The sequence below is a fragment of the Helicoverpa armigera genome, chromosome 4 (genome assembly GCF_030705265.1).
Source record: "Helicoverpa armigera isolate CAAS_96S chromosome 4, ASM3070526v1, whole genome shotgun sequence".
NCBI classification, from domain to species: Eukaryota; Metazoa; Arthropoda; class Insecta; order Lepidoptera; family Noctuidae; genus Helicoverpa; species Helicoverpa armigera.
This window is the reverse complement of record NC_087123.1, coordinates 3,124,872-3,400,798: the sequence shown is the minus strand read 5'-3', so window position 1 is coordinate 3,400,798 and position 275,927 is coordinate 3,124,872. Positions and strand designations below refer to the sequence as shown.

Here is a 275,927-nt window from a genome sequence, read left to right as displayed (position 1 = left end):
TTGATACGATGTGCCTAAAAACTACACGATCCACACTGTAAAGTTTTGCTAAAACTAATTGTGTAGGCACTAACGAGATGTTACCTATTTGTATACCCTGCTTTTTTAAATGTGTTATTGCGGAATATTTATGAAATGCTATTAATATTTGGTATGCTCTTTAGTTTGTAGGACGTCATGTACTCATGCACCTACTACAAAAAATTAAATCGATGAATTAATTTCCCCATCACTATGTTAATGACAACCGATTGGATACGTAGTACATAGTAACTTCTCTTCCACGCCTCTGCATTACCCATAGAATAGTACAATATAACTACAAAGAACCCATTTATGGAAAAATAACTGACCTCCTCCTGACCTTATTGGATTTCCCAAAGCCTACTGAAGTAGAAAGATTTTTGGCGGAAAAAATGGCAAAATCAACAATATGTCCAATACGTGTCGCCCTGTGAGCTCAGTATGTGGGTGACCCAATTTTTCCACAAGTTATTACCCAACTTATTATGGGGAGTCATGCTGTTGCATTCTACAGGGATTTCGCAAGAGTGGGTGAGGGCAAGCACTTTTTGTTGGAGAATCAATTGGCTTGTTTGAGGGACATTGATATCGCACCATCAAATATTTTATGGACGGATTTATTGTTCTTTGGGCTCGGACTTTTTTGGTTTTTATTGCAGTGGAGTAAGCATATAAATAGGGAGATTACTATTTGGTACTTGCATCAAAATTGGTGAATAAATATCTAAATCTTACTAACAAGTTTTAAAACACACAGTAACGTGTACCCGAAAAAGTCCTTTAAGAAAAAAAAATACAATAGGTAATGAAACTGAATTCGGTCACATTATCTGTCTCTAGAGTCTATAATAATGACTTCACTCCGCCATTTTGGGATGACAACACCAAAATGCATTCCCAATCCGTCTGCCAATATGATTGATTGATGGAACTGTCCCTGGAAATCCTCACTAGATTGCTGGCTTTCAGTAAGGTTCATACGGGAATGACGCGACGACCAATTCTGAATCTGTACGAATACCTACTTCTATACTAATATAATAAAGAGGAAACACTTTTTTTTGCGTGTACTTAAAAAGTCTCCGAAACTACTGAATCAATTTGAAAGATTCTTTCACTGGTTTAATGCACGGGCTCTTCACGTTTTTATCTCGGTAGGTAAAGGCAATAATTCCCACGGGACGCGAGTAAAACCGTAGGAACACGGCTAGTGATGTGATAAAATCACATTTCAACTAATCACTACTTATTCATTGCACTTTAATATCATAAAATGAAACTACAGCAACAATTTAACTAAATGAATAGAGACTTTAATACTAAACAAAAAGTTTGAGGCCAAATTAATTAGCTCATGTTTGACTTTGAAAATTGTACCGCTTTTCTAGTTTTGCACTCCAAAATGAGGGGTCGCTGTTACAATTTAATAAATAATTAGTTTATTTACTACTTTGTAAGCTGTATTTGATTACTTACTCATATTTAGTTAAGTCATTTTGTCTAGCTTTAGCGTTAATAAAGTAAATTCTTAATTAGCGATAGTAATTAATTAGTGTTAAGTATCTTCTTCGGAGAAAATGCACATCAGAGGTAAGTTATCTTTGAAAGGATTTTCTTAACACTTAAGAGTAATTTTAATTAACTTTCTAATCAAAAGCAGCTTTGACTAATGTGTCGTAACTGTTTAGTTATTAGTATTTCGTTGAGATTTCTTCTGTCTTCCATAAATATCTTGCAGTTTTGGTTTCTAAGGAATTCTATGCAATAATGCTAATCTGTATGCCTAAGTAAAAAGCTCTCGTGTATCTAGAGCAAAGGGAAAAAGCAAGAAACCTATCATGACAATCTTTTTGTTTATATTTATGAATATAAACAAAAAGACATGACAATCTTTTTGTTTATATTTTGTTGATTGAAATATAAATATCAGGTAAGCAGTTAATATTTCCAGTACAAAATAAAAACGAAAAGCAAAAAGAATATCTGTAACGTAACATTATAAACTGCGATGGCATCGGTACGGACCAAAGATGACCGTGCAGTCACCTTTATTGAGTCTACATTCAGGTAGGAAACGTCTGTTTTCCGATCACAACGGAAACTTCTCTGTCCGATGCTATTACAAGCTGTTGACAACTTCATTTCCTCGACATTACCTTGTTATCTCGACAATTTCTTCAGTATCGGATTACTGTTCCCTATAATTATGTGGTCATCCATCTTGCGGCTATTCAACAGTGATGGTGTCGTGTGTCGTTTGTTTTGGGGTCATCGATCTCTTGTTGTTTGTTAGTTATGTCCTCATAGATTGAAGTAAGCTAGTTTCTATAGAACATACCAAGCTTAGGAACGTTATTTTAAAACACTTGTACCTAATGTTTACCTAGCAAAGATCTATGAAGAGGAGCGTTATTCTACTGAAGTTAAAAAAAAAACTATTGAATTTTGGCAAAAAGTCAAGTAGGAACGGATGATAAAAAACCACCTATTTATCGTAACTCCAGATAAGTGAACGATTGATATTTTTCTTCGATTCGATGCTAAATAAATCACGCTTCTCTTCACATCGAATCACACATAAGTCAATGATGAAAATCCAAAAATAAATTATTACAGGAACTCACGGTCCCCTATGATTTACGCAACCATTGAAGGAAGGCTTAACAAAGACGAATATTTCAAAAGATAAAGCTCAAATCATGCGGAAAGTGCTCATTTATCAACAAAAATTCGATGCAATTTGTTACCGTGACTTGTAGATTCTTTATTGGTTTACCGTGTATGAAAATAACCGATTCACAGTATACATTATAGGGTTATTTTCGTGCTTCCGCGGTATTTTTGGACCAGAAGTAAGAATTTTCGTAAATAGCAACTTAACGAGCAATTTGATTATGCTCTGGCTTAATGATTGCGGCATTTAAATCATCAGGCACTTGTTACACAACTTGCGTAATGCTGAAGATTTATTTATATACCTGCAATCAGCACCTAGATAATCACACAATTATTCACCAGGTAGGTACAGTAGGGGCAGACTTCATGCATACATATACTTTAGTAAAAAAATAATCTTTCATACCTAAACATCTCAAACGAGAAACAATGCCATAAGAGTTTTGCCAGATTAGTTTTGCTTAGGCTATATGAAAAAAGATATAAATCTACATTAAAGGGAAGTATCCAGTACCTATCCAATTTCGGTAGCTACTTACCTACTATCCTTGTTAAACTGAACGAACAATTCCTTAGTTTAAGTAAACTAATTATACATGTATCTGTATAAACTAGCTACTGTTTGACCGACTGACCTCTGAAGCCCTCAGGGAAAACAGAATTTCATGTAAACTGCGAATTCGGATTTTCCTGTAGGTAGATCTTAGGTAAGTTTGTTCGGCGTACTTATTTACATAAGTAAGTAAACCTATTATCCCGTAAACATGGACCTCCTTTTGTAAGATGGTTATGATGTAGCTGATGCAGGGCTGCAGATATCTCAAGAAGGTAGATAGGCTACCTACACACATTCAAACTTATACAATGTAATGAGTCCTTAAAAAAAACAAAAAAAAAATGCGTAATGATTGCAGATTTTAAAAATGAATAAATGGAGAGAATGGTTTTTCTCTTGTTTCTTAAGAAGCTGTTACCTTACATATTTGGTTACCTTTTCGGCACAGTTTACTAGATATGTAGTTCAGTGCAAATGAAATTGTACGAGTAGGAACATTGTTAAAGAACTTGGTGAATTTTATTGTAAAAAGTATGACTCAATAAATCTGTGTCATACTATACTTCATCTGATAAATCACTTACATATTTTGACATCGTGACAGTTTTCTTGAAAAACTTGAAGACCAGTATGGGAAACTGGCCAAAAATTTCTATACACGTCCAATGTCCATATGAAAAGTTTGATCATATCCTGAACTTACGTAGTTTGGTTTGTTTCTGGCCAAAGATAAGGGTCCCGGCTTTTGTTTTTAATGGAAAATGTAGGTAACCGACAAAATTCTGCTATGGAAAAGGGTGTTTTCTTAAAATAATATTTTTGATGGATTGAGATTTTTGGAAAGGGTAAAAAAAATCCTATATTATTTGGTCGAATTCTTTAAGCCTTATAACCTTATAACTTACGTAACCCTCTTGTATGACAAAGTCTCGTTTACCACTAACATCATTAGATTAGATCCCACCCAAAACAAAAATGTGAAAGACTGCCAAGTTCGATAATATGGGAATGCTTCGCCTATAAAAGAAGTGAGATCTGAATAAGTACCAAGTTCCATACACATACCTCAGTTAAAAATAGTTACTTTTTAATGATGTTACTTGGCAAGTTTTCATACACCTTGTTATAAACCTACTAAACGCAATGAATCAAGTATTTAATTTTCTATTAAAACTTGCCAAGTAATCATCATTAAAAAGTAACTATTTTTAACTGAGGTATGTGTATGGAACTTGGTACTTATTCAGATCTCACTTCTTTTATAGGCGAAGCATTCCCATATTATCGAACTTGGCAGTCTTTCACATTTTTGTTTTGGGTGGGATTTCATTTATTTTTGTAAGGTTGTTTATTTTATTTTTTTCTTATGATGAAGTTAGTTAAAGAAATGTCTCATTTATACTATTTTTTAGATTTTTTAATATGTACTATGTTTCTTACAAAGAAATGAACTAGATTAGGGTCGTTTTCAAAATAATTGTAAATAACGGATATGAAACAGATAGGAAAGCTATATTATTATAACAGAAAAGTAACGGAGATGAATTATTAGGGTTAGTATACAACGACATAATTTTAAAAGAAAATAAGTAGGTAGTAATCGTTCTCTATAATTTCGCTGTCGTTCAGCTGGTGTTAGTAGCATTTTGCCTGTGAAGAAAAAAAACCTTAATACGTAAATATTAAATATTTTACAACAAACCCCACAGTAATTCTTAAACCCGAACTAAAGCCGTCCCTAGGAAGTACGTAGGTAAAATTATTTTTCTCAACTATCTCAAATTTATCCCACTATAATACATGCAAATATCGATTGTAAAAATGTATAACGATAGAATACATGTTCAAGTTTTAAATTTTATTTGTGGATTGATTTTTATTTAATTTGTCCATGTCGACTTTTCGTAAAGATACCTTTACAAAATTATAAAATAAAAAGAAAAGTGGTAGGTTTGATTAAATACGTTTTTATCTCGGTACGTACACTGTGAGCAAACCTTAACCGCTCATATCTGTTACGTCACAGAAAAAAGTAATCGATATGATAACCGATATGAATAAATTGCTTGTGTCTAATCTAAAAAAAACTCTTTTTCAATGCTAATTCTTACTTTATACGAAACTTGTATAGTACAGTGATAGTATCAATATACATGTATTCTAAGCTGAGTTATAAAACAGTAAAAGTACTTACCGATACTTTAAAAGTCTCACAGTAATAAGTAACTTTTAACTGTCGAATAATCACTGCACCACAATATTTCGTGCTTGTTGCGCTTAACAAAATTACCGAACATTTTTGATTCGTCGATTCTTTTGACAGTTCAGTTGCTAATGTTTTAGGTAAAATAATTTTGATAACTACTACAAAAAGATTAAAATTACTAACGTAACAGACAGGAATAACAGAAATGAAGTGAAATCAAGACATGCTTTAATTAATTATTCCTGAATCCTGCGTGCTATATTTCATGATAATTTTAGCAAATTCCTTCAGATTCCACAATGCTCTGCTAAGAAATAAATTATTTGTCAGTTAAAATACTAATATTGAATAATAAAATGTTTTTTAAATGTCGCGCCAAGAATGTGGACACGCATTGCTTATATAAAAACAAATGTTCTACGTTTTAGTTTTCTTTTAATTAATCATTCATTGAGGATTATGGAGCGTTATTTTTGTTTTTCATAATGCTGAAATAAATGTTTATTCTGTTTTTAAGAGTAATTGGCCAGTAGCTATTTTTTAAAAAAGAATAACTGTGTTGGACGTTTTAATATACAATTTTTTTGAATATGGCCCATTAACTAAATGGACTAGATTTACCAACTGACTGACATGACATGTTATCATATATTATGTTCGTGGATCAAAGTTACACATTCGTTATTTTCGAAAGTGATTCACACTTGGCCGTTTTCAGATTTTTACTTTACTTTGACTAAATACAAACCTTTGTACCATTTGAAGATATATTATATAAATATAAATAAATTTATTTCGTTTTAGTTTTTTTTTTTTTTTTTTTTAATTTATTTATTTAATTCGGGGTTTTTATCCACACGGATATATCAACCCCATCGTACCCTCTAAATTCTATTGACACAAAACACTATAATTAATTTAAATGAGAGGGAATGATTAATTAATTGGTTTTGCTAATTCACTTAGTCTTTTAGCCAAAGCCGATTTGGGACTTGACAAAATTGTCTGTACCAAACCGACATCAAAAATATTCAATTTAAACTCTTCGATTAATGATTCCCTCTCATCTTGGTTTCTTACACAATCCATCAGCAAATGAAGTATATCTTCAATTTTGTTACATGTTACACAGTTAGGGGATGTAACTTTTCCCATGAGATAACCAAATTTTGCCGATGGAAAATGCCCCGATCGTAATCTTAAAGCTAACTTTACATAGTTTCTATTGAGATCAATATCATCAAACCAAGGCACACGAGGAGGCTCACTTTGTATGACCTTGTACCATATCCCTTTCTCTCTAGAAATCTCATCATAATGATGCTTCCATTTAGTGTGGCATATATTCTTATATCTGGGAATATATTCCCAATAATCTGGAAGGTACGGTATTTCTCTGCCTGAATCTACCGCTCTTTTGGATAAGATGTCAGCCTCCTCGTTGCCCCGAAGCCCGACATGCGCTGGAACCCACTGCAATATGATATCTATATTATTTTCCTTCAGATAATGTATCCATCTGAGAATATCGTAGGCTATCGATGTTCCTCTGCTACCAGAGGTGCATCGAGCCACGTGCTGTAAAGCGCTTTTGCTGTCAGTAAAAACTACAATTTTGCTGATTTTTTTCTCAACTGCATAAAGTATTGCTTGATAAATCGCAATGAGTTCCAGGGTCATGATGGACACTTTGGCAACAATTTTAAACTCATATTTCTCTCCCAAGCTTTGGCAGTAAAAGGCGGCTCCCCCCCCGCAATCAGTTTTTGAACCATCCGTGAATATTTTACACCAATCATAATATTTGGAGGCTAATTCGGACACCACCTCTGCTAACAATAAGATAGGATTATAATCCTTTTTTGGTTGCGTAATACATTCTAAACTACATTGAACGGTATCTTCCGTATGAATGGCCGATACCCATATATCAAGGGTGAACATTTTTGAAACGTCTGAAGATGCTATCTGAAGTTGATCCAAATCCTTAAAAGTAGTAGCGAGCAAAGGTTTCTTCTTACTTGACCAATAGGGCTCATGAATATGCGAACTCAAGTCTGAAATGATGTGTTTACTTGAATTAATAGACCAAGACATTACTTTTAACATATATTTATAAGCAAGATATTGCCGCCTCAGAAATAATGGACCCAGTTGCAGTTCACTTTCCATTACGTGGATCGGTGAACTTTTAATAAAACCCCCTATCACTCTAAGAGCTTGATTTTGAAATCTATCTAACTTGGCTACATTTGTATTTGCACTTGAATCATATAAAAAGGATCCATAGTCAATTCGACTCCTTATTAATGAAATATATAACTTGCGTACATGTTTAGTGTGCACCCCCCAGGTACTACCGGCTAGTATCTTTAATAAATTTAAATACTTTGAACATTTGACAATAGTCTCGTTTATATGTTTTCTCCAATACAAACTTCTATCCAACCATACTCCCAGATACCTAACACATTCAACCGTAGACAATGGTTCGTCATATATCTTCAGACATGGTAATACCCTCCTTCGCCCTCTACTAAAAATGCAGTAATTAGATTTTGTAGGAGATAAAGTTAATCCAATCTCACCCAGCAACGCCACCAAGCAATTTATGTTTTCTTGCAAAAGTCGCTCGCACTTCTCAATTTTTTTGTCACTAATATAAATGACAAAGTCATCCGCGTACTGAACGGCAAAAACGTTATGTAATTTATTACATACTTGGTATGTGACTAAATTAAACAACAAAGGAGATATTGGATCTCCCTGTGCTAATCCTCTATTAGTCCACCTAGGTTCTAAACCGTCGTTGTTGAGTGATTTAATTTCCAAGTGTCTCTCACTCATAAAGTTCCAAAGATAGGTACAAAACTTAGCCCCAACCTGTAGATCATCTAAAATCTTTGTGACTGCTTCGATAGAAACATTATTATAAGCATTTTCGATATCCAGAAAGCATGCAACTGTGGGGATATTTTTAGAGAATCCAACTTGGATGTACGAAACGAAGCGCGATAGTGCATCCACGCAAGACTGAGCTTTTCTAAATCCTACCGTGTGCAATGAAAGAAACTTATTCTTTTCGACATACCATTCTATTCTCTTACATATTAATAAATGAAAGGTCTTACAAATACACGATATTAATGAAATAGGTCTAAGTTTACCGCTATAATCATTTCCACTTTTAGGTATAGGGATTATCTGAATGTTACGCCATTGGCAAGGGACAATGCCAAATTTAAATATATAATTGAATAACTTAAGTAAAAATTTCTTTCCCGCTTCTGGTAGGTTATATAGCATTGAGTAGGATATTCCATCATGTCCAGGGGCCGAGTCCTTTTTTTTAAGGCATTTCTTTAGTTCTTGCATTGAGAATTCTCTTTCCAACATATCATTTCTAGAGCTAAAACAGGGTGTACAATTAGGTACATAATCCGGGGTCAAAGATCGTAAAAGCTCTATTTGTTTATTCGCAGGTGGACATGATGGTTGTCTCTTACAACCTTTCATCCATCTCATACGACGCCACATTTCAGAAACCGACGTAACTTCGTCGATGGAATCACAGAACTCTTGCCAACCTATAGACCTTGCCTTTTTAATTAATGATTGCGATTCTACAGTTTTTGTTTCTAATTTACTCAGATTTTCGGGAGTAGGGTTTTTACGAAAACTTTTTAAGGCTAACCTTCGTTGTGCAACTACCTCTGATAACTTCGGTGTCCAATAATTCTTCGGCTTAAACTTTTCGGTCGGTTCAATCTTACATTTTATTCGCGGGATATGTTTATTAGCAGCAACTTCGATAAGGTTGATTAGGAAGTTATACATCTGTTGAATATTGCTATCATCCGTTGTTTCACAGAATTCATGAACATTATCAGAAATTGTCTGCTGAAATTGGGGCCAGTTTGCATTTTTAAAATTCCACTTCTTTATAATATGAGTAATGGTAGCTAAATGAGCTGAGAATTTAATTATAAGGTGGTCACTCCCTAAATTTTCATTTAAAACCTGCCAATTAAATTTTATTGCAACGTCCGCGGTTACAAAAGAAATATCTGGGGAAGTTTGCTGTAGGTTTCCGCTAACTAATTTTACTCGCGTCGCTAAACCATTGTTTAAAGAGATGAAATCACTGTCCAACGCTGCATCTAAGATTTGTGTACCTCTAAAATCTGATTTGGTTGACCAATTGGTATGATGACCATTGAAATCGCCGGCTATAATTGTTTTCCTGGAAAATTGAGAAAATACACTTACCCAGTCAGATGTTTGGGTCTGCACCGATGAAGGACAGTAAATTGATACTACGTGTTCTATATCTTTGCAATTGACTATCTTAACACATATGGCCTCAATACCGCTGTTAATTACATGAATGGAAACTGGGTGAGATTGGATAGATTTATGCACAAGTACCGCTACACCACCGTAACCGTCATCTCTGTCTTTTCTATACAAATTAAAGCCGCTAATGTTAACATCAACTTCACTATCAAACCATGTTTCGCTTATGATTGCAATATGTATATTTTCCCTAATTAATAGTTCTGAAAATGGTATAATTTTTGGTCGAAAACTTTGTGAGTTCCATTGATAAATGTTCACCTTTGTTATTTTTTGTAGATTATCCATTACTAAAGCAATTTAAGTAGCCAGCGACCTCTTCTCCAAATAGAATACTAACAAAAAAAGATTTAATTTCTTCACCAATAATTTTCAACACATCTAACAGTTTTTCTTCAAATTTACGCTCAGATAGGCATACACTTTTTATCTTCATCCAAACCTTGTTCCATTCAAAGTGGAACTGGTGCTTTTTCGGCTTATTTGTTGGATTATCCTTCTCCTTCTGTGATGACTGGTTACCCTGGAGCATAAGTTCTTCCGTCTGTTCCCTTGGAGGTTCGGTTCTCCTTTGATTTGTTCTGTTTGCTTTCTTTTTAGAGATCCGATTTAAACTATAGGATTGGTCTGAAATGCTTTCATCTGTGTCTTGAACTACTTCCTGTGTCTGTGACCTCAGTTCTTGATATCCCGCTCTTTTCAATACTGAGCTGTAAGTTTCTACCCCAGCTAAACGGACTGTATTTGTCATATGTGTGATATTGTTTCCTTGTTGAAAGGTCTCTGTACGGCTTTTTTCTTTTGTTTCAATGAAACGTTGTAATGCTTTTCTGTACGTAATTTGCTCATCACTCATAATTTTTCGAATAGTTTTTTCTTTTACAAATATAGGGCATGTCTTATCTAACACTAAGTGATTACCTTTGCAATTCAAACACTTGAACTCTTTAGTGTCACAGTTCTCGTGATTTCCTCCGCACTTTGGGCATAGTACCAGGCCCGCCGCTAGCTGTTTGTTCGCCCGCGTGCAAAACCGATTATGCCGCCCTACGACTACATATTATACTGGGTTTTGTCAAAAAATATATATATGGGGGGGGGGGTCCAGGGGGTCCGGTGTATATGTTATGAATGGTTTTTGGTGGGTTTCCCGTTGAAAAAATCAACGCACGAGACATATGTCATATGTAAGGAAGCGCGAGCGAAGCGAGCGCGAAAGGACAATGCTCATGAAGTATGAGAAAAAAACCCAGGCCCTGCGCAAAAGAAATGTTACTCAAAATAAAGGTAAAAATAAGTAATTAAATATTACATAGGGGGCATTATCGAAATCAGTGGCTATATATGTGAAATTGCTATTCGAATTTTAACATCTGCGGTACATTGCTACTCAAGATTTTAGAGGTAACATAATGTATTAGTAAAAGGAACAGCAAACAGATACAGTTGTGGTTTAAGAGTGTACATAATGACATATCAGCAACTTCTCCACTATTCTACCTACTTTTACAAGATAATAGGATGATAGAACTAAAACAGGATATGAATGTACTTTTCATTTTAATAATAACGCTTAAAATTCATCGATTCTTTATTTCTAACACGACGAGATCCAAAAATGTTGCGGGATGCGCGGACTGTTCCTCATGTCTAGCCCACCCTAAGTAATGTAAAACGCTCATGACGCGATGACGTCGGCGCTGCAGCCTGTACTTCGGTATTGATTTATCTTTTTGGAGAAGCTTATTACTTGCCATATTACTTGTTTGTTGTTTCAAATAGCACTTTAATTAAACTATAAACCCCAGCTGCTCATGTTACCCCTTTAAAAAATCAAATAGCAATTTCATACATTAAGCCATTGATTTCGATGATGCCTCCTATGCAGTATTTCATTACTTATTATTACCTATAATTTGAGTTACTTTTCGTTTGCGCCGGGGTTGGGTTTTTTTTGAGCATTGTCCTTTATTTAGTCTAAGGACACAAAACAAATAAAAACCACTGTAAATTAACAAAGCAAAGTCAAAAAGTAAGATATGCACAGAAATGAAGTGCAAATGTACATGAAGCCGCGAGCGAAGCGAGCGCGATTTTTTCCTTAGAGTTTTCATGAAGTAAACGTACCATAAAAAGCCAAAGTGAACAAAAAGCTATAAAAGGACGTGCGCGAAAAATGATTTTTCGGAATTGAAGGCCTCAACAATTAAACAAAGATAAATTGCGATCAGTGCCGGTTTTAACTCAACCAGCGGTTGCTGGTTGGTGAATGCAAAAACACGCGAATGTGTCTTCTGATTGCGCGAGCGAAGCGAGCGCGAAATTTTTTGTAATATTTTAGAACTCAAAACAAAAATTACTTAAAATTTTGCCCAAACGTACATAACTCTTTGTTGATGATGGCGCCTATGTATTAAAATTTTGGGACTTAAAGTAGTACCGTAAATAAGAAAGTTCATATGGAAACTAGAAGTTACTTTCTTATTAATAAAAGAACTTAAAACCGACGCTCCCTTTTTGCTAGGGTAGACTAAAAAAATCTTGAAAAATAAAAACAACTGTAAAGTGAAGCAAGCCCGAAAATTTTTGAGTTTTGGATCACTAAAAGTCCTAAACATATATAGTAAAAAGCGACTGTGAACTGAAGAAGCCGCGACCGAAGGGCGCGAATTTTTTTGAGTATTGGGACATTAAAAGTAGCTATATGTGATAAAAAATTGAAGCGCAAAGTAAGGAAACCGCGAGCGAAGCGAGCGCGAAAATTTTTGAGTTTTGGGACATTAAAGTAGTGTTTCTTCGAGAATTTCTCAAATTTAACGCCGAATTAAACACAAATACGCCTTGGGCGCCCCTGAGCCTGCGGCGCCCGGGTTATTCGCACACGCTGCGCCATAGGTTAAGATGGCTCTGATGCTATCCATTCATTTGGATACAGTTCTTGTAAGTTGCAATCTTTGATGAAATTTAAAACAAAAATAGGAGTAACATTCTGATCAAGGATTGGTTGGGGCGCCTGCGGCGCCCCTTATATCCGGCGCCCTGGGCCGTCGCCCAACCGCGCCCTACAAAACCGCTACTGACTGCGATATCTGACATGGAGGCGCGAGCGCAGCTAGCGCGAATTTTTTTGGGGATGCAAAGGATGGACCCGTCAAAATTGATAGGGGACGACCAAAGCGAGGGCGGTTTTTCTGAAATTTTATTGCTAATCTACTCATCTATTTTTATTAAAAATATTTTTATTACGTAATTATGGTTATATTTTGCCGTATGGGTTAATTTTGCCGCCCCCTAAATAGTGCCGCCCAGGGCATTTGCCCCCCCCCTGCTCTCTCCCCCCACGCTACGCCAATTGTTGATCTTAAATCGTATGTAATAATTTTTAATTTTGAAAATGATCAACAGATGTAACTGAAACCGGCAGTGTAAGTAATATTCTTAGCGCTATTGCTGTGTTCGGAAATATTGAAATCAAATAATTGGTAAAAAGATATTGTTTTTTTTTAATATAACGTGATAAGTCGCTCGATTTGCCGCCCCCTAGGACGTGCCGCCCGCGTGCGGTGCACGCGCTGCACGCCCGCTTACGGCGGGCCTGCATAGTACCTTTTTAGACGGACAATACTTCACAATGTGACCAAATTGCCAGCACCCTGAACATTGTGTTACTGGGAAAACGTAGGCTTCGACTTTGAATCGACAATCATATGCGTATATAAATTCTGGTAATACATTACTTTTAAAGCAAATTCTCACAGCTTCGCAGTCTACCCATTTACCATCCGTACTTAGACGTTTCAATCTTTTGACAGATAATACTTCTATATTTGAATTGAAGATATTCTTAAGTTCATCCTCAGTTAATTCTAAGTCGATTCCTTTAACTACTCCATATGATACAGACATGTCTTGTATTAATTGACAGCGTAACCCCATGTCTTTTAATTTCTTACTATCTAATAGTTTTTTAGCGTCTTCTTTTCTTCGACATTGTATTAGAACTTTATTATAACTCTTGTATTTTACTCTTAGAACATCTTTTATGTTTTCCGAGCGAAGTAATTTTGCCATTGCTATTGGTTTTGGAAGACTTTCTAACGATGTAACACAAACTTCATGATTAGATATGTCTGTAGCATCATCACTTTCTTTAGGTAAGCCCCCCCTTATTTCCAATGAATCCCCTCTCAATAACCGTTTGTGTCGTCTCTCTACAGTAATAAAATCATCTTCTCTTTCCTTCCTCTTTTCCACCAACCGTGTTTCTTCATTTGTACTTTTTCCACTCTCAGAAATTATCACCTCCCCTAACTCCTTTAGTTGTTGCTCACATTTATTTAATAAATCTGAATCACTCATTTCGCCTGCACTTAAGGCATATTCATTCATCGCAGCGCACGATCGCTCGCCTAAACCGGTTCCCCGAGCCGTACGGCTCAAGTCCCGAACACTCTTCACTGATAAACAAATGAGTCACGCAATACGTAATTAGCGGTTATAATACACGACCAGTTGCCACAACGCACTGTTCGTTTTAGTTCTTTAGGGGTATAAATTTACACCGGGTATAAAACACCTTCATTATTTTGAAACCGACTCACACTTGGCCATTTTCAGATTTTTTCCTTTACCTTGACATAAAGACCTACCTCCACGCCAAATTTCAAGTCAATACGACCATTGGAAGTGGTCTAGGTTTTTGATGAGTGAGTCAGTGAATAAGTGAATAAGTGTATAGTAAAAATAGCGATTTTCTGACGTCAATATCTCAAGACCTACAATAGGTATATTAATGAAATTTTGTATTTTAGATAAGTGAGGGGGTCTCAACAGATACTAGAAATTTGATATGCGTAAATAAAATAGATTTTGAGTTACAGGGGGGTCGAATTTGGCCCGAAATGGTTCGTGTAATATAACCCACGGCCGGTGTGTCGCTTTTTTTGCTCGAACTTGGCGGACACACTGCCGTGTGTCTAGATTATTTAGAACGATTCATATTACAATCAGAATAAAATCATTTTGAACTCTCTGATATCTGTAAAAACAATAGGAACTTTCTGATTGGAACGAGATATTTGCTTCGTAAGTAGGTACTTCATTGTGTTACAACGACATCTTTACCTTGCCACTGATAATATACGCCTTGCAAGGAAGGCTCTAAGAAATCCAATCCCAATATTATGTTTCTGACTAAATAAGCCATTTGAGTATGAAATGGGGCGCCAAAGACAAATATTCTCATAAAAATATATCGGAACATTAGGGCAAATGTTATTTCTTTTACTTGTCAGGAAAGTCGTTTGGCAATGGTCGTACCACTCTCATTTTGAGGAGGTCAATAAGTATGATACCTACTTCCTAACATTCTGTTTACGAACTTACGATAAAAATATTTGTAAAAAAACCGGCCAAATGCGAGTCGGAATCGCACACGAAGGGTTCCGTACCATTATTTAGAATATTAGCAAAAAAATTACGATTGTTGTATGGGAGCCCCCCAAAATAGTTATTGTATTCTAGTTTTCAGTATTTGTTCTTATAGCGGCAACAGAAATACATTATCTGTGAAAATTTCAACTCTCTAACTAACACGGTTCATGAGATACAGCCTGGTGACAGACGGACGGACAGAGTCGCGAAAACTATAGGGTCCCGTTTTACCCTTTGGGTACGGAACCCTAAGAAGAGTATCATTGTCATGAGCATGAACTTTGGTTCAGCTTTTGCCACTCTAAATTTAGCGATTATTAACATTATGGTGGTCAAAATATGTAGCAGCTACATATTTGCAAGGCATCAAATGACTGATTTCAGAGTTACTAGCTCCTTCAAGACCCTATTTACTGTTTACTTCTCACGATATCAGTTTCTCCTAGCTAGTAATACTCCTGGGAGCTAATCCAGATGAAAATGCATTTACACCGAAGTGGTCTTGGCGTTCAATTAATTAAGAATGTATGCTAAACCATTTATGCAATGTACACTTGGGAATACTGTTGCGTTTTACAATAATTTTAAACAGTGATCGCTTTTAATAAAATATCCTCCCACGTAATTCGACAAGGTGTCATAAGTTTGGGAGAGATCTATGTCCAACAGTGGATGTCTTTCGGCTGAAACGACGACCAATAGAAATGTCATACCCAATGACAAGTTCAAAATGGCATAATATGAGAGGAAGATAATCGTGTGCATGTAAAATATAGTAATGATACATTCTGCCCTTTCTTTCTATTAATTACAATAGAGATAAAACAACCTTTAAATGTACTTAAAATAAATAAATGTTTAGCACCTTCACGTTAGAGTATAAGAAACCGGATAAAGGACTATCAAAACGTAAGGAATCGCTCACGTTTGTGTTGTAATCTTATCACACTGGTATAGCTCCGTGTCTGCCATAGCAAACACCATTGAATGACCCATTGAACTGACCTTTACTTTATTAGTTTATACTGATCTCCCATCGGGACTGTCCCGGTTAAGTACAACTTCAGAGAGGAAAAAACGTGCTCTGAAAGTTTCATTAGAACATTTGCGTTGTTAACCGAAAAAGGGTGATTAGCAATCATTTTGGTAGCATAAAGATCTTAAGTTTTTAGACACCATTCCGTACAATTCAATGTCTTTTTGTCTGGGGGTTACTTTTTCAAGCTTAACCCAACCTTAACTCAATTCTGGGTTAAGCTCGCCGTTGTACATAACTGTCTGTATCCCGTATGTATTTACTGTTTAGTGTGCAATAAACAATAAGAATAGGACTTTTTTCCACAGAAACCATTAGGTGGATTCACGGAAACTCTGACAGTAATATTAGGCGACTGATTAAACCTGAATCACACTTGACAAGAAGAAGAAGGGCCACCAATCCAATGGCTAAATAAGGACTCTATTACTAAGACTTCGTGTGTATATTAAGCGTCTTCTCCGACATAACACAACCAAGAATTTCGCAGCATTGGTGTCCATTCTTCTATAGCACAGCCATCGACACATAATTTTACCATCGAGCAAGCTCCGACCTCCTCGCTTACATCCCGCTTATAGTAATAGTCTACCATAAACTCCATTATTATTGTTCATTTTCCATGTATCGCCTACTTTCTATCGAGGCCGAACACATTTCGACCCCCATTAGGCCTGGGCCCGATTTCAGTTGGCCACCGTTTTGGACTTTCATCACAAAAAAACTTTTGCTTTGGATATTACTTTTTGGGGGAATGTGAAGGAAGATGAACTGGAAAAAGAAAAGAGATTTGCTTGTTATTGCGAATTTGGGGAATGTTGTGTTTACTTTTGTATAAAGTTCAGTCAACCCTGAGATTTAGAAACGAGGTCTAGTTACTAGCTAGGGCATTCGGCAACATTACCTTCAACTACTTACTGTTTCCCACAGTTCCACCCGTGTCACGAACAAACTACGTTCTTTAAGTACTTTATAGCATCTATCTGAACTAAGTACATAAAAAACATTTGAATGCGACGGCTAAAAGAAAACGCAAAGGGATTCGTGTATTTTAAGGAGCTGTACTATATTTCGGACCTAAGGCACTTACCAAGGTATGGTATTACGCATGTACTTAAGCCGGTTAAGGATACATCCTATCTATTGGGCCGTGGTGAAAAGCATCCTAAAGGGATTACGTCCAAGGGATGTTTAGTCAACTGTGTATTAAATTACCTATTCAAGGACATAGATGACTGCAATTTGCTCTTTGAATTTTGTCGCAAAAGGCAGTAGTTGATCATCAGCATCATCAGTCTTTCTTCTTGTCATACTGCCTTAATCATTACCTACCTGCTTAGCATGATCTGAGTCTTTGGTATCCAGAATATACTTAGAAAGTTTATGTAATTGATATATGCTTAAGCTGGAATCGAAACACCCATACTTAGGTACTTGAGCAGTTGTTATACGGCTTTACCTACTAGGCCGCCTGCCTAAACCTATTAGGTATACTAATCTCTACCTAAACTGAGATTTATAAACTCATCTTAAGACTTATATCTACTGATATTACAATAGCTGAGTACTATTTGTTCTTACATTTTCACACTAGAAGAGATAATATAACAAGTTTTCATAATGAGAGATGCTATCCCTTTTTCGAAGTCGGATTACTAAACTTGTGCACGATACGGCGACGTCTGGATAGTTAAATTGGAAACAAATAGGATTACAAGAAAAACTACTTAGAAAATAAAAATTGTATCTATGTATATGTTCTCACTTGAGGAGCTCTAGGGCATGGCTAAGTACTTAACAGCCGCACGTATTATAAAGCTTATCAACGCTTCATTCAACCCGTTCCATAGGACTGTCTTGTCATAGCTAGATCATTATAACAAGTGATTTGAGTTGATAGGTGGCAAGTCAAAAGCCAGGAAGTTTGACCAGTCTTATCATGATGTATCATGTTGCTTAAGTAACTGGGTTGAGGAGTTCAGATAGGCACTCACTCCATGTAACACCGGTGCTCAGCTGCATCATGTTAGACTGGAAGCCTTCCCCATGTAAATAATAGGCACATAATGAAATATTATTACTTACATGTTGGCTTAGCAACAAATCACAAATCAGTTTTGCAAAGATTTTATTATTTTATAAACTTTTGTTGGCGTGGTAATTAATTTATTTCATACTCTTTCTTCAAAGTATCGACATTTAACCTCTACAAAGACATTTAAAAGGACACGAAAACTCGCTTCAGAAGCAATAAAGTTATACTAAGGACCAACTCGTGTTTTTAATTTACCTTTGCTTTAAGATCATTGAACCAACAGGAGATGCCACTGCTATGCCTTTCAGTCAACCATCTGCTCCTAAAGGAAGATAAAAAGTGATTTATTCAAAATAGAAAATCAGCACTTAGGTAAATTTTACAAAAAAAATAACGGCCCGAAAACGTTTTTGAAAGAAGAAATGGTTCAACAAACTTCCGTAAGAAATCGTATAAATGCATACGTGTGCGTCATATTTGATTGTGTGACAATGTGCTAAAAAATGCATGAGTGTGATATTATTATTTGTTGCTTTACCTCGCCCCCGTACAAAAATTTTCATACTTTTTCAGATAGAGATTTTTTATGCTCAAGGTGCTTCCAAAAAGTTTATTGTTCTAAGTATCCGCCTTTAAAAGACGGTCTTTTCTGCTCATGTTGCTACGTGACACGTACACCAACAATGGGAGTTTTTATAGACTTGTTCCAGTGTGGGTTAAGGGTTTTATGGCCTTTCCTCGTGACGTCATACGGAGGCCGTAATGAAATAACTTCAGCGAAGGAATATGGAAGCATGTTGTCACAATGGCGACGCCATTTAAATGCTAATTGTCAGCGGTTTTTGTGCATGTTGAAATTTTCATGTTTTATATTATATGCTACATACACATCTACATGTATCTATATGGCGGTTTCAGCCTGTAGTAGCTATTTTTGTTTATTAAGTTGAGCTATTTTTGCTCCATTAAGGATCAGATCATGAACATGTTAACGGTCAGATCTCTTGAATATTGGTCACGACGGATAAATGGTATTGTATAAGCCATTTATCCACTGAAAAACTATAAGTATGAAAAGGAAAAACTTCCTGAGATTACTAACATAAAACCAGCAAACTCTTCAGGTTCATATAAGATTTTTCGTCCCCACTGAGGCTCGCAAAGAATGGTGCCTTGCATGAATATAAAATCCTAAACTAAAGAAGGCATATTTTAAAGGGAGCTTCATAACCATAACTCATTAAGTTAGCACCCCAAATGGGTAAAAGCGAAGTGTTACTCGGAGATTAGTTAGCAGCCTATTTAAATAAGACCTCATAGCGCAAATGATCCCCTATTTACATATTCACTTAACTTTTTCCATGGGGGATGGGGTGTTGCGGAGTAACGTCTTCCATGACCTTGGTGTTTAAGAAAATTAAATTTTGTGGTAAATATTCTTATGGGAGGTTTGAAAATAAAAATAATGGCAATATTTTGTATTTTATTAAATCTTTTCTGTACTTAACTGTAGTCAGCAGTTTCACCTGCGTCTTTTGGATACTACTTCACGCCGAATGAAAAGCCATCCTTGATAAATGGGCTATCCAAAATTGAAATATTTTTCGAATCAGCCCTGCAGTTTCTGAGGTTAGCTCGTACAAACAAAGAAACAAAATTCAGCTTTATAATATCTATGTAGGTTGCGGAAAATTGGACCAAGTAGGTATTTGATAATACCATCCATACACTAACTAACTCGCTCAACAAAATATTTAAAATTTAAGTAGTTTATTACCTCACACACTCGATGAGCTCTTTATTATAAACAAAACTATTTCACAATAATCCATTATCTAGTTTACACAATACTGAAGTCAGACAGTAGGTAACTTACAGTTAGAACATGACGTGCTCGCCATATGTCGAAGATATTCGATATTCAGAACTTATTGCATTTCCGAACTAAGTCTCACTTCTTGCGTCTTCGTCGTATATCCTTACAGGGTGGTGTTGCCATCTTCGTGGAGTATTTTTCCTTGAATCAGGTTTTAAACTGAAAAAAAAGTGTTGTACTTAAGCTATAAAATATAAGAAAGTGTTTTAGCTCGATTTAGGAATGCATGAATTATTCAATTCTTAAAGTTCTCGACATAATCCTAAGCCTCCTAACTTGCCTAAAGCGCCTGAATTCAAAGGTTGCAAGTTTTTTCAAAGCTTAAATAAAAAGAAATAAAACAAAATATACTACAACATTTCCAAAGAAAAACCACAGAAAAAAAATGCTAGAACGTTTAAAAACAAAAGAGTTTACATCAAAAAGGTTTCAACCTCCTTTTGAATTTTCCATTAGATAATTGTAATTGTAATTGATACTGTCATTGCAATAAAGTCGTTAAGAGATCAAAACAATCTGTGAGATGTCCTCTCGTGAACCGGAGTGAAGATGAACGATCTTCAGCGGTTAATGCTCTGAACTGAAAAGTTTCAGCAAATATAGAAAGCTTTAATTTAAGGAGTAAACATTTAGGGACATTATCCTGTTGATAAACAATGTCTAATGAGAATTACAAATATTTGGTTGGTGTATGATAATGGAATGTTGCACGATATAAAAATAATTATAAAACTTCTAAATAGAGGTGAGTCACAGTGGTATTTTTTTTTCTAGGAATATGATTCAGTTTATTTTGTACTTTATATTCAAAATCTACAATATAGAGTACAGTATTTTACATAAATGAAGATAATATTTAATTGTTTGGTTGAGTTTTATCCAAAAAAAATATGTATGATGTTAAAGATTATTCTTTTTATGAAAACAAATAAAAATAATACCACTCAAGGGTATTTTTCTACTCTGGTAACACTCATAAAGAAATATAACAACACAATTTTCCGCAATCCGATACAAGACAAATCCGTTAAAGATTTCTTATACATATAGCAAGAAACCCATACACTCCATGACGTCATACAAGATATAATTTTACCACAATGTTTCACATACTTCCCGGTAGTTTTTCAAAACAGATGATCGTAAAGCTATTGTGAGGGTTTATGTTTTATGTTGTGTAATGTATTAAAAATATCGGTCAAGTGTGAGTGGGATCACGCGCGAAGTGTTTCGCTCAAAAAACACTCTTGTTGTATGGGATTTTAGGGGGCTCCCTCCTCTCCTTGCATCATCAATGGATTTTACCATGTATATTATGCTGCATCCGTGTGGTTGTTTGCTTCTGGCCCCCTTTTTTATGGAAATCATCAAATGACCGCTATGGGTTATCAGCGTGATGGGAGTGTCAGACTTCTACTGACTAAAAACCATCATGTTCCTTCTTAAGCGCTTTGTGCACCTACTTGGCCTGCGGTAACTCTTTGCGGGCGGGCCTTGGCCTTGGTGGGCCCCGATTCTAGACGGCCGTTTTACTTTTTGATTTCGGAACCCTAATAGATATTTTAAGAACCGTGGGTGGTTTGCTAGTATCGTGGCGTTTTATTTATGTGTTCGTTTTTTCGTTGGCTTACATGGGCCTCTTCTTGGTCTCAAGATTAAATAGAGAAGAGCATTCTCATTGCAAACTTGATAAATGCGAAAGTAACTCTTTCCGTCTCTCTGGCCTTTCACGCCAGAACTACTGAACTGATATAGATTGTTTGGTATACAGACACTCATGAGAAAGAACTTGGGCTACTTTTATTAGGGTACGGTAAGTTATCTCTTGGGGTACTAGGTGGAACCGTAAAGAACAGCTATCGCCCCATGCAAGTTTGTTTGTACCTATATAAAGCGTACAAGCACAAATTACTAAATAGTGATTACGTAAGTACAAGTGTGTATTTATTGCACAGAAGAGACGCAATCACTCCTTGCTCTCATAATCCCATAAAAATGCGATCCTGCAGAAATCGGACCAATGAAGTTATTCATAGCTATACAACATTTACAAGACATTGTAAGTATGTGATAGTACTATCTACTTAAATAAGTCATCATCTCTCGAGCTCTTTCCCAACTATGTTAGGGTCGGCTTCCAGTCTAACCGGATGCAGTTGTTTTACAAGGAGCAACTGCCTATCTGACCTCCTCAACCTAGTTACCCGGGCAACCCAATACCCCGTAGTAAGACTAGTTGTCAGGCTTACTGGCTTCTGACTACCCGTAATGACTGCCAAAGATGTTCAAATGACAAATATTACTATAGATATAGATACTAAACTCCCTGCAACGTACACCAATCGTGATCGTAACGTAATCGTCTCGCCTCGGGATAATCACTCAATATGGGCAGCTACGATCCGTATCCGAGTTCATATGTCTACAATGACCTTTAGATTGTATTAGCAACACGTGCCCTGTCTAGCAAATTTTCCTTTACGTGTATGTAGACTTATGTATTGGGCTTGCCATTGAATAGTTTCAGTACTTGAGACTGAAATAAAACCCATTGATACTCGTAGTAAAGGTAGTCGATACTATTTGGCAGGAGTTATTTAGTTACTAAATTGGTGTACCTATTATAATTTTATAGATAGTTATACAGAAACCGTGACTTTGTGTTCTTTGAAGCAGGTTAATCTATTTGGAATGTGCCAAAATGTAACAACCTGCAATCAGTAGCTTTTTTCATGAAATAAATAGAAATATTTGTAGTAACTTTTCATTTTAAAATTATTTTACGAATTGAAGCTAAAAGATTACTTTGACTCAAGTCAACTAAATAACCGCTGCTGCATAATAATCCAAAAACTTTAGTTAAAACTTATCTCAAGAAACACAAAATCTGTAACACTCTTGAACTACTTGAAGTGCGCAATTCTAACTAATTTGACCATACAACATCTACGCAAGAAGACGCACTACCAAAATTCCTTCTCGAAGTTTTGGGGTCTATGTTTAACTGGGTAAGTTTCTTATTAGTTTTTCTAAGGCCATTGACATTTTATGTAACCCCTGTGATGTTGTTTATCAGTAAATTCGGTCGCGTAATCTACGCGTTTCGGCCGAAATTCAGCACAGAAAATTATATTACTAAGCGGCGTACATTTTATAAGAATGGGTTCTATTAAATGATATGAGCCTTTTAGGGTTGTTTTAGGGCATTTTATTAACAGTACGATAACCGTCCTGTTCGTTAAGACAGCCAGATATTTTACGCTGATAATTCTCTTTTAAAACTCCACCTAACTCATTGAAAAGTTTAATTATTTTCAGGAGAAAATTACAACCATAACGGTTTTCCAAAATTACCATAAGAAATCTAAGAATTTTAGCACAAAAATGGCAGCAAAAAGAAATTAAGGAGCTCTTATACAATAACATGTCGAATACTTGAGAAGTCAAGACCTATATTAAGTTCTATCATACAAACTCTAAACTTTGGAGGTCCAAATTCTAGTCCCGACATAGTCGAAAGACAAAGTATCCAAACTATTTCAGTTACATATAACATTGCAATATTATACGATGACTCATTCCCCTGGTCCGAGGAATTGATGGATAGCTATTCCCATTGTTTAGTTCAGTTCGTATTTTTTTATAGGAATGCGAGTTTAATGAGATGTAAAGATTGAAGAGTTGAAAGCTTCGGAACGAGTTTTGAGTGGAAATAAAATGTGGAAAAAATGTTTTGATGCGAAGGTGATAAGTGATTATAGATCTTGTGAGGGTAAACAATGTAGAGGGGCCAATTATGTCTAAGCTATTCATCAATCACTTTTGTGTTTGCTTTGTCTCGTTGTTAATATGCTAACATAACAGCGTGTTCACATCGGGAGATTTTCCGCTCAGTTTTCCCGAGCTACACCGTTGAGTTCTTAGGAATGCTTTGACTTGCGAAGGGCATATTATTGCTTCCGCGAACTCCAGTCTACTTCAATGTATGCTACATGACCTATTTGATGGCGAGAAATTGGCTTCAGAATATTTTTCAAGTATAAAATTAAAACGCACTTTTTCAAACTAATGTGGTTTTTATGCTAACAAGCCTCTTTAAAATATATTTTACATAATTATTCGATTCTGTAATCGGGACGTGAAGTGGTTTAAATTGTGATTTTCTTTACGAAAAGATAAACTCTAGTTAGATATGCAGACATCGAATATAAGGCCATTAAATAAGCACAAATCTAGACTTAGATAATTACTTTATGAATAATTAAATACATGAAGTTAAATATAGTACTTACTCATTACGTGGAGTTGATTACTAGCTGTTTTCTCGCGGATTCACTCGCATTCAGGAGGAACAACTTCTCATTCCCGGACAAGATATAGCCTATGTTAATCAGGGATAGTCTAGCTTTTCAACAGTGAAAGAATTTTCCAAATCGGTTCAGAATTTTCGGACCCACTACAAACAAATGACTTGATCAAACAAACAGACAAATATATTTATTTTCCTCTGTATTGTATTAAGTAGTATAGATTGAATATACGAAGTTAAATATAGTGTACATTACGTAGAATATTGATTATAATTCATCATCATCATCAGCCTATCGCAGTCCACTGCTGGACATAGGCCTCTCCAAGTGCGTGCCACTGAGATCGATTTTCGGCTTCTCTCTGATTATAATTAAATTACTAAAACTGAGAATTACAGTTTACCAGAACATAAATTGAGATTTCTAGTTATCCAGTGTATATTTGGGATTCTGGGAGAAATGTATTAATTAAACGGATCTAGTAAAGTTTTCGGGAAATATTTACATCAACTCGCTTTCTAGAATTTGACCACTCATTGTCATGTTATACGAAACCAAAAACATTTCCTGTCTTTCGCAGAAATGTTTTATTGAGTATACCAGGTATTAAAAAACTGAAGAGTTTGTTCTAACTACTATTAGAACGATTTTGAAAAATTCATTGAATACAGAAAGAATTTTTGCAATCCCTACTAATGTTATAAATGCGAAAGTAACTCTGTCTGTCTGTTACGCTTTCATATCTAAACCACTAAACGGATTTTAGTAAAATTTGGTACAGAGGCAGAGTTGCCCTTGAGAAAGAACGCGGATTTTTGAAGAATTCTCTTGGAAACGCGATATAACCGAACTCAACGCGGGCGAATCCGCGGGCAGAATCTAGTAGATAGATGTAGATTTTTTCAGAGTCATTTCACTGTTCCAGTTAAAGATGCTCCTAAGACCCGCATCGAACAATGGGGAGAACTTGCTCTGCCTGACTTCCTTCCACCCGTGGAACGGCTTCCACCAGGTTACGACCAACCGTGGCCTGTATGGAAGTCTCTTAACAGGCTACGTGCACAGGTAGGCAGGTGCAGGGAAAACCTATGTAAGTGGGGCTACACTGACGACAATAGCTGCGGGTGTGGTGCCATACCACAAACCATGCGGCACCTTTTATGCTGCCCACTATGCCCCGACAGCTGCATAGTGGATGACCTCTATAACGCTACTGACAATGCCGTATGCGTAGCGAAATATTGGGCCTCAAAAATTTAAGTTTGCCATCGACTCGCGAAGAAGAAGAAGACTGTTCCCAAAAAATACTCTGTTATAGTACGAGTAAGCCTTCATATTTTTTGCTCCCACATTCAGTTAGAAACACATGATATAGTAGAATCACGTACAGGGAAGAGAAAGACTGATAAATTACTCAGATTACCGTGAAAATTATGCACACATTTCGTCTTTTTCTTTATATTTGGTAGGTTCAGAAAAGTCTATCTACATACAAATATTATAATGCACAGTGATCACTTTGCTTTTTTTATTTTTTTACAAACAGAGCTATTATTACAGGTTCATAATGTATCAATGAGGTAGTGTAGATATAACATAATATCGATTATACCACTATAACATAGTTCCTACATACAAACAACTTATGAAGATTATTAAAACTAGATTCTTAAACATTTTAAAGTATGTACAAGTGCCCCTTTAAAGCAGTTGATCTTTTCACCACACTTCAGATACTTACTTTCATTACAACGCAAGTATTCTTCTGCTAAGGAACGCAATGCAATCAATTGTATATTAACCCAAAAACTATACTACATACTTCTGCAAAATACATTCAGCATCAATATGACCTGTCATGAATTCCCTTTCACGAATCAATTCTCATACCCACTTTGGCTCCCCAAAACCAAGTCCTGTCAAAGTCAAATGATTAACAAATGCGTCGAACCCATTCCCACGATATATCTCAAAGCACCTTTACTTATTCTTTTAAGCAATAAAACACACATTTTCTTTGTTTGTTTATATCATAAATTCTATATCAGTAGCTCGTACTTTGTACTGAATCATACTCAGCCATTTCTGATTTATGATTTCGTTTCAGTACTGATATTTATTATTGAAATCATGAAAATAGCTTCGGGAAGTGTTTCTGCATTGGCTGACTCAATATGTCATGTTTGGTGCAGTTTGACGCATAATTGGAACCTCCTTTGTGAGTTCTATTGTTTAAGCAATTGTGGGATGAAATTCTGTCATGTCATTTGTTTAGCGGACTTTAGATTGTGCGTGATTGACGGCCGTTCCCAATATTCGATCGATCTATTAATATGCTTATTAGAGGTAGAATTTTGACATAAATTCTATTTTAGTCGCGTCTAATACATATCTCTAGTGATCAAACAACAGATACATAGGTAAGACAGATATTGGCAACGGGTTGTCCTGTTGATGGGATATCATTCGAAAATTCAATTATTAATTCAGGATGGGCATGTTTAGCTACTTGCTTGTAGTTATAAATTTAAAAAATCCTTACGTCTGTCTGTCGCTGGGTAGTTTGTTGCGCCCCTTCTTCCCAGCAAAAACACATGGGAAGTGGTGACCCCTTCACCGCGTTTTGGAGGCTGCCTTTTTAAAATTTTTGACGTTCGAAAAGAGCTGTTTTGTAGTCTAATTTCAATAAATGACTTTCGATTTTATTTGTCTGTTCACGATAACCTCCTAAGTACATGGATTTTCATGGTTTTACCAAGAGATAGAGTCATTCATAAGAATGATTTCATTTCAGTTGTGCTTTATACATATACCCACACTGGCAGATTGCTGGTGAAGTTATAGAGTAAAGCTAAAACTAGATTGTCAATCAGTAATATATAATTCAAGCTTGCTCAAAATATTACGTGTCTGACAACTGAAAAGTGCAAATATTGGAATATCTGTCATGTTCAATATTGCATTTTCTTTTATTTTTCAGAACGCAGTCGCGATTGGAAACTAACTTTATGAGTACTGTCATTGTGTCTGCTCTTCGGGAATCGATTCTAAGAAGAAATTGTGAGGAGTCGTTTGATATGGTATGGTTTCTTTGTATTGAAAACTTGAATTTATATGGAAGAGTAAACTTTACATTAGGCTTAAATAAGGCAGTAGTATATACCTAATATTTATTTCTTCAGTGTCAGAGTTTTTTCAAATCCGCATGATGGCCTCTGACCTACAATTACACATAATAATAATATGCGACTAAAATAACAGGTATTCATTAAAAATAATTACTTGTTAATAGAACCGTCTGCAAATACTTACCTTTAAATATTCAGCAGCTGACAAGAAAATTTCGTCGAAATCATTATAGTATATTTATACAAGAATATGTCGTCAATCGGCTTTTATTTAAGTACGATACTTTTTATAATTAGTCCAAAAATAAGTATAAGGTACATTAAAAAAATCCCACGATATATTTTTAGTCACAACCTCATCCTACATACTGTTTACCATAGCGTTACGTGTGGGCGGACCGTTTTCATTTTAGTTAAATAATATGAAAGAATAGTTCTATTTTTATACTTTCTATATCATGTTGTGGTTCATATGTAGTCTCCGCACGAAGCTAGGATAATCTCCGGAATGGTAAGGTTATATGCGTAAAAACAGAAGGTAAACTGTTTAGAAATAATAGTAGCAGTTACGAAGGACGAAAGGGAGAATAGGCAGTGTGTTAACCTGACTGTAAAATTAATATTTCGGGGAGTTAAAATATCTGATACTTACTATTTCAAAAACGATGCTCACTTGTTTTCACAGGTTTTCATCAAAATCACGCCCTACCGCTTGTCGAGAGATTGCGGTTCCGACACCCTCATGGTTCGCGCCGGATGACAAACGCAACGTTGTCATACCTATTCAAAGAACTTATAAAATGAGCCTTCTGTTGCTTATATCTGTGTTAGCATTAGCCGTGTCATGCGAGGCGCCATGCATGCACGTGCAGAAAATCATAGCAAAGACTTAGTCTGTTTGAGTTTTAACGGCGTAAAATTACTAGATGTCTGTGAGTCACCGTATTACGATGAATCTTTGATTAGATGCATCAGTGTGAGAATCTTTACAGCGGTGATTTTCCATAGAGTCTGAGAGATTACTGTAAAATGATTACCGTATTATAGCGTCTTCACACCAGCGGATTGAAATGTCGATTTTTGCCGCTCGGAATGAGTTGCGCGTATACGCTCAGATTTGCTACGAGCGAAAAATATACGTCAGTGTGAAATCGCTGCTAATCTAAAAACTAACAAGATCATTAGCAAGACGAGTGATGGTAAGAATTGGATTCAGCTATATGGAAAGGGAAGCTCAAATCGCGGCCTACGATTTAAGATTAATTTTCTTAGCAAACCAGTGAGATAAATGCAGACTTTTTGAGACAAAGTGCGAATCCTCGGCAAGTAAATTATCTCAATAAAGTACAGCCACCGATTAAGTAACCTAGTATTTGATCGCATATTGTGTACTTAGAAATAATACACGTACAAAAAGAATAACATTGTTCGCAAATAATCGAGGTTGCCAAAGTAAATTGTTTGCCATAATTTGGCAAATAGAGTAGAAAGTTGATCTATGCTACAAATATTGTACTAAGGAATTAGTTGCTCAATTGTTTTTACATGAGAAAAAAACAAAAGAGCAAAAAAAGTGAGTAATGCGGTAAGTATAAAAAAGGATTCTATTTTTAAAACAGTGACTCATTGACTGTCAAATGTTTTCATTGTCGCAACTTAAAAAAAAACACAAGAAAATCTGATAATGCATCGCATTGTTTAAGTAGGAGTGAAACAATTGTCCCGGAAAAAGCACTTCGAGTTTCAAAGTACCCTCATTCTGTTCTAAAAGGGGAACCTTCCCACGCTGTTCCCATGGGCTTAAGTATTATGGGGTCCTTGGGAAAAAGCCTTGAGTCCCATTACATACCACTCATTTTAATATTAGGACTATTGCAGGTTATTACAAGTCCAGATAATGTATGTAAGGAACGTAGACCTACCGTCGCCATATTGTGATTTAAAGATAGACATTTTCGGTAGAATATTTCGGTAAGCTAATTAAGTAGATATATTAATTTGTATGTGAGTGAATTATTCATACTTCTTGATAATTTAATTATTATGAAATACACGAGTGAACTGATTAATATTATAGAAACTAGCTTATTCATAGAGCCGTTTCTCCCGCGTCTCGTTTCAACTACTTGACGTACTCCGGTAAAAAGTATTCTATTACCTTTCTCAATGAATAAGCTAATTAAAATTGAAATAATTTTCGAATTCGGACCAGTACCTACTTACTGAGATTACTACGTTCGAGAAAGCAAACAAACATACAAAAAATTAGCTGTTCAGCTTTACAATATTAAATAAAAACAGCAAGCTTTATAATTTAATTTCGTATTTACGATATAAAGCGGCAAAATCCACAGCCAGACCGTAATAATATTTTATAAAGAAAATACTTCATCAGGTAGTCAATTTAACTTCATTTGACGTTACAAAGGCAAGCAAACAATTTATGAAGTCTGATAATAAGTATAATGGAGCGAATGGAGCGCTCTATCCATGGAATAAGTAAAAATGAGCGGAGATCCTATAATGCAGGTAAGTCAGGCGCCTCCTTCTAGGACAAATAGGTATGGCGGGCATGACAAAAACGATCAGTTTCGAGTGAACTGACGAGGCCTTCGGATTCTTTTGAGATATCTGTCAACGATTTTAGGTATTACAAAAAATGTTCGGGTATTAAGAAGGCGTTTAAGGGCAAAAACAGTGATATTCCTCATCCCCCGTTCCCCCGGATTTTGGCGCGCTACTTTCTTAAGCGATTTTCCGTTATGGCACCTCCGCTAGTCATTTTGTTCTCCATGGATAGTAAGTACAATGGACCGCTCTATCACTTTCAAAATGAATAAAAGCTTGGTTTAACATTACAAAGTATGAAACTGTCTGATTTTGAAGTTTTCTCGAACAAACGTTTATTTGTTTAACTTTATCTTTGATGCGACGTTGACTGCTGTTTAGTTTTGAAATGTTATTTTCATGAAGTTTGCGTCGGATTGTGTGTCGTTGGATTTAAGAATTGTTTAAGCTGTATGTTATACACTTAATAGTTTTATCGTTAAAGAGTTACAAACTTTTATATTTACTTTTTCATTACAATATACTAACCTAAGTAGTTGAATGGGGTTTGTAATAGAATCTAAGATATTTTGTATTTACTGTAGTATATTTATTAAGTGGCTCATAAGCTCATTGGATTGTTATCTGTGATGTTAGTGATAAGGTTGATTAATAAATGCAATATATTATGCTATCACACTGCGTAATACTTTCTTATTATACTATACCTAATAATACTCCTTGCATGTCAAGGAAAATATTTTGTTTTTTTCTTCATTTTGATAATTCATGGATACATTATTTAAACCTCCAGTTTCTAATTGGCCCCACCGCGGTAGAAGCTTAGTGAGACCAATTACGAATCTAAACTCCTCATTTTTCTTAGAAAATAAATTTTACAAACACATTGCTTTTCTAATAATGATACAAAATATGGGAGAAGAAATGCGATGTATGAACTCATTAAAAGGAAACGGAACACTATTCCAATTATTTTTATACGTTCTTCAGTTATTCTAACTGCAGCATATTTGTACCTAATGGCTATGAAACCGAAACATTTTTAAAAACTTCAAATTCAGAATTAAAAAAGATGCCTTCATCCCTTATTTTGAAGTAAAAGAAAAGTAGCCCGAATCGCGTAAAAGATGTTTTTAGGTACCTACAACACGAGATTTAGCTGGTTAGAACCCATTTAAAACCGGTACAAACCGGAACTATTTTCTAATCTTTATTAACACTGAAACGTGCATTCAACTTCAGATATTTTTAGAATACATATTCAACAAAGTGCAGATGAAAGTATATATCAGGTGGTCGACAGAAGTGCAGGTGTAAACAAATCTTAATCGAAAATTATGAAGGAATAATATTTTGAATTGTTTACTTCCAATTTTTGATTTAGAGTCCCAAAACTTTGTTCAAATATAAACTTTATAATTAAATGGGTTCATTTTCAAGGTCTCGCTTTGTGCTAAAGCCCACCTGTGCTATGCTTACCTGCATGTTTAATTAATTACCTATACACAACTGTTTTTGGTGGAAAATTGTGGAATTCAGTATAGTTTTTTGTTTTAACCTAGTAATACTTCTGTTCTGGCTATATAACAATTGCAATACGATGGTTGCAAATATCGCGATCACATTGCCACTGAAGTAAGAGATGGTCACTTGAAACTGGATGCTTTGTGTCATGGCTTTCTTTGTTAGAAGATAAGAGTCTATAGGGTTTCGTTTATAGGGTATTTGGATTATAATAGGAGTATATAATAACTTCTTGCCATAGTTTTACGCATAGCCCGTGGGAGCAAATTTATGCACACGGATAAAAAGATGCTTATTATTATTGCCTTTCAAAGTAAAAGGCTGTATTTAAAACTGAAATATTTTTTTAAGTTGGAGTAGTCCCTGAAAAATCTTCAGCTTTAAAAAAAACTCTCCAACTTCTTTAAATCCTGTAGGGTCCATATTGATTCTAGAGGCTAAAATGTACCACCTCTATAACACCTGTAATGCTAGTAAAGTATTGAGTATTTTAATTAAATAGTTCCTGGATTCCGTTCGCATTCCTAAGAGGAGGCATGGACCTTCCATGAAAATTATCACTTATCAACTCCTACAACTAATTGCAACTAAAATTAAGCGTAATGATCCCATTATTACAGTTTAGAGACAGTTTTGGTTACAAATAAACGTTAAGCTAACAATTCACTTCTTCCGTAAGAGGAATCAAACTCGAAGCGATTAGAACTTACCAAACACTTTGGTTAAGTTGGGTCAGTTAAATATTGGTTTAGGAAAGCTTAACTGGACCCGACTTCCGAGTATTAGGTAATCATTGTCTTATCTGGAACTCCTTCACTGAAACTGAGTTAGTTAGTTGTAAACAAAATCTTTGTTTGTTGGTATAATACTATATAATTATTGCAAGGGTTCCTTGAAAATTACGTTTATTATTGTCTTCGTTTAGTAGTGGAATAGACTAATGTGGGATGATAATTATTAATTTACAACTGCAATAAAATCTTGAGTTTGGCTTAAGGTAGGTTCATATGTTACTAGGGCTTGTTCACTTAACAATCACATATAGCGATGGTTGAAGAAAATATTATAGTCCTCTAAATCAAATACCTATCTATAACGTATGATTATCACCAAAAATATGCGACGTATGTAACCATAAGTTGGATAATCAGAAATTTCAGAACTATGAACTAATAACTGCCTATAACGTAGTCCACAAATTTTCGTTCAACCAAATGGTTCATTAAGTACTCCTAAACTAGACCCAGCGTAATAAACATTTATGTACCACGGTCTACATCATAAAAATTGCCCAGATGCTGTAAAACTTACCAGACAGATCTGCAATTAAGTAAATATTAGCCCACATGTAGTTAACGAAGGGTGTGGTAGGCCATGCATGAAATTATTACACGAACTGAAACTATTATTACCGAAAGATATTTATTTAGGACTGAATTTGTGGTAAGAGCCTAATTTCAAATGTGGTTGATATGTTATTGTGTAAGTGCTAACTGTTTCTCGCGGTTCCACCCGTGTCTCAAGTGAACTACTGCCAACATTCGGGTAAAAGTAGCCAATGTCTTTTCTCAGGCACTATGAGTGAGAGGATTATTTATGTAACAGATCTGTGTTGGCCTCCATAATTTTCACATCATTTACTGTACACTATGACTATGAATAATAAATTGTACAGTTCTTGTCAAATAACTTTTCCTTCCGAAGTTGGCTGCAGGTGACTTCAAGATAGAATGTGCGAGCCAAACACTGGCTAACTTCAGAGGCATAAAGGTTCATGAGAGATGTAAAATTGTATCCCATTGAAGCTGTGTCAAAACTTCCTTCTATATAAAGAAGGAAGGAAAGACAAACCATTGCTCGGAATATTATCTTCTGATTAAAAATATCAATGTCACATCCCAAGGTCAGAACTGAGATAAAACAGAAACTTTTTAATTACATTTATTCATTTATTGCAATGACAAATACGCCCCGCATATGCTTATCTTTTTCGCGTAAATTGTACGCGGAATTTCCTCCAGTATAAAAATAATTTAATTTTAATTCATTCATGAATGAAGTGCTATGTCCGTTTTCCTGCGTCAATACTCGGAACTGATGCACATTATGTCATGTAGTATCTCTGAATGAAAAATTACACCCTGATGTTACATATTACGTAGTAACTATTTAGTAGTCTGTACTTCTGTGTTATTTTAATTATTTTGTTTGGCTGTAGGTAAGTGTAGTCTGGAAATTACATGAACTGCATTCATATAGGTGTACAAATGTGTGTAAAAGTTTGGTAGTTAAGATGGATTCGTATGTATGTTTGTTGCTCGTTCACAACGAACTGAAAAGATTGTACATACCTACATACAACGGTGCACACTCCAAATAATATAACCTAGGTACACATCCTGAAGTCATCAACAGTAAGTGCCTAATAATAACCATTGTGTTTAAATAATGAATAGCCCCTTTTTGGAATCAATATCTATCTACAGAAATACTCTATTAGACTGAAATATAGCCTATTTGTGTAAATATTTGGCAACTTTATATTAGAAATGAGGCGAAAATCCTCTGGATTTACTAAGCCCTGACAGCCCTGTGTTACACAATGAACACTATTCCTTAATTTCATTTTGATGGATCACTATAATGGAGTCTAAGAAGTAAAAGGCATTATTAATATTTTACCTATTGAATATCAAAATAGAGCTTTCTCATGATTAACCGTCCAGTCAGTTAGATTGGACTTTGAGCATTTTAGTATTTATCTTGGTAATAAAGGTTCTTAACAATAAAAAATACATTGCAAAGAAACAACAGCTAGTATAAAAATTTACATATCACATTAACATTACAAATATGTCAGTTTAAGAGTGAATTAAGTAAGTGTATGTATGTTTATTAATTCGTCACGCGCAAACCGTCGAACCGATTTGGTGAAACTTGTCATATAACGTGCGCTACTTTTGTCCGGGTGTGGTAAATAGTCTCTTTAGGAAGCGGACGAAACCGCTCCCGGAATCTGGTAATAAAAAAAGCCTTTTATTATTAGCAATAGCTGAGTTCTAGATAACAATCTCAATTTGCAGTATTTTTTAAGGTGTGACAAAACCCATATGTGACAACATTATCATATCTGTTACATTACTCCTGGGTCACATAAGTACAAGATTACCTAGTTCCTCTCGGAACGGTTTCAACAAACAAAATAGTACACAAATAAGTAAAACAGTTTTTTCACCCTTTCTGAATGGCGATACATGTCAAAGGTTTTCCTAAGAAATAAGAGAAAAACGGCGCCTTTCTCACAAGAGTATATTTCATTCATCTTATAATAAGTAGGCCGGGATTGTGAAAGTCAAACCTTATTGGCTTTGTCGTCCGAAAGTTTTATTCATACTGTACTCATTGATCTGTCCCTTTGTCAAAATGTTGTAACACAATGAAAGCTCTTTGAGTTAGTGCTTGAATAAGATACCTACCGTCATTGTCATGTTAATATAATAGTGGTTTTGATTGATAGGTAATGTGAGGAGCAAACTAAATCCGATGGTGGCGCCTTTTCGAACATAAATTCTCATCTAGTCGTCCATTACAAGCTACATTATATGCTAGAGATGAAGTTTGTGAGATTGTAAGTTTGTAATGACTGAATCTGCTAAGACATGATACAGGCTGGATACCCTGATCATTGTATAGTGCGCACTAGTACTATTCATCTCCATACTGATTATGAGGTTCAAACTATCAGCCGACTAAAAGATTGGAGTGTGCCGGAGTTCTTAACTTCAACTTTTTATCCATTTTTACTTTTTACACTTAAAAAAGACTTTTCTAACACATGCTTCATCAAGTGTTAGACATCTCTAAGGGCATTACTTCTTTAATTCCACTTAGACATGTTTTTGGCAACATTTTCAATCTTCTTTTGCGCTTTTCCCTAGAGGTTGAGGTTAATAAACTCCAACACAAACAAACGAAATATAAAGTTATTTTGGTGTAAAAGTTAGGAAAAAAGTTGTTTTTTAAATGTTAAGGTTACGCCGTACCCACACGTTACGACTAATGCCCGAGGTACGGTTACATCTAGATTTGGCCGGCTAATACTCATTTGTTGTTTTGTGGCCCTTCCACCCTACAAATATTCTTGAGAGCTGGATTCACCCCTGATTTAGATTAGTAGCCAACTCTGCTAATAAGTTATTTGACAAGAACTGCACATGTAGGCACATACTCCCTTTATTATTTTACGTACGTAATGTTTTATGAGCACTGGCGCCATGGTAAGTAATATTTTTAGCTAATATATTCCGATATTCTTGGTATTTAACAGGAAGCCCACATTATGGGTGCTAATAGCGGCTAATAGGGGAAGTAGCTAGGTTCTCTATGCATTCTAAATATTTGTACGTGGAGAGAGAACTTTATACCCCTATTAAGGCCTATTAAGCACAGGAAGGAGTTTGATATTTGGCATACCTGGCCTAAAGGAGATGGCCAAATTTTCATAGAAAAAAAACCCAGAATTGACAGCAACGAAATGAGTACCAATGGGTTCGTTATTATTGACCTTTGATGGTGCCAAAAAATCCAGCCTGAAATCCATGGGGTATAGGAGTTATATCATATTTTCACAAAAATAAGTTCTGTTGAATTTATGTTGATTTATAAGATAATTGACGTCAAGGCATATAAAAAACAAGGTACACTAACATTATACAAGCCAATGATAATATCCCCATAGTTACAGAGTTTGCCTGGAGATTAAAAGGTCTTGTATTTAACCACTCCAGATACGATTAAGCACCGACCTTACCTACTTGGAGAGGTTTCGCAACCTTCACAACTGGCTATGAAATGTTTTTGGAGAAATTGTCTTTGAAAATCGCGCCATGTGACATTGTCAAATATAACAAATGACTTAGCAATGCAAAACGGTCCAATCACGAGTCTGCATTCAACTTCTAACGAACATCAAATAGTAAAAGTAAACTTTTTTGTGAACTAAAATCTTGATCGAAAAAACGTTATAAAAAGAGAACCCCATGGTTTTTAGATGATCTGAAATACTTTTTAAAATCCACAAATTATACTGAATCCAATCATACATATGAAGTTCCTGTCGATTCTGGGTGTTTTTTTGGCCATCTCCTTTTTACGGAGCTCAGACCTTTTCTGCAGAGCTGCACCACATTTTAGACACATATTGTTTTTAATATACCTAGCCGTATTTGTCTCCTCATGGTGACTAATTGACTTGTGTTAACTTCCTTTATCAACTAAATGGGGCTGAGGGCATCCACATTATTGTGTCATCTTATCTTCTTTTAGTCTACTTCATCTCGACAGTGTAGGACGAGTCAGGAAAGTTCGCGTCAGTAAATAAGTCCGATAGATGCGGTACTGGTGTCTATTCCATTGCCTTATAATTACCCATACATGCAAAAATAAATAGTTACCCATAATAAATAGTTTAAGCCGAATTTGGGTCGTGGTGAGCACTCTAAGCTCGATCGACTTCAGTTCCTTACAATGACACTGTTTTACAGCCTCTCAAAATTACTTCTGTTTTTTATACCTCATCCCGTAACATACAACCGCCAACATATTATAAGTTAACAGAAGAGACAAACGAGAAGTAATAAAAGTTTTATAGCGTATAAAATCTAGGGAGCGCTTAACTTGGGTCAACCGAGTCTTATCCTAAGTTTTGCATCGACACGCATACTTTTATGTGTTCTAGTAAAGATATGAGGGTAAGTAATAAGGAAGACGTAGGTGTAGGGAAGATATTGCCGTATCAACAATATATTGATTACAATAGACTTCAGATAGAAAGACTGATATATAATATCATCTTCCTAGCCATTTCCCAATTATGCGGTCGGCTCTCAATATAGCCAGATGCTGGTCATATTATACCAAGATACAGTTTTATACTGTATCAAACCTAATATTGTGTTTGGTTCAGTGAATCAAGTGAAGTTTTATGTGCGTAAAAACTTATAGGTATGTATGAGATGTTAAGTAAAGGTTCTCTGCGCCAGTATTTTGCTTAAACACACAACAACTGAGTTGCCAGGTTAAATATGTATCTACGTAAATTGGGTACAATGACTTAGGACTTACCTATTTTAATTTTAACAAACATGATAAACGATAAAACTGCCGCAGGGGCAAATTGTTATTATTTGCGAATTTCAATTTAGAAAACATGATTTTGTTTTCAACGATACCTTTATCACTTTTAAAAATATGGCACGTTATTTTCGTTACTTCTCAGGGCCAATTCACCAATTTCAGTTGATATTGTCAGCCGGTTAACTGAAAACTATTTTTTTGTATGAATCTTCTCTTGTGACATACCTTAGAATGTTCTTGTTCAACCTTGCTTTATTTATTACACCTTTCCCACAGTGAAAGAATATTAAAATTGGTTTAGTAGTTTCGGAGTTTATGAAGTGTATTGCTCAGTTGCGATCCTTGGGGGAGGATTTTGTCCAGCAGTTGCCAAAGACCCCGTCTTTCGACACAACGAACAACTTACCATCATGCCTAATCGGAAAGTTATCTTGTTGGTGAAGATGGGCCCTATAAAAGGCTATATTTTTCAATTCCATTCACGATTTATTTCGCAGCCTGTTTACGATTTTCGATCCTAGCTTATTATTTACGGCTTTAGTACACTTTCATTATATTTGAGCCACAAAATAAGTCGATATCGTAAATTTTATGCGCTGTACATAAATTTTGGGCACAGAGGTCAAAGGTTTAGGATCTATTTATTTTAATCTAGCTATTGTTTTTTGATGATTCAGAAAATAACAATAAAATCACTGGCAATAATATCTATACTTATGCTTTTTCTATTTTCGATCATTATCATCATCCTTCTGCCTTCGTTTCAATTTTATTTGGGGTCAGCGCAACATGTTTTCTTCCTACATATTTACATACTCTTCTTTCTGTTGACATCTCACAATTAACAATCAGCCTATACATTAAAGCTGGAACTAAACATATACTTACAAATAAACATACTATAAAACACACATAAACATTTCCATATTCACGCAAATGTCTTAAAAGTACAAAATAATATTTTCAAGGAAATCGGTAATGCTAAGAAAATATGGAAACACAATTTTTCACTTGACAAACTTACACGGGGCGGTTAGGGGAAGCGAAAATAGGAAAAATGCCTCAATTTACCACTTGAACGATTAATAAATCATACCGTTTGATTTACAATCGGGAAACTTCGTAAATCCTGATCTTCTTGATTTTGAGTTCTTCACAGTTTTATGGAAGTAGAATTTTATGAAGTTACTGTTATCATGGAACTTATTTGAGTTTGATTATATGGTTACAGCCTTTTTATCGTGGGCACAGGCCTCCTCTCACACGGAGAAGGATTGAGCATTAATCACCACGCTTGCTCAATGCGGGTTAGTGATTTCAGTTTGGTTATGTGATCTATCCTCTCTACCGAGCCTTTTCCCACCTATGTTCGGATCGGCTTCCAGTCTTACCGGATGCAGCTGAGTACCAGTACTTTACAAGGAGAGACTGCCTATCTGACCTCCTTAACCCAATTACTCGGGTTCTTTAAGTATCTGTAAGGGTCTATTATCGTGATATTTATGTTTTTGGGCTTAAATGTAAGGTACTTAACTAGGTGCAGTTAGAGGAATTCTCGGTAAAAAAAGTCAATTTGGGAAAACCTCAATTTTCAAATAAGTATTCCAATTGCTTCAGCCGTTTAACCGTTCAAGTATATCTAACGAAAATAAATATACTCGTAATGATAGGATTCATTTTCATTAACTAAGTATCAGATTTACAAATATTTTGTTTACATAGTTATTATTACGTGTTTCAGAATCCTTCTAGCAAGATTCATCAACACCTTTTACCGTCCAGCCGTCTTGAATAACAAGCATCTGTCATTCGGTCGTTGACCTCTACCTATAGTTTACGTACAAAAATACTGCGTTCATGAATAGAGCTCTGATGAATGTAACCTATCAAGTCAATGTCGCTGTAGGCGCTACACACCTTTATTTTGTTTATTATTATAATCAACAAAGATAATAATATAGTCAAGTGTAAGGCGTATTTTTTAAGAGATTTGTTAAGATATTTTGGGTAATGTTATGTACATATGTTAAGTTTATTTACCAATGCATATTTAACAGTGTCCATTCATCATCCTCCTCTTTCCCTTATCCAAATATCTTATTGGTGGTCGGTGCAACATTTCTTCTTCTTCCATACTTCTATTCTTTTATTGAACAAGTATAATTCTTTCCAACTATGTCGTCCAAACTATGGTATATAAAGTATTAAAGCTTTTTTGAACATTAGTACTGAATTATTTGTCAAACTTCTAAAAAACATTTTTGAGCAACCATATCACAGTAAAGCAGTACCTATATGAGAAAGTTTCTTAAAAAAATATTAAATTATTTTCATTCAGATTGAAATGCCATTTTGTTTATGATCATTTCCTACTACAGCGAGATAATTAATTAATTCGCGGAAGTCAGGATAGGAAAAATAAATAGATTCTCAGTAAAAGCACATTTATCTATAAACAATACGTTAATTGAATTACTTGATCACGATTTATAAACATTGGCTTTTCCGATAAGTAGCTGAAGCTGGGCTTAGTAGTGTCCTTAAAGGTTTTATCTCTTACCTTTACGGAACCCTATTAAGTATTCATTATATAGAGCCTGTACCCAAATGTACAGTTGGTCCACTAATGTGATTATTGACCTTTTGTATGTACTTACGTGTTTGTTATTTATCGTTACTTTTTGGGTGTTAAGTGTCTATTTATGACTCAATTATTTAGACGTATTTATACGTAAGACCGGATCGTAGGCGGTAAAGCTGGGACAGAACTGTTATAAATGAAATACAATACCTACCTAATAATTAATATTATAAATAACTGCCCGTTCTCCCGTGGTTTCGGCCGCGTAATGTGGGAACTATTCTTCTTTGTCGTTATCACTCTTGACAGAGTGGTCGTGGTCATCACTTCAGGGTGTTGGTGGCACGCTTTACAACCCGCCGCCACTCCTCTCTGATGGCCGCCTTCCTCGTGCATTCGTAGAGTGGGAACTATTACCGGGATAAAATATAGCTTATGTTACTCGGGAAGAGTGAAATCACCAGAGCTTATTACCAATAGTGAAAGATTTTTTCAAATCGGTTCTGTAGTTTCGGAGCCTTTAGCGTATGATTAACAAAAATTGCTCTTACTAAAATAACTCTTTATTAATATCAGTATAGATGAAGTTGTCACGTTCACAAGGAATAACTTTTGTACAACAATAAATTAAAGTTGACCAAGCAAATATCAAGTATTGTTAAATTCAGGATATCCTTCAAAATTTACTGACTAGAAATTCAGAATTACTGATTTTGCTGCTTAAACAAAACATTAAAATACAGTAGAAGCCAAATGTCACTTCACCCTTTTAGAAATTAAGTTTGAGGCCAGTAGGCGAAAACCAGTGACTTTGATATTCCTATTCGTAAGAAATCAAGCCTTTGTTTCATTTATATATTGAAGTTTGCAAATTGACAACTCGCTCTTTCTTCCTGGGTCAATTTTGTTACTAAGATTTATAAAACTTTCGTTTGGGAAATAGGTTAGTGGTAACAAATAAAATGGAAGAAATTGCTCATGGCAAATATCGAGCAGCTAAAAATGATACATTATAAGAAAATTGCACAATTCTTCAATATAATGTACAATGGCGGACGCCCAGGGGGCGGGCCCAGGTATTCTCTGGCACTCTACCGTGAAAGAACATGTTTATTAAATAAAGCCTATATGAATTCCTATGAAAATATAAACTTAGTTATCATATAACTCTGTATAATATCCGTTTAAAAGAGTTTGCTCTTCTTTTCGAATTCAAGACTTTCTAAGCCCGTTAAACAAAATGGCGTTACAAAATAAGTTTTCATATCAAAATAATGAGTTATGCCCGATTCGTCATTTTAGTGATTTGGCATCCATAAAAAACGTGTCCCAGTTGGTCATTCAATAAAATATTTTATTTTGCTTAGTCCCAATTGGTCACCCGTACTTTATTTTGTAAAAAGTACTGTCAACAAGATAAGCTTTACAATATTGTAATATGTTTTTTTTTATTTATTTTGGTTATGTTTTTTCCGAATATGGCAAGACGCTATTAATAAAATCGCGATTTCAACGGCGTCACACACCGCACGGCCAAAACCAAAATACCAGGATCGCATAAATCAGATGAGTAATATACCAGTCAACGAGTGTCCATGGAACTGCCCACCGTGTACTAGGACCGCATAACTTAAAGGAGTATAGCAGTCAAGAGTGTCAGGATTTTACGTTTTTTTCCTAATTGTAGATAAACATACCAATTTACACCATCATTCATCATTTTTATGTATAGAATCTCTTTGCTAGTTATGGGCCCCTGGTACTTTTGTTACCGACACAAAAAGTATCGAGTCACATTTTCGGGTTTATAAAATGCCCAAGTTGTCTTCACCTGTGTTTTAATGTAAATTTTATTATATTTATATGAGAGCTATACCTTTACCTACATCGAAGTTTTTCATTTAAAATTTCTTCTAACACTTTTATTTCTGACGGTACTCTGATACGTGAAATTTTATGCGGGGGACGAATCGGAACTCAAAATTTAAATATTAAATTATTTATTTTGCTCGAATGACCAATTGGGACTTGGTGTATGGAAAAAATAGTTGGTGACCAATCGGTACTAATGACAAATTGGGTATAACTCAAAATAATATGCAAAAAGTCTTTATATTAAACTGGACTATGTTGTATTTAGGTACGTTTTTATCTTTATTGCTAATAAAAAGAGCCTTTCGCTTTATGTACTCAGTATCTTGTTAGGCTTTCATCCCTCACATATTATTAAACTTACAAGTTTCTTCGAGATATTTTACGAGTACTAAAACTTAGCTTATTTCTGAATGCAGTTTATGTGTAATAATGTTAACAAAATTGACTGTAAAATATGGAGTCACAGTATCACAGTGATATTGTAAATGTGAAAGGTTCGATCAATGAATGTTTGCTATCCCTTCACCCAAATCTGACGAACGGATTTTGATGAGATGAACTCGATAGCGCTTTAAATACTTGGCTACCTTTAATTAAGTAGTGTAAGGGAAATATTGCATTTGGAATACAAGTAAAACCACGAGGAACAGCTAGTATTACTAATATAAGAATATGCGAAGTGTTTTGTTACATATTGGGCTATAAAAAGGAAATGAAATACAGTTGCTCATTTGTGTCTACGATCGTAAATTAACTTTTTTCGTTCACGGGAACTGAGGCAAGCGTAGACAATAAAAGTTCTTCGAGTTCCGCAAAAATGGTATTTTGTTGTTACCATGAAGCTAAAAGTTGTAAAAAAGTTGGTTAAGTTGAGCATGTTTCGTACCCATGTGAAGTTAAATTTAAAAGTGAGTTAAAAAAAAAACAATTTTATAAAGTATTTAAGTAAAATTAATAAAAAAAATACTAGGTACAACTAATTACTACTTTCACAATTTTTTAATTAAAACTACACATACCTACATTTTGTTTTCTTATCGACGTCACGTGTCAACTTAGTTTTAATTAAATTAAATTAATTTAACTTAATTAGAGATAAAACCGTTGTTATTTTCGACTTAATTTTACGCATATTCTGCTTCCAAGCTATAAATGCACCATGTAATAATGAAATGAGTATGTCTTTACCACAGATTGAGATAATCCAAAATTATATTAAACTTACTCCAACGTATTGCTCAAAATAATTTTAGTAAGTCACGTTAAAATAATCATCAGTAGGTACCTACATCAGCTATATACCTACTGCTTAAAGTTTATATAATGACAACTTAACAATTAATTTCATATTTTTTATGTCAAAGTTCCAATGTAAGCGTTTGTTGTTTTTGACATTCTAACAGTAACATGACAGTTGGTATCAATGTTGCTTTTACGTTATTTTATTGAAATTGATGAGATTTTACCTACTTACAAATTTTCGTCCTGAAGTAAGTCGTATTATCAACAGGACGCAGGTGAAACCATAAATGGAGTAGGTAATCTGTCAATATATCTTTCTGTCCTCAATAGGTTTGCTGTAGTACCTTGTCGTAGCCAATTTCTTAAAAGCTAGACTTAAAAAGTACCTAAGATAGGAAAGAAAGTTTTCAAATATCGGATCTTTCTCAATAAGACAATTAAGCGGATTTATTGAGTCGGCGAACTTGTTCAGACCAATTTAGAACTCTCACATAGGTATCCTGCAGATTGAAGATTTATTTGGTCTCTAGGAATTCGAGCGAAAGGGTTGTTTTTTTTTTGCTTTTTCGTGTTAGAAGTTGTAAACATGTGTGTGATCTTAAAGTATATAGTTAGCTTGTAAGTAACTATTATTATAGATAAAATTATAACTTCTACAGTTTTTCTTTTGTTTTATTTTATTGTTTTTTATAGAAGAAGAAAAAGTAAGTAGTCGGGTTAAGTCGGGTATTCCTAACCAGTCAAAGATCAAAGATTAGACTTGGGGTATGAACTACATGCTGATAAGCATAGATACACGAACCCCAATAAACACTTATCCTATACATGTGCAAGATTATATTTGTAGTATTTTTAATTGTATGTTCATACGGAATTGTAAGCTTTTTGTTGTCCTTGACGGCAGAAAAAAAGCAATCTATTCCCCTGTCTCCGATGAACCAATAAAACAATTATCTTGTAAACTTCACACCGTGACCGACTAGTCTGCCTCTTTGTGACGTCACGGTACTCCCAAACGATTCCACGCATGGACAGACTCCAAGCCCACACGTGTCAGCACGGATCGCCGCAAACGCGACCTCTAAATGAAATCCGGATGCCCGGGGAAACCTACGCGTTTTTGGGGTCCGTGACTGAGGGGACCATTTTATTTCAGGAAATCAGCAAATCATCCCGATGGATGCAGCGTGAGGGAGTGTCAGACTTTTACTGACGAAAACCCACCATGTATCTTCTTGTACCAGAGCCGCGGTGACTCTTTAGAACATTCCCGCAGCCCGGCAGGCTTTAGTCCTGACAGGTCCCAGCCTAATCAAATCAAATCTCTTTATTTTCAGGCTGCATAGGTATATACCTTAAAGACTAACATACATAATATTATACAAACATTGTTAGTATATAGGTAAAAAACTTAAATCTATGGGGACCATATTTTGTTGTACGTATGTACATCAAAACATGCTTAAATAAAATAAAATAGATATCTTCTCAAGGCAATTTCAGTCGCTAACTAAAACATACAACTTATTTTTGATTTATAGGTATAACAGAACCCCAGCTTTCGACCCACTCGCACTTAACACGTTTTTTTTCGATGTTATATTAACGTGAAGCTGAGGAAAAGCAATATTACTCCCACACTAAGGCTTATTAATGCCCATTGACTTTTAGATGTTAATTGCGGACTATAATTAGTAGTGCTTTTAACACGCTCTTAGGGATATTTAGGGCTGTTAATGTTAAGCCTATAATGACTAGCTTATGAGTAGGTAATGTATTTATAATACCTACCCTTTTTAAAAGGGTTTTGTTTTAGTTGGGATGGAACCTTCGAGCTTACCTATATTCTATAGTCATGTTTACATTTTTTTATAATAAACCTATAAGTAATGGAAAAGCTTTCGAATTTTGTAGCCATACGTCCCAGTTTATTGGATGATCCTACCAGTAAAGGTGGTAGGCGTTCAAGTCATCGCGAAATAGTCGACCTCGTATTCGTCTTGGGATATCCACTTGGTGATGATTCTGTCTCACCACAGGAAGGATGGAATTGGGTAAACGTCTTTTTTACAACTGACTAACTGACCGATGACTGAGGAGACCAATATCAAATCCATATATCCAAGCGAAGTCTGACAGCCTGGTCGCCTCACTACTTGGTCTCGAGTAGAAGGTAGTACTTTGTAATTGTTGCTCAAGATTGGTAAGTAGTGGAAAAGAAAACCATCTGTGCATCCCCCAAGGGGATATAACAGGATATCATCACCATTAAATGAGTAGTAAACTAAGTAAGCCTCTTAAAACACTTACCGGGAAATACCGAGGTTTATGTTAAAGTAAGTTCATAAATGTACATTTCGGCAATAACAACTCAAGTACCTGTAGGAAACTTTATAGCGCTTCTGTATCAGTGAGGTTATGACCAATAAAAGATTAAATACATTTTAGAAGCTTAAAAATCTTGTTTTTTTATTATCATTTTCACCCAAATAAAGTTTAATTTGAAACTGACTGTTCATCTGTCACACATAATTAAAAAAAGTCAAAGCTTTATAAGTATTTAGAATTACTAGAAACTTTTTACTCATTTTTATTTTAGTTTTGCTCTATTTATCGTTCTTTACAAATTGTAATGTAAATGTCTGTCAAAACGAATGAAAAAGACACATTTGACTTCCGATAGGCTAAGATGTAAGTAAAAATGGACCCCAGAAAAGCATTACAATTTTGAGTGGAACTACGGATAAAAGTTAGTCAAAATTTACCTACACCTAAATAGAAATAGGATCATAAACTTTGTAACGAAACTATGCACTCGCATTCAAACAAAACAGGTTAGTTACAAATTGTCTTTGAAACTCATCATCATCATCATATATCAATGTACCTAATTGTAATAAGAAAGTTACAAGCAAAGTTTCGTGAAAAAGAAAATGAGACTGTAATTTCAGCTATTTACATTATTAAGTTAGACTAGTTCGTTAACTAGCTTATGTTGGCAACGCCGACTGCGTAATTTGCACCCTAGACATGGCCTATATTACAGTTAACGACAGGTCATGTAACCTCGAAGTACATATAAAAGAAAGAAGTTTTGGTTACACCATTTAGAACTAAAGAATGGCTGAACCAATTGAAATGACATTCTGAACTTTTTTCCCCATCCAGGTGCGAGATGGTGGAGATGAGATTACACCTATATCATCATCATCATCATCATCATCTCAGCCATAGGACGTCCACTGCTGAACATAGGCCTCCCCCTTAGATCATCCTCATCCTCCGAGCCTTTTCCCAATCATGTTGGGGTCGGCTTCCAGTCTAACCGGATTCAGCTGAGTACCAGTGCTTTACAAGAAGCGACTGCCTATCTGACCTCCTCAACCCAGTAACCCGGGCAACCCGATACCCCTTGGTTAGACTGGTGTCAGACTTACTGGCTTCTGACTACCCGTAACGACTGCCAAGGATGTTCAATGACAGCCGGGACCTACAGTTAAACGTGCCATCCGAAACACAGCCAATGGTGTCTAAGATATACTTAGAAAGTACATACAAACTTAGAAAAGTTGCATTGGTACTTGCCTGACCTGGGATCGAACCCGCGCCCTCGTACTTGAGGTTGGTCCTTTACCCACTAGGCCTCCCCCTTAGATACACCTATATAAGTATGTACAATTTTATTACAGATTAATCGAAGAATATAGTTTTTTTATTGTGACCCAAATTCATTGGTCGCAAGTGTATCATATGTTTTTATGAACATTTCGAAAGTTACGATGTGGCGAATATTGTTGATGGCACAAATTGATTTTTATGTTGTTGATGCGAGAGGGAGTAATAGAAAAATAAGAAACGGGTCAGTAACTTGTCAGTTCGGGTTGTTCGGGTCAATGTAGGGCATATTTTATGGGGAAATTGATACTATTGTAGGTCATCTTTGAACTTTTGAGTGTAACTATAATTCTGTTAGTAGACTATTCCGTGCTTTGAGAGTCATTTGAACAACTTTGGCAGGTCGTTTTGAACATCTTTGGCAGTCGTTACGGGTCGTCTGAAGCCAGAAAGTCGATTCCAGTATAGTTTAGAAAAGGCTACATAATGATGATAGAGTCTGTCAGTAGGCAAGGACACTTTTAAATGTTTACATTTACGAGTTTTTTATTTCTCATTTAACTTTGAGAACAAAGCACATCTGAAACTTGAGAGCATAAAAAACTTTTTAGCTTTTTTAAGAGATTTGGATGGAAGGAGAAGTTAAGGATTTGATGCAACATGGAGCCGAAAAAATAGACAAGATGTTGTTATTAAAAGCAGACCAGATTTACCCATGGACTATTTATAAAGCTTGGCATATTATAATAAACTATGATAAAATAGGCGAGTCTCACTTAAATATAATTATCTCAGTAGCAACAGCGAACAATTTAGCTAACAAGCCGTAATTACAGGCACTTATCAACGTGACACGTTGTCAATAAATATTAAGATCGATAGCCGAACTTGTACTCGTATGTACTCATAAGCTTTAATTAATATTGTTCATAGATCAGAAGGGGCGAGGTTTGTATTAAATAAGAGGTACAGACAATGTCATTATCTCTGATATTGTAACAGTCAGGACTGATTTTTGGCCACAGCGCATTTGTTTTTCAACAGACACGGGCGCACTCTCTATTCTGTCACTATGACTATTCCATCGATATGATAGGAAGGAGATCAGGTGCAGGACTGACATTTACGTGCTCTATTAGGATGGGGGTCGTCACCAACAACTTCCAGACTCCGGGATGCTTATGGAAGTGTCTTCAAACCCACAAAGCGATTTTGGGAATTGTACCCGGTACCTTGAGGACAGCAGTCAGGTTTAAAGTAAGGCATAAAGAGCAGTCTTGTAAACAAGAGAATGCAAGCTTTTTCACCAAAATTGTGAAGAGGACACATACTAATTTCATAATAAAATTGTGACCAGGAAACGCGAAAGGGCTCGCCTCCATCACGAGGGATTTAATTACGCCATCGGTAACGTTTCACACCTAGTTATATGAAACGTTATAAAATATTCAACAACTCTATAGGGAAATATGAAAAACGAAACGCGGGAACAATTGCATTCTATGGGCCTTTCTTGTTTTGGTTACAAATTATTTTATAAATAAGATCTCCATCCCATTTTTCGTAGGCTTCAGATTATCTGTGTGTCTATCATGGCAGAAAATATTTTTTGAGAGCGGCCCTATAAATCGATTCAGTGGTTTTGGCGTGAAAGCGTCACAGACAGATTTATTTTCTCTACACTAATACGTAAAGCGGCTCTGGACCTACCGAACCGATTTGAATATTTTTTTTCATTTCTACACTATTAGAAAGCTACAGTATCTACTTCCCATATCTACGGTGATGTCCCTCCTAGCCGATTATCGGCTACGGCGGCTGTTCTCATATACCTAAGGAGATTTGCCAACTGCGCAGGACATATTATAGTTTTTTCTGCTATAAGCCTCACGGAGACCGAGACCTTTCCAACGAATGCAAAACCTTGGAAATCGGTTCGTGCGTTCTGGAGTTGCATCAGGAAGGAAAACCCGACTTATTTCTATATATTAGATAAGTATCTACAGTATTCTACAGTATATACTTCATAGCAGTTTCCCTAGAAACCGCTGAAGCGTTTATTACATTACTCATTTATCAAATCAGTGCACACAATTACGGAGATAGTTTATCTAACTGTCACATTCAATTCCAACGCGTGCCAAACGCAGTAGACATATTAAGATACCCGTCAGTCATCATTGGCTGACCGACTCGGGCGCAACATTGCACATCTTCCTACTTTGAATGACTATTACTCAATTTAATACTGACGTATAGATAGGGTTAAGTGGTGTCTGGCTTTGGCGAACGTCAATAATAGTGGACTGGCTATTTCTTGTGGTTTCTCCTGAGTATGTGGAATACTTGGATAGAATTTAGTGCATAAATAAGGAAGGTATGGAAAAGGTTAGAAGCTGTAAGCTGTAGCCATCCAGGTCTTAAACGTTCGAAGAGGTGTCCATTTCTTTTATCTCAACTCTTATATCTGTTTTATAGTGAATGTACAATCACTTCATAGTATAGAACAAAGTCGCTTTTTCTGTCCCTATGTCCCTTTGTACGCTTAAATCTTCAAAACTGCGCAACTGATTTACATGCGGTTTTTTAATAGATAGAGTGATTAAAGAGGTAGGTTTATATGTGTAGTAACATACATTAAATAGTGGGGAAACACTGTTATCCCGTGCGAAGCCGGGGCGGGTCGCTAGTAATTGTACAAACTCATGTTCACACTTAGCATAATATAAATAAAATCAAAATTATTGCTTCATATTGTTATTAAATTTATTAACTTAGAGGATATTAAACCAGTTTAATAGGAAATTACTTGTTAGACACTTAACTATTTGGGAAGTCGGTGGTTAAAAGTTTTAGTTCTAGCCAGTCAATCAAATCACAGTAATTTCCGAAAGTGTTGATTGCATCTACATTTTTATAGCTATATTAAAATTTTAAAAACTAATGCAGCACTTATAAATGTCCAGTTGTGAAAATATTAAATCTAAAAACATTAAAAGATAAATTATATAATGATATTGTAGGTACATTATCTACTCATTGTAACAAATACAAAGCCATGTATTTCTACAAAATATTTACAAGGTACGTACATGAAACAGTGGTCTCTAATTTCAAAGTTAAATTCACAAGACAGTACGACACATTATTTAATCGATAAAAAGATCGAACTACAAACTTTGGAGTTCACCTAGAATCACATTATAACTCTCTGAAAAAAATCTTCGTTATGTACTATCCTTAATTACATTACCTAATTGTTTCATTTCCCTTACAGAAATAAGTATCTATGAAAGTAGGATCATCTACATTACTGTCCGTTGTTTGTCCTTGTTCTTGAATTTATAATTTCAGCAGGCTTCTAACTCTAACTATGCCACGAGAGATAGTCCCAACTAATACAGACAGAATTATTTAATAGCACACATTCAAATTACGAGTAGGTAAAGGTGATTTTACACTTCAAATATCTTAGTCCAGTGTACATTTGATAATTTTCACGCCTTCATCCAATGTGCTGGAAACACCGGGATTTGAGCAAATATTAATGAAAATTTAATCAAATGTCTGAAAGTTTTACATCGCGGACAGTAAGAGATACGAAATAAAAAAAACGTTTTTGTATAAAAAAAAACTTTTTTGTATAAAAAAAAACTTTTTTGTATAAAAAAGTGACACAGGATGAAGATATTTGGTAAGTGTTGTATCACCTTTAGCCGTTAGTCTCGCGACATGAAACGTGGTGTCCCAAATGGCAAAAGGAGGAAGTTTACCCAATCAAACTTGATAAATTCCACACGTAATGACTTATTTCTTGTGTTACCTTTTCTTAAGTAATTAATACTGTTCCGATGGGATGCGAAGTCACGTTCAGACAATTAATTAGCAATATTATTAGACGTAATTTACTTCATCATGTGACTAAAAGTTTATTTATAAGTAAACTTTTGCATATAATTAAATGTAAAAATCCATTTCCGAAAGCTTTAATAAATGTTGTGTTAAAAAGCGCATCAATGAAAGAAATAAACTCACACAAAGTAACAATAACAAGTAATATTTTACGATCAAAACAAAATTCAACAAACACAGATCAAGAACACAGAATTAAAAGAACACAGGTAATAGCAAAACGCCATGAATTCTATTAGAATAAATGAATGAAAATAAACATCGTCTTAAAACTGCCCCGTTTAATTAAATCCCACGGAGAATTCTCAGTTTTGAGATTCTTTGTGTGCACGCGAAAATAAACGTAAAAGAAAAATCTTCGCGGTAGGTAAAGGAAATGCAATCTTATTTATGAAAGAATGTTGACGTACCGACACTTAACCTGTTTACGGTCACTGAAAGCAATTTGAATTTGCAAATATTTTGTACAGTTATAATTCTTATTTCGAAATGGTCATTCAAAGTAAGTGTAAGTGTAGTCTTCCTTAATTTGAATGACACGCCGTCGCAAAAAAAAAAATGGGATAGCGTTTGATAAAGTGACGAACCCGGAGCGTTCCTCGTACATTTCACTTGTCGACTAACAGCGGCTGCGAACGAACGCGCCCGCCCGTTACGCGAGTTCCCGCGCTCGGCAACTTTTCAAAAAAAATAAAATATTTTCAAATTGTAAAAATGTTCCAAAGCGACGTGACTTAAAATCGATAGAAACTTTTTGGATATTTGTTTTTAATTTTCTGGAGTTTTTGCATTTTTTTTTCTGACGTGTGAAGTTTTAAAACTATTATTTGTTTGTTTATTAATGAGTTTGTACTGACAATGTTCGTTTGAAGCTGTGTATCAACAATTTTGGAGTCAAGGCGGCAAACTGTAAGTAATTATAATTAAGTCTTTAATTTACAAAGAACGTTGCAATTTACACTTTTATGATCGATTTATGTTACCTGAACTCCTTGAATTATAAAGTTGTTGTTTTTAATATGAAGCAATTTTAAAATGCACTTAGTAAGAATGGGTAATATATTAAGCCAGTTCCATTTATTTTAAAATATTTTATAGCTTTCTGCAAATAATTAAAAGTTTACGACAACGAAAATTATGTAACACAACATTTTTAAAACTTAATCAGTTTCAAAAAAGAATTCTCTTTGATAAAATTATGAACGTTTACATTGTTTCCAAGGAGTAAACATCAAAAAAGTTTTGATTTAAAAATAAATTCATTTTACACGTCGTCGTATCGCACATAAAATGACTTTTACATTTACAGGTTAATAAATAAGTAATATCCTTTTATTTACGATTATTTCATTTAATTCTTATTTATTCGTGTTTTCATGCTAAGTTATGACTATGAGTTTCCTTAATAAATTAGGGCGAAGTTTCACTAAGTATTAAGTTCATTCGCTCTTTGGCACATTCTTGTTACCTAGTTTGCAGAACTTATGCCATATTGTCATAATTATTGGAATTGTTAGTTACGATACTTTGTTATTGTGTTTCATATAATTTGTTTTATTGGTAGTTGAATTTTGAATTAAGTTCGAATGCGCATAGTTGAAACGAAATATTTAATCTATTCATCACTGAAATAGGTACTACGTATTAGAGAAATAATTTTGGGACCAATTAAGTACTGCAGTCACTGAAATATTAAAAAATGTTTTTTAAAATAATATTTTTTTATTTAAAACAATACAACACGAATATTAGAACTCTTATGCTAATATTGAGAAGAACTTGTACAGTTACCTATTATAAAAAAAAAAGCTTAGGGATTACTTATGCTTCAACCATTAGAATTTAGTGGAAAACGTTCACTTAGCTTTGACGTTTTGCAATAGCTACGGAAAATGAAAACCTTTAGACTTTTGGAAGTGGAGTAAAACCTGGTATTATACGTGTTGCTGATTCAAACCCCAGTGGGTACTTATGCGTTTTTCTTTTACTGTGTTAAGACTACTTCAACTATGACTATTTTCGTTTCCTTGGACACCTACTTATGTGCGAAAAAAAATTGAAAGAACTCAGTTTCGGGATTTTCAAATAGTTACCTAAGTATGCATTTTTCATTTACTTTGTGATGTTTTATTTAAATTAATATTCCCTAATTCCTAAAAGACGGCAAAAGTATGTTACGAGAGCCTTCCAAGTTTTTTGCAAAGATCACAATGGGCGTGAAACTTAAACATGTTGAGATTCTAATATTCCGTATTTTTATGTTGGTTAACTGTTCACTGTATTTTGTCACTTTATGAATAGTATTTTCATGAAATTAATAAAGAAAACTCGCTATTTGAATGAACTAACTATAGCTGTAACGAATTATTTGAAAATCATGCTGTGAAAATCGGAAAAATCCATTGGAAATGAATGACGTAGAAAATTTAAATCCTGTAATAAATGTTGTATGGAAATAGTTTGTCTTAACAAAATCCGTGTTCGCTCGGATTTCAATAGGTAAGTAAACAAGGAATTGAAGTGTTTATGTGTCTATTTATTTTCTTAGGTTTAGTCTGTCTGTGTTTTATTCATAGAAGAAATTTATTATACTCCATACTCCTGTAATATTTTATCTTGAAGCTATTACGTGATAAACGGTGGAAAATGAATTGTATTGATTCGTGTTTTGGTGGAAATGCATTAAATACGAAAATATTATTGAGGAGATAAGAATGTGTGATTTTTACATAATGCATACTCTAGCGTATTTTTTTCGTGAAGTTAAATGATTGAAATATTTTTTGAATTTGTAAAATATTACTGCAATTTTCATAGAAAATAAAATAAAAAGCATTTCTAGAAAAAAAAATACTGCATAAAGAAAGGCACAGTCAGTATTTTCAATGAAATAATTGCTTATTTGGGCAAAATGACAAACAATTGACGGTCAATACTTACGGTTGAGCGAGCAACATCAATGGATATAATTAGTCAATTATTTGCTGTTGTTACAACAATAATACGGACTATTGGAAATTAATGAAAAGGATTTGTTACTGAAATTGGCAATATTAATTTTATTTAGCTACTTTTATTTTCATTTATTCGGTAATAATAGTAATAGGAATGATGGCCTTTCTGCATTATATGTTTTTGTTTTTTTTTCTAAGATTTTTGACGAATTTCAAGTTCCTGTATTTTTTTTAATTGTTCTTATATAAAACCTTAGTGTATACAATCAATACCCAAATGGATCTGGAACTTTATTGATGTTAGGAAAGTAAAAAACAAATCAAGAAGTTATAAGTTCGAAACTGAAAAATAACACATTTTCCTTCACACGATTCCATTTTAAAAAATAATATACAGTAGGTATTCAATTTTCATGACAGCGTTGTCGAATGTTCAAACCTTAGTGCACCGTTCAGTAATCAGTGTTATTAAATTGAAATAATCCCTACTAAATTATAAATGCGAAAGTATATCTGTCTGTTACGCTTTCACGTCTAAACCACTGAACTGATTTTAATAAAATTAGGGATAGAGTTGACCTTGAGAAAGAACATAGGATAGTTTTTATCTCGGACTTTTGAAGAATTCTCTTGGAAACGCGATATAACCGAACACAACGCGGGCGAAGGAAACCTGGACTATGTAGTCTGAAATCACCAACCCGCATTGAGCAAGTGTGGTGATTAATGCTCAATCCTTCTCCGTGTGAGAGGAGGCCTGTGCCCAGCAGTGGGACGATAAAAAAGGCAGTAACAAACGCGGGCGAAGCCGCGGGCGGAAGCTAGTCTTAAAATATTTTGTATCTTTGAAATAAGTTATTTTTATATATCACAACTTCACAATCTGAATTGGCGATTACATTTAATAGTGACTTGTGACTTTACGAGTGATAAACGACTGTTATTTGGTAATTTATGTAATAAATCGATAAGCTACGTAATAAATGAATGAGTTTTATTTTTAGCTTTTTATGTGTAAATATCACGCGACTGGAGAGATTGTGGTATTTGTATGGTTTGGGTAAATCTTATTTTACTTATGTTAATACCGAATAAAGAATATAAGTAATTGGTACATTTTTATTTTTTGTTTAAACTTCGTTAACATCTTCGTACGTATTTGAGATAGTTTTAATACAATTCGTTTGTTAGTAGTACCGCCCATGTCCCGTAGGATAAGTTTCGCACACGCCCATATGAAAAGTAGCCTACAGTACTCCTTAGTAGGTATATGGGCTATGTATAACACTGATTTTTTTTTTATCAATCTAGTGGTTTCTGAAATTAACGCGTTCAAGCAAACTAATAAACTTTCTAGCTTTATAATATGAATTTATAGATCTAGCACTATATATTAATTTATACATATGAAGTTTGTAAAAGATCACCTTTTTAATGAAACCCTAAAATAAAGTGGGTAGCTCCAGGGCAGATGATGTGTTTTCGTTTGGACCCAAAACAGTAGCAAAATATACCTATGTTTATAAACCGATTTAAAAATATAGACTTATCGGATTTTGATATCGCAGTCGCTGAGAGTAAACTTATGTGTAGGTAACTTTGATAGATATTTGCATCATACGCGCGCTCACCTCTTGATATGCATAATATTACGTACTTAAACTTGTAAGTACGCAATTTTTATGCAATCTTGAGAATGTTTTCTGCTATGAAAATTAAGGAAGAACATCTCTTTTCAATTTCTTGTGGGAACTTCGTAGAAAATGTCTCTTCAGCTACCCGAGTTATATCTCACAAGTGCACTTTCTATTCCTTCACTCTCGCAGTCTAATGCCCGTTTTCACCAACGAATACCTAAATTTAGGGAGCATTTACGGAACACTTAATAAGAATTTCATTTTCACCAAAGCCTAGGTGTCAATTTTAACCTAAAAATTTCACTTAAACTTGGGAGCCCGATTGATGCCTGCTTAAACAACTCCTATCATTATCATTACAGAATACAAACATATTTTGAACCGTTTCTGGCGATGGATAGTGAAATGTACCTTTATATGTTATGTAACACCAAAAATACCATGTTTAAAAAGCAAAAAAAAAATGAAACGTAAACTTTTAGAAAGTTTAGAAGCTGTGGAGGTTGTGGATATGTAAAATAATAATCATTAGAAGACCACGTACCTATCTTACGTGAAAGAGCAGATGTCTGAGAAAAAAGTACGATGATCATGACTTTTTTATAAGATTATAGGTTATCACTTGCTATGAATGCACTTGCTAGGTCGTGATGTCGCTGAATTATTCAAAAATAGGAAGTCCTGCATGTCCATAAATATACAGACCATAACAGATGCAAATCTGGTAATCACTGATGTAGTTTCGCGGTGGCCGGGACAACTATAGGCCTATTCAGACCTAAGCGGTATTCGCTACCGTCTACGGCAGAGAAAACCCCGTGGGTATGCGGTAATATGACTGTTCAGACCTAAGCGGTATTCGCTACCACCTGCGACAGAGAAAACCCAGTGGGTATGCGTTAATATTACTGTTGATGTTCAGGATGCATGCCGCTGCTGCCGCGCGGTATGTACTTCTACCCACAGCGGCAGTGGATATCGCTCAGGTCGCTCTAGCCGCGGTATAGTTATCGGCACGGATATTGAGCCATGACCTTCACCTGCGCAGAAGCCATTTATTGGTTTATTGCCTTGTGTACAGTGCGCAAAGCGATCCCCACTCTTCCGCCGAGAGCTCAGTATCCGTGCCGGTAACTATACTTGATACTAAATACCTGAGCGAAACCGGCGCGGTATCTACCTCTACCCACAGCGGCAGCGAATATCGCTCAGGTTTGAATAGGCCTTAAATACCAAAACTGCAGTACATACCAAAGATTCGAAAATGGTGAATATGGCGGAGCCTATCTCCTAGGTGATAGGGGATACCCTCTGGAGGTAAGAAGTAGGCTAACATTGAACATAATAAATTATGTAAATTAAAACAAAGATAGTAAACAAATATTTTAATATTAGTCCTCATATGATGTACCAAACATTATCATCATCCTCCTGCACCAATTCAATTTGAGGTGGGCTGGGCGCAGCATGTTTTTACACGTCTTTCCAATTTCTCGCACCACCTGAAACTAAATAAATATAGTAAATCTATAATTTTAACCCCATACTTAAATCCATCAACTCATGGAGAACAAAAATACAATGAAGCCGACAGTAAAACAAGGAACACAGTTGTACGGCAATATCTTAATACACTATATTATTATACACAGATATTATTCACATTTACCTGTAAAGGGTTCCTGTCGCATTAAAACTATTTGTGACTGGATCCAAGCTTTGTTTTTGGCTTCGTTCGTGGTCCCATCCGTTTTTTGTTTAATATTGTGTCTCTATGAGACGTCAGCAATTTCACTAGCTTGTCTTTTTCTTCTGCAAGAAAGGTTTATCCTCGTTTTCTCTTCTCTGCCAAAATAAACTTATCTATTCAACAATAATAAACCCAAAATTAACCTCACTCTATGTACACATACACATCAGTCAATTTGACAAACGCGCGAATGACATAGGTAAAAATTCACCTGTAGAAAACCTCTTTACTGTTTTATTGCATAAAACATAGCGTAATGTAGTTTAAGTTAAATTAAAATAACATCACAAGAAAAAAAACTCACAGGCTTTAGTAATATATACTCGATAGACGTTTATTTCTTAAGAAGTACAGAAAAATCATTTTATCGATAAAATATCGACTTTGCATTATCGTTTGTAGAACTAGTAATCTGTCACTTACTTAAGGGATCCATGTACAAGTGTGGTGAAAATGAATTTAGGTAGGTGTCAAATTGGGAGGGATCCTTACTAAAAGTAGCATTTAGATAGGGAAACGGTAAGAGGTTGTTGGTGAAAACGGGCATAAGATTACCTACTCGCACACTGAAAGCTTTTAGTCGGCCGATAGTTTGTTTGAGCTCATAAATCAGTATGAAGATGAATGGTAGTACGCATATAACAGCAATAAATGGCCAGTATCAGACCGACTGAAAACTTTGATAGGAGAAAGATTTCCTTTAAAAGAAAATTGCCAAGTATAGTGTCAATTGTCGACCGACTGTTTAGTTTGTAGTATGCGGGTACTCTAAGGGTTTCATGGTATTATGGCAATCCATTAGACTTGAGGACAAGACAGGCTCAGCGCTGACGCCTTTACGTTCTCATAAAAGGAAGGTGTGCAAAAGAAACCCATTTCAATCCATTTACTGACCCCAGCAAGCAAAGATTGACTTCACAAAGTTGATTGACCAACTGTTTTTTAACCATGAACCAACCATTCATAAAATTATCTTCACTATATAATATAATAAACAGTGTTGCACCGCGTCTGTCCGTATGTTCACGATAACTCAAAAACTGGTACACCGATTTCCATGCGGTCTTTACCAATAGATAGAGTGATACATGGGAATCGTCTAGGTATGTATCGGGGTTTATACGTAAATATGTACATACATATAGAGCGCATCCGGAGTTGTCCCCGAGAGCATCCGGGGCGATCCCCGAGTGTTTCATATTGTAACTCTTATTTTCTCATTTATAAAAACAAGTATGAGGATACATAAATATCCTTTTGTATGTAAAATATATTATGAGTGATGTTTACAAATTGATAGCACTAGTGCTACATATATCGATTATTTATTGTTGTCCGTTATGAATCGAGTATAAAGGGTTTCCAAGTTTTTGTAGAAAAAATTAAGAAGTTTCGTAAGCAATTCTTTTTTTAACTTTTTTTTTTCATATGGAAATACCATGTTTAAAATTATTATAACATACCTTTGATATTATGTAAGAATATCTAATTGCTAATATTATCTACATAGTGAAATATAACACCTTTTTAAAATAGGTACCTCCTTTTTAGCATAGCATGGCAACCCTAGTCATGACTGTTGATTGACTATCGGCCGGTCTATTTTTAGTTATACCATTATCAGAGCAATTTCTCGTACAAATAATAATTAAATTGTCAAACTTATCAAACAGTGTTGACTACTGAATATAGCTATCAAAATTACCAAGTTTCAAAATCTAAGGAAATATAGTAAACGTACTGAGGGCTTAGTCATATATTAGGTACTCAAGAAATATTTATCATATTAGTGACACATTGCCCTTGTTCAAGATATCTGACATAAATATACGATGAGACATACATGATAATTTTATTACTTACTAGATTTTTTGTCTAATTTTGTTTATCAATGCCTTGGCGCTTAGCGTTTTGAAGAAAAGTCTAAGATTGAACTTCTGTAAAAAACTTCTGTGTCAAACTTGTATTTTGACCAATTTCCCAAAAAGGAGGTTCTCCTTCTTTATGTATATTTAATGTTTCAATAATATATAAAATTAGTTAACCCCATAAGCTTTTTTTTGTAAAATTCTCTTTTGTAAAAGGCCTATAACAGGTAATATGTATTTAGATACTTACCTCTATTTTCAAATCATCAGTGACATACCAACAACTCGATAGTTCCATCAAAATTTCATGAATACTTAATCAGTTAGTTACGGATAAACAGAAATAGAAATAAACATTAATAGATATCCAATATTATGAACGGACCTGAAACATAACTTGTTGGGTAATGAAAGGCTAGTTTTGACAAGGCCTACGAAAATAGGCTGAAGTAAAAGGGGTAATTTAGTCCCCAAATATACAAAAAATTTCATATGGAACTTGGTCTAGGGTTAGCTTTCCTTTCATCTTAAGTAATCTATATTTCTGTAAGTACTTATATTATAAATCTATATTTCCATAGTAATATATGTATTATAGAGCAAACATTTTGTTTGTTTGATTGTACATAAATTAATGGCTTTCATGGTTTGAGAGCCAGAGGATTCCCTAGTAACATAGGCTAATGTTTTGTCCGGGTACGGGCAGTAGGTTCCTCAGGACTCGAGAGAAATCGTGGGGAAACAGCAATTCAATTCAATGTATTTATTTGTGAGCATAGATACATTATACAGAAAGGTCTATGTCAGGACAAATATAAACAAACAGAATCTGGCACTTATCTCACCTTAAAAGCTAAATAAAACTCAAAACATTCAACAAACCTCCAGAATTTTACGAAGAACGCGAAAACTTTTAGGTACAAAATATAAAAGGGAAGTTATTTCATATTAATTATGTCGACAACAATCTCACTTTGGGTCCATTACTTTTAAAATGTAGCGGTCTCACTACATTAGGCAATCTGGTCAGGGCGAAGTTGTCGTGAATTTTTCCTTATTCTTCATTATTATTGTTCATAAACCTTGTTTTACTTTGAAATGGTGTTGTTTTGTACCTGCGTATAAGGTGAGTAGATAAGTGAGAGCATTTAACTTACTGGATATGCCATGCCTTCTTTCTTCTGCCAGAGGTACAAAAGTACCACTCATATTAGTATGTGTCGACGCCTACTGTCGAGACTGGGTCGAAAGATCGGGAAGTGTGGAAGCAGGATGGGGAGGCCATCAGTGTCCAGCAGTGGGACATTATAGGCTAGAAATAAAAATAAATAATGCGTTAACTGTATGCTTATGCTATGACAATGTTATTATGTGTGTTAGGTAGGTAGTTGATGTGATCGAAAATGTATGATGTATGAGTGAGCGATCACCATGTGCTGCCTCGCTTTCCAAGGATAAATTAGCAGATTATTTGCATGGAGATTCGTGCTTATGACGGCTCCAGTTGGTTTAATTGCTCAAGGTTATGTATTTTTGGAACTGGTCTCCAAAATCTAGATGTTGCGAATGTACGAAGGATTATTATGATGTTTGTCATTGACAATTAGCAAGGTGACAAAGGTTAGCAAAAATAAGAGGATAAAATAAAAAAATCGAATAACTTGTTTAGTTTAACCTGTTAAACAAGTAATAAAACATTATCAAGATTAGTATCAATTTATCAAACAAACTGCCTAACAAGAATGATTCATAAATTAATAGTTAAAAATCACTAGAAAACACGTTTATATAAATGAACGTAAAAACCAAAAAATCCGGCTTCATCATTAGGCCTTAAAACTTAATCGTGGTCAAAGTTTATGACATAACTCTTGTAAGTCCAAAAACAGGTATGATACCATGTCCCATCATGAAATTCCAGTTCATATCTCCTGGCTTCATCAGTTCGAAAGTACCAGATTATTGTTTGGTCATAATAACTACATACCAAGCAACAACATACATAGCTGCCAATTTTCATTATGTTACGATCCTTAAAAGATGGTTAAATCAGTTACATTAGACTCCGTTATATAGTCGACCTTATCAAAGCGTGTTAAAACCTAGCTTCCAAGTGTGGTTTCACCCTTTGCTCATGGGAACTACTCCGCACACCTGAATAAAAAGTATAGCCTACAGCCGGGCAGCCTGCCTACATAAATGGAGAATCTAACGCTGAAATAATTCTCCAAACCGGTCCAGTAGCATCTGCGATTAGCGCGTTCAAACAAACTCCAGCTTTATTATGTTACTATGTAGACGTATTAATTAACATCAAGTGATATTTACCATGTTCTAAACACATTAAGTATACATATTACGTGACTAGTAACAGCCAACACAGTTAGTAACAAGCTCCCGTAGGTGGGAACTACGCAAAACATGATAACGTTGATGGCATCGGTAGATAACAGAAACGCCGAAAGTGCACCCATTGATTTATCAAATCCATGGAAAAAACAAAAGAGTACCGCTCATGTGGAACAAAATGACTAGCGGAGGTGCCATAATGAAAAATCGCCTAAGAAAGTAGCGCCAAAATACGGATGAGCCCCCGGTTTTCGCCCTTATAACTTCTTTGGACCAGATTTTTTTTTGTAATAACAAAAATTGTTGACAATAATGTCTCAAAAAACCCAAACGCCCCATTAATTTACTTGTCGTTTTGGTGAAGACCACCGCACGAATTTGACCTAGAAGAACGCGCCTGACCTACCTGTATTATGGTATCTCCGCTCATATTTTTTCATTCCGTGGTACCGCTTCAATAATAGCGGGACTATTTGCGACAAATGCTCGGATCATGCGGGCGGTGTCACGCGCATATGAGCGACAGAGGTATATATAGAGGTACCCAATGCTTTGTGCAGTTGAAAGCTATCAATCTTCAAGGGAAAACAGCATTTTTTGGTACTGATTGACAGAATTGTCAACAACACCAAAACACGGTCAGACTATACAGCAAACAATTGACAACTACGATACTACGAACTACGATTGACGTTTAAAACTGAGTGACATTGCTCGGTTTTGCTACGCGCGGAAAATCCGCTAGCGCGGAAGCGCAATAATACTTAAGTCTATCCTTTAACGAACTCATTATTTTGAAACTTATGACTACATAAAATGTTTGTTACAAAAAATGTTGACTCACATACTTGTCTAACGATGTATTTCAGTATGTATGTATTGGACTTCAAGTCATCCCCGGATATATTTAATGTAATTTCTATAGGCTCCTATTTTTGCATATTTCTCTGAATAGACCTTCTCACAGATTTAGCTACACCAGTAACGAATATCAAGTGCCATTACATAACTAAATAGACAATGTACTGTGATAGTCGTTAGCCTACTGATAAAACCGGTACAGCAACTCCCAACTCCCATCTACTTCAACTTATATTAGAATTTCAAAGATTAGGTAGTACTCGAAACAAGTAGGCACAATATTAATAATATCGCGATGAAATAAATCGATTATGATAATTGGCTGTTCATGCTTAGATTACTTAACCATCAGGAACCGCCTAGAACACAATGTGAAAAAGTCTTCCAACAAACGCACGGGTGGAGAGAAGACGCAATAAATAGTGGTAGTTCTTCTTCTTCATCGTCACAGTCTTAACAGAATGGTCGTGGTCATCACTTCAGAGTTGGAGGCACGCTTGACATCCGTTGCAATTCCTCTCATACCGCTCTCTTCGTGTGAATTTATGAAGCGGACCATTGATTGGATAAGCTAACTCATGCAATTTTGCAATCCCTCATTTCTAATCACATGCATAAACGTCGATGCGCCCATGTATGTACGTACGAGTACGAGATGAGCTCACACCTCTATCAGTGATATACATGATAGACTATCACAGATTACTCTTCTATCAAAGGAGAAGGCATGGCAACGGCATCTCCTGTTCGTTAAGTCCTCCAAGTACTCAAGCCTCGAGATTTAAAATTACGATCTCTTAAACAAAACGATCTTTTAAGAACTCAATCTCGATAATCAACACGGCAATTGCGTACTGGCATGCATAAAGAAATCCCAAATTGCATTAGCATAAACCTGCACGTATCTTCGTATAATTAATTTTGATTACAATTTATATGCAGTACGATTCGTTTTGCAGAAGGAATGTGATTCGATCGGAGGTGAAATGGGGTCCTGATGTTTTGATTGGTTAATACTTTATCGTAACCCGTGACCTCTTTGATGTGAAGTATGATTTTTGACTGAAGTGAATTTTAAAATATTTTTTTGTTAAAATCTGCATTGTCATTGAAGCTTTTGTAAACTCATGAGCATCTTCGAGTGAATCTTAATCAAAGGTTTTTGCTTAGTCGTCAGTTCATCATCTTCCAGCCCTTATGCCAATTTTATTTGTGGTCATTGTCCATACCTATTCCGTCCGCTATCTGACATAATCTCACAAGTAACATTATTTCCAGTAATATTGTCGTTCGCGTAATCCATCGCGTTTCTTTCCTGTTTCTACCTTTGTGACTAGGTGTAGCCTTGGTATTATTAAATGAATGAATGTGTACCCGAATTATTTATATGAAAGTCATAGGTACATATGTAGCTGGAAGTACATATTACATCTACACTAACAATCCTAAACAAATTCAAGAGTTTGTTTGAACGCGCTAATCTTAGGTTTTTCACTATTAGATGTACTTACCATTTATCAAGAAATAATTTATTATCCGGGTGCGCTGGTTTGTTCCCACGGACACGAATGAAGCCGCTGGAGGAAGCTAGTTTACTATAAGAACTATTCTAGATCACTCTTTTAGATAAAACAGGCATTGCGCAAGATGTCTGACCCGAATTTATTGCTCAACTATATAATTTCTAAATTAATTCCTAACAAAGTGGTTGTGCTGACAGACAAACATTAAAACTGAAATTCATATTTCGAATATCTGCTACCCTTATATGTACGGACTAAATGCAATTTGATCCACGGAACACTCATCCCACAGTATTTTATATATCACATCATCTGGCTAGCCTTTTCCCAACTATATTGGGGACGTCTTCCAGCCTAACCGGTAGCTGAGTACCAGTGTTTTACAAGGGGCGACTGTCTATCCGACCTCGTCAGCCCATTTACCCGGGCAACCCAATACTTCTAGGTAAGACTGGTTCTCAGACTTACTTACCGGCTTCTCACTAACCGGAACGACTGCCAAAGATGTTTAAATGACAGCCGGGACCTACAGTTCCTTATCGTGCCCTCCGAAACACACATTTTATTATCTCACATGACTTGAAATTGTTTTAGATTTGTTTAAATTGATCGTAAAGTTGTGTGTACGAAGAACGAGGAAGTTCTCTCAATGGGTCGTAATTGACGTCTCAAGAGACTGTTGTAAATCATTGAAAAGTGTCGCGGTGTCGTGGGTACCTACATAGGTTTCTTTTGTTTTGTTATGTCAAGTTCTTTTTCTAATGTACTTGGTACCAACTATTACGAAATTGATGGGAGTTGTGCATCAAAAGCAAAATTTAATTTTAATTTAATTTTGCAACTCCCATAGCTGCGAGTCCCGGAGCTGCGGGATTGTTCGAAAGAGTTACCACGGCCTTGGTACATAAAAGGCCTACGACAGAACACAACGGTTTTTAGTCAGTAAGAGTCTGACAATCCCTCACCGCTTCTAACCCACAGCGGGAGGGGTAATTTGATGATTTTGACGTCGTTAAAAAAAAGTAGGTGTGAGTAACCTAGTTCATTCAATTTAATATTTTCTTGTATTTCAATACGTAGTGGAAGGGAAGCTTGGAAGTGAAAAACATTGGCAAACGTTATACTGACATACATTTTAGTATTGTAAATATCTATTTGAATGCTCATATCGAATGCCACTTGGAACTCTGTACTACGAAAATGGTAATTTAATCATACCAAACTTTGTATCTTTTGAAAAATTATGTTACTAAGTATTGAGAGTTACTTAAGTATATTTTGAAAAACTGTGTCATTTGATATAAAAGTGTTGAGTTACATTTTAAACACGTAGATACTATTAAAAATCACCTTTAGTACCTAAGTAGTTATTCTAGAATGAGTTTCTACCCCAGTTAATATTAGCATTTTGATAAGTTTTTATTTAAATTCACGACCTCTTTAATTGCTTTAAAAATGAGTTTAAAAGCAGTCTTCATTTTAAAGTTTTTCTTGTTAAAATAGTATGCTTTCGGTCATACGATAACATACGAGCTTTATACTATAGGTTGTTGATGGTTGATTTTAGAATTATTCGTCCATGGTACAGCCGTAATTACTAATTCGTTTATAGACTAAATATAAAATCTATATATTGATAGACCAAAAAAAGTGTTTTTGTATACGTATAAAACCTAAACTCAAGTCAACTCGTGGTTGGACACAACCTATTGTTTCAAATAGATACTAAGTTTTAATATCTTCATTTGTTTATTAGTTCAATAAATCAAATACAACATTTAGTTGTACAAGAATGAACTGCAGAACTTTGTGACTTAATAAATAACAGCAAGCTGTTGACTTTTCACTTTTGTATCATAAAGTATTAACTGTTTTGTTTGTTTGTACCATAGAGAATAAAATGACCAGCGGATATGTCATAACGCAAAATTTCCTAAGAAAGTAGCGCTCCAAAATGCGGGTGTTCTGAAGACGAGAAACGTTACTAGCTCCGTACTCAAACGTCTTATTTAAAAGCAAATCACCAATCAATAAAGACTTATCTTTGACAAGGAACTGTCAGATTTGATAAGGAACCCGAACCCCTCCTTAGGTCTAGTGACACCTGCGGGATTGTTCGAAAGAGTTACCGCGGCCCTAGTACATAGAAGGCTTACGACGGAACACGATGGTTTTTAGTCAGTAAGAGTCTGACACTCCCTCACTGCTGCTAACCCATAGCGGGAGGGGTCATTTGATGATCTTTGACGTCATTAAAAAATAAGGTCTAGTGGCACGAGTACTAGCGTACGTTTCTTGACCTACAAGGAAGGCATCTCCGCTATCTTTCCTTCCTCCGTGTAAAGTTCATATCAACTGTTGAATGAATATTTCAAAAACTTATGTCTTTAAGTGTAACTTAAGTAATAATTCAAGTTTGCGACGCGATAACATTATCAAGTAAGGATATATCGCTCGGCGACAACTTTGTAGGGCCCTGTGAATATTTTATTGTGTATTTCATTTTTGATGTGAAATGGCGTTTGTTGCTTTGGAACACACTGTGTTTTTTATACAACATTTTACCTGAACCAGGTGTTTAGTTCAGAAAAAAATACTTAAAATTTTATTACTTTGTTTTACTTTAGGTCAGTCATTTAAAAAAAATTAAATAAAATAAATAAATATTATAGTTGCAGTAGTTTAAAATGTGTGATAAACCATAGCTATGAACAAAAAAAATATATAACACATTGATTACATATTTTTTACTGTAGTTAAAACCCACGTTGCATGCGAGTCGTTTTGTAGGAATATTTACGTTACGAGTTCACACATATGGACGGACGCAGCTGGTGTAAACGAGCCTTTAGTCCCACTATTGGAGGATTCAATTTCTTTATTATGGGTACGCATATTACCCATGGGTATAAGGAAAAACATTTTGCGTAGTATTGCGAGAAAAATATTATAAAATAGTTATGTTAAGTTGTAGTTACAAAAAATATATAGGTATGAGTGTTTATGTAAAGTTAAAATACATGAATATAGTAAGATCATAAAGGAGTGCAATTTTTGAAAATCTAACAAATATGATGCAATGATGTATTTGACTTATATTCAAAGTCATTATTATTATATAAAGTCACTATTAGTCCAGTAGGTACTTTCATGTACCTATCATCATCATGCTTCTACCCTTGCCCCATTTTTTATTGAGTTCGGCAACGTCATCTCACAACATTTTTCCAGTCATACTGTATCAGTCAGTCATCAAGATCAGTCTGTAAGATATATGACAGTATCTATATCATCACATTGTACATAGAAAGTCAAGTTCGTACATCGTATACGTCATTCCTCGTGTCAAATAATCTAAGAACAAATAAGATCAGAAACACATACCACATAAATCTTACAAGTAAATGTTGCCAAATGATCTTATCAATGAGTTCATTGTTTTTCGTCTGTCAGTCCATCAGATCATGTGAACACGTTCCCATAAGATTAGCTGCTACTTATTTTGGCACTATTTATCTGGGAATTATAGCTGGGATCTAGAACCTTCCTGGATCTTGTCATGTGATGCTCTGTAGTCTGATTTGTAAAATGGAAAATTTTCTCTTTCAAGTTTCAAATGTCGGAAGTGGAAAGTGGAAAGAGTTTTGAATGCAGAGTTTTTTTATAACTTCGAATGTTAAAGATATAGTATATAGTAGTGCCCTAGTGAATCTTTAATATTGAATAGGTAGATACGTGTGTTCAAGTTCTTGTAAGAGGACAGTTGTGAAAAGAATTTTCCTTTACCACGTAGTTATTTATAGCAGACCTGTGTTAGTTATTCATAAGCAACAAACATTTCGTATTTACACATAAACTAAGTTCTATATTTTTCCAAAGGTTTTTCTTTAAGCTTCCAAGAAGCATTTACTACTACATTTAAGACGTCTAGATAAATACCATTAATAGAATGTTAATGTAGTACTTACATTTCAGACGAAACTATTATGACAGATCTAGAATTCTAGGCTTTCTTGGTGATATATAAATTACTTATGTGTCAAGGCTTTTATAGCTGACATTCAATTTAGGCTTTCTGAATTATAAGAAAATGTGTTGGTATTTTCTTTTTGACGCTATACAAGTTTTGTACTGTTATTTTACCATTGAAATATTATAGCTGTTAAAAAATTGTTTTTTTATACCTATTCAGTCGAACATATACATATAATATTTTATTTTTATTTTGAAAAACTATTATTTTTATCGATTTAAAGGCAGAGGTTTAAAACGATACATGCAGCTCATTTTAGATGAAGGTTGTTAAATTATATTATTATTCTTTCTATATAAAACTTATGAGTTTCAATATTATAAAACATCCTTGTAACTCTAAATGAGATCTGTGTTTAGCAGAACAGAAGGGGCTAATAACAATAAAATATAGAGGTTACCTTACATCTAGTATAACTTCTAAAAAATAAGTTATAATTTATCTACTTCTGATAGTAGTTGATAACGTATAAGCACTAAAAGTGTCACAGGGATATGAAAAATAGACAGTTTCTGACATTTATAAAAAACCGTGAATTTATTTCATTCAATTGTGATACAAGCCATCTATCACTTTCCGCAAAATTATCTTTTGTACGACCACTGAATCAACAATTTATGTCAGTCGATTTGTCTGACATCTTTGATAGTGTATTGTTTTCTATATTTTATTATTATATTCCCCTTCTCCTGCAATAATGTGCGTACAATTCTTGCTAGTTTTTTAAACCAAAACAAAATACGAAACTTACAGAGAATATTTTTTGGTTGTTTGTACCCTAAAGGCTTTAAAGCTTTTGAAACGATTTGAACAATTCTTTAACTGTTGGAAATCTACACACTTCCCGAGGCTATATTTTATCCCTGTACGGGCAGTAGTTTCCACGGGCCGCGGGTGATAACGCGGGCAAACGGCTAGTTAAAAACTAATCGTTACCAAATTGAGTTTATTCACAAAGTAGTGTCCCAAGTAATATATTCCATGAATTCTCGATTCGCACATATTAGGGATTCTACTCCTACAACTTGAATCGTTAAATACCTTATATACTGGGTCCATTGCCTCGAGGTAGGAGAGATTTCATCAAACTGGTCTCAATTGACAATCACTCAGATTTACTCAACCCGCAAGGGTCGTAAATTGATTATATTGATTGGATCTCAATAAGTAGGCAGCAGGTTCGTTATCTTTGGTGAATGAAGTTATAAGACTTTCACGCGCAAACTTGGTAAGTAATAGAAGATTTTCCACAAGAATTCCGGAACAGTCAAAGAAACAAGAATTTTAAAAAATAATAATAGGTGTGCGTTCAGAAATATTAGTTCGCAACTGTACATTGTACAACTCATGAACAGTTTAATAAAAGAAATTGACACATTTCTACCTAACGTCAAATCTCACAGCACAACTGTGAACCACAGTGAAGTAGAGTATAGAGTACATAACCTTTGTGTGTTTGTCAATCTGTGTACACACAAACAAACAGGATAATTCTCAAAAATGGGACAAAAGCCATTGAAGCGTCCGTATTCATTTTTCGCCATAGTTTCGGGCACGACAACGCACGTACACTAGAACGTTCCTGTTTCACGAACCATTGGCCGCGTTAATTCGTACATTCGTTCACTCATTCATTCGTTCAGCCCCCTTTTGTTCTGTTATTGTTTACATTTCATTCGATTATTCTTCAATGTGTCAACAGGGATGTTGTGTTCAGTTCGAATCTGTCACTATTGTGTGTATTTTTAGAAGTTCTTGTTTTGTTTTTGTTATTTTTAGAGACGTGATTCTGTAGGTCTTTTTATAGTGTCGTCTAATTTTGAATAGAATTGTTCTATGTTTACATTCTTTACTTAATGTTTTGCTTAGGGAAATGTTATTTTGTTTTCACTTAATTTTGCAGCCAACTGTATTATAGCGTAAAAACGCTGTGTTTACACAGCGTTTTTACGTAATTAGCGTATCATCGTTTAAAATAAATTTCATTACTTTATGTTATTCAATTCAATCCTTCGATTTGAAAATTTTGGATATAATTAATCTTTAGGTATCAATACCAAATAAAAAATAAACTTTTCTTGCACGAAAGCTCGATACATTACTTATTTTTCAACTTTAATTCAGTCAGTAACTTTCTCCAAAAAAAGTAAATAAAAGTTCGACACATGACCCAATCTAAACTTAAAACGACCTCACCAATCCTTACGTTTATATCGATAATCTGAATCGATTATCGTGAATTATGATTCTTGGATTGAGCAAAGCTTGTGCAGCATAATATATATATTGATTATGCAACGTAAGAACAACCCCTATTTATATTTTAATTTTAGTTATCTATTGTATGTCATGTATTATATTCAACAAAACCTTTTGTGATAAGAAAACTTCAACACATGACCCGCAGGTTACACTTATCGATAAGTAATAATGCAAATCGATTATCGTAAACCCCAGTTCCCGAACTAAGCAAAGGTCGTGCCACATACCTACTGATCACGTTCGCATCGTGAAACACAACTGTGACGTCACAACTCCCGTTTAATGACATCCCCAATGACATCCCAGCGATATAAGTTTTGGGTCATTGACAGAAGGATTTTAAGCGGGGATAAGTGAAATGTGGGGGGTTTTACTTACTTTTACATTAAATGGACGGACACGCATGTTTTTGATCGTTTTAGGAGAGGTCGTGGAATGCATTTTAATTCAGCTTTGAATATTTTGGAAGTGGTTCCAATTATTTTTGGTCGACTGTACAATGCAAAAATATTAATAAAATCTGGAAAAATGTTATAGCTTCCTATTTAGGTAAATCTGTTAGTTTGCATTTGAGTGGGCCGTTTTTGAAAACGATTTCATATAAAAAACACTTCAACCATAGCTAGAATTTGTAAAAAAATCGTTCCGTTTGCAATTTCCTATTTTTGTACGCTATCAAACTCTGTGGGTTTCATGAAATTGATGCAATGCTAACATCAATGTACCTAACATACATCTGAATTGTATGAATCGCACTGTGGTCCCACATGACGAAAAAAATTCAGATGAACAAAAAGTTTGGATTTGAGTTTATTTTTCAAAGTGACCAATCGTAAATACATAATAAAAATAATTTATAAGTTACCTAAAACAAAGTGTAACTTTTTTTTAAACCTAACCGTCTTATCAAATAGTCATAGAAGCAAGCCAACCTTCGTAACACATTAACCCTTAACAACATTGCTGGCCCTTTTCTCCGCAAAAAAAATACCAAAGCCCAATACCATAGCGGGTCCAGCTCATAACTGCGCATAAGTAATGTTTGACCTCTCGTATGAAACGACCGCAACATGAACTAAATAACTAGCGGAGGTGCCATAACGGAAAATCGCCTAAGAACGTAGCGCGTCAAAATGTGGGCGAACGGGGGCGAGGAACGTTACTGTTTTCGCCATTATAATATAATAATCATTTATTTCAGACTAGTTGTCCATAGAATGTTAGTAGTACGATGAAGAAAGACTTAAGAATTATATTTAATTATACGTCTTCTTTGGACCATTACCATTTTTTGTAATACCAAAAATCGATGACAAATGTCTCAAAGCACCCTTACACCTTGTTAGTTCTCTCGTCACTGATCGCTTTGGCCATGATCACCGTTCAAATTTGACCTAGAAGATGGCCCCTGACCTACCTGCATTATGGCATCTCTCATCTTTCCTTACTCCATGAACCGCAATGACCTAATTCGCCTTACTGACTTTTACAACTAACGGATGATACGCTACTGTTTTGTTTTTGTTTCTGCCATTCATTTGTTTGTTTACCACTGTGCTATTCGCGTCGAAACTTTATGAAGATTTTTTTGTTTGTAATGCTTAGTCATTTTTTAATTGGTAAGAATTTTTGTTTGGGAACTTTTCGCTTGATAAACACAAGATGTCCGTCCGTAGGCACAAACGAAAAGTTTTTTTAAATGATTCTTATTTATAACATTTGTTTTTTTCTTCAAAACATCGAATAAATTGCATAACCTATATCTTTTATCTGTCTTTTTACCTAAGTTTCAAAATAACATTCCGTGTTCCACTGAAGTTGATACATACAAGCAATCTACTCATATTTTTGAGGTACATCTACTACAAACAGAAAATACAATACATTTTCTACAAATTCTACCCGCCATATGACCCGTTTCACCGGTTCCTCACAACATTTTCAAATTGCTTTCAAAATGTTATGAAAAATGGTTCCCTCAGGAAAGGAATTCTTGCTTCGGGATTATTCGTTGAATCGTAAACTTGAAAAAGATTTCCTGTTTGCAATATAAACTTGTTTAATAACATTAAAAATGTTTCATTATTTACATCTGGCGTTTTGTAAACATTTGGCTTGAAAAGAGGTAATATTGGGCAACAGGACAAGAATAGGACGCAACCTCTTTTGAATGAGGTAAACACTTTCAAACTCTTTGGTGTGACTTTTATTATTTAAGCAATAAACGTAGGACTTCGCTAATGCCACAATAATAAACAAGAAACGAGTAGTTTTGTTAACGGGCGATAGATTTTTGAAGTAACTTTCAGACTAGGGGATTTTTCTCATAGAACAAAGGTGGAAAAGTTTAAAAATACGTAAGAAATAAATGCTTATTGGTCAAATCCCAAAATATAAGTACGTACATATTTCAAAAAGGGCCAATTATTAGTCTGTTATTTCTGGAGAAAGCAGTTACGCTACTAATAAATTGTAAATGATTCGTTTTGATGAAAGCCAGATTCAAAAGGGATATAAAATTGCTAGTCATTGTTATCATATGTGCCTTGACGCTCATACCACCGTATGACAATAGGTTTTTGTAAAGTATTGGCCCTATCTTTTGTAATGCCTTTGTAAAAATTTCTAGTAGAGAATGGGAAAATATAACAGGCTATACTTTTAACACAATTTGTGCTATTCATGCCGCAACAAAAGATCCATTTTGTTGGCAATTTAAAAGTGCGTCAAGTTTTGGGTCCAATTTTCTATTTTCACTGTTATAAGGTTCTACATAGTTGAACCATAATTTGTGATCCCTTTTTTGTGATAAAATTGCCATAGAGTTTAGTCTTCCCATTTTTACTAATTTTCAAAGTTTTTTAAGGCTTTAAGTAAAATATTCCTATTTTAACCAATTTTCCAAAGTTTATTTCCCATTAAGAATTAAGAAAGGCCTTGAAAAATAATAAGGGTGTGATAATCTTACACTACGCTTCAATTAGAAAGTTAAGTCTTAACTTTATTGATTATAAATTGTTCTTAAAATAAAATTAATTAGATTCAAGAGACGAATGGAAGCAGCGGCAGTATTTTCATAATATTATTCCAATCTTAGAAACTTCTAAGGGTGAGGCACGGGTTAATTACTTGGAACGCTCCAGATTGATTAAATGGCAATCAATCAAAAACACATTTCAAATCAGTACTTCCTCACTTTGAATAGATTATGTACACAATACGGCTGTTCCTATATTCTATCTATCTACTGATTTGATTACTCAAGATATAATTTTGACACTAGCCTCATACAAGTCAAATTCCTATCTCTGGTGAGGAAAATAATGGGGCGTCCACGGCCGATTTCGGCCACGGCGACTGTTCTCATTTAAGGAGATCAGCCAGCTGCACAGGTCATATTAAAGTGCACGAGCATTTGCGCAGACACAGGTGCACTATTCCTTCACTCTCATAACCCGATGGGACGGCAATCCGATACGACCGGAGAGAGATCAGGCGCACGACCGACATTTACGTGCTCATTTAAGGAAAGTAACAGAAAGATTATTGGGAATGGCCGTTAGTCCGTTTGTTACCTTTTGTCTTCGTATAAGTCTTTATTTATTAATCTTTTTTATTTGTATTCTCGCTATAAAAAATAACATTAAAAGCTGTATGTTTTATTATATCTATTACACGTGTACGTATGAATTAAAACGACAAATAATTTAAACTTTTAATAAGTTATCCTGCTTTGGAGAATTGAAACAAATTATAATTAAGAAAATTAAGGTAATTTTCTAACGTGAAAGGTGTCCTTCCAGTTATTCCAATTAAAAATATTCTTGGGTTTCACTAATTATATTTTGAGCATAATATTTTTTTTCTAGTCTTAAATTAATTGAAAACAAGTCTTAGAAAAGTTTTTTTTTTACATTTATCTTTCATTAAAAATATTAAGCTTAGAAAAAAAATAGATTATTTAGGTTGTGTTTACAGAGTCACGTTAAATTTACGAAGTTTTCCAGAATTAGCCCTGTTTTTATTGGGCTCTAAAACTTCCTATTTTAGAACAAAACAGATTGTTAACTTATTTTTTAGGCACCATACCTATCTAAAACGTAACGACAAATCAGAACTTTATGTAACATCGCTTAATTGGCTCTCGTAACGGTAAAGTTTGGAACAACAACCTCATTTGACCATTTAAAATTGAGCGTTCCTACGTAATGGTAGGACGCTTTTAAATTAATCCCAATTTCGTAGACAGAAATAAAATGGCATACATAATAATGCTATTAATAGATGTTGTTTATTTGCCTTGCAATTAAAGGGAACGGGGTTTAAAGTTACTTGTTTCTTGTAATCTGGAAACGAAGGAGACTTGCTTTGTAAGTAACAATTTATTGTAATACTTAGTTTTGAGACAACCCCACTGTAACTGGAGTTTTAAGCAGAGGGGTTATTTATGCGGTATCTTTTTTATTTTAAAGTTTGGGCCTTATATTTGTATGTAGGTAATGTGTACTACTTAGTACTTATTCGTCAATTCGCGCAAATCAATCTTGTCCACGTGGCCCAAACGGGACGATAAATTATTATTGCGCCTTGACCGATAGCTGCTTCTATGAGACTTTTAATAGAAAATCTTTAACAGAGTAACTATCAATAAAGTCAGCATTAATAAAAATACCTCACCCAAATTGCATGATATAAAACCATCATTAGATTCTGCCCTTCAACACAAAATTCCGATATCAAACCAAAACATTTCATAGCCGAAATGGAATAACCCCATATTAGTTTCTCTTAATTAAAGAAATACCAATTTGACCTTGACCTTGGGAGCTTAATCGGTTTGATTCCGCGTAATCCTTAACTGCCCTTCGGAAGTCCTTCTGTCGAGGATATCTGTCCTTGACTCATTGATGCAACTTAAGGACTTGTCGAATATAAATGGGGGACGGAATCTTAGGCCGTTTGAGAACCGGATAATATTGAATGGATTTTCCTAGGTTTTGAAACTCACGGATCTTGTAATTTTCCTGGGAACATAAAAACCAATGTAGGTTATTGTTTGTGTGCTCTGATTTCAGAAGTTATTAAACCGATTTGAAAATATATTTGTTTGTTAGATAGCTCATTTATTGAGGTAAGCTATGTAGGCTATGTACTGGCTGGGTCCAAGGAGTATGTAGTTTCCATGGGAGGTGGGTGAAACTACGCGAGCTGAAGCTATATATAAAGTTCAATTATAAGAAAGTAACTTTGTTTGTCACGCTTTGGTAACAACCAATTTGGTTGAATCTTATTACAATAAGATTCAACCAATTTAATCTTTAAATGGGGCCTCGGGGACGTAAAAGGCTTTTATCCTGAAGCGTGAAGAAGTTCCCTCAGGACACTAATGAAACAATTATAAATGAGGAAATTACATTCTTGGAAAATAAATGAAATTAACGAATTAATTTAGAAGATACACGCGTTCGAATTTTAGAGGCAATTCATTGTCACGTGTATAGTTCTTGTCAAGGATACCGTCAGAATCGTTGTCACTACACTTATCTCCACGAAATACATATAAAAAGTTGCTACCTAATTGCTACCAGTTACCATTTCTTGCCACCAACAGCTTTAATTTAATAATTGCAATTGATATAATGGACGCCATAGTTATGTGATTAGTGCTATATTTTCTAAAGTGTCCGTTAAATTGTAACCTTTTGCGCATACACACGCTACCAGAGGATTCTCAACATAACAACTTTTTACTATTAAATATTTCTGTTGAACGTAATTAACATCTTCCTTTGTTTTACCTTCATATTCCTTCATTCACCCCTATATAAGTTCAACAGTCGAAGCGATAATGACCTCAGCTGGCTTTGCTACACGGATATCGTATTACCAGGAGTTGTTTGCTACCAAATACTTGTTGAGATGCCCTTGTGTTGCAAGGACAAACAGTATTAGAATGCTCTGTTTTGGTTTGGATAATTTAATTGATGAGAGGAAGATTTTTGTGTAAGCCCATTCTCTAGAACCTTATACAAATGTTGAGCTACATATTAGAGAATATACGTACATTACAAAATAAATAGCACTAATCAATAAAGATTCGTTCCTCGTGCACCATCAAGGTAACGAATAACGCCTTACTTTCTCAATATGCAAAAGTGTCATGGCGTTTCCATGGGATTTTCAGCCATCATTAGTAAAACCTCATTTACTTCCAGAAGTAATGGCGTCTTCGAAATTCAAGTCAATTGATCTTCATTTGTCAACATTGGATTTGCATTTCCAATTTCAAATCTACAAAGGACCTTAATTTTTAGATCCTTATGAAGTTCGTGAAAACCCGGTTCGTTTACCATAATTCTTTTTTCAAGGGATCTTTTCCGACAGCCAATCTTGACTTCGTGATAGGGATAGCTAAAAATAACTATGAATCTTCCTTCCTAGAAACTGGATAGCTCGCAATTAACAATTAGTTACTTGAGTAGGTAGATTAGAAACATTATTAATCTGGTTATATTACTTAGGTTTTTAGGTGTAAATTAATGTGAAAACAAGTGTCTAGCCCGAATAGCAGAAATACAAATACGTGCCCGCGTTGATGGAAGATTCAACTTTCTGTAAAAAAATTGAGGAAATAATTACTTAGAGTTTTGACAAATGCTTGAAGTCGATTTTCATAAAATATCAACAGAAAATCTTATTAAAAGAGCATTAACATGAATTGTACCAACAGATGAATAACCGATGCTTATTAAAACGCCAACATAAATGAAGCGTACAACAGTAATTATAAACCAGTGAATCAGACGCGAATTTAAAAAATCAATATGACCGTTTCATGAAGGAAATGAAATTTCAAATTAACTTTTATTGGGTTCTCGGTATATTTGTGTATTTCGGACACGTTTTCCTGTGTGTCACGTTAAGGGCGGTTACGCACTCCGTCCGATCCACATCTGATCCGATTGCAAGAAAGTATATGGTTTTCGGAGCTCTTTGTATGGTAGTTTACGCACTGAATAAGCCAAGGTTCAATCCCATGTTCGTGTAGACTAGGATACTAAACTTCTCTACTCGTTTCTGTTTCTGTTTTACTGTTATTTTCTGTTCTTCTAGAGTTTTGTCTCTCTAAGCTAGACCAAGTCCTAAGTTCCTGTAGCCCCTAAGATACTGGCATTGTTACATAGATTTCTGTACGCAGATACTCGCGTCGGCATACATAGTTGGTTTTCTGTTACAGAAGGCACCTAGAGAGTGTTCCAGATTGTGCATTATACGCAGGGGCCAAATCGGAATTCCGTTCAAATTTCCTGCTTTTTAATAAAATCCGATAGGATGTATGTAACCAACCTAATGTACCATCTGTTGGTCAATATGTCAGTAACATGTTGATCCAGTCACAAGATTGTAAACAATTGTAGTCGGATGTCCGGCGCTGGCGCATGTTCAAACGGAATGTTTGTTTAGCATTAATATTGCGATTGGATTTTGTTTATTAATGTGCAATTTATTGGTTTATTTCCTTTGATTTGAGTGTTCTGGTTATTTGTGTGATTAATCTCTTAAAGGGATTGGGTAGTTTAAAGTTTGTTTTATGTAGGCAAATATGTGAGTGAATTTTAAAGACATTAAATATTTTATGAATAACATAATTTTCTTTAGACACAGAACAAGCTTTTACAAATTGTATTTTTTTGCCAATTAATTACTATTAAACTGAATGGTTTTGAAACAAAGTTGAAATACAAAAAAAAAGTTGATAATTAGCAACAAATGTTACCTGTCAATGTTCTTATTCTGAGAAGCAAACAAATTAATACTATAATAATTCTTCATTCATAATTTACTCAAGCAAGTATGAAAAACATATCTCTAAATACAAAACTAGCAGAAAGGAAAACGTTTTCCACCACAAATCTGTATATTACCGGAACCACTGCTTGCTTCAACTTCCCGCGTTTACTGGTTTGATTTACTTCATTTCCCTTAGGAATATTGTTTATTAGTTGCCGACGTTTCTTTACATAAGAATAAAAAAGTAGATTTAGACGTTTGTGGGAAAATAACTAGAAGGAGAAACTGAATTTCACTGATGGTGTAGTGATTGAAAAGTAGAACAGAAGTGGTTAGAAAAAGGACACAAAAATGTGTTTAAGGTGATTCTAGTGTAAGAATGTCCAGCTAAAAATTATGTTCATGATAAGAAGCTTAATCTAGTAAATCTACCTATAGTAATTTCACAAAGTTAAAAATAAAGGTTGTTTGTTTTATCGACCGCAATAATATTAGGTCCACCTAGTCCACCGAAATTATTCGAAAAATTCTTTCAGCGTTGAGTGTGAGACTCGTATGAAACCACTGGTCAGTTAACTGTAGAAGTCTAACCAATGTTGTAAATTGCATCGTGTTATATTAAACTTCAATAGATATTAAACTGTTTAACCTAATCCTACTTTTATGGTTTTATTACACTACATAGATACTGACGATAAACTGAACAATAATACCTACATATAGTAGATATAACGTGTTAACGATTATGAGTAAATCTATTTGTTTATGGTGTAGATAAATGCGAAGGCCATGGGGTTTTTCCCCATGTTTGTAAACAAAGTGTTGCTAGTTTTAAAAATGATCTGTTAATGTCATTGGCTGTTTAAATTACTGTTGGCTGCTTTGAAGTTGTTTTGAATTCTTCGATAGTATTTTGTTTTTAGAACTTTTAGCTAGGATAATGAATGGGATGATGCCTATGGCTGGAAATATTATGAAAATACGTTAAGTGTGATACATTAGTCTGAAATAAATAGAAAACTATGTCGATTTCAAGTAGGTATGCGCCAAACACTCCTTCGCATCACTGCCACCCGATAGCGTGCGTCGAAAACTAGAAAACTAAAATTAGTATATATTTTTTAATCTTTTCTAAACAACACTCTTTCTAAGTCATGTTTTAAACGAAAATATATATCGGGTCTTAGAAATAAGACCGCTCACAAGAGACTCTTGATTATGATAACGGATATTATTATATTAGGCTAGATTTTTCCAAGAAGCGGTTTCTAAGGTATTCTAGAAAAATACTCAAGCATTCATCTTATCTTAAGTAAATATACCTAGATTCGGGTAACTTTGATTGGTTGAATCAAATGCTTGAATCAACTCTTGTACGTAATACGGGTACCTACCTAATCTCACAAAGTTAGTTGAGTACAAATAAGGATTCCAGACTTATATCAGAGCTGGCTACTAAGCTTAGGATTACCTATTTACCTAAAAGAGTATTTTGAATACAATGCATACTAATATTATAAATACGAAAGTGAGCCGGTCTGTATCTTACGCTTTTAGTGTGCGTAGTCGTGGCAGAAAAGTGTCGAATTTTATAACTTAGATTTTCATTAGGTATATATAATACTAGCCCTTTTCCCGCGGTTTTACCCGCGTCCCGTGCTGCCTGCACCGGGATAAAATACGAGTATAGCCTATGTTACTCGCAGATAATGGTGAAAGAATTTAAAATCGGCCCAGTAGTTTTTGAGTTTATCCATAACAACCAAACAAACAAAGTTTTCCTCTTTATAATATTAATATAGATGGTATAGATATATGCCGTCGCGTAATTGAGAATGATAAGGACAAAGTATATCCAATCATTGGGGAGTTTTTCAACAAAAATGTTTTCACGGATTGAACTGATTCCGACGATATCAGTCATGGAGATAGCTGGTGGCCTGAAGATGGAGAAAGGCTTAGTTAGACCTTTAATTCGAAAGTTGCGGGTGAAATCTAGAAATCTAATAAATGAGAGGTCGTATAAACCAATTGAAGAAAGTAAATTCAATTATAATGGATACCTACTTGAAATATTACATCAACTGATTATTCTCAACGTTTTATAAGCTACGTTTCTTTACTTTCTCATTAATATTTTCTAAAGTAATCTTAATATTTGAAATTAAATTGTGTACTTAGATATTATAATAAGAATTTTTGCAAAAGGTTCTCTCCAGTACGGCTCAATTTCAGTTATTGTTCCTAACTTAATACTATTTTGAAATTCGGTCCTAGGTAGGGAAAATAATTTATAATTGGACTGGGCTAAGACTGTATTAAGTATAAATTACTCGTATTCTTTTTTTCACAAATATTTGCCCTTGATATTGATTTTATATGGCCACAGTTGCAAGACATAACAGCGCATTCACTATAGCTTATATTGTCGCCCGTATACGCTCAACTTTTTTCCGCATGAAACAAAAACCTATCACTAGCTTTCAGGTGTCATCATTTGAACTGGTAGTCGTCAACTGTTTGTTTTCGCTGGTAATATGTGCGACAAAGTGTGAAAGCGTTGAAATATAAAGCTGTGAGATTGATCGAAAGAGTTTAACCTAGGCTCTAGAACAAAAAGGAATATAGTTCAATATTACCCTTTAAAGTCTGAAACTCTCACCGACCACAGCGGGTCATCAAATGATTCCCTACCCTACAAAAAAGCCAGATAAATGCCACTAGCAGCCTTCCGGGCCGGTCCTTTGACAGTCGATATCGGAATTCCTATAAGCTTTGATGGTTAATGGTTCTAGGCACTAAGCTTCCTCGTGCTCTTAATCTTTTCCTGTTCATGTCAGATTACCGTCTCATTTGACAAACGAAAGAGATACCAACGAGTACCTCGGACTCACCAAAGAGAAGCAGAACGGAAAAGTTTTTAAGCAACTGTTAGAATTTCGTTTTCCAAACATATTGTTTCTATCCATTCAGTATGCTAATTTCGTAAAGTGTTAGCTTAATCCCCAGTTTCTATAGTCAAAAAATACTTTGCCTGACTTCTACGACTACTATTGTTGTATTTTATCAATAGAGCTTAATTACAAAACGCTTCATATGTCATGGGAACTCAACATTAGCATCTGAGTTAAGCTAAACTTAGTTACGAGATTAATTAAATACAACCCTTTGTGTATGTATTAAGAATGTTCTTGTGTTAATAATAACAGATACACGCAATTGTATTGTTTGTGTTCACAATAACACAGGTACAGCCCAAAATAACATACAACATATGAATAACATGAGAACCCTTGTTGAAGCCTTCAATTATTCCGTCCAATGATCATAAAACCTCAATAATACATTGTTGTACTAATTAAAAGGAAAACAACGGTACCATTGACGTCTCAACGAGGTGAAGTTGGTACAGAATACACTGCAAACTTTTAGTCGGCCGATAGTTTATTTGGGCTCATAAATCAGTATGAAGATGAATGGTAGTCCGTACATCACAAAGATCAAGAATCCAGTCGCTATTAGTACTACTGGAAACTTTGATTGGAATCAAGATTTTCTTAAAATAAAATAAAAATGCCAACCATCACAACTGTCGGTGTTCGGAGTAACCGAACACCTTTACGCAAACACGTGAGCCTCGGCCCACAATTTTTAGCTTTTAGTGCATTTTCGGTCGTCATCGTACACGGGCGTGCATTCAACTAACATTTTTGTAACGATTTTCGTAAATAAACAAAGTTAACGATAATCGCGAGTTTCTCATCTCATTCAACATCAACAAACAACGCACATCCCCGAACATTGGTCCTTCGAGCGTTGCTGTGTTTTGGTGTCTACCAGTGTTTTGTGCTATCAAATCGACTGGCCTCCCAGAAGCGGGTCTCACCAGTCGGTTTGAGAGGTGCTTGTATCACAACAGCGAGTACCAGGGCACAGAGGGAATCAGCAATAACAGTATAGGGTGTGTGCGCTAACATTTTAACATTAACAACAACTTAATAACAAACAATAACAATGGAAGATCTTCTAACAAGACAAGCTGAGCTTACAACATTAATCGAGAGGATTTTCACTAACTTCAAGAAGGAGAACATGGAACGCAGGAAGCTAGTGGCTAAGAAGAAAGCAACAGAATTAAAACTTATGTTTCAAGAGTATAAGGAGAATGATGATGTTTTGAAGGAGTGTAAAGATCGTTCTAGTGACTACTTCACAGGAGGTTACTTTATCGAAACAAGAAACTACTATCTGGAAGCATTAAACTTCATAGAACAGTACATAAAACAGGATGCTGGAGAAAACGTAACAACATCTAACAAAACTATAGAGAGTGTTGATCTAACAAAAATTATAAAGCAACAGGAAGAACATGCGGAGACTGTAACCAAGAGTACAGAAGAGAAGTCCGAAACCAACAACACTAACAATAAGCTAACCGAAAAACTGCGAAAACAAACAGCTAATTACAGAGCCTTCCAGCGTACCATATCGAACATCGACGTAGGTATTTTATTAGAACATTGGGAACTTGAAGATGCGATCAAAACATTGGAATCACGCTGGAAAATCATAGACTGTCTTCACTGGGAGATTGAAAGTGAATTGGAAGCCGAAGGTAAAGAAGAGTTGGAACTACTGTACGATAAATACGAAAAGCAATACCTCCGTTTGAAGAAGTCTATTAACTCTAAAATGTGGTCGGAAAACATAGAGACAAAACAACACCTAACTTAGAAGTACCAACATTCAACGGCAGTTACAACCAATGGGTGTCCTTTAAGGATTTATTTTCGGAAGCTATCCACAACAATCCTTCACTATCTAAGGCGCAAAAAATGCAGTTTCTGAAGAGTAAGATTCGAGGAGAAGCTGAGCGTCTCATCCAACACTTGCCGATTAGTTCGGACAACTACACAGTTTGCTGGGATATCCTTAACCGCCGTTACAACAACAAAAAGCTTATATTTACATCTCACATCAACATGTTACTAGATTTACCAGTTTTAAAACATCAAGCATTAGCGCCAATCAAGAAGATGCATGACGTCACTCAAGAGTGCCTTAATGCAATAACAAACCTGGGTGTGGACATATCCACCTGGGACCCTTTACTTGTACATCTTTTGGATCAAAGTTAGATGTTGACTCCCATTCCGAGTACATAGACTCGTTGAAAGATCGCCGTGAGTTACCGGTTCTCAAAGATTTTTTAGACTTTTTGGAAAAAAAGTTTACTGCACTAGAGTCATCTCGTCGCAAGAGCGAAACCTTGCCACAGAAATTTGGCAATCAATATTCTCAACAAAATCCATCAACATCATATGGAAAATTACCTTACCATCGAGCAAACAATTATTTTAATTACAACAAGGGAAGCGCAGACAAACAAGTTATTACGAAATCAACATGCAACATAACTACAATAAAATGCCCATTATGCAACAACGGCCACGGACTTTATAACTGCAAAAGATTCTTGGAAATGTCCAGTGAACAGAAATTAAAAACAGTGAAGGAATTAAAAGTCTGCATGAATTGTTTATTTAGTCATAATGGCAATCCATGTAAATCACCTCAAACATGTAGAAAATGCTCGAAGAAACATAATACCATTATTCACGATGCCTGCAATATTGGGTACAACACATCGACTACAAATGTAGCAAAACAAAATGAAATTCAAAACCCTCACGTGCGTCAAAGTAATGAAAATGACTTATCAGCCGAGGTTTTGTTGTCAACCGCTATGCTGAAGGTTAAGGGTACTGATGGAACTTATCATGATATGAGAGCGTTAATAGACCAAGGATCGCAAGTTTCCTTAATAACAGAAAGGGCGGCGCAACAGTTAAATCTGAAAAGACAACATTGCAAAGGAACGGTTATTGGCGTTGGAGAAAAGGAAAATAGTGGAAAAGGGTTACTAAACATTCATTGCCGCTCGATCTACAGTGACTACGAGTTTCGAACTGACGTCATTATTATGAACAGCTTGATTGGAAACTTACCCAACAAAACATTCAAAAGCCAAACTGGAACATTATTGAAAACATATCCCTTGCGGATCCCGATTTCTACATTAGTCGACCCATTGACATTTTGCTTGGAGCAGATGTTTATTCTTTAATTCTTTTAAGTGGCATGATAAAGGGGACGAATCAACTCAGCCCGTCGTACAACAAACAAAACTTGGTTGGTTGCTATGTGGAACCGCCAAAACATACCAGTGCAACATAGTGCATAACATTGAACAGATACAAAAATTTTGGGAAATAGAAGAGATCAGTGAGCAGTCTCCTTTATCAGTACAAGATCAACAATGCATAACATTTTACAACGAAACTACAACACGAAAAGAAGATGGACGCTATGTCGTCAGGTTACCGTTAAAGGAAGACATAACAAGTAAACTTGGGTCTTCTAAACAAACTGCACTGGCACAATTTCGAACCTTGGAAAACAAATTTAAAAGGCAACCAAAATTGGCTCAGGACTATAAGAACTTCATGAATGAATATAAAACAATGGAACATATGATACCGACAACAATTAGTAACCAGACACCTGAGTATTATTTGCCGCATCATGGAGTTGAGCGTGTCGATTCTTTAACAACACAATACAGGGTGGTATTTAATGGTTCTCATAAAACAAATACAGGGTACAGTTTGAATGATCTCATGCATACCGGCCCTAATTTACAAATTGATCTACAAACACTTCTTTTAAAATGGAGACAGTATAAATATGCTTTTACGAGTGATATTGAGAAGATGTTTCGTTTTATAGCAGTAGATGAAAGAGATCAAAAGTATCAGAAAATATTTTGGAGAGAGTCTCTAGAACATCCTATTCAAACATTTTGCTTAACAACTGTCACATATGGAACCCGCGCCGCTCCATTTCTGGCAATAATGACTTTAAGAAAACTAGCAGCCGATGAACGTGAAACATACCCAGAAGCCTCAAAAGTTGTCGAATCAGCATTTTATATGGATGACCTTGTACATGGGACAAACACAATTGAAGATGGCAAACAGTTAATCTCGGATTTGAACGCACTAATGAAACTAGGTGGTTTTAACTTAAGGAAGTGGTCGTCGAATGAGAAAAGCTACTGGATAACATTAAGAAGGACGGAAACAAATCAAACAATGAAGTATTTACATTTAAAACAGAAAACATTTCGAAAACATTGGGCTTATGTTGGAACTCAACAGAAGATAAATTAACATTTCAGTACAACACAAACAAACCTAAAGACAACACCAGAATAACAAAACGAACACTGTTATCGGAGATCTCAAAGGTCTTCGATCCGCTAGGTTGGATAGCACCTTTATCAACCAAACTTAAACTGTTGTTTCAAAGGGTTTGGAAGAAAAACATGAAATGGGACGATGAAGTGCCAATTGAAATTCAGAAGGAGTGGATCAAGATTAAAAGCGAGCTCGGCGCAATTAATCAATATGAGGTACCAAGATGGATACGCAGTCGCAAGGAAGATATCATAGAACTACATGGCTTCTGCGATGCGTCTCTTGTAGCCTTTGCTTGTGTCTTATACGCACGAGTCAACGACGAAACAGAGCCAGTGCTATTGGCCGCAAAACAAAACTGGTACCTCACAAAAAAGCAGTAACATTACCCAGATTAGAGTTGAGTGGAGCACATTTATTAGCAAAACTTATGAAGAAAACACAGGATGCACTTTCGGAACATAAAACACAAATATATGGTTGGACGGACTCAATGGTCGTGCTTGGATGGATACAGGGCGAACCAACTCGATGGAAAACATTCGTCGCCAACCGAGTGCAACAAATAGTTGAAACAATACCGAGCACATGCTGGCGTTATGTAAAGTCGGGCGAAAACCCAGCCGATGTAGCGAGTCGGGGTTTATACGCACAACAATTAAGAGACAACATTTTATGGTGGCACGGGCCCTCATGGCTCACAACATTCGAAAATCAAGAACAAGAGACCCCAACCTACACAACAGAAGAAGAAGTAAGGTTAAATAAATCATGTACTGTTAAAGAACAAGAAGAAAACATTATTGAAACATTATTGCATAAACACAGCTCATTCAATAAAGTAAACAGAATAATTGCATGGTTGTTACGTGCATTTGCACCTAAGCGAACAGACATGCCATCATATCTCACATTACATGAACTTACTGCAGCAAAATTACTTATAATTAAAAACGTGCAACAAATGGAATTTAGATCGGAAATTGAATGTTTACGCAATAAGCAAAGACTAAGTACAAAAGTAAAATATTAAATTTAAATCCATTCATTGACTCATCTGGTGTCTTACGCATTGGAGGCAGACTTGAAAACTCAACATTGAACATGGAGATGAAGCATCCAAAGATCATACCACGTGATAGTCGTCTGGCTGAGCTTTTAGTGGACGAAGCTCACAAACTTACCTTTCATGGAGGTCCTCGCCTTACTCTGGCCAATCTGAGGCAGCAGTATTGGATACCTGGAGGGAACAACGCTGTGAAAAAACGTCTGAGAAACTGCGTGATTTGTCGCAAAAACAACCCACAGCAACATCAACAGATAATGGGTGATTTACCCACTGCACGTACGGAGCCAGCCCCGCCCTTTACCACACCGGAGTGGACTACACCGGTTTCGTTGAAATCAAGAGCAACAAAACAAGGAACGCAAGGTCGATGAAAGGTTACATTGCACTTTTTATTTGTATGGTCACAAAGGCCATACACCTGGAACTTGTAACAGATCTAACAAGTACAGCTTTTTTGGCGGCCCTAAGAAGAATGACGGCCCGACGCGGAGCCCCACGCTATATGTATAGCGACTGTGGAACCAACTTTGTGGGCGCTGATCGTATTTTACAACAAGAACACGAACAAGTGCAACAAACATTTGATAACAACTTCATGGGTATACTTGCTGATATGAACATTGAATGGCATTTTAATGCCCCGTCGTGGCCCAGTGCCGGAGGTTTATGGGAACGCGCGGTTCGCAGCTTAAAACACCACCTGAGAAGAGTGATTGGGTCACAAAAATTAACATTTGAAGAATACTACACAATACTAACACAAATTGAAGCCTGTTTAAATTCAAGACCCTTGTGCGCCCTAACAGAAAACATTGATGATCTTGATTACCTGTCACCAGCCCACTTTCTCACAGGCAGGGCAGGAGTAACAATCATAGAAACACCTGAAGATGGAAGAACAAGATGGTATTTGACTAATCAACTATTTCAACAAATATGGAAGAGGTGGAAGTCGGAATATTTGTCACAACTTAACGCACGAAACAAATGGTTAAAACCTCAGGATAACATTCAAGTAGGGAATTTGGTCATTATTCAAGATGAAAACTTACCAGCCGGGAAGTGGGCGATGGCTCGAGTAGTCGAACTGCACCCTGGGCGCGACGGATATGTACGTGTTGTTTCACTGAAAACTCAACATGGGATCATCAAGCGGCCAATAGTCAAATTGTGTTTATTACCTATTCGACCCGCGCAAGATGAACCTGAAACGAAAACTGATAACAAACAAACTAAACAAACAGGAAAGAAAGGAAACAAGAGGCACTGCATTTCCGCTACATTGTACTCCGTTGTGATGGCACTAACATTCTTTATGACTCTTATTTCAAATGCCTACGGAACAAGTAACATCACCCAACTGAACGAAAATCAAGCAATCTACTTTGATCCCATTGCCAAAATGCAACTCATACGACACCAGTGGACGTTGGTAGCCTACTACGATATGTCACCGTACTGGGAAGGAATAACTGCCTTCAAAAAATATTCAAGCTATCTGGAACAATCCTGCAATCGCATGAACAATACCAACAAATGTAACATGATTGTACCACAACAAAGTCACGAGTACACGGAGTTGCAGTATTATAACCAGCTGTTGCTGACACAACATTTCATAGAGCACTCCAGACGGCGTCGCGGGCTTATCAACGGCATTGGATATCTCGCCAATGGACTGTTCGGCGTATTAGATGAACGCTTCGCAGAACAGTACGCCCAAGACATTGAACTTATAAAACGAAACGAAGCACATTTGAAGAATTTGTGGAGTAATCAAACATCGGTAGTAGAATCTGAATACAACTTAATTAAAAGGATGGAGAAAATGGTTGCCATGCAACATAAAGTCATAAACAAACACCTGAACAGCCTTGATAAAGCTTTGAACACTATCCAAGCGGAAGTAAACGAAATAACAAAACAGCAAGAGTTTATTCTAACAGCAATTGCAGCGAACAGTATGCTTCAAAATCTGAAAAACATTCAAAACATGATGTTGGACACTATTTCTGATGTTTACCAGGGAAGAGTAAATCTGCATTTATTAACACCAAAACAACTACAACATCAATTGAATGTTATTTCTGGCTTATTAACAGGCGACGTTACTCTACCGATTGAAAACATTCACACAGATTTGAAACAAATATACGAACTTATGAAGATAAGAGCCAGAGTTACAGACAAGTATTTTATATTCGAGATAAAAATACCATTAATCAACAGAGAAACTTATGATCTCTATCACCTCATTGCAGTACCGAAGTTGTACAGAAAAAACATGACTCTCGCAATCACTCCAGTTTCAGATTACGTTGCCATTAACTTACAGAAAGACAATTATTCACCTATAACTACAGAAATATTACAGAAATGTATAACCAGAGGAAGCTCAACATACATGTGTGACTCAAACACACCGATATACAAGATGAAGTCAGATGAAGATCTTTGCATACTGGAGAGAAATAATGTATGCAAAACAAGCAGTGACGCGTGCAAAAGCCAGTTCATTTCATTAACAAAAATAAACACATATTTATATGTATGTTGCGAGCAGTGTCAAGTGCGAATCATATGCGGAGATCGGATTACGCCGCACATACTTATGCGCGCTAATGTCATTACTCTTGATAGCGATTGCGTAATGACAACAAACTCTTTACAATACATGGACACAAACACTATGAGAGTCAATTTAAGGTCAAATATGATACTCAAACAGCAGTCCTGGCACCGATTAACCACATAATCAATCTGACTATTGATCAAGGATACGAGGACAATTTGGACAACCAATCAAATGAAACAGAAACAGTGCACAACAACTTGCTTAGAGAGATAGACTTGAAGTTAAAACAGTTGAAAGAAGAACAGAAATATGAAAGTATCACTTCAATGTCTAACCACGACATACATCACTATGCGGTTATCTACATCGTATTGGGGATAGTGGTTATCTTATGCGCTGTTTTCCTATATCGAAAATTATGTAGAAGCTGGAATACAACCCCGGAAGAGACGATCAACGAAGCTCAACCAATGCCCAGGACTTCTAGGATCAACAAACACCAATCGCAAGCTCAAGAAGAACACGAGATGAAAGAGTTTAGCAAACCCAGACCCGTGTTCCGTAAATTAGTTTTAATAACGATTCGGAATAATATTTTTCTATTTTTGTTTAACATTGTATAATAATATTTTTTGTATTTTTGTTTATACTTTATACTTTTTTTGTAATGGATGCACACCCCAGCCTCCCTCATCTTTGCTGGTCGGGAATATGTTCGGAGTAACCGAACACCTTTACGCAAACACGTGAGCCTCGGCCCACAATTTTTAGCTTTTAGTGCATTTTCGGTCGTCATCGTACACGGGCGTGCATTCAACTAACATTTTTGTAACGATTTTCGTAAATAAACAAAGTTAACGATAATCGCGAGTTTCTCATCTCATTCAACATCAACAAACAACGCACATCCCCGAACAGTCGGGCAACTGGTTAGTATCCAGTATGCGAGTTCTCTAAATAAACATCAGCTGTGTATATTTATATAAACTAGGGTTTGGGTAAATTGTGAATAATTTGATTGCCAGGGAGCCAAGAGGGAATGTAACTTTTTAGGTCTCGGATTTTTTTGTTTCTCTCAGGCTGGATAAGTGGGCCTAGTTTGTAGTAATGATAAGATACGTAGTCCCTAGATTTGGCCAGCAATTGAAACACTTTAATCTTTAGCCCACTTTGACTCTTTCCAAGATGATTTATTTATTTATTTTTACATTAACCATTAGGTACAGGATACCCCAATACGATAAATGCGCCTTAATTACACATCAATATGTCTTTATCTACTATCTATAAATTATTACCTAAATTATGTTGTTTGTACTTTTTAAAGAAATAAATTCATTTATTATTTATAATAAACAATGGATTCCTTGTGAATTCACTCGCAGAACAAAAAAATATGTCCGTTTCACTATCAGCTATGATGGTTTAAACATATAACCAAAATTATTTCAACAGCCGCACGAAAAACATTATTATAGGTAAGTACTGGGTAAATATAAAATACTTCTCATTCCAAATAATCTTTTTAATAAACACCAACAATGTCTTCAGATTATCCTACTAAGCACATACTTACATACACACACATATATGAAGTTAATCCAAGCCTAAATACGATACAGTCATTGATCTCCAAGCTCTAGTTGATAATAAATTTCAAAGGGAACGCTTGTGAACTGACGGCATTAAGAACACCTGGTATATACGGTATACTATATACGGTTTAAGTGTTCAGTAAAGCCTACTGGTGCAGCCTGTAATATTAAATGCTAGGCTTTGATGCATATCTATTGTATTAAGTACTGCAGGCTTTAAAGAGGTTGATAGCAGATCGAGCATTATTGAAAATGAGGTTTTCATTTGTTTTTGTTTTGTGCTTTTGAACAAATATGTGGAGGGTTTCGTGTATACCTGCTGATAAAATAACTGTGTTGGAATAATGTTAAGAATATTGTGTCAGTAAATTAAAAAATAAGCAACCTAGAGAAATGGGATATTTCTGGAAAAAAATATGGCAAAATTCATATGGAATCTCAAACTTTATTAGTCAATTTGATTCTCGCTACAAGTATATTGAACACACAAACAGGAAACCATTTGGGACTAGCAACAAAGAAAAAACATAATATATCTGAAACTACACAAAACACCTTATGTGGGTAATAACAAACGTGTTGGATTTTCTTACGAAAATTCAGTGAATAAGAAAAAAGGGGTTTACTTCCTCAATACAAGCAAATTGTGACAATAGAGATGCGTCATTCAAGGATGTACCACGGAGGAAGAAATGATAGCGGAGATGCCATAAGGATGGCAGGTCAGGCGCCTTCTTGTAGGTCAAGCTACGTATGGTAGGTGTGATCAGTTACTAGAACTATCGAGATGTTCGGGTTTCTTGACAAGTCAAAACGAATCTGTCAAATTTTGGTCTTGTTTGATTGTTGATTTCATTTTGAACTTAATGGGCCCGTTCTATGGAAGGCGTGTAAGAGCGGGGCTAGTAACGTTCCTCGTTCCCTGAAAACCCGCATTTTGGCACGCTACTTTCTTAGAAGATTTTGTGTTATGACATCTCTGCTTGTCATTTTGTTCTCTATGGATGTCGTATAAAATGTGTGACAAAGATTGATCCTACAGGTATATGTCACGTTTTATATCCGTGGCTTGTAAAAGCGCTGATGTTTCGAAGGTACGAGATGAAATAAAAAATAACTTTGCTTCTGGAAGAAATGGATAAGCATTGCGGAATCTGTGATAGTAAAAAGAGATTAGGTACCACGGAGGACAAAATTTAAGTACCTACCTTTATATTTATTGGTGTGTGCAGAAGTCAACAATTCTTACTAATATAATAAATACCAAGATGTCATTCATGTCTAAATGTTGTGACATGTTTAGAACGCAGATCGAAAAAGGTTATACAAATATTTGGTAACTAAAAAATCTTCCAGCCCCAATCGTTTACAGAAAAAGAATCTTTGACCTTCTCAATCTAAACTATGTCTTTTGTTTCGCACCAATAACTGCTGTACTCACTGGAACTGCTACCAGTCCAATATAGGATCCGGTCACTCCAATGCACATATCAACACAATTTTTACGAGAAATAATCTTCACCCTCAACTGACAAGGACGGTCCTACATCAGCACTTTACGGAAAGCATTCCGCTAAGTCCCCATCCCCCTTCGCATAATACGTGCATTTGGGGACTCGCACACGTAACACGGTGGGGACTTCATAGTTATAGATATATCAAAAGTGATTCAGCCTTTAATGTCAGATGATATAAGAAACTCCATACCTTTAGTTAGAGTGACGTTAAACATAAGACTGGCATTTGAAGGAGATATTTCGGAAAACTTTATTATCTGCGCTATAGGAATCTACTGTTGACTGAAGAAACTTTATTTCTATGGTAAAAAAGCATCAATCTCGGGAAAAACTAGTCCTATTTCATTAGCAATTTTTCATCAAAGCGCATAAATAGAAAACACTGGAAGCAAGTAAACTATATTTTCAGAGTCTGTAATCAGACTTGAATAAAACTGTGTAAATTGTGTGATACTTTTAATGTTTTATGAGATATAGAACAACAATTTTAAATTGATCGTTGCGAATTTGAATACAACTGTGACAAAAATAACTAACCCAGCCACTTCTAGAATAACAGTGATAGGTAACAGATGTTTCAAAGCTACTAAAATGATTTGATCTCTTAGCGTGGAACAACTCGGATTTCATTCATTAAAATTCTTGTAGTACTGTTTCAGTTGTTGCAAGTTTAATGTTGCAGTCAATTTATAAAAGAGGAAATGCTTCCATTTTAATAGTAATTTCCTAGTCATGGCGTCTTTCGTTTGGTGTTTGAAATTAATTCAGGTGTCCTTTATTCTATTATTTTTTTTATTTTTTATTTGTAAGACAATTTAAAGTCAGTTTATTAGTTATTATCTGTCATTTTTTTATTAAATCTTAGGAATGACGCCTTATTAATACGTATTTATCTTTCTTTTTTCTAGGAGGAGCATATTTTGTCTGCAAAAATCCCGCCACATGAAGCCACATCCTGCAAATTGTAAGTACTAGAGCTATTTTACCAAATACAAATATTAGTTTTATGTAGCCGCGATGTTCTTGCTTACATAATTTAGGATTACATAATATTATTATAGATTAAGCTTCTTAAATAGGTACTTATTGAAATAATTAATTTACTTTAATTCTCAGTTCGTGCCAAATAGTTGCAATTCTAAAGTAATATGACTCCTTACGTATTTTTTGTAAATATGTATGTTGTCTAGTTACACTACTCCATTTCATTGTGATTCTTTTTCACAGTTACTATACACCATTTTTTGTTCAGGAACACAAATTCACAAGACGTTGTTATGTTGTTTCATGAAAACACAAATGAATAAATGATCCGAATGATTTACACAGTGAATACACAAATAAACACAATATTACGTATTTCTTTGATGGCTTAAAAACAACATACATTAGTAAAAACATTATAATCATTATATAAGAAATTAAAGTATCCGTAGACATGCTTCTTTTAGTTATTTCCTGGTTTTTTATGAGGAATCCGTTTGATGATATAATACTTTTCAGTCGTAATATTAAATTGGACGGTAAAAATAAATTGACAAGAGCAAACATATGGAAAGTGACGCAAATGTGATCGGGTATAATTTGTCATGGGTGAAAAACGGAATCTAGGAAGTAGGGCTAAAAATATAGATGATGCAATTTTTTTATCATCTTACATCTTATATTAGCATTTTATCGTAGTTATACTAGCATACCTAGGGAAAATATTCTTCTTCTTAATGCCCTGTTCCCAATTTTTTTTCCCTGTCACCTAATGAAAATATTATTTCACGAACAAAAATAGGTCCTAACGAAGCCGTTCTCTTTCCTCAACTTCACTATTTATCCATATCCATTAATATATATTCAGCGACTTAGCATAAAATGGTATCAAAAAACTTTTAAATGTTAATATTACTCGTCATTATCATTATCTCAGCCATAGAAATTCCATTGATTTCCAAAATTAGAATACTAGTACTTTTTAATACATGAGTCAGTATTCGAAACATTTCTTCAGAAGTTACATCAGAATTGAGTAGCTTATCTAAATCGTTTCTGGCGGGTTGCCTTGCCTTGTAAAGTCAAGTTCAGTGCTCGAGTTAGAAATATATTTAGCGTACCATGGACTTGACTTTGGTTTATAGTCAAATTGTAGGCAAAAACGGTATGTTTTACTGTATAAGTTAGACTTGGTTCAGACGCCAAACTTTTTGTCAGCTGATAGTTTAGTCGAAATTTATTCAATATGGAGATACGCAAACTACAAGGATCGGGTATCAGACTGAACAAGTGTTGGACTACAATGTAGTCTGTACCTAGTGTACGTTGGCTCTTAAATTGTGTTTACTTGAATAGGAATCATACTTTGCCGGCAGTTTGTTCGGGCTCAAAAATCAGTATGGCAATGAATGGTTGTACGCACATTAAAACAATCAGGTATTTGGCCGGTATCAGAGCGACTGAAAACTTTGTTTGAATTCACGATTTTCTTTTATTAATTTTTTCCAAATTTCGGGTCAACTGTTGGCCGACTGTTTAGTCTGCAGTGTACGGATAGTTTCAGGATTTTCAGCTAACATTACCAGGTAATATAATTCGTCTGAATAAATCCAGCGGGAAGCTAAGTTTGTAATGAAATGTACGTAGGTACCTACATACCTAATATTTATTATGATTATGTTAGGGATTTATAGAGTTTAGGAGGAAAGGAAAATTGGTTTATATATTTGCTTACAAATTAATGAATTTAATTTATTTTACTTATGGCGGGACGACCTAGACGACTACAACTCTGATTGGGAACACTCGAAGGATCGAGAGGTATGGAGACGAAATAGAGAGGACTTTGCCTAGCAGTGGGACAGTTCAGACCTACTTTATAAACATGATTGTGTTAAAAAAAGTAAGCAATCCAAGGTGAGCTCTTTGCAGCCAAGCAAATAATAATGGACAAAGTTTATCTTCCCCAAAACCAAGCTACTTAAAAATTCAACTCAGTCCTTACATGAACAGCACATTTTTTTCTAAGCCAAGAGTTATACCAGTTGTCTTTTATCTTCCCAGATAAACAAAACATGAGCTATGAATAACTCGTGCTCCAAATATTGTTGCCTCTGACGATGACAGAAACTTTCTCTCATATTGCACCATGGGGAACAAAATGACTAGTGGAGATGTCATGATGTAAAATCTCCTAAGAAAGTACCGCGTCAAACTGCGAGTGTTTGGGGGACTATATAGGATCGTTAGTAGCTCCACCCGTGCGTACTTTCTATGGAACTCTCTTATTAATTACATATTTTCAAATCAAAATCGCAAATCAATCAAGACTAATATTTGATTTAACAAGGAATCCGAGCTCCTTGTTAGTTCTAGTAACTGATGACGCCTATACGTTACTTGACCTACAAGTGGACACTTGACCTGCTTATGGTCCTCCGTTCATCTTTCTTTACTCCATGCTCATATTGCACTCATAAATTCGCCGTGATAACGTTAAGGTTGGCAGGGATTGGACCCGATCCTGGTCGGTTTTATTGGAATTTTACGTTTGACACCCCTGGAATTTATGGAGCGTGGTTCCTGGTGATTGATTTGAATAATTAGGTTGTTGGCTCTTCTATTTATAGCCTTATTCCTGAGCGTTATGGATCAATTTGCGTTGTGGTGATTTTTTTCCCTAAAACATACGTACTTATTATTAGAACGTAAATCTATTAGTCCAGCACGTAATCTTTCTCCAACTGAGTCAAATTGATGTCCCGTCGGACTATGGGAATCACGGAATACCGTGAACTTAATACATAGCTGATCTCCTTAAAGAACAACTGCTCTACCAGAAATTAACCTGGATTCCATAAAAAATAAGGAAAACATTTTTTCAATAATAACAAGTACTTTTGATATTACAACTCCACTTCAATTTATACGGGTCTCATAAATTACACAACATGTACATATGTAATATTTTTATTATTTCCATTAAAACAAAAACAACAACAGTTAGTCAAAAACATTCCTATTAATTAGAATCCGCCGTTGTAAAAAGCCTACCTTTAATCCACAGTGACCAATGTTTTCATTCCATCGCCAACATATTTTCATTTTATCCCCCCTCCTCCCTCCTACGCGGGAAAATTTAAACGAGTCGAATAAATTAAAAGAAAAAAGAACATGTCTGTGACATGAAATGGCCAGTTATCATGAATGTGGATTATTGCGAGTTGTAAAAAGGATTTATTGCAAAGAGGGTTGCTGTTTTTTGTACCATCAGAGAGTAGTTTTGGATCTAATTGGGGTGTTAGCTTAGTTGCATTGTACATGCATTTATGCTTCCTGTGATTTTCAAGGATTTTGATAGTGGTAGTCTCAGTCTCTTTACGTATGTATCATGCATCAGAGTCCTTATACTAGAGCACAGATTACTTAATGATAAATTTTAATTAATTTCACAGGCTTTTATTTTTATTTGTCTTTTGAATAAAATCAAGATTCCTTTTTCTCAGGAAGAGGAGGAACTGCAGAAACAAAAAAATCGTGGATGGATGATGAAAATATGAAAAAATGTAGAAACCACTAAATAATCATAAAGCTCAAAATTAAAATATGAAAAATTGAAAAAACTATGTTTTCCTTAAAAACATATGACGAATACAATGCAGTAATATAAGTTATTGCACATAAATTGTTTGCAATGTTTTATGGCATAAATATGAAAATACAGTGTATTATCTACTCAAGCGCTTTTCAAAAGTTCGGTTCAACAACATTGTTTAGACATAATTGACGCGATACTGAATTCACAAGGGCTACGTTATGTGTACTATGTGACTATGATTAGTTTTATGGTATGATTATATTTTGATTAGTTTTAGAAGGTTAGATATAATTTGTCTACGCTATTGCATTAGGATAAGTTCCTGTAATAATAGTCGTAAGTTGATAATAATAATAAATAATAAGCCCCGCAGGGCATCTGAGGCGGATGACGGGGAGTAGCGACCCCGCGGGGCTATATATCCGAGTGCTCCAGGGAGAGTATACTGTCCCCCATCTCCGGCTTGCCGGAGTGAAGCATGACGGGGGATAGGTCTCCCGCCTCTTGGCTTGCCTTCATCGGCCGGTCAGAGTGGAGTCGCTAGAGCAAGGTTAGTCCTGCTCGGAGGGTAGGTGCCTCGTGGTAAGTGGCGAGTGGGCCGGTGATGCTGGACCCACAGGGAGCGCGTGATCTGCGTTTAAAGTCCGCCGAGGTATCCTCACCCTTCTCAGCCGCTCATGTCCCTGTTGCCCTCTTGTTGCTTTTCAGTGACTGATTCCCGAGGGCCCAGTAAGTGAGTTGGCGAGTCTCCACCTGCCATTTTAACATGTATTTAATACATTGTCATCGGCAGGTGCCATAGTTCCCGTAGTTTCCCCATTCCTAGTCCATTAGCATCCCATCACAATAGCCCAAGTAGTTTCCATCCATAGTTAGCAATAGTTTAGCACAGAACCGGGGATTGTCCTTGGGTACATTTCTATAGTGTATACAGGGATAATCGTCGGTTTTGTGTCACCATTTCATTAAAGTTGTCTCAAAAGGGCTTCAGCGTGTTGGCTTCGGCCCCACGTTCGCCTCCCAAAAATCCGGGACTCTATAGTCCCGAGGTCTGGAAGAGACATAAATAATAATAAATAAATTTATATCTGGAAGGGACATGCTTCGTTTAGTTAAAATAAACGAATGAATTTAAAGCTTCAAAATTCAAAAGAATTTTAAGAAATTGAAGGTCTTTGTTTTTGACAGTTTTTTTAAGAAAGATTTTGAGATACGTAGGTAGCTTATTTTGTGAAGGCTATTACTAAATTAATTTAAAAGAAAGGTAAATATAATAGATGACCAATCATTTGATATGTTAATCTTTTAACTTGATGCCACAATTCATACTTATGTACTTACATATGTATACATATAACGAAGAGGATTTTTTGGTTGTTTCACTGTATCCAAAAGGCTCCGAAACTACTGAACCGATACACTATATTATCCGGATACAGGTAGTCCTATGGGACGAACCTTGGGAATCGGTTAATAAGTGATAAACCGACTTAACTAAATACGAGTTATTCCAAGAAACAAATAATTTTCAAATTAATTCAATTACATCTGATTATTATAATTAATTTAAATAATTGGATCCCAAAATATAATTGACTTCACATCACGCATCAGTAAGCAATTTGATTATTAAATTGAAAACTTTTATATTCTATAAAGGGGTTGTGTGAAATAATTTACGCATGATAAAATATTCTACGTATTTGTTATATGAGTCTGGTATCTAAAATTAACTTCATAAACCATTTATACTGAGATCAAATTATCTCATTTCATTTTCATATTGTTTTCTTAGATTCTTGATTCTAGCTTTAGAAACATTAGCCGTCTATTTTCAGTTTGTCTACATCATTTTGAAAACGTATATAGAAACAGTACCTATAGATAAAATATTACTTATGCAAGTTCTTGAGCTCTATTAAATATGACTTAAGTCATAAGTCACATATTTTACCATCTTTAAAACTAGCTTCCCGCATCCAGATAAAAAAAATCCTAAACAAGTGGGCTGTTTAAAACCGAAATAATTTCTACCATTACGCTAGTGGTACCTGAGATAAGCGCGTTCTAGCAACAAGCTCTTCAGCTTCACAATATTCAATATAAAACATTGACGACCCCTCAATCATACCGTCAAAACATACATCAATACACCATCAAGAGATTAAGCACCACTTACCACTCCATTGTTCTTGAACCAATCAAAGCGAACACGTCAACTGAACACTCATATGAAGTGGGGTCAGACAAAGCATCCTTGTAACCCATCTGTTTGTTAACGCTCTTGAAATGCTCCCGATTTTTTTTTGACAGATGTACCACTTCCGAATATTTTCTATACTTTCTGTAGAAGTAAGCTTGTAGGTAAATAGGTTTTATTATAACTCAGGTCCTTAATTAAATAAATAATTTTGTGAAGGGATTATATGTTTATTCAGGAGAAATTAATATGAGGTAGGTACTTATTCATGTAATCATGTAGTAATTAAGAATGATTATTAATTGAAGTTATAGGTAATTGACTCATAATTACGATTTGTTATAATTTGATTAAGCTAGACCCACAATTAATTTTATCTCGATTCATCAACTTTAAGAGATTGGTTCTATCGACATGAATTTAAAGTATACGTTATAAAATTGGTAATATTCTTATCTTTCTAAACATTAAGCGTTAACTTCAAGATAGCTAAACGAAAGTCTTTTAATACACATTTTAGATATTTTTTAGAACCCAAAAGGTGTTCTTAAAAATAATATTGTAGGTACAAAATAATATGAATTTTATACATGAGTACTAAGCGTTATAACGCAATTACTTGTTATCAACACGTTCTTAAAAAAAAAAAAACAATTTTTCAGGGATAATAATGATGTACAGACAAATTCAATTTTATTTGTCTGGATTAAATGATGTGTCACTTAAAGTACACATAATAAAAAACATTTTCAGACTATTATGTAAGGGATTATTGTATTAAATGGTGGTAGGAGTTATGAAGGTTTTTATTCAATTTTTAAAAGTAAGTATTAATTACTGAAAAAAAATGGTCGTTGGGCAGTCACATTATGTGTAAAGGTAGAATTCCGTGGGTCGCGGCTTACGCAGCCGCGCGCGGCTTACGACAGTCGTCGGCCGCGCGCGACAATAGTCAACCTATGAAAATGTATGGCGCCGCTGCCGAGGCTCGCGACAGTCGCGCGCGGCCGACGAATTTCGTAAGCCGCGCGCGGCATTGCGTTGAAATGAGTAGATTTTGTTCGTCCGTTCCCTCTAGTCGAAGTGCTAATTGATATCCTTGAAGAAGAAGAGGATGACGTATTGCTCTGGCTGTATTATGAAAATAGATTACCAATCGACCCTATTTTTAAAAAGTAGAAATGATGAAGGATATTACCCAATACTGATTCAAAAGCATTTGTATTGTAATGAAAACAAAAGTAAGTTTTGCCGACTAAATAAAAAACAATTCAATTCTGGTTTTACTAAAACTATATAGATGTTACTAAGCGCTAGACCATGTTGAGATGCATACGGCCGCGCGCGGCTTACGAAATTCGTCGGCCGCGCGCGACTGACGCGGACCTCGGCAGCGGTGCCATACATTTTCATAGGTTGACTATTGTCGCGCGCGGCCGACGACTGTCGTAAGCCGCGCGCGGCTGTCGTAGCCGCTATCCACGGAATTCTGCCTTAAAGCATAATGATTGATACAACATTTATACTATTATACTTTCATCTCCCAAAAGGTACTATGGCATACCGATAGAATGATCATCCAATCATACGCATAAAATCGTAGAGCAGAATTATGAAAATATTAGTTAAATAATGATTGTTGATAAATCAATCAATCTTGGCAGTCGTGGCGGGTAGTCAGAAGCCAGTAAGTCTGACACCAGGCTAACCAAGTGGTATTGGGTTGCCCGGGTAACTGGGTTGAGGGGGTCAGATAGGGCAGTCGCTCCTTGTAAAGCTCTGGTACTCAGCTGAATCCGGTTAGACTAGAAGCCGACCCCAACAAAATTGGGAAAAAGGCTCGGAGGATGAAGACTATTGTGTAAGGGATTATTATATTAACCGGTCTTATAAGAGTTATGATGGGTTTCATTCAGTTTTTAGAGGTAAATTAATACATTAAAAAAATGCTGTTGGGCAGTAACATTTGTTAAGCATAACGATAGATACAAAATTACAATTTCACCTTCATCTGAAAGTAGACTTATGCATACTTACCTACCGATGAAACGTTCTTCAATTTATCCGGAAACAAATCGCCGAAAGAATTACCTTAAAATGAATTTAAATCAATGAAAAATAAAGCAATATACTTTTAATACAGCATCTATATAGAACAATAAATACCTACCACTATTAACACCTGAACAAAAAAGATTGTACATTTTTACCTATCAAAAAACCGCAAAATTTAAATCCTTGTTCCCGCATACTTTCACGGCAGATCCCGAAAATCCGTAATCGTAATTCACGTTGAATACACGCGAAATAGTGACGTGCGTAACATTCAATTACTATTGCTCGATAAAAAGTATCGATTTCACGGCCAATGTTACGATAACATCGCGGTACAAGTACCTACGTTTTCAGCCAGATTGTCATGTAGATTTTGGGGAACAACGCTTTGTTGTTGTAGGCTTAAATCCTTTTTTGGTGCGTATGCCGAAAAAAGATTTAGCTTTTTGTGGGTCTGAGTCTGTTTTTACAACAGATTTAGACGTTGGCCAAAAGGGCCTGTTGCTGTAAGAGCGGTGAGTGCAAAAAGTCAAATCGGTCTTTTTACACACACCACCTATTTTATCAACTTATTATCACCATTACTATCATAGATTCCTCAATTGCGTAAAGATAATTTTGTAAAAAAATATTAATGAATTTGAATAAAAAAAATGTACCAAGATTTTTTCAAAACCACAAACAAATCTCAGTAGGTATCGTAATTTAAAATAAGAATACCTACAAAGCTGACTCAAAGGAATTACGACATTCAATTCGATGAGTTCCGTTTTTAAATGTAAATCGAAAACACGAATGGTCTATAACTTAGCTTGTAAGCTTTTGTGACGCAAATGTGAGCACGTCCTTATAAAACGTTTATATTATTTCCAGTTCTTATCACCGAAGAAAAAAAAGAAAAAAGGAAATATCGTTTCAACACATTTTCGTAATCTCGGTGTTATTTTTGAAGGTATATAAATAAGCTGAAGTGGGAACAAAAAAAACATTATATTATTTATTTACTAGCCGTTTTCCTGCGGTTTCACCCGCGTCGCGTGTTAATTAATTACAACTGCCCGTGCCGGTAAAATCTAGTCTAGCTATAGGAATTACTAGGGAAAAGTGTAGCTTTCTAGCAGTGAAAGAATTTTTCAAATCGGTTCAATAGCATCGGAGACTTTAGGGTACAAACAAACAAACAAAAAATTGTTTCCTCTATATACATATTATTTATTTATAATCGATTTTATGAAGAAAATATTGGTTACTTAATTTGCTGTTATTTCTTCGGGTCCTCTTAAAATTGACGTTGTATTATGTCAATTTTAATACTCAATAAAGTTGTCGGAGTCAATAAATTGGGTTCTTTATCATCGTTGCTGGTTGCTACCGGTTTTTAAGCGTGTCTGCGAATATTTTTTTGCTTTCCTGTGGGAAATGTAATTTAGCAATGTCAAAGTGCTCAAATATCAGTCTGCGGTCAAGTTTTTGTTTAATATTTGGTGTTGTCTTTTGTTTTTGGTCTTGTAAATGTTCGTTAATTGGGATTAATATTTTGTATATGGCTACGAACTAGGAATAAGCTAAGCAAACGATGAGGTAAGGTAGGTGAGTAGGTAGGTAGGATGATAGGTAGGTAGAAAATTACATCATTTGTTGCAGCGTGTACTATAAAATTGTATGGAAGATTCGGAATTCGAAGTTCGGAATTTAACTTAAATTCTGTTGATTTAGAATCTATCAAATTATTTTAATCATTTTCGTTTTACTTTTATTTATTCTATATCGATTTTAATATTAAATAGATTAAAATCCTCTTATCTCTCACAGTGTTTATACAAAGTCTTCTTATTCGACAATATAATATACAATTCGCATAGCCTCGGGCTTAGTAATTTCCTTTTAATTTTGGTAAATCGGCAATGTGCTTATATTGTTTGCCAAGTAGACTGTAAGAAGGGCTCATGTTACAAACACATAGTTATTTTTTATGTAGGAATATAACAAACTCATGTTAAAAAAATATAGTTATTTTATATGTAGGAATATAACAAAGATCTTGTCTGAATACAGTATCGATAAGAATATAAAAATTTCTAGACTAAAAGAATGAATAATAAATTCAATACAATACAATCAAGATACACGTAGGTCCCCCGAAAATATTGCACCTGCTCCCCATCTGAGATTTGCCGCCGCATACCTACTACAGTGCCATTAGATTTTGCATGAAGAATGAATTCTGAATACCTAAACACAATACATATCAAGACGATGAAAATATTTAAACGTGCAAAACTTAGTCACTTCTCACTCTCACACGCGAAACATTAACCGTCTTACCACAAAAACTTTTAAACGTCAGTTTAACACTTGTCTAAAAATATTTCTGATGATTATGACGTGGAAATAAGGTCCATTTTGCAGCAACACTATTCTTAGACAAGTGTTTGACACATGTTTAAGTTCTTGTAGCAAGACCATTAAGTTTTAATCAGCCCACGTAAGACTTTTTGTAGGACAGACAAATGGGCCGATTATTTGTAAGCCTATCTGACTAGGATTTTTTTCTGACTGGCTTTTTATAGGATGTGTACGTTGCACTATCGCTTTCAGTGTGTTCTATTTTTCTCAAATCACAACCGACCAATACTGTTTGGCTCATCTATAGATCTGCAAAAAAAACTCGGCGCCACACATTGTTGTAAATAGACACACTCGTACAATTCATATCTAATACCTTCAAAGAAAACCCAAAAATAAAACCATACACATGCAATTAAAAATAAAAATAGTGTATCTGTTTCAAAACACTAGTGTAACAGTAATAGTGACGCCAACAAAATAATTTATAAACGTCTGTTTTCGTGACGTCACATAGGCGCCGGCGCAGATCGGAACGTCGAGTGTTCGTTCAAAAAACGTTTTTATTTGTTCATACGATTATTATAGACAAATTCCTATATGTTAATGGTATTAGGACGAAAATACGCGGCAAAAGCAATGGAGATTGAACTTGAACTGATATTGTTTTTATTGCTGCGCGGGCGCCGATTTGACCGATATTATATCCGTATAGTTGTATAAGTTTTGTTTAGGTGTTGTGTAACAAGACCAACATAATATTAATAGTTTTATAAGCTTTTGAGAAATACGCTTTTCTAAATGCACGTACAAAGCAAAACCTATGAATTTCCAGTTCATATCTTCCGGCTCCATGGTCAAATCAGTTCGACAGTACCATATTAGTGTATTGTCAAGAGAACTATACACAGCTTCCAATTTAGATGACGCCACGATCCTTAGAAGATCGTTAAATTACCCAAGATTCCATAACACATGTTGTTACATAAAGGTCGGCCTAATTTTATTCGCGTGTTAAAGCAGTCTTTTAAACGACATCTCAGAAAAATATGAATTTTTGTATTGCCCTTAAATCGGGTCCTCTATATTGTAGTTTCTTATCTCTACAACCTTTAAGATGTCAGATAAGCTTTCGTTACTTTTGTCATTGTATTCTTGAAATTACATTGGACAGCACTTAACTTTACAAGTACTTATGTACATAAAAGTGATGATGCTAACAAAAATATATTCAAGATTTTTTATGAAACCGTGTCGTATCTTCAGAAGCCATTAAGTCTGACACCAGTCTAGCCTCGGGTTATTGGGTTACCCGGGTAACTGGCTCGAGGAGGTCAGATAGGCAGTCGCGCCTTTCAAACACTGGTAATGAGCTGCATCCAGCTAGACTGGAAGCTGACCCCAACGTAGTTGGGAAAAGGCTCGGGAGACTTACATATGTTTGCTCAGTTTTTAATAACTGTGAACTTTATTATTAGACACAAGTATGTTTGTATATAATAAGTATACAGGTTCAAATCGCGATGTACCCCAACCAATTAATCTTTTAACACAATATATGTCTCACCACTTAACAAAAATATGAACCAGGATACTTCAGAACACTCTTTCATATTTATTTGATCTTTCTTTAATTTATTATTTTAATTTGTCTCATATTTGTTGCACTGACGTGTAAACTACGTTTTTACTACACATTTGCTGTCACATCAAAGGTTCATGTTTTAAAAGCCGCGCATTATACAATGTCGTGCAGAAAAAACGACCTCATACGCAAATAATTTAAATTCGCTGGAGACGCTTGTTATGAAATATAACTTTAATTTTATTATCAAGTGAGAGTAGTATTTAAATATGGCTGAATTGAGCGACCTTTATATTGTAACTGCTTTGTAACATTTTATTGTCGGTGGTTATTTCTTAAATGTGCTTAAACTGGGCCCAGTGTATCTTGGTCTTACGCTGCAAATGACAGAAACTTCTCATTAAATAAACATATCCTCCAATGTGTTTTTGTATAAAAGTATCAAGACGCAATATCAATAAAATAATTTTTATCTTTAAAATATTAATAAAAATATATGTCGCTAACAAATACACTCACTTTACTTTTATAAATGTAAAGAATTATTTTATTTGCTTTATTTTATTTATACAACTTTAAATTCATTTTTTTTCTCTTAGGTCAAGATGTGTCAATCGCACTATAATTTCGTTAAAGTTCTGTCATTCTTTGACATTGACATTTAGATCCGTTTCGTAAGTTTAAGGGCAATGTCAGAACCGTGCAATTTATTCTCCATTAATCTACTTTTTGTAGGAAGTTTTTTCGATTTATTATGATTTTTGAACTGTTTTGTAAATTACATGCGTAACAAGTAATTTATTTTTGTAAAATATTTGCATTATGAAACGTAATTACCTTGTTGAATAAAAAAAACGGGTTAAGTGCACGTGATTTTGTAAGATTTTTTTTATAAAAAATGCTTTACAAAATATTATAAATGAGATTTTCCCCAATAATAATTATTACCTTTATCAATAGACACGCATTAGTGTGCCAAATAAAATAGCAAAATAAATAGTTTGAAATTCACTCGTGAATATTCTAATAAATTACTTTTTCCCGAATAGAATATAGAACGAGATCTCTTTGATAGTTGATTTAATGTAGACACGTGTTTTTTCACTTAGCGTGTTATTTATTCGATTCGGAGTTTGCGGTTTCAAGGATCAAGACTTTTTTTAAATATTTTTTTTACATACTAGACTTCTAAGTCTTGTATTTTTCTGAATGAGCAGTCATTGTCACAGTGAGACTTGAACGAACGTAGATTTCAGTTTTTTTAAAGAAAATATACTACAGATTTTGCATCTTACTTTTCTGAAACATGGTATGTATGAAAGTTCTTTAACCTTTCTTTGATTTTGGCGATACTTTAGCTTCTATATTTATCTTTCTTCAGGCCATAAAATATAACCTTGTACTTGCCTCATTCTTCATACTAAAAAAGATGAATTGAATGGAGGATGAAAACAGAATACACTGCAAAACATTATTGAGTGCGATATAAATATTTTTTTATTACCGAAAGGCATCTGTTTACTTTACAAAACATAGCATAACGTTATTTTTTTACGAAAAACAAGTAATATGCGATCTTATAATTTGGTCAGTTTGACCGAGTCCTAAAAATATAAAGTGGGTAATTCGAGCCTTTTGGGGGGGGGGAAACACAAAAACATGCCTTAAGCTAAAAAACAATTTATGCCCCAATCGAAATACGGGTGAAAATAATTTACAGTATGATATATGATCGTTAGCAAAATATTTTATTTTTGTTTCAATTTAATTCGTAAAATATACATAGGTTTTTTGTTAATAAGTGTACGTTATCGACAATTTTTGCAGACGCGAACGATAGGCACAGTCTCGATAGTATAAAAATAGCCCACAAAAATCATCATACATTCTTCTCGTACTATATACTATACTATGTATACGTACTATGTCTATTTCTGTATCGTGTACTATATCTCGCTTGCCCTACATTTATCACTTTTCCCAAAATAAATATACGGAAAATATTTTGATAGTTTAGTGGTTTTTAATGGTGTTTATATTTTACTGTTTTTCGCTTTTCTTTATAAGAAGTTGTGTGAGAAGATGAGCACCTGTGTGAAATGACGGGGTCTTTCCTGCGGTGTCAACCGCGACTTAGGGAAACTTCTTTCTGTGTAGTTATCGGCACGAATCTTGAGCTCTGACCTTCACTTGCGCAGAAGTAATTTATTGGGTCCCTTTTGTGACATGAAGTGAGGCGCGGGGGCGGGCTAAAGCGGTGATTGGCCCGCAGTGCATAGCGTCATAGCCGTCCCTCGGGATTGGTTCTTTGCGCAGCTAATAAATCACTTTTGCGCAGACGTAGGTCAGAGCTCAAGATTCGTGCCGAGTACTATAACTAGATTAAATGTATGCCTATGTTACACAGGTACAGTGTAGCTTCCTAACAACGAAAACATTTTTGAAAGTGGTTCATTAGTTTCGGCGAATAAAACAAGCAAAACATAAAAAAACTGTTTCGTTTTCTTTACATTAGTATTTTGTTGTTTATTTAAGGAGTATTTAAAAAGACTTTTGAATAGAATATCTCTTTATACCTAACGATTGAAAACCTAAAACATTCAAACTAGAATACCTAGTAAGTACAGCCAGGTCTTACAAAATGAAACTATCTTATCGCTTGAACAGGTATAAGATATTAAACTATTGAATATAGATTCGAGTCTGGATTGATTGATTTGTCTGGAAATCTGACAGGCAATTTATGAACACTTGAGTTAAGTAGTTTTATGAATACCTAGCCATTTGAATCTTGACGTGAAAACGATCTATTAACTAATGCAAAGAAGTTTGTATTACTAAATCGAACTAATACCTATTCTTGAAACAGATGCGAACAGTAATAAAATGCACTCCTACCAGATTTGAGTAATTCAACCACACATTACTTACTGATGAAACAATCACCTTTTCTTTGATAAGTAGATCATATTTTATAATTAAAAAAAGCGAAATATATTTATATCCTAGAAAACTTTGTCATCTAATATCAAGGTGTGTCATACTACGTTACAAAAAAACGATTCTTCTTTATGAGATTCGACTTTAAGCTCCTTCCATCATTCACCATCTTCTATGGTAAATATCTTAAAGTGGCAACACCAAAACAAAACAGAGCGGGTCTATTCCACGTCTATTCTAATTACTGTTTACATGGCTGAGATTTTCCATTAACTGTTCTCGTACGTTCAAACGTTTTAGGGTACTTGACCCCAAATTAATATTAAGCCGCATCGTGGTTCGTTAAGTGCTGAATGAGGAAAATGGACAGGGCTGCCATTAAGAAAAAAAGCTTTTTTGTGATGGTAACATTTTATTCACATTTGTTTTTAGAAATGGTAATGTTACCTTTGTCCATAGATATAAAAATATCTGTACTCTTTGGTCACGCCTTTACGCGTGAATGTATGAAAAATGAAAATGAGAAGAAAAGTAAATTACACCCGGGAGAAGGACATAGGATAGTTTTTGTGACCAGTCGGCTACGGGAAACATTTAACTCTGGACGCGGAAGAAAACTAATTACTTTTAAAACATACCGTACTTTATTCTACTGTTCATTTAAAAGATAATAATTAAAGGTTACTCTAATTAAAATTTTCTTCAAAATAAATCACCATAAAATTATCGAGTTTTAATTCACAAAGGATCAAATTAAAGATGAGTCTTCGATTTGCAATGAAGTTCGCGGTTACATAGTTATTTGATTATGCTAAAAGGCCATAATTAACTTTATCAAAAGTTTTAATTGGCTTTGAGAAAATAAATTAGCTGAACCTTTATTGAGTCATGACTAGCGTATTGAATACAGTGAACTTCGATAGCCCTTGTATTGAAAAAGCCTAGATGCCTACTTGTTATCCGGGTGCGTGGAGTTGTTCCATTGGAACGTAAGCGAAACCGTGATAAAAAGCTAGTAAAATACAAAGATATAATTAAATTATCTTAAAATCTCATCACCAGAAATCATACAACTGAATTCAAAAATGTTGACCAATAGCATACCTACATTATTTCTGCTACCATTTCAACAAACAAATTCACGGTCATAAAAATCCCACTTCAAAGAATTAACTAATTGCATGTAAATATCAATTAGAGAGAACCATTAAGTCATTGTTCGACTTCGGCTTAAGGAAAGATGAGCGGAGATGCCATAATGCAGGTAGGTCAGGCAGCCTTCTTCTAGGTAAAATTCGTTACGAGTGAACTAACGAGGCGTTTGGATTCTTTGAGACATCTGTCAACGATTTTGGTATTACAAAAAATGGTTGGGTCCAAAGAAGAATATAAGGGCGAAAACAGTAATGTTCTTCGTCTCATGGTCACCTGCGTTTTGGCGCGCTACTTTCTTAGGCGATTTTCCGTTATGGCACCTCCGCTAGTCATTTTGTTCTCCATGGTTCGGCTATAAACCAACAATTATTTATTATTGTCTAGCTGACCAAGTGTTGGGATTATTGTTTCCGACATGGAATCGTAAACTGCGAGCTAATTTGTTCATTAAGACGCCATGGAACTCTTATTGGGTTGCAAGGACAGTGTCCCATCCATATATTTTTTTGTGTTCCATTTTTTAATTATAGTCTATAGTATGGCATATCAATGGCATCCAAGAAGGAGGTTAAAACCTATTTTGCAAGGTATACCAACATGTTGGCAATTCATTACCATATACTTTTGTGACATCACCTACTTACTACAGTAAACTAATTGATTTTTCAGCTTCTTCACATATAAAATTGTAATCACCTAAATTACTAGTACAAAATAACATCTAGAGATACATATTAAATTCAACATAAGTAATATTATATTTTCTAAAGCAAAATACGACTACATTAATAATAACACCTACACACACAATTTTCATAAGTATAATGACATTAACTTCATAAAAGTATGATAATACGTACTCCTACCCGTCGAAAACTTTAAAATGAATGACTATGAAGACAGTGATTAATAGCGGTCAGTCATCAAACATTTATTTAAAACTTTTCACAAACGTCAGATCAATCTGGATTAGAAAATGACAATTTATCAAATTGTTTGTTTGTTCATTAGAAACCTTTGAACGTCATCAACAAAGGCTTAATAGTCTAAAACACTCACTTTGATTGGTCGTTCGTTATTTAATGTTAATTAATAATCAATATTTATTTAACTGAAAACCACACAACATTTGGTATAAAATTTGTGTTTTTGAAAACATAGTTACTATTAGTTACACATAGTACGTTCCTGAACAGTAAATAGATAATACTTAAATCAAATTGGTCGCCAAAACGTACTGGTTGCCGCTACGCTATCTGTGTATCTATCTGGTTAGGGCCAGAAAAAGCGCATACTTACTTAGACTTCTTTTACCTATTTATTTATTTTTTATCTTGATGCAAGAAGTAGTTCTATCGGGACGAGGCAAGGGTGCAACCACGGGGAACAGTCTGCACATACTTACTAACTAATAAATTCATGAAACCAACCATTTTAATTATTATCATTTATTTCAGATTTCATCCATATACCTAGTGTTAGTATTACAAAAGACTTACAGCTACGTTAGTACAATTAAAAAAACGAAAATAAATGTATTTTAACACTCCATACAAATTTGAGTTAGAATTAGAATAAATTACATTAAAATTATAAATTCAAAAAAAAATTTTTAAAAAAATGACTCCCAAAACACTGAAAAAAAAACTATTCTTAGGTGCATCGGCCTAGAAGTCAGTGTCTAATGGATGTAACTAAGTTTATTTCGCCACCGACTTCTAGGCCGATGCACCTAAGAATAGTTTTTTTTTGCTTTTCAGTGTTTTTGGGAGTCGGTTTTATTTTTGTAAAAGTTTTTATTTTAGCTTTTCAGTGACAAGCATAGTTGTCACTATCCGCATAAGTGTAAAGTTCTTATCAATACGAACAATATAAGCCCAAACACGAGGTAGTTTACATATTCAATTGTCGAGTTCCCTCGACCTTCTCTGGTCTCCATCATCAGGTCAGCTTCAAACCTTCACTGTTGCAAAGGTCTTGTCAATACGAACAAAATAAGCCCAAACACGAGGTAGTTTACACATTCATTGTTCAAGTTCCCTCAACCTTCTCTGGACTTCATCATCAGGTCAGCTTCAAACCTTCACCACTGCATAGTGTTATCAGACATACGCCTTAGTGTCAAGCTTTTACCCTACGTATGCCTACAATTTTCGAAAGTTGCCCTCGATTTCTCAGGGTTTCCATCATCAGATCCTGACCTGGTGACTATGGGACCACCTGGGAGGTAAACCCTATTAAACAAAAAAAAAATTTTGCAAATCGGTCCAGGCGTCTCCGAGTAATCGGTGAACATACATAAAAAATAAAAAAAAACGACGAATTGAGAACCTCCTCCTTTTTGGGAAGTCGGTTAAAAACATTAAAATTATATTTAATTAAATTAAATTTATCTACACTTGAATGTTTACCACAAACTTCGACACCAAAATTCTTACCACATATGATTCTAAGCTAAACCATCCAGAAACAGACAATAACCGTTTAGCTACCTATGACGTCACTATGACGTTGTCTGCGGGCATTAATTGCCAAACCGCAGGCAGCGCCGCGGGACGATGCATGTCGGTGAAGCGAGAGATTCTACTGAACGCATATCTTGTTATGCATTATGCAAGAAATGTTTTGCTCATGTGTGAAGGGGAAATTAGTTTGTACTTCAATAGTTTTTATAAGTCCTTATTAATGCTGAAGAATGATGAATGACAATACCGTGAGCGTGACGAAGTATTGGGCCTCCAGAATTCTTTGATTGCCTTTGACTCGCCTTAGCGAGAAGAAGACTTAATATTGCCTTCCTATAGAACACAGAAGACGATTCATATAGTATATTATCTATATAGATCTATAGGTATAGGAAGAATCTATTTGAGATTTCGGCAAAACCACTTTTTTACTTTAAACACATTAAGAACGGAAAACTACGGAAGCCTACATACACTGAGCGTACACTTCCACTTCGTGTCCAGTTACACTTCTTGTCCAGTTTTTTTCTTTAATATTTATTCCGCTACCTTTACCTTACCGTTTCATTAATTAAATACTTAATTAACTCGGCAAGGTTTTTCCTTCGTTACAATAAACGCGATTAAATCCCTTTTTATATGAATCAGAAAGCAAATAGCATAGGTAATAAGTATAGTATGTACCTATTAGGTACATACTATACTTATTAGGTATATACTTAGTAGGAAGCCAGTATTATTCTTAACATAGTAAGCCTCCAATATTACGCGTATTTTGATTGGAAATTAATATTGGTTTTGGTCCTACAAATAATCCCTATTGGTACGTAAGGACCAATTTATTTAAGCTTACGATGGAATCCCTGGTGAATGATTTTATTACTTGATTGACATTTGTTTACATCCAAATTGATGTACGTCTCAAAGTTATAAATAAAAACGTTTTACGAAATTACAGTTTGCAAACATTTTGCACTTTCTTTCACATTTAAATCAACTCAGTGTCATCGGTTAAAAAAACATCTGTTATTCTGTTACAGCCTTTTTATTGTCCCACTGCTGAGCAAAGGCCTCCTCTCATACGGAGAAGGATTGAGCGTTAATCACCACGCTTGCTCAATGCGGGTCGGTGATTTCAGACTATATAGTCCAGGTTTCCTCGAGATGTTTTCCTTCACCTTTTTATCGGCCATTCATGTCTAAGGTATACTTAGAAAGTGCATACAAACTTAGAAAAGATGCATTGGTACTTGCATGACTGAAATCGAACCCACACACTCATACATGAGAGGTTGGAGCTTTAAACATATTGGTCCTAAAATAAAAATTGGTCCTAGTGGTCAGAAAAAGTTTCGCCCACGTCGAAAAACAATTAAAACTCTGAAATCCTCGACTGAAATAGATGCACTGAAAGCTTTTTCTAGTTAAATGTGTGCAAATAACAGTCTTCGGCGCACTTTCTTTAAGCTGAACCACTTAAACTTTCTGTACGTATAAGTGCAACATGCTTTCAACATTTAAATTTAAATATTCTTTTAAAGCCTAAGATATTTCAACTTTGTGTTAGTTCGTACGTAGATGCATTTTCAATATACATATAGTATAGTGTTTCTTGATATCATATTTTGTAAATAGGTAAATAATAAAAAAATGGGTTTTTATAGGGTGTGTTTAAGTATGGATTAATATTGGGCCAGGTAATTTCCAAACACTTTTTATTTGAATAATTGATCATTTCCATAATAAAAGAAACACCCTGCTTAGTCACGAAAATATTCCGTCTTTTATTACCTTAACAATTTGCGAAAGCCACGTAAGCCTCACAAAGCTTGAAAATCCTGTAAAAGCAATCACCGGTTTTTACTTCTCGTCGACAATCACAAAATTACTTTATCTAACCTTTTGTACATTAAAGTAAGCACTGTGTTCTACATACACTAAGTAAAAACCACAATCTTTGCTCTACAATGTGAAATAGAAACCATCATCTACCTTTTCTTGACTATGACCAAGTGAGTCTTTCAGTTTAACCTGATGCCTCTATATATACTGTCAGTATTGATTGGCATCAATTCTTTTTCGTTTTTGTTTTACATTCTGTGCGGCCAACCAATATGTTCGCGGTTAACAGTACCTATTCCACTATATGCAAACTTAAATTTGTTACCAGTCGGTAGCCAGAGTAATTGAGTGAGGTTTTGTACAGCTTAGTTTTTGACAGAGATTAACTATTAGTTTTGTAAAAAGCTCAAGTTTTTTCGAAAAGTTTTCATGACCTGAAATATCATAAAAATTACCAGGAAAATATTATATACTTTAAATAATTTCAAATGAGATTAACAGATCTTATTTCTAATAAAATTCCAGCTTTGTAACCTAAGCCTTAATATACATAACAACGATTTAGGTGAGATCCCAACTAAATATCAGAGTTTGAATGCAAATCTAACAAGTTTCTTAGGCTTAAAATCAGAAGCAATAATTGAATCCGTCGTTACCCCTATCGTGTTTCATTGAATTTACGTTCCAAGTTCGGGAACAGTACGCATAATCTTATAACATTTGAAACGATTGGGAGTCGTCTGAATTGATTTGTGTTACGTTTTCTTGTAAATCGATTAAGGACCGTGAAAATGTATGTATATGTATGTACATTAAAAGGTACTGTCACGGGAAGTAACATGGTACTCAGCGACATCCGGTTAGACTGGAAGCCGACCCCAACATAGTTTGGGAAAAAGGCTCGGAGGAAGAAGACGAGCAGTAAAATAATCATGACTCACGCTAAATAAATATCCTATGTTCAATATTGGGCTTAGTTTTAATTTATGCTTATTCTCCACTTGCCCGCTTTTTACGTGCTAACTGAGTTAGTATGTAGAAATTCAACTACATGTACTTAACTTTTTTAAATACTTACTCCATACTTTTTAATGGTTGATGTTAGATAATACATCAAACTATACATACGAATATAGTTAATATACGAATTAATATCTTTGTTCTCGACTGTACGTGAACTCAGTACTGTCGTAGATGAAATTGTCTTATCTTCTTACACAAATTGAAAGTATTATCTTTATTGAATTTAATAAGCTCTTTTTCTCAGTCTTTGATCTCTATGGAGTGGGGTCAAGCCTCTTTCAAGTGTATTTTAACGACTACCTTGTTAAGGCATTTCCTATAAAAATAGACTAGTAATTTCCTACCAAAAATAGCCTGACATTATTATATCACACTTACTGATTAGGTTACACAAAACATAAGCCTTACATTAAACTCTTATCTATCAAAAGGAACTATTTATCACCTATTTTTAGTTCCACCTATTTATGTAGTCCATTCTATTTATAAAACTGACAGGCAGTTGAAATGAAGACCCAAAATTCCGATTCGAAATTCGATTGTTTAAAAATAAATCATTCGACATTACTCACACACCTACGCCACACGTGTCAGCGAGTCATTCATAATATTCGTTTAACAGACTCATCAATAATACAGAAGGCAATTATTATTAATCATGTTACAATGTTACTCATGGACACAGCAGAGAGTATGGGCCAATTTCCATAGTTTAGGGGAGGCCTTTGCCCAGCAGTGGACGATTTTCGGCTGTGGTTACGACGACAATCTATACTCATATAAGGCTCCGAAAATATACGTGTAATGAGTAAAAAAAACACTGTTGGGAAGCTAGACTATTCCCGATTAACATAGGCTATATTTTTCTGGGTAGGTACGGGAAGAAGTTCGCTGGAACACGGGTGAATCCGCGGGAGTCAGTCAATTTATTTTTGGACCTTGTAAAACACCCACATGACCTTTTCACACTTCCCACTGGTCATTTTAATTGGGAGCTTCGATATAATTAGCACATTTTTGTTTCTTTTCAAATTATTCGACACTCCTTTGTGAAAGATTTTCATTCATTCCAATTAAAGCGTAATTAGTGAGTGAAACCGTGAATGAAGTTGAGACTTCAGCTGAAAAAAGCCTCGCTGCGAAATGTTTACTTGTATTCAGATTTTGTAAGTGGGTATCACTTTCAGAAGCTGTTATGGAAATAAGTGGAAGTGTTGAAAAATAATTGTTTTTATTATTCGGCTTTTGTGGAATTGGCTAGGAAGATGATATTATAGGTACAGCTTGGATTTACCGTGACAGTGTAAATGTCGAGTTAAAAAATATATATCCAGGTTTCAGGAATTCCAATTAAGAGCAGTTAAGGACAACTTAAACTGGAATTAGTCTAGCTTATCAGGTCTCACAGACGAATCTAACTATTCAGTTACTTTATGTTTTGTGGTTCAGGATTCTAAGAATATATTTTCCTGTTAAGAGCACGACATCTTGATTTTCAGTGCGTCGCGAACAAAAAACTGTCACAAAGCATTACGGCATCATTCCGGTTAATCTTAGTAACTAAAAATAAAAAATCTCTTTCACATTACTAAACCGTGTATTTTTAGTGAAATGTCTTTAACCCCACTATATCGTGTCTCGAAACACTTGTATATTTACATTTTTATGTTTTGAAACCGTCTGCATTCTTAGAATGGTATACATATTTGTTGGTGTCCCTAAGCTGCTGAAATCTACACGAGTATAAAATTCTGTTGAGACTGTCGTTATCATTTGCATTGCTCTTAATGTTGGATATTAAGCGTTGCATTCTCTTGCTGTTGAATTATTGTTGTAGAAAGGACTTTTGCAAATGTTCTGGAAGAAGTCTGTCTGGGGAAGTAATGCTACTATAAAATTATTGTGTCTTCCTTGTTATGTCACGTAGATACTGTATAAATATTTTATGTGTTTCCCTGGTGAAAATGTATCTGTAGTAGGTACTTCTTTTGTAAGACATACATTATTGGTATAGGTACCAGGTGGTGTTATATCTGTCAACCGAATTTCAGATATTACTTATGCTACAAATACCAGATAACGTGCAGGTACGTGGTATTTTTGGAGTGATATTCAACAAATGTCATTAAGCATTTTCATTAGTTTTGGGTTGACAAAATATTTGGAGCATTATACCTTTACAGTACAGCAAAATGCTTTAATTATAATAATAGTAGTAAAGTTATTTGCAAAAACAGGTTACCAGTTATCGTCTTTTACAATCGTTGTCACGTCATCAACAGAAGAAATATAACAAAACTTTCAAACACGGAGTAGATTGTGATACGAAAATTATCTTCAAAGTTCTAATACCGACAACTTTCTGGCGCCCTTTAGATAACTTGTAAACAAACTTGTTTAAATAAATATGTACAATAAACTTCGAATTGTATGACAATTACAAACAAGAATAAATAAATGAGGATTATACTGCGCTAAGTTTTCATCGAAATTAATTTAGCAAATTGCGTCAAAGTTTTCTTTAGATTGCGTTGTTCATGAGATTCTTGTAATAAAATTGAGCTAAGGATATTAAATATCTACCATATTTTTTTTTGTAGTGAGTGATTTTTTTCATCTTTAATAGAATTTCCAAAGAAGGAGGTTTACAGGTAAAAAGTATTTTTGTATGTGATAAAGAAAATAATTGTGTCTTGTCTTGATGCAAATAAACTTTCCTTGCGAATATAGTTTTGAGCTCCTATTTATAAGATAGGTGCAATATTTTATTTGCTAGCTTTTATTAATATCATTATAAGTTGTCTGTTTGTCAAATTCCTAATTATATCGCAGTACATTCACATTCGAACTCATAATTACATGTTGTTTACAACTTGGCAAAGGTTTATTAGTCTCACCAAGTTGACTGCCTTACTGTTTATCGACACCAAAATATAATTATTTGATAAAAAAATCTCTAGAAGCTTTTCCCTTCAATTTCCCACACGCTTTGATAATATCGTTAACCCGCTTATCAGAAGGGTAAGAACCTTTTTCGAGTACTTTGTTTTCTCACTTCAGTCATTGAGACTTGCTAAGTGGTTATTAACCCTGATTTCCTAAATTGAGTACTACAGAACACTTTTATATTACATAGCTAAACGATTAACGGTACTCGTTTTTATGACTTAGGAATTAGGACTTGGTCCTTGGTCCTTGCCCGGGTAACTAGGTTGAGGAGGTTAGATAGGCAGCCGCTCCTTGTAAAACACTGATACTCAGCTGTATCAGGTTAGACTGGAAGCCGACTTCAACATACTTGGGAAAAAGCTGCGTAGATGATGATGAGTTTTGTCCTTGAAACCCCTTTTGCCAAAGGACCTAGTTACTCAATATCCCGAACAATTGTGAGAAATGGAAGGAAAATTATATGATACTTTTCTTACAAAACTCGACACAATAGAATTTATCTTGTTTATTTACATGTTTACCGCAAGACGTTTTGGTGATCCATGAAGATTGCACCCGTTTTCCTACCTTAAGTAAGGTAGTACCGTAATGCCTCTTTTCAAAGGAAATTCAAGGTTATTTTCTTAGCTCATATTTCACAAAAGACGCCGCAATATTTCATACAACGCTAGTATTCTAGTAGCTGGGCGTGACGTCATGATGTGAGTGAATTTGGGACGTAGTTTATGAAGGTATGTCAAGTTAATTACGTGAAATGGCTAAGGACCTTAACGTTCTTTGGGAAAGGAAGGGGTTTGGGAAACTAATCTCCGCTTTCTTTAGACATGTACCTAATGAAGTTTATAAAAAATGTGTCAAGAAGACGAGTGGGTCCTAGATACGGATACTTTATAATAGAGTTCGTTCCAATGTTGGTTAATCAGTTTTCTTACTATTGTACTTTATTTAACAAGTTCCTTTAAAATTTTTGAAGAAGTTTCGGAATAAAGAAAATATATAGACTTTTTTGCAAATTTTCACTGAAATAACAAAACATTTCTTAGTATTTTATAGGTCTTGATTAAGAATTCCAGTAAGCGTTTAGATACGCCAGTAAAATAAATACAAACTCTTGAAGCAAAGGTGAGATCATTATGAAATCTTAAAATATTATTCTTACAAATTAATAATCCGTAAAGTTAATATAAACCGTTAATCTACCGCAATAAAAATATAAGACATCCTTATCACACCAAATAAAACTCGAAAAACAAGAATTCACAAATAAACCTCAGACGTTTTACTCAGCGTTTAACATTTTATTATATCGTAAAATTATAAATACATATTGAGATAAAGTCTCGCGTTTTCTCGAATTTCTTTGAGAATCCGCGGGTTTTTTATTGGACGATATATTTCCCTTGGCGACAAGTTGACGCGTTAAATTGTAACAGGAGAGAAGTAAAAGGGTGTTACCGTAATTGTTATACAAAGAAAATGTATTGACATTTTGTAGGAATTTCTGAAGAGTTTTTTGTTTAAGGTACTAGCTATTTCCGGCGGTTCCACCTGCGACTATAAGGAACTGCGGTGTACCAGGATAAATAGTAGCTTATGTCCTTTCTTAGGCTAGGTGTGAAAGTAGATATGGTTAGAAATAATGTTACTCGTGAGATAGAAAAGTATGGCAGGAGAAAACATGCTGCGCCGACCCCAAATAAAATTGGGATAAGGGCAGGGGCAGGAGGATGATGGATGTCCTTTCCTCGCCTCTATACAAATTATAATACACTACAGAGGCATTATACTTATGTGTACTTCAAACTCAATAGAAATATTGATAGCTAAATTGTAATCAGTGCTTCATAAGATTTGAAAGGCGCAATCAGATTAACAGACATGTAAATCAACAGTCTTTTGTCTTTCACAAAGAACAGAAGTACAGTCACCAACAGCTATTTCAATTGATTAATGAGTGATTGAAAGCTTTGAAAAGCAAACAATTGACAGTCAAACATTTCATCTCGACAAACCGTTGTATTACAAAATGGCGGCCGTTTCACAAACTGACATAATTTATGATGACAATTTGTTAATAATAATGAGCGCAGTTCAATGGTACATGAGTAACGAACAAATTATTTCCTTTCTAAATAAACTTAAATTAGTACCGAATGTGCAAGTACTCTGTTATTTGGACAAGCAATTTAATTTCTTTGGAGGAATTGTTAATGAAATTCATTCACTTGATTTATATGTTGCCATTAACTTTGCATATTAGAGGACATACACGAGAACATAACTAAACATAAAATAAACCGAATATGAGTAGGTCAGTAATCTTTCTCGTGTTCGTCACCAATGTCATGATAATTATGCCAGATAATTATTACACGGCAAAATTATGACTCCTTGAAGCCAGTATTAATATAATACTTAGGAAAAGAAAAGCACCGAAGCAATTTCATGAATCTAAACACGTTCAAAAACATTTTTTAAGGGTCAGGAACCCGCAAATAATAGTAGAAAAACCTATCAGAAAAGCACCTTGGTTTATGTGGATACGTGACAAAGCAAAGGAGGTCATAACAAACTAAGCACCACTTCTTAATTAAGTAGTTGGTAAACTGCATTGGAACTATAAATATCTTGCGTCGTAAATTACGCTTAGGACTAAGAAGCGGTAACGAAGTCCCGAGGGTGCAACAAATTGCAAGATTATTCCAAGGAACGGAAATTTCTGAAGGTTGCATACCCTTAATAGTTAGTAGTATAGTATAATTTTTGTAAGACGGTAAAACAATATAGGGCAGAAATAACGATTAGGTAATTGACTTGTAAAGAAAATCAAAATAACTGATTCTTGAGCAAAGACTTAAGTATCTACTAAAATATCACCAAGCAAAGAAATCTCTAGTAAGTCTGAAGATTATTCTGTCTGGAGTTATAGCAATATCAAGGAAATAGGCTAAGGTTGTTCCTTGGCTATGCAAACAAGCACACTAATATCAAGTACTTTAAGTAAATTATGTCATTTGCACTATCAAACTCAACGCACATACACCATTGCTCATGTGATTTTTTAATTCGCATGCGAGTTAGAAAACACACAGTGCTCGTCTAGCTTTTAGCGAATTAACAGCACTGATCACAGACACGTGTTGCCAGGATGATGGCTTATCGCTCCTACGTACGATTTTCACTTAGGGAAATTAAGTCTGTATGTAATTCATGGTAATTAAGTGGCGTGGGTATCTTCCTTGTGTACCTGATTTTAGATATTCTTGCTTATTTATATAGCTATCTAACTAAACGTTATGAAAGTAATTTTCATCCGTTTTATTAGAAAAATACTTTCAGTGATGAATTACTGCCTGTACCGGGATAAAATATGGCCTGTGTTACGTGGGAAGAGTTTAGCTTTCCAACTGTGATTTTTTTTAAATCGGTTCACTAGTTTTGGAGCCTTTAGGGTACTAACAAACAAACAAACAAAAAAAATATATATTAGTATTTAAAGAGTATATAAGCGTGTTAAAAACCGAGGAATACTATGCACTACTCTTTTTTAGGGTGCTTGAAGTACATCCTACAAAAAAATGCCGATGAAAGCTAGCAACTTCATGTACATAATTATGATATTTTTTATGCTGTGACAAAATCTTCGAAACTGGCATTCCTTTTAGACATAAACGTATCATTGTATTAGTCAGTGTTACAATTATTTATTGCTTGCCAGTTATAAAAAATAAATATTGCATGCCTAGACTGGAATCTAGATCAAGAGGTGAATTAAAATAGTTGAGTATTAATTTATGAGTATTTTTATGTACCAATAACATACCTACATAAATATTTGATGGAATGTAAAATTTTCTTTGTTAAGGCGTAGATTATTTAGATATAGAAGCTACAAAATAAATTAGGAAGTTTAACTTAAAATATTTAAGTATCCCTTCAAGGTAAATGGACAATTTCAAACGAATAGGAAGCTACGTCCAGCTATGGGGTTGAGCCGTATGGTATTCATAAGTCGAGGCACCTGTCTACCTTGTATGAGCGATATGAGCATGGAAGGATCTAAATAAAAGGACTTTTATTTCTGTGAAACATACAATTAGTATATTAAATTGTAGCGGAATCTTCATGTTTTATCAAAACAAGAGACAAGACAATCTATCATAATTTATCACCAGGCAAAACATAAAACTATTTCACTGTGAAAAATATTTATATACCCCACTTAATGAAAAAAAAAATCTTTCATAGGCCGGTCAGTCAAGCTGTTAACCTTGGCAATGAGACAGACAAACCCACATTCAGATATATAAATAATACCACTTCCCGCAGGAAGATATCAATCACATAAAAAAATATTTTAACGCGACAGAAGAAAAGTATAACATTGTAAACGAAGCATTAATAACTTTACGAGCGGTCGTAGAATATAAATATTAAAAATGGCGACTGGAATAATGTTCGTTCTAATTTCAAATCCCGGTTAGCGCGAACTGAATTATTGATATCGATCCATGAGAATGATCAACGGGGTTTTTATGGATTTATGAGTCATTTTCATGATTATTATTAGATACCTATGAGAATATTTTATTTGTTGACTAATACTAGCATGCTTCGGACAATAAAAGGCGGAAGACTTTGGGGAATACCTTTGCCCAGCTGTGGACAAATATAAGCTAATAATATCTACTGAAGTAAATTATCATGATAGTTTATTTAAAATTATTTGATATCTAATGTTTTTCATTAGTATAACTGACTTAGTTTTTCCACAAGACTTGTCAATACATTGCAATTATTTTCTTTCGTAATACATAAAATTTATTTTTTCTATCAAATCTAAAGGTTTGATTCTAATAAGAGGCTTTTGGTCTTTGAAAAACCTTCATCAAATGAAAAAAAAAACTTAAATACACAAAATTATTTTAAATGAACTATAAAGTTCAAAAGAAAGGTTAAATTAATAATAGAGATGTGCTTTGCAATATCGATAGGTATCGGTTTTAAAAATATTTTTCTTTATAATAACCTATTCATTCAGTACCAAAGGGCGACCTAATAATATCTTGGATATAAAAGGGCCAAGTTCATTCGGCCACGGTATAATTAGGAACAGTAGGGCCAAGTTCAATGACTTAGTATATTTAGAAGCTGGTCTCGACAGTTTTAAGAATTTATTTTTGTAATCTATGGGAAATTGGTTACCAAGAGAAGTAGGTAGAAAATGACTGCCGGTGTTAAATAGTGTTTTCAAGCTGGCGGAAAACTTGCTCGGTTTTCATCGCGGCAACTCTTAGTTTAAGGTAAGCCGTACAAAAAACATCTAGACTATGGTATATTTAAAAGAAATGTAGGTGCCTGAAAGTTTTCAATATAATAAACAGTAGTTTATTATAAACATACATAGTTATAGTTACAGTTCCAAATAACTTTGCGTTTCCAAAATCGACCATTTGATTCATAAGGATCCAGTTTAGAACCTTTGCTCATCTAAAGTCGGCAAGTCAACACATTACTCATAATAATTTGGTCTCAACTTGATAAATTGACCCATTTCAAAAACTCTAATCATGTCTTTTGTGATAGACACTCAATGTCATTTTGACAACCTTCATCAAAAAACCCAAATAAAATAAAAAGATATTCATATTCCAAACAATAAACCCTAGTTTATAGCGTGAAAAAGAAATAGTAAACTTTTGTTGACAGATTATTACAAAAGAAACACATTTATCAATCAACAATGGTCTTTAGTTCTATTAGGCTACAGAAAAATAATCTTATAATAATAATTTATTCCAAGAAAATAGTGTCAACATGTAAAAAGGTCGTTCAATATGAAACATGGCCGAAATAATGTTGAAATTCAGCCAGACTTGTGTACTATGGCGCCATAACAAAAAAAAAAAAGTTGAATTACGAACGAATTTGAATTCGAAATTAGAACAGGCCGATTTAAAAAGTCGTGCCATATTTTGTAGAAATGATTGTTAATATTGCCGTCTGCTTAGCCTTTCTGCGGCTTCCAGCTTTACCAAATGAAGTTGAGTACCAGTGTTTTACATGGAGCGACTGCCTATCTGACCTCCTCAATCCAGTCACCCGGGCACTCCAATAGGTAACACTGATTATTGTTATTATTTTTGTGAATAGTGCAATGGAGAAACAAAACTGTATCCTTTTACTAACTCATGAACAGAACTGAGATTCAAGACACGTGTCATATCGAAGAACAATGTAAAATTCATACAATCTCGCGAGATCTCTAGCGACGCCAATTTTCAATATATGACGGTAATAATTTAAGGTACTCGTATCGAAATTGAGTATTTACGATCGTTGACCTTTGCAAAGAAAAACGTAAAATAAGTATTTTAACATTAATATCTTATCACGTGCCAGGATTTTATAGAAGATACCTTTTGATGTTCTTATTTTTCAGTTCTTTTATATATTTTACGCATACAGGTAAGTAGATGTATACCTATATTATATCATCCATATCGATAACTTATTCGTTTTTTTCTATACCAAATGGTTATCATTTTCCGTTTTTTTATCTACATTCATATACAAATCTTTCACTCTTTACGCAAGAAACTAAAAGATAGCGCATTCATATATTATTACCTAAATAATATTTGTATGAATTTTGATTGATTATAATTTGCTTTTTCTTTTTTACAGGTTGATGCAACCCTGTTATGAAAAGGTATGTACCAGTCAAATAAATCTCAAAAAGTTATATTCTAAGAGTAAAAAAATTACAAGTAATAAATACCTAGACACATCTGGCATTACCATAGGTTTTGTCAAAACTTTTTATAGAACGAGTGTTAGAAAGAAAAATGAAAAGAATTATTTATATCATTTGGAACTTTATTAAGATTTATACTTATACTTGAATCAGAAGAAAATATAAAAGAAATCTGTTGCCTTTAAGAGTAAAATATCGTTCAATATAAATATTTGGCACGTTTCATTATCAATTTTATATTATACCATTATACTCTTATGTTATTAAATGCCTATGGCCTTACTACAAAAACTTAAACACCTGTTTTACACTTGTCTAAAACAATTGTGGCTGCAAAATGAACTACTAAATATGTCAACGTCATAATTTGACATTTTTTTTAGACAAGTCTTAAACTGACGATTAAAAGTTTTTGTGGTAAGACGGCTAATGTTTAGTTATTGTGAAAACACAATGAATTAAAATGAAGGACCATCTTGACTCGTACTCTAGCTTTTATTAAATATTTTCTTGATTTTTTGGCAAAACTTTACTTATTTTTTAAGTTAATAAAGAGGCTCGAAACATTTCTAAAGCGCAAATAATTCGTAAATTCATAAGTAAATGGTGGTGTCATTTACACATCAAAAAACTGAAAAACCTAAATAAATAAAAAACGAGTGTAAATACATATCACGAAAGAAACTTTAGCATTAATAATTCCGTTCTTGTTTATGTCTCCATGGGTTATTATTCGTTACTGAAAAAGGTTTGGGGGATCATATCAGACATCTGTATCAGAAGGTTCTTTCTTTTGAAACTATTGACGAAGAAAAATCTTTAATCAAAGTCCCTACAACTCAATATTAGAGAGACACATGGACTGTGTATGCGAAGTTTTGAATCATAGAGTCATCCTAGCCTTTTTCCAACTATGTTGGGGTCGGCTTCCAGGCTAACAGGATGCAGGTGAGTACCAGTGCTGTACAAAGAGCGACTGCCTATCTGTCCTCCTCAACCCAGTTACCTGGGCTACCTAATATCCGTAGGTAAGACTGGTTGTGAGACTTTCTGGCTTCTGTAATGACTGCCAAAGATGTTCAGATGTCCGCGTACAGTATTAAATAAAATAGACCTGGCACGAGACTGTAATGACCTCGAATTGAAAAAGTCGTAATGGACTGAAAATTGTTATTACAAAAATGGTTCTCATGTCGTTTGAAATAATGACTACATTTGTTTTTAAAATTACAAGTCATTTGAAAGAAATGTTTTATAGTGATTGCGGTAGGATAATAACGGTATTTTTAAGTTAACGATCCAATATTATTAAAAAAAAAACAACGTCTTCTTTTAATTCTAGGCCCTCGGGGTTTTATTTACGAAATGAAAAAGGAGGATCTATATGTAATATTAATTAAGTAAGAGAATTAATCACAATACCCAATATAATAATCTATAGACAGAAATAAGTTCTCTTTGCTTGATTTTCATTAAGATAAATGGGAAATGTAACAGAAAACACACTTTTCCTGATATTGGAGGTGTAACAAATCACTTCAGTATAGGACGGACAAAAACTGAGGTCATTGACCTGAAGATAGCAAAAAAGGGAAAAGTAAGAAAGTAATCAGAATACGAACGAGTCTTGTTAATCAAAAGGCAGGAAAATAGGAGCACTTTCGTACTATCAAGTTTTTGTGTCAGGAAAAAATAGCCGTTTTGTTTCTAGGCGTAATGTACACTTGAATGCCAAGAGTTTGACTCACAAAAATTAATACTAACTTTGTAAGGAAGTGCTTCATATAATAGTGTTGGTTGAAGTCTAGTATTTTGAAAATTATTTGTTTTTGTGTTATCTTCAAATTTCTGTGATAAGCACATACACTTTTCTCTACTGTTTCTTATATTAAAACTATTCAGGTTAACACAAAAAATAAAAAGCACACTCTCTCATGACATGGTATGTTTTTTCCATACACTAATGCAATCATCAGTTTCAGTAGTTTTTATATATTTAAAAGAGCGCCGCTGCAAATTACATGCAATGTACAAACCAACATACTGTATTGGTTTACTACTAAAACATCACCCTTCGGCTTCCCCGTAATAAATAGATACTGACCCAGTTTCATTACACTCGAGTGTAATTACGTTTCTTTGACAATAAGTTATATTGGTGATTTGATTAATCCCAACGGTTATATCAGTAAATTAGTTTGAGAACATTTAATTAATATAAGATCATAACACGACGGGTTGTTACTGTGTTCTATAAATTCTTGGAAGGTGACTTAAACCGACTGACGAAGAAGGAGGTACTCGACTGGGCTTTCTTATTTTGTGAATAGGTTTTAGAATGTAGATGAAATTTTGTAACTATTTTGAGGATCCAAACTGGTGCAAACATATCCCTAAATACCTATATCGGCAAATTCGTTCTCACATCACCTAGGATTTATTTTACAACCATTTTTATAAAAAAAAAACAATAGCGAAAAAAATCTAAAATTTAGATTTTTTTCGCTATTGTTTTTTATCTCAATAGGTGATATTTATTAAATAATTTTTTTTTTCATTATTTATCATATTCACATATACAAACGAATACATACTTATGTTATAGGTATGTAGGTAGATATTTGCTTCCATAAAAAAACCCGGAAGAACATCAATACGTTTCCAGTTTCAATCTTTATCTTTCACTACAAAGTTTTCCATTAACCCGTCCACCGCTGCTAACAATGCCATTATTATTTCCACTAGATTTCACCCTCACCCATTTATCACTTTCACTATATCAAATATCACCCTAATTAGTGGGTTAGAATATAAATCTCGTATTGAAAGGTCATTAATCTGAACTAATTATGATGTCAGAATTGTTATTTGATATTAGTTTCAATAATAGTTTAGCTTTCAAACTGTGGTTCGATGTTTATTTGGTACTAGCTTCTGCCAGCGGTTTCACCGTCATCCCGTGGGAACTACATCCCGTACCGGGATAAAAAGTAGCCTATAGCCTTCCTCGATAAATGGGCTATCTAACACTGAAAGAAATTTTTAAATCGGACCAGTACTTAGTTCCTGAGATTAGCGCGTCCAAACAAACAAACAAACTCTTCAGCTTTATAATATTAGTATAGATTTAAAGACATTACAACTCATCAATATTACAAGTACGAGTTTACCTTTCATAAATACGTACGAATGTAAGAAAGTTTGCTCCTCACGATTGATGATTGAAAATTCTATAAGCATTCAGGAGTGGTTGAAACTACTTAAAGAAAAATACACAAAACGTCACTTTCAAAATATAGGAATTGAAATAAAGGCTTGTTCGTTTTAGCTGTACCTAGAGCATTAGACTAGCTATTCTCTCTGTATTAAAGAACTATCCCGCACCCTAATAAATAGCAACCTAAGTAAAAATGGAATCTTTTTCCAGTAGTTTCATGAAAGAAAACAATCTTCCACGTTTTATGTGACAGAGATTAAATACTTAGCTAATGTTTCAACACGTGCAACAGTACGGAAAATTCTATTCAATAGGTATCTACCTACTATTTTTATCAAGACTTTAAATAAAAATTGCAACTTACCCACTACGGAGTGGTTTTAAGTCTAAATAGGTATATTAAATCTTCAATGACCTTATTGAGTCCCATGCGATAGGGGGCTTATATCTATTCAAAGCAAACTATTATTAACTCGAGGAAAAAGGGCATTCTTTATTTAAATACATTTAAGACTGTAAGTACTATCTCTTTTTAGCGCGTGGGTCCAGAGATGACCATCTTTTCATGAAGCGTTACCTCCATGTTTCGGAAAGCACATAAAATTGGTGGTTTTTAAACATCTTTGACTACTTCTAAAGGTTTCCAAGCTTAAACTTTCTAATGGTTGTTCATGCTAGAAATATTATGGTTACCCAAACCAATATTTTCTTTATGATCCCAATTTAAATTCAGCCAATTAAGGTTTCAATTGATAGTAGGTAGGTTCAATCAATTTAATAGAAATGTTCAAGTAAAAATCATAAAATAAAAAGGCCATTGGCATCCCTTAAAAATAAAAAGAAACATTAAAGCTGTTTAGTACTAAACATTAGTTTTACTAGGTACAGTCAAGTGTTTACGAAGATTTATAGTCTGAAATATACTTTTGTTTCTAAGTATCAAATATATTTTTATGTCCTTTGTTGCTGAAATGAATCTAAATTAAAAGTTCATGGCATCCCATTATAGAAAGCACCTATTCTTTGTTATTCGTAAGTAAAAAAACAAAAACAAGAAAGCTCTCTCACTTATCTTTTGGGACCAGTCATACATCTTTTTTAAGTAATTGTCCCCAAAGATTCGCAAGATGGATAACATTAACTTATCTGACGACAGAAATGAAAATAAACTTTATGTTATTATATATTATGGTGATATTTACATTTCTGTAACTAGAAGATTGCGTAGGTAAGTATTGCTTTTTCATATTTTTGTTTCTTCGCTTTAAAGTTACAATTTTTTACAAACTTAACCTAATATTGTGGCACACTTAAATATTTTACGCATGAAGTTTCAATTACTCATCGTAGGTTTTGCTAACGAAAGGGGATATAAATCCCAGTGGGGCTCAGCAGGGCCAAGGCCTGCCGGGGATTGTTCGAAAGAGTTACCGCGGCCCTGGTACATAAAAGGTCTACCACAGAACAATGACGGTTTTTAGTCAGTAAAAGCCTGACATCAGTGTCATTTGATGATTTTTGACGTCGTCGTTAAAAAAAGGGGACTTTTTATCAAAACATAAGTAGATACTTGATCTACCTATAATCTCTCACATATTCTTCCTACATCAAATCAATTCCACCCCACCCAAAGGTTATGATTAAATTTTTATGTGACAAACACATGGCGCCTGTCTTTGAATTCTCTATTAGCAGTAATTGGCTCAGATGATACGACGAAGCCAAGTGCTCGCTACATTGTGATTTGATTGGGCATAAAAGCCAGTTCACACCTACGGATAATAAAAGGTAAGGAAAAAATACGCGTCATAAAGTTTGGTGTGTGTTACGAGCGGCGGCGTAAATGGATTAGTTAATGGCTTGGCCAATTTATGGGCAATCTTGGTACTTTGTGATTATAATGTCAAATCTCCAGAAGTAAGATATGGGGCATGTGACAATCTGGGTCGACGCAATATTTTTTACATTTAACATTACCACAAGAGCAAATGTCAATAAAAAAGTAATTATTATTGATGAATTAAATACTTGGTTGGCTGGCATTTTGTATGTCACCCGCGCTGTAAAGCCATATTATATTAAACAATGCTTAAGTAATGTTAATTGATTTTATTACAGCTATCTTTTGATAAAGCTACATGACAGATGACGGCCAGAGTTTTAAGAGATTTCTCAGCAATAAAACTGCTACGCATGACAGCGGCAATATTCATCATACCCATAATTTCCTCAAATCGGCAGAAACGGGGCAATATTATGACTCGACAGTCTACAGACGTAAAACATCAAATTTTATCGCACGTTATCGCCTATAACTTGTTCCCTTTTATTGAAAGCTTTTACGATATCGTCAGCGAGTAACTGTGTCGTTGCGTCAAAGAAATTGATCACTCCCAATGTCCTGACATCAATACACGAACGTCATAGAAGGTCAAGTTAAAAAAATATATTTTTTCATCATATTTAATGAATGGAAGTATCAAAACAGTTCGTCCGCCTACACGGTGTCGAAAACGCGTCAACAATACGTCATATTATAGAAAATAGATCGTGTTTTGTTTTGAAATGCTGTTACTTTTTAGTAGTGTAGAAACAATTGAACGTCAATACAGCATTATATAAAAAACTAGCTTCCGCTCGCTTCTTCACCCGCGTTGTGTGTTGATAAAAGTAGTCTATGTGTTAATCCAGGGTATCACCTATCTACATACCAAACTTCAACCAAACCGGTATAGACGTTTTTGCGTGAAATAATATACAAACATACTCGTACAACCATACATTTTCACAAACATTCACATTTATAATATTAGTGGGAATTAGTAGGATTATAATATTAGTAGGACAATCTATTATTTATATTATGTTTCAAACTATGCTATATCAGGAAAAGACCAACATTTAAATGATGGATGAAAACAGTAGACTTACCGAGAATTTAAAAAATCAAAAGTTTTAAAAGTTAAATTATATCGCACCGCTTCCTTGACAAAGGTAATTTAAAATATTATACCTACACTTATTTTTTTCTTTCATGTCGTTTAATCCAAAGGAAATGGGAAGTTTGCCGAGTAACATTAAAATTGTAGAAATTTTGGAGAGAAAACTTGGCGAAAGTTTCAGCGGTTAGCTCGTTCGGAACAAAGTGCTGTTTCAATAAGTAGTTTAAAATTATTAACTTAGTTATTTAAATTAAATTAATGCTCTTTTTTGCGATCTTGTTTTAAATATGTGGTGGTCAGAATTTAATTTTATAACAAGGCAATTGTACCCTTTCAGAATAAAAGTAATAAAATTGATATAAATTAGATTTAAGTACCTGCTGCTATAATTCATGTCTGTCTCTACGCGATTAAATGAAAAACTGCATACATTGTAACCACTAAATAGAATGGTGTATACAGAACGTTGGAATATACCTACAGCATATTACCGGCCAAACCCAATTTCAGGACATACCAATTTTGCCTGGTCGATTCAGCCAGCACGCCTCTAGTAAACTTATAATTTCTACGAATCGACACATTTGGCAGCCACGGAAGAAAGTTTTGTATTATCCCATGCTACACATATGACCATATTAAGAGCCCCCTAATGGTACCCAAGTCTAGTTTTGTTATTTTGTTGTAATAGGAATAAGCACAATCTTGTTCGGAAATTGCTCGATAACTGTCAGACTAGAATAGGACTCAATAATTTGTGGTTAGATTGCGGCCAAAGCTCGGAAATAGTCAAGGACAACATATGTACCTAATAGATAGTTCGATATATTGATTTATCTTACATATGTATTTATATTTCAAAGTATGTATAATAATCACCTATACTTAACATCTGAACTGCTGCAATGAATATTTTTTTCAAAACCGTTCTCATTTATCATTTTTTAAATGTTCACTGTAGCATTTGTTTCTCTTCAAGAAAAGTTGTACGCAAAAATGTGTAAACATTTTCGCGACACTGCTAAATTGAATTGGATAAAAATAAAAGTGACATAATTCATCTATCAACATATAGGTTAATGGTCCTTCAAGGAATGTGACGATCGCTCCGGTTTGATCCGACTTCTTTATTGTTTAAATCGCCGATCGAATTTATGAGGAACATGTAACTTTGAGCGTATGTCGTCGTTAATTTGCTAAATGCTTCAAAGGACTGCTGTAAGTGGCGGAACGAATACCCATTTGTTACGTGTTATGGAATTTACGACCGTTTTGTGAGGGGCATAAAGTTCTTTTTTTTATTGTCTTGTGGGAAATAAGGTTTTGGCTTCGTAATTGTGATTCTGGTGAAGTTGCGGGATCGTTTGGATGTGTTAATGATTGGAAGGCGAGGGGATATTAAAGAAACTGTATGTCATTTTTAACCCCCGACGCAAAAACGACGGGGTGTTATAAGTTTAACGTGTCTGTGTGTGTGTGTGTGTGTGTATGTGGCATCGTAGCTCCCAAACGGATGATCCGATTGTAATGCGGTTTTTTTTGTTTAAAAGGTATGTCAGTCGGGAGTGTTCTTAGCTATGTTTGGTGGAAATCGGTTCAGGTCTTCAAGGTCATCAGCTCGTTTGCTAGATGTCATAGGAATGTTACACGCTCAGTTTACTTGCAAGTATATGTGGGATCTGAAATTTGAAACACTAATGTCTTTTGGAACCACTGAGCTGGTCTGCTGGTAGGGCACGAAGGTAGGAGACGTAACCCTGAACTGCCTTTTAGTAAACCCATCGAGTTTGGGCTCGTTGAATTTGTCTTGACGAGTTCTCTTCATGTTTCTGATTGACGAGAACCTAATGCTGCAAATGGGATGTGACGGATGAAACCCTGGAATGCCGGAATGAAACGGATAAACCGATTTATATTTTTGCTGAACATCTAGAATGTCCAAAGGATTAACCTTTGGACATTCTAGATGTTCAGCTTTATTGTTTCTCAATCTGTGCAATTCTCCCAGAGCCAGTTTGTCATGAGGATTGTTAAACAGCTTCCTTTGGCCGAGATCGCATATAGCGACCCCATCTTAAGATAAAATAAATTAAATAAAAGAAGGAAAAATTAAGGAGCTCCTTTAAAAAGCATGAAATAAAATTAAATTATAAATTTAAAAAAACCCCCGACCCAAAAAAAGTATGCAATAATTATGACAAAATGTTAAAAACGCTAAACCCTATAAAAAGCAAAAAATAACTTTTAACACTACGTAAACTAAATTTTGACGTGTCGGGGGACCGCTTTTTACCTTCATAAATACTTACATAAATCAAATGATACCTACCTAATTACAACATTCGTTTTAAAAAAAACACGTATCTAAAGTAATGAATTAGAGCGGTCCCCCGACCCGACAAAATTTAGTTTACGTAGTGTTAAAAGTTATTTTTTGCTTTTTATAGGGTTTAGCGTTTTTAACATTTTGTCATAATTATTGCATACTTTTTTTGGGTCGGGGGTTTTTTTAAATTTATCCTTTGAAAAAATCTTGATGATTGAAAACGATAAACCATAATTTGTGTCTGTATTGAATTGACGCGTTCTTTTCAATCTTGAACGTTTTTCACTCAAGGATAATTTTGAAAAATTTGTCAAAAAGATGTCAATAACGTTTTTGAGACTAATTAAGCAAGCATAAAGCTAATTTTATTTATTTGTGAATTTATCAGTCTCTTAATTTGAGTCTAATTTATTTTTGTGTAGGTGGCAATTTATTAACATTACGTAGATACACCGTTTGCCGAGATATTTTTGGACGTATAATTAATAACACGCTAAGTGCATAATGAATGTAAAATTAGCACATTATGGTTTGACAGTGAATGAAATCAGAAACGATTGTTTGATGAAGGACCTCGTTAATTACTGAACAGAGCTGTCTGTGCACTAATTAATTATTTTAATTGTTTTATTTCAATGGTTTGCGGTCATTAACTTTTGCGGTTTTGAGACGAAAATAGAAAGAATACATTTCAATTTACAAAATTAACCGATGCCTTTTCAGTTTTATTTTGTGGCTTACAAAAATAAGGTTTTAATGCCTTTGTAAAGTTATAATTTAAATGCTAATACAGAGGGAAGATCACACAACCTTTTTACGGTTCGAGACATAAAGAGAAAATGGGGAAATGGAGGAATTTGAGAAAAATATGTGGTAATGTAGCAAAAAATATGTTAATTTCACAAGATTTCATACATGTCTAAGCGAAGTTAATGATAATATTTCCATACTTTCGCATGCAAAATAGCTCGGGACTTAGGAGTAATTATCATCTTAGTAAGAATTAATTTTGTCATTAAAATGCTCCCATATTTACTAGGGACAACAGAAGAGTCTTGTTTACGAAATACGCGGGTAGATCGTAAAATAAACCGTTCTATTTTCTACGTCATTTGCAAATATATTTTTTTGTAGTTGGGTTTATAGGTCTTGAACTTAAACGGCAAAGATTAAGGTTTAGTCACTTTTTTCTTGGATTTTACTTAACGTAAGCATTTACATGTATTTAACAAATAAATACATACATAAAATAAATTAAGCTATTCATCGACAATTTAATTGCCTTGCCTTCTAAGGAAATATATTGCTTGTTCAATGAAAATTCCTTGAATTCGTTGTGGAGCGAAAGAGGAACAATTTAAAGAGAAAACAATTTGGCTACCGATAAGCGAAGCCTTTTTCCGTGATATGATTAATTTCGTTGAACTGTATCTTAATTGTAGGTAATTGGAAATATAATATTTTGTACATAGGTATAAGTACCTACGTTAGTAGGTAGGAAGGTAAGACAGGCGTATGTATTTTTTTTAAATTAACAAGATCATAGGGGCTGGTTTAGTATAAACCATTTAATGATGAATTACTTGAATATCCTTCACTTTTACCGCCAAGATGGTTGGTTTAATGTCATTTATATAGAAGCTTCAATGCTGCCTCAATATTGCATTTTATAACACGTAAATAGCTCAGAAATTTTAATATGTAATATCCCACATGTAACAGTCAAGCTCTGACACATATTTATTTGTGAAAGAATTTGTAACTAAGAATATTTTTGAACGATGTGAGGTCACACAAGCTTAAACATCCTCCGTCTTACCACAAAAACTTTTAAACGTCAGTTTATGCCTTGTCTAAAAAAATGTCAAATTATGACGTTGACATATGGTTCATTTTGCAGCTAAAATTTTATTAGACAAGTGTAAAACAGGGTTTAAAGTTTTTGTAGTAAGGCCCCCTGTATCTGAAAATATATATAATAGATTTTACTCCAAAACATAAAGCCAAACCGTAACCTAATGATTATGTATTTTACTCATCAATTCTAAGTCAAGGAAACAACATGGCACCCAATTAGCATATTCCCCATACTCCGTGCTATTTAGCAATCCTGAAGTTTACAAACCAAAGTTAAACAACTCGCACGTGCTACTGTGAGAGTTAACTCAGCACGTGTTACTATTTAAAATTATTCACAGTTTACAAGTCGAAGGTTTCACGAGTTGCGAAGCCCTTATGGGATTATAAATCTCCCGGTTTAGCCGTAAAAGAGGAATGTTGCAGAAGACTTTCTTCATTCTGTAAAGTTGTATGCAATGAAGTAAAGTTGCATGTTAACGATTTGAATTTGATATTCGATCACAAAATGAATTGATTCAATGAACGGTCTACATTATGGGTATGTGTGTGTGTATTTGTGTTTGTGTGTCTATCCGTATATATGTGAGTTGTAGCGAATTTTTTTAGATTTTTTTCCAATTCCAAATTCAAATAGTTTTCGGAAGAGTGAGTGTGTAATGTGCCATCGTGTCTTAAGTGTTGCTGACAGCTGTCAGTTTTCAAGGTATAATAACATTTTTTGTATAGTTATCGGCACGAATCTTGAGCTCTGAGCTACATCTGCGCAGAAGTGATTTATTAGCAAAGAACTAATCCCGAGTGACGGCTATGACACGATGCACTGCGGGCCAATCACCGCTTTAGCCCGCTCCCACGCCTCACTTCATGCCACAAAAGGGACCCAATAAATTACTTCTGCGCAGGTGAAGATCAGAGCTCAAGATTCGTGCCGATAACTATACTGACGAACTGCACTAGAAGGATCATGATATATGAAGAAGATATTGTGTAGGGTTGGGATATGTGTGAGTTTATTTTCAATGTTTTTTTTAGAGTTGGTCTTCTGTATTAATCTCTTATGCGTTATCTAAACGTTGGTGATGTTTACACGAAGCTCTAACAGCGGCATCTAATGCCGTTTATTGGATTGTTTTATTTGAAATCTTGCGGCATACGAGGCCTTCTGTATATGATGAGAATAGTTTCAGACCCTTATAATTTCGTTTGTGTTATGGACTGGAAGGACTTAATTAAATACCGATGTGCGAGTATATCATTTGGAGGATAATAGTGTAAGTGTCGTTTGTTCCTGAGATACTGGTTGTGATAGTTTGTAAGTACATTTACTTTGAGGTGGGAAATTATTAGATAATCCGGCTGTGGGTACAGAGGCAGGGAGTATTAGACTTTCCTAATTCATTCTTAATCAGCTTTTCTTACTGCTAGAAAACCAAAATGAAAAAAATAGTCCTGTAAATTAAAAAATAAATAATTAAACTTTAGGTAATAAATTATACTTGAAAACCTACTTCCAGCGCATCAGCTCTTAAACCTCTACAAATAAAAGATTAAAAAAAAATAGACGCTACTCCCAAAACACTTCTTCGTCACACATCAACAACTTAACGAGTGCCCACCCACACACACCCACACACACACAAAATAAATAATAATAAACACATCAGCACGTTATTACGAACGAATAAAGTCGACGTTCCAATCCTTTACAAGCAAGCAGTGGTGTAGCAGTAATTTAATTTTATATGGAGTTCAAACATCAATGTTGAGGGAACAAATTAATGAATTAGTTTCGTAAACGAAATCAGTGGGAACGGCTTGCTTTTTTTATAAAAAAATATTTTAATTTGCCCTTACAGCAGATTTTTGTTGTTACTTCTATTTTCCTATATTGTTAGTTAAATGTGATAATACTCGTAATGCTATACTAAATTAATAAATATGTACATGTGTATGTTTTTTTTTTGTTGTGAAAAGAGTGGTTTAAAAAAATATATAAAAGAAAAATAGATTAAAATTCAAAGTATTTTTTTTTAATATTTCAAATATAGGCCTGTAAGAGCTCTTTCGAAACATCAAGCTAGTTGCACGTCTTAATTAAAATGAACACAAAAAAACTAGCTTAAATAGCAATTTCTATGTTTATCAAACCTCATTGCCAAGTTTTCATAATAAAACCATATTGCAAACTGTATTAAAAGACTCGTTAAAAGAAACTAAACATTCCACGCAGTGCCACTATAACCTATTAAGCGTACCAAAACCTCTTTAACAATGTCAATAAAACGTTAGAACCCAAGAATTGTCTTTCCATTGAATTTAAGTTTCCAATAAAAATAAGAATTCTGAAGAAAACGCCCCCATTTCTTTCAAATGTTTTAATACATTTAGTGAGACCCTTATGCGACTGAAATAATAAGTTCATTTCTTTAATTCTGTAAAAAAGTTTTAAAAAAGTTAGTAAAAAATGAAATATTTTATTTTTACAAATGGAAGATTTAATATTGCAAGATTTTAATGGGTGTACGATGTCTCGGAGACGAATTCTGTATTATATTTTTGGAGTAACAAATAAAATAGAAAAATATATTGGATAAAATTGTAACGAAAGCTTTGTAAATTCTTTTTATCCAAGTCTTTTAAAAATAAAATGGATAAATATTTTTTTTTATTTCAATTCAGTAAAATACCTACTTAATCACTTTAATAGAAACGTTGCCCTTAAAAATACATAAAATACATTCACATATCCTTATTACATGTACATACAACCCATAATTCTCCTAATTCGATAGTAAGGCTCTTACTATGGGCATACCGCGTCCCTATATGTACATATATGTATTTCCTTTTTGTCCTTTATTCAGTTACCCATAATAATGTAACTAACTTATAGTACCATTATGCTACGTGACTATAACTTACGTTTCTCCATCTGTCAGACTTTCTTACCATCCACGATGACGCCTTAGACCTCATATGTCAGGATAAGTATTCAGGTCATAGCCGACTTGTGTGAGTGTCATGAAATCCTTGAAGTTAGGTGCTGAATGCAAGGGTGTGATAGCACTTGAGTGAATTTCGGATTCTGTGATAATTTTGCGGTGGTAGAGAAATTACAGAGTCATATTTTCTTCCTGCATGCAGAGGAAATTATTTCCCGCAGTCGGATAAGAATTTCCTCCGAACCGTCTATGTCCTTCCTCAGGATTAAGACTACCTGTGTTCCAAGCTTAATTTAAATCGGTTTTGTAGTTCTGTATGCAAACGCGACCGATAGATAGACGGAGGTAATTTCGAGTTACCTATGGAGGCTTAAATGTTGTTAAATATTCAAGACCTGAAGTGATGTAGAGTTGGCTGAAAATGAGTAATTTATTTCAGTATTTTTTAGACCTCAGGTTTTATAACTGCCCATTCCCATAATTACCCATTGACGTTCGCAATAACAGAAACGAGTTCACTGCATCACCAAAACGATCTATCTACAAATAAACCATACTCTTATAGATTCCACCAGATCCTTGACAATAGACGTCAAATTACCTACAAAAGGAACACAACAGACGGAAATGACAAATAGGTTGCGCGTCTGTTCAATAGTCTATGATTTCAATACAGAGCATATTATGTTACCTACTGAAATAAAATATATGTATGGGAGTCGTTTGAATGCGTTCACTGTGTGTGTATGTCATAGTCGGAACTGAGACTGCATTTTAAGGATTCATTGAGTTATGAACTTGCGTCATAATGTTTATGAAGAACTAGCTACAGTCCGCGGTTTCACCCGCGTCCCGATATAGGTAACTGCTTCCCGTAGCTGGATGGTGACAAAAACTATCCCATGTCCTTCTCCCGGATCTAAGCTATCGTGCCTCTAATTTTTAGCTTAAACGGTTCAACCATTCTTGAGTTATAAGAGTGTTACTAACACTACTTTCTTTTATGTACCTAGGCAGTAGGTATGCGTAGTTATATTTTTTTGACAAACCTTCTGAAAGTATGTGATTGAATTACATCTTACAACGCGGTAAACACAAACTTTGTCGCTTTTTGCTTTTCAGTCCTTAGATATCTCTGTAATCAAATATTGGATTACTTGTATCAAATACACTAGAAGATTTGGCCCATTTTAGATCTTAGTTTACATTTACCTCAACGCACTAGCAGTTTAAACTTCAATGTTCGCTACCCTACTCATACATTCCGTTTCCATTTTAGTTAGTACCGCGGCGAACCTCACTGTAGTTTGTAAGCAGAAATATACCTACGAACTGTAGACTGTAGTTTGACGAGAAATGAGCCTGAATTTTGAGGACGATCGAGTGTTCCTCAGTTGATTGTAACTCATTGCTGAACTGTATGGTTTATTAAGTATTCTAATTAACGCATACAATTATGCAAGGTATGAATAACGTCAGAGGAATAGTTACAACGTAAAAAGAGGATAAGATATATTACCTATTACTGGGATACTTTCTCGAACAAAAAATGAGTTTTCTGACTTCCTACCTTTCAGGTTTACGTCACGTTCTTGTCCCGTTTTGCTTGTCATATTTAGAAACTTCAAGGCCTTGGGGAGTAGGCCGAGATACTCATGGGATACCTACATCCGTTTCCTTTCTAACTAACGTCACGCCATTTTTTTCATTACTGCCAAAGTAAGGAACATTGGCAGATTGTTGAGTAATAACTGCGACTTTGCTTACGTAAAAGGCTTAGTCTAGGTATCTTGGAAAGTATTTAGAAGTACTTTTCCATACGAAAATCGTGCGAGAATCATAAAATCCTCAACCACCTCATTTCTCCACTTTCAAAACACATAAAAGAATCATAAAATAACCAATGAACTTCTTTACAATTCACACTGCAAAATCGCATAGGAATGATCTAAAATTTTGTACAGAACATGCAGAAATTACAATTGCTAATGTTAACGGCTAAAATAGTCACACACTTCAAACTTTTAGTCGGCCGATAGTTTGATCGGGTTCGAGATGTATGGGAATGCGCACATAACACCGAACAAGTATTTGGTTGGTATCAGATCGACTAAAAATGTTGACAGAATTTACGATTTTCTTTTTTTTTCTAATTAGGCTATGCTGTTCTACTGTTATGCATAGCCTTCCATCTTTCTTTATCGGTCACTGTTTGTGTCCAATCCTTGAGGAAGCTAAGTGTTTTCTCCAGCTCTTCCTTAGTCTTCCTCTCAGTCACCTTCCATCATCAAGGAATCTATTTTGTGGTGATATTGGTCCACTTGTCAATCGACAGATGTGACAGATGTGACTTACTTAAAAACAAAAAAGAACCATCGGGCCAACTCTCGGCCAACTGTTTAGTCTGCAGTAAGATAGGTTAACGGTTAGACGAAGGAGGTTGTTGGTGTCATAAATAAGCCGGTACAATTGATCAGTATGCGTGGGTCGGCATTTATTAGCGTAAACGGGTAACGTTACACCTAACTAGAGTTAGACGATGAAGTACGGGTCCTCTGTTATTTGGTTGGCTGTGGTTTAAGTTAGGAGATTACGAGACATCTGTGAGTTATTTTTAGATAGCAATTTTGTAACTACATTTTAAATTATTGTTATTAGAGGTCAAAATATTATAAAAGAAACATTTTTACATTAAACAAATGTTAACGGCATTAGGTCAAACTTCTATCAGATTTACACTAAAAAAACTAAAAAAAACTAAGCTGATATTGTAAACCCATTCGATGCTTTTGGATAAACCTTCAGGTAAGTAACTAATCATAATTGGATATCCTGTTTAAAAAAAAAAATAAGCACCTAAATCGGTTGATACAAAGGTTAAAACTTGTACCACAAGAGGAATAAACAACTAAGTTAAAGTTGGACAGTGCGGTGGAAATCACGAACAGACAGAATTAATGTGTGAACCGACTGTTTAGCGCTAAATGGCGCGTGAGAATTTTACTCAAAACTCTACAGGGTGCTATTAAATACCCGTCAAATACAAAAAGGATTAAAATGTGTCTTTTAAAGACCATTTGATAATATTTCATTACCGTTGTATCACTTTAACACATACTTCCATGTTTGTCCCTATTGGTGTAGAATAAAGAATATTCTATCTATCTATTTTATCTTTTACCACCAAAATATAGTTTTTTATTAGTGCAATACATTAAACCGTAAATTAAATAGTATATTTTTTATTGCGATTCTTATTGTAATTGCTTTTGTAACGCCTTCTATTAAGCTATCGACAGCCGATTAGTATGTAAGGATTGAAACTCAATAATTTATGAAAACGATAGCGATTTATAGACTTTATCCGGTTGAATTCGTGTGGTCTGTTAACAAATGGTTACGAGTAACTATAGCGTTCGGTTTACAAAGTAAATGAATCATACTCACCTATATATATTATCAATTTATAACTTTTGAGCAATTTTATTTGTTGCGAAAACATCATCAGCCTTTGCCCAATTCTGTTGGGGTCCAGATTGGCTTTCAGTCTTACAAGAAGCAGCTGAGTGAGAGGTGCCAGTGGTTTTGGCTAAAATATCATCAGTATTGTACAGCCTTTTTTGATATCGTTTTCTAATCTAAAATGTATCACTATCCCATTGTTAATACCCAAAACTTCAAAGTTTTACCTTTTCCACAATATTTGAACATCGAATTAGGCCAAACCACACCTCTATTATTTTCAAACCGAAACCTTATTACTTTACGTATTCTAATGAAGCCGTGATCATTATGGCGCCGTCGATATTAACACTTAACCATCTGTAAATATATTTAGAGAATAATTAAGACCCCTGGAAGGGGTATCGGATGGGGGCTATTAACATGTCCATAGAAAAGTAGTGTTCGTAATTTATCGATTGGTAGTTTCACTAGAGGCACCATATTGTTTTAATGACCGAATCATAATTTTTTGTCGACTACATCAGCAGCCGTACCCTTGCTTGTTTTATATTTTGGAAAAAAAATAGTTTACTCACTATAAATAGTACGGGCTCGAATACTTACATTATATTCAAGAAACAATTGAAAGCAAGACATAAGAGTGCGAAAATTTAAAATTTATTTACTTTCAAAGTGTTTCAGTAAACAACTTAATGCTAAGTAGACCCTTAAAGTGTGTTAAAAGTTTTTATTTTTCTTTTGAGCAATTTAAACAACACTTGTTAATAAAAATCCGATAACGCTCTTGTAATACAGAAACACAATAGAATTATTCATGTGGCTCTTTTATATAAAACGCCAATTTTTATCTATACAACCCTATGTATATTTTATGGAGTTATCAATAATTCTTTGACCTCACATTTAAATTATCATTCTACATTTATGACCATTAATCGTCACTTCGTTATAAAATTTCGATAAATATCTCTCGTAGTTTCATTCAAATTTCGAGTGATTTCACTAATAGTCCTCCGCTTCACAAAACGTGCTCTGCGTTCAGATACATAGATATATAATTTCCCGGGCATGCCGCAACCGTTTTACATAATTTAACTATAAACATATCACTTACTGGAGATTCGGTGAATAATAACCTTGCAGCTTGTAACTTTAATTGTAAAACTTCTTGCATTACAATTGACTAGTTTGTTGTTTGAATTTCAATGACATATTCAAGTAAATAGCTTTCAACACTGGTACACTATTTTTTCAGGTAGGTATTTGGTTGTTTTTGAGGTAAGTAATATGAAGTCATCATCGACTGTAATTGTCATCCATCGTCATCGCATAGTTAGAATGTTATTTAAAAGTCATCGCCGCAGGTCCACTTCATATATGTGCTACCAATTACCATGTTCAAATATATTTTTTTTAAGCGTATAGACGACATATGATAGTGAATATGAAAACAATGCCATTTCAGTTATAAATTAATCTGTTATGTGATTCCTATTTGGACGTCTCAAATCAAGTATAAGATTTAGAGAGTAAATTCAAAAATACAGCATACAAAGCATGCAGCATTACACAATTTAAAGTTTACACAACTCTATCACAAAATAATGGAAACATACTCCCAAATTTTCCACTAAAACGTAACTACTACGTAGTCGAACAATCATTAAATAAGAAATATATATGTTTAGAGAGTATTTAGTAGACGTTTATATCCTTAGCAAAGATTTATTGCTGCACCAATGAAACATCATTAATTTATCGATAATCCCTTTTGAATTATTTGGTTCAGATTCTGAAATGTTTACGAAGATGACGGCGCGTGAATCCAGATTGAAGCTTGTGTTAAAGGGTGTTTCCACTACGACGTTGTGACGATTTTGAGTAATCCTGCAAACTTTGAGTCGGCCGATAGTTTGTTCGGGTTTATATGAATGGGAATGAATAGTAGTACGCACATAACTGATATCAGGTATTTGGCCGGTATTAGACAGTGTAAAAACTTCGATTTACTTAATTCACGAATCTCGCAAAAAGAAATCCAATCCGCAAATTGTCGGCCGAATGTTTAGTCTGCAGTACACACCCACTCTTAAAATCTCTTGCCTCATATTTTTTGAAACAGGTATCTAGATAACAGCGTGAGACGATAATCAAAAGTCTCTAAAACCCTTTCTTGCACCTTACAAGTAACAGATAGTGACGTAAAGTCGTCTTCCGATAAAATATCCTCGTGATAGTGGAAACGTGCTCTAAAGTCGTTAAGCTGCAATGGGTTTGACAGGCTGTCATGAGCCATTGGAGCTGTGAGCTGGCATTGCTAGAAACGCTATGGAGCGTGAAGGAGATGCCGGGGCAAGCTGGATAGGTTTAATATTAGTTATTGTTTACATAAATTCTGAATCTTTTTTTATTACAGTTATGATTTTGTGTAGACAAACGTCAAAAATAATAAAGGATTTATCTTTGCTCGTCATCATTTCTTGCTATTTGGCGGTTAAATTAATCATTGAACTGTCAAATCGTCCGCCAAAACTGATGATCCGTTTAAAACTGACGCATGTAAGCGTGATCATAACTACCACGCTGTTCAGTAGTTTTTATGACAACCTGCATGAACAAGAACAAGCTCCAAAACATTGCCTAATCATCCAGACGAACACAATTCATTTTTTTCCATACCTAATATGTTTTCCTTTCAAATGTATTTTCTATAGAAACCTTCTTTAGAAAAATCACTGTATTTAACAGACTGTATTTGTCCAGACAGCAGCTGTTGCCCCGTTATTAAAATTATTTTCCTGCCAAAAATACCCAGCTTTTCATGAATACGGAAATTAATATATTTCAACAGGAACTATCTGTCGTCAATTCCCTATAATTTCTTTGAACATAAGACGTTTTTGATCTCTACACGATTCCTCATTTCTTCCGCATCAGTGGTTATTTTTATTCAATACGACCGTTTCATTTTTTATTCCCATATTTTTTATTTTTATGTTTTACTGCAAACTAACTCGACTGTGAAAATAATGCGAGAGAAATAAAATTATGAAAGCAAATCGTAAAGTCTAAATTTAAACTGTCTGAGCTAGGCTAGTCTTTGATATTTTGCTTTGCAGCTCTAAGATTTTTCAATCATTATATTTTTCTAAGTACGTGTTATAATGTAGGTATACCTACAGAGTCACTTTAAGTTTGGTTATACTTGATAGGTATCAAAAAGAGTAAGCATACATTTTGCAAAAAATCTTCAGTTGTTTTTAAGCTCAAGCTCATTTCTTGGAACTTATTATAAACTAAAAACTTGTGTGATCTTCATTCATACAACGAACAAATACGAGAGAGTTTGTATTCCAATTAAATTGTTCTCAAAATTAGGTGCCGATTTTAAGAACCAATCTATACCTATTCTATGTATTGAAGTACTTTTCATTTGAAGATAAATCGAACTCCGTAAGTATAGTTAAACTGAAATTGGTTTGATGTTTTACGATAAATAAACTTGGCCTAGCTTTCTTAAGCTTTAAGCTTTAATCTAGTATTTTCGTTTCTAGGTATAGGATTTAAGTGCTTTTGGGTGTTAACATTTATTGAGATTGAAATAACAAGACGGCCAATATGGGTTTTGGATTCGTGTTAACATTTTATTTGTAAATAGTATTTATGTTCCAAAGATTAATAAGAAATTCAGTATGAAGACGTATTTAATTATATCCAAAAAAATATTTATGCATCTTATGCATGTATTCAGCTGTACCTCTCTGTCAATAGTGATTATAATTCTTATTACGAATCAAAGTTGACAATAGAACAATGCATATATACCTAGATACCTATCTAGTTTAAAATAAAATTTATGAGTTATGAATAAAATAAATTACACATGTAGTCTTAAAATCATCAGTAGATACCTAAATACGTACAAATCACACTGAAACATGTTTACCATTTAGATTCTAACCAATAAACATTCATTAATAATAGATAGGTACTCTAACATCAATACGTAAACACAATTGCATAGGATATCCTTGTGAACTTAACCAATCATAGGGTCGCCACCTTCTCAAACCCAAGCGGCCTTCTATTTGTCTAAACCAATTGAAACTGTGTTTGTAAACCGTACCGTACATATTAATCTTCCATCGTGTAGGGATTTAGACGTATCTTCACAGATGTGGGTCGGATATATCATAACTTATGAACATAACCGCCATTCATTCACTAATTGGCAGCATGAAGGTTGAAGGTCTATTAAAGGCGACACGATGAAATGCAACCTTTTTTATCATTACTAGCAATCTCTTTCATCACTGGCCACTGAGGTCCAAATTCAAATTTGAATTTAGAATTCAAGGCGTGAAACATTTAAGATTGAAATAATTTCGTAAGACATTTTAGCAGTTACATAAATGTAAAATGAACTTAATGAAGTCATTTGAATGTATCTTCTTTAAATAGAAAAAACTTAAGCATGCAAATATATAATAAGCAAATATATTTCTATTAACTCCGTCGCTTCGTATTCAGATAAGGCAAATAGAGCAGTAATATGAAATATCTTGTGCAGCTATTTTTCGCGCTAACTAGAAAATGTGTATTCTCATGAAAATGTATCTAAACTGCTACAGCTTAAATAGCATATTTTATCTAAAATGTTATTTCTCTTCATTTCTTGTAAAAAAAGAAACAGTGTTTTAGTTAGTATCACATTAATCGTACAATTTCATATTTATCTCAAAAATGTTCTGCTCTTGAAAGGAAACATAACTTTTCCTTGAAATTAATGTGCATATAAAAGTTGCATGATGCTGAAATATTTGCAAACATCAGTCATTCATTCAAAACGAATTTGTTGGTTATAAAAATAATAATACATTCATCGATGATGCATGGATAAAATTACATTTTTTAAGTAAACTTAGCCTTTTTCTCCATTTTTGAGTAGACTGTAAGTTTTTGCTACTGTCTACCTATTATAGCTCATACTGTAACATTCAATTTATAACATTTACATACCTAAATCAACTTTGAGTGGTGTTATACACCCTTATCTATGAGGACGCGTAAAGACGTCGGTCCCTAGTGTTACCTAGCAGCCATCACCATAACACGACGTCAGAGGCATTGAGAATACTTTGACACTATAGTACTTTGGATGGTTAAACTTACAGCGCTCTCGATAAGTTAAATGCACTTGCATAAGTCCAAGTAAATAGCCAGAAATCCAAAACAATTGCAACTGTTACATAAACGTACAAATGACTTGTTCATCTTAAATTAAACGAGAACAGTTTGGGAAAGCGAAACGCCAGTGATTAGAAAACGCTCGCCTTTGAGTTCAAAGACTGAGCGTGGGGCAAACGTATCGTATGTCACTAATTGCAACCGAATTTTGATACAAATTCAACCTATTTGTTGAACTATGTGACAGTGGTAGGATGTTTTTTTTAAATGGTTGACTTTTAGTTAGTTATTTAGTTCACAAATTCGTTCAAAGTTCATTTTTGCCATTTTCAATCTGGTTACAACCCGAAATACCTACAATTAAGTATAGGTTATGTTAGCAACATAGACTTTTGTTTTGTTTCCTAAAATGCGATGGTATCGAAAATTTCTAATAGAACAACTTGTTTAATTAAATACCTAATCATCGGCCGATGGTTTGGAAGTACAGAAAATTCTGGATATTTCAGGGCAAAACTTTTTTAATCTGGCAAGCCTATTGCCAAGGAGGTTTTAAGGCCTGAGGCTTTTAACAAAACGTAGTAGGTTTTACCTTTGATTTTATGATATTTCAACATATATGTATAGAAATAGTCACCCCTTTTTAGACAAAGTACTGTAAAATACAGGTAAAATTAGGTATCCATATAATAGAAATGTGACTTACAGTACCTAGTAACAGTTGTACCTAATCTACATATAAACGAATCCTTCAAAAGTCCGGGATAAAAACTATCCTATATTCTTTTTCAAGGTCAACTCTATCTCTGTACCAATTTTTATTAAAATCAGTTCAGTGTTTTAGACTTAACTTAGCATAACAGACATACAGAGTTACTTTCGCATTTATAATATTAGTAGGGATAAGGATCTGCAATGTGAAATGAAGCCATTCCTTTAACAACCGCAGAAACTCCACTTCCCAATACTATCACGTATCCAGACTAAAAACATAAATACTAGACTAAATTGTTTCCAAAGATCCTAGTGCGACGGAAAATCTAGACTCCAACTGAATTTATATTAGCCTCTTTACTCCGAAGTAATACATGGAAAATGTATGGGTGTTCGTGATTTCATGAATACTTTGAAAGTAGACGTAAATGTGTTGGGAAGAAAAATCGCGATCGTTTCATCAACGGCTTGTTGAAATCACTTGCTTTTTGCAAAGTTGAAATTCTTTCGAGAAAGTTCTTTCGTGTAATAAGTTAAGAATTGGAATTCATAGGTAATGTAAGATAAACGCTAAAGTATGAATTTGCAGCTGTCTTGTATTGCCTTGGATAGTAGGTAAGCGGTTAAATGAAAAAGCAAATCAATGACCAGTAATTTACTGTTTACAAAAAGTCATATTTCCTTTAATGTTAAAAAAAAATTGTAACCGATAGTTTTCAGGACAAGGACAGAATACTGGGTAATCAAATTATCACATGAAAACAGAACTAAATGTAACGTTTGTGGTTTGGTTTTTGGTGATTAACCACAAAATCCGGTGGCTGTCCCACATATTACAAGTACATACTTATTTGAAGTACCAGTGGTTTCCCTTCATCGAATTTTAATCAATGAATGTATGATTTCGAAATCGTATGGATAGTGTTAAACTTGGTCAAAACAAATGAAAATCATTTTACTTTTTGCATTCCTCAATGGATCTTAATATGTGATTTGTTTATTTGAAAGAATTGAGTGGTATCCGTTTTTTTGTGTGAACGAATGTCTGATATCATTTTGTGAATTTATTTCGATTGAGGAAAATGTTTGATTTTAAGAATTTTATTGATCTTATTTTCAGATACAGGTAAAAAAATAACTTTCAGGAAATCGTTGGCAATCCCAGCTTATCATTTTACAAGAATACTTTTAGAAGAAAAATATATTTTTTACTAAATATAAGTACGTATAACAAAAATATCACAATTTCTACCACTTAATAGCTCCATTGTTCGTCGAAAAATCTAGTTCATTGTAGCCAAATAAATATTGGTAATATACAAATCCCCGTCAACATTGAATATTGAATTCTTTGTAATAAAAGTAAATAAAAAACAAGTAAATAAGCGAACATAAGTTTACCCCTATAAGCCTATCAGGCCCAAATACTGAGAAAAGGGTAAAAGTCCATACGATATTGGTACTTTTGTAATTTGGGTAGTAACAGAAACTTTCATTTAATTTGCTTATGAACAAGTAAAATTAGAAGTGATTTGTTTTGTTTTTAGTGCCTATGTTCAAATTGAATTTGACCCCACATTTGACTTTTTGGGGCTATCGTAATATTTTTATGTAAAATTGGTTGAACGAGGTTTCTAAATATTAATTAACTAGTTTTCGCTAGCGGTTTCACCTGTATCCCGTTGGAACTTTTTCGTGCACTCGTTTAAAAAGTAGCTTCTAGCTTTTGTCGGCAAGTAGGCTATCTCACACTGAAATTAATTGAATGTTAGATAGCTCAGTAATTCCTATGATAAGCACGTTCAAACCAACAAACTTTGTAGCTGTATAATATTAGAATACATAGGTAGTTACGTGTAGTTTTATTTAACTATAAACTGTTTTTCTATCCAATAGTCCCAACAAAACTTGTAGACAGACTTCACGACCGATACTAATGTAATTTTAATATATTACGTGGGAAAGTATAAGAAATCACTTCTAACTACCAATATTGCTATAAAGTTATGAGTTTCACAGAAACTAGTACGAAGTTCCCACACTTGAGGACTTGCAAGCGTTTGATACAAACTTCAGTTCACCTCATAATCGGAAATTGCAATATGTTTTGTGGTGTTTTATAAAATAAATAAATAAGTTTGTTGTTTGTTAATGCTGAACTGGATGCTATTTGGCGCAACCTACTATCTGTGTTTTTTTTTTTTGTACTTTCTTTATTATTATATGTATGTCTTGTGTTGTGTCCATAAATGTTTTTTCTTTCTTTCACAGGAAACCTTTTACAATCTTGTAAACCCCACGGTATGAAATATGGTATCAATAATCATGGAAATAAATTTTATTTCAATTAAATTCATTACATATTTCCAAGCTTTTAAATAAGGGATAATCTTAACGTATCAACATAAAAAAGAGAAAAATCTAATAAAGGCCGTCAAAACATTATAAGTCGTCATCGTTGCTTTGAAAAAATTAGCAATAAATACCACTTTACATTTTCTGGTCCCTAGTGCTTTGATTTACATCTAACAAGGTACCTATATATTGTTTTTGCCGATCAGACACGAGATACAATTGCAGTCGCAAGCCAATCTTCAATAGAAACTATATTTCATTGCGAAAGCCATTACACTTCGCATCAAAGATTCTAAACCAGAAACGGATATTCAAATAGTAAACACCGTTTAATACCGACTATCGTTAACCGGTTATAAGAACTAAAGTCGGTTGTAACTGGATACAGCCGGATATTGCCGCTAAAATATAGGTCAAGATCCCGAACATTGTAAGCAATACTTTTTATTGGGTATTCGGGAATCTGCAACTATGTCAACAGAATGGAATCTAGTAACTACAATATTACAAAGCTGGAGATTTGATTTGAAAAAATATTTCAGTACTAGATAACCTGTTTATCGAACCAGGATATAGGATTTCATATTATCCAGGTGAGCGGAGTAGTTCTCAAGGGATGTGAGTGAAACCATTAGCGAAAACTAGTCAACTAATTGATCGATGACGGACAAAAGCTTAAGGAATTAAATTTTGCACAATTCGCTCTTGAGACAAGAGTTTATTTACAAAGAAATACGAGTTCTTAAAAGGAACACGGGATGACAGCTCACATTAGTAGGTAGGTATATTACGACCAGCGGAATGATAATGCGGGAGAAAGGCTTGTCCAAGAAAAACAGTCATAACTTTTGTAATATCAATATCTTACTTCAACCGTAAAGATGTAAAGCAAGATCATAAAAATAATTCCTAAAAGACATATTTATTTTCATAATTATCATGTTATTAGGAATAATATAATGATACTAGCTTCTGCCAGCGGTTTCACCCGCATTTCATGGGAACCTCGGCACGAATCTGGATAAAAAGCCTATAGCCTTCCTCGATAAATGGGCTATCTAACACTGAAAGAATTTTTCAAATCTGACCAGTAGTTCCTAAGATTAGCGCGTTCAAGCAAACAAACAAACAAACTCTTCAGCTTTATAGTATTAGTATAGATTTATTTCTGTTTGTCTGTGTGAAAGGGCGATCTCCTAGACCGAATAAAGCTAGCGACTGATATCTATTGTTAGGTCACCAGACCGTTATGTGTCCATAACAAAGGTCATAAGACTTCATTAATATTTCGTGACATTTCAAAAAATATTATCTCGTCCTTTTCTTATATAATGTGCTTTAAATCTGCTCCAACAGTTACGTGAAAGATACGAGAGTTGCGTTTACAATACAACACAAATGGATTATGACTTATAGAACGATAGATAGTGAGACCATAGGTAGATGATAAAAATAGAAGGAGCAAAGCAAGCAGGAAGCATGCACCTGTATACAATGGTTTTTATTAAGAAATCGCGGACGGTACAGCACGTTTTCTTCTTTTAGCCTCTAAATAATTCTTATTTAACAATACTTGAACAAAAAGGCCCTAACAAAAAATAAATAAACATGCCCTTTATTTAATTTTATTTCTTTGATAATTAAAATATAATAGTTGATCCTTAATCACTTAATTCAGCAGTTCAGACCCACAAGCGCATTAGTAACTTTATATACTCTGATTGCTAATCCGTCTGCGAAGCTATTAAGGTACAAACCACGTTGTTTAAAGTCTGATGAAGGAGGTTAAGTTACTATTGCTCAAATAAAGCGATTGTGGTATGGTAGAGATGCTTTAAAGCTTCCATTAATTATTCAAGTTTAATTAAGGAATTTATATTAATTCCATTGCACCTATGTGAGTCAGAACAAAAAATCCTGACTGATTTTGTAGGTAAGTTGGCAACATTCATCTCAAAAATAAATATAACAGCTTGAAAGATTTTAAACCAGAAAACTCGAGTTTTAATCACTAATATACTCTAGTTAGGGTTTTTAGGTACACCGCCACCATTCCAATGGTTGATGAACTACGTAATGCACTAGATTCTCAAATTGTCATAGATGTCGCTCCTGAATGCATATTCCCATATATGCATTGCACTAAGGGTTTGTTAGTAACATGATTTATATGCTGAAATATCTAGAAAATAATCCAGGTATTGCTATTGAAAGTTAGGTCGATAAAAAGATTATTTCTACGGTCTTCAGGGGTGAAAATAATACCTAAAATATTTTAATGGACATTTAAATAGCAAGCCATTAACCTCTTGACAAACAGAGACTAATTACTAAATTAAGAAAATCTAATCCTTATACCATTTACATTTAATAACAAAATAAACACTTTAGTAATCTCAAGTTTACTAATTAAGTTTTTAAGCCTTCTGAAACACGAAAGCTTATAATCACAAAACAAATATTTAACATTTGCATCCAAAGTAAATAAACTTAGAACTTTACTATGAAAACGTATCATTTAGCTATCATATATATTTATTAAAGCATTTTGTTGAAAGCAAAGATATTTTAACACGAGTTTAAATAACAATTCTGTTGAAAGTTTTTAATTAAAACTTTTAGAGTATTCGCACACTTTAAGTCGGCCAACGGTTTTTTCGGCTCAAAATTTAGTATGGAAATGAATGGTCGTACGCATATAACAACAATCAGGTATTTGGCCGGTATCAGACCGTCTGAAAACTTAGCGCGGAATAAAAATGTTCTTTATAAAAATTGCCATAAATTGAATCAACTGTTGGCCGACTGTTTAGTCTGCAGTGTACTCTTAAGTTGAACGAAAAGTGAAATAGCCGAGTTATTGAAGAATGAATGCATTATTTGTAGATCAAACTCATTTTGAATAACATTGAGGAAAACTTCTTTGGATTTGAACCTTTTTCGGTGCATTATTTCTTCGATAGCAGCCAATTAAGTATCTTATAGATCGATAAATGTATCCTGTGTTTGTACATAGACCACCAAACTAGTTTCAGAAAATTTTCATTAGCATACCAGGTCATAACTTTTACCTTCATAAAATTACCTTTATCTAAAACTTTAGCTCCGTACACAGGCTCATTTTATTTACTTACCCACATTAGTATGACTGACTACATTTCATTTATTGCCCACCTAATGTTTTGACGAATAACCAACCTAACCTTCCTCAAGATTAATTGGTATAATACATGGAGAAGAAAAAGACTAGCGGAGGTGCTACAACGGAAAATCGCCGAAGAAAGTAGCGCGCCAAAATTCGAGCGTGCGGGGAACGAGGAACGTTATTGTTTTCGCCCTTATACGCCTTTTTAGGACCACCGACCATTTTTGTAATATTAAAAATCGTTGACAGATGTCTCAAAGACCCCAAACGCTTCGTTAGCTCTCTAGTAACTGATCGTTTTGGTCATACCCACCGTACGAATTTGACCTAGAAGAAAGCGCCCGACCTAACTGTATTGTGGCATCTCCGCTCATCTTTACTTACTCTGTGGCTTTTCACGGCCAAGCTTATCATGAAAAAAGGTTTTTTTGTTTTTCCTCTGCCTTCATTATGTGTGGCCAGTGTGAATTGTTATGATACCGTCATTCGCGAGAGAATACAACCTTTTTAGGTCTTCAGAGAAATGTTTAATTAAAGTTGTCTTTTGTTCTTTGTTACGTTTCTCTTTTCTTTTTTCTTATTATAAAGGGACAATGACATTTTCGTTGAGATAACGAAATGCAGGAATTGAAATTTTTAAATTAAGTTTGTGTTGAAGTTAATAGAAAAAATTATCAACATTTTGATTGTAGTAAAAGGACTATGATGTCTAGGAACGGTAATTTTGAATGGATCAAGTAACAAAGACACATAGCTATCTAGAACCATCTATCATTTATATCCTGACACGTATGAATATAACAGAGGTGCTAGAAACTACGAACTAACCTAAACCAGAGTGTATATCGAGTCCATGAGCTCTTAAAATTAAAAGGGTTCAACCGAAAGGATAGCCTTAATTAGGCTTGTTGGGACCGTGTTTAAATAAATTCCTGCATTTCTTAGAAAACAAATAAATATAAGAATATACATAACTGATGATGATTTGACTATATTTTTAAAAAGCTGTTTTGCCAGCAGTTTTAACTGCGTCTCGTAAAACTACTCCACGGATCCAGATAAAAAGTAAACAAGCATTCCAAAGTAAAGAAGGGACGTGTGGTCGCTTCGCCGCACCCCATCGGACTGGATGGAAATTCATAGGAGGGTGGTGCACAATGCACTGTAAAGTACCTACCTATATGCATTATGTATAAGTAGGGTGCAATTTAGAACTGGCGCTTTGTATGTAGGTAGGATATATACCTACATACTACTTTGGACCTGAAATCAATATTCACTTAGCTTGCGTTTATTTTGACAAACCTAACTATACATTTTTATATAGTACTTATTCAATAAATACATAGTAAAGATTATTATAATAATAAAACTATATTTTTACCTATAGCTGTAATTTGTCATTTTGGCAGTCGTACGGGTAGAAGCCAGTCGCTGTAAAACACTGGTACTAAGCTGCATCCAGTATTACTGGAAGTCGATAGTTAACTAGAAGATAGTTGTGAAAAAGCAAGGCAGATATAAATATAATTATTTTGTATGTCTCTTCCAGACCTCGGGACTATAGAGTCCCGGATTTTTGGGAGGCGAACGTGGGGCCGAAGCCAACACGCTGAAGCCCTTTTGAGACAACTTTAATGAAATGGTGACACAAAACCGACGATTATCCCTGTATACACTATAGAAATGTACCCAAGCACAATCCCCGGTTCTGTGCTAAACTATTGCTAACTATGGATGAAAACTACTTGGGCTATTGTGATGGGATGCTAATGGACTAGGAATGGGGAAACTACGGGAACTATGGCACCTGCCGATGACAATGTATTAAATACATGTTAAAATGGCAGGTGGAGACTCGCCAACTCACTTACTGGGCCCCCGGGAATCAGTCACTGAAAAGCAACAAGAGGGCAACTCGGACATGAGCGGCTGAGAAGGGTGAGGATACCTCGGCGGACTTTAAACGCAGATCACGCGCTCCCTGTGGGTCCAGCATCACCGGCCCACTCGCCACTTACCACGAGGCACCTACCCTCCGAGCAGGACTAACCTTGCTCTAGCGACTCCACTCTGACCGGCCGATGAAGAAGAAGAAGAGGTGGGAGACCTATCCCCCGTCATGCTTCACTCCGGCAAGCCGGAGATGGGGGACAGTATACTCTCCCTGGAGCACTCGGATATATAGCCCCGCGGGGTCGCTACTCCCCGTCATCCGCCTCAGATGCCCTGCGGGGCTTACTATTATTATTATTTAAAATATATTTTTAATTACTTTTTTATAAATTGGATATTTAGTATAATAATATATACAACCTTAAATTAAACAGAACTGCGAATAACACACTTCAATAAAAAAACACATATATTTTATTCAGGAATATAATAGAAAAATCAAGTAGATTGGGGGGGGGCTGACGTCCGAAGCGCAGCTCCCACCCCAAGCTACTGACGAGTAAAACTGTCGACGGCTCGAACCTGGCTGCATCTGCCTACATACCATAGATTAAGTAGGTTCTATAGCCATTTAGGCGGTACAGCGCATGCGTGGTGCAATAAACCTACAATTAAATATAGGTAGGTTTTAATAAAGGTTGGTTATTGAATTAAGTGCATATAGGTATTGCATTTTGTAGTATTTTTATCTACATTCGAAAAGTATTGAAAAATGTTAGAGGATGTTGGCTAGCTGTGTTACAATTTTACAACTGTTAATTTACTTAGTGGTACCAAAACTTGGCAAAAGTTAAGCAAAACCACACAAATGCAGTTTAACTAAGACAAATGTTGCGAAAATAGAATTTTGCTGAACTAGAACATTTGCGGTTAGTGCAAGCTCAGCGGAGAAAAATGCTTACATGTGGAAATGGAACGAGGTTGAAGCTTAAAACTAGAGAATATTTCAAACTTGCTTTATGCTTACTGCATTTTTAATTTGAATAGAAAAAGAAGAATTAAGGTATATTTCTGATAAATCTGAAAGGTCACAGAAAATGTGTTATAGTTAATGCAGGATGCAATGACCGTATAATTCGTTGTAGAAGGTCTTGCTTTAAAATGCAATAACCACACATTATCACTTACCTGGTTTTTGCTGTAAAATATAAGCCAGACATCGGATTGGGGTAGGGGTTGATTGAGCCGAGTACATCGAACAAACACACTGATAAATAAAACGTATAATTGCATAAGGCTGGTGTGTTACAACATGTTAATACTATTTTATAAGAATGCTCATGTGTTTGTTTTTTTGAGAGATGAATATGTAATGAATAAGTATAGATAGATGATAGATAGATGAATATGGAATATGTTAACTTAAAGCTACATCTTCATTTTGAAACTGATTAAATTGTACCATCTCTCATTTTGAAATGGCATCTAAACTTTTTATCAAGGTATTCTAGTATTAATTTTATACATCGATCGCCTGCACAGCATCACGCTAGCTACCTATAATATTATTTGGCCGACACTACATTCTAACGTCGATACAAACGTTGTCGGTGACACATTTCACTTGCACGCAGACGGCAAACATATTCAATATGCGGAAAAACCTGAGCTTTTGTGTTCTGCGATCAAACGGGGGCCATTTTGCAGCGGTAAGATTTGATGGGGGATGATAAATATTATTATGTACCTAACTCAACATAACAATCACTTAACTTAAACTTAAGAAATATATATTTTTGGGTGTTCAAAATCATCAGATTTGAATGCTTATTTGTTTGACCCCGCTGATCTCAGAAATTACTGGTTCAGTTTGAATTCTGATAGCTCATTTATTGAATTATTCTTCGCATAGACTACGTACAATCCCAGTGCGCGGGATAGTTGTGGTATAGTGTTTTTACTGCACTGGATTTTGCCCGTGACTTTGTATAAATCACCTATGTCCATGTCTCATCTCAAAAGCTTCAGCACGATGAAGGCAGCTACATCCGATCAAAAAAATATCTTCAGATTATCTGCATTACCATTGATCAATTATCTTCCTAGCCTTTTCCCAACTTCAACTAGTACTGATGAATATTTTGTCCCTATTGTTCCAGGATTATGGCACCAGACATCATGCTTGAAGACTTTGAACAGCGGCCGACGCCGCGCACCTCCTACTTCACCGCCGCGTTCCCACCTGATGATGACCACGGCCCCATCAAAAACGCTACTAACGCCACCGGCGAACTTAATATTTATTATTTTTATGATGTAAGTATTAACTTCTTCATCTGCCTACTCTTTTTCCAACTATGTTTGGGTCGACTGTCAGTATATCCCAATGCAGCTATGTCATCTTCGGTCTTGCCTTTTCCTTACTATGTTGGGGTTGGCTTCCAGTCTAAAGAGATGCAGCTGAGTAACAGTGTTTTACTAGGAGCGACTGCATATCTAATCTCCTCAACACAATCATCAGGCCAGCCTCATACCCTTGACAAGCCTGATTGTCAGTCTTTCTGGCTTTATAATCCCCGTTAAGACGGCCAAAGATATGCCAAAGAAATGAACCATGACAAGATTTCACCATTCATTCCACGTTGCGCGCCATTATACATTTTTGCTAAAGTCCAGTGAACGCTTACCTAATAAAAACCTCTGAATTATTTAATAGCCTCATTATTGTACTCAGACTTGTTTCTTTTTTATTCGAATTTGAAAACTTTCAGGTGAGACTAAAAGCCCTTAAATTAACAACTTTTGTTCTGAGCTTCGAAAAAAGGTGTTTAATTACTTTCCAATATATGAGTCGTTGAGCTCAACGATTTTTTTCAGTAAGAGAGTTTTTGGAGGAATATTACTTGTTACTTGAATGTTACATGTTACTAGCTAGTAGCTGTCCCCAACGGTTCTACACTGATTCCTATAGAAGTATTCCCGAAACCCGTATAAAAAGTCTATACCTCTAGATGTCTTTTTTAGACTCTGAAGTCTAGACTATCTGTGTACCAAATAACATTTAAATTGGTTTGGCGTGAAATTGCGATTGACAGACAGAGTTACTTTCGTATTTATTTATAAGTAAGGAGTAAAAGCTTCAGTAGAAAATCATCATCATCCTCCGAGCCGTTTTCGCCCAACCGCCCAACTACGTTGGGGTCAGCTTACAGTAAGCTTCAGTAGAAAATATAAGTTCTAAAAACTAAAGTATACAGTACCAAAAAAATCAGGTCCCACCCACAACATTTTAGCGGATTATGTGTATAATAAAATGTGAAAGGTTTTAATCATGTAATGGATATTTTTGGGTTAACGTCATCGAGTGTCGAGAGCCTGTCACGATAACACTATCAACGATACTTCAGGCTTTCAACAGTAGTGCTGTTACATGACCGGTTTGATAACTTATGTATGTACTAGCTTTGGACAGAGGTTTCACTTGCGATCCAAAGAAAATACTTCTCGTAAGTACTTGGTTTAAATAGGTCTGTAAAACACCTTGATTTGTAAGCTTAACTGGTAGTTTTTGCGTGACGGAGTAAAGTACATAATACATATCTAATCTTTACAAACTGTCACACTTACATTATTATGATGTGACTGTGCGTGTGGTATTGTTGTTACGTAGATATTTAGTGGAGATCTCATGTTTTGTTGCTAATAGAAAGTGGTAAAAAGATCTCTGTTTCGTAAAAATTGTGCACATACCTTTAGGTGGACGGATTGAAAGACGACATGGCTGAAAATAATGACAGTTATGAGATGACATCAGATAGAAAAGTAGGTATGCAATTCAGATAGAAATACGTTCTCTTCTCTATGCAAAACGCGCTCCAGACGTCCCAAGCTATTTTCTTAGAAACGTTCCAATGAAATGCCTGTAGTTCATTCCATGTTAGTCGTAGCTCGCAGTTCTGTACAAGATACCCTATTAAACCAGTACAATACCCAATTATACCTAGCTTTGAGGTGCTCTGTATGAGACTTTCAACAAAATGGAAGTCACACAAAGCCGAGGGAAATAATGAGGCTTATCAATAAAAATGTACGCTCTCAATCTATGTTTTTAGAGTCTCGTAGTCCTTACAAGGGACCCTTATAAATAGTTTCAGCCCGTCTAGACAGACGGGCTGAAACTATTTCATATTTCAGCTTCGAACAGACGTTCGAAGCTGAAATATGGCGTGAACTGTGCCTACTTATAGGTGTGTCAATTTTTTAATCATCTTTGCCACTAATTATATTCCGAAACGAGAGAAAGACTTCTGTTTCTATAAACACATAAGCTACTCTAATATTATAAAGAGGAAAGATATGTTTGTTTGACATGAAAAGGCTCCGAATCTACTTGACTAATTTGAAAAATTTTTACACTGTTGGAAAGCTACTGAAGCTCTATTTATCCTCAATGAACATAGTTTATGTATACATTATATCCGGGTAAGGGAAGAAGTCTCCACGGGACTCGGGTGAAACTGCGGGAAAATAGCTAGCTGGTATTTCTTTATCGTGATAAAGGGCTCCTACAGAACCCTATACTGCATGAGACCGAACACACACTTAGCCTTTTTTCAAACCTACTTATACTGACTTGATAAGGTTCTGAATAAACGTGAATTAATTTTCAAGTTTTTGAAAGCAATGATTAATGGGAGGGCCTCACTTTTTACAGAGAACTGAATTGAATTATTTTTTCGTTGGTACGCGACGATAGCGTTAAGTGAAAGGTATTTAAGTTAGTAACTAAGTGAGATACTCAGGGAATTTGGTAAAAGGGATTTGTGTTGTCTCGATAAAATCGATCTCAGTGGCGTGCACTTGGAGAGGCCTATGTCCAGCAGTGGACTGCGATAGGCGGATGATGATGATGATGATGATGATGATGATTTGTGTTGTTAGGTGAATTGTGTTGTTAAGTGGAACAGGGAATTTTTAAAAGTGGTAATTACGTCTTCACTGATGACAGATATACCATATAGCTAAGCGTTAACTAGTGAAAGACTGCAGTCTATGATTCCAACAACAAAAATATTCAGTTTGATTCATTCAATATTCAAAAATAACTTGCCACAAAGACTATACGAAGCCATATACCAAGAAAATAGATATCATCATTCAGTTGAAGAAGGTATTTTCCAGTAATTAGATAATGGTAATACTTACAATAGATACAGTACGCAGACTATTAATGCAAAATATTAATTGCCATCATCTCCCGAGCCTGTCCCGACTATGTTGGGTCGACTTCCATTCTCATAAAATCTGACCAGACATTGCAAAAAAAAGTACCAACTTACAAAAAAACCTCCACAATTCCCCCTATTCCCCAACTACATTTTAACCTTCCCCTGCACGTGTAACACATACATATAATATGTTTATCTTCCAGTCGATCCAGTTCACGGTAATGTGGGTGCTGTTCGTCGCGATAGTGGTGCTCAACGCGTCGGTAATCGCCGCCCTGCTCTGCACCAACGCCAGGAAAAGCCGCATGAACTTCTTTATCATGCAGCTTGCTATCGCTGGTGAGTTTAGCTGTAGATATACTTATTTATTTTTGTTTAACAACTCCGTACGACTTGTGTGAAGCTTCGGGATCGTCCTCGATTTGGCTTCCATCTCTCAAAAAAAGAATAAGTAGTCAATAATCTGTATTATTGGATGATATGACATGATTGTTATGTGTGAATTTATGGACACGACGATTTTATCTCTAAAGTATCCAGAAAGTTTTAAATTCTGTGATATCTAATGTAAGACTTCTCAACAGTACCTATGTACCTATCCAAAATGGCTATTGACATAGAAAAGATTTTCAGGTCCAACATTTTTAAGTCTTCATTCACATATCTTAAGACCCTTCCATGTACCAAATTATCCAATTACTACTTAAATAAACACTCAATTAACAATTACAGTAATTACATACCTATGCAACTTTCAAAGTTTACACATTTAAGAGACTTTCAGCACGAAAGGGTTTAATGTATCCAAATTCGTTTTTCATGCGATCCCTAAGTTAATTAATTGGCCCAAAAGTCTAATTTGAATTCAGGAATGTTTCTGTCAACTGTATTTTGTATGCAATCAACGTTTTTCTACCATAATAAAACGTTGGATTACAAAAGTTTTGAAATTGAATGCGTTTTGAAACCGTCAATCCTGAATTGTAGGGAGACTCAATATTTCAATGCCTTATTGTTTATTGACATGCAACTTGATATAGATAGAATTCATGAATAACATGAAACTCCTAAATAATAGTTTGCTAAGAAAATAAACTTTCTTGTATTTATGAAATGTATTAAATAACATGAACTTTATTGAGAAGAAGTTTATTTACCTGTATTATTTGTGATCCCCGTCAAATAAACGTCACAGTGAATTTAATAGAATTTATAATTGCTATTAGTAATTTAAGCTGCAGATACAAACTTTGAGTATAATGGAGGCTCATTGTTTGTTGCCAAAAATAATATTGATGGATTTTAATGACGTTATAATAGTGGATAATGTGAGTTAATTAACGACGGAACGTTAAAATCTGAGTTTTGGGAGAATATATAAAGACCAGTGATACGATAGCATATTTTAGTATGTGGGTAGGTATATATAGACACAGAGTACCAGAATAAATATTCTATACAAAAAAACTTTGGCCATTTTGGAGTCACTCGCTTTTCATAGGTACTTTTCGCGCACCCGGATAAATTATTTATTGGGCTATCTAATACTCCTCAGATAGACGCTTTCAAACAAACAAACATACTTCAGCTTTATAATATTAGAACTAACAGATAATATGGATAAAGAGCTACCCATCCATAAACAGACCGCAGCAAGACAAAACCAAAAAGAACCATTTAAACGTTCTTTACTTAGCAACGACCCCCCGAGGCTCCATTATGAAAGCTGTTAACTGAAAGGTTAAGTCAGACTGTTATTAATCTAACCGCCGCACTTCAAACGTCTCGGCTATGAATAAATTGTTAAAAGTTTACACTCAATTATTTGAAACGTTCTATTATTATGCCCCATTGCGCTTAACCTTGCTGGAAATCGGGAAAGGATTGAGTAATAAAAATGCCAGTTTTGCGCATTAAAGAAACTTATTGCGCTGGCTTTTGAGGTTCAAATATTCTAAGAAGCCACTTTATGTTTTTAGGAAAAAGTTATAGCAATATTTAGATTGGGACTATTCCCAGTTATAACTTTGTAATTAAAAATCGAACCTGGCATTATTGATTTATATCGCTTGTACACTAGCTGATTTTACGCTTGGTTTTGCGGCGCGGATCCCAATAAGCGCAACAGAAAACAGTTGACAACTACCAGTTCAAACGATGACGGCTGAAACCACGCAACAGGGTTTTTGCAGGACAGAATGTGTCGAGCGATAAAAAGCGGAGTAAAATACCGCTAATGTGAAAGCACTGTTATAACCTTTTTCCTTGGCCCTTATACATTTATCTATTAATTTTACATTAAAAACTACTTTATAAACCTCCTAAAATTGTACTCAGAAACCAACCATTATTAACTAAAGTGAACTACATAAATCTATCGTTTGATTGGTTGTCGGAACTTTTAGTTGCAACATTCTTTTTCCTTTTACCCAAAATCCATTTTTGTGAGTTTTTGAAAAACTGTATTCTTTGTTTGCTTGTTTTCGGTTCAGTTGTGGGAATATGCTGACGGCAGTTTGTACTCCCATTAGTTTTTGTGCAGTCGGCAGAAAAATGTTTGCCGATTGTGTGTTGTGGGAAATTGCCAACGTGTATGTTGCAAAGGAATTATTGTCCATTTTTAGGAATTTTATCCTTTCTACAATACTATTTTTGTATATTACTAGAAAACATGTTGCGCCGACCCGAAATAAGATTGGGATAAGGGCCGGAGGTGTTTTAAATAATAATATGTATGTAATTTATAAATATTCCAATTTATTTAACAGTTGATGCACAAGAAAAAAATCGAAGAATCAAGTACAAAGGCACTATTTGTTTCTTATGTAATCTCTTCCAGAAGGCCTGCTATATATTTCGCAAAAACAATCCTAGGTTTAAAAATGATGATCAATAGCACTAAAGAAATCGAATCATCAACAACGCCATATACATACATACCTACGTAGGTGCCTACTCCTATAGAAAATTTGTTATGCTCGATGTACCTTCATACGATTTTCAATTAAGTACGCATTACAGTAGGAAATTATTTCATAAGAATATGAAATCAAAGTACTCCAATATGAGATTTTTATATTAATATTGTAATTCCATTTGTGTTCGAGATGTTTTGGAATGGAAATTCTTTCGGATTATATAGGCTTCTTTGATCATCTGTTTATCGATGTATTTACTTTGTTTTTTCGTTATTTTCGTGGTTAGGGGATTTAAATTCTTGTTTACTTTTCAGTTACTGTTAAGTATTGTATGAATATGTTCTTGTGTAGGTTTTAGCTGTTCCCCAAGTTTACGCCCGCGTCCTAAAGGAATTACTTACATAGAAAATTACGCGACCAGATAAACAAGTGGCTTGCGTTTTCAGTTTCTAGACGTAACAAATATAATTTAAATCAGTTATTTAGTCTGGTCGTTCAAGCGTGACAGAGTCATTATCAGATGCTGTAAAATTTTCCCAACATTTCAAAATGTCTGTTACAAAATACTTATCCCTTTCCCATTAACCCCACTTATCCTTCTACACAAAAAAGTGATAATACCACACTTTTTGTCGGACAAATGAGGCGAGTTACAAAAAACGTGATCCCCTTCCATAAATTGTCTAAAGGAGGGTTAATCGCAACTTAAAATCGGACCTCACTCTTGTTTTCGTGAAATTTTCGTCGGACAAGGCTGTGTCCATTAGGGGTCCAAAAAGGATGCATTATAATAGTTTGGCCTCCACTATTGTAAAAGTTTATGCTATTGTAAAACGGAATCTATTGTAGTGAGGCTGAAAGGAATTTATGGTATTTTCGCAACCCAAACATTTTTTGTAACGTCAAACGGTTTATGGTGTAGGCTGAATTATTGTAACAGGTCAACAAAATTAACTTGCTTTTTAAGCCAAAATCGTGAAAAAACAAACCTAACCTAAATTGTTTTTTTTTCTTATCAACCTAAACTACCTCGCTTACGTAAGATATATATTCATTCGCAGGCGTCATCGTCCATCTTACCTTTACCCCTAATTTTCTTATTTTTCAAAATTGATTTCGGCACAGCATGCCATCAGCAGTCTTCCATATTTTTCTTTCAGACATCATCTCATCAAGAAAAAAATATTCCAGCGTTTTCAGCCAGTACCCAGTTTCTTCACTATATTCTATATCTCTTGCTCTATATTCATATAAAAGAATAAATACAAGAAATATTATGTACCCATATGTTCACACCTTTATTCCACTGACAGTTCAGATTAATGTGCAGTCTACCTTTCAGTGACACAGAGGGTGCTTCCACAATGTTTGTGCCAAAATGTGCACTCGAATTAGGAACTTGTTTGAGGCTTGAACTAACGAACTTTTGGATTAATTGTGATTTATACTGCATGTTGGTATTGATAAATTAGCTGAAATATTTATGCAGGAAAGCATAAATTGATAAAAAGTTTAGGAAAGGGTTTTATTTCATCCTTCGGTTTAAAACATGCTTAGAATATTTTGTTTTGTATTTTATTTTGGAAGTACCTACTTTTGATTTTGTTATTCGGGTTTTACATACATTTGTGTATTTCTTTTTGTTTAAACGTTTATTTTGTACCCATATAAGCCGTTAATGTAAAAGTTTGACGCGTGATGCGGGAACTCCGACATTTAATGCCAAATGTTACAATGATTCAAACATCCTTTTTCAACACATTGAAACATTTTTGTTAAATCAAAATAAAAAACATGTTTAAAGCCTTTTTTTAGGTTCATTTTTAGATAAAATTACCATCCTTTCACCAAAATGACGTTCGATTATTTTGAAAAGCACACTAAAGTCAGTCCAAAGTATCAATCACCAACGAAATGAATCAATTCTAAAAACCCCATGAGCTGTCAGTCCTTCACCAGTACAATCCTCTACGGTTTCCGCATTCTGCTATTTCTAACTCACACTACAATTCACTAACTTTGTTATAAAAATGAACTAACTGACGTGTATCTAAACAGATCAGCATGTTTGCAAAGATTAGCGGCTGACACACTCATATTTACTACTGCGAAAACACATTACGTTCTATTTTAGACTCTATTCTTTGAGTCATAGGGTGCTTGAGGATTTTTGTAGTTTGGTTTGATACGAGAGATTAATGATGGTCAGTTCTGTGCATACGACTGTATATATAATAAAAGCTGTCTTGTTGTGAAAGAATCGTACTTGGTTTAAAAATGGTTTAGTTGTAGTACAAAATTTTATACTGGCCCATTCAATAATGCAATGTCATCTGAAGCATACAGATTTTGGTGACTGTGATAACAGAATTCAATTCCTTGATCAAATTCTGTATAAACAAAGATTACTATACCAATGTTTTTGTTATTGTTACATCTAACAGACAATAGGTACTCAATTTCCATAAGCCACGCTTATTACGCCGAATAAGGATTAAACCATCTACGATTGGCAATTATTATTCTAATCAAGCAAAATAAAAGATCTTATCTAATACATTAATCTGTTTTTTTAAATAATAAATTATAACATTATTTTAATCCAGTGGCAATTTATTATTTTAATCGCTGGTTTGTAACTGGTCTCTCATAATCGCAAACATAGCCCTAGAATTTAAAGCACCAACTAAAGTTACGTTGACCTTGCTCATTATAGATTTCAATGAGACATTAGCTTAATAACATGTCCCATAAATGAATACCTCCCTATTTAAAATAACTACACTACAACATTATCCTCAGATCTTAGAACGTCCTCCGCATATTAATCAGATGTTTTTTCGTTCAAAAATCTATACGTAAAAAGCAGAATCTAACTCCTTAGATAAACATCGTCAAACGGCTTTGAAGCAACCATTTTGCACCTTTATGCACGGTCCTAATAAGGTTAACGGAAAAAGGTTTTCTCTACAAATATTAACTTTGGGAAAGAAAAACAAATAATGGGCGCCTCATAGGTTTGCCACGTCCTTATCTGGTTTCGCACTCTCTTCCCCTGTTCAAACGACTTGGGGCAATACGAGAGCTACTCGATAACAGCTATGGGGAAAATTGGGGTAAGGGTGTAAACATAGAGAACAAAATGAGTAGCGGAGATGTCATGACGCAAACTATCCTAAGAAAGTAGCGCGCCAAAATGCATGTGTTCGGGGGACGACGAATTTTATCAGCCAGCCCCACATACATCTTCTTTGGAACCCGGTCATTGGTTTTAAAACCAAATAAGAAATCAATCAAGACCTTTGACGTATTGATTTTGATTTGACAAGGAACGCGAACGCCTCGTTAGTTCTAGAACGTTTTGATCACGCCTACCGTAAGCTACTCTTGACCTACTAGAAGGCGCCTGACGTACCTGCCATATAGATAGCACCTCTGCAACATTTCCTTCCTCCGTGAGGGTACAAGACATGACCCGCATTCCCGTAACGACTTCACGCTTGATACATATCTTAGACATCAGTTAAAAGTGTGCCAAAGTGGAAATTTTATGACGGTGCTCTTAACTTAATGGGAAATGGAAAAAAATCTTAATGATTAATAACATTTTGTGCGTTTGATATTTATGATGTACCTAAAATATTTGAAGTCAAGTAATGCACTTAAGGATCCGAAAATTAAGGAGTGGGAGTTGATTTTTATCCTGTTTGAGGAAACATGACGCTACATAAAATTATGTGAAAGTGAAAAATAAATTATGAGTTTTAAAACTGAAATAAAAATAGCTAAGTAACTAACAATGATTATGTATTTAACAGTCACACTTTATATGCAAATTACTTATAACCTATTTTAAATGTACCTATTTCTTGAATTGAGATTACATTTGATACATAGAGCTTCTATCTCTAAAATCAATCCTAGAAACTATAACCAAATATTCATCTAACTTAAATTGGTAACGAGATAGCTACATGCGTGTAACACATAATGGGCTGTCAAACACATGATACGCATAAATTAGATTAACTGACCACTGATTTACTAACTAATACCCTGTTAATTGATGAAGCTAACGCGTTATGTTACTCCATGCAATCATTTGCCTAGCCTTTTCCCAACTATGTTGGGGTCGGCTTCCAGTCTAACAGGATGCAGCTGAGTACCAATGTTTTACAAGGAGCGACTTCCTATCCGACCTCCTCAACCCAGTTACCCAGGCATCCCAATACCTCTTGGTAAGACTGGTTGTCAGACCGTAACGACTGCCAAAGTACTTGATGTAATGTTGTCCATTATTCCCACGGGGCTGAGTATCCTACCATCTACCAAGAAGCTTCCTTTGATCACGAGAAAGCTGGTAAACGAACCATGTCTTGAGACGTTGATTAAAAGCAATTTTGAGAATTTTAATAAACTTTTAAGCAATTAGATTATAAGGAAGTAACATAATGATAAAATTATGCTCGTCAACATTTTATGTGTTGGTCGTACTGTGACGTAGATTTTCCATAACGCGAAGGAATGTATGGATAAGCTACGGATTAAGTATTAATTAAATTATGAAGCTGAAGAATTTGTTTGGTTGAACGCTCTAATTTTAGGAAATACTGACACAAATTGAAAAATTATTTCAGTACATGATATTACACAACTCAAGTAGGAAGGATGGCTGGGCTAAATAATTTTCTTCGTGATTCTTTAAAAAAATCTATCCTTTTGACTTTCAATATTATCTAGTAGCATTTTAATTAATTCCTATATTCTTTTCAGATCTCTTCGTCGGCCTAATCTACGTGTTCCCGGATATAATTCAGAAGATTACCATAGCATGGCTAGCTGGAGAGTTCATGTGCAAAACCGTGAAATTCTTACAGGTGAGAATCAAATAAAAACAAAAATAGTATTATGTTTATAAACAGTGTTCGTCTGGGCAACTAACCTAATAGATGGAAAGAAACGGCGGCTGGGTAATTTGGTATTTTTGTTGAATGATTTGGATTATTGTTTATTCTGCAGTTGCATATGCTGTGAGTGAGGAAATTGGGCTAAGTGGAAATGCTGAGATGTATATATGATCGGTTTAAGAGTTCCGAGTCTCTAAATAGTATCTAACCAATTATTTTAAGAGATCAAAGAAAAAAGAGTACCTACTTAGAATTCTTGATTATACAAATAATACATACCTACACATTTTTGTGAATAGTGAAATGTTTTTATATTAATTATATTCAACAGTATCGTAAAGATATAAAAAGTTAGGTCAGATAAATAATTATTCGTATTCATATTTATTTGCATACCATAATGTTTCAACAATGTTACAAGGGGCTTAAAGCTAGGCACATATTATGGATTATGGTACATATAATTAATTAACGCAGTGAGCACTTCAATCATAATACTTTATTGCATACTCATTATTCCTTTTTGCACGAAAATTAGGAGTAAATTTTATTACTATCTGATGCAAATGAACCAGACGTTTTCACTATTAGAAATATATTGCACAAGTTTCTAGGTCTCATCTAAGTTAAGAGAATTAAACTAATAAATATGTCCCAGATTGAAATAAGTATATAGGTTTCACCTGGGACCTAATATTTGAAATTACCTCAATTCCCCAACAAGAAAATCCACTATGGAAAGGAGATAGTTTCTGAATAAATTCAAAACTTTGTTTTTCTTCGACTTTTTGAAGAAACTGTATTATTACTTGTTATGGAAAAGAAAAACTTTATATAGTAAGTTTCATTTTATATTAATAGGTGAAAAGAAAATGTGTAGGGGCAATGTTTTTATTTTTATCAAAATTGATATTTTTATTACCTAAAGTGAACCTACAATTGTTTAAAAACATTTTCCAATGTATTTGTGACTTTATTTACACCTAAAGTGACTTTCATTCATTCAAAATCTACGTCAGATTCAAAATCTTTCTCAAAATTAACACATTCACGACTAAAACATAGCAACAAGAGCAAAAACTATAATCTAGTCGGAAAAAAGTTAATTCTGTGCCAATACAAACAAAAAATATTTAAATCAGTCAGCACGGGCGTTCTGGTTACAGATTCAATAAACAAACATACCAACGCACATCTGTTATAGTTTCTCAAGAACTCGTAATCAATGTACTGTAAGTCTAAACAATATAATAATTAAGTCGAATGCAATAATAAAAAGTTTTAGTTTGTGTCAAACAGAATTAATCATGTAAAATCTTTTACGTAAATAAAATACACTGCATCCCGATTCTCCTTTCTAATCTCCTTTTCAAGACTGGCTGTCTGACGTTCTCGTTTTTGACTAACCGTAACAGCTGCTAAAGATGTTCAAACGACAGCCTGGGTCCATCAATTCATCGTGCCTTCCAAAACACAGAGGAACTCGTCATGACAAGATGTTCACCCGTCCACGGACCGACCGCTCCCATATCGATCCGTACGGTTATGACTTACTACTGATTTCTATATTCAAGCTATCCATTTTTTTGTACCAAACTATAACGATAGGTAGATTATAGAAATCTGCCATTAGTCACGGGCTTCTCAAACCGTGTCCTCTACAGAACAAATAATGTATTTGCTAATCATCCGCTTAAACGACGGAAACAACAAACTTATATTAAAATACATGTTCATATTTACAAAAGTATTTGAAAGACTTTTCAACTTTTCTAAGTTTGTATGTACTTTCTAAGTATATCTTAGACACCAATGGCTGATAAAAAGGTGAAGGAAAACATCTTGAGGAAACCTGGACTATATAGTCTGAAATCACCAACCCGCATTGAGCAAGCGTGGTGATTAATGCTCAATCCTTCTCCGTGTGAGAGGAGGCCTGTGCCCAGCAGTGGGACGATAAATAGGCTGTAAGTATTTGAATGACAATATTATGACATAGTATCAAGCTTATCGTTCCGTGCCAGGTACTCAAGGGACAGGATTACCTACATTGTGCGAAGCTGTCATAACTTAATTAGGGACAAATTAAATTAATATTTACACGTAAAGTAATGGATTCGTAAAGTAAACCAATTAACTTACAATTAACTTTTTAAAGAAATAGGTATCCTTACTGTGGCATCGCAATTCATCCTTGCTAACATATTATACATTAGGCAGAATATTCATCATTACACCAAGAAAAGTGATGTCCACAGTATCAACACTAGGAACAAGCATAAACTGTGCGTACCCATTCACAGGCTTCACAAGGTACATGGAACATTTATGGGGCTTGGTATTCGATTTTATAATAAACTTCCTCAGTCGTTTTTAGAATTGCCTTTTGATAAATTTAAAGTGCAGGTCAAATCTATTCTGTCGAAGAAAGCTTATTATACAGTTAATGACTACATAAACGATAAAAATAGTTGGTCCTCATGTTAAACACGGGACAGCTTCAAAAGTTATCATTATGAGTTGATGTGATTTATATTATTTTATACGTGACATTTTTTTATTTTTATGTATACTGACTAATTACCATCATCGTTCTGTTTTTACGATGAGTTGTTCCTTAATTTTGTAAATGGTCTACTAGCGACTGCGAATCTATTAGTATTAACTGTTTTCTTGTCGTGTAGCTGCAAGTCGTCATGCTCCCTTTGACGGTATTGCTTGCGGTAGCGTCGGTGGTCGGGTTGCCTCCCTCCCTCAAAAATGTGCGAGGGGGGCGATGGCTGATCCTCGCGTTATGCTCGTGAACGGGTGCTGCTTGTGGTACCAGGTCGTCTTGCTGACTACATATTTGTACACCCGTAATATACCTAATGTATATGATTTTGGTTTGAACGGTAGTCCTAGTTCACCGTTTTCATTGTTTATGTTGTTATTTTATTTTTATTTTATTTTTTCATAAAAACTGTTTGACATGTCGGTGGGTGCACCCTAAACTATATCTATCTTCACTGAATGGAGGCTTTATATTTTTTATATTTTTCACTCTTTTTTTAATAGATTTCTTTTGTAACTGCTTGAGTAATAGGTATGGGTAAGGTGTGTACTAGCCAACATGATTAACTATTTGAATTGATTTTATATACAAATTTATGTACACAATGTTGTATAGTGATATTTAAATATTTGTATACGGTTCTTCAAACCATACAGACAGAATTGTGTTGCTGGGGAGTTTGTTCCACCACTTCTTCTTCCCAGCAAAAACACATAGGAAGTGGTGAAGGGCGGGCGTTTTGGGGGCTGTCTTTTGTATTGACGTTCGAAAAGTGCTGATTTTCAGCCTACTTTGAATAAATGACTTTTGATTTTGATTTTTGATTTTGATTTTGATTTAAATTACTAATTAATTTTTGACCGATCTCAAAAAAAGTAGCGATAATATTAGTATTTCAAGGTTAGGATATATTTGTTAATCTTTCAATTTTATTATATAAGTTAAAATTTACGCTAACATAACTTCAAAATTATCTCAGTTCTGCTAGCTCCATTAAATGGATAGTAATGTATAAAATTTTACGTTTAAAAATTATCTTGATGTCCAAGTTATCATTTGCGTGTCCAAAGTTTTAATAGTCTTTTCATAATCTTCGCAATTAATAATTTTAAGGTTCCCAAGTTTAAAACTTAAAAGAACTGGGACCGTACATAAGTCTTTTGCTATCAAATTCAGAGGATAAGATTATCTAACTGCGAACTTATTTCTAATGTAGATATTTTTTTATGTAAGCTGAAAGGTCATCAGAGCCCATTCAAACATACAAACTACAGACTATATGGAACTATGCTACATTCTTTATAGTACAGTTGCGTATAGTCCGATCAAACTTATAAACTATACTACATTTTATTTTATTCTATAGTTTGTATGTAAACGGGTTCTCAGGAAATACTCGACCAATTAAAAAAAAACGTCTGTGTTAGATATCCCATTTATAAATGAAGACTAAAAGCTACATTTTATTTGGTTGTGTGGAGAACAATCAGATATTGACTTTGTTTAATATTGTTTTGGGATATTTTGATAAATATGTTTTTCGTTATATTTCAGGCTGTGGTGATGTACGCCTCGACGTATGTGCTGGTAGCGTTAAGTATAGACCGGTGCGATGCCATCACTAACCCTATGAATTTCTCAGGCAGTTGTAAGTATTATTTCATTAATGGCCGATTTTTGAGTTTCTTGTTTTAAATCTGTTGGTTTGTTTATGTACCCATTCATGTCTAAGGAATTTATTGTAGGTACTCAGAAAACAGCCTTAGGCTGCCTGTCCACCGGAGCGGAGCTAGGCTGCGGAGTGGAGAAACTGAGAAATATTAACCAATAGGATTGCACAAAATCTCCGCTCCTCAATCCTATCCTATTGGTTAATATTTCTCAGTTTTTCCACTCCGCAGCCTAGCTCCGCTCCGGTGGACAGGCAGCCTTAAGTAGGTAATTTTAGCTATAAGAAATAATAAGCTTCTGTGTTGTACCTAGTTTGTTAAATATTCATGAACTTTAAAGTAGTAAAGAAAGTATTATTCCCAAAACTTGAAGTAATTACCTATTTATCTTTTAATTTTTAATGACTCAAGTAATAAAACATTTTTAGAGCAATTCTTCTTTTACGGCGTTCTAAAATTAGTGCCTAGAGGAGCTTTTTTAAAGCCTAATTATTTAATCAAGTTTTCGTGTTTTTTTTTTACTTTTATACTCAAAAGTGTTTTTTCAAGCCCAACGTAGGTGGAACTCTTATTAAAAACCTTACCGTATACCATTATTCTTAACATACATGAAAAAATATGAAATAAAAGACAGGGAAACTTTTCTATTTTCCTTGATTTATTATATGATGAAGGAAAGAAATCGATAAAGACGCCTCAATATTATTAATATATTACAATAATATAAGGAAAAACAAATTAGCTATTGATATAATCGTATTTCCGATGTTTTGGCACGTATGTTTTACCTCATCTGTTTTTCGAAACTCGTGGTAAATTCGAATTTTAAAACGAAGTTTGTAATGTTCGAGCTTACTAAATAAGTAGAAAATAAAAAGATTTTTTTTCTTCTCAAACCCAAGCTCAGATATCCATTTATAATTTGAGTTTTTACAAACATTAATAGTTTTTCCATTGTTTGTTTTATATCGGGACCTAATTAATGTTAAAATTGCTTTATCTTTTCAGGGAATCGAGCGCGAGCCCTCATAGTGTCAGCGTGGTTGATCAGCATAGTCTTCTCCATCCCACTCCTTATATTATACGAAGTTAAGGAAGTTCAAGGTAAGAATCATATCACACTTATATTAATATTGGCTCGTTTGTTGTTTATTTATATGTTTGTTACTTCTCCATGGTCATAAAGGTAGATCAATTTTTAACACGTTTTCCTTAGGTCGAAACTATAATATATAACTACTATTAACTACGTAATGGAATCGTAGCGTTATGAAAATTGACAGGCGTGTCTAGCTGTGATGACAAAATAATAATATGTATGGTATTATCGAACTGATATGACGATGAAGCCGGTACATGTGCACTGGATCTCATAGCTGTGTTTGGACTTGATTTTTGGTTATGAAGTACATAAAAGTGTTTTTTAAACTATTACGTTATTTGAAGGTAGCTGACAACTTGTATTTACACTTCTTATTTTGATCCTCGTATCGTAGTCAAAGCCGCAGGTCAGAAGCTTGTAAATAAATGATAAATATCAGGATTAAGAGCTACTTAAACAGAACAAAGACCCTCATTATGTAAGGAAGGAATATTGCGGAGTTTCTGGTTGCATCTAATCCGATCCGAGCCAAGGATTGAGTTGCATGGCGCCTCGCTCGAGGGGATTAGTGCATCGCATGATTGTTTATGTGGGAAATGATGTAATGGACAGATTATAATGTTTATCCTTTAGGATATAGGTACAAATTGTTGTGAATATTAGGGATGCCAAAAGTTGTTCAAAATTATAAATTACTAGCTGTTTTACCGAGGTTTGAACCGCGTCACGGGAAACTTCGCATCGGTCTGAAATATATCCTTTGTTAGTCAAAAATAGTGTAACTTTCCAAAAGTGAAACCAAATTCAAATCGGTATTATAATGTTACCTGCAGATAAATTATTGGAGGATACAAAGCTCTCAATAATTTAACAATTCATTTCGCTATTCTTGAAAAATTGTTATTATTAGCTTCGCTTTGAAAGAAAATAAATCGGTATATTTAATGGTACACCAGCAAAACATGAGAATAGTTCCCTATGGCAAAGTAACGGTTGATGTAAAAAATGATCCAATTTCAAATGTTGACCCAGTTCCTCTTGACTCCCGTCACGGAGATGACTTTACTTTTTGGCAGCATTAATTTATTTTAATGATTGAGATATTTTTAGACGACAAATTAATAATGAAATGCACATTTTTACTTGCGACCAAAAATATTCGTCTATTTTTAGAATTAATAAGCATAAGTCTGCTTCATTATGAGAATGAATGTAGGCAACATGATTTTTAATATTCAAATGTCTATATTGCGTGCTCGGAATTATCAGTCTCGCTAGAAAGTAAACTTTATTTTGCTTGTCAGAAATATAGAAACTAAATTAAATTAAAGACCAAAGGAAAATACCAAAAAACCTGCGGAAATACTCCTTATAACTGCCAAACGTTAAAAATCTCTTTTTCTCATTCCAGGACAAATGCAATGCTGGATAGATCTGGGAACTCCCAGAAGGTGGCAGATCTGGATGTCCCTGATCTCCATCATGATTTTCGTCCTACCCGCGTTGACGATAGCAGCCTGCTACGCTGTGATAGTCCTCACTATATGGACGAAGAGTAAAGCTGTCGTCATGAGCCCGCCTATTAATTCTAGGAGAACTAAGACTTTGAGGAATGGTAAGCAACTGTTAGATTATAATATTATCTGATTTAAAAAGACACTGGCAAAGTTCAAAAAAATACCCGATATTATCATAGTCAAAGACTTGATAATGATCTGTTGCTTTAATATTTTCCTACACAAAATAAAAATCTGTTTGATCACAATTCAAAGGTCAGCATATTTCTAACACCACTCCCGACCATAACCTTCGCGAACTCACAAACGATCTACAGACATTATTTTTATCGCCCTGCCCTTTCAAACACTATAAACGTTCACGGGCATATTAATAAAACTCGCAATAAAACAAAAAGAAACACTTAATCCGCCACAAAAAGTTACAAAAACCAGATACAGCTGACAGCTGCTAATGACTTCTCCAAATAGAATTCGCCAAGTATTTACGTCTAGATTTTAATGTGGTATATATTTATCTTTTTCAGGTCAGATCGAGAGCGACCCGGATTCAAGGCGCGCCAGTTCTAGAGGACTAATTCCTAGAGCAAAGATCAAAAGTGTCAAAATGACATTTGTTATTGTTTTCGGTGAGTATATGTGGACGATTTAATGATCTTCGGTACGGTCTGTTTGTTTGACAGGTACAAGTTTAGTTTAGTCGTGGCAGCCATTGACCGAATTGTTTCATTGTGTTCTATATTTGAAAATTCTTTGAGGTTATTTATGGCCTTACGAGTAACCGTTTTGAACTGAGAATTTGTCATAGTGTGGTAGGTATTCTTAATTATGTAACAAAATGTGTTTATATCATGGTGGTCATTAGTTAATGCGGCAACAATGATGATGTCAAAATTAATTCTAGTTCTCGACATGACCTGATCTTGATCATTCTCACAAACTGTTGAAAAAGCGAATAATTCTGTATTATAAATCTTATCATCCTTTTAAATTAAGTCGAATAAAACCATAAACCATACGGTGAATTTTTATAAACCCTCGTTATTACAAAACAACATTCTCAAACAGACATATCCCGCTCAATAACTTTATTACTGTCTCATTTATATTTAATCGCAGCAACAATTTAGTCAAACAAAGCTCGCAATAATACAGTTAATTGTTTTAGTCTAATGACCCAACTTGCTTGTTTAACTGCTGAATAGTAGTTACTACTGTAATATCGCGAAAGCTTGTAGTTTAATATCATGTTAGGAATTTAATCGCTCTATAACGTGCGCGGATTATCAATGTCAGAATAATCATTGTGTAATTTCGCTCAGGTATTGAAATGGTCTGTTTTTGGTAAAAAAGGTTTTTGTAAAGTTTTCGACCGTATTCAACATTATCCTAGCCTTTTTTTCATTATCTTGCTTGCAATTCGGGTTGGTGATTTCAGACTTTATAGTCCAGGTTTCTTAAATATGTTTTCCTTCACCTTCATCATACAAAGGTGTCTAAAGTCGACATATTACTTTGGCGCAATATTTTATTCATTATTGTGTTCACTTTACAAGCAAAACTGCCTAAACTTTAGTAATCGTGTTGCATATTTTTTAAAACTGATTTCAATAAAGTAGTGCAAAAAGCTGACCAAATATTTTTCTCCTCCACAGTGTTCGTGCTATGTTGGTCTCCATACATCGTATTCGATCTCCTACAAGTATATCAGCACATACCACCGACGCAGACCAACTTGGCAATAGCTACCCTCATCCAGAGCCTCGCACCTTTAAACTCAGCAGCAAACCCCTTGATATGCTGCATGTTCTCTCCTCATATTTACACTAGCCTCAGGTAATTTGTCGCTTATAACCTCTAAAATTACTACTTGATTTTTTGACCACATATTACAGTATTTTATTATATTTATTTTTATTTCAAAGACACTTCCCAAACATCCATATAAATATGTATTTATGTATCTTTTATTAATCATTACTGATTTTTTATCTTAACAGACATGACACCGCAAGCCTTACACTATATTAGCCCACTACATACAAATTCATACTCAATTTCAGACGAGTAGCACCGTACAAGTGGGTATAACTTTGATTGCAGACGGGTTCCGCCTTACAAGTGGTTGTGGTGCGGCCGACGACGTAAGCGACATGCGAGAGGGACCGTCCGCTCAAGATCCGACTCAACAGCCAACTCTGATCTGCTTAGTTCCACCCACGCGAGGAGGTCACATTCTGTTGCAACTGTAAGTATAATTAATGAGCAGTTATATTGTAGTGACATGATGAAAGTCCCAGATAGGGCGCCAATATAAATTTTGGCACCCGACATGGGACTTAAATTAAAAAATAATTTAGTTTTAAACAGAATTTTGATTGTTTTAATGTGTTTTTTTTGTAAAATTTTATCCGTCAACTTTAAGTCCCACGTTGGTAGACAAGAATTTTTTGGCGCCCAACAATTTCATCATCAGCCTATTGCACTTCACTGCTGGACATAGGCCTCTCCAAGTGCACGCCAATGAGATCGATTTTCGGCTTTTCGCATCCAGCTCCTGCCAACAATTTGGTACTAATCAAATGGGTCTCGTAAAAATAAGAAACTGAAAAAAATACTATGGAAGTCATGACATGACAGCTGTTGTGAATTTTTTCCTTATGACCATTTCCTAAACCATCATCAAATCTTTTCCAGATTCTAAACCGCGGCCGCAGCAGCAGTATGTCCCGTCCACCAGTGGACGCACGTCGCACACAACTGCTAGTCCTGGTTACAACACGCGACTGACAGCGCGCCGTGCTGGACGTGCCGGCGCGGGACGTCATGCTCTAGCGGCCCCGAGGCGTGTGTTATACACGCCAGCCGCGAATACAATGCGGATAGATAAGTTGGTGAAGATTGTATGAAGTGTTCTCTTCCTATTTTAGTGTGTGTAAAGATCTAACGAAAGAAGCTAGGTACGTAATATTGGGTACAGAACGCAAGTAAAAATATGAAAGTGTAGAAGAAGCATTAGAGAATATCCAGCTAAAACATTTTCAACATTTACAATTTCAAAATTGTGTAGTTGACACAAAAAAGCACCATGTCACCATCAATACTTTCTAATCACTACCCAGAGATAGAATGGCAGAGAACGCCATTGTACATTATATTGTGAAAGCAGAATATAATAAATAAATAAATGAAGGAAGAGGAACATTTCAATCAGATATGATCTTCTGTATTTCAATGGCTGTTAGAGCATTTCAAAGAATATGGACTAGTGTAGTTGCATACGAGTGAAAAGACTAGAAGAAGTGTTGTGCTTAATTCTAGAGGTAATTTTGAAAAGATTCCATCTTGGTGATAAGAAGAAAGAGAATGTATAATGAGGCTAATTTGTGCCATTGCTTATAGGAACTAAGCATTGATCTTTCAAGAGTTTTATGAACACATTTTTTTGACCATACCTTTTTAATAATTATGTGTTACCAGGTAAAATCTAGTCAAACATCGTTTAGTTTTTATATATAGTTCTTACTTGCTTATCGTAGGAGCAGCAGCATTTATTTACTCATTTATTGATTATTTATATTTAAAACAGTCCTTATTTTTGCCAAAAACATTATTTTTCACTTTTTATAGATCTCTCATCTAAAAAGATTTTTGGAGATAGAAAAACATTGAATTTGCTTGTCAAAAAATAAGTATCTAGTGATTTTATTACTTTCTTAAGCATAATTTTTATTGTTGAATGTATATTGGGAAGAGGAATTTACTAAGAAAAAATGCCAAATTTGAATCGGATAGACGTAAGATAAATTAAAGTAAATATTATTTCAAGAGTGAAATGTAAGTATAAGGAACTGAAATTTTATTATATTATTATTAAAATTATATAGGATAATATAAAATACATATTATTATATAAAACTTAATTTAATTAGTACCCTTTTAAAATAAGTATTATCGAGATTTGTAAAATATATTATACATAGTTAAATTATAATCATGTAAATTGTAAAGAGGCTTTTATCAAAATGCGTAGTTAAAAATGTACAATTATTTTTGTACTGTGAATAATAATTGTAAAAATGTCTAAAGTATATTATTAGAAGCTATTAAATGTCGTATCAGTGAGCTGTTTTGATTTATTTAATCCTTTTACCCATGAATAGTTAAAATAAATAAAAAACATTACCTATGTACATATACAGGAATGAATTTTAAGCAGTGCACAAATAAAATGGTGGTCCAGAATAATTCACATAACATAATTATCTGCATCAACAGCAATTTTTTTTTCATTTTTTATCCGCCCTAAAATGAGCAAAATATGGATACTAATTCCTGAATAGAACTCATAAAGTGATACTGTACAGAAGAATTTATACTATGCACAACGACTTTTACTAACCTAACTACCTATATGATAACTTTGAATGCTTTTTTAACCTAAAAGTCTACTAAGAATCTTCGATAGTTAATAATTCGACATAGGTTGATTATCTTTTTTTTGTAGATTTCCCTGTTGATAAAGGTGCCTTAACAAAAATATGTAGCATGCTTTTACCGAAACCAAGCACTTACCGAAATATAATAAGCGCCATCTATGTTTCGAGGTTCGTATTAAGTAGATTGCCACGTGCATTGGACGTTATACGAAAATTTTCTGTTTGACAGCGCTAGTGGGCCGGAAGATTGAATGAGCTGACATTTGCTTGTAATAAAAAAAATACAAATTGACCAATCTAGCTGTAAGGTATACTTTTTATTGGTAATATTGAGAATATCTGGTACAAAAAAATATTGCTTCAATGCGGATTTGATTGTTAATGTAACAGTAGGCACTGGGCAGTATTTCTGTTTATTATTATGGACGGAATAAATAAGAAATGTATAGGCAAGTACCTACATGATGCTTAAAAGTTACTTGAAAATATAAAATACTTGGTAAGACCTTATATTTTCAAGACTTTTTGCGAAAGAAAAATCGCTTTAGAAAGCTCTTAATCTTTTATTTATTTACTTTTGATTCGAGTGTGAGAACTCGACTAGTCTAGACTTCAGCTTACAATTTAAAAGCTGGATTAGAACCTACACCTAACATGCCCGTATAAAAATATTTTATTTGCCAATAAAACTTTCAACTAAAAATATTTTTATTTTGGAACTTAGTGACTAGTCTTCTTAAGAATTTTTTCTTTTATCTTTCTATCTTTTAGATTTTCCAAAATATTTTTTATAAGTAGATATCTAAGTAAGCTATATGATAAAAGCAAGATTTTTGCTCGCTATAAGTCATTACATTAAGCTATCTTTCTCAAGAAATATGAAATAGATACTGAATATCAAGAGCAAGCCGAATTGATTGACAATAAAATAATACATAATAAATATATCGGAAACACTTTCTCAGTGTACGAAATCTAATATATTTCAAAGCGAAATAATGTCAAATCAAACACATGGGATTTTCAACCTTATGTTACAGCTCTTGGGTTGGTTTTCGTATGTTAGTTACTAAAATGCAAGTAGGTCAAAGCTCGAGGAATATTGATAGAAAGCGCGGGGTTGCTGTAATAATATAAACAAATCAAATATCGGATTAGGGGCAAATACTACTGCGTACATAATTTAAATAAGTAAACAGTCATCGTAGTTCAAAGTTGTATTAAAGGAAAACGCTTAGAAATGGACTGTTTCTAGATTATTCTTTAACTTTCTTTAATGTAAGGGAAACTATCATTACCTACTTCTATTCTTAATTTGGTTTAGTTGATAACATATAACTGTTGGTAATGATTGAAGAATACTCGTTAATAAATTCCTTGTTTTTACTGAGAATAATAAAATATCCTTGAAAAAGTCAAGGATCACAAGGAGTAAAAATATTATTTTATCAACCTTAAATCTAAAACATTAACACAAAAGTCAGTTCCACGAAACAAAAGAAGGTAAATTAAATAAATATTGTCTTTTGTTTCACGAATCGGTAGTTTTTCCTAGAATTACGAATTTCAATTGTTATGAGATCCAAACATTTTTATTCTTTCATCTTTTTACGCACGTGTGACTAATTTATTCATGTCTGCAGTACTTGGTAGAAGGAATACAGATTAAATATGTAAAAAATATGAATAAAAATAGACAAGATCCGTGGAAAAATGGCTTTAATTTCATTTTTATTTTGTAAGTGACAGCTGTGGTATTTTTTTGTCTGAGGTATTTTCCATTATTCATTTCTTTTGTATTTGTTAATTCCATATATATTTTTTTGTTTTCTGTTTGAAGTTTAATTTTTGTAAGTACAATTTTATTATTTCATTACATTTTATTCACTTATTTTTAAATTGAGCTTAGAAATTAGTCTCAAAGTTTACACAAAATCCACATAGAGCAACACACATAATTATGACCTCCGTAGTAATACATTGCGATTAAGTCGATCCCGATTGTGAACATACAATAATAATGCACAAATCGCGAAAGTTTAAAAACCTTAAAATTAAACATAATGTAGTAAAAAATAGACACTTAGACAGCACCAAGATAAGTACGCAGTTAATTGAAAATTCTTCTAGAATTACTCACCCAACTTCGAAGTTTGTGCCACTTGGAAAACTTAGAGAGCAATATACTCTACAGAATTTCAATTTAACTATCGACATGTATACTAGTTGATTTCCGCTGTTTTACCTGAGTCTTAAAATAATTAACTGATGCAGTCGGATATTTAGGAAAGATGCCCAAAATTTTGATAAGTTAGTTTACCTACACTACAGGATTACGAAAAAAGATTGGTTAAAATTTATCGTGAAATAACTAAACAGACGGACACCCAGAGTTTATTGCATTCGCACTAGTAATATAATATAAGCAAGGATATTGGCAGCACGACCGACGTGCACTGCAGAGTTTCGTCGATGCGCCGCATCGCTTCGTATAGCAACGCTTAAAGAATTCACACGCCACACTGCAAACCACCGCAGAATGTGCAGCGGTAAGCGGTTTTTATGGTTGCCAGGGAGCAATGGTTGCGAGAAGACTTAGCAAAGTGGTGAGCCTTGCGGGACGCCTTTGCCCGACAATGAAGGAAAAACATTTTATTCACGCGAGTGACATATGGACAAAAACAAAAAAACGAATTACAATAAGAGACACGACACGAGAAGAAGGTACTTAACGGGAAATATGTGTCGCTCAGCATAATGCTGAGACCCTATACGGGACAAAAGCCTCAGCGCTCATTTTCAGTGAATCTATGTCGTCGGCTTTCCCCGTGGTGAGACGGTGTGCATGAGAAACGTTTGAACATCTTTCAGGCAAGTTAGAACAACAAAAAATCCGCTTCATCGCCAATCGTGGATCGCGGTGGTTGTGAGTGTGAATTACCTTAGGGTTCGATCAGTGACTGACAGGTTTAGGAGAAGAGTTTAGGTTAAATTTGTAAAGTAATGAAAACGAATAATACAAGTCAATAATGTATTTAAAAAAAAACATGAAATACATAGTAGTGCATATATACGTGAAAACCTAGCACATATCACGGTTTCATACACATTCTTTCAACCTTATCTTCACCAAATATCTTCAAACTCAGATCCCCTACAAGGTACAGACGAGGAACAAAGTTTTGCTTGTAACTTGCAGTCACATTGTAATAATATATTTTCAAGTAAATGTTATGTGAAAGCGACAGTCCCTCGAACGATGTGTGTGCACTTTAATAGTTCTATTTACATTCAACTGGGATATTTTCAAAAGTTTTCGAGATAAGCGTTGCCATATATTTTATTTATCAGCCAAGAATTTGGTGGGATTGTGTGTAAAGTTTCTGTTAAAATTATTTTCTTTTCATGTCAAGAAAAATGACATTATTACTGAACTGCGACACACACTACCTATACCACATGCACATAATGATAAAAAGGGTTTAATCTTTTTTTTCAGTTTATATTTTTATTTTATCGTGTAACTTACATTGAAAACGTATACTAACTAATGACTACTTTCTGTTTTAAGGAAAAGATAGAAGGACCTACAAGAGTACCAAGTATATTTCAGTTTTTTCTTTACGCTTCGTTTGCCACTACTAAAAATCATGAAAATCCGCACATCCATAAATAATTAAGTAGGCTCTTAGTACCGTACTAATTGCTTGCCGTCTTTTAAGTCGTATAAATTGCGTACATAAACTCCAACGTTTAAATCCAAATGACTCCATTAAATATTAAAATATTTCTAGTCGAGAAATTCCTTAAAGTCGAGCAATTAACTTATAATCTAAAATTTGACCCTTAAATTGTGCCCATGTTAAGTTGGTCTGGTGGTTGACAGTGGAAATAACCCTTAAGGTGCTGTCTCACTGTGAGTAGCCGCGTATAATAAATTAACACACATCGATGAGCTTTCGTTTATAAACTGCCCATTTTAGGTTCGATTTTCAATTGCGACTGTGACTGAGACATTCGTTTATCGTTTATGAGTGTTCGTTTAAAATCACACAAAAATGAGACTTTTCTAGTTATTTGTGCTTGCTATGACTTACCTCTGTGACTAAATATAAAGAAAAGTTCTGAGAGCACTTTAATGTCTGAAAACGCCAAATAAACCTTCGAAAACGTTTTTCAAAAGGTCTAAAATATTTTAACCTACTCAGCAATAGCACAGAAATAAGCTTATTATATATTAACTTATTTATTTATACTTTGATGATGAATTACAAAACTATAATATTACAATATGCGTTCCGCAACTGCAATCAATTCTCACGCTCTTTGTAACATAAGAAATAAATATTTGCAGTGAGGAAGCACCCTTACACAGAGTAAACTATTTTGAATAAAGGTCCGACTATGTCATTAGAACCCTGCGGATTATGTATTGGATAGCTAAAGTGTCATGAGTAGCTCTATATACTTAATTCGTATATAATTGGGCAAAGTTTTAGCCCTATTAGCGCGGGTTCCAACTTTTAGGCCGTTTTCAGGTATCGTTAATAATCCTTTATTAGCTTGTATATGTGTCTGTGGCTATATTTGTTGTATTTAGGGTGTTATGGAAAAAGTATTTACCTACATTCCATAGTTAGGTACTAACTAATTATGTTCTTTTCTGTATGTTTTTGCTTACGTTAGATTTAACTTATCTATTTAATATAATGTTGTCTATACTTACTTTTACCTGTATCAAAGATATTTTGTTGAATGCTCTGAAATATTGAACCGCTTTAAAAAATCATTTCGTTTTTTATGTTGCTCTATTTCCGAGTGAGAAATGGTATATTTTATCCAGGTACAGAAAATAGTCCTCGGGATGCTGGTGAAACCAAGGGAAATACCTCGTTAAGTATAAAATAATAAATATGGTACCGAGTATTTTTTCAACACGAAATATTGGTAACAATATTTTTCTCCCAAAATGGGGTGTCGTTAGATAGAGCTGTTTATTGCATTGCAATCCCAGACTTAAATATTAACTAGAACTCGATCAAATAGAATCGATATAAGTGACTTCGTATATGTGATGTTGATGTAACGGTCACGTTTTGAGAGAAATGTGACCTTTTTAAGAGTTGTAACTGATTGCACAATACAAATACAATCAACATATACAAATACTGGTAACTGGATAATGTTGAATGAAAATGGTCTATGTCTAGAAGTTCCATAAAAATATATAATAAATTACACTATCGTCTTACATGAACGAATAAGTAACATAATTAAAGCTTTTAAATACAATCAAACAATTTTTTACGAAAACACTACCAAAATTCTCTTCAAGCCATTTAGGTCTAACTTATTCAAAAAAGGACCTTTCAACGATAAAAGAATTAATCAAATCGCTTTATTGCTTCTGACTATATCAAACAAAAAGTACCCTTTGTAATTGCGATACAAAATGAGAGCCGAGAAACGAATACAAATATATGTCTAAACCTTTTTATCTGATAAACTGGAATACATTGATTTAGACTTTTTGGGGAAGATTAAATCAGTGCTTGTGAAACTGAAAACATTCCTAGTAAAATGTATACCTACTGTTTGTAAAAAAGTATTTGAACGTGGTCAGGCGTTCATCAGAATCAAATCCGCTAACAAATGTTTAAACAGTACCTAATCGGAGAGTCAAAATAAATTTTGTGACACAGCGATATCTTTTTGACCAACCTCACTTTTTTGATCAAGATTTTAATTTATAATCAACAGTTCACCCTAATCAGACACGATACAGGTAAATATTTTAAGTTAAACCATATGATATAGATGCCCTATATTTTGTACCTATCCTTTCAACACAAACATGAGACTAGTTTTAATGTACTCAAACAATGGGACCTATCTATTGTTCGAGCCAGTTAGGTATGTCACTTGATCTTATCGGTATTATTTAGTAATCTCTATAGAATTTGAAGGGCAAGCAAGGCTCTGAAATAGATAAGCTCACATTCCGGAGAAATCTAGGGAGATTTGAAGTAATTTCATAGTAAATCTGGGTACAGGTAAGACTGCTTCGAATTCTGAACATAACAATAAATGACAACAACAGAAGTTCAGTTTTAGAGAAGCCAAAATTACACTAAACCTAATTGTGGGTGGATCGTAGGACAGAGTTAGACCTTAACTGACTAAAATAAAATTCTCCTGTCATGCATAGATAAAAAAATGTGTCTTCTGGAGCCTTTCATCGTGTCTTTCTATCAATCCCACAGTACACAACAGCAGCAGGTTTTGGCTTGTAACTATGATAGTCATATGTGTTCTTTGGCCAATTCATTTTTTCTCAGGAAAAAGGTTTTTGAAGCTCATGAAATCAAGATTTCAAATACCTAAATAACTTTAAAAATGGGAAAATATCCATCTGTACGACACAATTCTATCTCCAGTACAAGATGAAATACGAATCCGAAAACGTTTTTATATAAACCTAAATAGAAAAGTTATAAATTGCTCAAATGTCGCGAAAAACCGTTGCTAACTGAGATACAGAGATTGAAAAGAAACATTTTTTGAAGACAGAAATGTGAATAGGAATTGTCAGTAGCGTGGAATGCGGGATCGGGCCGATTGACAGAATCAAGTTGGTCCTCCAAAAATGTTCCAATGGTAATACCTTGTGATGCGATTACCGAAGGCTCAAATTCTTTATGAATGGTAATTTCTTTGCGATTCCTTTGCCGTGTATGATGAAATTATTTCCGGTATTTTGTGGGTATTAAGTGTATGTAATGGGTGTTAAGTGAATGTTTAAGAATTACTGAGGAAAATAAGGATATATTAAAATTTATTCTCTGTAATAAAATGCTATTTTTAGAAAAAAAAGTGTCTATTTGTGTTCAAGCAATTCAAGCTTAAACTTTGAACGTTTCTGCTTGACTGCGACTACTACCAATTATACTGTTTTTGTTTGTTCATAATCAATTTCAATGTACGTGGTTACAGTTTACCTGCACATAACTTTATTTAAAAGTAATGACTAAAATAATTTTAAGATAAGAAAATTAAACACCACGTTATTTAATCCTACTACCGACAATTTCCGCACAATCCAAAAACGCCACCATTTACCACGCCATCAAATTAAGACATAAGCCATAAAAATCTTGAGCGTACGTAACATTTTGACCTTGAATGTCTCTCTGACCTTGGGCAGAGGGTTACTCCGAGATATCCGGGCCTCGGGCGATGTCATTACAATATTGTCAGCCGCGCAATGACCATTGTGCTACGTCCTGATATGCGACGCCATTTTGGTTTTGCGCGCTTCTATTTTGACTGGTGGATTTTTATGTAGCAGGGTTTGTGTTATGAAAAATTGTTTAGAAGTATTTAAGTATGCTGGTTACATTATTTTTGGCAGAAATAATTATTATTGAAGTAAGTACTCAAAAACTTTTTTAGAAAAAATAAAATTAACTTCAATAGTATCCTAAAAACCTTTTTCTAAGCCTAAAATATACCTACTATCGTGAAAACCGCTTTACAATCGGTTTAGCCAAACGTGCAATAAATAGCGCACAATCGAACCTCCTTTTTTTGAAGTCTTTTAAAAATGAATGCAAAATGAACATATTTCTCTCAGATCTTTTGAGCGTTGTTTGTTTTTCTTGGCAACGAATACGTGAACAAGAAATAAATAAGAAACTATCTAAGATCACAGAAAAATATATTAACAGTTAATCCTTTTAGGAGTCCTCATTAATCAAATGTTCGAAGGGCGACATTATATTAGTTAGGTAACATAAATATGAAGGATGAACGACATTATCGTTCAGATGGTTTATGAGGAATTTATATTAAAATAATGTCTCCTAAATATTAACTATCGTCTCAATGGTTTGTCTGATAGGTAATATTTTTTTATATATTGTCTTGTCCTAATATCTAGTTATCATATTTATAACCTCATATACACAAGATAAGACTAATGTCGTTAATTTTGGTTGCTTTGAAAGTTATACAAGAATTACCCTAGATTTGTAAGGTAGGGTCCATTTCAACATCAAAACAATGTAAAAAATCAATCATAATCGTATACAAAAATCTAAAAAGCACTGAATCAAACTATAAATCCGCATGGACACAAAACCGACAGTCACGATACGAAAAAAAGATAATCGGAACATCAAAAAAACTGTGTAAACATATGAAAGAAAATAAAATTTTAACGGCTTTAGGAACACCGTTTTAATATTTTCAAATATTTTTATTGGCTTCTTGGAAGAGTTATTGCCAAGAAATGTAGTGCAAACAAAACGATTTAAAACTTTTATAGCCTTCTTGAGAACGTGCTTCACTAGTTCTTAGCCAACAGCCTAAAATAGCGAAAATGTTTTTCAAATTCCATCTTATCTTATGTCGAACCGTTTTCTAGCTTATTTAAAACCTGAAATGTCGTTAATTGGTTTTCTAGAAATTCCAATATCACCTCTTTACATTTTTAGAAAACGTTCAGTTCAACTTTATTTAACTCCACTCTTTGGCACAGTATTTCATGTTTTATTTTGTGTGCAATTACTTGATTGCATACTTACATGTTTCATCGTTTAGGTCCTTACCTACATGATTAAACAGTCTGAAACCATTAAGTAGGTACCTCAATAAACATCTGCATCAATAAGCTTTGTTTTATGCAATGTTGTATTAATCATAGAGACATTAACTAAGGTTTCTCATTGAATAATCAACTGCCATATTCGATATATTGGAATATCTCCTGCATTGTTTACAAATATACAAACACTGAAAACTTGAGCAATCCTTGATTGAACAAATATTATTTGTTGATCGAAGTGTAAATGTGTATAGGCTTTCTACATATACGCATTCTAAACAGCTTATGGTTATAAATAGTAAACATTATTAAAGTTTGACTCTTAAAACTTCTTAAGTAGGTATTTAACAAAAATTACAATGAAGCAGTTAAAAAAAAACTTACATTTGAAGACGACTCCATTTTAACTAGACAAAGACTAGATAAATAGTTCTAGGAAATGTCTCCAATTTCGGAACTCTATTCCAAGAAGTCACGTCCCAAAGTTTATTTCAATGAATTACTATATGAAGCCAGATATATGGCTGCGAAACAATTTAAGTTCAGCCATATTTTAAACGGGAGAAACTGCCGTTTTAAAGTCGGTATTCTCGAGATAATTCAACAACTTTTGTTAGTTTCTAACGATTGCATTTATATTATCCTTGTTTTCGAGAGTACTTATTAAAATACATTATTTACCTCGCATATTCTCCTACAGCATAAAATTTGGTTTTAAAATGCAAAAATAACGTCCATAATTTCTAATTATATCTACCAAAATGTCTCATCGAAACTTAAACATTTTAAAGGAACTTATAACCACTTTCAGCTTTGAATCACCCACCACTTATATTACAATGTTAATAACCTATAAATTTGCACTCTTCTATGCAGTTTTCCTAAATTTTAAATAGCTGTCTCCCTGGCTATTACTTGGATGAATAGAATGCAATTTACAAGGCTGCCAGTTGAGTCCTTGCCAGAAAATATTGACTGGTTAATATTAATGGTTTAGTATTACTCGACCATTTTCTATATAAGTCGATACAGTTTGATATAATGGTCCTACATAACGAGTTTACTGAAAAATTTTATATGAGTAATATAGGCTACAAAATATCACGCTGAAAAAAGTGTGCAGCAAAAAGTTGTCAAAGGATAGCAATTTTAGTTACTGTCTTTAATTTTGTCCTAAAAACTTTCCAATATTTCGTGAAAAACATGGCAGTAGTTAAAGTGTAGCAAACATAAAAGTAGTTCGTGAATCCTGCATCTATGGATTATCTTACAGCTTACCTAAAACTGACTCAAGAATTTGACCACACAACACTGTTTTATTTTTGACAAATCGTAATACGAAGCCGACCCCAACATAGTTGGGAAAAGGCTCGGTAGATGAGATGATGGAAATCGGAATCCGAAATATATTTTTGAATACGAAATATTGTGATAATTCTCTTAATCTTCAGCTTAACTGTCGTTATGTATGAAGATTCGTAGATTGCTATATGTTGAGGTAATCCTATCAGATGTTGTGGTATTAGAGACGCATGATTGATTTTACTGTCTCATATGCGATGGTTCAACGTATCTGTATTAACTGAATGTTGCGTTGCGGTCAATTCTCTCTCTCTCTCTTTCCAGCTATGTATCCCACATGGTGGTGGGGTCAGCTTTCCTAATTTGTCTTCTCCACTTCGTTCTATCTACGAAATCGTTCTCGGACACCACACTCCTTCATGTCTCTCGCCACTTCAATGTTATACATTATTTATGTGCTATGAATTATTTTTGTGGTTAGTTAAATATTTTTAGTTATACATTATTATTTCCTTCGCCGGTTTTAAAGGCAAAGTCATTAAAAGCCATTTTCATATTATGACATGTAAATTCATTCAAACCAAGTTCCTTCATAAACTTTATTATGACTAAACAATCGGTCATCGACCCGCATATGCTCGTTAGAACATCAGGACATCGGCTACACGTCGACTTGACAAAGAAACACTCTTAAAGAACAGTTTGGATACCTCCCCCCCCCTCCCCTTCACCTCTTTACCCTTGCGTGGCCCTGTCATGTACTCATCCCCTTTGAGAGCTATCAAGAGTCCATTTATAATACTCGTGGACAGAGAAAGGGTGTTTACTGATTTTTATGGGGACTTATTTTCCAACAATGATGAAAAGGTACATTATATCTCGGTTGTATTTATTTATCCATTTGGTTCCCGTGTCTCTAGAAAGCGTCTTCTCGCACCTGGATAAAATGAGCTGTCTATGTCTCTTTTCAGTCTCTAGGTTTCACCGGTAACAATTTGGCAACTAAAACTGCATTGCTAAAATACAACTTTGCCTCCAATTTACCAGAGAAATTACAAACAAAATTTCAAAACAGGTACCAAATATTACATTACTAGCTTCTGCCAGCGGTTTCACCCGCATCCCGTGGGAAGGTTCCCACGGGATGCGGGTGAAACCAGACCTCTGCACGAACCCGGATAAAAAGTAGCCTATAGCCTTCCTCGATAAATGGGCTATCTAACACCGAAAGAATTGTTCAAATCGGACCAGTAGTTCCTGAGATTAGCGCGTTCAAACAAACAAAGAAACTCTTCAGCTTTATAATATAAGTATAGATAGTAATTCTTTCGTACGAAAATATCTATAATACAGCAGTTTTCATATCCTATCGCAGGATTATCCTATGCTATATTATCAGAGATTCTTGTGAACTTCACGCTAACCGGACGGTTGACCGGACAGCGTTCAATAAAATCGTAACTGTTACGGATATTGCTGTTGACGTTCCACTGCGCCACCATTTTATCAAGATTTTCATTAAAATCTATCAAAATAGCTGTGGTTTGGACTGTTTATAATGTTTAGGCGCGTACGCACGTACGAACACGAACATAGCGAACACAAACACCACACCCGAACATTTGGTTCGTGCGTATGGACGGCATATTCGAACACGAACGCAAACATAGTTCGAGTCGAGTTCGTGAACAACAGTCGTGAACTCTATCTTAGTAGCCATGACGGCGCCGTTGGAAGTGGTCGATTGTGAAGTAGCGGAGAATTTTTTGATGTTCGCAGTGATTCGTCGACGTCGAGAACTTAGGTACGGGTAGGCCCTCTGCCGCGCCCGCACCCCGCCCAGATCTAGGTATACGAACAGTTTTGTTGCGTAACATTTATTAAAGCTCTTCGAACACCGTCCATACAGAACACACTACAAGGATCGCCGCGAACATGTTTGACGAACAGAGTGTTCGATGTTCGATAGTGGTACGCACGTGCGAACCAAGTTGTTGCATATCATGTAACGCAACAAATTTGTTCGTACGTGCGTACGCGGCTTTTGATGTTCCTAAAATTAAAAAAGTAGATGAATGTATTGTGTGAAAGTTTTCAAAAATATATAAAAAACTGGGTGTTTCTCGAATCCTGACTACCTACTGTGTATTTACCTTGCCTGAATATAATATTATCTACCGACAAAACAATCACGACGCTTTTTGTTGATGCAGTGATTAGCCCCGACGAGCTCAAAAACATTATTATCTGCTTTCGCTAACTAAATCTATCAGTCATAATAAAATTGATGTTTTTATTAAACCTAGTGTATAATTAGAGGTACCTCCGGCAAACAGTTTGTCATACATAATTATCTCCCCATTATCTCACGTTTTCAACTCAAGCATTCCCATTCCCCGCACTCTAATGACACGTAAATCCACAACAATACACAAATCACACGCAGCCGTGTTTTTGTTTACATTACACAATGCAGGTACGCGCATCCTTGCGTGAATACAACATCAAAATAAAATGATACGAATAAATGGAAATGGCTTGCCAAATGATACCTGGTTTAAGGTATGTATATTATTCCTGATTAGCCTACGTGCATACTGCTGACTAAACAGTCGGTCGACCGTTTTGGTCCGGTAGTAGAAAAAAAACATTATTTCAATCAAAGTTTTTAGTCGGTCTGTAATGAACAAATACCATAATAAGTTGGTGGTTGATACACCCGAGCACGTAAACGTCGGTCCTGTGACTGATCTCTCTCCGGTCATGTCCCATCGGGCTATGAGAGTGAAGGAATAGTAATAAGTGCTCCTGTGTCTGCGCAAATGCTTGTGCATTATAATATGTTCTGCGCAGTTAGCTAATCTCCTTACATGAAAACAGCCGCCGTAGCCGATAATCAGCTGTTACTGTTACTGTTACAGCCCCACTGCTGAGCACATGCCTCCTCTCACACGGAGAAGGATAATATAGGAAGGATAATCGGCTAGAAGCACATCATCATCTTCACTTTGATTCATCTTCATGTGGATTTATGAGCCCAAAGTCACTATCGGCCGACTAAAAGTTTGAAGTGTGTGCGTACTCCTAACGTTATTAAGCCTCTTTGTAATAGACGATGGTCGTCAAGTAATCTCTTCCTTAATTTAAACGTCGAATATTCAAAAGAGGGTCGTTTGGTTTTTTTGGCGGTAAATGGATGGGGGAGGTTGTATAGCTATAGGTTTTGGAATAAATCTGTGGTGATACTCTCGAAATTGCCTAAATGCTCTTCAGAGCTTTAAGTGACTTTTTTCGAGTACTCTCTCATCTTACTATTCAGGTAGTAGCAACTTGCGTCCACCTCCTACTCGCGATCTTTGTTAGTAACTCTTTGAAAGCTATCCTACGCTGCAATTGGTGAGGCCATCCACATAATAGCAAAAATCTAAATATAATAAATAAAATATAAATCCAAACTAATATTATAAATGCGAAAGTAACTCTGTCTGTCTGTCTGTCTGTCTTTCTGTCTGTCTGTCTGTCTGTCTGTCTTTTCTTCACGCCTAAACTACTGAACCGATTTGTGTGAAATTTGGTACAGACATAGTTTGAAACTTGAGAAAGGACATAGGATAGTTTTTATTACAAAAAAAATAAAAATAAAATTATTCCGGACATATAGCGCCATCTATTGGTCAAATCAAAAATCTGCTGGTAGTCACTATTCCACGCGAACGAAGTTGCGGGCAAAAGCTAGTTATTACTAAAAGTAATTAACATATAAATTTTACAGAATTTTTTACAGCTTTAACTTTCAGGCACCCTAAGAAGGAATGAAGAAAGATTAATGGATACCTAACAGAAATAACTCACAACACAAATTACTACCATACTAGACCATACAACGTAATTGCGCCTTTCAAAGAAATTTACACACAACTGTCTACTCCATTGCTTTTACTACGGAACTTTGTCAATTGATCTGACTTGGGCTTTATCCAAAAGTGGGAGTAAGGAATCTATGGAACGGTATTCACGGAGAACAAAATTACTAGCGGAGGTGCCACAACAAAAATTCTCCTAAGAAGGTAGCGCGCCAAAATGTGGGTGAGCAATTGACGAGGAACGTAACTGTTTTTGCCGTTATACGCCTTATTTTTATCTGACCATTTTTTGTAATAACAAAAATCTATGACAGGATGACTCAAAGAATCTGAACGCCTCGTTAGTTCACTCTTAACTGATCGTTTTGGTCTTACCCACTGGACAATTTTGACCTAGAAGAAGGCACCTGACCTACCTGCATTATGGCATCTCCGCTCATCTTTCCTTATTCCGTGGCTGTATTCTAATGGCGTTGAAAGCCGTGACACCATGAATCACGGTGAAAATACTTCTATATGTTCAGATATAGTGAGATATATCTTTTGGTAGTGACATGCTTTAGAACGCTAGAAGTATTGTGTAGGGATTTATTGTCAAGTTTTGAATCAAATGGTGTGAGTAGTCGAATGAAAGGAGTAAACTTATGGTGAATTTCCGTATCGTAAATTAAACGCATGTTAGAATAAGCGTGTACGCCTATTTTAATTATTTTTCCTCAATTAATTTTGTTACCTCCTGAAAATTTAATAAAATACATATACCTATTTTGATATGCTCTTTCATATTTTCATTTTTTTCCACAAAACATGTTACACAAATTCCTATTCTAAAATGTTCGCTTTGTTTACTTTCCATCAAGCAAAATATCGTCGAAAAAAAAATACGCAGCCCCATATAAATAAAATACATCCAAGAAAAACTCGGACAGATAATTCGTTTCCACTTAGCCATGTCTAGTAAAAGCAAATTATTTTAAATTCCGGGATCACGGGATCACGACAGTGTAATGTAATTCAGAAAGTCCACAGCATTAAGCCATAAAGACGAACAATAAAAAGATACAACGTCCAATTCCCAGAGTTTTTTGGAAGTTTGCAAAAAAAATTTAGAAACGGAGGAGGATTTTCTTTATTACGCTTGTAAATTACGGAGTTTGCTGTTTCATGATTGTTAGAAACAGCTTTGGGGGACTCGTGGCTAAGTAACATGGGTCGACTGATCATGAGGTTAAGCAACGCTTGATGCGGTCGGGCCGTGGATGGGTGGACGAGTTCTTCGTGTTTCGGAACGGTAGCTATTTGAACGTCTTTGGCAGTGGTTGCGGGTAACCAGAAGCCATTTAATCTGACAACCAGTCTTACCAAGGTTATTAGGTTGGGTTGTACGTAGTAAGTCCATGTAAAACATAGCTGTGACAAGACTAGGCAGATATGGATTAGACAAGATAGGCTAAATGCACCTACTACTAAACAAAATACGATTGCGACTGTTAAAAACTACAGGCAACTTTACCTATGTGAACAAAATTCCTTTCTTGTTTCTAATAAAGCTCTCGTAACTTTCCTAATATTACTATAGCTTCCTCAGAAAAACTTCCCTTCATTACCCCTCCAAAATGATCGATCAGTCAGCTTAAGCTGTAGTTGACGGTCAGGCGATGGATGGCTGAACTTATTTATTGAATGGAGGCCTTTACTTTACCTCATTGGGCCATGGTGGTCTTAAGAACATAGCTAAACGTAGCATGGAGTACAATATGGTAAATATTTGGAAATTATTTACGGCCACTTATTTATTTATTTATTCCTTTACAACAGGCGACTAAGGCCCTTAGAAAAATACCTACCTAATGTACAGATCCTTATTTTATTATCTGTTTTATTTACCAACGATGTTATAATTCGGATCAGGTCAGATAGGCAGTAGCTTCTTGTAAAGCACTGGTACTCAGCTAAATCCGGTTAGACTAGAAGCCGACTCCAACATAGTTGGGAAAAGGCTCGGAGGATGATGTTATAATTTGCATCAAAGTTTATTTATTTTATTGAACACCGTAATTTTTATGTAAATTCCTCGAAATGTGATTCTAAATGGAGATTTTTTCCAAAAATGAATTCTGAGAAATTTTAATTGTAAATTCTCATGTGCTGTCGAGGATTACACAGAAAGGTTTGGCGTAGTTCCAAAGTAACTGAAAACTGATCAAATAAATATAGGTATGTTTTAAAATTGAACAGAGTTAATTGAGGATAGTTTTTAATGATTATAATTATTATTTTGTTATTTATTAGTAAGAAGTTATAAAATTATTTCTGTAGGATGTTTACATAAACCTTGGGGTACCTACATACCCCAAACCTACGATTTTTAACATATTGATATTTTTTGTGGCTTATAACATATTTACCTAATGTATTTTTTCCAAAAATTGTTATGATCACACGAACGAATTTATCAACGTGTCCATCACGAGTTTTTTGCGCAGGAGCCAAAAAAATCCGGCAGTCACTACAGGCAGTAAAGTGCGTAATCTCAAAATTAATTAAGTCAACTATATTACTCGGAGGCTCGTAACTCCTAACACCTCGATCGCTGCGGGATACCTTCTAATTGCGGGAAATGAACGAAAATTTTTATTAACCCGTAAAAGTCCTTGTCGCTATAAATTCGAGCAACAGTTCATTGCACTCTGTTTTCTTCCTTTTTTTATAGGAAATCATGAAATGACTCCTCCCGCTGTAGGTTAGCAGCGTGAGGGAGTGTCAGACTTACTGAGTAAAACCCATCATGTTCCTTCGTAGGCCTTTTATGTACCAGGGCCGCGGTAACTCTTTCGAGCAATCCCGCAGTCATAGTTCATTGCACTCAGTTTGTGATACGATTTTCGCATCAACATCTTTTTTGTGTAAAGCCAAGCTGCAGTCGGGTTGATTAATACTGGTCCCAAGGAGCGAATGACTTTATCAGAAAGATTGAATCTTTATTTTATAGTCCACATATTTAAAATGTAGAAGAATAAATCTTGTTTTTGCATCGTAAGTCGGGTGTCTTGTTTTCGTTGATTAATTGAAGATGGAGTACCTTCTGATAGAGGAATATCGAATTGGTTTTTATAGTCACACGTCACGTCTGCGTATTCGTTATTTTTGGAAATTCTGTACGTTGCTGTATGTAAAAGAATGGTTACAGAGAAATTAAGGTGTATATTTTTCTATCAAAGTAATTTTATAAAAGAATTTAGACCAGTTTTCATTTCATTTTAGAACATTTAGTTTTAGTGAAAAGATTTTTCGTCCAAAAGTAAGAAAGCCTTTGACCGCAATTTCAACTGATAAATGAAAATATGACCTGCGGTTGACAGGCCTCTTTTTATCTCACGTCCGATCATGCGGGTGTCCTGTGTTCTGAACTTATTTTACTTTATACGTCATAGAACTTTTTATACTTAGGTATGTACTGATAAAACTTCCCAACTTATAACTTACGTAATACAATTTATTTTTAGACATATTTATTTTTACCCGACTGCCAAAGAAGGAGGGTAATGTTTTTCGAGTGTATGTAAGTATGTATGTATGTATGTATGTCTGTTCCTTTGTGACCTCCTGTAGCCTAAACGGCTTGATGGATTTTGATGTATGAGGTATCGTTAGATTTGTCTTGATTACGGGAGTGTCATAGGATACATTTTATCCTAAAAGTCCCACGGGATATTTTTTCTAAATTTCCCTTTAAAAAAATATGTATGCGGTATCATTAGATTCATTTCAATCACGGGAGTAATAATTAATATAGGATACGTTTTTTCTCAAAATTCCCACGGGAACATGTTAATTCTGCGTCAACGCAAAGCAACTCATGCGTTAGCAAGCAAAAAGATAGGGCGTGGCCTGGCATGCGGCGCGCGGCGCGGTGCGGAGGGGGATATGCTCGAGTATACAGCCGATAATCATAAGTAACATCACTCGTAATCTAAAGCCAAATGTCGTCGAAATAATTTAAAATGGTACTTACATATACATAGTCTTCTACATCTACAACATTTTCGTTAAATAAAAACAGCTAAAAAGTTATAAATAAAAGAATTATTATTAAAAAAACAAAATACCCGACTGCACACTAAAAAAAGAGTAAAACAAGCCCCACAATAATATTGATCAATCAAATGCTAAATATTGATGGAAAGCATCGCAGGCGGGGACCACCTTGACCGCCACCAACGAAAATTCTGCTAAATGGTGCACAACCGAAATGACTATAAATAAGCCTCTGTTGGTCCCCGCCTGCGATGCTTTCCATCAATATTTAGCATTTGATTGATCAATATTATTGTGGGGCTTGTTTTACTCTTTTTTTAGTGTGCAGTCGGGTATTTTGTTTTTTTAATAATAATTCTTTTATTCTATCATTATTTTAGACGTTTTCCAATTTAGTTACTGGTGTCCTAAAAAGTGCCAGAAAGGCCTAAACTAAGGCTACGTTCAGATGAAAAGCGCACAACGCACGTGTACAATTACATATATTTAATAACCCATAACGCGCATTAGCATGTGTACAGCCCGAATAAAATGTACGTAGTAAACGCGCGTAATCAAAACGCGCGTTGTGCGCTTGTCATCTGAACGTAGCCTTAAAACAATGCTTTATTTGAATGCGCGTCAAAACACAAAAGTCAGATAAGATTAATCTCATAAATGGAATTGTTATCAATCCATACAACTTTAATCTATAACTACCGGAAAAAACCCCTTTTAGCGGACCAACCTTCAGAAAAAAATCGCTAAAAATGTATGTAACCACACCGATTTATCATACTCCAAAAATGACACTACCAGCGTTGTCTTAAGGAGCCTATACGCCCTTAACCTTCACTGCCCTTGACAATCCATTTTACCCGGGTATGTAGCCAACAGGTTTTACGGTTCATTTTATTGCCCGGATTTGCCCGGGTCGTGGATATCTTCGGCGACAAAAACAAGTTTTCAATAAATAAGCCGGTTAGGGTATTCGATCCGGTCGGATTACGTACTAATGTAATAGAATTGGGTGTTTGAGTGTCTGTGTGGTACCTACTGCGTAGGATGGATTGGGTATGGTCAAGTATTTTATGGATGGTTGCAGGTGAAAATTGTACGTAAGTATAAAATTAATAAGAAAATTGCCTTTAACGAAGCCGTCTTTATATTAGCAACGTTTGCTGGTCATGCAATTTTTGTTTTTGTGAAAAGCACGAATACATATTTTCTCAATCATTTTGAGTTAGACATTTCTATAATTCATTAAGTTATTTCTGGTTTTTGTTCAGAATTTACTTGAAATTGTTATTGAAGTCCCTAACTCCAAACGATTTCCCCCTAATTAGCTCCCGCCTGAATCATCAATACCACACAATGGCACTTTGTCATAAACATTTCAGGAGCGGATTTCAGCAAATAATACCCACATCTGATCTCAAGCCTTTCTGCAGAAGCGGAGATAAGGGCTGATTGAGAACCTTCGAAAACCTTCTATACCAATCTAAACAACGTCCCTAAATGTTTGGAAATAAAAGAAAAAAGTACACTTTTATCATTTTCCTCTATTTTCTCCTACTGGTATTCTTCCCAATTCATCACACACAAAAGCATTATTTTTGTTCTATTTGTGTCTTATGTGTAAGAAAATACTAATCTTAATCTATTTTGTAAGTACTACATAGAGAGTAAAATGCATCCATATAGTAAATCTGAAAATATTTAACCTTTCAACTATACTTCTTCAGACATTGAAACGAGTCTTCTCAAATCTTTAAATCCATTATAAAGAAATCCGTTTATGGCTCACGCACACTGCAAACTAAACTGTCGACAGAGAGTCGGTAAAATAGTTGACTGACAGTTTCATGGTCTTTCACCCGAAAGACTGCTGCACAAAGGTCTTCCCCAAGGTTCAGCGCTTTGTTAGATCTTCAGCAGCCCGCATCCACTGCTTCCCGGCAACTGAAAGTCGATTTTAAATTATTGAACTTCAAACTATTGGCCGACTAAAAGTTTGCAGTCTGCAGATCTTAGTTTGCTTATTTCTATTAGTCTTACTAATGATACGCTTTGTTAAGTATCTTTAACTTTAGTAAATACTTTAGGCCCTTCAGAATGAATGTTTGAACAAAGTACTTTAACTCTATTCGCGAGATATTTTAATGAGTAGAAAGGCTTTTAATGTTTTATTTGCCTATTAACTTTAGTTAGATGAGTTCGTTTCATCGTGAAACTTTTAGGTAAACGATTTGAGTCGTAATCAAAGGTAGGTATTAAATAAATATATTAATACGTATATGCATGAACCCGAACATCTTGCTTTAATTTTACCTGACTTAATCTATGCACTAGCCGTTTCCCGCGGTAACTTCTGCCCATACCGAGATAAAATATAGCCTATGTTAGTTACTCGGAAAGAGTTGTTACTGTTGGAAAGCTACTCCAACAGTGAAAGAGTTGTGCATATTGGTTCAATAGTTTCGGAGCTTTTTGGGGGTACCAACAAACATAAAAAAATGTTTCCTCTTTATTATATTAGTACCTATAGTTTAACAAACCATTACCAACCAATTACTTACTCGTCTTGGCAATCGTCCCCTAAAATATGGCTTCCTTTTGCCCAAAACCTATAAGTTCATAGTTCATATTACAGAAAGTCCCATACAAAATAAAATTGTGGCCATCAGAACAAATAGGGTCGGCCATTTGGTCGCTACATCAATTTCTTTGAAGCGTGTTTCTGTAGACGTCACAAATGTCACAAAACCAAGGGTTAGATACATTTGCCCAGTTATTACTGAGATTTTTTAGGGATAACGCATTTTTGGAAATGCGACCTCAGTTTGAGGAAAGCGCGATTTTGTGAGCCAATCTCCAGATTCCGTTTTCAATATATCATTGCTATTCTTCTTCGAAGATTTTTGTACTTTCGTTTTATCTGCTTGACCTCATCATTGCTTAACATTTACACGAAATTAAACTCATGAAAAAATCATTTTTAAGCGTCACCGATGTTTGATGTTTAAAAATACATAGGTCCCATACATAATCATTAGTCCCTTGATAGGGTCAAATATGAACACGAATGTAGAAGAAGAAAGAAGACACAACCTACAAATATTTTTCCAATCAAAAACTGTTCAAGCGAACCCGGGCAGGAAGCCAGATGAAATCCAAAGCAATCAATCTTTCGAATATGAATCGATCATTATTTTAGAAATATACAAGCATTGTGGGAAACTCATTCTTTACGAAATAAAGGATAATATCTATTGTGTGGGCAGAACCGTTACTATGTAGGTAGGTGCCCTAATATACTATACTTTGTGATCGATGGTAGGGCAATAGCTGATAATGATGGGGCTTTTAAAGCCTTCTGATTTCTCTAACCAACTATTCCCCGCAGTTTCTGTCACATTCCAGGGAATACTTTTAAGCTAATGTTGTTTCTCAGGCTCTCGACTATTTCTCTCGACTATGTCTCAAAAATTAAAATTATTTTAGCAGTATTGCGTAGGCCAGAGAAACAAATCAGGTACTTTTACGCTTATTACAATACTTTTTATTCATATTTTTAATATATATGTCACCGTAAGATTACAAACATCGTTAGATTACAATCTATCTCGAGAGATTGTAAACTGTCGAATTATTGTGAACCGTAACATCTAATTGCAATTTAACGCATTATTTTTCGCTATATTATAATCTATCGATGAGAAATTGTCAAATTGTCAACTGTCCGAAAGCTCTCCCTGATTGGTCAGTCTTTTTGTAAGATCGACCAATCACGACCAGCCGTTCTGTTCCCATGGACTTCCCGTATACTTTTATATAACTAATTCTAAAGATATAAGTTATTTTCAACAGGAAATCAATTTATAATCACGAAAACAGTTGTTTACACAATCGACAACAAACGAAATAAACAAACAAAATGGCGGGAGCGGCGGGGGCACATTACGTTCTACCAATCAGCGCGCAAGATGCATTCCGTTCTACGCCAGTTGACAATTTGACCGCTTTACATTGATAGATTATAATATAGCGAAAAATAATACGTTAAATTGTAATCAGATGTTATGGTTCACAATAATTCGACAGTTTACAATATCTCGAGATAGATTGTAATCCAACGATGTTTGTAATCTTACGGTGACATATATATGTTATGGACCATGTGATTAATTCGGGCATTATTTATAATGCCCGAGCATTATAAATAATGTCTAGCTTTATCGGGCCAAGTGATTAATAACTATCTTAACTTCATGATTTATCACATTGCACGGGCATTATTATATTGCTACATGATAGTTGGGCAATTTGATAATAAAGCTATATTTTATGCGGTGCGAGGGCAGTTGTTCTAATAAATAAATCCTGTTACTTGCTACATATTTTACGATTATTGTTTTAAATTATATGTTCTATTTTAATGGAAAATTACAAGTCTAGCCACAAAATTATTAATTGGGCAATTGTCATCTGATTTACTTACTCGGCCTCGTTTTTTTTTATCTCATTTTTCTTGGCTCGTTTTTTTTATGGTCGAATTTAATTTGGATTCAAAACATTGTATTAAAAATTGAACTTAGTGACGAAAACGAATGGCTGCAAAACCGACTCCACGTAGTCTTGTCTGCCCTACCCCTAGAGTGCAATTCAAAACCGCGTAGGCGCGGAGGGGCGAGGCGTCCTGCGAGCTGAGGCGCAGGTAGTTGAAACGCTCGCCGCCGCGGCTGAGGCTGGCCGGCGGAGTCGGCCAGCAAGCCGAAGCTGCGGTGGTGAGCGTGAAAACCATCTGCGACGATAAGCTCGCATGGGACCGCCGGAGCCCCGCAGCGCCGTAGCCGTGACAGAAGCCATGCTTGCTGCATGTTGCATGCTTACTTCCATGCTGGGTCAATTAATATGGGATGTCTTCTTCTTTCTCCTGCCCTGTTCCCAAATATTACTTGGGGTCGGCGCAATATGTCATTTTCTTCCATTTTCCCCTGTCACTCGTCATACTGACACTCACTCCCTTCCTATTCATATCATCTTTCAGGCAATCCATCCATCTTTTCTTAGGTCTTCCTCTTCCTCTCCATCCATCTACATTCATACTTAGCACACACTTAATATGGGATGTGTTATGTTAAAAAAGTGAAATTAAATATGTTTGTATTACTTTGCCCAAAAGGTCACGGGCAATATGTATAGTGCCCAGTCAATTTGATTATTTGAATAATTATTATCAAATTGCACTCTCATATTGGGCATTATTCATAATGACCGGGCATTATGTATACTGCCTAATTTATCACTTGGTCCATAACATATACATTGGTAGCTTTCCCTTGACCTTGCAACAACGTAAAAGGTAGGTAATGCGTTACGTGTTTAGCTTCGCACTTAAAAATATATCAAAGCCCGATTAAGATCAAATAAGATAAATCAGAACTTGCAAAAAACAATGTAATTCTTTATCAGCAGCTTTCTTCAATCTATTTCTGTACCAAACAGAAGACGATCATCTCGTTCCAAGAACGCTAATCCGTTTATTGTGAAGCATTCGAATGCATATTCCTTGATGTATTTTTATAAAGAATGCAATTTTTCTTATCACTTTTGTTGCATGACATTTAGCGTTCATCGTGGAGAGGAAAATTACATTTCCGAAGAACCGGGACGAAAAATTTCTAGTTGTATTTAACACACTTTCACCTACTTATTACAAAATAACATGTATTTAAATATAAATGCAATCAACCAATATGAATGAAACGTGTGTCCTGCTCCACTTCTGCTTCTCGCAAAAAGCCAAAAACAAGCCTACTTCTCTTTCAGGCATGTCTGTCTGTGTACAAAACATTAACTAAAAAGGTGTAGAGACATTATCCTTTTGCTATGATACTTTATATGCTAGATACTGGTAATTTATATGAGTTAAAAAAAGTATCATCAGCAAAAATAAATTGACAGTAAGGCTACCTCTACTCTTTCTTCTAACCAACAACATCAAATTGATAACAGCTTAAAAAATACCTGAAAACAAATCGCTCCATACATTTTAAACCGATATCGAGCATCTGACACAGATGTGTTGTCCGACAAACAAACGAGCATCGCAAATGTATTGCTTGAATGCCACAATTCAGAACGGAGTATAAATAATTTGAGAAAGCTTTCATTGGATTTGATTTGATGGCGCTTTCATATAAGCTTGGTCTATCTACGCATCTCATATATTCCGGGTGGAAAAATCTACTCGGGATTTCAGGTGACATCTTTTGTAGTGGTAAGGTATCAGTAGTTATCAGTAGTTGTTGCTTAGGAAAACCGAGCAGACAATTCGCTAGTAGGTATGTGAGTGTTTTAAGAATCGAGCGGAAAAGCCGCAAGTTCTAAAGAGTGAAAGCGATGTTAGTGTTCAACTACCAGTTAATTATCATCGTATACGAAATTGTCTTTTCATTCAATTCACATAGCAATTTCCAAAGCGTCTAGACTTAAATACTACTCTTACAACTACCTACTACTTCAAAGACTGTTTTAGAATGCGTAAAGCGTTTGTAGTAACAATAAAACGGCAGTTAACAGTTACCCATCTATCAAGTAACATGGTTACAGCTTTACGTGTTAACGGCGACCGCTTTTACTATCTAGTTTCAGATCAGACTACATTAAACACAGGACAGAATGAGTCAGAAAAGTGTTGTAGCCATATTTTAAGAGACTTAACTAAAAGTAAAAGTACTACCATATATATTTTTAACCGACTTCACAAAAGGAGGAGGTTCTCAATCTGCCGGAATCTTTAATTTCGACCATATACCTATACTTCAACTAAGAGCACTTTCACAGCAGTGGATTTTGTGCGGAAAATTTTCGGCGGCGGCGGTTTTCTTACGCGCGACATATTTCGAGCAACAAGAGATCTGTCGCGCGTTTTCTCGTATTATCGTTTGAGCCGGTAGTTGTCAATTGTTTGCTGTCACAGTAAAATCGACTAATGTATGAAGCCTCGCTAGCCTTTCAGTAATTTTAGTGAAACCAAAGCTAGTGGAATCCAGTAGTTTTCCACTATTCCCGAGAATTACAAAACAACAATTTAATTAACACGTAACTCTAAATATAGGCTTAATACTTTGTTTATCCGAACATGTTTATCTCTGGAACTAAAGGTCAGTATTTAAAGACTCTTTTGACGTTTTATAGCCTAATTCTTGTGGAAGGTTAAAGGCATTTATTATAAACAACTATAAACCTTAGTAGTTGTGAAGTTACAAAAACAATATGGGTAGATTCAACCGAGTTTGGAGCCAGATACTCAATTTATATCTCTATCAAGCAAAATATTTTGTTTGTATGAAACCAAACAGACCCGAGGCCTTCCACTACATGTAATTTTCATAATTAAGAAAGGCTCATTTTGTGTTATTTTTAATAACACATGGTTCAAATAAAATCGATGCCTCATTTAATAAGACCAACAATAAGGAAAATTACTTCAAAGTAAAATATGAACCGTGAATCACAAAAGAAATGCTCCCCATATGTCAGCCATATTGGATACAATAGAACCTTGTCACAATATGTCTTGTTCGTTCTGATGTTACTGTATTGTAGGCATGTAATATGTGCCTATGTATAAGACATGTGTTTCTTTCTATTTTTGATATTGATTACATAATGATGTATTGACCTAGTCCCCATTCTGTTGTTTTCGGAACATAAGATGGGTTATTATTAGTTTGTGGTGGAGGTATAATTTATATTTATGTTATTTCTGTCACCGGTGTTGTATGTAAAATCTATACTAATATGCATACTACAGAGGAAATTTTAAAGGTTCATTTGTACCCTAAAGGCTCCGAAACTACTAGCCCTATTCTAGAAACTCTTGCACTGTTTTAAGCTAGACTATCGCAAATTAACAAAGACTATGTTTTGTCTGAATACGGGATTTGGATTTCAGAATAAACTGAATGAAACTTTTCATACAGATCTAGTTGAATTACGTATCTTTTTCGATCCACCAAAAACGCCCTTCAGATAATAATTTTTCGACAAAATATTCAGGTCATAAATACAGCATGACACGCCAAATTTTCGCGACAATTTAACACATTTGTTATTACTGTCTGAACCTCCCCCTTTACGTACAATTTGGTTAACCATGACATTACTTTCTTCCGTTAGTTTTTCCACACCATATACCATCAACCTTTTGAACTTTTCGCATATATTTGACATAAGTTTTCCCCTTGTCGTTGGTTGTAAAAAATAATAGCCTGTGACAATTTATTGTTTAGAGTAATTTTACATTATTGTAACTTTGAGCATAAAATATATTTATTACCATTTTCTATGTTTCCAATTTCCATATTATAATTATTTTTTGTCGCTAATCGATTGTCTTTTGTTATTTCTGATTTCCTACTCAGCGCTAAGATTGATGTGCAATGAGAAACAAAACACAAACACATTCGTTGTTTTGTGTTACTCACGTACAAATGTTAACAAAAAAGCGAATGTACTATCTACTCAACCGCCATTGTTATTCGTGGTGATAAGATTTTATGTTGGCACGCCATTGATTGCCCTTCCCCTTGGCTGGCCTTGACTCCATGTTAAATAGGATATCAGGATGTTTGGGAACGTGGGACAGAGGTCAATGACTTGAGTATGTGATGACGTAGGGGTGTATGAAGTAGGTATGTGTTTGTTTTTGCGGCGTGATTATGCAAGGCTTTCTTTTGTGGGAGAATTAGGATGTATCACTTGATCTTTCAGTTCTGTGAAGGAGTGCTACAAATACTTTAGGCTCATCCATTAACGTTTCTGGAATAATGATTCCTAAATAACGGTAAAAGAATATAACATCATCTCCGTTAGAAGTTAACCTAATTAAAGGACTTTAATGAAAATCCAAAGTTCATATTATTTAATTTAAAAATGTATGTGTCTCTCAAAGTAGTCACAATGTACCTGTTGGTAAATGATTTAGGTACACCCCGTAAGTAATTATAAATACTTGTTGGGGTTGTGTTATTATTATCTTGCTTACTATCTTTACCTTCCTGAAGTAGGACAAAACCGTTGGTCAATTGTTATTTCAAGCTAAACTTACAAGCTTTACTTGACTTACTTTGATTGTTGCTGTAATGTTGGTTATTTTGTGGGAGCCACTCGTGCGTGCTGGCTATTTCAGAACGATAATACAACAACCGATCTGGAAATAATTTTAATTAAGCAAACTGATCAAGCGAATTGGGCAGGGTAGATCGTGGTTAAGCAACGCTAGTCGCGGTCGGCCTAAAGATAGGTGACCGTCTTAACATGACGAGCTATTATAGAAATTGCTTATAAAAGACATGCTCTTTTTAATCCAGATATGGCAACCGCATTTTTCGAACGTCAAAAACAAAAGACAGACCCCAAAACGCACGCCCTTCATCGCTTGATATGTGTTTCCTCGAAGAACTCCTCGGGATACGAGTAGAACAGCTAGAAGATTCTAGTTTAAACATTCAAGTTTTACGCATAGTAGGAAAAGTTTTATATTCTCTTATAACATAAACTTCAGCCACTAACTCGAGAAGTACTGCCAACAATCAGTAGCGGCTTCAATTTTATTACTGAAGTACTATTGGCCACGACCAAATAATGTTCGGTAGAACCGTTTTAAGATTCAACCATAAACCAAAAGTTCATTTTGACAAACAATAGAATTTATTACAAACGATTTTCAGTTTCAGTTTAACAAGTGCGTTGACCGAACATTTGATGTTCCATGTTTACGATTCCTTTCAATTTTGTGAAGACAAATTGTGGCCATCTTCGCAATTAATCAAATTCGTTGGTACTATGTTTGGAGAGGGCTAACGACTGTGGTAGATTGCATTTGAGAAATTAAATCGTCTGTGCGAGACGCATTGAAATTGTCTCTTTTGCGGTACAAGAGTAGTTGTATGAAACAAGCAGAGCGTACTGTGAAGGTATGGTTTAAAAAATATAAACATTCGAATTTAGAACCTCCTCCTTTTTAGTGGGATAAAGAAGATGAACTGATCGTAATTGAAGGAGACATTGCGGAGTTTCTTAGTATATCTCAAGCATATGAAGTGGAAGTACAAATCCGCTATTAGAATGCATTATTTGGTGACCTTAAAGTAAATGAACAGGAAACTGATTGGGTAAATGACTACGATTTATAACTGCCAATATCAGCAACCAAAACGATACAACATAGCTCAATAAATTGATACATTTTGCGATACCATGACGTATGTATGATCAAATTCAAACTAGGTCAAGTACAACTATGTAGTTAGTTGTATCTATCACTTAGAAAAACAAATGTGGAATTTCTAAAAAATGCTGTTGGTGTATCCAATATTATTTTTTCTGATTGTATAGTTTAAATCTAAAACCTCTTAATTTTTCTCTAACTCGAGGTTCGCGAAAATTTTATAACCACAGTAGAGATTTTCATGCAATTTTCACTCAAAATAGATGGAGTGGTTTACGAGAAAAGTTTAGAATGTTATATAGATTTATGATAGACCCATACTTAGTCACCAGTCTCAGTCACAAAATAATTTTAGTTTTTCTATGGATGGGTTGAAAAATCTCATGTATTTTACAGACACAAGTTACATCCCTAAACTGAACAATATTATCACAATTCTATCACGCAATCAAATAGTGAGACTTGATCAGAAAATATCACAGTTCATAGTGTTTTTCTGAGGTCACAGTTGACGTCACCACACCCCGCCTTTTGGTCATTTTGTAAGTTTTGGATTACGTAGAATGAGTCCCCGAAGTTCCCGACGCCTGAATTACCTACATGATATTATTGGATACTTTCAACGATATCTATTACGGGTGACTGGACTTAAAGAAATGATATCCGTTTTTAGATTAAGTAAGTAGATATTTTTGTGAAGCAATGTTTAGTAATGTTGTTTGGAAATTGTATGATTTATAGGAATGACTTTTTTACATTGATTTTCTAGAGACACATTGAGATTTTCTAGATTCACATTACATTGATTTTCTCTAGAGATACCTACAATCTTGACAGTATGATTTTTAAAGCTCAACGCTGATTTTGGTTAGTATGAGATACAACACTTACTGTGATAAATCGATGATGTCGTTGGTCAGACATTTTTTAATTGTTCTAATTTCGTTTGTTTGGTTACACTATCCCTGAAGTACTAGTAATAAAATTCCTTTCTCCTCAGAACCTTGGTACAAATTTTAAAATAATTTACACACACTTTGGGAGCAATATAAATACTTTTACGACATTTACCTATCCTAGTTCCTTTTCAAAAACACCACACGGGAGCAAAAATAAAACGACGTGCGAGTCACGCGAAACTCTAGAAATAGCGCAAAAGTTTTAACCCTATAACATCTTTTGTATCTAATACTACTAGCCCTTTCCCGCGGTTTCACTCGCGTCCCGTAAGAACTACCGTCCGTACCGTGTTGTATAGCCTTTGTTACTCGAAAATAATGTAGCTATTCAACAGTAAAATAATTTTTCAAATCGGTTCAATAATTTCGGAGCCTTTTGGGGTTCTAAAAACAAACAAAAAATGTTTTCATTTTATTATATTATAGTATAGATTGTAGGTATCACGTATTGTCCGCTAATGTAGCCAGCGTGTTAGACCTCGTATTGTTAACTTAATCGCAAAAAGCTCTTAGGGTTATCCCTAGTCTGGGAGTTAGGGCTTGGTCCTTTTGGTCCCTTGAAGTAGGTCTTTATAGATCGAAGTTTGCATCCAAACTGGGCACTCCGTTTAGGGTCAGATTCTATCACGGCATAAATTATTTTGTGCCTAGTTAAGGGACGTTTTTCCAAGAACCCTTAACTTTTTTCTGATTCCTATATACGACGCTAGGCGATTTTTTCTACTAACTGGATCTACTTCACTCTCTCGTTAGAGGCCTTTCACGATTACAGGAATTATATAAAACAATACGATACAAGAATTATACAGCCAAGTACAGTGTTATGTATAAAAGCCATACATTAATCTTTTGAATGTCATTTTTCTTAATAGCAGTAACTTTGTAAGCATAATTTGAAATTTTAAACAGCCAAACTCAGCTATCACAGGAGTCCTAAGTAAATAAACAGTTTCACCATTCCGTCTCATTACCCGTTCATCGTTACAACTGTCCATCAAATCCTGATCTACGATTATATTTTGACGGCTGACGGGTTAATCCGTCCCCCGGTTATGTCCAACCGCTGAAGTTAATTATATTATTATCCGGCTAACCTCCTTTCCAAATGTTCTGTCTATGTGTAGTTTTGCTTTCTAGTAAGCAAAACAACAAATACAGACAAAACCGTTTATGGCGACATCCTTAAGAACAACTTACCGGTTAAATTGACCGAAATCAAAGGTCCTGGCTGATAAAAAAGGTGATAAAAAAGGAAAACATCTTGAGGAACCTGGACTATAAAGTCTGAAATCACCAACCCGCACTGAGCAAGGGTGTGAGAGGAGGCCTGTGCCCAGCAGTGGGACGATAAAAAGGCTGTAACAGTGACAGTAAAGGTCCTGGCTGAATGCTACATGCTATACCTGTCACTATATGTCGTGCAGCTATTGGCTTATTTAGTCATAAAATAAAGTGCTTGCGGCACTAATAACCGCATGGACAAGCACTGCCACAATCATCTGTCCAAGATGCTCTGTGGCCAATACCTGTCACTGGTTTTTACAACTATCGATTTTTACGACTACATATGAGTAGTCCCTTCGATGTTGTTATAAAAGATTTTGACTGTGGATAGAATATAAGGATTAGTCGTAAGATACCATTAACTGGTGGTTAGTCGTCAGTTTGATATTTGGTGCGAATGGTGGAGATAAAGATGGCCGTTTACCACTTCATTTTATAACTTTTGTGCGTCTGCTGTTTATGAGTGTCATATTTTGGAGTGTTAACCGAGTTCGAGAGAAGGAGGAGGTTCTCAATTCGGATGTTTAATTCTAATTTCTAAATGTGTTTTTATTATTAGTGAAATTGTTTTTATGTTTTCTGGCCCTAAGGTTTGATGGTGTTGGTAAAAAAAAACTGTATGTGAATTAGTTTTGTCAATAAGTAAATAACTATTTTTTATTTCACATACAAATGTAACGAATGACTTTCATAAAATAAGTTTCTTTTGAAGTATGTAAATCATAAATAATAATAAAATGCCCAATTGCCTAAACAAATAAAACACCTACTCATTCGTCCTGAACTATCGTTTTTCTATCATAAAATGTACTTCCTTACATTGATTGACCCCATTCCTTACAAAGCTATCACAAAAAAAATACATACCAACAAAACAATACTAGATTAATAGTTCAAATTGAATAAAGGATATCAAATACGTCACGCACGTGTACAGTCGATATGTAAAGTGTCTGCGATGCGTACAGTCGCGACCCGTCTTCAGTTTTCAGCGAACAAGCGACTCTGAAACCGACAGTCGCGAGGAACGGACGGTTGCGCGTATAGTCGCGAACATAATATAATAACTCTCGGAGATAATATAAAAATAAACTTTCAATTAATTTATTTTATTAATAAAAAAATAATGTGTAATTTAAAATAAATTTTGTATTTATATTTATTTAAATTAATAAATGTTGTGTTCTTTTTTTGTGTGTGTTCGGTGTAGTGTTAAAACTTTGGTGTAGACTTAAGATTGAAAAAGTTGGGATGTTGACAAGTAAGTACTTACCATGTTCCTCGTAGAACATACTGTGAAGTTTGATAAATTAGTTTCGGGGAAGTCGTTAAAATGTTACGGAGGGTGTAGTTTTTTTGGCTTGAAGTGTAATTGAAAGTTTTCTTGTAGACAGAATACATAATTTTTCTGGTTGAGATTATGTTAGGATGATATTTTTTTTTAATCTGGTGAATTCTTGGTATCTATTGTGTTTTTTCGGCTAATGTTTTAATTAATGCGGTTGTTTTTATACGCTGAATTAAACTGAATTTATCTTAACATTTTTGAATATAAAGTGGCTTGAAATTCATGATATTTATGAATGAATGTACAATAATTGTACATACTTATTTTATTAATTTTATGTTATAAATACTTTTCGGAAGTAGTTATATTTGCTATCATAGCCATAAATACGAGTGCTGAAAACGAGAATTAGCTACAAAGCTTTTACTGAAAAGACAGCGGTTACCCATCCTTAAATTGACCGCGACTAATGCAGCTTAACCTTAACTTAAAGTTCTACAAGACAAAATATTTACCCAACAATAAACGTACGTATTTAATATACAAGTCTTGATCAAACAGGTAGGTTAGACAAACTGACGTGCAAAGGAAATTTGGCAAAACGACAAAGGGAAGCCGCCCTTCCCGGCTTTTAGACAATCATAACTTTATACGTCTTTTGTTTTGTGTGCGAAACCGTTTATTTACAAGCTGCTGATATAATGGATTTCACTTTAATTGGGCGGGGTGGATTTCGGAGTCACAGGTTTTAATATTATGGACTGGTTTTTTGGGGCGATAAATAATTTCTGATAAACAAAGATCGTATTCAAATGAAATTAAACTTTGATAATTTTATTGTATGTTCCAAATGCCGAACGGTTTCGAATCGCTGTGTGGGTAATGATAGAGTATATGGGTTCGATTTTTAGGTCGTAAAATAAAAAATAATAATTAAGTTTTAACTTATTTGACTGTGAATTAATTTGATTACACGATGTCGATATTTGAAGAGCCAAATACTTTAAAATATCAACAAAATTACGTTCTTAAGTATTATTAACAACTTAATTAAAAGTAACCTCAGACCAATAAGTACCTATAGAGCAATTTTGATTTTAACATTAAGATTGAATAATTAAATAATGTGTAATATCGACAATTTTATATAATACTTGTATACATATAAAATTTTATGGGTTATCATGACGTTTTTGGGTTTAGATATATAGGTATTTTTTTTAATTTATACTGGTACCTGCAATAAATTTCATGTCTACATAACTCCACTGATATGTCACTGTTATAACAAGCACAGGCACAGGCTAGTAGGTCCCTAAAATTAAGATAACATAACCCACAACTGAATTCAAGTCACAAAATTTGCGTAGGACCAGATTTCCACATAACTCATAACTTTACTCATGCATGCCATACGCGTACCTAAGTACCCGGTCCTTATAAATAGAGGTAGGTACATAGAGGTATTAAATTCTAATGAGGCTCCTAGTTCGTAGGATAAAGTAAATCTGCACGCAACTTCAGTTTGTCTTACGTAAGCTTTGAGCTATGGTTTACATGAGCCCGTGACATGGCATTTTGTCACGCCTTTTCTCAAAGATAGAGGAGTGTTTTAGGTCAGAATTATCAGTACTTACCTATAGGTAGTACAAGGTACGTAGTTGTAGTATAAGGTACTTTTTTAATGCTAGCTGCCGACTGCAACTCCACTCTTGCAGTGACTGCATGGATATCTGAGAGCCAAAAAGTTTTATGCAAGCATATGCAGCTAAAGCCGTTTTCATACATTCGCAGCACGCGTAGTCGGCAGTTACAGCCGGTAGCTAGTATTCAAAACCTACCTTTAAGCTCCGTAAGGCTGAATATATTACATCTGTTTGAATTCAGATTGTCTCTGTATTCAGACAAAGAATACTTAATTCGTAATTGCCTTGCCATATATACGTTACGTACACATCATGATTTTGAGATAATAACAGTGGAATAAATACTCACTGCTAGCTCACTGCACTATTTTTTCCTTTGAGGAAGATGATCGTCAATGGATGACAAAGCATTATGAACGGCTGTTTTTGCGAAGGATATGATACGGTGATATTATATAATGATGTGGTACTCGTAGTGATTGTGAGAAGATGTTTTTCATTAAGTAAATTAATAAAAATTGTATAGTAGTATTAGAAATATCCGTTGTACTTTCTAACAAACCTAGAAATAGTTCATTTTAAAAGTTCTGGCGTATCGTTTCCGTTGCTTTTTGGTGTTATCGAAGAGATGCTATAAAACTCATAAATCAACCATCATATTTCGTTCAAATTATTTAAAAGCTCATCAAACCGGGTTCGGCGGTCTAATAAATAAAATTTAATGATTGCGCAATATCCAGTATCAGGGACAATTTATTGCTTTAAATCAAAACGTCATTTACAAAACAATGTTAATACCCCGACATTTCCTGTTAGCTGTCGTTGTGGTTGCACAGTCCGTGTTTATAGGTAGCATTTTGGCGATTCGCCAATTTAATATAAAGAGTAATTCTAGGTATGTCATTTAATCCGTGTCCTTAGGTAATTGAGCTCCTGCTAATTGTTGGTTTTCTATTTCAACAAGCCTTTTAGGCTATCTAACAAATAACTACAGAAAACAGATCTAATTTATTGCGATTAGATGTACAGAACCATTTTAGAAAGAGTAGCTGCCGCTAAATTTCTTTATTTATTTGTTCTGCCATTTCACACTTAAGCTACCAAACGAACAGACAAACATACTTCAATTCAAAACCAGTCAATTCCTTCGGCTTAAGTTTCTGAAAACGGAGTAGGTATAATTTAGAGTTACCCAAATGATGGTAACTTAAAACTGGTTTAATGACACCTAAAAGATGAGGTTTATAACAAGGTCTAAAAGAAACTTACTGACGGCTTAAGTATCATGAACTTTTTTTGGACAAAGTTTTGCAAGGACGGATTTATTTTTGTAATTATTTTGTGGAAATTGTAGTCATACTGTAAAATACAGTCGTTCTTTGTAAGACACTGGTATAGTTATCGGCAGGGATATTGAGCCTTGACCTTCACCTGCGCAGAAGCGATTTATTGGTTTATTGCCTTATGTGTACAGTGCGCAAAGCGATCCCCACTCTTCCGCCGAGAGCTCAACATCCGTGCCGATAACTATACTCAGCTGAATCTGGTTAGACTGGAAGCCGACCTCAACAGAGTTGGGTAAAGGCTCGGAGGATGATGATGTAGTCAGACTAACAGTTGGTTTGATTTAGAGGTAGTCGTGATCGCATTTGATCTGCTATAAGCTCTCCTTCTAGTTTTGTATCTATCGGTTGATAGACGACTATTACAAATGAATTATTGTGGAGCAACTCGAAATTTGAGAAAGACCTAAACCTACAAAATAGATAGAATTCTTGCTATTTTATGAAAAAATATCATAATTACCTACTTGTAGCTTTAAAAAATGCCTTCATAAGCCTTACTAAGCAAAATTTTGGCTTTAATACACAAACACAACAGGTGAATCGTTATTTCGCCGAAATCGGTATACTGTATATGATATTTAATTAAAAGCATAATATTATAGCCGTAATGATGTTATAATCACATCACACTTTGATTAGCATTCTTAGAATTGCCTCAAAATTTTAATTAATTATTTTGGTGATGAATTTTCTGAGTAAAATGTTATTGACGGAAATTCCCCTTTTAGACGGTAGGATGGAAATTGCTCTTTTAATTGTTATTTCCTTACTCATTATAACATCATATTTCGTAGATATGCTTATTTTGCAGTAATTTATAACTGAAGAGTTTGTTTGTTTGCTTGCTTACTTAAGTGCGCTGATCTCAGCAACTACAAGACAGATTTAAACAATTCTTCCAGTGCAATATAGACCATTTATCGAATATGGCCGGTTGGTACTTTTTAAAAAGTATCGCAAACGGAATTTTAGTCTACAAAAGTCTGTCTTTACCGCCTGCTCCTTACTTAGCAGTCTTTTTTTTTTTATCGACGTAAAATCATCAAATGACCCCTCCCGCTGTGGGTTAGCAGCGGTGAGGGAGTGTCAGACTCTTACTGACTAAAATCGTCGTGTTCCGTCATAGGCCTTTTATGTACCAGGGCCGCGGTATCTCTTTCGAACAACCCGCAGCCCCGGCAGGCCTTGGCCCTGCTGGGCCCCGCTGGGGTTGCTGACGTCTCTTTGAGGAGCGCGTGGAACAACGCGCGCCGTCGACACGGGTATGTCGTCTAGGAAGACAGAGGGACGATGAGCCACCCGAACTCACCGCCCACAGACCCACGCCTACGGTGGCCGGGAGTCATCTCGCGACACCCGGCGCCCATGGTGTCTACCTGGTCCAGCGCGGCGGCCGGGATGAGAGGTGCGGACTCTCTGGCGCCTCAAATCAATTGGAGTCTCAAATCGCATTTTTTACATCTAAATGGGATTAAAGATGAAAAATGAAATGAATGAATGAATGAATGAGTGAAAAATAAATATTCATAATTAATTTAAGGTTCATAATTAATGTTTGAATCCTAAAATATTTTACAATTTCCTCGGAATTTTCTCAGCTCATACGTTGAAGATAATTTCGTAGTTTTATGACTTATAAAGTAGGCACAAAATGTAACGTTATTTTTGTACATAGTATGTGAATACTTGCGGCGTCTTCATTCATAAATTATATCTAAACACGCTGTTTGCTTGTAAATGTGTTATTATCGTTGAAATACTCGCGCGTTTGATGTTTGGAAGAATCATTACTGAAATAAATTTTCCTTTCTTAAATACTGTTTTAACATCGTTGTTAGACTGAACAATTTTTGTTAGCTTTGGAAAAATAAACTTTTATTATAGGCTCTTCTGGTTATTCTTACAAAACTTTGGCCAATGATAAGTTGCTACGAGATTTTGGTTACAGATTTGAATATTGGAACATGAAAATAGAACGCATAAAGAGTTTCTTTTTTAATCGATATGCTTGTAATAAACTTCTTCCACTCTCATTATAAAAAAAATGAAATCATCATCATCATCACCATGTTATCATGTGTATCAATCAAAATGTAAGCTAGACGTGTAATTATGCATGAAGGTGTAACATGAACTGAAATTTAATTCAGATTAAAACGAAAGTCGTTTTTTAGTAATTTACTTGAAAAGCACATACTTAATTGGGACCAATTTTTGGGGGTAATTTCATACTACCGTAATACGTAAGTTATTGTTTGAATCGGGCATGAATATTCTTTTGTAATTAGGATCTTTCTTGGAAATTATATGACACGTAGTAAACTCCATTGCGCAATACTAAAATTAGTTTTATGAAAAAATAGGATAACAGAAGCTTATCCCTGTCCCCGGGATTCTATATTACCTACTATGTCAATTGCCATTTTTTCATCACAATCATTAAAGTGTCACAAACAAAATTTTCCATTTATAGTAAACATTGCCTTAGTCACTATTTTTCCAGACATGAAAACAGTCCACAATCCATTGTTTTTAACCTATTTTATTCATATGAATAAGTAATGCTTATTCTTATTCGTCACGTACTCATAAATTAACAGAAGCCAATAAATAACACTAGGCCCAATAAATATGTCACATTTTCACGTTTAATTTCGTGGCAATAAGACGAAAATTACGATTTTTCGTACCATTAACTGCTGGTACACACGTAATAAAATAAAATTACCTACCACCACATTGACCTAGTAGGAACGACGAAAATAAACTGTTCAAATAAATGCTCTCAATTACGCTGAAAAAACATTGAAGATGTATGAACGTATTCAGTTAATATTGAAAGAAGATTCTGATACATCTATCTAAATTTAATTCTACCATGCAAATATAGAAGCACCTACTCGAAAGGTCAGTACAAAATTTTGTTTAGATAAAGCTAAAAAAAAGTGAACAAGTTATAATTTGTAATTATAAAAACCGATGTTCTGTAGTAAATAAAAGGACACTAAAAATCATAATATTATAATACATATATATTTCGATGCTCCTAATAAAAATCTATAAATAGTTTTTTTTTTATTTCATGATGTGCCTTTTACGGACACATTATAATAGATTAAATGAAGTTTGTTTTTTTACCGGTGACAGTTAAATAGGCAAAAAAATACCGCAATATGCAAATCGATTACCACTTTTAACCGATTTTACATCGATTAATATTAACCAAAGCCACATAGCGGTTAAGATATATGAACGAGTTTTAGTTCACAAAATACCACAACACAATGCATTGTACACAGGATGTGAGCTACATAACGTCGATGTCATGGCAAATAAACATTTTCCTGCGGTTTCACCCGAGTCATTCTATTGCAATGCTCTTAATGACCTCACTATAATACGCTCCAATTTGTTTGTGGGACAAACTGAACAATAGTTAAGTTTTTGTATCAGCGAATTTGAGAAAAATATTGTGTCTTTCGATACAATGTTCTTACAGCGCGTTCAAACGGGCGGATTTACTGCGCGTAGCAAAACACCTATATGTATACCTACGACTGAAACGTAAAAATCTGTCGCTCGGTTTTAAACGTCATTTTTGTTTTGGTAGTTGTCAACTGTTTTGTTTTTTGTTGTTTTTTTTTTGAGCCAATCGGTATTATAAAACCGAGTGTCATGTCGCCCAAAAAATGTTAAGTTTTAATTTTTTATATTATTTGAAATGTGAACGTATAATTTTGTGCTTAAGTAATTTTGGACTTAGAGACACGATGGTCCGCCTCTAACAGAGATTTAAATCGGCCTCGAAAGGATAAGCGATATAAATTGTAGGGCCTCGAGATAATAACACCAATATGTCGTTACTTTACATGAATCTAATGTTGTATAACCAAGAATTATGCCTCTGTGAACAGAACTCAGGCTTCTACGGATTTAATCATCATCAGCCCTTTTATGAGGCCTTTCCTCACACAGAAGAATTTATTGAAAGCTAATCAACACGCTTGCTCAAGGCAATTTCAGACTTTAAAGTCCTATTCAAGATATTTGCCGTAACCTTTACATAAATTTAATTTAATTCTTGGATTTAATAACTTCTTCAAAAATCTTAAAAATCCTAACAAGATGAGCATCGTGGGCAGAACACGAGTAACCTAATTTTTTTTTCTAAATAACAAACTTTTCCTCCAATTAATTTACGGTAATAAAATCAAATTAAAACGGTCTTCTCAAGAATTCGGTCTTGCATTTTAAGAAGACCCATTTCGTGGTATTTTGCACATACTTCTTTGCTAACAAATATAGGTATTAAATGCGAAAATAATTTCTTTCCCGCCCTCACGTTAAAAGAATTTAAAAAACCTCTGAGAAAGGGCTTCTTTTTAAAGTTGCAGTAAGGAGATCCCTCAGGATGCGGACGGAATCGTGGGAGAACTACTACTCGTTTATGAAACTAAATGTTTTTGAATGACTGTATACCTATTTCTCCTTCTTAGGAATGAAAGAATTCGAGTTAATATTTATATGACTTACGTATGAGTTTATTTTCTTTACAATACTCTCAGTTTATTCAACTGACTCCGAAAATAAATGTACCAAGGCTAATGCTAATCTATTGATAGATTCACGTTTTTGGGAACAAAGAATTTTAATTACACGAAACAGTGTGAAGGACAATTTAGAAGAGATTAAACGTTTCTTTTCCCTTCTGACCTCGTTTAGAATTATCTAAACTTGGTTGTATACTATGGTATTTTATACTACAGTCTATCACTACATAGTACAAAACAAGTCGCTTTTTCTGTCCCGTTGCACGCCTAAATCTTCAAAACTAGGCAACCAATTTTCATGCGGATTTTTTTAGTAGATAGAGTAATTGGAGAGTAAGGTTTATATATATCATAACATAAATTAAATATTAGGGAAATACTGTTATCCCGAAGCCGGAACGGGTCGCTAGTAGATATATAAATATTAGCTGTTTAAATCTATTTCACTCTTCACGCTTAGCAAATGGATAATAAAAATTGAGTTTGAAATTTAGGCTATTTTTAAGCCCATCTTAACTGCCGGATTGTTCGAAAGAGTTAGAATGTAATGTACTTGGCTCTGGTACACAAAGGGCACCAGAAGAAACATGGTGGTTTTTTTTTTCAGTAAAATACTGACATTTATTTACGCTGCAACTACTGATCAAGAAATGAATAAGTCAGATTACTTCAGGCCAGGGCTTGAATCAGGTGATAATTCTCCAAAAAAAAGCCTTAAAACAAAGTCACATTTTCAAACTAGGACCTTACTTCTGTTTTAATCCAAACGTTACTTTCAACCTACACAAGTTTGAAAATCCGAATTTTGTTAGGTCAGCAACTTAAAGTTCAAGTAAACGGCGTAAATTCACGAGGTTCAGTGATGGCAATGGGCGTACCACAAGGTTCTATATTAGGTCCGTTCCTCTTTTTAGTTTACATAAATGATTTGCCCTACTTATTTGATAATCAACCTAAAATGGTGTTGTTTGCCGATGACACTTCTCTTATTTTTAATATTGATCGACGTAGACGTACCTTAGACGACGTAAACAATTCCATTATCCAGGTTCAAAATTGGTTCAACGCAAATAACTTGGCTCTTAATGAAAAAAAAACAAAATGCATTCGATTTTCATTGCCAAATGTAAAAAGTAGTGAATGTGACATTATACTTAATAGTGAAAAACTAGAATTTATAAATCAAACAGTTTTCCTGGGAATCACTCTTGACAAAAAACTACAGTGGGGACCCCACATTACATCTCTTGTGGGTCGTCTTAGCTCGGCCGCCTATGCTATTAGAAAGATGAGGCAGCTAGCGGACGTAGAAACAGCTAGACTGGTATATTTTAGTTACTTCCACAGCATCATGTCGTACGGCATTCTGCTGTGGGGACGAGCTGCTGACATTGAATGCATATTTATCTTGCAAAAGCGAGCTGTCAGAGCTATGTACAACTTACGTAGTCGTGAATCTCTTAGGGAACTGTTTAAAAAAATTAATATCATGACCGTACCTTGCCAATTTATTTATGAAAATATCATGTATGTTAGGAAAAACTTACATTTGTTTGAAAAAATATGTGATAGACATAATTATAATACTAGAAATAAAAATAAGATAGCTATCCCGCAGTTTAGATTATCTAAAGTACATACATCTTTCATGGGATATTGTGTCAAATGTTATAATAAAATACCAGACAACATTCTGGAACTAAATGACATGCGGTTTAAAACTCATATAAAAGCCACACTTTGTAAGCAAGCATATTATAAATTAGAAGATTACATTCAAGATAAAATGCTTGGAAACATGCTGGTCCTGCTCCATAGGACATACTGACAATATCTAATTAATTAACAAATTAAAATTACACCAGCAAATAAAATTGTATTCATCTTTTGATTATTTGTTTGTAACTTTGTACCAAAATATAAACCAATTTGTAAATGTGAACACCATGTAGCATTTTAATTGTCACTTTATCCTCATTTGTCTTTGCGATTCTACATGATCTTCGCATGCTTTTACTGTATGTATCAATACATACAAATTGTAATACTATATTATTTTTAAAAAGAGTAACCATGGAGTTTCTTGCCCGTTCTTCTCCATAGGAAGCTACTTTTGGAATGGGCAACTAGAATCAAACTTAGTTATAATTTTGACGTTCATAAGTGCTTGTAAAGGCCTAAATGAAATAAATGATTTGACTTTGACTTTGACTTTGTCACAAATTGTGGTTTCCAGTAATATCCTATTTCAAAAAGCAAGCGGTCCGAAAATTAAGTTTTGTACAGAACTTAGTTACTTGGTTACACCCGGGGCGAGGTATCTTACATGAATACGTAATTATCTTTGTAAATAAGGCCATGTTCGGACGTAGTTTCTTCTTTATATATTAGTTCTCTCCATCTCCGACGTTGTAAGGATACAATTTTCAAGATACTAAACAAAATGAAAGCTTCAAAAAATCTTTATTTATTTATGAGTATATTTCTTGTTAATGTTATTATCTATTAATGGAAAAATAAGTCCATCTGTCGGGCTGTCTGTCATGACTAAATTCTAAGTTGAGCTCGATAATATAAATAAATATTCCTGAAAAAGATTTATCAGCCTTTCAAAAATAAATCTAGACCTCGTTTAAGCTTTACAAAATACACAGCTTTTTATTCTGAACCGCAGTGTAGAACAAATGATTTCCATTACAGAGGCGAACAGAAAACAAAGCCTGGTTTAAGTTACTAAGAAACTAATCTGTATCAGTATGTCCCACGCTTGGAGCATTCAACCTTCCGGAATCGTCACGCGAGAAAATGTCTGCTAAATTATGTGCTGGAAGCAAGGGAGTCACCCAAGCAAAGCAACAAATAGTTATGGCTCACTCATGCATTTTCGATACTTTACGCACACAGACAATAAACACACAAATAAAAAACTCTTATTCTGAAAAAAATACAAACACAAGCATAAACTTAACGTAGGTATGCATTGGCAATACAAGTATGTTCGGTGATCTCGTTCCTTTAGCACGGAGGAAGGCAAGGCAAGGCAATGACTTATCCATTTGGTTCAATGATCCGAGTTCCTACATGAAACTATTCGCTGAGACTAAATCTGGCCATTTATTTTAGTCGAGCCAGACTAAAAGTCTTATTTAGTTACTAACAGGTAAACATACTGTATATCATATTTTTGACTTATGTCTAAGATTAGTCTTAGTTTGTTCGTGCCTAGCTTATTTTTGTGTTTACGTGTTCTATTCCCTTTGGGACGAGTGAAATTTTTTGAAGAGTGATAACCGGCAGTGTACAGGTTACTGTACTTTATTAGTTTTTCCGAAACAATTAAGGTTGTGTACAAAATTATATTAGAAACTGCATTTCAAACTGAGGATGAGAAGATTCCTCAACGGGGCCCCTTGGGGGCTAAGCCTGCTATGACTACAGGGTTGTTCCAAGGAGTTACTGCGGTCCTCCTAGTACATGAAGTACTCCAGAAGGAACATGGCGTGTTTCAGACAGCACGTGTCTGCCAACCTGACGCGGCTATTTGATCATTTCCAAAAAAAAATGTATTACAAGATTCATTTAAGACCTAATATTTTCTCCTTTCTTATTACAAAGCTACACTACCATGCTCCATTACGTAGTTTTTTTCTCACATACAACTAAGAACTTAAACACATTTCCTTATTCATGAACGCACCCACACTAAGTAAAGGCGTATTTTCTTTTACGCCACTTGATTAATGTCGTGTTCGTACAACAACGCTGTAAATCTTAAGGAAAGTATTGCGATCGACTTGGAACATGTTTGAATGCTTTACACCGCCATGGGAGCGATTTACAAGACTGTGAACGACAATTTCGGTTGATAATATCGTTTGTTTTTTGTTCTTTTAGATTTGTTTTTTGTAGTAAAGATAAGGGTCTGTGTTTAACTGGTTTTAGTTTTTTTAATGTCAGCAGTTTCTGTTTTCTAGCTTTCTGCTATAGGTGGATATTTAATTGAATTTCTTATAGTTTATGTTATTCAACGCCACTGAATTCCCGACTCATGTCGAATTACTTACAAGAAAAGAAAAACTGCTGACAACAGTCGATCTCTAAAACTTAAGGGATTTTTTGTCGATGTAGGCTCAACTCTGGAACTTGGAGCAAAAACAAGGAACTAAGTACCCAAGAAGATACCTAATAATTTAGATATAACGTCAAAATTATTCAGTCACTGTATAATATTCCTATTTATTTTGCCGTGGATTGGCTAAATCGTTGTTTCCAAAACAAGGTTCGTGCATAAATTAAACTGCGCCCGAGTCCCGCATACTGCCAACTTTTAGTCGGCCGGTAGTTTGTTTGGGCTCTTGAATCAGTATGAAGATGAATGGTGCGCACATTATAAAGATCAGGTATTAAGCCGGTATCAGATCGACTGAAATCTTTGATTGGAAAAATTCTCTTTAAAGAAATTGGCAAGCATCATCAATTTTGACGATTGTAGGTACAATGGTCACCATACCGGACTGCCGAACTTATGGTCCCGAGTTCGATTCCCAGCACGATCAAAAATTGTGTTGAGCATAATTATAGGCTGTAATCTGGGTGTTATAATATATGCATTTATAAGAATATTTAGAATATACAAGTAGGTTAAGTTTATCAGTTGTGTTAGCACCCATAACACAAGTAGATATATAATATCAATTTAAAAAAACTGTTGGCCTACAGTTTAGTCTTCAGTCTGCGGGTTCTCTAAGTATAGAACGCGTTTATTATGGAAATTGACGAGCTGAGTAAAAACATTCGAGCTAGATATTTATTGGGAGCGTCGACTTTGATATCTATAAGGCCTACTTACCTAGTTTCTTTACTTGAAAGAAAGAGCTGTTTATTTTTATCGCTTTGTTGTGTGCTAGGGTTACGTTGTTTTAATTGAATTGGTAAAAAATTGTGTCAAACGTGACTATTTTTGTCTTACAGATTTTTGCTGACAAAATTGGAACATTACTGTTTTTCCGGCGAAAATTATTCTCAATAGGTACTGATGTTACAAAAATATATTTTAGGAGATACTAGAATTGTAGGAGTAGGTACCTATTTTTTTGTGGTCATTAATTTCCATTTGACTGACAATAAAAAAAAAAAAAAAAATGTTCATTGGCAAAAGTAACCTCACATTGCTAACATTGTCATTGAGCCACAAACTAAGCGCAGCTTGTATCTTGTGGCTCTAATATTATTGTAAAATTGTTATTAGAGTAAATCCTGAATATCAAATTATAACATCGAGTTATATCATACATTATTATCTGTATAACACTTGCGTACAAACCCAGTTACTGTTGATTTGATTTGTAACCCCTGATAAACAAAACACGTTACGTTTGTGTTGTATCAACAACCTTGTATTTACACCAAATATTCCTACCTCCATTCAATATTAAATTAATATACAAGGAAAATTATATAATAAATTAATGTTGAGGAAAATCCGGTAAATAGGAATAAGGATATGTCTTTGACGTAGTAATTTGTTTTAATATCACGATTGTGTGGTAGTAAAATGACGAAACTTTTTCTTTGTTGAAAGAACCAGCTAGTCGTAGTAACTGCTATCAAAAAATATGAACAGACTTGGCAAACTTAGTAACATAAATATGCAGCAGTATAAAATTCTTACCGTACATTTTCATTGCCAAATCTGCTTAAATAAAACGACACTTTTCCTAAAACTCTTCTAATTCGACTCTCACATTGCCAAAATGTGAACACATATCCGAAATTCTTTCAAAGTCAAAGTCAAATCATTTATTACATTTAGGCCTTTACAAGCACAAACGTCAAAAATATAACTAAGTTTGATTCTATTGCCCATTCCAAAAGTAGCTTCCTATGGAGAAGAACGGGCAAGAAACTTCATTTTTTAATATGGTACCCACTATTATAGCTTCTTTTACAAGTAATAATTTTCTTAACTATAATGTTAGAACCTAAAAAACACATAATAAAATGAATTTATCAAGTCGTTCAATTCTCAAAACCAGTTTCCGTATAGATATTTCCACTGGATTTCGTGTCAGTTTCAGACCAAATCCGACCGTCCCGAATTTGTGACATTATGTAAGAAAACACTGTTTCTATTTATATCAGAACTATCCAATGTTATGTAAAGAACTTACATTGTGAACATCGTTTCACGTAGAAATTGTATCGCGTGGTTTATAGATAATCCTCCGTGATACTGAGAAATAGATGTTTGTAAGTTATAAGTATCTACAAATAATGGTTCCATGTAAGTTTGAAGCCTGGTTTCAAAATGTGATGTTAAGCTTGATTGGTTGACGAAACTTTCTATCCTGATTTAACAATACCTACCTTATTATAATAATTTATTTATTGCAAGTATGTAACAAAGACATTTCATCATCATCATCAGTTTTACGATTTGAGATTTACAATGGCAAACAATTATAACTTTTGTTCCGTTCCAGTGATATTAGCTCACTAGTATCCTATTACTCTATAACATTTAACATCGTCTGCCTAGCCTTTTCCTTACTATGGGGGATCAGCTTCTGGGTATAGCTGAGTACCTAATTACCAGTGTTTAACAAGAAGGAATTGTAATGGCGTCTTAAGCAAGAGTCGAGATGCGACAATATTTCATAGTCAAATGATTTTCATTAATATTTCACCCTAACTAACATAAGGGTATCATCATCTATAAAATTTATTACAACACTTTACCATTATTATAGAAGTTATATAGGCCAATAAAATACAAGAAGACATAGTAAATAAAGTACTCGTAGTCAGAACAGGCTTTCAGTAATTCAGTCGTAAAAACTTTGTCACATTTCATGAAACTTTTGTGATAAGAACTTAGTTTAATGTAGTTAGTTAGATTGTTAATTATCTGTTCAATATGTCAGCACGTTTTAAAATTTCTAGTTGGTAAATAGAAAATGATTTAATGAATTGGAATTGTTTACCAAGTTGTCTGCTTTTTGAATTCGAATTGAAGAATTATTTTCTTCAAATTCCAAACATATTTGAAATTTTCTTTTACTAACCCATGTTTTAAAAAGATTTTGGTGGCCTTAGCAAGTCGATCAAGCAAGTCAACGATTTATTTCGTCACTAAAATACTAGCACCAAATTATACAATATAATATATGTTACACGAAGTTGTTGCCTATAATAGAATTTCTACTAAGTATCTAGTCACTAGGTAGAGGTAGGATATCTATTTCTAAGTTCAACACCTACCTAGCTTCACCTACAAATAGTTTCCTAATCTTAATTTATAAGCACTTCCAATCAGATTACTATTCGAAAGTCAAACAGACTTAAGTAAAGATTCAAACTTATATAGATGTAAAGTTTCTGGTTTGTTACTTAGCAAAAGATACACAATGTATACCATAGTTATCATCTTACAAATTAAGTTTGTCTCCCTATATATAGTGATCTCTCAAAACAATGCTTTCGCACGTACCTATATTAGAGAATCTTATAAGTTAATCTAACCTACTTTAGCTAAAATCCATGAAATATTAGTGATTTATATTTTATGAGTGAGTTTCATCATTTAACTATAACGATAACCAAATCATAACCAGCCGTGTATTGGTTAAGCTACGCTCATTGGTTAAATCGGCAATTCGACAACTGAAAATGGTTATGTTATCGTTATAGTTGAATGATATGAGTACCTAATTGTTGTTTTAATATTTTTATCATACTGTCTTAAACGGTCTTTCATAAGATGATATACAAGAAGAATTAAAAAAAAAATACTCGTTGGGACATCATTCTAAAAATAAAGTTTAGCAAAAAACTCGGTCCTTTTGCATCCATTACTGAAGTAATTTGCCCACAATCACAGCAGAGCCAGCTTGCGAGAGATTGCACAAAAACTAATCTAAAGATTCCGTCGCTGTGATACAATGTTCCAAGAAATAACATTTAGTTTCACACAAAACTGAGCAATAATACGATCCAATCAACTAAGAAAACTCTATTTTAAGAGTGTCTTGAACAAGGTTAAATAATACAACCTTTTTTGATACGCGTCCTTTTTAGACATAGGTAAGTCGAAGTTCAAATTTGGAATAAAAAAAAACGATGACACATTTTTGATATGTAGTTTTCTTTCAAAAATAGAACACAAAACGATGACATATCTTTGACATGTAGCTTTAATTTCAAAATCGAACATGTTTTCTTTTCATTCGTAGAAAGTAAAACCGATTAAAATGATAATCTACTGCAAGCGAATCAGAATATATCTTCAAAGATTACTGAGATTAATTATTAACATCTGCTAGTTTATCTCGCGTTATTAATAGGCAATGCAAAAATGGTGACTGCCAATGTCTAGCATGGCTGAATGTTGCACACGTAGATACAAAGTAGTCTACGAAGATATTTAATCATACTGTATCATATGGTATCTTATTGCAAATAATAGAAATTATTGGCTGTGTGATTTTCTGAAGAGGTCGTAAAAGCAGGACTTAAAATTGTTATAATAAGGTCATTATATCTCTTATTTATTGACGAATGTAAACTTACGTTAATGCATGAAAACAGCGTTAATGTGTTTATAAGTAGGTACGCCATATAAGACCATTATTACAAAATAAATAAATAACATCTATTCTATTAAGGACGCAGATTTACTATATTGAACACACAATTTGTAAACCAACCCGCAATGAGCAAGTGTGGTGATTAACACTCAATCCTTCTCTGTGTCAGAAGAGACCTAGCCTAGCAAAGGGACAATAAAAAGGCTGATAACAATGATAAAGAATTTGTAACCAAATAAAAATATACTCAAAAAACTCTGATTTTCTTTCTTTACCCATACGATGATGTTTCATACAATACAATAAGTGTTCAAAGACATCTAACCTATTTCTGGTTGCACCTCATTGTGTATTCCACAACGATCTTGTACTGGCTGGTATTCATACAGAGGAATTTTACTGTCGTTGAAAAATCCAATTTGTCGTTTTATATATATCTGAGATCAGTTCTCTGTGGAATATTTTAAAATGGTGCTGTAAGTTGTTCAATGGTTATGGTATGTTTATTACTTTATTAGACTTGTAAGAAGGTTTGGAAATTTTTATGGTTGTACTATAAATAGATTTTATATTATTCTTGTTGCAAGTGAAGGCACATTAAAATTCCTCATACACTTCAGTTGTAAATAGATAATAATCTAGAAGCTGTTTTTAGACAATAATAATTCTGCGCTGAAATATTTTTAATTATGGCTCATGATCATTTTAGCAAAATGTTTATTTTTGGTATGCAACACTAATTTGTTAGGTAAGGGTACGTCCTGTGTTCTTATATGAGAACTTTAAGAGAGATTCTGAGATTCGTCTGTTTATTTATATGAAAACTGAGAACATAAAATCAATACCATTTTGGCTCTATTCATACAAGACAATATCGGTTACACAAACAATATGGCTACACAAAACAGTGACACTGTCCCTATATTTTGCAGTCATAATATAACATGGAGAACGAAATGACTAGCGGAGGTGCCATAACGGAAAATTGCCTAAGAAAGTAGCGCGCCAAAATGCGGGTGAGTGGGGGACGAGGAAGATTACTGTTTTCACCATTACACGCCTTCTTTGGACCCGACCATTTTTCATATTGCCAAAAATCGTTGACAGTTATCTCAAAGAACCAGAACGCATCGTTAGTTCACTCGTTACTGATCGTTTTAGTCATGCCCACCGTACGAATTTGATCTTGAAGAAGGCGCCTGACCTACCGGCATTACGGCATCTCCGCTCGTCTTACCTTACTCCATGCACTGTCCCTACATTTTGCAGTCATAATGTAACATGTTCGGTAGCACTCGTGTATTTTCGGTAACACTCGGCTTTCTGACTTGAATAACAATTGAAGTCTTGCGCTGCACGCACGATTTGATCCAATTTTGAATGTGGAAACAGAAGATCCGAGTGTAATATTAGCAAAATGTCCTTTTTTTTTAGAATTCCTCTATTGAGGCACGTTTAAACCCTTTAAACTTTTGTAGAGAGAAATATAAAAATATCTGAGTTATATTCAACGAGAAAATTATCTGTCGTCAACTAATTAATCTAACTGCTATAGGAATATTATTTCATTCAAAACACTTAAAAGGTACTTCAAGTCTCGCCACCGTATTTTAATTACTATCCGCAACATTTTCTCCCCTATTTCAATTTCGAGATTTCACGAGCATACATGCCACATTCCTACCAAGGAACTTACTCAACAGATATACAGACATACCTACATAAATGAGACTTAGCGACCCAGAACGCCGGATTATATAGCGCCGAAATATCACTCACGAAATTAGTAGGATTCTCCTAACATCAGCTAAACTTAATTCATAATTTGTATTTCTGTGGTGGTGTAAATTGAGATACGGATGAAGAGTAGACGGTTTATAGCATTGGCAACTTATAAAGTTTCCGCATAATAAAAACTTTTTGGATGATGTCCTCCATGGCCGATTAACGGCTACTGCGGCTGTTCTCATGTAAGGAGATTAGCCAAATGCACAGGTCATATTATAGAGCACAAGCATTTGCGCAGACACAGGTGCACTCACTGTTTCTTTACTCTCATAACCCGATGGGACGGCAATCCGACACGACCGGCGAGAGATCAGGCGCAGGACCGACATTGATGCTCGGGTGTATCAATCACCAACTTTTAGGCTTCGGGCTGCTTTGTGATAAAGCGATTTCAGCCCGTCTCGGGAATCGAACCCGAGACCTCGTGCTTAGCAACCGCACTTGCGACAGCTAGACCAACGAGGCAGTTGAATAAAAACTTTTTGGATAAATACTGTTCCTTTGTATTTATTTCTGCTCACTGCAATATATAGGTATATCAAACCCCTCTTAGCTTGCTATAAATCGGCTTTTGCGCCTGTTATAGATGTTTTATCATATAAAGCATTGGAGCCATTCTTGTATGCATAAATTACTTGCACATTGCCTTCGAATGCGTGAGTTTGAAAGTGCTCAGTATTAGCCGAGTGGCAGAGTCATACTAAGACCATGCACATACATTTACAGGCACAAGTTGACTCACCCGCTTTCGTACAACAAAATATCTATACTTAGCCTCTTCTCTATTCATTCATCATCATCTTCCTGCCCTTATCACAATTTTATTAGGGATCGGCGCAACATGTTTTCTGCTTCTATAATCTTCTATCTGCCGTCATCTCGCAAATTACATTTTCATACCATATCGAATTTAACGCAATCCATAAATCGTTTCTTTGGTCGTCCTCTGCCCCTACATCTGTCCAAGTTCATGCTCAAAACCTTCCTCACAACATGACTCTACTCTATTCTGACAACTTATAATTCCAACCTTCTCAAATAACAGACATTCAAAATTCAAAAAGGAATTCAATTAATGAAATATCAAACGTTAGCCCTTCATCACTGTCAGCATTAGAGATCAAGTCGTTTATACAAAGCGAATACCTCTAGAACAAATATTGCACTGGGAAATTAATTAATGGGTATCATTAATCAATGTTCAATATCTATGAATAATAACGTCGAAGCTTTCTTCTGATTAACTGAACATTTCCGAGTGATTATTGAGATTCTTGGTGCGAGCTTAAAATATTATTTCATCGAACATTATGGTGAATCAGGTACCATAGGCTTTGCGTAACACCGAAAATTATGGTGATTCTCGAACTTGGATCTTTGTCTCAGACATCCAAACCCATAAAAGGTCTACCTACCCAGTAACATTACTATTTTTTTATTTTTTATTAACATTAAATAATTCTTATCCACACTAAAATATAAAGAAAAAATAATATGATTTTTTTATTCAACTGAATGAGGTAGTCTCAAGAAAGAAGTATTAGTCCGATTGTATCAGGATCCACTAAGTAGTTGAATAACAGCAGGCGGAAGCTAGTTTTACCTGTATCAAGCAAAATCTATGAAAGATCAATCAAAATAGCTACAATTTAAAAGGCTGTAACTGTCTACGTATACCTACCTAAATAATATTCTCAGCTTAACTTACCATCGTAAACTTTTTGATACCTTTTCACGAACCAAACGGGAGCAATGACGTCACAATTCACGAGTCGTACCAAGTTTCAGACTAACTGACAGTTAGGCAAAATATAATGGACTTAGTTTTCGCCAGTTCTTTATCTGTCGGGCATCTAAGTTATTATTTGTTAAGTTTGTTTTTTGATGTTGATACTTATTTGAAAACTAGATTTTGTTCGCATCTCGATAGAAGACCTACGCCTTGTATCCGGAAAAATAGGTTATTTCTGTCTTCAAACTACCATCTAAGTATGTGCAGGCCAATTTTATCTTAATCGACTTAGCAGATGTAGAGTTAAAAGGCAACACTCAGCCTAAAAGTAAGGATATAAGTAAATCAGTGTTAAGAAATAAAAATATTAAGTTGCTTGAAACTGTGAATTATTTCAGGAACGTTTTCAAATACCTTTCGAGTTATACGGATAAAGTCCCTCCAATTTTTTTTACGCGCAGCAGTTAAAGCCAAATTATTTAAAGAAGAACTTAAGTTAAACATAAACTAACTTAATTTAAAGTAAAAGCTTAGCAAAACTAAAACCTTTTACTGCTTCATTTTAAAGCTATCCCTCACTTTGTAATATACTTTATCATGTGGATTATTTAAATCATTATTTGATGAAACCAGTAGGTAATCTTCTATGTCCTAAAACAATGGAATATTTTTTCTTCATGATAGGTATATCCCAAAAAGTAACTGGTCTTGTCATTGATAAATTTCTTTAGGGGCTAAATAAAGAGGACCGAGGGTGAAGAATAGTAAATTTTTTGCTTTATTATCAGAATTTTAGATAATTTTACATACGTAGTAGGTACGAATATTGTTATCCTATTTTTGGCAAAGCCGGGTAAAGTATTGACGATCACAAGAATGAGTGTTTTAATTGATATTTTCTTAAATTAATCTCGCATTTTAATTTATTTTATTTTCTACTTACCAAAATCACGTATTAACAAACTTTTTGAAGAACGCCATTTTGCTCTCAGTAACTATAATAACATTATGATTACACACTCTTTTAACACATATACAGTACATACCTACAGTATCATACTTTTATAACCTCATAAACAATATCAGGCACTTATGACCTACAACACCCAGCCATATTAATATAATCACTCTCCATAAACAACGCAAATCTACCACAAAAATGGCCTTTCCTTGCCTTTTATTACCCACACTAGTTATTCCCAAATACTTGGCCCTATCTACCTCTACATATACCATCATTTGCCAGACCTCCCGATCATCTCAGATATGTTGAGATCAGTTAGGTGGATATTGGCTTACTGCCTATCTAACTCTCTTTACTAAGTTTTCTTAGTAAGAATGGTTGTCCAGCATTCTGACTATCCGTAACAAATAACAGAGGCGTGCCAATGACAGTCGGGACTAAAATATGAGTCTTCTTTAACACAGGGGAACTCGTCATGACATACTTACCCAGAGACATTTAATGATTACTTAAGTCACTTCTTAGTGACAGATTCTCATAGAAAATCTGCACTGCACTGCACTCAGACACATCAAATGTCTCTGAGTGTGTCCAATAGTCACCAATCCGAACCGAAAGCGCCAAGCGTTACTTAACCTGTAATCGGTCAACCTCGGTCATTTATCTACGACCTCCTCTAAAATACTCGTACCTATATATTCACTAAGATATAGGTACTATATATATGTCGGAGACTGTCAATAGTACGGACACTAAACGTCACGCAAGCGCGCCCTCTGGTGGCGTTTCCGGTGAAACAACATTTTGGCGCGCTTGGCAGAGTAGTGGTGGTCGGCGTGGCGTCCGCGGAGCTCAGTCTTGGTCGAGTCGTCGTGCTGCGCACATCTCGATACTGCCTTTCGTTACGTGTAGTGTACCTAGTGTTATTGCCTAGTGTTGTAGTACTGTTGTAGATCCATATTGTAAAGTGTGTAAAGTGTCTTTTGAAATTAAAGTGTAAAGGTTCTTCTAACCTAACAGACAGACATGTGTTGCTGGGGAGTTTGTTCCGCCACTTCTTCTCCCCAAGCCAAAACACATAGGAAGTGGCGAAGGGCGGGCGTTTTGGGGGCTGTCTTTTGTTCTGACTAATTTGAATAAACGTTTGACTTTTGAGTTCGTTTGAATTTTGAGTTTCTTTGAGTTATCTCTTTGCTTCATTACCCTAACTGATGTCGGACGATAGTGCCATCCTGATGTTCGCCTCCGACATCAGAAGTGGGATGTAATCCGAATGCCCACATGTGTTAAGAATTCGCCATGCGAAGATAAAATTCTGCCCATTGACAAAAAAAAATGTAACGTCGATAATTTGAAATGGAGTTTGTAGTAGAAGAATTATTAAGAATTTCAGCAAAGGTACAAGTATGGTAACCACGGTTATGGTAATGGTATCGTTTTCCATTGCTACATGTCAAGCTAGTTATCGAGGGTATGCTAGAAAATTAACCGAATCTGTCTTTTTTTCATGTTTCAACAATGACGGTGGTTATTGTGCAATCTGGCGACAAAATTACTGCGGAGCATCCCAGCTGCCAGGAGCCTGATGTGTCATCGTAAGGTCGGAGTGTTGGTGCTCGTGCATCTACGTGGCTTCACGTCCGCGAAAGCCTTGCTGTACTGCGCGCCATAGCGATGTGCGCATCGTCATGCGCGTTGAGGTGTTGAGTGGAAACCCGGTGAGACCGATCCATTTTTGCTTTATTTTGAGGTTATTTGTCTTACGACATTTATAAACTTGAGAGACAGTTTCAGTCTCGTTGATTGCGCTACCACTGCGCTTATTAATTGATGGAATCGTAGATAATCAGAAACCTAGGTTCACAGGTTTGATCCCAGAGTTTAAAATTATTAGTTACCTGATCTCATCAATATCCTAAAGTTAGAATATTTCAGTTTCTGCGTCATTTGATTGAATTGTGCATCAGACGATAGATTTTTGGTAAAGTGTTACGTTCACCAACTCTGTAATTTCGTTGCGCTAAGTTGTACCAATGATGGAGACCGGGGTGACTTGGAAAAGACCCGTTGGCCTGTGTGATGGCATCGGGGTGACCAAGAAGAGACCTGTGTAAAGTCTGCGGTACTGTTGTTTTTATTGTGTTAAGCTGTACCTATGATGGGTATCGGGGTGACCTGGAAGAGACTCGTTGGCCTGTGTGACGGCATCGGGGTGACCAGGAAGAGACCCGTATACATCTGTGGTACAGTTGGTGTCATGTCACTGTGGTTGTGGTTGTGGCCCCTAGGAGGCCAGGATGGGCTGAGAGCTCGGCTAAGGGACACGACGGTTTTGTGAAGCCTATCGAGTAGGAGGCGTTGATGTGAATGACAACCGTAGCTGTAATGATTTTGTAATTTACAAGTTCGGTCTGACTAGCAATTCGATCTTTCTTTGATTTCGTGCTTAGAATTTAATGTAACTAGTTTCTTCATTTAAATGGTGATTGCTATTCTTAAAACCCATAACATGTGTTTAGGTCTTACCATCGAGAAGGTTTGTTGCTGACCCATATGTTGTCAATATTTGATGCCTAAGCACTTTCCATTTCTGACTTAACAGATAACATCTAAGGTGAACCGAGCCTGGAGAACAGGACGAGGTCCACTAGTCAAGCGGCGGGCGAGGTGCGCTGCAGTTGCTGTTTGGAGCGTCATCCTCCCCCGGATTTGTCGTGGAGGCCGTATGAGTTGCGGCAGGCCAGGACATCGCATGTCATCGCACAAGGTGAAAGCATTCTATTGCATTGAAAATGTTTAGATTGATCAGACAAACTTGACAATGACTGGCCTGTGTGGCAGCTAGGAGCCTGTGTGGCAGCTAGGAGCCTGTGTGGCAACTAGGAGCCTGTGTGGCAGCTAGGAGCCTGTGTGGCAGCTAGGAGCCTGTGTGGCAGTTAGGAGCCTGTGTGGCAGCTAGGAGCCTGTGTGGCAGCTAGGAGCCTGTGTGGCAGTTGGTAGCCTGTGTGGCATTCAAGTATGAGCGATATTAATAAGCCTGTGTGGCGTAATTATGACCCTATGTGGTTCTGTGGTTCAGATGGATCTGTGTGACTTTTGTTCAGTGTGCTACATAGTGGTCAGGAGTGGCCGAGGTTGTACTGTGCATACTGTGCTGTGTTTGTGTTGTTGCAGATTAACCCACGAGGACGTGGGTCTACGCAGGATGGCCGTGTCGGAGACTGTCAATAGTACGGACACTAAACGTCACGCAAGCGCGCCCTCTGGTGGCGTTTCCGGTGAAACAACATTTTGGCGCGCTTGGCAGAGTAGTGGTGGTCGGCGTGGCGTCCGCGGAGCTCAGTCTTGGTCGAGTCGTCGTGCTGCGCACATCTCGATACTGCCTTTCGTTACGTGTAGTGTACCTAGTGTTATTGCCTAGTGTTGTAGTACTGTTGTAGATCCATATTGTAAAGTGTGTAAAGTGTCTTTTGAAATTAAAGTGTAAAGGTTCTTCTAACCTAACAGACAGACATGTGTTGCTGGGGAGTTTGTTCCGCCACTTCTTCTCCCCAAGCCAAAACACATAGGAAGTGGCGAAGGGCGGGCGTTTTGGGGGCTGTCTTTTGTTCTGACTAATTTGAATAAACGTTTGACTTTTGAGTTCGTTTGAATTTTGAGTTTCTTTGAGTTATCTCTTTGCTTCATTACCCTAACTGATGTCGGACGATAGTGCCATCCTGATGTTCGCCTCCGACATATACTAAACACAGCTTAATCCACACTTCAGTAAGTACTACTTAGCCCAGTTTAACCCTACATTTTAATTCAAAGTTACGACTCTTTCGCAACAACCAAGCTAAGACTACGTTACGATTAGTGCACCTTTGTTGTAGACTGGGCGACTGGGCGTACATAAGATTATGGAAATTTCCCTCTAATTGCAGACGCGAACGTTCTACCTATAATTTTGTTTAATAAAACTAGTGTTTAATTGTAGTTTTAGGACTTTATTCTGAGATATATAAAGTGAGAATAGTGTAGGGTAAATATCGTACCTAACCATTTTATATGTATTCTGTGAAGTACTCCGAATTGTTATAATTTTGCAACAAAAGAAGAAAATACATAGAAAGAACCAAAATAAGCCAAAATTTTCATAATGAATGCACAACCACAGTCTTCTTACATATTAAGTAATTCACAAACCTACATAAGACTTGGACTCATTCCCAATTTCTTAAAATTTAGTTTTCAAAATAACACACGAGAAAAATTTTCTGAAGTAGGAAAATCTTTTTTAATTCAACATTTCTTCACCGACAACGGTAGTTTATGTACAACTGTTTTTAATATGTCAATATATTAAACAAAAAATGGCTATTCCATTCCAAAGAAACATAAAGAAACTACACTTGCTACATCTTTTACCCTAAACACAGTCAGATCACCACTCCATTGTATCACACTTTAACTGGTCTCAATGCCAAGTCGGTAACGTATATCTTAATTAAACAAGCACTGAACCAAGGTTCAAGGCTCCCTACGTACTTTCAGTAAAGCAGCTTACACAAATTGAATTTGTTAGAACAAATCCCCGCCAAGTGAGATGAATAAAGACAATGATTGGGGTAAAAAAGGATAGTATCTGGTCTAATATTATGAATGTGAATGTAAGTTATTGTTACTGTAAAATGGCTAAATTGATTAGAGTGAAATTTGGCATGGAAATTTTTTTCATCTTGGAGACAAGTGTAGACTATATAATTTATCTTCGGTTGCGGGAAATAGTTTTTAGGATAAATGCGGATTAAAACATGGCAGACAGCTATCGTAGTTTATTTAGGAAAATTAACCACGCGTATGAAGAGACGATCAAAATTGGTGAATATTTTTAAATGGACTTTGCATGGAATAAAAGGATTTTTTTTATTTATGAAGTTACGAACAAAAGCTAACTGAAGTGAGAAAGAGCATTTTGTACGCAATGAACGTTGAACGTTTTCACGACGAATTAAACCGAATCAAAAGCTTCTTCATTCAAGATATTCTAATGAATTTGAAGAGTTTTCAAAGTTTAACGGAGAACATAAAGGAGGTACTTCAAAACTTTTTGAAAATAGAAGATCTTAATACTGAAGGATGTGTTCCAGTTGGAATTAATATTGTAAACGTTTATATCTTCACTTTCTGTACTTATTATTTTGTATCAAATAATGTTATTTACAAATACGGTGGATTTATAAACTATTGTTCATTCACATCCTTTATAACTTTATTATAAAGGTAATTACTAGACTAGTTCAAAATGGATACAATTAAAACAATCTTAAAAAATATAACTGAATCAGAATAGGATACAGTTCTAAAACGGTTTCGTCATTAAAATTATAAGTCTCGAAAATCATAATCAGTAAGGAAAAACAATATTTCTATTAATTATAGTCTAACACAAGTGTCACTACAAGGTTAAGATAAAACTTTAACTTGCAGATCAAAGATCCCATCAGAAACAAGTCACAAACCTTCTAAATAAAGTAAGTAAACAATTCAGAAAATAATCTCAAAGCAATTTAAAATACATTTAGTTTATCTCGATCAGCAGATAGACACTCATTTATCAGGAGTTGATTCAGCCAGCCAGACGGGGTTGTGTTCTGTCTAAATCACGGAGAAAGTTATGAGTTGAAAAGAGCGGAGATGCCATCATGCAGGTAGGTCGGGTGCCCTCTTCTATGTCAAATTCGTACAGTGGGCATGACCAAAACAATCAGTTATAAGTACACTAACTAGCCGTTCAGGTTCTTTGAGACATCTGTCAATGAAAAATGGTCTGGTCCAAAGAAGGCGAGTAAGCACAGACTATTATTATAATACTTACTACGCAATAAGGATGAAAACAGTAACGTTCCTTGTCCCTCACACCCGCATTTTGGCGCGCTACTTGAGATTTTCCGTTATGGCACCTCCGCTAGTCATTTTGTTCTCCATGACCTAAATGTATTCAAGTTTATACTCTCCCTGGTGGATAAGTTGATACTTTATCTATTATGTTGGGTTATTACAATTTATGGTATGTAGTGCTTTGATTAATTCAATTAAAATTCACTGATAGGATACTGGTTAATGCTAACCTAAAAGTGAAACTCAACAGTTTTTGAATGTCAAAAAATTCTTCAGATTTTAATTCAGTATTTTTCAAATTATTGCTTGTACCTACAGTGTAACACGTCGTTTTCTAAGAAAAAAAACCGATCTCAAACGTCGGTTAGATTTCAGCAGTAGGTAAACTGATGAATATTTCTGTGCTAACTTCCCATATAAAACCATTCATCTTTTATTATCTAAATGACTTTTCCCTACAAACTACTTTCCCATGTAATTCAGACTAAGAACATCCAACAAATATATCTACTAAATAGAAATATAATTCTGTCAATGGCAAAAATACGAGGCAATTACGTGAAATTGCCACAAAATATAAGAAAAGTTCAGTCGCAAATCTGGCGTAATCCTCTTTTGAGACGCGACATTTTTTTTATTATATAATACAAAGCTTGTTCATTCAGCTCCGGATATTGTGCTTCTAAAGAGTTCTTTTGCGATAAATCATTAGGTATTTGTGTGACTTTCATTTTTGCCAGGTCAATGTCATTTTGTTTGTACCTTTACTTTATTTTGTCACTTTTTAAATTAAGCTAGATGGTCACCACGTGTATAAATCAGGGAAGGACCAAATAAAAGTCCTGAAAGTGATACTCTCTCTTTATCTGAGCCATAGACAAATAATTATTGTCTTTTCAAATTCGGCACAAAAATACGTTTAAAAACTTAACGCATGTTCCATATTCAAACGCGTTATAGCTTTGATATCGAATACGGCACACGACAAAATATTTCACCTCCGTTTCGAAATTCGAAATCCAATTCGTTCGGCGATAGTTTTTTTTTTCTTTTTTTTTTTTTAAACGAGTTCTGCAACGTTCAAACGAATTGATATCTGCGTCAAACCTATTTGGTATGGACGTGTGAACTGACAAGGTTGTTTGGGTAGCAAAACAATTGTATCCATTATCCATTTAGACAGATCTATCTGAATGCGTAGTCTTTATCTATTCGAACTGACAGTTTTATTCATGTTCTAATAGATTTGGTTTTTGTGTTTGTGAATATTTATCAGCATCTGTTCTTATTTTTTATTAAATCCTCCGTTTTTCTTCCTGATTCACTCCCTGCCTTATGAACGATCCCTCCTGCTCATATTCACATGGCAATCAAATTATAGCATTATATCATGAAATATATTTTTCCCATTCTCAATGTACTTGTCAAAATGTCTAAAAATAAGGATATTTAAGAAGTTTTCAGAGCAGAAAACAAGTTTTGCAGTAAGTTTGTAGAATTCTAGCGAAGTTTGTCTGACGTCATAGATAGATGCTCGCCAAGTAAGTTCTCTTTTTCCAGCAGACTGATTCCTACGTGAACTTTGTTTTTTTTACACTTCCTATAACTTTAACTATACTAACTTAAAATCATTAACTACCTAATATAAGTCAAAGTTATTTCCGGACATCTTAATATGTTCCATTCATACACGAAATCTTATTTACCCTTTTCCCACAACGTATACAAACCCCAAAGACTCAGCTTCACATTTAAACATAACATAAATACTCATATTTATTTGAGCTGTTGCGTTACTTGACAGGGAGGCAACTTTTCATCAGATGTACACTATAACATAGAAAATATTTCTTATACATAGTTTCCTTAGTATTGTGCCAAGAAACAGAATAGCTTTATCAAACCAAATAAATAATGAAAGTTATTCGTGGTACAAAATCCTGCCAATTTTAGGAGGCACACACAATCCGACAAAAACCCCGAAGGGAAATACTATGTTGACGTTTCATTTAATTTAGTTGTTTTGGCGTATCAGATTTTGGCTACGAATTCAGATTCTGTTTCTAGGGGGACTGAGCTTAGTCTTTAACTAAACATTCAAACTTTGTGGGTTCTAGTATTTTGTAGAAGCTACACTCCACAGATCTACTGATAAGAAAGATTATTGCAATAAGCTTCCATGTCACTTCAAAAAAAAAACATTTAAAAATCTCATTAACATCTTTAAACCCATCTTCAAAGCTTCGACTTTGAATTCATGACAGGACAAAAAGGTTTTGTCATTTGCAAAAACAATGGTAACAAACGGTGCATGAGTCCCCTCGTCAATCGACATTATCTTCATCATTATTTACTTTCTTCCCACAAAGAATCACACGGAGGAAATTAGAAGGATTTAAGGGGTCCCCCAAGGTCCTTTCTGCCAAACTACTGAACTTTTTCCTTTTCTCAAACACTAACATTTGTTTTGCCTTTCTGTTTGGACAGCACAGGTGACGGGAATTGGACCGTTTGGGATATAAAAGTGCTAACAAACTTATTTGCTTTCAAGGGATTCAATTAGAAGTCCTTTGAGTATGTCTCAACTTTGTCCAAATATTTAATAACCATGCTAAAGTAACTCCACTGGTATTCACAACAAAAAGTTTATACCAATTTAATTTCGACTTCCAAAGGTTCGCAAACCGCCCAGAAATAAAGTTTGAATTCGATTACATAGAAAATCTCCCTTCAATTAATCTGACCCGAAATACCAATACTTCCGCAAAAAGTTTGGAACGGGAGTTGTTAAAGCAATTGAAGAGTCGTTTGCGAATCACTAATCTGAAGCCGATACTGAGGGGTAATACATCAAAGTGCTAAACCACACCTGGGTAACCAAGGGCGCATTAATTTAAATCCTCGCGGATAAATTTTGATAAATTAGATCACTTTCTCAAATACCAATTGAATCGCTGTCCAATTGATTGATTGCATTCGACTTATTTTGCGATACACGAAAAAATGTACCTCCACTCTTCGTAAATAAAGTCTAATTTACAAAGGCAAGGTTCTGGGGTGAGGTGAGAACACCTGTGTTGTGATGAAGGAGCCATTTTATAGGTTATTCAGGAGTCATAGTGTCGGGGAAAGTTTAGCAGTTTATCTTTGTAGTTGTTGGAAAATTGCTTCGAGCTTTACGAGAACATGTTAACTAAGACTATCAAGTTGATTTAGGTCCAGTTACTGAGTTCGGACTTTTTATTCTACTTTGTACTAAGAATATTTTGTTTTAATGTTTTAGTTTTTGGAAGGTTTCTTAACTAAGTCTACTTTTTATAGCTAAGTAAATTTTATCTTTGAAATAATATAGAAAAATTGTTTTTTTTTTTTTGTAAGCCGACCCTAACATAGGGAAAAGGGCTCGGAGGATGATGATGTTTTTTTTTTGCTGCTACTAAAAGTAACTTTTTAACCAAGAGGTGTGAAAAGAAACTAACTGAGGAATTTTAATGAAACTTTGCATACTTACAGGTATCATGCCTTGCATAAGCACAATACGTCTAATGATTTTTATCAGTACCTAGATGCTATATAATTGAGAAAGTAGGTACTTACATTTCGGCATATCTTTGTTACATTTAGTTTGATATTTATATAGTTTTGTTGCCAAAAAACAACAGACCTAAATATTCATTAAACATAGCTTTACCACGCTTCACGAATTCCTAAACACGCCTAAAACAAATAACAGAATGTAGGACTCATAGTAAAATAATAAAATCATGCCATAACGAATTCTATCTCGTCCATGGAGTAAAGAAAGATGAGCGGAGATACCATAACGCAGGTAGGTCATGCGCTTTCTTCTAGGTCAAATACGTACGGTAGGCATGACCAAAACGATCAGCTACAAGTCTAACGAGGCGTTCGGGTTCTTTGGGACATCTGTCAACGATTTTTGGTATTATAAAAAAGATCAGGTCCAAACAAGTCGTGAAAGGAAGAAGACAGTAACGTTCCCCGTCACCCACAAATCCGTATTTTGGCGGACTACTTTCTTAGGAGATTTTCCGTTATGGCACCTCTAGCCATTTTGCTGTCCATAATCTTATCCTTGTTTACTTTATTTCGTGGTCACATTAGTATTCCATTCAATAACGAGTGACGAATGGCCATTATGTGTGAAAGCTCCTTCGAGATTCTGAGCGCCTAGTACTTTGCTTTCTGTTACGAAAATAGACCTAGTATTATTTATTACTTTTTGGGTATACAAATAAATTATAGGATAAGTTTATGAAGTCTTCTTGGGTGACAAAAGTTTTCTCATTTATTTAGAGCTCAAATTGTCATCTTATATTAGTTGAATTTATTGTGGCTTTAAGAATTTGGTAGTTTTTCCAGTTAATTATTCTTTACTATAGTTACAAAAGAGTTATGACAACATTTGTCTGAATCTGACAAGAACTAATTTAGGTAAATGTCCTAAGAAGAAAAGTTTTGTGAAGAATGAAATCTGTTCTATTCATTAAAATGACTTGAAAATTAACTACAAAGAATACTTTAAACTTCAAAGATCGTGATAATAATTGCCTAAAAGGCTAACTTAGGTTGAAGAAAATTTATGTTATCTACATAATTTTACACTTAAATAGAAAATACTCACGTTTACACAGATTTTAATTAGTTGGTTATGTCAGAAACTTGATATCCAACAGTAAATAAACAAATCTATGAAGTTGTTTTGGAAAACTGATAGTTTATTTGTTCAACAAAGCAATTAAACTTCGATTTTGATAAATATTATTGTATCCTATACCCAAAATCTGAATAAATAACAATCATCACTACATATCTACAATACAATGGTCGAAAACTTTTATTGAAAAAAATTGTTTTAGGTATATACTAAAACGAGAAATGTACATTTGTTTATTTATATTTACTTTTGACTCTAATTAATTCTAGCTATGTGACTCGAGCAGGGTCAAAATGTAAAGCAAAAACTTTTTAAAAATATAACTACATATTTTTGTAATTAACAAAACAAATAAGAGTTAACTAACGCCGGGGAAGGCAACGTTACGCTACTAATTGCCACCTACAGTTCTACTAAATAAACGTTTAAGACTTTATTTTAAGAAGGTACAAATTTATTATTTAAATATTTTAACCATTTCTGTGTTTACCGAAATGTTTCAAAAATTACGAGATCATACAGTTTTCCGGCAATGAAGCCGTTTTACATCAGTACAGTCCTTTCTAAATATTTCAATAATAATCATAAGTACACAAAATGTTATCTATACTAATTTTTTTATTGTTTTTTTTATACTTAAAATACTACTGAACGGATTTTAAAAATTATTTCACTATAAGAAAGTTACACTTTTCCCGAGTAACATAGACCATGAGTAATCCCGGCAGGAACAAAAGTTCCCACAGGACGTGGGGGAAACCGTGGAAAACCGGCTAGTTTGCATTTAAGTTCAAATTTTAAGAGAACCATGCCTACCCCTTCACATACAAAGACAGTCATAAAATGTCCTGAACGGATTATAAACTAGATACTTATCATTACAGCACTACAATGCTTGAAGACTTAATTGTATCCATTTTCTTTTATCAAAGATTTCATTAAAGATACAAAATTAATTTGGGATAGTGAGAAGATTAAACTTAGAACGAAATCGCATATAAATAAATATTGGTTTTAATACTAGGGACTCCTAGTATTAAAACAAACTTGGAGGAAATTTTAAGAGTCATAAGAGTAGGTACATTATTGCAAAAGGGAGCATTCAATGCTACCTCTGTGTCTATGTAAATAGAACGATATAAAAGAGATCCAATCAAAGAGTATTTAATACCCCAGAACGCCTTCTCATACAACATTGCTGGCATGCAACATTCTTAATACAAAAACGCTCCGTCTATGGATTTGGTTTTCATATCTGTAAATTCGATAGTTCGCGGTTCTTTTTTTTAATGTAATGGCAACATTTCTATGATTGTTTTAGAAATAATACTTTTGTTATTTAATACCGTATTTAAAACAATATTATTATAAAAAGGTAATGTTCTTTGTCCTCAGGTACATAATAACAAGATGTGAAACACAGCATCATGGGAGATAAAGAGTGTTACAACTGCAGCTTTTGGATCGACAACAATGAAACTATTTATAGGAATAGCTCTAGAAATGAGACTATTGACAAGTTTTATTTCTATCAGGTAAACAAAAATACTTTCTGTACTTTTTTGGTTTTGGCTCTGCTATGAATATCATGTATTATAAGTTTTTCAAATCCGCGGACAGTTCTCTTTTCTTTCTTTTTTTTATTCTAATTATAACCAAAATATTTCTCAACCACACCAAGTTTTACAACATTCGTTTGCAAACTTTTTCTACCATTGGTAGTTAATATTATTATCAAACTTTACTATAATACCCCTATTTGTTAAAACTTCTTAAACTTTAGGTTACCTTAATGTTCTTTTGTTTTCATATACCCCGTTAAGTACACTTTCTTAATGAATTTTCTCATCAAATCGTGTGTCATTAAAGCTAATGGTTTGTCAAAATGCCAGGGCAATAAAATAATAACAAATGAACGCGATATGTTACCAATGAGCGAGAGACGGTTAGAGGGAAAACTTAATTGACTGTGAGAACATAAAATAGGTCTTGGTGACATTCTCTAATTTAGTTTTCGAGTTCAACATAAAATATAGGACTGTTAAAGTGTTAAAACTTTAAGTAAAATCTCAGTTTTCGCTTCTAAGTTCACTTTGTAATTCTACTTGAATAAAAACTTGGATAACGTGAAAAGCGTTGCTCAAAAGACCTTGAACACTTCAGACGAAACAGATTTTTCACTGAGTTGGTTAATTAAAAGTACGGGTAAGAAACTAATCAGTGAAATTCATTAACGTGGAGTGCACAATTAATTGTGTGAAGTGTTCCTAGCTAAAGTATGAGTCTAGACTCACTCTCTGTGTTCTAATTTGTTTAAGACTGTCTTAATTTAAAAGCCAAAGAATCATTTAGAAAATGTTGTTTAAAAAAGGTTCTATTTCGTTGAACTGTTGCTTTTTTTACATTTTGTGAAGTGAACTTTGATTAAAATGGAAAGAAAAGCGTAAAATAAAAAGCTCTGTTTCGCAAACTTTTATTATTGGTGTTTGTCATTCACATAAATGAATAAAACCCGGTTGACTTGTAATGTGATTTTTTGACGAATCACCTAAAAAAGTCACTTTTACGACTAGCAAATAAGACACGAAAACCCACCATAAAGAACATGTAAAAAGTCAAAAAATTAAACTAAAACTTTATATTAAGTTTACCGGCCTTTATATCCTCCGTCCGTGGTACTGAGAAATTGACCAGGAAAATTCTCCCTTCCACACTGGTCAATTGCGAGGTACCATGCCTGGCTGAGGCTGTAGAGGCTTGGAAAATCACCTGCCCGAATATTGATCTACCCGTCAACCCGTCCTCTCAGAGACAGTGGGATGAGCCGCTCTGCAGAGCTACACGGAATAATCTGATTAATACGTCAATTTCTTCTGCAGAGCGAGCGCGCCTTCTGGCTGTGGGCGAATGGGAGTCGGGTTTATGGCTTCTGGCACTTCCGTCGTCAAACATAGGCACCTTGTTTGACGACACCACTTTCCGGCTAGCTATTTGCTTGCGTTTGGGTGCTCCGTGTTGCTCTCCTCACCGCTGCCCATGTGGTGAAGCTGTCAGCAGCCTTGGACACCACGGCTTGTCATGTAGCCGCAGCGCCGGCCGTTTTGCACGGCATGCGAATATCAATGACATAATCCGTCGCGCTCTTGTTGCCGTCGGCGTTCCAGCCCTATTAGAACCCAGTGGTCTGGTACGCGACGATGGCAAGAGACCAGACGGTATGTCGTTGTTCCCGTGGAAGATGGGTAGGTCTTTAGTATGGGACGCGACCTGTGTCGATACTCTTGCACCATCTCACCTTCCTAGCTCGGCGCGATGTGCTGGTTCCGCTGCTGCGGCTGCAGAGGACCTCAAACGGCGCAAATATAGTACCCTGGTGGGTAACTATACCTTTGAGCCGTTTGGAGTTGAAACCCTCGGGCCGTGGGGTCCAAGTGCTCATCTCCTATATAAGGATATGGCTAAGCGACTTGCTGACACTTCAGGTGACCCAAGGGCTGGTTTTTATTTTGGCCAAAAAGTAAGCATTGCCATCCAACGTGGCAATGCTGCCAGCCTCTTGGGTACACTCCCGGTGGGCAGCGATGAGGAGGAGTTTTTTGATGCAATTTTTTAAATATTTTTATTTATAGTAAGTGTATATATTAGGTAATAAGTTAGTTGTATGTTGTATATATATTTATTATTAAGTTATTTTAAAAGTTATTTGTAAATTTAAATAAATAAATAGCTTATTCGTTTTTTTGAATTAAATTGGTTAATAATTAAAAAAAAAACTAAAACTTTTAACTCCGAAATATAAGTATCAAAAATTCCACTCAGCTTATTGCATGCCATTTAATTTTATATCTTATTTCTATACTTGTAACATTCAAATTCGTGAGACACTTGAGACCTAAACTGCGATGCAGTTTACTACAAATTACTTGGAGTAACTATTTGCACCAAATATTGCAAGAATTTGCACAACTTTGATACTCAGACCCGATATTATAGAAGTTCAGACGACGTATTTCAGCTCATATAGTAGTTTGAAGCTATGAATAAAATTGAAATAAGCCGAGATATTTACACTTATGATCTTATTTTATTGTGTGAATGATTTAGAAGTTTCGTTATAATATTAGACAATAGTTAAATTGTATTTTCATTTCCAATTTGACAGCCAATATCAATATTCTTAATGTAACTTTATAAAATTAAATTGATTTAAATTGTATTGCTCATCAAAGCTTTTTCACGCTAGCTTATTTTTCCGAGCGACATAATGTATGCAGCAAACCTTCTACTGTCAAATCGCTCTAAAACTAAGATCTTGTCCCAAGTGTCTGTCTCTTGTGACCGACGACTTGCGACAGACCCGTGCTGTCGACTTTAATATCTAATGACAGTACCAATGGGAATGTATGGCACAAGCATTAGCAACTATTTCAAGACATAACTATGCCTAGATTTTTTAACGAAACATGTTAGTATTAGTAAGGACTTATATTTGTATCTTGTTCCCACACAGTCAGCACAATTGGCCATTCTATGGATGCTACTGGTGACCATAGTGGCTGGCAACGCGACAGTCGTGCTGGCCTTACTCCTCACAAAGTCAAGGAAGAGCAGAATGAACTTCTTTATCATGCAACTGGCCATTGCAGGTAAGGTCTTATTCTGTACCATAATTTCTGTGGAGTATCCGAAGAGTATGATATCTGTGGAGTTTCTTCCGAAGTCCATAACCATTTTTTGATGATATACCTAAGCAAACTTCGAACTTGATTTTTTCACAAAAAATATATCGTTTGCATTTAAAATTATACTGTAACTTAAGTGCTTAAACAGAGAAAAGCTCAGAAGAGAAATGAAGTAAAAGTTAATATACACTTGGATTATATTATTAATAAACAAAAACGACTGTATATTTCTACAAGTCATAGTAGACTGTCATTAATTATACGATACAGTGCAATGTACAAAACAGCTACAATTTTCTTCAAATCACAACTATAACCTACCACCTAAAAATTATTTTCCACATACTACCCCAACTTTCCGCTTCACCTATCCTTCAACTAACAGGGTGAAAATTTTCCAGATTTATTAGTGGGTCTAATAAGCGTGTTACCTGACCTCATCCAGCGAATCACGATCACATGGCTAGCCGGCTCCATCACGTGCAAAATGATGAAGTATCTACAGGTACGGTACATGAAACTAATTAACGTTAATTAACTGTTTTTCTGAGAAATAATTTTCTGAGAAGGTTTTATTTTGAAGAGCTTTTGCTTGTAGGGAGTTATGGGGTCTGAGTGTTGATTGAGATGTTTCGTGGAATCCGTTAAATTATTTAATTAGGTTTTATAAGAAAATATAACGGTAATTAGGCTATGATATTTTGTACATACCTAGTTTGTTTAGTCATAAAAAAACTGCTGCTACTACGTGGCTGCATACCTCATGTACCTAAATGATTGCCAATCGAAGGTGACTGCTCTTGAATGAAAAATAAATTTCGTTTTTCACAATTTTTCACAAACTTCCAACGATATTTTTCATAATGTACCACCGCAGTAACAAGATCTAGATCAAAATATTATAAAAGGCTATAAGGCAATCACGTGCAGAGGTATACAAAAAGCGGAGTGTCGACTACAAAGGATGATACCCCATCAGTTACACGAGTAACTCCACGTGTTTCGTACTATAATAGTGTGTCTGTCAATAGTTTAGTTATTGTTTTGAGGAACGCATGTTAAACGTACAAGATACGATTTATTAGACGACTTAATCGTGTAGTATTAACTTTAAAAAGGGTTATATAAGACCTGATGGCATAAGTTTGGTCGTACTTTACACGCTGCTTATATTCGGCAAAATTTATGAATATTTACACATGTAATTTACCAAATTAGCGAGAAAGTTTAGCTTATAAAAAGTCGTGTCCGAGTATAAATAAAATTGTCATCTAAGATGAAAATCTGTGGTTCTTCCTTTGTTTTTCGTAGTGAACTATCTCCCAAGCATATTTTATTAACAAGACTGCTTATTGTAGGGTGTGGTGACGTACTCCTCTACATATGTCCTGGTTGCTCTCAGCGTGGACAGGTGTGATGCTATAACGCATCCTATGAATTTTACGGGCAGCTGTGAGTATTCTTACCGATATAATACCTGCGGTATCCTTAGATATTAAGTTAAACTTACGCGAGTGCGCTCGCTTAAAGTTGCTTGATAACCGTCATAAAAATATCTTGAACTTCTTCATCAACCTATACCAATTATATCTTACGGGTGAATTTCAGGAGCCTAATCACTAATCCTGTTTAAATAATTATTCTGGTGTTTGATAGTCCATCTAATAAGAAAATCTGTCTATTTGTTCCGAAGCGTGCTAACTAGTTCCAACTGGGAAAACGAGGATTTAAACTAGTACTATTAAAATGATCAAACTTAAGTAGCAAATGTCCTAGAAAACTGCAAAGTTTTATAATTATGTCATCGTCATAACTTAGCTTAAGATAAACTTAACGTGTAACTTAGACAAAGTCCAGGCAAGTGTCGTTGCATATTTTGCTAACTTAGATGCTAACCAACTATTTGATCCAATTTCAGCACTGTTGGAGTTACCTACTTATTTTCAGCTAAAATTATTATAAGAACCTCTTTTAAGATTTTTTTAACACTTCCACACCATGGATACCCATGTTTTCTTTGCTTGTACACAAGGCAACTTATTTATCTTAACTTGACGACTTCCGCAATTTTACACGCGTCCAGGGCTTCTGAACTAAAATAGTCTATACCCTTTCTTACACTATAAACTATCTGTTTATTTCATTTAAATGTGTTCAATAGTTTTAGTGTGGCAATGCAACAAACAAATAGACAGACGAACAGAGAGAGTGAGTCGCACTTTTATAATATGAGTAATAGTTAATTAATCTTTTGTTTCTCACAGGGCGTCGAGCAAGAGCACTCATACTAAGCGCGTGGTTTGTGAGCTTCCTATTCTGTGTGCCCATGCTGTTTCTCTTCGACGAAGCTATTGTTGAAGGTAAGTAAGAAACGGAGAAAGTGATCATTTGCAATAACACAGTTTGTACCAAATGCTGAGTTACACTGATGCTAACCTCCAATAGAAAGAGCCAATAAAGAAAAAAAGATTAGCTTCTCAAAACAAAAAATATGCTGTGTAAAAAGAAAACTGATGAACCCATTAGTCATGATCATCGACATGTTTCGATGTTTTAATAAGTCAAAGGTCATACCTAATATCTTTCATATTAATCATATCACTAGATTTTTTTTGTTTTTATTCTTTCAGGGTATTGAGATATTGAATAGGGTTTTATTTGTTATTTTTCTTTGTCTTTTTTTTCTTTTATTTTCTAAGATGCAAAGGCTGCAAGTGAAGTGTGTGTGGGTGTATTTCCATCTACACTATTTAAGATGAACTAGACAGGAGCACCCACACACTGTTTGCAGAAAGCTAACCAGTCTGGATTTTAATAATACTGTTAGCTTTTAGAACTTAATCGGTTTTTATTTTACGAACGCTTGTATGAAACATTCGAAAATAAAAACGACATTTTTGCATGAGAATGTCGCGGTGATTTGACTATGTTTGCAGAATTTTTGTAGCGTACATTTGTAAGTGTTTTTAGTCGTAAAAGAGTAGGAATGCTGAGTTTTGTTGTTTCTGGATGGAAACGAGAATATAGCATTTTGTGACACGGAAAAATCAGAGAATTAAAAGCATTAAAAAACAACAGCAATTTTAGGCCATTTATTTTAATGCAAAATTGCTAGTAAGTACCCGCATTAAATTTTGAAATTAGGGTTTATTTATTTTAGGTTTATTTTACTTTGAAGCTGACATGCAGAATGACTGTATGATCCGGCGATTCAGCCACTAGTGAGCGCTCCCAAGCTTACGCATACAAACAGAATCCATAATGATGTCTATGTACATTTACACACAAGTATGACTCATCCGCTTTCGTGAATTAAAACATCGTTAACAGCCCAACATTTTCCAGGTATATACCAATGCTGGTCTGGTATCAGTAAGCTACAATGGAGGATATGGATGACCAGCGTCTTCGTGTCTCTATTCGTGGCTCCAGCATTAATAATATCCGCATGTTACGGAGTCATAGTGGTCACTATACGTCAGAAAAGCAACCGGGTGTTAGGACGACGTGCTACGACAACCAGGCAATGTAAGTTTACTTTTATTCTTCCCGTCATGTTTACAAGTTTAAACAATAAAAGTACATATAAAAAAGGTTTTAACGATAAAACTAAATAACGTAAAAAAAACTTCTAATGATCACTGTGGATCAGTAGCGTGCCCAAAAGGCTGGCTAGTATTTATCCAGGTTAGTAGCGTTAGTCACATGAAGCGTCAGCCAGCCGTTCACACTTCTATCATGTGAGCTCGCAATTTCGCAATCACAAGGCCTAATATCAAAGGCTTTTCTAATCTGGTTGACAACCTCTGACGTAGTATATTATCTACCGTTGTAGGCCACTGTAGTAACTGTTGGCTAGGATTTAACCTGCCTTGTCAGTTGTGTTCAACTACGGATTACTAGTACGGGTGCTTTATGAGAGTTTCTTAAACTGACAGACCGATTTTGAGTCAACCTGGGAACAAACCCGAGCCTCGTATATAGTTGACAGTAATCGCGCTAAGGATCACTATATCAACGAAACAGATTTCGTTAGTCATACAAAATTAATTAAACAAAGTACACATGTAAGTAATTAGGTTTTTTTCGGGTGTCCCAAACTTGTAATTTGGGGGCAAACTTTTCGGGATTGGCTGGATTTTAGTGTGTAGTCGTAAATAGTTGTTTATGTAGACTAAATTTAGGCTGAATTAGATTAGTGGGACATTAAATGTGTTAGAGGTTTCGCTGCCGTAATTTCGGTGGCTAATGTGATGAAGTGGACATGGTACACTAAGTACTCTTAAGAGATTGTGTGTTATGTAATATGTGGTGTCTCTATCTATGAATACGAGTATATATACATGCATGTATGAACGGCGGCACGAGTAATAGAAGAATTCTGATAACCTGCAAAATATTAAGAATAGTCAACCAAGTCTGTGAAAGTTTATATAATGAAAACTACTTCTAAGTTTTAAGTTTTCTTTTTTTTATGTAAATATAGATTTAGTTAATTTTAAAATATTATAATGTACCTACAGGTTTTTAATTGAAATGTAAATATGATCAAAACTACCGCATATTATTCTGTAAAATAGACGTTATAGAACTAGATTTCGAAAAACAAGTCGTCTAGTAAGTACTTTTGTGCCCCAAAAAGCAAAAGAATAAGAACCCCTGAGAACTCCAAATAATAAAAAGGCGAAAAGAACCCAATATATCAAAATAAATAAGCCAAAACAGAAGCCGAAATAACAAAAGAATAGCTACAATCAAGTTCAAGAATGGGCACGTGCTTCAACTGACGATGGATTTCAGAATCATAAAGTATGGAGTCCGAAGTAGTCTGGATTTACGCCCACAAATAAAACGTTATCCGTTTCTTATTGAATAGTAAGGAGGTTAAGAAAGGAAAACGATAAACTGAGTTATGAAGGATGGTCTTGAAATGAGAACAAAATAAAGTGGGAAATGTTTAGAAGTATTTTTTCTGTATCGTTAACTGACTTTTTCTGGTAGCTTTATTCATATTCTGGCAAAATTAATTCCCATTCCAAAATAAAAATTTAAACCTAAGTTAAACAGCCTATATTGTATGATAATAACATGAAAACTAAATAGAGGTACCTAATGTAAAAAAAAAACATTCTGTCAGATATTTCGAACTGCTAATTGATAAAATCCCTTTTTTAAGGACCTATAAAACTATTTTTTTTGGTTTTACATTAACGTTTTTATTTCGAGTAAATTCTACTTAAGATTTTTCTTATTGACATTTTCTATTGCCACATAGTTCTGGAAATAGTGAACTAATGAAACCTGGAGACAGTATTAATAGTGTATTTTTATTGCAGATAGTGACGACCTGGACAGCCGGCGAGCCAGCAGCCGCGGCATCATACCGAAAGCGAAAATTAAAACCGTCAAAATGACATTTGTTATTGTTTTCGGTGAGTAAATAATTATTTTTATGTTAAAAAAAAACATTACACTCAAAATCATTGACAACATAAACGTCCCGTTTTCTTTGAACTTTGAAACAAATTGCATAGTATAAGTGGTACATGCAGTGGTATTCAGAAAATTGTCGATTATGAAGATGGGTCGAAAGTGTTGCTTATGATTTAATGAACCAGTTTATTTTTCAATTTAAAGTTTAACAGGTAAGTGTATTATTTATCTTAAAAATACTTGTCAACTGAAAACTTTGATTTGCTTATGTTTAGTGGAGGATTAGAGGTACACATTTTTGGAAAACAAACATGTTATTAATGTGGCGTATTCGTTCCCCTATGAAAACAAGTTACCACTCGCGTTGATGGACGGACACGCAAACAAACACATTATGACGCAGCATGTGCCTACTAAATTGTGTACCTATGATTTGACGACACGTTTGAATAATTTAAACTTCGGTAATCATTTTCTTTTTGTCACTCCCTTTATAACTACACTACAACTACACCAAATGTTCTATTACACCTACCGCATACTTGCACGTTTATAGAAAAAAAAAGAATTTTTGTTACAAGTTTCTCACTTTGTGATTCTTTCACATTCATAATATTAGATGCAAGCAAACATATACATAAAACAAAACTAAATAACACTAGCCTCATAATAACTTAATAACATTACAAGCAAGATCTCTGAATAAATAAACAAACGCTTAATAGATTACAGAGGTTCCTAAGCAAATATTAGTTCCAGAACATAAATTCATCTCGATAGGTTACAAGGTAAATTAATGGGTGACAGATACGGAGGTAGTGTAACCCTTTAAGTAAATGTAGGTAAATAAAGGTCCTAGAATTCTGTATTATATTCAGCTCTCGTATGTTGATATTTCAGGAAAGACATTACGTCGCCAGTGTTAATTGGGATCAGATATTTAAAACTCTTACTCAATTTTTATCAATGCCAAAGTTACTATTCAAGTATAAACTACTTATCTCAATTTCTATAATTATTATAAAAGCTTTCTAGATTTCAGTAATCTATTATTGAGCTATCATTTAGCCTCTTATTCATTTAATTATCTTAATAGACAGAATACATTTTAAAACTAAAATCGTCAGCATGATTTCCATATTTCAGCAGACAGCAGTCCTGTTTTATTTATGCTCTTTGAATCCCTTAGAAAGTTATAACAAATGTAACAGCCATCGCGATATGAAAAAGCCCACAAAATGGGTGACAGTAAAAACTTTTTACGACCTTCTCCATCATGTCTAACTGGAAGGAATTGTTGCTAAAGCTGAGGACATAAAACCCCCATAAATAAATTAACCCTCAAACTCTTTAAGATCAAGGTCATTTTTATCCCTGACTTGAGATTTTGTTCAAAGAGTTCGCTACCCTTGGCTGTTGACCTCATTTTCCATGGCTTCGTTAATATTTTCTTAGGTCGCTGACTTTTGGGTTGCTTAAAATTATTTCATGAAATTTTAAAAGGTTAACAGAGGAACCTCAATTTGTTTTTATTTTACAACCTCATTTTATAACGCTTTAACTCTTCGAACAATTAAACGCACCAGTTGTGAATATCTTAGTAATTTACTAGGCTGGCCCAAGGTCATGGCCACTTCTCAAAACTTCCTCTGCATAACAGTTGTTTATTTAAGAAAATCGTAAGCGCAATAAAAAAATTAGTCTAGTCACTATTCATTTTCATACGTACCAACTGATTTACGAGCCCAAATAAACTATCGGCCTACTCTTTTTCTATTTTCCTGTTAAAAATTATATCAGACTAGACCAACTTCTCTCAGCTAAAAATAAACATCATCAATGTTCCTGCTTATATTTATTTTTATTAGAAAGTCGGATAGGTTCGCCCTCAATCTTCTGATACCGGCTGATGACATAAATTACCATAATAATGTTATATACCGATATCTGATCTGATCTACAAGGGGATGTTTTTGGCTCATTATTTTGGTATGTTATATCATAACGGATAATTTTGGAAGAGGAAACAAATGAAAAATATTTTTGAAAAATTCTAGTTTGCTAAGTAAAGTTATGTTATAGTTATAATTACCCACGTCACGGCTCCTATAAACCTTTAAAAAGTACCTCTTACTTTCACATCATATCTTCATATTTGACATTATTTACTAAAAATAAACATGACCCATTTTGGTTTCAATCTTAACCCAGAAACCAACAAAAATATAAAACCTTTTTTTCCAAAATATCACCATAAATATTAATTACCAAAACCCCATCATTTTGAGTATCCTATTAGGCCTCTATCCCTCATTTATCTTTATACCTTACATGAAAACACCCATTCAACCAACCCATGGTTTTTAGACCCCATAATAAATATAATACCTACAGGAATAAGCCCCGTCATTTTCGTCCCTCATTAAATGCATCATACATCTTTTAATCAAACGGGGTTTAACAAACACACAAACGCACATCTTTCACCCTAAACGCATATACCTACTCCGTTCCGTCATGGGTAAAAAGGGTTCTGACCATCATTTGAACAGATTGAAATATAGGCAACTGTTATTGTTTACAAACATTTTTGAACTCGATCTTGCCTGACTATTACGCTTTATCGTACGATTTTAACAAGTCCCGTATAAGCTTTTTAAATGTGTCTGATGGTATCTGACAGCGCTTACACACGGTCGGATTCTGAGAGGAGAAATACCGAGCGACATCGCCCGTTTCGTATGACGATAAAAACCCGCGCGACATATTTTTGGAGTTCGAATGTCGCTTGTACACTGTTTTGTTTCGGAAAAACCGAATGGAAAATCAGCCGATATGAAAGCGCTAATTGAGATATAATACCCCATTATAACATTTGGTCTAAAAAGTATTGATTAATGAGCCTTATTCCAATAAACATTTTCACTTTTACTCGAATAGTAAAATATGACGTTTGTTTCAGTATTCGTCCTCTGCTGGTCTCCATACATGATTTTCGACTTACTCCAAGTGTACGGCTACGTCCCATACACGCAAGCGAACATAGCTATCGCTTCGCTTATCCAGAGCTTAGCGCCGCTCAACTCTGCGGCTAACCCAGTCATATACTTCATATTTTCAAACAGGATATTTGTGAGCCTCAGGTAAGTTTTTCTGATGCTTTACCTACTTAGGTATTATATTTTTTGAAGTGTGTTAGTTTTTTTGAAGTGAAGTTAGTTGAAGGAACCTTAACTCTATATACATTGATTACCTTATTTTTTTCGGTATTCACAACGGGCTGATAGGAAATTTTCCGCTTATCTTTTACCGGACTTTAAATACCCCGATACATACTAACTATATAAACCTTCTGTGAGTTATTTTAATTCGTCGATTATTTCGTCATGAAAAACTGGAGAAAAACAAAAACTAAACAGATTACCTAAACAATGGTCCGTAAAAAATCGACAAATGTAAACTACCTATAGATAGCTAGGCAAACTAAATTTATTCCTTAAGATCCTCAAGACTTTATAAAATTCAGCCAAAACTGTAAAATAAGGTGCTCTTTGAAACGAGCCTTTATTAAAGTAATCTTGCTAATACTCAAAATGTTTCGCTTAAAAAATGTTCTGAGGAAGCCATGATAAGTTATTCGCATAATTTACACATTTCCTTAACGTTCTGTTGTTTTTTAGATGTTGGTATTTTTAATAATCGTTTAGGTTCATAAACATTGACAAAGACATATTTTTACAGGAACAGGCTTTCATTTCAGACTATCTTTTTTTGAGGATTTTAAAGTTAATGTGTTTTTGTGTTGGTTCGAACATATTGACTATAATGCTATTACTTAAGTCATTAGTAGCCAACTTAAAATTAGTTAAATTTCTTGATGAGTGCTGAATAAGATGAACCTGGGATAGTCAGTTATCTCTCAGAATACAAACATTTAATTAAGGAATAATTACTATCAAGCGCACACATTAAATATTAAAATCCATCGCTGATATTACCATTATGAAATTCTGAAAGTGTCATTAAGCATTGATGATTGCATTTTAATAGCTATGAATCAAAACTAATCGCGATTATGGACAATTAATAACGTCACGCTGTTGTTTTGAACTAACTCAAATGAAACGATTATTATTTGAACATAATCAAGTAAATGATATTTTTCAACTGTTCAATTTGCTATATATATTTTTATGAATGTGCGATTACTCGAAGACGCCTTTTTTTTCCAAAATGTGTTGTCAGCTTCCAGCTAAACAGATGCAAGCAAGACTGATTGTAAGATTTTCTGACTTTTGACAACCCTTAATGATTTGATTGGAATTTGAATCTTTGAATTTGAATCTAGATTGCTTAGTTATCTACAATATCGCAAAATAAAATAATACCTTCAAGAATTTACAAACTTTACTCAGGTATATTTACAAGGCTAAGATTGTGTCAAAATAAATCATTGTTCCAATCGATTTGTGTTAATGTTTATCTTCAGTGTTAATTTAGCGTTAATTATTTAGCTTTTCAAAACTCATTAGTTGTCAAGTCTCCCTTCAGTTCAACCCCTTAAGAAAGGTCAACACTGTTTCTTCGTAAATTCAGATTCAATGAATTTGATTGATTTACTTAATTTATTAAGTTAAAATAGCGTCAGTATTAATGGTATTGCTCTTTTGATTTTAGAGGGAAATTATTAAATGGCTTTGGGTTCTATTTCCTGATTTGCTTTATATACAGGTTTAATTTATTTTCTCTTTTTGTTTCCCTTGTATATTAGTTGATAACCAAAGGATAGGAACCATTTTAAGTTCTAATTTCATAACAGTATAGTATTTTTACAAATAAATACTAAACACATTATAATCCTTAAAAAAAAAAACAAAAAAATTTCTCTATCACACCACTTTTCAAAATCACGACCTTTTTACGTAAAAATTCTGTTCAAAAAAGGTTTTTAATCACAAATAATGACATCATCAAGCTGCTAACGGGCACTCAATTCAAGTTAGTGACGTCGAAATGCACTTAAGCACTAAACGGTTTATGCTTAAGTCATAAACTTGTCTTATTTAGTGCTCTTTAAGTGACTATCTGTTGCTTTTGTAACGTCTTGTTAAATGCGCTTGTGTGTACCAGTCTTTACTTTGTTAGAATTGTTTGTATATTCCTTTCATCAACATGTAATAATGTCTCAACAAGAATTTTATTTAAGTAGGTTCTTAATTTAGTAAAGTCATCATGATCTGCCTATTTAGCCTTTTCCCAACTATGTTAGGGTCAGCTTCCAATCTAACCAGCCGCAGATGAGTACCAGTGTTTTACAAGGCGCGACTGATTTAGTAAAGTCCAGTATGATTTTTAAAGAAGTATTGTGTAACTTGTAAGCCACAAACTTTGAAAATAACCAAAATAAACATTTATTAATGAACATAAGTCTGAAATCGGCATCAGTTTTCAGTAATCGCAGTTTTTTATTATACAATGTGTCCCGGGGATAAGTGACCGCCCGAATTTTTTTGAATATTTGTACAAAATTAAGGATAATTTCCTTTATATTTGGGACTTACCGCCTTTGGTTTTTTTTTTATGATTTTTTGTAAATACTGTGACGTGCTGCAGTTTTTTTAAGATATTTCCTAAGTTTTACATCTTTTAAATTCTTTTTCTTTATTGACTAGCCGACATCATAGTTTATCAATTAAAATTATCAAACATAACAAAATGTAATAAAACATTTATTAGAAAAAAAAGAAAATAAAAATTCAAAGAAAATAACGCCTTTTTTTCAGTTTTTTCAAAATAAGTCCAATAAATGCCCCCTTAATATCACTTTCTTTTAATTTATTAATAAACTACATGATATTTCCTACAATAGCTCACAACAATGTTTGCTGCTATTTCAAACAAATGCAAAAATACAGTCAGTTGAAATTTGAAAAAAAAGAGCAAAGCCTGTTATTAACAGGCCTGACAATAAAATTTTTTTTATGATTTTTTTCAAAAATATAAATGAAATTATCCTTAATTTTGTACAAATATTCAAAAAATTTCGGGCGGTCACTTATCCCCGGGACACATTGTATATCATTTTAATGTAAATTATAAAAAAACACAAAAATTAAAAAGCAACGGTTCTATAATAGATTTTGAAATACGTAAAAATATTTTAACTTGTCATAAACTCAAAAGAAGAAAGTCCTAATTACGCTTTGGGGAAACATTTTAAGCTTTTACGTACACATTATATTTACAGAAGACGTTAACTTTGCTCCTCAATTTTCTCATTGAATTAATTTAGCCCGCCGATTGAAAATTATTAATTTACATAAGTGCCAGTTCGTATTTGTAAGTGGTTTTGTAATTAGATCTTTTGTAGGTATTCGTCAATTTAATGATTAACTGGAGAAATGAAAGGCTTGGTAATTTTCATTTTTCAATTGGTGTCTTAAAGATATTTTCCTTATTTACTAGGTCCATTTTGAGTACCTATGACCATAAATATATTTTTTCTTAAAGTAACTGTTTACTTAGAAAAATGAAAAAGAAAATTCATAGTCATGAAGTAGTTACTTCAAGGAAACTGTGTGTTTGTGTTGTCGGTGGACGTGGGCTTAAAATAGGGCTGCCATTTCGAATTTCGCGAAACCCGGACAAATATTAAAAAAAACCCGGACATTTGGCGTAAATCGCATTTTTACCCCGGACGAGTCCGATTTTTTTTTACAAAACAAGACCTAGTTTTTAATATTACTATTACTACTATATTATACTTAAATTCAATGAGGTGCTTTCTTACATGGAACGTCAGGGCCATATCTAGCTCAAGTAGTAGGTATTTAGTATTGAAAGTTGACTTAATATTTCGAAGGTCATAAATAAGAAAGCTCATATGGAAACTAGGAGTTAGCTTCTTGTTAGTAATAGGATTTAAAACGGCGCTACCTTTTTGATAGGTTAGACAAAAAAATGTTGAAAAATACAAACAACCGTAAAGTGAAGTCGCCGAAAATTTTTGAGGTTTTGGTCTCTAAAGCACCTAAACTTGTATAATAAAAAAATCCGCAAAGTGAAGACGCCGCGAGCGAAGCGAGCGCAACATTTTTTGAATATTGGGATATTAAAGTAGCTAAACGTAATAAAAGACAGGGGCAAGAAAGGAAGCCGCGAGCGAAGCGAGCGCGAAAATTTTTGAGTTTTGAGACACTTCGACTTCTGCAGTCTGTGTGTCGATTGTAATTCAACTCGTAAGAAAAATGTCCGGGTTTTCCCCGGACACTTCTTGAAACCCCGCCCGGACGTCCCCCGGACGGCCTCCAAACGAGGACAAATCCGGGGAAACCCGGACGGATGGCAGCCCTAGCTTAAAATGAACTTCAAAGACCGAAAAAAACATAATTCAGCAGGATTTCCTCAAAACCATCTTTCAGAAAAAAAAACATCAAATTATACCTACTTAATGTTCTCATTTTCTGTTATTTTTTTATTCCACTATATCACAAATAATTTACTACTAACCCCTATTACCTTCTACCTTCAACAGGAACATACCACCATACAAATGGTTATGGTGCTGGGTGCGAGCGAGCGACAGCCCGACGGGCAACGAATCGCGAGCCCACACCGAGTTACTGACGTCATCACATCGGAGAACGAGGCACGAGTTGACTATACGAGTGAGTTTTTTTTAATAGTTCTATACTCATATTCTATAAATCTGAAGGGTCTCTCCCCTCTGGCGGTTTTTTTTACACACTTTTCGGAAAATCAGTCGGCCGTTTGTAAATGTCATCTTTCGGACTGTTTTCTACTGTTTCACATTCGTCAATTGTTTACTGTTGCGTATTATTATAATTGAACATACGCGACATCGCCCATTCGAATCGAGCGTTGTCGCTCGGAAAAACCTAGGGGAAAATACAAAATTACTTTGAATTTTCAACTACACAAAAAGTTTTTAGAGGCTAATTAAAATTTCTTTACTTTCCTCTCCTGTTTTATTGCTTTCAAAGAAATCGATTCCAATATCTGTAACAATTTTAATAATTAGAACGCGCTCAAATTCTATTCCGATGATGAAATAATTCGTGCGAGTTCCCAAGTTTATTACCAAACTTTGTTAGTTTAGTTCTGACGTGTAAATTAGTTTTATTCAAGTATAACGATTCGAGTATTTCACTGTGTCAAACTATGTCATGCAGAATTTCAAACACTGTTCTTTTAACCACTGTATCATTTACAAATGTGTTCCAGATTTTATTTATATCTAAAAATACATAATTTGATCATCTTTTCATCCATCATCCATCCATATTTTCTTTTGTCAAGCTCTTCCCAGCGACATTCATATTTAACACAATACATATGTATTTTATAGCTTCTCTTCAAATGTATTAGTTTTCTATGGTTAAGTGATTTCCACGTGATATTTCATGCCTTTCATTTTCATAGCATATCTTGCTGAAAAAATACTTTCTAAAATCTCATTTCCCTTGGCCCAGGTAAAAGACGACAGCGTGAAATTCCCAAAGCAGCGTCTCCACCAGTGCAACAGCACAAACTCTAAGAAGGTTCGTCTACACTTACCTGACCAACAGCTAAACAACAACTGCCATCCAGCACATAGAAGACGAGAGGATACCTTCTTGTAAATGTTAATACCAAAGAACAGGCTCGTGTTATAATGTGGAATATATATTTTTTTGGTTGTGCGCGCTAGTCAGCGAACCAGCGACCGACAGTTTAGTCTGTAGTATACGGGAATTCTTAAGGCCGGGTTCACACAGTGTCGAGGTGTGCCGGGCTGCCAAATAGCATAAACTTGTATTTTATATGCCTCTGCCACCGACACGGTGTATCAAAATATGGCAGTGACACTCCACAGAAACTACAGTTCATTGACAATGTTCATTCACAAATGACTGCATTACTCTGAAATTAGCTATATTGACTAGTGTCTAGATGGTCAAATGTACTAAGAAATCACTACTGCACATAGGCAAGGCAGGGAATGGCTGTCTTCAGACGGACAGATTTATTTGACGAGTACTGTAAGTAACACATTACCCTCTTTAGCGTTGCGCAGTTGGGTAAAATTATGTAACAAAGTAGACAAAGATTTTAACGAAGCTAGTTAAGACCAGGAATTTATCGAGAAAAGTACACGAAATTAGATTAAGAATGTATAATAAAAGTTTTATATGTACGTACATGTATACTGTGTAATTTTAATAAATGTGAAATATTTTAGATTAAGAAATGATTAAACGAATTGATAAATTAATGATTAAGATTGTTTAAGGAATGCCCTGAATTAAGAATTCATTTCTACTCTTGGCAATATTTGATGAGCGAAACTGAGAGTTACGTTGCAGGTTCTTTCGTTTTTTTCAAAAAAAGTTCATAGTATTTGGTAACTACGCTCACTAAAAAACTAAACATTAATTGAAAAAATACCTACTTCTAGTTAAAAAACCCGTCCTAATGTGTAGTCAGTACCTATACTTATTTTATCACTTGCCTCTGAAAAATTGCTTATAGTTTAAAACCTTGTACCAAATTCTAGTTGATAAAGCTATAAGACGCAAATATTTCGAGTCTTTATTTGACTTCGATTTTTAACAGTTTAATCGGCGGAAGGATACCTTAACCTTTTTTACAAGGTATATACTGCAAAATAATTATGCAAAGGAAAATTGTGATTCCATCAACACCTGCTTAAGTTTATGAACACTTTATCTACGTCAATAGAAAGGGTATTTCAATTTAAATCCCAATTGCCGTAAAATAGCAACAAAATGAGCTTTATTTTGATCTAGAAAATCATTTAAATTCTTTTTTCTTTCCCTAATATGAAAAATGTGTTTTATCGTAACGAGTAAGTAGCGAACGAGATACAGGGACTATTTAGAAAAGTATCTACATTTTCGGTCTACTATTTTGTACGACGGTATAGATCTCTTGAACCAAACTTGTTGTAAATAGTTTTAATGTATGTCATTGTTCGATGAAGTTTGTTTTATACTGGCATGGAGTCGAAGAAAAACATAGGATACTGCGTAGAACATAATATAATGGCATCCAGACCGATTATTGCAGACTGTTCTCCCTAAAGAGAACATCTTTTCGTAAAAGCCTATTTAAAACAAAAATATTTTATGAACACCGGTACACTTTCTAGTTCCTTGCTCAGTCTCATACTTTAATATACTATGGACTTTAATATGACATCACCGGAAAATTAGGTATCAAGCACAGAGCCAACATTTATGTGCTCCCGAGGTATATATTTTAGGCATGGGTGTATCAATCAACAGCGGCCCGATTTCAGGCTGCTTCGTTTCGTTTCGACTTCGTGCCAGTATGACTCAAACCTAAGTGTATATTGTATGTTCAAAACATTTGATATGATCTAGCGTAAAGGTGCCAAACCAGATTGGAGTCAAACTCTAGTCAACATGTGTTTTATGTGTATTTTTAAAACTAAAGCATGTACTTCGAAAGTAGTCTTATATGGTGTTTTATCTACCGAAAGAATCATGCTGTAGTGAAACACCATATAAGAAACTGCACTGTTTATACACTGTATCAAAGAAGAGAATATTAGAATAAATGTATGGAATCAATTTTATTGCTTTTCATTTGTTTTTCTTCCTTACATTATAAACCTGACTGAATGTAAGAAAACACCCACCACATAAAAATCCAGATTAAAAAAAAACGAGAAATTGAAAACCTCATTATTGGTAAGTCCGTTAAAAAACAACAACACAAAATTACCTACACTGAATTATTTATCAGCATAGCCATGACACATATCACCGACATTAATTTAGTTCAACAAATAAACTAACTTAAAAATACATTAGCACACCATTAAAATTCAATCCAGAGTAGATTATCATGGCGACGGAAGAGCCAAGCAATTTTTGTAAGAAATTGCGTTTTTCCTTAATTAATTTTCTTGTCACAATGTTGGCTGTGATTTTTAGAATATGTCCTGTTACATCTTTGGGGCGATATCTCTCGATTTTTGGACCGTATAAAGTCCTTTTTGTTGTTTGATATTTTTTTGCTTTGAATTTTAAAGGTCAGGTTTTTACCTAGTTTGTTTAACATTCGAATGATCTTATTTCGTTCTTTATTTTTAATTAATTGACTAGAGCGACCACAAAATAAAAGATAAACTAGGAATTATAATTATACAATACCCAAAGTAGACTGGTAGAGAACGCCTGAGGCGTTAAGTCCTCCATTGTACCATAAGCATAGAGTATTAAATAAACAAATCAAGCCATGCTTATTACTTAAATCATCTGAACTAAATAACTATAAAAACCCTTTACCTACTTCAACATTATTTCTCACTCAGTCCTAAGTTACCCAGAAACTAAGGACACCCTAGACACAAAAAAACCCAGAGCTATCAAGTCTGACGGGAAATTTGATTAAACCGCGACTCAGAATCTAGAATACTAAAATCTCGCCCAGTAAAAGCGTCGTAACACAAAATGGTTTCAAATAAAAATCCTCGCTTCTACCAACTATCTTGTATATCTGATTATTTTGACTGAGAGCTTTGGTGTCACAAGACATATTGGAACAACGCAAACTATACCCAGTTCTGGGTATTTTTTACGACACACAGATTCGGAACAGTTAATAGGTGTTATGCAGGTAAGTTAAATGCACCTCGTGCAAGCGTGGTGAGTAACACTTATTCCTTCTGTATATGAGAAGAGAAATGTGCCCTGCAATTTGGCAATTAAATAGAAAGGTAAACCTAATAGAATACATTTTGTAGTGGAAAAAATAACACCAAAAAGAGCAAATTAGTCTCAGAGCAATTATTTTCCAGTCTTATTTGTAGAAGTAGAACCTGCCAGTAGAACCTTGTCAACAAAAAGTACGAAAGATACGATAGCTTGAAAAACAGTTTTTCTAATTGGGTCAAAATGACTGCTCACAAGAGTACGGAGTCCGAACTCACTAACAAATACGTGGGAGCAATATAATTGGCGATACATCACGCCAATCTAAACTACTCCAATAATTACTGCCAATAGAAGTTCCATAACTCCATCGATCACACTAAAACTAGTTATTTACCTATGCTATGTCGATAAATAATTGCCAAACTATCGCTCAGTTGGAACAACACTAGCGTATGCGAAAAGGTCGTATGTACATATTTTTTTTCAGATCACTTCTTGGGCACAATTCCTAAGGGAGGAATAGAGTTATGCATAAGACAGAAGTGACATATCTTTATTTTGGTCGAAGTGTACATACGCCCTTTTTACTTTTAATAAAAGAATAGCGTAGTGATAAATCATGTAGATTTATAACAAGTATGTATGATGAAGTAGCCATACGGTTGAGTTATGGCGATATTGACCTTCCTCGAGGCTTTGTTTGCCTCCCATATTGGCCAGTATCCAGGGATAGACCTGTTTCAAAAGGTTTCCATTGAAGTCAGGCCGAGTTGTAGGTATAAAATTATCATCTAATTAAGTCATATTGTGCCTTTGTTGTGTTTTTACTTTGTAGAAAAGTCTCTGTGTTCGCATCGCTGAAAGTTCGTGTTTTTATTTGTGAAAGCCTTTTTACATTTTGGGAGCTTTGTAATTAAGTAATTAGTATGAATTTATTCTTACTTGCCTAGAAGGCGTATTCATCTGTTACTGCTATAAATATATTTATACCATATGTCCTATCTTCATCATCTGCCCTTATCATTCCTCTCCTAGATATACTTATAGGCAATTATAGACATCTTCCAATGCCAAAGTTTAAAGAAACTACTAGCGTACATATGTGGACTATAAATGCTATTTATACCTAGTAGTTTATTTATAAAACTAGATCAAAACCATAATATATTGTTTCTGTCTTAAATCTAAAATCATAATGTTCGTAATTAAGCTCAATTACAGCACCCTAAGACAATGTCTAAGATTATAATGATAGCACTTATCCGTCATTATCGTTGTAAGTCATAGGTCAACGTGGACTAATGGACTGTTATTAAATAATACAATTTGCAAGTGACCTACTATAGTGAAATATCACTTTACAATATAAGTACCTATATCCTTAATCCGTGTTATGATCCATATTATGAACTACTAACTACTTGAAAGTAACAACAAAATAGATCCAAATAGAAAAATTATCAATACATCACCCAATAAGTCACCTACTTTAAATAGTTTTTAGATCAAAAATTTATAGATTCTCGACATTTGACAACGAGATATAAAAAGAGCCGCATCTGATCCCAAACTTACTGACTACAATTTTTTTCAGCAATCGCCATACATGGAATCAATTTGCATAAAACCTAGCTGTAGATAAAATTATGAACCAAATCTTTGTAAAAAAGAAGAAATATCAAATAAATTACCTACTTTCCATATTTTTCCCCTTTGACACTCCAAGTGTCAGATGTGCCCAAAAAAAGGGGCAATTGTGTTTAGCACGTCCCGCGGACGAAAGTGCGAAATAATGTTAGTCACTTCCCCGAAATTGCGTAAAAAGTTCGTGAAAGGACAGTCCCAAACCACATGGACGTGCTCCTTTCTACCCAGGATGAACCACTATGAAAAAGGGCAGATGAAGAACCGAAGGCGAATTTTGAGAAACTTTGAAAATACGTACCCTTTACAGAAAAAGTTTGTCAGTAGGTACTCTATGAATTATAAGATATTAGATTCAAATGAAAAAATTTATGAATGTCTGGGACATGTCTCCTCAAATGTACGTCTTATGTATTACAACAAATATATCTAGTTACAAAAAAATAGTTTATCAAAAGCTACTGAAGTAAGGCAGACCACAAGCAGTGTTAACAACCATAAAATTGAACCAAAAATTGAACCACGGATGTTTATTATGTACACCAATAACAAGAAAAATCGGTCTTTGTATAAAATTAAAAATAACCATTGGTGTTTATTATGTAAACTATGTATTACACTACTGAGATTTTTCTTCTCCATCTCTCCAAGGCTCATTTGCTAAGAAACTAACCGTAACGCAGACACGCTGTCGTAAGTGTAGCGAGCGCTTTAACAGTACCCGCAGACAGGAGACTTTTAGTCGGCCGATAGTTTGTTCGAACTCATAAATCACTATGAAGATGAATGATAGTACGCACATTACAAAGATCAGGCATTTAGCCTGTATCAAGCCGACTAATTTTTTTTATTGGAATCAAGATTTTGTTTAACAATATTTTTTGTCTGCCGTCGGGTCAACTGTCAGCCGTCTGTTTAGTCGCCAGTGTGTGTACTTTTAAAGCGATGCTTTCGCGGGATTTGGGTTGGCTTGAAGTGCATAGAATTAATGTCATGTTTGTGTGATATTGTGTGCATTTGGGAAGCACTTTAATGTTACTTAATGCAACTGGTAATTCACTTTATTTTGTTGTCTTGGTATTTTTTAACCCTCGATGGAAAAGCGACGCGGTAAACGCGAGGTGGTTTACTAAAAAGGTAGCGATAGCTTTAGCCTTTTAAGGGCTGTTCCTTTGGTAACAAGAACCCTTTAACATGCACTTATCCGATTTAGAAGGAAAACCAGTAAAATTCAAGCATCTTGTTACAACGTTCTTTAAATCCAAAATCTTTTGTAGAACCAGAGTTTGCAAAGTTCACTATTTCGATAACTGGGTCAAATGGTTGCTTAGCGTTTCGTATTTATTTATAGAAATATTGTATGGAATCGCAATCGATACCAAGCTACTACATATTAGAAAAAGAAGTCCTTTGACAAGATGTTTTCCTGTCTCTCTACGATAAACTTATATGGTCTCACTACAAAAACTTAAACATGTGTCGAACACTTGTCTAAAAAAGTGTGGCCGCAAAATGGACCTTAATTCAACGTCATAATCTGTCATTTTTTTAGACAAGTGTTAAACTGACGTTTAAAAGTTTCTGTGGTGCGACGGATAAAGTTTTAATAACGTATGGTCTGTAAGAACAAGTACTGTAAAATGTATCTCAAAACTCTTACTAGGAAATTAAGATGGCTAGTCAAATTTTAAATTTTACTATTATTTGCAGCTTTATATTGTAACAGAAATGATTCATTCTTCATACATTATTTTTAATTGACATGAACTTTTCATAGTCCCTAACGTACGTTTGCACACACATAAAGAAAATCACGGTGCGTTTACGACCTGTTTACAAGTTTACTACAGGAGGCGAGGCTCTGCAAATATTTGCAAGTTATAAAAGTAGGGAAAATCCACCGTATGTTTGTATGTGTGTAACCGGGTACCGGGATAATTATAATGTCCTCAGAAATACCAGACACATCAGATAATTACTTATGCCTACATTTTTGAGACAAGACAATTCTATTTTTACATTATACTTGAGCCAATATAATATCTTCTTTTCTTTTCAAGTCTTTCTTTAATAAATTGCTAAACGAACCATCTGCGAGTATAATAATAATATTTCATAACAGAAACCTAATAATGAGCACTGAAAAACTAGGTATATGAGAAAATGCCTAAAATAAAATTCCCAAGTTAATTTAGTTTATGATAGCAACATTAATATTCTGTGAACATACGAACTCGGTTCTCAAAGAAAGAAAGAATTCATAAAAATAGAAACTCAATTAAGTTTATTATAAAGTTATTCAAACTACGTATTTTGTGGAGTTCTGCATTTCAAATGTGGTATCCATAATTTTATAAAAGTAAATAAAATTATTTATGGTTCTTGTTATCTTTTTCTTGGTATCAAATAATTCGTACTTCATTTGTTTAATGTCGTAAAGTCAGCCAACATCTTTGCATTATGCTCCATTTGAGAAGGCGCGTTACTAAAGGTCTATAAAAGTAAAATTTTGGTATGATTTATAAACTTTAGTTTAAATATAGTATATGTTACTACCTAATCAATTGAAACATTATTTTAAGCATTTGTTCAATATGTTTTTCCGGAAAAAGATAAGGTATTTACCTTTAGTTAAGAGATACTCGAATAGAGTAAAAGCAGAATTAAAATTCTGGTAATTTTCATTGAGTATTTTTTAACCCGTTATACTTATTTTTCCTGCAAATCATAAGCCTGAATAATCGTAAGTATTTAGTAAATACGCGAGTTACTATATGTATCTATGTATCAATACGCCTTCATAATGTTATTCAACTGAATAACCAAATGGCTTTTGATTTGAATTAACACTGACATTAGTATTCGTGACCAGCCTGTCTGGTGACACGGGTTCGTGTCGCGGCCTACCAGACTGTGTTTAGATACCGAATTATGTACATTTACTGTTATAAATAGTTATATTTGAAACGTAAATAACAAGCTGTTTATTTGGAAATGATTTTATTTTTTGAAGTTCGTCAGTTTCAATTTGTAACTTCAATTTGATCTTAGATTACTGAGGATATAAGCTGCTTAAAGTTGCATCGGAAAAGTCTAGTGATGTTATTCGGTGGATGGACCGTAGGATGATGTTTTTTTGTTCTAAAAATGATATGTAACAAAATTTCACAGTTAGCAAGTCACAAAGTCAGTTACAAAGTTAAAACTTTTTCTTATCAATACAAAAAAAATAGGTACATTCTTTAGCCCACGGTTAAACAAGCTCAACAGATTTTATAATCATACACTTTTTATTTATTTTAATAAAATCAAAGTTTAACTAAAAAAAAAACAATCAAAAATGAAAACCAGGACTGAATCTCGTGACCACGAAGTCTACTCTATCCTAAAAATCAAGCAACATCTGAAGCAATAATTTACAGCCACGCTTGAAAACGTCTGAAAAGTCCATTCAGATAGCCAAAGTAATTGAAAACCCGTTCCACACGTGAAAACCACAAAATAGAGTAAATTGTCAATTTTCTGTTTCAATAGTACCAATTTAGATAAGATCTTGCCCTTTAAAATATACACTGATTGATACTGAAATTGTATTGAGAATACATCTCAAAGAAAGTTATGGGTATGTGATCAAAGAGGCTTAACCATTTCTATTCCAGTGTTTTGCATTATCTAAGAGTAGCATACTACAAACTTTTAGTCGGCTGATAGTTTGTTTGGGCTCGTGAATCAGTGTGAACATGAATAGTAGTACGCACATTACAAAGATCAGGTATTTAGCCGGTATCAGACCGACTAAAAACTCAAGAATTTCTTTACATTAATACATTTTCCGACCATCGGATCAACGGTTAGCGACTGTTTAGTCTGTAGTGAACGGGTACTCGTACTTCGATATAGAATTCCAAGTATCATTATAAACAATTACATCGCACTTGAATTATTATGGAGAAAGTTTATATTAATAGCTCGTAGGTGTGACCTCTATCTAGAGTTCGTGAATATCTTATAGGTATAAGATCTTAGGCCCAAAATAAACAATAATGTTTTACTACCTAAAGTGGGTGTAAGCCGGACCTATACTTAAGCTATTTAAAGTTCCATACATATGCCAGTTATTTAAAGCATGCCATTTGATGTCTATGACATTTTAAATTTAATAAATACTTGGAAATTAAGTGACCTTTTATCAAAAGGTCCTTAGCTTGAAAGGGTTCAAGCGTCAGTACTGTGTACCTAATTACCGAACAATTCAGAAAGCTGACCTTATCAACGATAATTAAATAATAAAACGGACTTACTAACAAAAGGGAAAATGGTAAATACGCACTCCCTACGTAGGTACCTAAAACGTGCCCTTCAGAAAGGAACTAAGTGAGTAATCAAATGAAATACTTTGTCCCTTTTTGCAAAAAAAAAATCTTTTTCACAATAAATTATTTTCAACTTTTCATGCTGTAATTGAGTTTTGGGAAAATCGGAAGGTCAGCTTAGTAACAGTGGCTGAAGGGATCAATTGGGTACACTGTCACATCTCAGTAATGGGTTATTAGGGTCCCGTAGTGAAGTGTATTGACATTTTCAGCTAACATTTAACCCGTTATCGATTACTGCTTCGTATGGGGTTTGGGGTATCAGGGACGTTGATGTTATCGGGAGTTACGTGTGCCTTGAAAGATTAAGCTTTATCTCCTTATTTGCATTATTATTAACATTTTATACATAGATGTTCTTTTAAATGGAGGGGCAGTGTAAAATGACCTCATACTTTATGATATTTCACCGTTGCGTAATAAGTGTGTTAAATAGGTGTACTTAGCACAAAATATTTTAATAACAGACTTTAACCAAAATGCTAAATTATTTGACACAAAATGTGCTCCGTGATTACCGACTATTAGATACTTAATATAACATTAACACTTTTCAAAGCAGTCCAATAAAATAAGCATTAATCTCAGAAAATAAAGACCTTTCTCAACAAGAACTCAGTTCAAACGCATCACCAAACTGATATCAACTAAACTAACATACATATAGGTACATAGTTACAACTTAAGAAGTTCTTGTAGAAAAATAACAAAGTCTCAATAACAGTGAGAAGAGAAATCAAGCGGGTGGACGGAACCCATGTTGTCGACAAAACTTTAAATTGAAGAATTGAATCGTGCACAAACTTGCACGTGTCATGGTGAACTGAACAGAGAAACTTTGTAGTCTTTTAGATTAATGTTTAGGTTGAAAAGCAGTTTTAGGGGATAGTTCATGACAAATAAACAGTCTATCCGAACATGCAATGTAGGATAATTTAAGTTTATTCCTATTTCGGTGTTTTTTGAAATGAAAGTATGGGTATAAAGTTCATCAAAAACTGTATTAGGAAAAGAAGAAAGAAAGAAAAACTATTTGTTTACAAAAAAACTTGTCTGTGCTGTTTTGGAACATTGAATATCTGTAAATAGGTATTACAAACAACATTTTGCCACAGACCTAAACCTTAAATTAACCTAAGTAGACAAAACTTCACATCATATAATAAAGTTTTGGTAGTACATATATTGATTACTGATCCCTGTCTACAGCGATCAAAATATTCGGGCTCAGTATTGTCTTCAAACCAAAACAAACCCAGAATACTTTAAAGACAGTTGTCATCAGCCCACTGACCTAATTTTTCGGCATTCTATTGTATAATCGAACAGAATGATAGTTTGGAGTCGCACTGTCGAGTCATGTATTTTTTATATGTTTTGTTATTAAATCTATAAGTAAGTGTGACAAAGAACATTACTTTATTTTCCAAAATGCATGCATAGCAAATTTTTGTTTATACTTTTTGTTAACTATAAGTAAGTGTGACAAACATCGTTATTTTATTTTCCAATTTGCATAGCGCATTTTTGTGAATGTTTCCAAATATTTTTTTAAGAATAAATGCGGGGAAATACGGAAAAAGGACCTTTTGATAAACAGCTCAATCACAACAATAACAGCATAAGTAAAGTCTATTGAATTATGCTACATTTACTATGGTAGACAGGTACCGAAAGGCAAAGCTACCACCTTTTAAAAATATTTTAATGTGAATTTTATTATGCTAGATTTAGTAAATCATTTCATTAAAAATAAACAAAATCTCTTGGATCTTTTACTAACACATCTCTCCGCCTCGTTTTAGGCTAGATCTTCGACCGAAGAAGGAAATTTATAACACCTACGAACAACACAAATTCCCTTTATTACCTAAATTGAAAATAGTTTAGTACAGATCTCTAATGTATAACGATTATTACAGTGACCGTTAATAATCCAGTTAATGGTTCAAACTACTTGATACAAGCAGTTATTTGTTACGAGTCTGAAACTACGGTGTTAGTACGAATTACAGTCTAGACGGGCAGTTATCCTATGTCATTTAAGCTGTTATAAGTTTATAGAGGTTTCGGTTAAGGTTCAAAATGAATGGTTCTAGTTTTGCATTTTTAACAAATTGTTTAAAAATTGTGTTGAAATTATTATTGAGGTACCTATAGTTATCGGCACGGATATTGAGCCCTGACCTTCACCTGCGCAGAAGCGATTTATTGGTTTATTGCCTTATGTGTACAGTGCGCAAAGCGATCCCCACTCTTCCGCCGAGAGCTCAATATCAGTGCCGGTAACTATAACTGAGTTGAGAAAACTTCCGAAAAAGCATTACATATAGACTACTCAGGTTGCCCTGTAACTGGGTTGAAAAGATGAAAATAGGCAGTCGCTCCATGTTAAACACTTTTGCTCAGCTGCATCTAGTTAGGTGGGAAGCCAATACCAAACTTGGTCGGGAAAAGGCTAGGCAGTCTAAGGTGGTATCAACCCATAGTTTTGACCAGTCCATGTAATATAATCCACAGTACCTACAAACACGCTTGGCTAACGACTGAACACGAGACAAGTTGTTATTGCCTGCACTTTCTATTCAAATACTTTAGAATATGTACGGGTAGGGTGACTGTAGTTTCGGGGAGGAGGAGAATACTAAAGGAACTACAAAAACAAGTATGAGTGCCAATCCATTAGTCATTTATATTTTAATTGAAAAAGTATGTAAATTATGACTGAATAGTTACTTTTGTCTTGAGATAATCTTTGTAAATATTTATTTTTCTCAAAGATAACGTAGATACTACATCCTGTAGATTACATCAAATCTTTTTGCAACATTTAGGAAAAATGTGGAAATAATCCAAAAACTTTAGTTAATTTCGATTTCTCACAAACTTGAAACAGGTTTTCAATTCAGAAATTAATACTTTTTTTTCTGAAATTCTCCTAAAACGCTGGTCCCACCAACCTCCCTAGTCGCGCATACAATATCAGACAGTTTTTACAAGCACTGCTTCGTAAGCATCGGACATAAATCTCGATGTGCCCTACGAATATTCTATATCAAAACTAGTGTTCCCCGACTCAGCATAACTTAGCACATGAAATAAGTTCTCTCAGAACTCATAAATACAGATAATAAATTGATACTTGGTGTTATTACTTCGATTTATTACTAGTGAAGATTTCACGCCTTTGTTCTACAGAGTTTGGCAGGAATTCAGCTTCTGGGTTTTAAATAATCTTTCAATGTACCAACATGGTGGTACATAATAATGCATTCAAGATTTAAGTGTAGAATGTACAGTCAGCACCAAAAGTCGATGAACAGAATCAACATGACAAAACACCTGTTCACAATAAAATGCCATAAGTTATAGTCGCAACTAGGAAACAAAATAGACTGTACACCAGAAACTTACAAAAGTCGTTAAACACGAGTATTTCAAAAGTATCTGTGCACTAGTATTCCTAAAGTCGCTGTACACCATCAATCCAAATGTCGCTGAACATCATTGTATCAAAAGTCACTAAACAGCGGTAAATACAAAATTAGGTTAACAAAGTATATTTTTAATGTTGCCGTGTGTTAATGTACTTTTGGCGCTTATGTTGTTCAGCTACTTTTGGGACAGTACTTGCTTGACCTTAATAATGTATGTTAACACGTTAGTATCTATTTCAATAATTTTAATAATTATTTTGGAAATACATTCTTTTGCAAAAAAAAGCGGGCACCTATGCGAAATCTTAGTTTTAAGGACTTTACGTGTATTTCAAAGGGTTTTAATGATTGTAGTACGTTTCTAGCATCAAATCATTAGCCATGCATGCGTGAGTCTGTATTCTAAATTTGAATTTTGTACAATTGCTAAGAAATTGGTTAAACCTTGTTTTGGACTAATTGCTAGCAGAAAGTTCGTCGGTGTTTTGAAAAGTTTTTGAAGTGATTTTCAGAAAACTGATAATGCAGTTTTAATTAATGATTAATGTACCTTTTTGTTAGATAAAACATTTTTGAAAAACTATGCGTATTTGATAAAATTTTCACCTGCTCTAAATGGGCTATAATGATGATTGATGGCAATGTGAAGAGTTTCGGTATTTTAGTGGAAAGCGTTCCACTGTTTGAATATTGTACCCACGTGTTTTAAAGTATCGCTTTTTCATAATTAAACACTTTTTAGAGGAGTATCAGTACATTGGGCTGCGACAAAACCAATTTAAAGTTAGCAGTGCCGATCGCAACTCGTCTCCTATCGGACTTTGACATTAAAAAATACCAAATTTTGTGATAAAAGTTAAAACCACAACCACATGAAACATGATGAGGAGGGTTTAAGCTATCTAAAAAGTCAAATTATTGCCGCGTTGAAGCTCTCTTTAACCCCATAGGTATCGGATTACTAAACGATGGTTTCGCTGAAAGGGAGTCAAAAGAATTCAAAAGTGTTGACCAAACGTATGTTTCTTAAGAAATTAGCAGATAGCCAATTATTGTTACGATTTAAGCAGGAAAGTGCTGTAGATGGTAGAAAATCTCGGTGCAGGCAAGTTTATTTAATAAATGTCAGTGGGATGAAACCACGCTATTTGAACGCTCAGACTCATAGATCTTCGGAGGTCTACGGAGTTTCCCAAGAGACGAGGTTGTTTGAAAATCAGTGATTACGAGACCTTAAGACCTCTTGCTCACAGTTTATGTGCTATTTTATGTATTTTGTAGAATTTCAAGATTTTTAAAAATGTTAACGTCCGAAAGGAGACGAGTTGTGATCGGCACTGCTTACTTTAAATTGGTTTTGTTGCAGTCCAATGTACTGATACTCCTCTAAATAGTGTTTAATTATGAAAAAGCGATATTTTAAAACACGTGGGTATAATATCTAAACAGAAGAACGCTTTACACGAAAATACCGAAACTCTTAACATTGCCATCAATCATCAGTATAGCCCATTTAGAGCAGGTGAAAATTTTATCAAATACGCATAGTTGTTCAAAAATGTTTTATCTAACAAAAAGGTACATTAATCATTAATTAAGACTGCATTATCAGTTTTCTGAAAATCACTTCAAAAACTTTTCAAAACACCGACGTACTTTCTGCCAGCAATTAGTCCAAAACAAGGTCTAACCAATTTCTTAGCAATTGTACAAAATTCAAATTTAGAATACACTCTCATGCATGCTTGGCTAACCCTTTTGATGCTAGAAACATACTACAATCATTAAAACCCTTTGAAATACACGTAAAGTCCTTAAAACTAAGATTTCGCATAGGTGCCCGCTTTTTTTGCAAAAGAGTGTATTTCCAAAATAATTATTAAAATTATTGAAATAGATACTAACGTGTTAACATACATTATTAAGGTCAAGCAAGTACTGTCCCAAAAGTAGCTGAACAACATAAGCGCCAAAAGTACATTAACACACGGCAACATTAAAAATATACTTTGTTAACCTAATTTTGTATTTACCGCTGTTTAGTGACTTTTGATACAATGATGTTCAGCGACATTTGGATTGATGGTGTACAGCGACTTTAGGAATACTAGTGCACAGATACTTTTGAAATACTCGTGTTTAACGACTTTTGTAAGTTTCTGGTGTACAGTCTATTTTGTTTCCTAGTTGCGACTATAACTTATGGCATTTTATTGTGAACAGGTGTTTTGTCATGTTGATTCTGTTCATCGACTTTTGGAGCTGACTGTACTTAGGTCTGTCTGTTTTCTCCAACAAAATAAACGTGTGATTAAGACGTAATATGTATGTATTACATTCATTGGAGCCCTTTGTTTCTAAAGCAATTGATTCCCAAAGAAACTGTAGACAAAAGGTAGGTTTTATGAAAATTACTGTTTAACCTAGCCACCGATTACGTAAGAACCTGTCGTGAAATTTCCTCTTAGTTCTACTACAGCAAATTGATAGAATTGACTGCACTTCCTCAAGCGGACTTATATTTTGTCTTTTATCTCTCATCTTTAATTACACTCTCATTAAAAAAACTTCTAACTTCTAAAACCTTTTATTTCTAACAACATTTTAATAAGCCCTTCAACCTTGAAACAAACATAGTTAAAAACAAATAAATACTACAACATAGTTAACGAAAACACAAGGACAGTTGACGACAAAACTTTTAATATAACCGGCTGTTTACAACATCGTAAACCGTGTAAGATAGTAAAACGTTTCTGCGGTACGACACGGTCACGATACGATATCTCGCTTACGACACGACACGACGAATTTGCGATAACATCAACTTCTACGGTTAAGCTTTATTTGTGTCAAAACTACGGCTCAAGAGTTTAAAGAATTGAATTATTGATGGGGGTCTGTGGTGTTAGTTATACTTGCAATCAACAAACTGTAAAAAAGAAGGGTCATTCTTCAACTACTCAATTTTTTTTAATGAGTGTGAAAACATAAGCTAAGCATTAATTGGATTTTCCTCGGGACGAAACACATTCTGCAACGGTTATGAAAGAACATTTTGGACAAACACGTGATTAAATAAAATACATTATTGGTCTACTGATCCTATGCCGTAACTAAATGACGAGCAATTTTCATCTACGTACTGAATTCCTGAGACTTTACAACACATAACTCAGACCATCTTATTTAACAAACCTTACATAAACTTTAAAGACCATATTAAAATATGATCACTTTTCAGCCCATACTTTATTCCCCTACATAAAGGTCACTGTCAGTCAATCCCATCGTATAAAGTCGAACCAGCCGTTTTATCGTCTATATAAAAAATGCCCATAGATGTGGCAAATACATGGAGAACAAAATGACTAGCGGAGGTGCCATAACAGAAAATCTCCTGAGAGAGTAGCGCGCCAAAATGCAGGTGTGCGAGGGATCGGGAACATTACTGTCGGAAGACAGTAAGGGAGAACCCTTAGGGTCATGGCACATTATACCGGCACCGC

The 275,927-nt window shown here is 34.6% G+C and overlaps 2 protein-coding genes and 2 long non-coding RNA genes across 7 annotated transcripts; 3 read left to right on the top strand and 1 right to left on the bottom strand.

The window, feature by feature from the left end:
- The first annotated feature begins 51,704 nt into the window (after positions 1 to 51,704).
- LOC126055992 (cardioacceleratory peptide receptor) lies at positions 51,705 to 177,433 on the top strand. Of its 2 annotated transcripts, XM_064034441.1 has the most exons (13): positions 51,705 to 51,997; positions 93,040 to 93,095; positions 123,961 to 123,985; positions 156,239 to 156,395; positions 159,511 to 159,646; positions 166,999 to 167,102; positions 171,241 to 171,334; positions 172,365 to 172,460; positions 173,870 to 174,073; positions 174,503 to 174,604; positions 175,631 to 175,811; positions 176,079 to 176,223; positions 176,673 to 177,433. In XM_064034441.1, the coding sequence occupies exons 3-13, from the start codon at positions 123,978 to 123,980 to the stop codon at positions 176,763 to 176,765; spliced, it is 1,320 nt and encodes a 439-aa protein (XP_063890511.1). In that variant the 5' UTR covers positions 51,705 to 51,997; positions 93,040 to 93,095; positions 123,961 to 123,977; the 3' UTR covers positions 176,766 to 177,433. The 2 variants fall into 2 exon arrangements, with proteins under 2 accessions (XP_063890511.1, XP_063890512.1); XM_064034442.1 differs by lacking the exon at positions 176,673 to 177,433 and having other exon boundaries at positions 156,240 to 156,395; positions 176,039 to 176,176.
- LOC135116856 (uncharacterized) lies at positions 57,050 to 57,984 on the bottom strand. Of its 3 annotated transcripts, none has more exons than XR_010276429.1 (3): positions 57,734 to 57,984; positions 57,349 to 57,542; positions 57,050 to 57,187 (listed from the first exon to the last, which is right to left on the bottom strand). It is a non-coding gene; the product is annotated as an uncharacterized LOC135116856 (long non-coding RNA). The 3 variants fall into 3 exon arrangements; XR_010276430.1 differs by having other exon boundaries at positions 57,853 to 57,963; XR_010276428.1 differs by lacking the exon at positions 57,734 to 57,984 and having other exon boundaries at positions 57,349 to 57,634.
- Positions 177,434 to 209,716: 32,283 nt separating the features above from the next.
- LOC110380985 (cardioacceleratory peptide receptor) lies at positions 209,717 to 261,872 on the top strand. Its single transcript, XM_064034513.1, has 11 exons — positions 209,717 to 209,945; positions 242,540 to 242,679; positions 245,655 to 245,790; positions 246,228 to 246,331; positions 247,185 to 247,278; positions 248,091 to 248,186; positions 249,172 to 249,354; positions 251,163 to 251,258; positions 254,222 to 254,402; positions 258,794 to 258,926; positions 259,752 to 261,872. Exons 2-11 carry the CDS (start codon positions 242,572 to 242,574, stop codon positions 259,899 to 259,901), a joined length of 1,281 nt encoding a protein of 426 aa, XP_063890583.1. The 5' UTR covers positions 209,717 to 209,945; positions 242,540 to 242,571; the 3' UTR covers positions 259,902 to 261,872.
- Positions 231,297 to 234,236, top strand: LOC135116849 (uncharacterized). The gene is made up of 2 exons (XR_010276421.1): positions 231,297 to 232,333; positions 233,186 to 234,236. It is a non-coding gene; the product is annotated as an uncharacterized LOC135116849 (long non-coding RNA).
- Positions 261,873 to 275,927: the final 14,055 nt, after the last annotated feature.

Coding starts and splice junctions, on each gene's coding strand:
- LOC126055992 (XM_064034441.1), top strand. Junction 159,647..166,998: donor CATGCAGCTTGCTATCGCTG/GTGAGTTTAGCT, acceptor TATTCTTTTCAG/ATCTCTTCGTCGGCCTAATC. Junction 176,224..176,672: donor GGTCACATTCTGTTGCAACT/GTAAGTATAATT, acceptor AATCTTTTCCAG/ATTCTAAACCGCGGCCGCAG.
- LOC110380985 (XM_064034513.1), top strand. CDS start 242,572: ATGGGAGATAAAGAGTGTTACAACTGCAGCTTTTGGATCGACAACAAT. Junction 247,279..248,090: donor TATGAATTTTACGGGCAGCT/GTGAGTATTCTT, acceptor TGTTTCTCACAG/GGCGTCGAGCAAGAGCACTC. Junction 254,403..258,793: donor AGGATATTTGTGAGCCTCAG/GTAAGTTTTTCT, acceptor TACCTTCAACAG/GAACATACCACCATACAAAT.